This window comes from Diadema antillarum, unplaced genomic scaffold, assembly GCF_040938485.1.
Source record: "Diadema antillarum isolate AM-2024a unplaced genomic scaffold, OU_Dant_1.0 seq00000821_RagTag, whole genome shotgun sequence".
NCBI lineage: Eukaryota > Metazoa > Echinodermata > Echinoidea > Diadematoida > Diadematidae > Diadema > Diadema antillarum.
The window spans coordinates 3204374-3492731 of NW_027271698.1; the positions used below are offsets into that span (position 1 = coordinate 3204374).

General features: G+C 38.3%; 5 protein-coding genes across 5 annotated transcripts in view; 3 read left to right on the top strand and 2 right to left on the bottom strand.

Moving 5' to 3' along the window:
• Positions 1 to 20785: 20785 nt before the first annotated feature.
• On the top strand, positions 20786 to 155719 carry LOC139739942 (fibrocystin-L-like). The gene is made up of 64 exons (XM_071650541.1): positions 20786 to 21083; positions 50653 to 50748; positions 67058 to 67193; positions 69515 to 69602; positions 71033 to 71093; positions 72848 to 72947; positions 80357 to 80410; positions 81827 to 81900; positions 82551 to 82700; positions 83535 to 83636; positions 84610 to 84754; positions 86803 to 87034; positions 90395 to 90655; positions 91325 to 91448; positions 91982 to 92119; positions 92935 to 93101; positions 94062 to 94310; positions 96434 to 96573; positions 97520 to 97677; positions 98130 to 98429; positions 99018 to 99175; positions 100851 to 100976; positions 102882 to 102987; positions 103525 to 103725; positions 104397 to 104462; positions 105535 to 105656; positions 106485 to 106623; positions 109076 to 109262; positions 110017 to 110258; positions 111057 to 111242; positions 111627 to 111812; positions 112245 to 113705; positions 117241 to 117384; positions 118922 to 119099; positions 120165 to 120324; positions 120913 to 121069; positions 121534 to 121743; positions 122341 to 122508; positions 123019 to 123219; positions 124086 to 125762; positions 126197 to 126424; positions 126965 to 127216; positions 127706 to 127951; positions 128154 to 128327; positions 129430 to 129675; positions 130225 to 130481; positions 132029 to 132121; positions 133219 to 133401; positions 133813 to 133987; positions 135192 to 135354; positions 136623 to 136858; positions 137679 to 138010; positions 139183 to 139699; positions 140414 to 140612; positions 141563 to 141728; positions 142435 to 142812; positions 143383 to 143779; positions 144755 to 144915; positions 147458 to 147569; positions 148263 to 148449; positions 153147 to 153289; positions 153960 to 154105; positions 154769 to 154904; positions 155568 to 155719. The coding sequence occupies exons 1-64, from the start codon at positions 21035 to 21037 to the stop codon at positions 155717 to 155719; spliced, it is 14178 nt and encodes a 4725-aa protein (XP_071506642.1). The 5' UTR covers positions 20786 to 21034.
• LOC139739904 (uncharacterized) lies at positions 58359 to 65689 on the bottom strand. Its single transcript, XM_071650504.1, has 2 exons — positions 65622 to 65689; positions 58359 to 59303 (listed from the first exon to the last, which is right to left on the bottom strand). Exon 2 carries the CDS (start codon positions 59292 to 59294, stop codon positions 58359 to 58361), a length of 936 nt encoding a protein of 311 aa, XP_071506605.1. The 5' UTR covers positions 59295 to 59303; positions 65622 to 65689.
• An 11163-nt stretch (positions 155720 to 166882) lies between the features above and the next one.
• On the top strand, positions 166883 to 184530 carry LOC139739943 (rho GTPase-activating protein 19-like). The gene is made up of 13 exons (XM_071650542.1): positions 166883 to 167102; positions 167432 to 167524; positions 168830 to 169039; positions 169770 to 170020; positions 170641 to 170733; positions 171193 to 171294; positions 172088 to 172255; positions 176396 to 176521; positions 177913 to 177978; positions 179732 to 179863; positions 180345 to 180644; positions 183454 to 183693; positions 184421 to 184530. The coding sequence occupies exons 1-13, from the start codon at positions 166883 to 166885 to the stop codon at positions 184451 to 184453; spliced, it is 2034 nt and encodes a 677-aa protein (XP_071506643.1). The 3' UTR covers positions 184454 to 184530.
• Positions 184531 to 194538: 10008 nt separating this feature from the next.
• On the bottom strand, positions 194539 to 204502 carry LOC139739890 (ribonuclease H2 subunit A-like). The gene is made up of 8 exons (XM_071650491.1): positions 204307 to 204502; positions 201136 to 201207; positions 200186 to 200312; positions 198908 to 198995; positions 197560 to 197697; positions 196974 to 197061; positions 195934 to 196057; positions 194539 to 194717 (listed from the first exon to the last, which is right to left on the bottom strand). Exons 1-8 carry the CDS (start codon positions 204500 to 204502, stop codon positions 194576 to 194578), a joined length of 975 nt encoding a protein of 324 aa, XP_071506592.1. The 3' UTR covers positions 194539 to 194575.
• A 6980-nt stretch (positions 204503 to 211482) lies between these two features.
• The window catches only part of LOC139739854 (LIM domain-binding protein 2-like), a 101307-nt gene continuing 24431 nt past the window's right edge, over positions 211483 to 288358 (top strand). Inside the window, 7 exon segments of the mRNA XM_071650455.1 lie at positions 211483 to 211615; positions 233185 to 233475; positions 265422 to 265497; positions 277924 to 278026; positions 282236 to 282408; positions 285281 to 285403; positions 287969 to 288046. Of these exon segments, the coding sequence (XP_071506556.1) occupies positions 233420 to 233475; positions 265422 to 265497; positions 277924 to 278026; positions 282236 to 282408; positions 285281 to 285403; positions 287969 to 288046 (609 nt within the window). The 5' untranslated portion in view covers positions 211483 to 211615; positions 233185 to 233419.

Here is a 288358-nt window from a genome sequence, read left to right on the forward strand (position 1 = left end):
TTTCCCTGTGTCTGTGTACAATATGACATGTAGAAAGTGTGTGCACTTTTACGCTGTGAATATAACCCAGTACAAAGTGTGAGTGTAATTAGACGACTGCCTTGGACAGGAGTGTTTGTTAAGCACTGTAGATTTCTTTTGATCACTCTGAACTGTCAGGCAGTTATCAGCAAGTTGTACAAAGTCACTGTGGATTCCGAGGGACAGAATTATCGACAGTTCCCGTGACAATCATGGAATGCAGTATTTATTGGGCATTTCATCTAGAATTGTGTCAGAGGCAGAAGGGCATTAATCTTGTATATAGTCGATGGAGTTAATGCCCTTCTGTATCTCAACCAAAGGTTATATTAAACCATTGAGAGAACGGTATGATAGGTCATGAATACCTATGGGTATATCACACTTCAGGATTACTCTGGAGTTTCCTGGTTTTGTGTCAACATAAACATTATGGAGAGAGTGGAGTATGCTAATGTAACTTGGTCTCTTGAGACTTTTGTTACTCTGTATTAACAGTTTTAATTCTACATATGCTCCACATATGTTATTATTATATTGATGTGTGCATAGGTGATGCACATTGGAATGCTGTGGTATTGGACAAGTCGGTTAAGTTTATTCACTGTCACCAAAGTGAAGCAATTCTTTTCAGTAAGTGCAAAAAGATTTAAGCCAATCAACTGATCTATCATAATAGTATGTTGCCCAGTGTAATATATTGCCCTCAACATATATGTGTGTGTACAATCTTATTATACAAGAATCATAATCAAAATCTGAAATGTAATAAGTGGCAATCATCCATCCATAAAGATCATTGCAAGGTACATTTTTATCAGTCTTCTTTTTTTTTTTTGGGCGTGATTTTGTACAAAGTGTCAATTAAGCTACTTTTAGATGTTTTTGTCAGGTGTTGCTCATTGGAAACAAATAAGAGATCTGCCCGATAATGTCAAAAAGAAAAGATTTTCATTGTCAGCCATCATGATTGTAGAGTATCTATGATCCTTTCATGACAAACAGCTCTGGTGTATATTGATTTCCCTTTATATTTGTTGCTGCTGTAAAAACACTGGATATCAACATAATTGTAATTGCCAGTAAACCTTTGGCTGTATAGATATGAGGTTTCCCATCAGACGGCGACCCTGTTTTGAGTTAAAGAATTCTTTATCGATCATAATCAGGCAGAATGCTCTGTGTTTGTTTGAGTTGAAGAATTCTTTATCGATTAAAATCACTCATAGTGCGTTGTGTTTGTTCAAAGATTGATTTCTGGAGTGCAACTGCAGAATTTTCCTGGATGTTGACAAGTTTCTTGTTTTCTTCCTTGATGAAGACATAGATATCACTGTCATTTTAAAAATAGTGTTATCCTCTGTGCGTGCAAAGATGATCGTTATGTTATTGTAGGTAAACATTATGCTTCAGTTCTTGCTTCAGGCTTGAGATGTATTTGCGTAGGTGTGATGTTACTTTAGCTGCAACACGAGACTTGTGGCCTGGCAACCAGATGTGTTTGTGTACAATGCATCGTTATGTGAGGGCAAGCATATTGTTCTCTCCTTTGCAATACCTCAAGTGAGAAAAAAAGAAAAAAGAAGAAAGAATAATCAAATAGAGAGGCAGAATGAAGAAAAAGGTAGTTTGATTTTGATTTGGAGTGTTAGAGCGTGATTGAAGCTCTGCAAAACTTGATCACCACTCTGTTTTTATTCCTTTCTCTTTGGCCGCTAAAATCGAGGAACAATGAATCAGTCATCCGTGGTAGCAAATTTTCACACGCCAGTTATGTTGGGTTATGTCTGGCCGTCAACTCTTTGTGACACGTGCGATGGAGTTTCACCGATGGCTGACTATGAATACAGACGTGAACAATGTGTGCACTTCAAGAAAAGTAAATCCATTTTCTTGCTGGGAGTTGGGAAATATGCAGTGCTGAAAAGACAGCTGCCCTAAATAGACTCCGTTTTCTTTAAAAGTGATTTAGAAGTTAAAGTAATTAAGGTTGTATGAACTGTATTTCTATTGAGTACATGCCATTGCTAGAAACCCAGAATACATACATGTTTTATATCTTTAAGGTCATGAGTTGCTCATATTACCATATAGATCTTATCCTGATCCAATGTTATTATACTTCTTTCCTTATTTTTTTTTTGTTATTCCGCTGAAAGATTTGTGAAAATAATGAGGTATCATAAAATTTCTGTTGTCATTTTGAAGCAGAAGGACCGTAGTGCTGGATATTGTGAGTAATCCAGAGTCCACTGTTATAGCTTTGATATTTGTTGAATTTGGAGAAAGAACTCCAATCTTTTTGCTTCCTCCTCAAAATGTTATTGTCACATTCATTTTTTGTTTGTGTTTTTTTTTTTACAATGGAAGGATAACATAATTAGTGCTTCCCTCTTTCCTAATGAAGAATCCTCCATAGCACGTAAAAGATAAGCAAAACATTATCATACTGAGTCCATGGAAAAGTCAGTATTCTTAGTTGGTTGTTGTCACCACAGTTGATGCAATATTGCGGCTCTGATATAGGTTTTGTAAACAACAGTTTGTAATGTGAACAGATAGGCTGCTATAGGTTACCTGTATTGCAGTTACTTTGTGAAGGCAAGCATGATCGGATCTTAATAACATGAAATATTTTTCTCAGGAATGATGCACAAATGGACCGATTCTGATTCATGTTTTACGTCTCTACCAAACAAAACAAAAACAAAAAATCTTAAGATACAGATGTATGTTTTACATCCATGCTTGGTCATGTGCCATCGACTAATCATTTTTCGAGACACTGAAATAAGCTTAGCTATATCACGATGTTCTGTGAAGTGTTTTAATGCAAAAGGTTTACCAAATCTTCATTTGAATACTCAAACAGATGCATAATGACAATCCGAAATACAAATAGGAGTGATCTGAAGACGTGTGTCAGCTACTGAAATTTCCTCAACTGCCGTTGAAAAAAAAATTAACATAATGTATTCACAGATGGAATACAGTTATTACCCAACGTTTGATTTCACTATTCTGCCAGCTGAATTATCTCAATTCTCCGTGGACTACTACCTGTCATTTGTGCCACACATGATTTTCTGTCCATTAACTGAAAAAAAAAAAAAAAAAACACTTAGCATTCAACTCTGTTGCAATATTGTTTATTGCTTTGATTTGCATATGGAGTTATGCATAATTTGTTTGTAATGTACATACAGAGGAGTGTTTTGGTGAAGTGCCTCAGATATGTGCAAAGTTTGTACCGGCAAACAAGTTTTATTTTGTCAGTGTATGTATCTAAGACGACAGGGGCATTCTGTATATGTTTTGCCAGTGGAAGGTATTTTGTTACCGTAATTACTTGATTATGGCGGGGAAAAAAAAGCTATGGCAACCACGACAGGTGCAGTATATATAAACAGGTTGTGTAGTAAAACAGTAATTGTTTGACTAGCAGCAGTTGATGAAAATCTGGGCAATTCATGAGCAATGAAATAACAGCTTTATGCAACTCATCTCAGCAGTGATTGGGAAAACTGTGGCAAGGTATACTGTGTATTATAGACAAATTTAGCAGATGTCTTTGTTTTTGTTTTTTCCTCTCCACATGGTATGGATATTTATTTGTATATATTGATGGACGGAGACAGAGATTTTTCGGCACAAGTTTTATTTTTGCATAAAACATTCTGGCTCCTGTTTTATTTGTTTTGCGTGTAACATATCTGCACGACCTCATCATTACTACTGTCTCCAGTATGGATGAGGAGGATTCAAAGGGTCACTTTTTTGTTTTTAACAGCATCCGTGTGAGACGTATCAGGTACGACTCTGTGGACATGATAAATCTCCTAGAGTGACACAAAGAGGATGAAATATTTTTTTTTTTACAAAGCCCTGTAGCACCGGCATCATTCATTTCTACTCCTATTGACATTAGTTTCTAGGGTTGTGCTGAAGTGTAACTAAATCCACTTTGGGTGTGGCTAATACTTTGCATTGTTTAGTTTTTGTCACAGTCGTGTGGACTAGAGTGAATATAGAGATTATCTTCTCAAGCAGTTAATGTACGTCATGGTAGATGTTGCGAAGTATAGAATATCAAAGTGTGATGTCATGGACATTCATTGCCATGGAAACTGGTTCTAAACAACCTCACCTGGCCCAAATATCTATTAACACTGTTGTTGCTAACCATGCTGGCACCATGTTTCATCTTGAGTTATAGAATGGGTAGTGAGAATCCTGCGATCTCATTGGTTGAGAACTGTATGTAGATTTTCTACTGGCCACATGCTGCCTTGCAGTGGTAAACAGGTTATCACGCACTTTAGCAGGAGTACGCACACTTGTAACAAAGGTTTGCGCACTAAGCAAGCGTTCACGCACTCAGTATGAGACACCTATTGGCTGAAAAATCATGCATCCAGTCCTTTTGCCATGCATCCAGTAATTACTGGATGCATGATTTTTGGGCTTTCGTCTATGGCAGCACAAAAGGAAATGCATCCAGTAAATTTGCCATCGGATAACATGATCCAAAAATGGATTTTTGGCAAGAAAATTGTCCCCATTCTATAACACAGATGATGCACGTTCGTCTTTTCATGCGTCAGTCGGAATAGCGTGCATGTGGTAACTATATAATTACCTTATGCACACAATTCCGATTGGCGCACTCAGACCTGTGCGTCATTTGTATACTGTGGCAGAAGACTGTGACATCATCACTTTGGTATTCTATTGGATTAGTACTTGCATAATTCAAAGGAAATGTGTTTGCACATTGTGTGTTCTTTTGTTTTGTTTCTCAGTTGGTTGACTACAAAGGCTAGATGGAACAGAAATAATTTTCTGGTGGAATCAAGAGTCAAAATTTTTATTTTGTTTAAAGCCTAAATGTAGCTTTCCTTCGAATCTTCTACACAAGAAACTGACTCGGTTTCGACAAAGACAGATACAGATGACAGTGCAGTAGATTCATCATGACCATAATTTTATGAATGCTCAAGATGAGAATGCTAGTAGTGACATGCTGAAGATTACATTCGCTACAGTTACATCACAGATATGAAAATTTTTCTATGTGTTTTAATTATGTTTTCATACATGAAATCATATGTCTGTAGTACCCCATATCTTTGCGATAATGAAAATGAAACAAAACTTGCAATTTTTTTGTTGTTGTAGTATCCCAAAACAGTGATTCTCCAGCCTAAAATCATAGAAAACCTCTATGTGGGTCTCTATATATCATGAAAGTATCTTATTTTGACGGAAAATTCAAGTTACAGCTTCTTTTCTTTGTCAGCCAAAGAGGAAATGCAGTTTGATCTCAATTTTGGGACCACTTGGTGCCAAGCCAGTAACCAGTTGTAGTGCATTTTCCTTCATTTGTCGTCCTCTTTCTCAATTAGGATAAAATGATAAATAAGTTATAACTTGTATGAGAAACATGTCTAGAATTTACCTGAATATTTTTAGTGCAGCTTCATCTCCAAGGGAACATTTTTCTTTAATGTTGTTCCTTTCTCTGTTTTTTTTTTTTTTTCAACCAAAGAGGGAAAGGAGATATACCGCTGTCCTTGCCAGGTTTATTGCTATCTCTGGTGTTGATATGTTTGATGGTTTGCAAAGCTGCCAGGAGATTGTTATACCTCTAGCATATCAAATTTGTTCTCATTTACAAGTTGCAATTATGTGATTTTTACCATTCCATTATGTCTACTTGTTGGGGTTTTGTTTCTCATTGATGATTTAAAACCAAAGTTTTCAATACAAGTTTAATGTCATATTGTAGAAGTGATTTGCTAGTTTTATAGTTTCATTATTTTTGTATTTAGTTAGACATGCTCTGAGTACAGGTTTCTAGTCTTGGTTGTTTTCTGTGATTTCCTTTTGTCATTTTCTTCCTCTTGTTTTTATGGGAACAGTGACTTGTTTTGGTCAAAAATATCTTTTCTATATTTATACTCAAGTGAAATATGTGGTATTGATTTGTCGTTTGTTGTAGCAATGCCTCTTTAACTGTGTCAATTAATAGTATATGCATGTACATTATCCTTGTATTAGTGTATTTAGAATTTATCTCTTGTATTAAAAAAAAAACCCATATTAATGATGTAGTATTAATGATGTAGTATAGTGTATTATAAACAACTTTGCAGAATGTAGTTAAAAGACATTATGAAGTGCAAATGTGGCATAAAGTTTTTGATGACTTTTTTTCTGTATACAATCTCCAGTGTCGAAGGCTTAAATAAGTTAAGATAATAAGTATTGATTTACCTTGGAGTAATCTACTCATTTCTTATGACTTGTGCATAAGAAAAACCTAGTGGAATTTCATATTATGATGCAACCTAGTCCTTCCATTTTGTACATGAACATGTATATTCCCTTAACATCCCTGAACATGCATTTGAATCAAAGATCAACACTTTGAGGCATCCTAGTATGTGAGGGGATGTGGTTTGACCTATTTTAGATTTATACCACAGTAAGCATTTTTTAGATGTCTGTCTGTGGCGTGTGTGTCTGTGTGTCTGTGTGTCTGTGTGTGTGTCTGTCTGTCTGTATAATGTCTGTCTGTGTGAATTTGATCCTTGACAGCTTCCAGCCATTTTAACCCGAGTGTGTTTTTGGAATACATTTTACTGCTAAAGACAAGTAGACTCAAAATCCTGTAATCTTTATTCATCTTTTTTGTCCCCTTATGTAAGCAAAGGTTTATAATATTTGGTTTCTTTTCTAATTTGTGAGGTAGGTGAAAGGGTAGATAAAATCAGTAAATTGCGCATAAGGCTTTTCCCCATGAGGTACTTGGTATGTTATGGTGGTTTGCTTACAAAAGCAATCGCCAATTGTTTTATACGTGTACATGTACTTGTGACAAGTGAGCATGTGGTCCTTGGTAGATAGGATTTTAATTTTTTTTTCGCACCAACTTTCATTTCATATGAAGATAGCATATTATCTTCACCCATTTTTATTTGTGTTGTTACCATGGAAGAGAATTTCTGTAAGAACTATATCGCCATGCCCTGTGCTTAAAGGGTGTGTACAGTTCTGGTTGAGGTGAGGATTTAGCTTTTAACATTTTGCGAGATATTCAGAAACCACTCTATGAAATGTCAAAGAGCATGCAATTCCAAGGGGTATCAAAAGTTTATTTGATGAAAATCGGTTTTTAAATGGTTGAGATATCCAAAAACATGGTGAAACAAAGAGATCCTAATAAAGTTGTGGCATGTCGCCTTTTATTATTGTCACTTTTTTGTCTCGCCCACCGGAGGTGAAGGCGAGACTAAGGGATCCAAATGGCGTCCGTCCGTCGTCCGTCCGTCGTCCGTCCGTCGTCCGTCGTCCGTCCGTCGTCCGTCCGTCGTCCGTCGTCCGTCCGTCGTCCGTCCGTCGTCCGTCGTCCGTCACAAATGTTAAAGTTTACCTGCAAGACTCTCTTATGATGCATAACTTGGCAACTGTTACAGCAATGGCAGCCACACTTGGGTGATAGAAGCACTAGGGGTATCTTCATGTTATGGTGTTGTCAGAGGTCATGTGATGAGGTCAAAGGTCATTTGAGGTCATATATTAAAGGGTATGTGCAAGACCCTCTTTTCTATGTTAAAGTTTACCTGCAAGACTCTCTTTTGACAAATAACTTCACATAAGTTGCTTGGATTACAACCTAACTTGGGTCATAGATGCACTAGGGGTACCTTCATGTTGTGGTGCTGTTGGAGGTCACAGGATAAGGTCAAAGGTCATTTGAGGTCATACGTTAAAGTTTACTTGCAAGACTCTCTTATCACTCGTAACTCGACACATGTTGCTACAATAGCAATCAAACTTGGGTGATGGATGCACTGGGGGTACCTTCATGTTATGGTGCCGTAAGAGGTCACATGATAAGGTCAAAGGTCATTTGAGGTAATACGTTAAAGCTTACTTGCAAGACTCTTATCACACATAACTCAGCACATGTTGCTACAATGGCAATCAAACTTGGGTGATGGTAGATGTCTCTTAGGAAGTTGAAGGTAACCACAAGGTCAAAGGTTACAGACAGGGGTCAACGAACTTTTAGGGCCCAATGTTAAGTTTTTAGGGTGCATTTCGATTATGGCTCACAACTTTTGATCCCTTTGTCCGTTTGTGACCAAACTTGGATGGAACATGTCCCTTGGGGAGATGAAGGTCGTCACAAGGTCAAAGGTCACAGACAGGGGTCAACAAACTTTTAGGGCCCAATGTTATGTTTTTAGGGCGCGTTTTGATTGTGGCTCATAACTTTTGATCCCTATGTCCGTTTGTGACCAAACTTGGACGGTAGATGTCCCTTGGGGAGTTAAAAGTCATCACAAGGTCAAAGGTCACAGAAAGGGGTCAACAAATTTTTAGGGCCCAATGTTAATTTTTTATGACACGTTTCGATCATGGCTCATTACTTTTGATCCCTTTGTCCGTTTGTGACCAAACTTGGATGGTAGATGTCCCTTAGGGTATTGAAGGTCACCACAAGGTCGAAGGTCATAAGCATGTTAATTAACTTCTGGGAGTTATAAAAAATATTAATTCCTTGTACGTGAATGGGCGAGACACAATTTGGCGATTGCCTTGTTTGGATATCTCGGCCATTTGAAAACCAATTTTCATCAAATTAATGTTGAATCCTTAAAATTACATGCTCTTTCATATTTCATAAGAGGTTTCTCATTATCTCACTTAAGAATGTTCAAAACATGAATCCCCACCTCAACCAGTACTGTACAGTCCCTTTAACCCTACTCCAACCTCTGAACAATTCTTTACACCTCCCCCAAATGTTTTTTCTCTGCCTCCGCCCTTCCTGTAGACTTTTATACATGACAAATTGGACTTGATTATTAGTGCAAAAGGCTGTTGTTTTGTTCTCTATTTTACCACAACCAAATATACATGTTTTATATCTGCTGTAGGTGATTAGTTCTTGCATAATGGTATTAGTTTGATATTGTTTTACGTAGTGCTTATTGCATACTGGATTCATGACAATTATGTATTTACCAGCCATGTTTAGATCTTGTAGATACATATCTTTATGTTCCATGTCGTAGAACTGTGGTGGTGGGAACTAGTGTAGAGGAATTTTCTGTTTCATTTTACCATCTTGACAACTTTTGTCAATTATCACGATATAAGTTGTAGGTATAGTTGAAAGTGTCATTAGTTTGTTCAGATTGATGTACAATTGTCTACAGCATGTTATTTCCTCTGATTTTTAATCCATTAAGTCTGCAATGGAGACAGCATGAGGAAATATGTTGTGATGATGTGATGGGGTGGGAATGCTACTTGTAAAACATATTACATTCTGTGCATTGAAATACCCTTGCTGCTTTATGGGTAATGAATAAATTGATCTTGATATTTATCTGAACTTCTGAAAGAAAGTGGTGGTAAATCGAGTGATTTTTATGACTAGTTGACTGTGGTACTGTGTCGTGAGTTCACAAATTGAATGATAGTGATGATAATGATATATATATATATATATATATATATATATATATATATATATATATATACTGTGATCATCTCATTTTTACATCCAGTGTGTATTGTCAGTTCATAATCTCCCACATGTATATTGGGCAACGCATATTTTCATCTATAATAATCATTATATGAAAGTAGGCATTGCACAATATGTCTGCGAGAGATGTATTGACAATATCTCAAGCAATTCTAATCACATTACTGACGCTAAATGAAAAAAAATATTACACATTCTTCTCACATATCCATTCAAATTGTGTCTTCAGCAACTGTTCGCAACTGAATCTGCATGCATTCAACCTCCTAGCATGATGAGAAATACAGGGCGTATAGCTAATCGATCACATCACCATCATTCACAATCACAATCAATCCAAGTACGATATTCCCGCCAGCTTATCTCAAGGAGTTCTATTGCTGTAAGAATACTAGGGAACTAAACTACTATTGTGACGTCATCGTCATAGCAACTATGTAAAAGGGTACTTTCTTTCATCTTTATATGGCTTCCTTTTGTAGAGTGAGACGAATGGATGCACAAGTACGAGTTGAGTTGTCCGTCAAAGTGAATTCTTGACGGATACCCCCATAAAACCACCCTCAAAAAATGATTTGTCAATGTTTTCACGTAACTGGGGACTAAGAATTCATAACTTATGTGCACACAGAAAGGCACACACACACACACACACACACACACACACACACACACACACTTTTTTTTTGTTTTTCAATGATATTTTGTTGATTTCATTCAAATCAATCATAAATCAACCCATTCTGGGTGTAACATGAACATAAAAACGGTACAAATGCCATTCAAAAGACAAATCCATTACCAACTTATACTGCCCATCATCTCCCTTCAAACATAACAACTCGATTGTAAATCAATCCTACTGACCATTTCTTCACGAGAAAGTATTGACATGTACAAAAAAAATATATATATATATATATATATATATATATATATATATATATATGTATCTTTGACTATGGTATACTTATACTGCCAATCATCTCTCTTCAACATAACAACTCGATTATAAATCGAGTATGCAAGGGTATATATATACAAGGGTATATACATAAAAAAGCAACAAAAATACGTTATACAAAACTAGAATGAAATCATTTCATTGAAAATCAAATCCCCATCCCCACCAACCCCGATGCACTCAAACCTATCCCACACCCCCTACAACCCCAAACACATACATCCACAACCACCACACACATACACCCCAAACACCAACACACATACACACCAACACCAAAAACGCACATACACACATACACCCCACACACAAAACACACCCGAAGCGATACCACCTTCCTTCCTAATGAAAACGACTTCCAAATGTTGATTGATATATACAACATACAAGCGTGTAATGGCCGTATACAGAAAAGCATCGTCCGCCCGCACCCAAATACCGCTCCAAATACCCATTCAAATTCACCAAACAAAACTCATCAAACTCCTAGCTGAGGACAAAATCCTATAACTTTTACACCACCAAAAACGTATCCCTCCCCGCGCGCGGCCAATGACACATTATATTGCCTTCACCACTGATAACTACACTGTGCTAATAAAAAGAAAAAGAAAACAAAACAATACTTAAGCTCTCGTTTCAGAAACATTTTCCCATTTCAGCAAATGTAATCCCAACTTATTTCTTTTTATAGCAATTTCTTTTTCTTCATCCCGAAAACTTATTATTCTTTTACAAATTTCCTCCAAAGTAGGAATTTTCCCCTCCGACACACACACACATACATACACACACACACACACACACACACACACACACACATACACACACACACACACACACACACACACACACACACATACACACACACACACACACACCAGAGTAAACAATTCACAATGCAGTGTTAACATTTCCCATTTTTTATTTTTTACCAAGATAATCACTGAATGTTTCAGCGGTAATCCCTAGCAATTTCCCCTGGCTCATTCACATTCATCACCGCACCACCACCATCATCATCTCCACCACCATCACCATCACCATCACCATCACCATCACCATCACCACCACCATCACCACCACCATCATCATCATCATCATCGTCATCAAGCACACATTAATCCAACTCCATGGCTATCTGAAATGTATATCTTGTTGGTTATGTTTGTTGTTGGTTAACAATGCCAATTAACAATGGATATATTATGTGCTTATCTTCACCCAGTCACTTGGTGCAAGTGAGATTTTGCAGTCTTCTAAAGATTATTTTTCATTTAGTCATGCATGCAAAGATTAAAATGAAATGGGTAAAAAAAAATACAGGGAGGATAACTCTACCGAGACATATCATGAAACCCATGATTAAATGTTCATATTTCAAACAAGACAACTATGAAATGGGATATTTTCCTGACTCACTTTGTACATATGCGAAGAGAGAGAAAGGAAGGAAGGAAGAAAGAAAGAAATATATTATAGAGGGAACATGAAAGAGAAGTAGGTTATAGATCGATAGATACAAAATATGACCTATTATGAGACGACTTCTACACTATGAATTATAATTCAAGGAATATTTCATTATTTCTATATTTTGTAATTTTGTAATTCAAAATTCAATGCGGCCATTAAAAGTTAATATTACACAAAACGTGTTTATCATTACTTTCGACAAGCAGTTTTTGTTTTCATCAGAAGTAATTTGCACATGTTAGATGCATAACATACAAATTTCGAATTGCATTTGCTACTAAGTGAAAATTAATAACGTATCAAAATACATGTATGAAAATAGGGCAGGTAATTGGATGCTCGAAAAACGAAGTGCTAGTCATTTTGCAATTTCCGAGCCTATATCGTTAATCATTACATACGATTTCATTAATTGGATTTTCCCTATGAAAAGATTTTAATCTTGTTGAGCTCATTCGTGGATGCGATGAATGAAAAGCAAGCGTGAGCTATGTTCCGAATTCATTTAGACTGTGAATCATTATTTTACGTATCATGTAGATTGAAGAATTATCTCGACAAACTACAGCAACAACAATACACAAAGGAAGCAATACAAACAAAACCTAGTGCAACTTTTGTCCGTTGTTAGCAAGGAAACAAGAAAGCCATTATAACCGAGAATATTTCTATTCGGTTTCAAACACATGCCAGATTATATCCAATGCGACATAGCAATTTTTTTTTCAAATGTAACATCTCTTTTAATAAGCTTCCCTATGAAGAGTGGAATGTAATCGAACTTGTCCTACCGATCAGTCACTAAGTAAAAAATGATTTTTGCATGAATTCACTGAGAAGTTAAATGCAGTTCTCCATTTTTGTGTGTGACATGGTAACACATGGAATTCATGTCGTTATGGTAACTGACAAAATGTAAGCCAATGCTTTGTATCATTTCTATACACTCCATTATGAATTTTTTTTCCTCTACAGAGGTACTTTATTCATTCATTTCCAAAACTATACATCGAGCGATTTCTTTTTTTTTTTAACAAGGAAACAAGAGAGCCATTATAACCGAGAGTATTTCTATTCGGTTTCAAACACATGCCAGATTATATCCAACGCGACATAGCAATGTTAGTACTGTGTCTACTTCATTATTTCCAGTCTATTGGGCGCTATGAAGAGAAAAGGTATCTTTCTCCTACTCCATATAGACCTATTCGGTTTTAAAACACTGTAACTTATGTTCACCACATTTTGGGGAGGTGGCTTTCAAAACAAGAAGAAAAGACGATTGGGCTATGCAGATGAGTCAGGTGTATTGCTATGTCTCTGCATAAATTAGCTATTGTTAGGCATACTAAAGTGACCCCCACCCCCGTTACCAAACTGCGGGATTGCGAAACCCTCATGCTATAGATTACAATTATGAGCTGTATAACAGTGGGAGCAAAGATGGCTGTTTCAAGGAAGACAAAAGACTCTCTGTCCCTTGACTATAGTATGGGACAAAGATGTGATTTTGTTTTGTTCATACCACGAAAGACACAGTTTCCCTTGCTCTAACGTCTGCATAGATTAAGGGTTACGTAACACGCCAAAACGCGGATGAGGGTACGTGATTATTGTTATGAAACATGGAAGAAATTTAAAAATATGCATTGGCTGCAATCGATGCAGAAAGTTTTGATTCTTGGTTGTTGTTCTTCTCTTTCACACAACGGAAATTTACACCATAGGAGAAAATCTTCAATCAAATCAACATTCCTTTGTGAGGGTTGCATGCAATGTAGGCTACTGGGCGGTATTCCTGTATGCAGATCGCGTTCCTCAGACTTCTTCAGGCTGTACACCACTGCAACAAAGAGAAACACTGACTCTTATCTGATTTCAAAAGATTTCAGTTACCATAGTAACAGCCCAAGTGCTAACACATTAGTGGTTGTTGAGGAGTTATAGGCCTACTGGAATAAAAACTTTCAGCACAGAATTGGGTCGCTCCAGACCAGAGACCCGTCAAAAGCCAACCAAACGAGTGTGCTTATTCCGTTTCAATTCGTTTGAAGGAAAAACAAAACTTTATATTTGTATGTGATAGTGATTTTACATTCAAGATTGGAATTCATTGATACCTTTGTCAGCGTTAAAATCAATATGAAACTACCATCCAGGTAACAACAGAGAGAAAAGGGGATTACTATGAATGAGCTGGAATTTGGTTTGTTAATGCAATGAGTATGATGTATTTATGACATAAAACACAACAGTAAAAAGAAAAAGATACTGTGGGTAAAATCACATGCAATGTCCATGGATAAACGCAGATGGGACATTCATAAATGAGGTAATGATAGGCTATTGCCGCACGCTCCTTTCATTGCTCTGTGCGACAACAAAATCATTAAAAAAAACACTTTGAATGAATATATTTCTAACAAAACTTGCGCATAAAAAGGTACCAACAGGAAACTCTTCTTTTAATCATGACCTAACACTCCAATAATTTTATCAATGATACAGTTCTTATTTCTAGCTCATAAAAAAGGGACGAGCTGTATGGACATCAGTTGAATACTTGAGAAACGACGACGTTACCTCTTCTAATTTACATTAATCTGTGATTGTAACTAATATTACTGTGTTTTGGTAACATAAAAATATTTAACAATTGATGTAAAATTTTGACTGAACAACAACGACAACAACCCTCCCCCATTTCTAGTTTGTTTAATTTAACTTAATAAAGTTCTATTAAAGTCAACATAAAGACATGGAGTGCCATTTACAGAACACTAAACTCTGGTCTTGCGTCTTTGGTGATATTACAGTGGATGTCCAGGCGACTTTGCATAATTTGAAGTTTGAAGTTTGAAATTTCATTAGCAACAACATTTGAACATGTCCCTTTTCGGGTGCTGTTCGTTATTCCGAAGGTTCGCTATTCCGAAGGTTCGTTATTCCGAAGGTTCGTTGATCCGAAACTCGCAAATTCCCTATACCTAGAGGTTCGTAAATCCGAAAATGAAAAAGGGTTCGTTAATCCGAAAATTTGTGGCGTTTTTCCGAAGGTTCGTAATTCCGAAGATTCGTTAATCCGAAAATGAAATTCGGAACAATGAACCTTCTGAATAACGAATCTTCGGAGTAAAGAGCCTTCGGAATAACGAACCTTCGGAATAACGAGCTGTAACCACATTTTCAATCATAATACAATTGTATGTACATACATATATGAAAAAAAATACTCATCTATTACTCCTTTACAATAACATGATTAAATGATGACATTTGAGATGTAAATATGATACATTTAGCGTAATTCTACAAATTTGTTGTTGTTAACAAGGAAACCAAAAGTTAGCACAAGTGCTAGTCGAGATTGGTCACCTTGATCTTCCTAAAAGCTAAACACAAAAGAAAAATTATTACATGGTTAGTTGAAATGGCTGTTAATATTTATACAAAGTACATCATTCATTTTCTAACATAGAAAAATAATTATACTTGATACAGTTTATAATATCTATTAGAGAAGGAAATCTGCAAGGCATTTACGAAATGTAGATCTTTTGCTTTGTTCACGCATTTCTCGTGGCACTGTGTTCCAAAGTTTTGGTCCTAAGTAAGAAATCGAAAATTGTCCCTGTGTGGTTCTAAATTTTGGTAAGTACAACATTCTTTTTTCATTTGTTCTTGTCCTGTAAGTATGATGCACAATTTGGCAATAGTCATACAGAGGGTGCGGAATAGTTTGCAGAGATCGTACATAAATGTTAAAACTGAGAACTTATGTAAACTAACAACATCTAGAAGTTTGAATCGTAGGAACAATGGTTCTGAATGTGTTCGTAAAGTCGAAAATGTTATAGCTCTCAGAGCCATTTTTTGAGAAATATGTATACAATTTAAGTGAGATTTAAAATCATCCAGTACAAATCGACCGGTCCATGCATAGATTTGTAGAATCTATTGTCATCCCTGAACAGAGAAAGCAACACTCTGAAAACCCCAAAACAAATTTCACTGAACAAGGATGATGACATACAGCTTCACCATAAGAATGCACAGTGGGGGGTCTCACCATAAGAATGCAAAAGTATTAGGCTCACATATTTTAGAAATGTAGCCATGTGATTCCGTTACCTGTGTAGAATGTATGCATGCTTTCTTCTGTTCTGCTTCCTTGAACCCCCCCCCCAACACACACACACACACACACACACACACACACTCATGCGTTCTTATGGTGAAGCTGTTATGTCATCATTCTTATTCACTGTGGTTTGTTATAAATTTGAAAACACTCTGCATGTATTACTTGTTGCTAAGTTTCAGGGGCGGATCCAGGAATTTCGTAAGGGGGGGGGGGCGCAAACAATATTTCTGGTGCTACTTCCGGGTTTCATTTCACTTTTTTCTTCTTATTTCTTTTGTTTTAACAACAGGGCGCCCCCCCCCCCCTCTGGATCCGCCACTCAGTTGGGCAGCATAATTGTACGAACCTTTTAGTTATCTGGAACAATCTTCGTCATAAATGTGTGAATAAAATTTGAATAATTCATTTCAGTAGACCGGTGTATGCGTCGATTGCCGAAGATGCTGTGGTTAGGACTCGTCATTCGATCGTCATTCGTCATCGTATTTGTGGAATCCTGAACTCGTATATCAAAGGTATTGTTTGCCATTGGGAGCAGTGATTTGAAAAATGTCCGAGTTATCATATTAAATGCAAATATGACTAGATCAGCTGTATCACAAAACATCATACCATATAAAAATTTTGCAATAAAGTCTAAAATATAAGGAGACATTACTATTTCTCTCACTAAACCATAACTGCAGACGGTTTAGTCTAGAAACAATCTTTCGATTGTTCACATTTATTTGTATATTTAACAATATTTCACATTGTTTATAATAAATTGTTTTATTTGGTGTATCTATCCCTAACTCATATTTTAGAACTATTTTGAAGCACTAAAGGTGGGTTTTTGTTTCATTAGCAAATCGTAAATAATGCCTTTAAAGACGATTCTTCTTTTCAGATACATGTATCTTGGAAATAAGATGGTTTACTTCCGTAACTATTTAGGAAACTTACACAACATAGCAAATACTTGGCTCGCTTCCATTAACGTTTGTCATATCATGAATATCTGGAAACTGTGAAGGAGGTGGAACCGAGAGTGCAGTTCCGCACGATTTCCAGAGGAACTCCTTTGTCTCAACAAGCGGGGTGTAATTTCTCACCTCTCACAGATAATGAACGACCCCTATCAATGGGTCATACTTCTCGGTCTCTTTATCTCAGTTTCTGTGACGTCACTACCGATCCTTGGACCAATCACAACTCCGTGCTGTATAGGTCGTAGCTGATTGGTTGACAGTGTGATCTCCGGTCTTGAGGCCGAGGAACCACAGAGTTCTGTGCGAGGAACGTGTGCGGGTGATCACGCGACAACCAGTCAACCGAGAAAAATAGCCTCGAGATATTGCCCCGGCAGTATAGCCCGTGCTGCATGCATCAAAATTGATAATGATAATGATCTGTAACTTAGTACCCCCTCCCCTTCCCCGTCTTTCCCCTTCTTTTCTCATTTATTGACCAGCATGTAACGGTGACAAGAAAAGACAGGCACGATTGTTGAATTACGGCTTATCAACTCTCACGTCACTTCGCGTCATATTGTACGTAATCATTGCCCAACCAAGGGGTGATCTTTCAGAACCCACCTAAACCCCTCTAGGCTATAGGTATAGTGAGTTACACTGTCTCCCAGTTACCTTTTCTCATTTCTCCCCCCCCCCCCCCCGTCCCCCCCCCCCTCTCTCTCTCTCTCTCTCTCTCTCTCTCTCTCTACAAAGTACTCATGTACTAAGTATACGTTTGGTAATCGTACACACAGAGACAGGTGTGATATTGAATCATACAATAAGGAAATCCTGGAATGTAGATCATCAGTAGGATTACGCAGAATGACAAATAACCGATACCTTTTCCCTGAACCATAATTTGCATATCTCAGTGATTATCCAAAGTTTTATCGTTGCTGTTCTTTTTGTTTTAATCACACGGAGGTAAGTACAAAGCAGCGATTATGGTGACATGACTATGATTAGTTCAGGAAGGCTTGTTTGTCGTTATAAAGAACACATCCGCTATGTTACTGGTCCCGCGTTGATTTGAAATACTTGCTCCTCAACAAAACGAAACATGGCTATCTGTAAAGGTGCCTACTTATTTGGCCATTGCTTTTAACAATAGTTACCCATCAATTTAATCAAACAGCTCTTGTCCACGTATTTGTCATGACGCATGTATATAATTATCAATATCAAACGAATGCATAAATTTTGTCAGAAATTGTTTGTTTGTTTGTTTTTCATTCATTCGAATATATTCTGCTTACATTGTCATCTACACCGTCGCCGCAACGTTTTTTCTTCCCGACTGAAGCACACAAAAAAACTTAACCACAATCAATTTATGATACAGAAATCAAGAAGAAATATATAAAAAAAACACAGTTGCAGAGACAAGTGTTACACAGAAGGCAAAGTGTGGAAGTGTACACACGCACGCGAATCAGCAACAAGACACTTATAGTGGTAACGCGACTGCAAAGAGGAAACACATAACATCTGTTCTTACCTCTTTACACATTGGTTACCTGTTCAATATCGAATCATGTTTAAGTTTCTGTTAGTTGACTTTCATAAGTTACACGGAACTGCTCACATGAACGACTGTGTAGCTTGATAACCCCTTAATCCTTGTAGCAGCCTTACGTTTTAAACTCCCCTCTACTCCCTGTGCCACAAAATTAATGTATAATTCCTGTGGTGATCGATAATATCTATAATATGCTGGTCAATTCAACTCCAACAAGACATTCATAATCTGTCCTCTCTCGGTGACTTAAAGATTCCACTCAAGATTCTGGTTATTTCACTGAAGATTCCACTCAAGATTCTGCAGCACTGTAAAAACATCGGTGTTGTGTTAAATCTAACACCGATCAAACTTCAATAAAGGACCACACCCACAGGTGTTAAAAATGCACTGTGATGGTGTTGAAAAGTGTTCACCTGACACTTCGTGGTGTTAATTTGACACTGTACCTGGTGTTATTTTGACACTGTACTGGTGTTAATTAAAAAATGACACCACATGGTGTTGATTTGATATTTGTTGGTGTTAATATCAATGGTTTAACACCCGTCCAGCTTCAATAAGAGACCACACCAGCTGGTGTTACTTTGGTGTAAATTTATTTTCACATTTTTTCAAAAATCTAGTATTTTAATGTAAAATTCTTGATCGTCTTGTTTAAATTAAAAATCAACAAGAAGTGCAGTTACTAAGAAACTCTTCAAAAAACAGTTTAAGATTTGGAAATGACACCCGGAGGTGTTAATTTAACACCATAAATGAGCACCGAAAATTTAACACCAGCTCGGTGTTCACTATTTAACACCGGACTTTTTGCAGTATGGTTATTTCATTCAAGATTTCACTCAAGATCCTGGTTATTCAGACAAGCCTTTTTGGAGATGTTTCCTCCATCTCTTTCTCATATCTCTCTTTTCATAAATGTTTTTTTTTTTCATTCTGTCTTTCTCTGCGCCATGTACCACTATGTACATCACGATACATAAAGGATACCGGCGTATCACAGTGTTCATATTATCATGATATCTCTACTGTTCGATTTCTAAAGAGTAACATTTTACACGTTTTAGATTAATCTAAAATCATAATCCACCACAACAGACAGGTCAATCATCAATGTATAAAGAAAAAAATTATTAATTAGAATGAACGTAGAGAGTTTGCCTGCATGTGTACACCAGCCTGACTGTTTGGGCTGCTTAACCCAATGTAGACTATAGTCCCGCATATACTCAGGCAGGTGTCTGTCGGAAATGCATGTTATGGCAAAATCAGCTCGCCCTTAATGAGTTAACTCTTTCATTACCACAGGCGACTTGTCCATGCACAATAGCAAAGGTATATTTTGGTGCGGAGATTCTTAGATGGTTTAACAAAAAGAGGATGACCCTATATGAAGGGTTCATATAGCTCTTGCCATAAATTCGGTCAACGGCTTTAACGGCGGAGTAGAGTTCACGAATGTCTTTAGTTTAATTTTGTCAGTGTGCTATAAACAAAGATGAAAGTCCATGGCAATATCATTTCTTCTTCTTTAATATCATAAATTGTCATTATAGTGTTCAAGTTGTATAATAGCCATAACAAAATCCGACTACCGTACAGTGGCAAAATTCTTTCTCGTAAAGGTGTTGATGGTTAGTGTAGAATATGTTTGTTATTCAGAATTACTGAGAGCCTACTATAATTCTCCCCACCCCACCCCCATCCGACCCATGCAGGAATCATCGGCTATCAATCACACCCATTGTGACGAGCAATATTTAGACGTTAAAGATTTTGGAAATTAATTTGCATGATAATGGAATAAGAATCTCATAGAAAGGATTGACTGGTTCGTTGCTGGTTTCATGCGCCACCACTGCGTCATACCCGCACTCCAAACCTACCCCTTTTTTTGCTACGCACATGTAGTGGAGCGCGAAGCCCCCATTTTCATAACCTGCCAATCCGCAGAGTGCATTTCTACCAGAAAATAATTTCGCATCACGAATTTCACAGCGCTTCGTGCGCACGCGCTATACTATCAATGCCCAATTGAAGAACCTCCGAATTCAGAAACGAGTTGTGAGGCGCATGAGTGGTGATTACAAATACATTCAGCGCGTTATGAATCTCGGGTATATCATCCAAGTCTTCCTTCCTACTCATCAGTAAATAACAATGAAGATAACAGATTTCCTTTAACTGTCAAGTATTGAGGAATAGAAGTAATAATTTGAACTCATTTCTCTGATTTTCTCAGAGCAACCGCCTCCTTTTTGTCGGAGGGTTTTTTTTTTATGATTGTGTTCTGACTGGCGGATCGGTAACGTCGAGGAAAGCTCGGGGAGCTGCCGCCGTAGACATGGCAGCCGTACATCATCAGCTGGCGGTGATCACCATCTGCCTCCTAGGTGAGTCTCATTCATTCCTCTCATTTTTATTGTCTGCTTTTTTTTCCTGCCTTTTCCTGTCATGCATTTCCTTTATTATCATATTTTTGGCGTTAGCCATCACCTACTTAACATTGATCTATCCATGTATGTATGTGCATGTATGTATGTCGTATGCGTGTGTGTCTGTACTGATGAAAGTGATATGTGTGGGTGTATATAGAGATAGTATCTCTATCTATTCAAGCTATTTGTGAGGTATTTTATTCTTATTCAACTTCCCAGATTTGCCAATCTTTGTTAGAGCTTTTGCTACCATACATATACTAGTAGATTTTATGATAGGCCTTTCAATCTAATGAAGGGAGGAGGTTATGTTTTCGTTACCGTTTGTTTGTTTGTCCGTGAGCAAAGTAACTCCAAAAGTTGCAAACGGATTTAGATGAAACTTGCAGGAAAGGTTGAGAATGACACAAGGAACAGATGATTTAATTTGGCAGTGATCCGGAAATTTTGGTGGATTTTTTGAAGGATTTTCGACATTATTTTGGCAGGAAGGGTCAATGAACTTGGGAGTTCAAGCTGCGCAGTTTTGAGGTTTTCATACGCGCACTAAAGGGCGTGCTCTGAGTTTCTGCTTGGGGAGGCGCGCCACACAGCTGATTGGGAAATCGGGCGATTTTTCAGCATGCATAATTATGTATGGTTGGAAACTGTTGGTTGGAAATCACTGATCTCTATGGAAGAGCAAGATCATCGGTGGAAAGTAGCTGCTTGGGGGAGTGCTTTTCTAGTTTATTATATTTGTTTGTTTTGTTGTCGTTGTTTTAACTTAATTGAATCTCTTTATTCAAATTTTAATTCGGGGAGGGGGGGGGGGGGACGATTTCTTGATCTGTCACAGTTGACAATAACCCAATGCAGTCTCCTTCTATTCCAATACGTGGCGTGGAGGTTTCCTGCCAATTCTGCCTTCACTTGATGATATTATGAACTTTTATGTTGACTTAAAGAGATAATATAACTGTATAGTATTGGTTGAGGTGAGAAGTCAGCCTTTAACTTTTTTTTTTGCATGGTATACTTAGAAATCACTTTATGAAATGTTAAAGAGCATACAGTAAGAGGAATTCAGAGTTCATTTGATGATAATCGGCTTACAAATTGCTGAGATATCGGATAACAAAGTGAAAGTTAGCGATCGTGATAAAAGGTGGACCCCACTTTTTATCATGATTGCATTGTTTTGGATATCTCATGGCATTTCAAAACCAATTTTCGTCAAACAAACTTTGAATTCCTCTTAGAATTATATGTTCTATTTAATAATATATTTCTCATTACCTCAAAAATTCATCATCATAAAACGTTGCAAACCTGTAGCCCCATATCAACCGAACTGTACCATTCCTTTAAATTGTCTGGATCTCTAACTTCCGTGCCTTTATCAGGTGATGAAACATTCCAGCAGGCCTGGATTTTAGTATCTCGTCGGTATACGAACTTCAATGACGTAATGCTTAACGCTATATTGTTTCTTCTCTTCATGATGACTTAACCCTTTTGTGACCGAAAGCGTTGCTATCAGGAATAACAACAAAGTTAATGTAGATCACAGTGGGAGTAAGACGGTTAATCTAACTTCAACTATTACTTCTCCCCTCATGGAATCAGTCTGTGTCTTATCGCTATGAAGACTTTCAAAGTCAGCGGAAGACCCGGCCAACATATTCGGAGATATCACGTTTATACACTCAAGCAGATTTGTCAAATATGCTGTTATTAAATTACCTTGCAGAATGCAAAATTGCACTCTACTTCTTTGTTCGATTTTGTTACATTGTAGTTTTTATGGTCATACAATAAACATCCGCTGAGCAGAGCACAAAGGAGGGGGGTGGGAGAAGCTAGAGGAAAAAAAAATACAAAAAAGTAATGCCATCGGAACGCCGAAATGGAATAATGACAAAGCGGTATCTTTTTCGCAATTCAGTCAAGAGGTCGTTTGGCTTTGATTTTTTTCTAAAACTTGCAAGGTAGCTCTACATTCATAAGACATGTCACGCGTCTTTTGACCCGTTTTCATATAGTTTGAACAGAGAGCTATATAGGCGATAACAATGTATAGTGATACATTTAGCCTATTAGAGACATTAGGCTCTATATACTATCAAATTATTTTAGACCATTGAATCAGATACGAGGATGTATCTCCAATGGGTGTGTGTGTGTGTGCGCGCGCGCGTTATTGTATGTGAGCGGCGGAGATGTGTGTCAGAAATGGATTCGTTTAGTGGAATATAAGCATTTTAGGTTTTGTTTTGTTTTTTCATAACCATTCCTATATCAAAATGTCATTTCTTTCGCTCTGAGAGTGCATAAATACAAACAGCTTTCTGAGCCTTTACGAGTGGATACGTGAATGATGGATAATACATTGTAGTTCAAAATGTATATATTCATCGTTATGTATTTTTAAGCTGTTTTTTTTTAATATACATGCCAACGCGAGTGAGAATGCATCTACACCATAATCGATCGTATCATTTTGATTTACACGTCTACGAAGCTATAAACATGATAAACTTCGATCAAAACAAGTCTAACCTTTTGTAAATGCTGTGAGTTTGCTGCATGCATCCCTCGATATTAGTCCTTTTTTATTAAAAAAGTAAACCATTTTCGCGATGGCTGATTGCAAGACAGATGCCTAATAAAATTGATCCCTCTAAATATAAGTCTTATACAGGATGTTATATATATATAATGTTTGATCGAGTTAAGCAAATTAGTTTAATTTCAGTCGTAAATTTCGTAAGGATTCATATGCTCTTATCAAACTCCTCATGAGACTCATAAGTGCAAGTGTTTCGTTTACGGCCAAATGTATATAAAAAGCAAATGACAGCATTGTACTCTCTAAAAAAAAATCGAGTGAAAATTTTCACTCTAAAAAGAGTGAATACAAAAAAAGAGTGAATTTCGAGTGAAATTGGAGTGAATTTAGAGTGAAAATGTTCATTTTCACTCATTTGGAGTGACGTCAGGGATCACTCGAAGATTTTGGAGTGATCCCTGACGTCACTCCAAAATGAGTGAAAATGAGCATTTTCACTCAAAATTCACTCCAATTTCACTCGAAATTCACTCTTTTTTGTATTCACTCTTTTTAGAGTGAAAATTTTCACTCGATTTTTTTAGAGAGTAGCCTCTGAATAAGATTTACTTTGAAGATAAACATATTCTTATCAATCACAGCTAATTACTCCATATTAAGCTGTCATTTCTGACTTTTTCCGCAATATATTCCTGTATACTTTTTTTTTCGAAGTATGTTCGGCTGTGCATGGGTGTTTTGGTGACACGACATTGCCTCCTGCGACGATATTGTTCCGATCTTATTTTCTCCAAGGACTTAGGGTTAGGGTTAGGATTGTGATAGGCGTCTAAGGTTTAGTCTGATGTGTTGATTAGGATTAGGGTTATGATTATGTCTGTGGGTAGAATTAAAGTTTGCAGTTAGATCATGTGAGCAATTGTCGCAGGAGCAAATGTTATGGAACCGGATGTTTTATCTCATTTACATAGATGAAACATTATACAGATAAAGAGAAAATGGTACGTTTGAATAAAGAGTACCAAAACAGGAAGAGTCAAAGATATAAACTCGTATCAGGGGAGATAGTTTGGGTCGACGACATCTGACAATGGTTGGTGGAAATAGAAGCAGATCAATGTACCGTCATCAACTTCTGTAACCTTTCCTGTTATATGAAAAGTTTAGCGAATGTTTATCAGGTAGGTCAACACATTTTGCTTCATTTCCGCTAACTTGATTGGGAGTCAATAAGAGGCTGTAAGAAGTGAATTCGTATTAAAAACCTCCTGATAGAATGCGTTCTCATAACAGATAATATAAAAAACGCACACAGTAGGCCTATATAATATCTCTACGACGATTACGGTCAAATTTAATCAATACGTAATTCTGCTAACAACCTTGGAAAGAAGTGAAAGGAAGAAAGGGCGAGACAAAAAGATAGATAGATGGAGGGAGAAAAAGACGAAGAGAAAGAAAGTGAGGTCGCGGAATTGGATGGCGGGGAAAGATGTAATCATAATTAGTATGTTGACTGTAATAATGGGAGCGCTTTGTAAAACAGTGGACAATGCGTTTTCTGTCGGGAGATTTGGGGCCTTTGCATAAAAAAGGTGCAATCAAACATATATTGGCCCGAATTGACGAAGGTGGTACAAATGAAACCATGGTTTAAACCATGGACGAAAACCATGGAGCATTAAGTGAGAGATTCAAACAGAAGTCGGGTATCAGCCAATCAAAATTTAGTATTAAGAGAATTATATTTGAGTTTCAGAGCTTCAATCTTATGTTTGATGAAAATTTTAATGCAACAGGGCTCATGAAGGATATCTAATGGGTTCGAACCTTGCCATCGCAGTCACGTACATCCCCGAATGTTTCTTCCTAGCATGTTCCGTATAATTATGTATTATGCTTGGGTAACTGGAGTTACTGAAGTAAATATCATGGCCGATACCTCGGGGAAAACATTGGTAAGACTGAAGAAACTAACTTGCTGGTTACAAAATATATATCGTTAAAAACCTATAACGCTCTCTACGTAAAAGTACAGTTCAAACAACATTCAGAGAAAGTAGAGTTTCAATAAGTCCATATTTACTGATCTAATCGAGTCCAGAGTAAACTGTCTGACACTGTAGATCAACTCACATTCCTCCACGCATTTACTGTTATAAAATATGAAAGTTTAGAATGCGTTCTGTATCCTTGTTTTTGCGAATTATGTTAACCAGGGGCGGATCCAGGAATTCTGTAAAAAGGGGGGGGGGGGTGACTAATATTTCTGGTGCCACTTCCGGGTTTCATTTCATTTTTTTTTCTTTTTATTTCTTTTGTTTTTAAAGGAAAAATAAGGGGGGCGTGTGTCGGTTGCGCCCCCCTCTGGATCCGCCACTGTTAACATAATATTCGTCTGGTGACTATACTGGGCATTCATGTATCACGGAGAAAAATATTTAACAACGACGCTTGCGCGTTACTATGTGACTGAGTACAACATCATGCAGCATTCATGAGCGTTCTTTGATGAATCATTTATAACACCATGCACGTATACCATGAAAATTGATGACAGGAAGCATTGACCCTGAGGATATCGTGACCTCATACACTCTAAATTCTTTGGATTAAAAAGTATGAGGAGGGACAAATCCACAAAAGATTACAATTTTTAGTCTAATTGATTTAGAAATAAAATCCATTAGATTTGAAATTAATAATCTTATTTGGATTTGTCCCTCCTCATGATCTATTAGATTACTTTTTAATCCAACGAATTTAGAGTGTAGTCTATTTTTTCAGGGATCCTAGCTGTGTAATGCAGCAAAACAACACGACCATAAAAATTGTTACCTCGAGAATCACATTCTTATTCGTTAAAACTACAAGAGAACGCAACCTCCGTCAATGCCATACCAAGAAGAAGAACGAAAGAAAGAAATCCTGCGTATCCGGGCCATGGATTTGGGTCATGATCCGGATCCCCACACCACAAATCATGTGCCTTTCACCACAACGAACGTGTCCTGGAAATGTCATCAAAACATGCATCATTTCGAGTAATACTGATAACAGGTATAAAAAGAAATAAACAAAGAAGCAAACGCCTGCATGCAAAACGTACTTAATATATAACCTTTTGGCAAAGGTATTTAGGCCTAGTGCATGGCTGCCATTCTAAGAGACATCTCGGCCCCGTTTCATAAAACTTGTTATCAACAACAAGTAACGATATATAAGCTATACTGAAATCCTTTGGACCTAATAAGATGCATAAGAGCAAATTTGTCATAGAAAAGTGGCGGTTGTTACTGATTACAATTTTTATGAAACGAGGCCCTGTATCGGAGACTCAATCCTGTCCTATACTTAAGAAAGTGAAATATTTACTGTAAATGGCACAACCAATTGCTAAACTTTTGCTGCCCTAATATCATATAGGCCTACTTGTTCAGTTCAGTTCAAATTTATTTCATATTTCCATTTTCTCAATGATGACATTACAAAATTATTGACAACAAAACAAGAGTACAAAATATATACAATCATGTCTTTTGATTGTAGAAGAAAAAGAAAAAGAAAATATACTTGACACAAATGTACATGGTCACATCGTATGAAAATGTCACTAGTAAGTATAAGAAATATGATGGGGCCTACATAAAAGCTTAAAGCTTGTAAAACTGTAGGTTCCCGAGTTCATAGGCATATAATTTTACACGGAGAACGGATATGTTTGTCTTGACCAACTAAAATTACACCAGTACAAAAAAAAATAGATGAGTAATAAACTAATGAACCACATAGATATCGCACAAACCAGACTGCATACAAATTTCGCAGTGTTTGAATAACAAAAATGCTGTATTATTAAAAGATGTATCGGTACCATGAAATAACTTAAGTAACTTGGTGCTGCGGACAAGGACAAAAGACTGGGAGCATAAAAAGGTTGCTAAAGGCTTGGTAGTGTGTATCCACTAAGTAATAACTGTTTTAATTTGCGTTTGAAGGTGAATAAAGATAAGGAAGAAGTGATATCTAGAGGGAGATCATTCCAATATCTGGGTCCAGTAAATATCATTGTCTTCTTTGCAAAAATAGTGCGAGTACGGGGAAGGTGATAGGCGTCACTCTGGCGAGTGGGATAACAGTGGATAGAACGATTCCTTTTGAACATGTGGATAAAAACAGATGGTAATTCATTAGTTGTTAGTTTATACATGAAAATTCCGAGATTATAATAAAATAAGTCTGAAATTTTCAGAATTCTGTTTTGATGGAAAAAACAATTGGTATGGGCAAAATATCCGGCGTGGTTTATGATTCTTATTGCACGCTTTTGAATACGGAGAAGGGAATCTAGTAATGAGTGAATTGCATTTCCCCACGCCAAAATTCCATAATTGAAGTGTGGAGATATTAAACAAGAATATATACTCTGCAAAATATGAACAGGAAAAAAAATGTTTTAGCTTATTCAAAATCCCAATATTTCTAGACAAAATTTTACTTACAAAATTAACATGAGTTTTCCAGGATAATTCTTGGTCAATCCAAAGCCCTAAAAACTTTGTGTTATTAACCTGCTTTAAACATAAATCATTTATTTTGATATCATATGGAACAACATTCAAAGAATTACTAAATACCATATAATGAGTTTTTTCTATGTTCAAGGACAATTTGTTCGCATGAATCCAGGATTGCACGGACCTGAGCTCAGTATTCATCATATTCATTAATGCATTAGGGTCTCGATGTGAAAAAAAAACAAGCTTGTGTCATCGGCGAAACAAATGAATGACAAAATTTGCGATGATTTTGTGAAGATGTTTAGCTATAACGGACATCTCAACATTCTTGTGTTGTTGTTTTTACCATATCATCATTAATAGGCCTTTTCCTTGGCGCAAGCACCTGTAATGTCATCGCTTATTACTTATGACACAAATCTGACCTCTATGCGGATGAACTAAAGATATGCAACATATACTTTGATAATTTCACTTTTGTGTACAGTCCCTGTTAGAATATCATGAATATGACATATTTTCAGGAATGAATAGGAAGTGTAGGCCCTACAGTATGAAAATATGGAGACGGTAAGACAGAGAGCTTAAAATGAAATGCGTCATTCTAGACTAAGCATGCTATATGATTCTTATTCATCGATATCAATATTAATTTTTCGATACCAAAAGTGCAGACATTGTATACACTCATTCCAGCTACTCGCGTGATATTGAATGATGTGACAAGGAACCTTGTATACGGATTTTAATTAAGCTTTTGTTAGTCTGAAAATCCATCATCAACTGCCCCCGTCCAACAACAACTGCAAAAAAAAAAATAATAATAAAAACATGATTGCCCATGCAACTTGTGATACAGTCCGATATAATGAGTCAATGAAGCACGCATTGGTAACCACGAGGAGGATAAGAAAAAAGTGTAGCGACCTGGTTCTGATGTTTGGTTTCGTAATTATAAATTAATATTATTACTAATGCACAGTGCAACCTTCACCGTGCATAGATGTCCTTTGGTTAATGGACATTACTATCGAAGCATATAGTGTACCGATAATACACTACACACAGATTCATAATGGAAATTAATGTGACATGGAACATATCATTTTAATTGAATTACCCCCGACAAGGTCTATCATCAAGGCCCGAAGCGGAGCCTGAAGTCGCTAAAAGTAATGTTTTGTAATGAAAAAAAAAATACAAACTCGAAGTGTGCAAAATCAACAGTCAAGCAACAACATAATATTAATCTGCAGTGTTGTTGTTGTTTGTTGTTGTTTTTGTTCGTTGTTGGACGTCATAATACAACAAAAATTTAAGACTGAAATTCAAAATTGCGATGAACTTACGAAAGCATGTTTTTGGAGGTGATAGCAATGGAGTAAATTTATTTGATTTTGAAAATGGCGACAGGCAGTGCTTTTAAAAAAAATGACATTTTGCCCTGCATTTTGCCAGAGCTAGGCCTACCCCGACTACACAGGACAGCTACACTAAAACTCCCCTTCTGTAATGTCTACACGCATCCGGCTCTCTCGCTCTTTTCCCCCTCTTTGTTAGAGGCGACATTTATGAAATTCTCACCTATCAATGCAGCAAATTTGTCAGAAATATTGATTTCTACTTTTATGCGGTCAGGATGATCAATGCTGTCGGGAGTCTAACGGTGCGGGGACACAAAGGCGACTAGATGAGATTAAATTTTTCCTCAGCTGTATAACACGATTGTTAGCATTGTGCACGTCAAATATTGTGGTGCGCAAACCAATCGATATTTGACAATAATACAAAATTGTACGTGCCTTGACGATTTCTTTGAGAACACATAAAACATTCAGATTACTATCAATTGGCTGTGTGCGCACACATAATACTGTATTTTCGTCTTCCACTAAATAGGAAAATTGTAATCTATTAGAGGTATTCGAAGTGCAATCCACTCACCGCTTATGTTAGCGTTAACAGGTTAACAAACATATTAAAATTAACTATACAACTGGGATCGTATAAAATTAATTTGAATTAGACGCAGTATACAGGAGAAATATTATGATGGGCCTACGTAAAAGCAAGCTTGTTCAGTCATAGGTCCCTCTTCAGTGGAAAAAGATGGAACCAGTTGAAGTTAGAGTTATTGAATCTAGACACATACACAGAATTTTGTTTGAGTCAATTTCAGAAAAGTATACATGAATTTTGGTCTCATGAAGATACGTCGTCAATCAAAAGATTCAGTGGTAAATTTAGCGATTATGAAAAACATGAAAAAGAAATTAAGAAATGAACTCAAAATCATATCAAAATAAGATTTTGAGGCTTTGAAAATGCTTGAACCAATCAAACGATTATTATTTTATGTTTGAAGAACAAACGGCTGAAATAGAAGAGAATGTTTCACTCTCCCTCAATAAAACACTAACAATATAATGTAACAACTGTCAGAAAAATAATGAAGATACAGGAACAAATATATTAGATAAAGAGACACATATTCCTTTTTTTTCTTTTTGTGCATTACGGCCCATATATTGTTCTCCTTTGCGATTTGATGCAATGTTTTGTAATCAAATTGATGTATTTTAATGTTTGCTGTATTTTTTGTACACGTTATTCCTATCACAATGCATCTTTTACTTTATTCCTTTCTTTTGTACAAAAATTAATAAAGTGTATATCATTACGTTCTGTCGAAAATGAAAATAAATTCAAACTTCAACTTCAACTTCAGTTGAATCCGCACAGTCGTGATGCTCAGACAGAAAGAATTACAGGAGGGGCATGAACGGCGTATTTATGTGCTGTTACAAATATGTGGGGCTATGGGTGTAAAGTATAAGTGTACACAGATGCATTATATTGAATACACAATACAGGTATAGTAAACAGATTGATATTCTCCTTTGGATGCACGAAAAAAGGCAGAAAGATCTCTCATTTTCTGACCGAAATTATAAGAGGTATGAATAGAGGAAGAGGAGAAATTTTGTCCAACAATGAAGGTGAATGAGATGTAGAAAACTACAAGGACATTTTCGCTTTCATTAAGGTTCATTTATTTTTCATTTCGAACAAAATCATAGGCCTACATGCATGAATCATAAACACATTATGATTATGTAACTACAAAAATTATGTCAAAATATTTACATCTGAAAGTAATTTGTAACATAATGACATAAGGTAGTAAAATCAAAACGAGTCGTCTGGAATTATTTAACGTTTTATTAAACAATGATTAAATAGGCGTATGTTGGTGGAAATTGAACTGACTACTATACAGCTTAGCTTGTAAATTGCAGCCCCCTCATTTAAAAAATCATTGTTTTGAAAATATAAATACAAAAATACCTTTTAAATATCTGTAAAAAAAACCCAAATACAAATAAGTGTTTAAGTACCTTGTGGTTAGGATTTTGTTGATCGAAAGATATTGTCCCTGTAGAAACTGAAAAGGTTGAGATTGATTATTTGAGGTTAGAATAACAAGAACCAGTGGACAGCTATGTGAGCCCAACGTTTTATGGGTCATCTGTAAACTAAAAAACAAAAAACAAAAAATACATTTTAACTCTATTTGTAAAATTCTTAAGCAATTATTTCGTTCCAAAGTGCCTTGTTTGTATAATCCTTTACGACTGCGTTTTAATTTCACACCTCATTGAATGATAAACGAGGATTGAAGAAATGACTGTAGAATAAAAAAAAAAAATACGTTCGACGTGAACGAAAATTTCTCTCGGATCATCTACCATTAGGCTTAATCGTGATTCTTCCAAACAAACCGACATGTAATCTATACCACACAGCAATGGGTTTCACATATAGGCCTAATATTCTTTCATATTCATACGACATATACAAGATGATTACGCGTCAGTTCATTGCGACTAAGACAAAATTATCTTCCTTTGTTGTTGCATTCCAAATAAGTGTTTTGATACTGCTGTCAGTGCTACATATACCAGACACAAACTAAATTCAGTCAATAAGACTAAAAATAGTATTGATTGCCACTTTCAATGTTGACACTCTTCTAATATTATAACTAGAGATAAAGCAGAACGACTTCTAAATACAACAGTAGTCATAGTTTTTCATGCTGTCGGTGATATAATGAACATAGCGGTTGAAACTGATATATTCAGTAATCCTTGGATTGAATTGCTCCTAACTTTTTTGTGATTCTGTTTCGGGATCGCAAAAATGTGGTAGTTCCCTTGAACGAAGACTAGCAACCTCCACGCAGGAGGCGTCATCGTGAGGAAGTTTTATTATTAATCCACACTCTCTATACCAACAGTATCCTTTATGAGATGGTAAAGCATCCATGCATGGTAGTTAATTGATAAATTGAATACTATAGGGGACGAGAAACCTTGACGAGCTACTGACCCGATTAACTCGACCCCATCGATGTATACCATTGGCATTGAGGATATACTTTAACGCCGATGATTTCCCCCTTTGTTACATGAGTGCAAATTACAGAGTGTATTTAAAAACGAAAGGGAGAAGTGAAATTTTAAATCGCCTACATTATGCACGGATCACATGACTAACAAAGCATGACATATAGGCCTACCCTGGATATGAGCATAATAATGCGTATAATACACTGAAGAAGTTACTAGGGGCAACACCATAATTATAAAGATGAATGAGTAAAAGAGGCAGGCACTGTAAACGATCACCACAAAAAGAAAATAAAGTTTCTCATCCTATTTCTTTCTTCTTTTTTTGGTCATTTTTGTATCGTTCTGTAGGGAATTTTTTTTTCTCTTCCTTTTGAAATTTATCCATTTTGGGGTGGATCCTCTTTAAGAGAACCCATCATTGCACCATCTTGTCCCAAATGAGTCCAAATAAAATAGTCTTCAGTGAGGCTTACAGCATGAAAGCGACTAGTTCGTGCTCAATTAGTCTGAACGAACAGGCGTGAATTAAGGTGCCAAACTGGCTTTTTACTATAGCTTGAAAATGACTGCTCTAAACTCGCTTTTAATATGCGCCTTTACGAGAAGGCAACTCGTCAAAACTAAAGATTTCTTGGAGTCTTGTCTACTTCCGGTGAGTACTCTTCTCCTTACAGGCGTATGCTTCTGGACAAAAGCAACATTCAACATTACGTCGATGTACAAGTAGGGCAATGTGTCAATCAGTTGCAACCGTGAGGCAACATGATGGGTTCTATAAAGCGACAACATAAACACGCACGTACGGTCATACACACACACACACACACACACACACACACACACACACACACACACACACACGTACTTAATATAAGGCATGCTATAGAGACATTCAATAAGGATTTCATGGATCTGTCGAGGCGGACCTTTAAACTGTACAGACAGATTCTAGCTCACGGCTTACACCTTTTCTGTGTTTCACTGAACTGTAACCTCCACAAAACACCCCTCTTTAACTGATGTGAGAGCAGGTACCTCGTATCAAGGAGCTTTGGTGATATAGCTACCGCTGGGGGGTAATGATAACTGGCAGCGTGGTGCTCATTGTTATGCTGTCATTGAGACCAAGTTTATCAAATACATCAAATGCCATTTTTGAGCGCACTTTGTTCATGTTGCCGATACAGAGTGTCTAAGCAATGATGCACTGACGTCTCACTTTGTCATGGCATGTCAAACCCGGATTGGCCTATATAGATGAGAATGATTTTCATACGATTTTGTCCCTTTTTAGAACTACACATCAAATTAGAGTAAACTTTTTAGAAATATTGTACATTGAAATCTTGGCACATTAATAGAAACATTCTATTGATTTCTGTCTAGACAAACATTGATATCTCTTCTTAAGATCAGTAAGGTACTAGAGAAACATCCCCTGGTACCGCCGTACCTTTGTAAAGAGTAGACTGAATAAAATCGATGCAACGTACGTGCTTACTTCGTCATTAGTTATGATAACATATCTTATTTATAGAAAGGATAGGCGTTCGATGTTTACGGGTATTGTTGAAGAAAAGCTTCTGAGAGGAATCTAAGAATGGATGTAATGAGCATGCACTGCAAAAAGTCCGGTGTTAAATAGTGAACACCGAGCTGGTGTTAAATTTTCGGTGCTCATTTATGGTGTTAAATCAACACCTCCGGGTGTCATTTCCAAATATAAAACTGTTTTTTGAAGAGTTTCTTAGTAACTGCACTTCTTGTTGATTTTTAATTTAAACAAGACGATCAAGAATTTTACATTAAAATACTAGATTTTTGAAAATATGTGAAAATAGATTTACACCATAGTAACACCAGCTGGTGTGGTCTCTTATTGAAGCTGGACGGGTGTTAAACCATTGATATTAACACCAACAAATATCAAATCAATACCATGTGGTGTCATTTTTTAATTAACACCAGTACAGTGTCAAAATATCACCAGGTACAGTGTCAAATTAACACCACGAAGTGTCAGGTGAACACTTTTCAACACCATCACAGTGCATTTTCTACACCTGTGGGTGTGGTCCTCTATTAACACTTGATCGGTGTTAAATTTAACACCGATGTTTTTACAGTGTGACGAACTAAAGGGGGTATCTCACTGAGCTGAGAATAGTATGTTTGCGAGCGCAGCGAATTCTAGGGAATTTTAGGGTTCGCTAACAGTTGCAATCAAATTCGCAAGCGGTTTTAATTGCTGCAGTCTTTCTTGGCGCAAAGAAATTTTGAACACGTTCAAATTGGAAAACATCGCAAACATTCGCAGCTCAGTGAGATACCCCTTTTCAGGTAACATGTGGACACTGTAATAAAGCAAGCTTTAAATCTGCGACGCAAACGATTACGACAACGCTATTTGGCTAAAAATGGGGTTCTGCACATACACAAGATAACTGTGTCCATTGTTCAACCCTATTATAGCTACTGCGTCGTCTTAGCGTTAGCGTCGCAGATCCGAGGCTTGCTATTAAAACAGACAGAAAAAGAAAACGTGACGAGAAATGTGAAAAGCTGAGTTAAACATCTCATTGTTGTGATATTAAAGGGATGGTACAGTATTGGTGTATGCGAGGATTAGGCCTTTTTGTGAGATACCAAGAAACTAATGAAATAATACGCAGAGCATATCATTTTAAGAGGAATTCGAAGTTCATAAGATGAAAATCGGTTTTCGAATGGCTGAGACATCCAAAAAACAAAGTAAAATGAAGCAATCATAATAAAAGGTGGGTCCCGCTTTTTGTTAGGATTGCTCTATTTTGCGCATTGAATTGACACGTTGAATTTCTCTTTGAATTACATGCTCTTTCATATTTCATGAGAGGTTTCACACTATCTCACCGAAAAATATTAGACACCTGAAGTTAGGTATCAACCAAAACTATGAATATAGATCCCTTTAACAAAATGTGTACTAGTAGCAAGCAAAGTGCTAATAGACTGATACAAAAAGAGTAAATCTGCTTGATGAATGTAGGCTAGCGTTGAACGGATGCTTAATGCTAACAATGTGTTATGTGAACGTTGTTGAATTACCATGCTTTCAATATTAATGAGTTTGATTACAGTGTACCAAGGACACTGTCCATTATTTCTCCGTACAAAGAGCATCGTTTTTTCAGTCATCCTCAAAGCTGAAATTATGCCCCCCGCAGTCACCGTAAGCGAGTCGGGTTTAACTCACTGGATTTGGATGTTAAATCCCTTTGAATCAATAGTCAAGGACAACCATTCTCAACCTCGGCGATTATTTCGATGACGTTCAAGCAGAAATCTTGCAATCTCATCTTTTATTTGTTAACTGAGAACCGAACTCAGTCTACAGCAACCGAGGCACAAAGCGAACCACCTTGCAAAAAAAAAAAAAAAAATTGAAATGAAATAAAAAAAAAAAAATTGAAATGAAATAAAAAAAAAAAAAAAACACGCAGAGAATCATGTTTGTTGCGCTTTGGTGTCGTAGTAACCATGGTAACAGCGTCATGCACGCTTTACAAGCTCTGTTAATGTTCCATACCGGGATTTCGCAATTGTTCCCTCTCCCAATCATGGACGGATTTTCGAACTAATTCATGTGGATCGGCTCCTATTCATTTTATTTACCCCCGGTCTTTACCCCATTTTGATTGATTTGGATGCATGGTACACCATAGTGAGGGAGGACAATTGGTATTTCGTGTCATTTCACGCAATACTTGTGTGTCTGGTTCTGGATGAGTGTGTTAATATACTTATGATGCACAGGACAGAGTGGATCAGTGAGAATTGGATGCACATTAAATGGATGCACAACTTTGGAACTGTTTAAACCCACGAGCACAACGAGTGGGTTTTAGACTGTTTCCACAGTTAAACGAGAGCATCCAATAACCTTACTGATCCACGAAACAGGCCTGAGCATCATTCGTTTTATAAAATTATAAAATTTTAAATAAATGAATGGAATTCAACCTTTTCCCCATTCTGCGTCCGGTACACCAGCAATCAGCAATACTACACAAGGCTTGAGCCATGGATTTTACCCGATCCATGGCTCAGTGTGGATCAGTAAAACCCAATGCATGATAATTGACCAATCAGATTGCAGAGATTCTAAAGCTCATTTTATGTAAAAGACATAGAATTAACGTCACTGCTGGAGGGCACAGGAACATGAACATGATCAGGGATGATAAGGACGGATCCATTATTGATGGGGGTATACGCGTCATTGAATGAGGGGTAGAAACGAATATTTACGAGATCATTGTTTAGGCGCTGCTGATTTGTTTAATATGGATTTATAATGTTTATGAATACGATTCCCATCTCCGTGTAATATGAGAAAAGACAACAAACGACGATTGCGTTTACGCTTTTGCAAAAGGCTTTGATGCATGAACGACACTAATTGCAATTTGTGACAATTTTACAAGAACGCAGCATCACGTTTCCTGCTGCTATAAAATAACACAAAAACTAACTTAACGAACCCATTTGGATCATCTTGACTGCTCACTTATTTTCCGTGATAAGTACCTGGTTGACTGACTGCCCTTGAACAAAGGGAAAACAGCAAACTGACTTTAGGGTCAATGGCCTTTATATTTAATTACATAAGATTCAAGTGATCCATGAAAATTCTCAAACATCTTAGAAAACTTAACAAAGCAGCAACAAAAAAGACATTTGGTACAGAGCGTGGATTGTTTTATAAAGTGTCCATTGTTTCTGAAATCCTCAGAGCATATACTGTGGGCAAAGAAAAAATCGACAAAATTGCAGAGAATACATTTTGAGAAGACGTTTTGTGGTGTATAACTGTAGATTACTAAAGCAAGGAAGGAGCTAAGATTCACAACGTATTATACGGAGAAAAATTAGATGTTACGTTGACTAATTTATCGAAATGATACATTCGACATTTTTGAGAAATGAGAATACTCTAAACTCCTCTATTTGTCAACATTCATTCGGTATTTTTTATTATTTGATGTATTTTATTGTAGACATTTTTGACACTTTTGCTCTTCTTGTCATAATTCACGTAATTTTTGAATGAATATAATTCATAACTGAACTTACATAACCTACAGATTTTAACAAACGTTTACAGGGCACCGAACCACATATCATGGAAATACGTATGCCGTGACCAAAAATAAATAAATAAATAAATAAATAAATAAATAAATGAATAAACAAATAAATAAATAGATACGTGAATAAATAAATAAATAAATAAAGAAAGAAAGAAAGAAAGAAAGAAAGGACAACAGAGAAGAGTCTCGTATAAAGAAAGCAATGACATTTGGCATTATTTGGAACATATCAAACGTGTATAGAAACCCAGCGAATAGTCATGTCAGGTGCCATTACATTTCAGAAGACCATATTTATTTTCTACAGAGCAAAATGTAACTGGTTTCGCATATTAAAAAAACCAACAGCAACACGAAAAATATACTACTGATATTTTTATGCCTATTAGTATTAAGAACTTTGGATTAGTGCTTTTCCAAGGAGTCAAATTCAAACATTGCAATGAAATAGAGTATTGTTGTCTTGTTAACCTGTAAGAGTCGTTTTTGGGTCACGTGACTGCACCCAAAGCCTTTTCCAGGTTTGACTGCAAACCATGTGACTGGCCCTTCCTATGGAAGAAAATGGCTGGGAGTGAATCTTTCAAATCACTCCGTCTGTATCATGACTGTGACACACAGTTTAGTCTTTAGACTCAGAGCTCTCTAGGATAAACGTGTACAGCTGACTGTCCTCTGCGCATAGTTTTTGAGAGAGTATTTGACATCATGGAGGTACAACACTAATGCTGATATACATGTTTTGTATCGATGTACATTTCATCTTATCTATCAAATTTATTTTTGAAGACTTTGATATAAGGGTCATGACCCCCTTATCCGACAAAACAAACAATACACGCGTTCGTTTTGTTAGCAGTCGTTATAATTGCGTGCATTTATAGCTAGATGTTATAAAAGGACAACAGGGTCGTACCAAAAGAGTCGTACTCATTATGCTCAGCAGGAGGTAGCAGGGTCACAACCAAAAAGAGATTTTCAGAGTTCACCTTTTACCTCTGACACAAACACTAATAGTTGCTAAGAAATGAAATAAGAATGTGGCAGTATCAAACAATGTCACTACAATTCGAATGCAGACGGGAAGATTTAGAGCATGGCAGAGTATGAGGCAGCATGAATTGCAGGAAAAAAAAAAAGCTCGAATGCTGGCTGAAATTCAACGAAGTTGAAACCCAGGGAGAAATACGATTTTTTTTTCCTGGTTTCAACAGCAGTGATGGATTCACGACCACCGCACTCCTACAATAGATTGTTCAACAGGTGTTGAGGGACACCTATGTGAAATGATAGTGCTCATTTGTCGCGTCAGGCTTTTTTAGCTCACCTGAGCCAAAGGCTCAAGTGAGCTATTGCGATCGTTCGTCCGTCGTGCGTCGTGCGTAAACTTTTTACATTTTCATCTTCTTCTTGAAATCCCCAAGATCGATTTTCACCAAACTTGGCAGGAAGCATCCCTAGGGGGTTAGGATCTCAATTTGTTAAAATGGGCACCATGCCCCACAAGGGGGTCCCAGGGGGCCCAAACCCCCAAAATTATAGAATCTTTAAAGATCTTCTTCTCTATACACAAGTGATATTTAATACTTTGAGTTACTGTAGTTCCAAGTTTTTTCATGGCAGATCCAGGGGTGCCTCCCTTGGGGCGGGGGGGGGGGGGGGGTGGGGAGGTCGAAATGGGGCCTAAATTGTACATTTTCATTTTCTTCTTGAAAACCTCGTAATGGATTTTCGAATTTTCACCAAACTTGGCAGGTAGCATCCCTAGGGGGTTAGGATCTCAATTCTTTTAAATGGGCACCATGCCCCACCCAGGGGGGCCCCCAGGGGGCCCACCCCCATTAAGGTATCTTTAAAATTCTTCTTCTCTAGAACCAGAAATGACAGAGCTAGAGCTAAGTTAATACTATAATGAGTTAGTACATTGATGACTGTAGTTTCAAGTTTGTTCATGGCGGAATCAGGGGTGCCCCCCTTGGGACCCAGGGGTGGGGGTGGGGGGGTCCTAATGGGGCCTGTAGATTGTACATTTTATCTTCTTCTTGAGAACCCCATGACCCATTTCCACCAAACTTGGCAGGTAGGATCCCTAGGGGTATAGGATCTCACTTTGTTCAAATGGGCACCGTGTCCCACCTGCAGGGCCCCAAGGGACCCAAACTTCCCCAAATTGAGGAATCTTTAAAGATCTTCTCTAAAATCAGAAGTGATAGAGCTAAGTCAATACTATGAGTTATTATACATTAGTGACTGTAGTTTCAAGTTTGTTCATAGCAGATTCAGGGGTGCCCCCCTTGCGGGCAGTGGGGAGAGGTGGGGATGTCCAAATTGGGGCCTAAGTTGTACATTTTCATCTTGTTCTTGAAAGCCTCATGATGGATGTTCACCAAACTTGGCAGGTAGCATCTCTATAGGGGGTTACAATCTCAATTTGTTAAAATGGGCACTATGCTCCACCCAGGGAGGCCCCAGGGGGCCCAAGTCCCCCCCCCCCTCCAATTAAGGAATCTTAAAGAAGGTGCTCTTCCCTATAGAACCAGAAGTGATAGAGCTAAAAATTGATACTATGAGGGGGGGGGGTCTGAATTTGGGCCCTAATCGTACATTCTCATCTTCTACTTGAGAATGCATGGTCAAATTTTGGTAGAGCTGTGTGTAATTTAGATTAGTGACTGCGTGAAAGGTGAACTTGCGATACTCAAGAGAGCCCTAGACCCGCGGTTCTCTTGTTTCTGATGTGGTTCAACAGAAACTTGAACAATATAGCACGATGTCCGAATCTGGAAGAACTTAGTCGAGGAAAAGTTAACTTAAAATACGCGAACTGTAATCAGAAAATGCCACATTTTGTCATTATCATTTTGGGATAGTGTCTTAATATTGATTCTAGTCACGATTTTAAGACACACACAAACTAAGAAAATGGAAAGGAAAAAGTAAAAATTGTCTCCTCAGCTGAAAAGTCTTGTGTAAGATGCGGTACCGCATTCTTCTTCTTTTTTTTTTTCAAACGAAGCACTTTTTTGCATGCATGCGATAAAAAAACATGCGATATCTGTTTTATCAATCCGTTCTCTTTGTTTCTGTTCTGAAAATTTGGATCATGTTTCAGCCCTGCTTCCCTTCAAGATCCCTTGACATGAGTGAATTGTTGTCACCCCTAACCTGCGCTGAAGTTGATTCGATGGTGGGATATGCCGCGAATGATATCCTGGAAAATCCCACTAGCAGGGAAAGCTACCCCACTTGGTGTTATTATAGGAGGAGAAACATTTATCATCAACAGGGACATGGAAAAACTACGTTTGTCATGGTTTCATCTTTGCTCCTGAAGCCCATCAGACCAAGGAGGTTAAAGGAATGGTACAGTATTGGTGGAGATGAGGATTGGGCTTTTAACTTTTTGTGAGTTACCAAAAAATACTTATGAAATAGTACAGAGCATAACCATTCTTTAGAGGAATTCAAAGTTTATTTGATGAAAATCGGTTTCGGAATGGCTGAGATTGTATATAATAAAAGGTGGGTCCCACCTTTTATCAAGATTGCACTGTTTTAGATATCTCAGCCATATCAAAACCATTCTTCATCAAATGAACGTTGAATTCCTCATGGAATTACATGCTCTTTCAGACTTCATAAGTGGTTTCTCAACATCTCACCAAAAAATGTTAGAAACATGAAATTAGGTCTCAACCAAAACTATACGATCCCTCTAAATGTAATACCCCCATTGGTCAGACTCTTATGTCATCCGAGCACTGCATTTTGATCCATGGCAATTCCAGTTGATGAAATGTTTTGCATAATATTCCGTGACATAAAGAGAGGAAGCAGAATTATCAGTGATATTATCATTGTCATTATTATGGTAACCATCGTTAATATGTCTTACTCATACCTACAGGTATAGATAGTTATCTTACTCCGCTGCTCTTCCAAAGGGGGCGAGCTTTGCCAAAGTATCCCATCATCGACAGGTTTCATGTTTTAACAGGGGTCGAGAGCGATACAGAGCCTAAAACATTTTTGCCCAAGGATGTAAGGATATAGATTCTAATCAAGGAACTATTTAACGAGATAGCGCTTTGTGGAATAAACGGCAGACATCCCTATGTCAAATCTGATAGCAGGTCATGCAGGGATCTGTCTCATGAAGTCATCTCATAAAAGTCTAATAGATTACATGTAGTTTCCATTAATCTCAGAATGACCAAAGTCACTCATTATGTAGCTACAGACCTTCAAAGAGAAGTAAAATTCATTTCATGAAGTCTCTCATAACTGTGTCTCATGAGCGAAAAGTCTCTCATAAAACTTTCTTGAAACAGATTTGATTAATTTTCCCAAGAGATAAATGCAGCGACAGAAAACTGTCAACTTCATCATCCCACGGCAGTCAAGAGGCATAAGAAGTTAACTCTTTTGACACAAAGAAATCCAAAACCAGTTACTTTGAGATTTATCGAGAAAGCAAAAAGAATGTGTATGTTGCATGTGGTCGTTATTATCTTTCTATGTCCTGACCCTGTCTGGGTCTGGTTTGAATTATGCCTTCCAACACGAGGTAGACCCTAAGCTTTTTGGAAAACATTCACCAGGCTCACCTCCCTGCATTCACACAGTCATACCCCGCCAAAATCCTACGACTGATAGCGCTGTTTTTCATAGGATAGATAGTTGAACGCAGTTTCTCTGTCAACAATTGAGAAATACGTGATAGTAAACACCTGTGCAAATCAAACTATCGTGCAACAGAGCATTTTTCCTTTAGCTGAAAAGATTATAATGATGATTAATGAAACTATCGTGCAACAGAGCATTTTTCCTTTAGCTGAAAAGATTATAATGATGATTAACTCTCTGGAACTCTGGAACAAATTACCAAGTCAACTTAGGGCCATCACATGTACTCACACTTTCCTCAAGTCCTTAAAAACATATTTGTTTTGTTATTAAATGATTATGATAAGTTGTATTTTGTATGTTTAATTATATTGTTTTGTTAAGATTATGTAAGTTGTAGTTTATGGTACTCTACCCATTTGTGTAAAGCGCATAGAGATTCCAGGAATATTATGCGCTATATAAGCAGCTATTATTATTATTATTATTATTAATGACGGTGACTTTGCCAATTAAAAAAAATCAGGTTATACTGTTATACAATCATACTGTGCTTGTGTATATCTGTTATACATATCAATGAACATAATCATAACGCTTATAATCATGATTACATTTGCTATTCACTTTGCTGAGTAATGATGAAGATGAGAGAGAGAAAGAGAGAGAGAGGGGGGAGTGTGTGTGTGTGTGTGTGTGTGTGTGCGCGCGTGTGAGTGTGTGTGAGAGAGAGAGTATGAATACATGTGTCATGCTTTGCACTATAGGGTGTCTGTGTCATGAAAATATAATGAGAGCAGGTGGAAGAAGAGATGAAGAGTTGTGTTTTTTTTCTCACCTCAAAACACCGTTAAAGGGAAACTCGACCCCGATTTCAAACCAACGTCTATTTCGACAGAGTGACGTCAAAAAAAGAACGGTGAAAGCTTAATCACACTCGAGCACGATACATAATAGTAACATAATATTGCATTGTGTTTTCATAAAACAGCGATGCTAAATGTAATTATTCCTTCTTGTGTTTTGTTTGAAAACAATGACTCTTTGTGACGATATTTGTGTTCAAGTCAAGGGAACTTGTGTGGAAACTTAATAGATGAAATGAAATAAAATGAAGGGGAGCTGGTGGTCTTAGCCCATCTTATTTGACGATCGTGACCTCTGACAAATAACGATAATGATCATTATAATTGTAAATTTCGAAGTTGCGTGTGTCTTTCTGCTTTACGGAAACACTGCGTATTTAATTTTATTACTTTACACCATAGATTCTATTTTGTCTTTAATTTTTTGAGCGATGCCGTTGAGTGGAAACAATACACGCAGTCAGTTAAGTGTTCTTATGTATAGATTTAATCCCTGCCTTTTCCTCCTTGCCTAAAGGGATGATATGGTTTTGGTTGACATGGGAATTCAGTTTTAACTTTTTGCGAGATAATTAGAAGCCACTTATATAAAATATCAAAGAGCATAAATTTCTAAGAGGAACTAAAAGTGTGTTTGATGAAAATCGGTTTTAAAAGGCTGAGATTCCACAAACAAAGGAAAACAAAATATGGTCCTATGTAATAAAAGTTGGGTCATGCCTTTTATTAGCTTCACTTTGTTTTTGGATATCTCGACCATTTCAAAACCGATTTTCATCAAATCATTTCTGATTTCTCTTAGAGTTGTATCTTTAATATTTCACATAAGTGGTTTCTAATTATCGCGCAAAAAGTTAAAACATGAATTCCCATCTCAACCAAAACTATATCATCCCTTTTCGTTACGAATGAGCGCATAACAATGCCTGCGTTTCAATTGTGGCTGGAAGACTAAGAAGTCAGGTTAATGTTTTATTCATGTCGCCTTGGTAACGCATCCCACATGACCTGCAGGTCTGTAGCCGCAGCCTCTCGTATCGCGCGTCTTTCATGCGATGTATACAGAGTATACGAGCACAGAGTATACAAACATGACGATAAAGCACTGATTCTTCGCCAAATGTTCCAAAATCTCTACGAATTTGAGTCGATTGTATCTTAAACGTGTTACAAATTACAACACTGTATTTTTTTTTAAGGATCTGTAAACGTCAGTAGCGGCTTGAACCATCTTCTTTTGATGTTTCCCTAAGTGCTTTTATTAACAGACATCGGCGAATAATGTCTTAGGGAGTGCTTATGGTCTGCATTTCCTCGAGATATTTGAACGATACAAAAGCATTCATGAATACATACACGCATGGTGAGATGAAAGCAGTGATCAGTTCAGTTAGCGAACAAAGATAAAACGTTTACATGGTGTTAGTCAGTCAGTGGTATGCTGTAACGATGTCAATTTTATCATCCTGAATTCTGTATGGCCATCATCTATAATTTCAATTCCGCACGAAATTACGCATTACTCCATCAGCTTAAATCGGACATAAAATATGTCCTTCCCGTAATTGCTTTTCATTATTATACCAGTCAGCCAACCTTTATATTGAAGAGATCGATGGACGCCAAAATCTAAGCGTGTGTAATATATTCCATTGTTAAGTAACAATAGCAAATACGTTAATAGTATGTGTACATCTGCACGAAAAAAAGAAAAGAAAAAAGGTGTGATTATATCATCTTGTCGTTTTGGGCGCTCACCTTGTGCATGTATATTTTATAGTAGATAAGTAAATCGTTATCACGGTTGTTCATGTCTGTTCTGTCTCATTGTGTGCGCTTTGTAAACGGGCGCTCTGCAGCGGTATGACTTTTCAAGCAGGAGACTATTGGTTCGAATTCTTGGACTAGATGTATCGACTGTCTCATTCATCACCTATCAGGTTTATAGAAGCACTTGGCAGTGCGTGGCGTAATAATGATGGTATTATTATGGGGCCTTCTGGGAGATTAGTGTGAACACTATGACACCATGCAGGCTGGGTGAATACGACATTCAGTCATGATAATTATGATTGTCATCAATCATTATCACTCGATTACTAATACAATGTCAGATCATTCATCACCATCTTTGTCAATCAGGTTTGTTGCAGACATATTATAATCTCTACACCAACAAATTAGTCATGAAAAGTTTTGTTGAAAGATATTATATCCAAAGGATGAAAATATATATTGTGCAAAATAGAAGCCACGTGGAGCAAAACAGCGAGAGGGCAAATTGCAATATGCTCCTTGTTTTTACCTGCTGAACGTGCGCATGGGATGAGCTCTTTTTTTTTTTTCCTGTCTTTTTTTTTTCTAGCGACCTGCTTATTCTTTTAATAAGCTCGGCGTGGGCAGAGATTAATATGGCATATCTCACGTGATGGAAAAGTGGCAATTGGAAGCATCGTAATAGTTGACCCCAATCTCATTGTTGGTTGACGCCCTTTTGCAGACAAAATATCAACTTAACGAAGTTTTATGAAGCTATTGCCTATTAAACATGGAACGTAGGCGTTTACAGGTGATAAATCTCCTCTAAAACCGTTAGGTTGAATGTCAGCAGCAATAATAAGTGTCATTTATTTATGAATGTCATGCTTCTGGCTTCGCTCACATTGTCTTCTCGTTAAAATTTTCTTCAACAAAAAAAAGGAAGAAAAGAAATAAACAAAAACGTATCTCTCTAAAAAAAAAATATCGAGTGAAAATATTCACTCTTGAAGGAGTGAATACAAAAAAAGAGTGAATTTCGAGTGAAATTGGAGTGAATTTCGAGTGAAAATGTTCATTTTCACTCGTTTTAGAGTGACGTCAGGGATCACTCCAAAATCTTCGAGTGATCCCTGAGGTCACTCCAAAATGAGTGAAAATTAAAATTTTCACTCGAAATCCACACTACAATTTCACTCTAAATTCACTCTTTTTTGTATTCACTCCTTCAAGAGTGAATATTTTCACTCGATTTTTTTTAGAGAGTTATACCTTAAAGAGAATTGTTAGGTGACAATGTGAACATCTATGTATCAAGAAACTCAATATTTAGCCATAAAATCATTTCTGAATAAAATCTTATGCCTTCGGAATGAGTTCCAAGAGAATGCGTCATCTCTTGTTCACATTCTACATTTATATTGATAAAGCTAAGATTATATGATTGTATACTTGTTTTACTAGCATTGTTTTTTGCATTTCTCCCCATCTCCTGCATTTTCTAAACTTTAGAATGCCTTTTCTGGTTTTCTTTCACCTTATCAATTATAATATCCATAAATTTCTTTCATCATTATTTTGTAATGTTAACATTGAATAGGTACTTAAAGTAATATCTTATATGTAGAAAAAAATGTATTTTCAAGTTTTGCTGGAGATGCAAAAAAAAAAACACAAATAGATGAATGGATGAATGAATAATAATCGTTGGTATCGTTGTATGTGAGTTTATACGGTGATTTTTTTTAAGGGAGATGTTTACAATACTATCCAGTGTCAGCTGATCATGAGGTGCGGCTGACAGAATAGACTAACGCGTATGATTATGTCAGTATATAATGTACTGTATTTGGGATCACTGTGTTAATTATCATAGTGGATATCACTTTTGACTTTGTTGCGAAGCACCAGAGTTCAAGTCCTGGAAAGTGCTCATGTGCTCGGACAAGATGTTTTTATTCCCGATGTCCATCTCGACCCACGTGTATAGGTTTGCATTTCGATATTCAAAAGGGTTCGTTATTCCAAGGGTTCGTTAATCACAGCAGTATGATATACGGTTCGTTATTCCGAAGGTTCATTCATCCGAAAATGGAAAAAGTTTCGTCATTCCGAAAGTCCTTCGGTAGGACCTATTAATGTATCTATTTTTTTTTCGGATTAAAGAGCGTCACACCATTTTAGAATTATCGAACCCTCGGAATAGCGACACAAAATAGAATGCTAGGATCAACGAACACTATTTCACTTTCTGTTTAACGAACATCTAAGTATAACGGAATCTGTTTGTTTCGGAATAACGTACCTTATTTCGTTTTCGGTGTAATGAACCTTCGGAATAACGAACATCACCTGCGGATGTATGACAATGCGCCTGGTCATGCTGGGGGTAGGGCTTATTCCCCTTAACTAGTAACGACATAGCCCTCTGAAAGAACAGTGATAACGCTGATGAGGCTATACCCTGATGGAATAAATCCGTGATTGTAAAATTATGTATACTAGATCACCTTTATCTTGCAACAAAAAAAAATCTCGTAGTGTCATACACAACGATCTATTTTCTTCTGCTTTCACAAAGAATCTTGCAGCAAAGCTGACACATGATCAACCGTTTACCGCAGCACTGTTATGTTCGAAAAACTGCGAAACTGGCAGGCATAAAAAACCTGGCATATCATATTGTTGAGCGGGAGGATCAACGTGAGCGAAGACGCACGTTTCTCCTCTTCGACCGTGCACTCTGGAGGATCATAACCAGTAGAGTGAAAAGGATGATCGTTACAATTTGGGGAGGTTGAACCTTACGTCGGGATGCAGAAAGATTCAACATTTAAGATTATAATTGCATTACTCTTTCATATCGCGCAGCGTAGAATATTTTGTGTTACACAGTCGAATTCACATTAAGAGAGATAGGATATCTACCATTATACCAGGTTCCCATGATTCAAAGTATACCACTGCAAACTTTGACCTCGATAATCATCATCTGTACTTTATCGCAACGGCACCGATGAGGCAGAGAAAAGGAGAGGGAAAATGATAGAAAGAATATGGGGGAATGAATAAATGAACAAAGCAGACGACGACATCAGGGGAAGTTAGGCGGAAAGGCCTTGAACTCAATCATCGTTTGCCCAGCTCGTCAACACTGCTCGTTTCCATGGCTACGGGACGCTAAAATCTGCCTTGTATACTGGTCGCCAAGGTAACGCGTTGTTCCACACTCACCGATCGTTTCAGCAAAGCCACCACATACCTCGGCGGATTGAAAAGATGGTCTGTATCAGCCTCGACGCTTCAGTGGCTGCGTACACAAGTGACTTCTAGCTCTAATAATTTGGCTGGTACAGATGGTACTAATCGTGCAATAATGCGCATTTCGCATGATTGGCGTCAATATCAAGAGTGCGCAATACACCGTATATGGGCATTGTCACATTTCTCTTTCATCCGACAAGAATGGAAAGGGAATGGAAATCAATCAGAGGATCAGTACAGAGAGCCGACCTGCTTGAATTCACATTCCAAGTCCACAGGCAAATGCATTTCAAGTCCACAGGCAAATGCACTTTGATTAAAAAACAAAACAAAACAAAGCTCGAAAGACAAGTCATCTGCCTTTCAACGAAGCTTTGTTTGCATAGATACGTGTTATTTGATATTGTGTAACAGTTTTGTCTGACCTTGTGTAAGTGTGGAATATCAGTTGAAAGTTCGAAACATCTTTATGATTGCTTGAACGCAGACAGTGTAGAGAGATAGTTCACAGCAGCCGGAATTTCTCGTCACTCGAAAACAATACCTAAACACGTATTTGTATAAAGAAATTAAATATGTATCTATCTATATATATATATATATATATATATATATATATATATATATATATATATATATATTTCGGCCAGGAGCAAACGTATTTTGTACGTTTGCTTCAGAAACGGATTTAATTTTACATCTTTTTCGCACCCTGGCCGCTGACGAAGAGTGCGACTACCTGCTTGTACAATTATGACTTGCGAGCTCCTCCGGCAGGAAGGAGTTTCCTGAATTTGCCGTTTTGGTTTTTCATACATATTGTTGTTCAGTATTCTTTATTATATGAATAAACAATGTAACATGAAAGGCCTAGGTTGTCTCCTGGATTGAACAGAAGGCACAAGGCAAAGACAAAGGACAACACAGAAAAACATGTAAATACATCATACATTGTAAAAAAACACTCAGTTACAGTTACGTATACTCACAAACAAATTAACCAAAGATGCATTTACACACAAACAAATTAAAATACACAATACATATATCTAATTTCAAAACATACCTTATTATCAAAATAATGCAACTTCATCTCATTCTATTATTTTCATTTCTTTACGTTTTATATAAATCGTTCTCGTAAAACCTTTCTCTCTCTCCCTCCCTCCCTCTCTCTCTCTTCTCTCTCTCTCTCTCTCTCTCTGCCTCCCCCTGCTTTATATATATATATATAAATATATATATATATATATATATATATATATATATATATATATATATATGTCTGAATAAGAAAATAGTCCGAGGCTTGTTATATCCAAGAGGACAAATCTTGTTCCATCATGACGTAAACTCTGACGATCTCTGACGTTTAGGATTATTCTATCAGCGGATAATGATTTCATAGAATAATTCCTACTCGATCCAAACATAATTATAGGTTTGATATGAATACATCTACGGAATGCCCTATTCTCCAATGTCAGATCTTGACTCGACCTACAAATGTCAACCGACTCTGTAGAAAGACGAGATGGAGTAGCGTCATATAGGTCTGATTCGGAGACTACCGCGGGGAACATGGCTTGCGGTCAGTTATTTCGGACAATGAAAAGCGTTTTAATTACCCTAATATTATGAAAAATACTATGAAGGCACTTTCATATCAAACGGGGATCGCGGTAACAAAACCGTACTCTTTTTTAGACACTCTATTTGCTCTACCAATTTTTCAAAGACGAATGGTTATACACGTACTTTCGATCGAGGCATAATCGATTTGCATTATTATAGTCTTGCACGAGGCAGCCAGTAATGATTTTCTTTTCTTTCTGTTATGTATGTGGGCTGTGTGTGTGTTTGTATTGATGGTTCTAGTAATGCAGTTTATAGGCAAGTTCGAAATCCTATTTCCACTTCCATCTCTGTTTTGTTTGTTATTTTCTTTGTTGAATTTTGTTTGTTTGTATTTAGTGTCGTCTCTTATTCTCAGGACTCTGAGAGACTAATCTAACGTTGGATTTTGTCCTATTTTGGCTATGATTCGGTGCTATATACGCTTTGGGTAGAGAAAGGTAGTCGGTACTTTACCATTGAAAGAGTCTGGATAGACATTTGTTCTATATCATGAATGACGTTATTATTTGAACGTAGTATTTGACGAGAGAATAAACACTTTATAACAAAATAATCGAATTCTGTGAAGTAAATGATGAGATCCGATATATAGATCAAAATAGATAAGAACATAATATTGGGAACTACGTTACTCAAAGCTTCTTGTCTCAGTAACACAAAAGAAAGAATTTACACGCCATTTTGTATAGCTAAGATTGTAATACAATCTTACATTCTATCTTGGAATAACGGAAGTCATCCTCTTTTCTTACAGTGACGTCAGTACTAGGTGAACCAAGGTTTCACTACCTTTTGAGCGCTCGATCTGGGAGTGCGCTTGGCGGACACTTGGTCGAGCTGAAGGGACAAGGTAAGCCCTCTAACGACGAAGAGCGGAGAATCGAATGGTCGTTGTATTTTGTCATGCAGTGTAATGGCCAACTCAAATGTATATAAATAGGTCCTAAAATAATTGTAATTGCTACAATGGTTGCTTATCTAGGTACATTGTTTGCTTATGTAACTTGTTGATATGGCAGTATAGTGTCAACATCATGATGTGTAATTGTTTTCTTTCTGAAGAAAATGTAAACAAAATTGTCAAGACTGTGTAGATTTATAAATTCAATATGAAATTAAATCTTTTAGAATATGTGCTCTCCTACAAAAGATCGGTAGCTTGCCCAGATTCATTTGAACAATAAACATGTAACGTTTTACTTCTTTATACTTATGTCATCCTTTCTTCCTGAGACGCTCACACTGAGAAGTTGAAGGATGGAAAAAAAGCACATGGCGAAGTATTAAGTGTTTATTAAATGAAAAACCATTGGTCAACCGTACATTGCTTCTATTCTAAAAGGAGGTAAAAGGGGATGTAGCCTATACATTGTAGTACAATATCGTATGTATAAAATCATGAACTTTTATCATTACTATCATCGTTATTACAGCATACTTCTCATTATGCAATTTGCATCTTATTGATTATTTACAGTTATTTTTATGCCTCCGCCACGAAGTGGTGCCGGAGGCATTATGTTTTCGGGTTGTCCGTCCGTCCGTCCGTCCGTCCGTCCGTCCGTAATGAATTTTGTGGACAGGGTAACTACCAAAACCTTTTGAGGTATCGTAATGAAACTTGGCATGTATGTGTATTAGGGTGTGAAGTTGTGCCTATCAACTTTTGGGTGCACATGCTCAAGGTCAAAGGTCAAAAGGTCAAGGTCAAATGCCTAAAATTTCACTATTTCCCCCATATCTATGCAATGCCTGAAGATATTTTCTTGAAACTTAGTGTGTACATGTATTACTCAATTAAGATTCTCTGGTAAAAGTTTGGGGTCATGAGGTCAAAAGGTCAAAGGTCAAAAGGTCAAGTAAAATGTTAAAATTTCACTTTTTTCTCTGTATCTTGGAAATTGTTCAAGGTATCTTCATGGAACATAATATATGCGTGTACTGACTGGCAGTGGTTATCTAGGGAATTTAGGGATCATGGGGTCAAAGGTCAGGGGTCAAAGGTCAAGGACAATACCTCAAAATTGTACTATTTTCCTTAAATGCAATGCCAGCCGGATTATTTTTTTAAGTTGATGTATGCATGTATAACCCAATAGAGATTCTCTGGGATTTTTTTTTTTTTGCCAAGAAGGTCAAAGGTCAAAAGGTCAAAGATCAAGTGAAAGTGCTGAACTTACTTCGTTCTCCATATCTCGGACGTGGCTCAAGTTGTCTTGAAACTTAGTACTTTGTATTTATGTATGTTCTGCCTGACAGTGATTCTCTTATAAATCAAAGGCCAGATGAAAATGATAACAATTTACTGTTCAATACAGAAATTGCACTTTTTCTCCACACCTTGAAAATTACTCAGTGCATAAACTTATGAAAGGGTCAAAGTCAAGTTAAAGTTCTTAAATCCCCAAATACATGCTCTCCTATTCATCCAATTAAACATAGGTCAAGGAAGGTAAACATTCAATACATTTGTGACAAACATGTCATTTTAATATTTTGCCAATTTTGTGAAAATGTAATCACACATTGTCCACATGTACTATAGACCTATTAGGAGAATCATGCATTATGGCGGAGGCATACCAGTCGCATAGCGACATTTCTAGTTACTTATTAATACACACTCACTTACAGACACTTTATTATCATAATAAGCCAGTTCGTAGTTCCACTTGATTTGCGCATGAGCAGAAACAAGGTCATTCGGACCAACAGGCATAATGGTTTCTAGACTCACTGGGACAAGCATCTGTAATGTAATAGTTATTCATGAGATACTTATAAATGTTGCTTGCCAGCACATCCACCTGACAGCAAAAGTGGTATTTGGCAATATCAATAGAAAGAGATTGTTAATACATTCAATGCAAAATAATGAAATGGATGCTTTCCCAAGTGTAAATTGACGGATCGTTCTGCTCATCTGGTCTACGCAACTCTATTCTTTGTTTGAACAGGATTGTGAATATGAATAACATAAATTGTTATGTATGTAGCTCTAAAACGAGTGGAGTGCCCCTAACCGACTGAGAAAAGAGAAAGGTCATTGGTACCAATGCGCCCATGAGCTAACTCCGAACTAGCTTATTGTATTACCATGGACATAATACACATGAAGATTCATCGTATCGTTAGTTAATTCATGCACTCGTACATCTCAAAAGCGCCACGAAGACATTTTTGGCAGGCTTCACTGCTAAGTTGATCAAGTTCAAGTTCAAGTTCAAGTTCGAATTTATTCGTTTTTCCACAATAAAATCATACAGACATAAATCTCACTTTCTTGAGTGACAGATACAATGTATGTAAATTCGTACAAAGAAACCAACAATAATGAGAAAAACTAATAGTATCAATACATTGCAATTGTTGCAGAAGTAACGAAAATGAAAGAATTGTCAATATGCACTGTGTGAAAAAACGGAGGGACCCACTAAAAAGACAATGCTTGTAGAGTGTGGGCCCCTCTTGTATTAAAAACTCGATGCAAAATTTGACTAAATATAGCAACAAAGCAGCACGAAAAGTTTGGCATAAAAAGTTTAGCAGCCCACTAAGAGACAGACGGACAAACAGTTACACACAAAACAATAACAAACGAAATAATGAGCATGAGACAAGACTGGGACAGCAACAAGACTACTTATAGGGAAGAAAACTGACTCGACGACACGACAGGAAACAAGACTACAGCGCGACGAAGAGGTAACAAAATAGACAGGAGTAAGCAACAGAGACAACGATCATCGGAGGTTAGAGGAAGAAAGAGAAGAAGAAGAAAAGAAGAATATACAACAAACCCTTCAACTGCAAGGTATAAGTTAAAGAAGATCTTATCATAATCAAAGCTAAGGCAAAGGTAACAATAATGAAAAAAACGGCAATAAAGATTTTGCGGACGGGAAACAAAATAAGCCTATGAACTAATCTGATTCAGGGGGTCGTCATTATAGGATTGCAAAAGAAAAAACTTCAATCTCCTTTTAAAGGAGTAGATAGAGGGAGCAGATTTTATATCGTGGTTCAGGGAATTCCAATAATTAGGTCCAGTGTAAATAAGTGTATTCTTTGCTAAAATCGTTCGAAGAAGTGGTAAATGAAACTCGTTAGAGCGTCGGGTGGGGTAATTATGGAATGATTGATTTTTTTGGAACATAGAACCAAAGATAGGTGGCAGTAAACTGTTATCATACATATACATAAATTGGCCTAAGTTGTATAAAAATAATTCGTTAATTTTTAGTAGCTTATTACAGTTAAACAATACATTTGTATGTGAACGAGTGGGAGAATTGGAAATGATACGGAGGGCTTTCTTTTGCAATAATAACACTCTATTCAGCAGCGTCTGATGTGTATTGCCCCAAGCTAAAATTCCATAATGAAGGTAAGGGAGTATCAAAGAGGAGTATAACACAAGTAATGTCTTTTCAGGAATATAAAATTTTAGTCTGTTCATAACACCTATATTTCGAGAGATGATTTTGCAAATATGATCAATATGTATTTTCCAAGAAAGTTTATTATCTACAAAAATACCAAGAAATTTGAAATATGACACACTTTCTAAATTACAATCATCCAGAACTATTTCTGAATTCAAAGAATCAACAGTATTGCTGAAAAGCATATATTTTGTTTTTTGAACATTCAATGACAACTTGTTAGCTCTGACCCAGTTGGTCACTTTTTTCAATTCTGTATTAGCTTGTTGAACAAGAACATCGATATCGTTATGGGCAAGAAAAACACTGGTGTCATCAGCATAGTGTATAAAGGAAAGTACCTCTGAAACAGAGGAAAAATCATTGATATATATTATGAATAGCAGCGGCCCTAAAAGACTTCCCTGTGGAACACCACACTTTACATCTCTTATAACTGAATTATTATCTTTAATTGAAACAAACTGTTTTCTGTCAGCTAAATAAGTCTTGAACCACTCCAAGGCCTTCCCACGTATTCCGTAGTGCGATAACTTGTGGAGTAAAATGTTGTGATTAATTGTATCGAAGGCCTTGGAGAAGTCCAAGAATATACTAATTAAATGGGAATGATTGTCAGTTGCATTAACGACTTTATCAATAAAATGAAGAACTGCATGGATGGTACTATGTTTTTCTCGGAAACCAAACTGAGAATTTGTGAATATTTTGTGCACATTTAAAAATTTGATAATTCTGGTGTATATTATTTTTTCTAAAACTTTCGATAATGAAGATAATAAAGAGATTGGACGATAATTACTGACATCCAGATTATTACCTTTTTTAAATATTGGAATTACTTTAGCCAATTTCAGTTTATCAGGAAACATACCATTAGAAATTGACAGATTAAAAATGTGAGCCAAGGGATCTGCGACTGATGATATAACACCCTTCAGGATACAATTATCTATATCATCATAACCGGAGCTACGTTTGTTTTTTAAAGAGGATACAATATCGATAATCTCATATCTGTTTGTTGGAGTTAAAAAAATAGAGTTGGGGTTACACTGGCCTAAGAATTCAGTAAAATTCTGTTCTGTAGCCGGAATACCATGAGCAAGCGTTTCACCTATTTTTGAAAAATAAGAATTAAAAACATTTGCAATATCAACAGGGTCATCAATTATTTCATCATCCCACTTTATTTCATCTATTTCTGCTTTTTTGTTCGGAATATTCATTGCCTGCTTTAAAACTTTCCAAGTATTTTTAATATCAAACTTAAATTTCAACAACTGCTGAGAATAATACCTTTTCTTTTCCAAACGTAAAATCCTAGTTAATGTGTTTTTGTATAATGTATATTTGTTCTTTGATCGTTCAGTTTTTTCCATTTTATATTTATAATACAATCGATTTTTTCTATTAATTGAACAAAGAATTGATTTTGAAATCCATGGTAACCTAGGCGTCTTTTTATAATCCTTTTTACTTTTTTGCTTTGGAATAATATCATCCAAAAGAGAATTAAATATTTCCATAAAATTATCAAAAGACAGATTAACTTCATCATTTTCATAAACTCGTGACCAATCAGCATTATCAAGAGCGGCATCAAAACTGGCTAACTTTTCACATGAGACTCTACGTTTGCATAAAGGAGCCGAAGGTTTAGCATCATTAGCCAAAGTTTTCAAAGTAAAATGAGTCATGATTGGGAAATGGTCGGTCACATCTGAGAGAATTATAAAAGAATCGGGAAGAGGTAAGATATTGCAAAACAGATTGTCAATTAAAGTAGCAGAGTGATCCGTGACGCGAGTCGGTTTAGTAATGAGTGGCAAAAAGGATGAAGACAAAAATGTCTCAAGAAACTCGCTTGAGATACAATCATTTCCAGATTTCAGCAAATCAATATTATAATCACCAAGTAGAAAGCAATCCTTATTTCTAAAAACTGGGTTTTTTACCAGGTCTGTAAGATATGTCACAAAATCTAAAGTATTCGAATTAGGAGGTCTGTATATTATACCCAATAACACATTCCTACATCCTGGGATAGAAATTTCTACAAAAAGAGATTCAACAGTGTTGTCCATTCTACAAATGTCGTTGTGAACAATACATTTGTAAATACTTGATACATAAAATGCAACACCGCCTCCACTTCTGTCCGATCTATTACTAACATACATATTGTATCCGTCGATTGCAAAGGAATCTTCCGTAGTGGAAGTCAACCAGGTTTCGCTAAGTCCAATGATAGAGAGTGATTGGCTCGCATCGGATTCTAATAAAAATTTTAACTCATCAAAATGTTTATTCAGACTTCTTATGTTAAAATGCAACAGAGAAAACGTGTCTTTAGAGAAATTAAAATACATATCTTTGAATTGATTAACTGTTATATAATTACATGACGTGTTCAGATTTAAATCATTACTAAGATCATAAGGCAGTTCATTTACTGCTGAATTAAGATTATCGGCAACGAAGTTGTCATAAGGAGTTGCTTGTGTTACTGGTGCCTCATCAACTGAGTCAGATTCGGATGTTGTGAGCCTATACAGTTCAAAAAAATCGTCATTTGGCACGGAATGAAAGGGTGCATTCGAGAGATCAGCCATAACGAAAGATGAAATCCCATGATCGTCACCGCCAGCAAGTCGGGAGAAGAACAAGACGGAGAGTCGAGATATCTAAAACTATAGGCTATATGCGCAGAAGAAAATAACTCATAAAAATCGAGTAAAGTGAATGTGCAGTTGTGGTGTATGTTAGCACACCATACCTCAACAACTTCGCTTGGGAGAACAGGCAGTTTTTAAAAGAATCTAACATTTTGGCAGAATGATTGTCATTTATGATCTCAATATTTTACTTTTCTCCAGCTTATTCCAGTGCAAAAAAGGGACGGTAATGGCAGAGAACAGATATATCTTGCCATTAGGCAAGGTATTGTAATATAACCGGATTTCTCCAGTTACTGTGGGATCTTTACTGGGTATATATTCGCGGACACTTCACTCACGCTCAAAGCGATCAGACCACATCTCCATATCACGCCGAGTCGACATCATTAATTCACAAGCAACAAGAAAAGTGCGTGCAAAGAAGAAACTTTATTACCGTACTCGCCAATTCGGAGAGTTCGTCTGCCACGGTGCGTAACTGATCACCGCACGAAGAGTCGATACACAGCGTCTTGTATACAATATACAACAAAGCACAGGGGGACACACCACGGACACATCCGCCTCTGTCGAGAGTCAGCTAACCACTGCTCCCTCACACTGCTCGCTCGAGCGAGACTTTACCCACGTGCGACCCGTGCCCCCACTACAACTCTTAAGGTCACGGGGTCACCGCACGCCGCCAACGTCCTACTAGACGTACCAGAGACACCTACTTCTAGTGCTCTAAACTCATTTCATTACACAGCCCCTCCCTAAGACTAGTCAGTCCCTTGACTAGAGCATGGCTTCTCACACATAATGAAATGACCAAAAATCGGATACTTAAATTCCGTATCTCTCTTAATTAAAAACACAAAAAATAACGCAATATCGACCTGCTTATTTGAATCTCTCCAATTAGCACGTACAGCAACCTTTACCCTTCTCTCTAAGCACATTAAAACAACAAGTATCTTACATGAAAACAACATGAAACACTTTCTGCCAACTCTGCATGAACATGTATTTACATAACTTAAGTCAACACCGGAGATAAAGCTGAATCATTACCTGCGTTTGAGTTATTTAAAGGTCATGAGAGTTTGGTTTTCCGTCTTTGTCATGACGTAAATCTCACAGAGCACCTTGTGTAAGTACATTGATTAAAGTTTCTGTCGTTGAGGTTATTTGCGCTTTTCCAGTGGTAACTCTTCCAGTGATTCGAGTTATATTTACACTTAATTATATGAATAGACAAAATAAACAAAGCTTTCTTAATAGCAGTCCACATTATCTTAAACACATATAAAACACGAAAAACACTGGAGCGTTATGGTCGTTGCATCTCTTCGCTAAGTCTGCACTCCCACTACTGCGTCAACAAGGAATTCCTTGCGACGTTCTAGTTTGGTGCACAAGGCTCCGTCCTTGTATGTCATCTCGCAGACGGTTTCTGTTATCTTGTGTACTTTCCCAACGAGAATTTTGGTCAATTCCCCCTCCGTCATCGGTTGGCCTGGTGCCCCAGCCTCCACATGATGCAGCTTTGTCAGGCGATGAGGTGCTTTCCTGCTCCCCGCTCGGAGAAACACCACTTCATACTGCCTGTCTCGGCTCTCCTCCCATATCTTCTCGCCTTCCCGATATATGGACCGAGAGGATTCTTCACCGACGTTCACCCGCTGGTTCTGCAGGAGATCTGGGACGGGTAGTTCTCCGACCGGCTCGTTTACCGTGACCCGCCGGATTTGGGGTTCCAAGATGTCGTCTGGCTCAGGTAGTTGGTTGTCCGGCTCCGAGTCTGATGTCCCGGATCCGGGATCCGGCGGCCCCATCATCGCTAGCATGCCTCGTGGCTTCCCCCTTGCTGGTGGAGCTAGGGGACCTGGGACAGACTCCACCTCTTGCCGCGTCCCCGGTGAGACCGTCACCTCAATCTCCGCACAGGGGGTTGGAGTCTCAGGAACTGAAACACTGCTCTTCACCTGCTTCGCAACAGGCGAGCGGGATCTATGTCGTCTCCCAGGTTCATCGTTGCGGCTGTGGACTTCGCGAGAGTGGTTGTCCCTTCCAGCTGTTGGGGAATCTCCTCTATGCCCGCGGTGCAGCCTCCTGTAGTGAGCCAAGAGGTTATCTCTCCGGGAGAATAACTTCCCGCACTGCTTGCACTCGTGGCTGCGCCGACTTCGATGCTCGCTTTCGATGTGCCGGGTTAAACTCCGATGGTGGGAGAAGTATCTATGGCAAGTGTAGCACTTGTAGAGTCCTTTCTCCGGTGATCTCGACATGATGAAACTCTGTTGTAAAAAGACAACAAATATGACAATATATACATTGTTTAGACGGTCACCACTTTATCACATGGTGTTGACGGTATCCTGCAACTTCCTACGTATTTACATTACGCTGTACATCAATAAACTGCAATCACTCCACACTCTGTCCCACATTCCTGTTAGGAGTCTCCGTATCGCTGAGGCGGATTTCGCCTCCTAGGTGGATAGCGTCGCGGAGGAGTAGGCCTACTAGAAGAATCTGGGGTATTGGGCTCATCTTCGCCAGACTGTGTAGTGGGAGGGTTAGATTCTGGTCGAACTTCGGCAACCTCGTTGGGTCTCTCGTGAGGTGGTGCTTGGAGGACATGAGGATCCGGCTCCTGCAAAGGAGCATCACTTCCTCCACCAACCTCGATCCATGACTCCAACGGCTCTCCAAGGTAGGGTTTCATCCTGTCCACGTGGACCACCCGTTTCTTTCCATTGTGTTTCTCCTGTATTCGGCACGTAACGTCCGACAACTTTCCCACAACGAGAAACGGACCTTTCCATCTTCGCTGCAGTTTTGGAGATAAGCCCTTAGTCTTTGCTGTGTTGTGGAGCCATATGAAGTCTCCAACCTTGAAGTTGCTTCCCTCTGCCTTCCGGTCATATGTTTCCTTTTGCCGTCGAGCACTTGCTGCTAACTTCTTCCGGGCCCTCTGATGCGCTTCTCGCATGCGCCTCCTCAACTGGTAGGCATAATCTGTTACCGGGGACGGGGTAACTTCTTCTTCCTGCCTGGCTGTTTCTATAGTGAGGTCGATCGGCAATGAGAGCTCCTTCCCTAGCATCATCATACTGGGGGTCTCCCCAGTAGACTCTTGCGGAGATGTGCGGTATGCGAAGAGGGCCAGTGGCACCTTGATGTCCCAGTCCCTCTGTCGATTGTAGGGATCTATCAGCATTGACACAGTGGTGATCAGCGTGTGATTGAACTTCTCGATCATTCCGTCGGACTTCGGGTTGTATGGGGTAGTTCTTGTCTTGTCAATTCCGAGAATGTTACACATCTCCTTGAAGACCTGGGATTCGAAGTTACGCCCTTGGTCGGAATGTAACACCTTAGGAACTCCAAACCGTGCTACAAACTCACTGACAAACTTGTGTGCGACTGTTTCAGCAGTCTGGTCCGGTATGGGGTAAGCTTCCATCCATTTGCTGAAATAATCCCCTACAACCAAGATGTACTTGTTTCCTCTATCTGTTTCGGGCAGAGGACCCACGATGTCCATGGCCACTCTCTCCATGGGAGCACCTACTACTTCTTGAATCAAAGGAGCCTTTTTCTTGTTCAGAGGGTTTTTCTTTTGGGCACAAGTGCTGCACCCTCTAACCACTGATCGGATATCTGCGTCCATTCCAACCCAGTAGAACCTCCTTCTAACCTTAGCTCGAGTCTTCTTCATCCCAAAGTGACCACTGGACTTTCCACCATGCAATTCCTCGATGACCTCCTTCCGGCGTTTTTCCGGCAGGACAATGTGCCAGGTAGTCTCATCCCCTTCATCCGACTCCCATCGCCGGTACAGGATATCTTCCTTGACTTCAAGTTGCTCCCACATTCGCCAGTAGGCCTTTTCCACACTGGATTTGGCTGCCATTTCAGCCTTGCTTGGCCTGTCTCTTCCTTCCTTCATCCTGTCCAGTATCCATTTCAATGAATTGTCTGCGGCTTGGTCTTGGCCTAGGGTAGTGTTATCCAAGGGCTGCAATGTCACCACCTTCACCTCCATGCGAGGTTGAGTGTCTTGGTCAACTTGATATGGCCTTGCCTCCTGCATAGGTGATCTATCGCTGGTGTCACATTGTTTGCAGTCCACGCATGGTCTCCTTGACAGGCTGTCTGCATTTGCATGGGACCTCCCAGCACGATGTATGATTGTGAGGTCATATTCCGCAATGACCTGCAGCCACCTTGCCATTTGGCCTTGAGCATCACGAAAATTCAAAAGCCAGCGAAGGGCCCCATGATCAGTCCTGACTGTCACCTTTTGTCCGTAGAGATACTGCCGAAACTGCTTCAAAAACAGGACGACAGCTAGAAGCTCCTTTCGTGTGGTGCAGTAGTTTCTCTCTGCTTTGCTGAGGGATTTGCTAGCATAGCAAATTACCCTTTCCTCGCCACCCTGCACCTGTGACAGAACAGCTCCCACCCCCTCGTTGCTAGCGTCGGTGTCTAGGATATATCCCTGCTCAGGATCGGGGTAGGCCAGTATGGGTGCTTCGACAAGTCGCTTCCGAAGCTCTTGGAAAGCTTCCTCACATTCCCCTGTCCAGGCGAATTGATGACCCTTTTCTGTCAGGCGATGGAGAGGTCGGGCAATGTTAGAGAATCCGGCGATGAACCTTCGGTAATACGAGGCTAAACCAAGGAAACTTTGGACTTGTTTCACGTTGGTGGGAGTGGGCCATTCCTTCACTACTGCAATCTTTTCCGGGTCAGTGGTGATCCCTTGGCTTGACACGACATGGCCTAGGTACAGCACGCTCTCTTTGAAGAGGTGGCATTTCTTTGCCTTGAGTTTCAATCCTGCCTCTCGCAAGCGCTGGAAGACAGTTTCAAGGCGGCTCAACTCTTCCTCTACAGACTTGGCATACACAATGACATCGTCTAGATACACTAGGAGGGTCTCCCAGTGAAGTCCTGCCAACACTCGCTCCATGAGCCTTTCAAAGGTAGATGGTGCACCACAGAGTCCGAAGGGCATGACTTTCCAGCTGTACAAGCCTCCCCTAACCACAAAAGTGCTTTTCTTCTGGGCGTCTTCATCCAGTTCTACCTGCCAATACCCTGACGCAAGATCCAAAGTGGAAAACCACTTTGAGCCTCCAAGGGCATCCAGGGAATCATCAATCCGGGGGATTGGGTAGGCGTCCTTGGTGGTAAGATGGTTAAGTCGTCTGTAGTCAACACAGAACCTTTTTGACCCATCTTTTTTCTTGACGAGAACAACATTGGAAGCCCAAGGGCTGTCTGATGGTTCAATCATGCCTGTATCGAGCAGCTGCTTGATCTGACGGTCTATCTCTGCCTGTTCCCCAGGGGGGAAACGTCTAGGTCTCTCCTTGATTGGTGCATGGTCTCCTGTATTGATTCTGTGGCGAACTTTGTCAGTGCGGCCAATGTCTGTGTCTGAGGTAGAAAACACATCTTGATAATCGCAGAGTAGTTGAGCAATTTTGGCATGGTGAGCTTTGTCTACCTCTTGTGTGCTCCTTTCGTATAGGTCTCTGAGATGGTTAGGAATGGGACTACTCTCCTTGTTCTCTGCTGAGCTGTTTTGTTCTTCCATCAGATCCGTCTCACATACTGGTGAAATGTAGCCTGCAAGAGTTCCTCGCTTGACAACACAGTCTGCTTGTCCTGGATTGAAAATCCTGATTGGGAAATCCTCCGAGGCATCCACCAGCACCCGGGCAACTAATATTCCCTTCATGGCCAGTTCACCATTGTTTACTGGCTCAATGATTCCAACACCATGAACAGCTCCCTTCTGTCTTACAGTACCAGGCACCAGTACTTCATGTCCAGCTGGGATTCTTGCTGTCTCACCGACCATTACTCTCGAACAGAGCGGTGTTCCTTGTCTATCACTACACTCGATTCTCTCCCCATCTAGCTTCACTTCCATCTTCTTGAGGTCAAGGCTTGCCCCATTTTGTAGTAGGAAATCCATTCCAAGGATTCCATCCAACTGGTTTGTGTCTCCGAACACTACTTGCAATGATGTTATCCTTCTCCCAATTTTCAACTCGATGACTGTCCTCCCAAGTGTCTTCAAGGGGCTACCATCTGCAGTCCGTACTCCTAGACCACTGGTCTGCAAATGGGGCCTGTTTTCTGGTGAGATGCGGTAATACAAGGTTGCTGACAAAATCGTGTCTGTTGCTCCAGTGTCTACTAGCAACCTTGCGTTAATGCCTCTGATCTCTACATCTACAAACAAGCCACTGCGAGCTTGAAGGAGGTTGGGTCTGATTTCCAGTTGTGGTTCCGATGGGCTTTCATCTACTGTTTTGGCGCTCCCGCCTGGCCCTCCTGTGTGTCCAGCCTTCCCTCGGGCCGTGTGGGTGGCTGGTTGTCGTTTCCCCGGGATTGCTGGTCACTTGTCTTCTTCTTTCTCTTAGGACATTCCCTTTGGAAATGTCCTTTCTCGTGACAGAAATAGCATTCATCTGTTACTGAAGCAAACCTCCGTTTCCACTGACCACGTCGCTCCTGGCTGCCTCGATCTGCCTTGTCCAGCCTATCATTGATCTTCTTTATCTCTTCCCACAACTTTTTGTTGTGAATGACATCGTCATTCAAGACCCGTGCTTGCTTGTATCTTCTTCCCGTTCGTTGTTCCTCGAGCCGGTAGAAATTGTCTGTTGTAAGTGCTGCCTGTATAGCCTCATCTAGAGTAGTGGGCTTTGAGCGGAATATGCCCTCTCGCACTGATTGGTCTTCTATTGCTTCAACAAAGTGTGTCCTTGCCAAGCGGTCTTGTGACTCCCCAGGAAGTTCTGGATACGCTAGCCTGGTGAGTTCCCAAATTCCTTGACCTAGCTCTTGGATGCTCTCCTTTGGGCCTTGCCGGCGATAGCGTAATTCAAGGAGGTAGTTTTCTGCCATCTGCCCTGGTCCAAAACGTTTCTCCAAGAGCTGTACGAGTTCCTTATAGGACAGCCGTGAAGATTCGCCGACTTCAACCCCACAGGCCTTCAGGGCAGGCCCCCTCAGGCTTGCCGCTAGGAAGATCCTGGCTTGCTCATCATCCCAACCATTAGCCATCCTGCAGGCTTCAAAGTGACTACGATATTCCGTCCATGGAATCTTTCCGTCAAACCTGTCTGGAATGATGTTCGGCCTTGAGCCAGTAGCATTTGTGTACACCGACTGGGACTGTCTTGATTCGAATTGGTGTTCTTGAAACTGGCGATCACTAGGTTGCATTTCCACCTGCTTTCGACGCTGAGTAGGAACTACTCTTGGTGCATGTAACTCCTGCCACTCATCCATGTTGTGCACCTCCACTGACTCTGGACTTTTTGCTTGAAGCCAAGATTTCCGACTAGTTGAAGACTTCTGAGGTATCCAATTTTCCGTGGTACCGATTTGTCTTGGGATTCCGGGTGTAGGTCCTTCCACATTTAGCGAAGTCCCTGGCCTGTTGAAGTTGAGAGGGGAATTCAGCACATCCTCAGGCGCTACTGGGACTGTGTACTTGCTGTCGGCTGTGTACTTTGTTGGTGTCATAGTTGCAGCTGTTGTTTTTGGAAAGCTCACTGGCGATTTCTGGCCCAACCCAAGCTGTTGCAACTGTTCTCTCAGTGCACGATTCTCCTCCAGAAGTGTCTCATTTTCTGCCCTTGAACTGAGCAATGCCTCCTCCCCTTTTTGGACCTCCGCCACTAAGACATCTAATTCAACATCGGGATGTAATTTCTCTGCCGCCATGATGTGTAAGAATGTTGAATTGAATTAAAATTCACCCGGAACAGCGTAGTTCAATCTATCAGTCTGCTGTGAGAATGTGCATGTGCAGGAATAGCAGGTATTCAATGCGATAGCACCACTGGCACTGCAGGCATAGCAGGCATTCAATATGAAGGCACCACTGGCACTGTAGGCATAGTAGGCATTCAATATGAAGGCACCACTGGCACTGCAGGCATAGTAGGCATTCAATATGAAGGCACCACTGGCACTGCAGGCGCTACTATTTCTCTTAGCAAGGCGCTACTACTTCTCTTGACAGGCGATACTATTTCTTCATTTTCTTCAGGCGCAGAGTCTACTAAAACAATGCAGGCACCTTTCGCCTGCAGGCGCCCTTCCCTGCAGGCGCCCTTCCCTGCAGGCGCCCTTCCCTGCAGGCGCCCTTCCCTGCAGGCGCCCTTCCCTGCAGGCGCCCTTCCTTGCAGGCGCCCTTCACTGCAGGACGAAATATACGCAAGATGTATTTACTGATCCAGCCTCACCCTGCAGGCAATGAAAAGTATAGTAGGCATTCGTAACGAGGGCACTACTATAGCACTGCAGGATAAATCCTCTCTCCTCTAATTTATTAATGCAAAACAATTTTACATTAACATGATTTAGCAGTCACCTGGTCCACGAAACCCATCCCGACGCTGCCACCAATGTAATATAACCGGATTTCTCCAGTTACTGTGGGATCTTTACTGGGTATATATTCGCGGACACTTCACTCACGCTCAAAGCGATCAGACCACATCTCCATATCACGCCGAGTCGACATCATTAATTCACAAGCAACAAGAAAAGTGCGTGCAAAGAAGAAACTTTATTACCGTACTCGCCAATTCGGAGAGTTCGTCTGCCACGGTGCGTAACTGATCACCGCACGAAGAGTCGATACACAGCGTCTTGTATACAATATACAACAAAGCACAGGGGGACACACCACGGACACATCCGCCTCTGTCGAGAGTCAGCTAACCACTGCTCCCTCACACTGCTCGCTCGAGCGAGACTTTACCCACGTGCGACCCGTGCCCCCACTACAACTCTTAAGGTCACGGGGTCACCGCACGCCGCCAACGTCCTACTAGACGTACCAGAGACACCTACTTCTAGTGCTCTAAACTCATTTCATTACAGTATTATGCGTGAGCGAAAATGTGCAAATCAGCAATTATTCATCTTTTGACACAAAATTTGTAATGATCTCAGGTTTGCTGCTCCTTATCATCTGTATTTATTCAAAGACATTTCCGTCTGAAAAAAGGCACATCAGTGAAATAAGACTGAAATGAGGGAAAAGATTCTTTTGTTAGTGACGATACATGATGATGATGATGATGATCCACAGAATTTGTATGGCGCCATATATCTGTTATAGAAACATTCAAAGGCGCAGACTCCTCCAAGACAGTTAGCAATTGAATGTCAGGTGAAAAATGTGAGTTTTGAATAAGGCTTTGAATTTAGTGATCCATGCAGTTTGTCAATTTCATGGAGGAAAGATGGGAGGGAGTTCAATAGGCGAGGAGCAATAGAGGAAAATGCCCGGTCTCCGTATCCCTTGAGATGTGTGATGGGCACCTGGAGAGTAAGGCCAGATGAACGAAGGCCAGGGCGAGGCTGCCGTCGCTCGATTAGGGAAGACAGGTATCCTGAGGCCAGACCATGAATGGCCTTAAAAGTGAGCAGTAAGATCTTGAAATCAATTCTGTTCTTGATGGGAAGCCAATGCAGCTCAGCCAGGACAGGGGTGATGTGATCGTACTTCCTCAGTCCAGTGAGCAAGCGTGCTGCTGCATTCTGTACTGTTTGAAGTCTGTTCAAAGTTGCAGATGGAAGGCCAGCTAGAAGACTGTTACAAAAATCCAGTCTTGATGTTATGGGTGAATGAACGATGCTTTCTGCTGCCGTCCTTGTAAGCAGAGGTCTAATAGCAGCGATGCTACGAAGCTGGAAGTAAGTAGTCTGGCATACCTGCGAAACATGCCTGATACATGATCACACAATCGTTATTGTCCAGACACCTGAATGTACTCTTTAAGATGCACATAATCATGTGTCGGTGACGATCATTACATCAAAGAAAGACTGCAATGAACTGTCAATGGATATTAGGTCCATGGTATAACGTACTAACATAATTGATTATGTATAACTATAAGATTATGTTATTTAATTAACACAAGACCTCTGCATCTGAAGCCCATGTGGTACAATTATATATATCTAACTGTTAATTCTCTCTCTCTCTCTCTCCTATTAGAATTCAGCACAGAATTTTCGCTCGACGGTGACCCCGACGTTGGTAACAGGGTGTACTTCCGTGATTCCATCAGGCAATTCGAGTGTGACGTAGTGCGATATCTGTCCAATGAGGAGAAGCTAACATGTCAAACCAGGTGCGCAATAACATTATCCAAAAGGGTTTATTGGCGCCTAATGATGTAACGAGCATGTTTCCTTTGAATTTTCTTCATGAAAAAAAAAATAATGACAAGATGGCTTTGATTTGATCTGATTTCTTTGTTTGTTTTTATAGTAGTCACGGATTACAATGTGCAGTTAAAGTAACATTATTATACCCAATTCATATTATTCTAGATATATATATATATATATATATATATATCATAATAAATCATATAAAGAGAAATCTAAAAAAAGGATAGCTTGCCATTTATACTTTGCAGTTCTCCTTGTTTCTTATAATCATAAACTCTCAAAACACAACTTTCAACTTTATGGCATGAAACATCGATGGTATGAAATTTCACAATCAGCGTTCCAAAAAGGGTATATGGTTGATGCGACAAATACATATACAATGTATATATATATATATATATATATATATATATATATATATTCAGGGCTCCACACTAACTTTTATTCTTGGTGGCTCGATTGGGCCACCAGCATCATTGATTTTAATTTTTTTGGTGGCCCGAAAAAAAATAAAGAAAAACATTAAAAAAAACTAAATCGGTCCTACTAAACATAGAAAGTATTTAGTATACTGAAGTGATACACGCACCTATGTCTAAAATGAATGAATAGAAAATTAAATCATCTTACCATTATTCTGAGTGCCAAGATTTAGCAAATAGGCTTGTAGATTATTATAAAAGTTGATGTCTATTATATTTAGGTAGTCAAAACTTACGTTTGAAATGAGAAAGTGGGAGCATTTGCAGACATTTGTAAACATCCGACATTTGTTTTAGCATTGTAAAGAGCCAAAAGTTACCGTTACTCATTTGTGATTGTAAAAGCAATCATCCAACATTTACTAGTATTTTAAGACCTTACGGAGCTGAATGTTACCGTTAATCATTTTCAAATGTGAAAGCAAACAACCAACATTCATTTTAGCATCTTACGGAGCTGAATGTCATTCTTATTCATTTCCGAACGTGAAAGCAAAAATCCGCTATTTATTTTAGCACCTACCTGAGCCGATTGATACCATTAATCATTTCCAAATGTAAAAGTCACAATCTGTAATTTATTTTAGCATCGTACGGAGCAGAATATTATCGTTATTCATTTCCAGATTTAAAAGCAAACATCCGACATTTATTTCATTATCGTACGGAGCCGAATGCTACTGCTGTCCACTTCCGAAAGTGAAATGAATCATCTGACAGTTATTTCAGCAGCATACGGAGCCGAATGTTACTGTTTTTCATTTTTGAACGTGAAGGCAGACATCAGACATTTACTTTACCATCAAGCGCAGCTGAATGTTACTGTTATTCATTTCGAAATGTAATAGCAAATATCCGATATTTATTTTAGAGTCATGATTATGGAGCAGAATGTTACTGGTATTTACTTCCAAACGTAAAAGCAATCATCTGACATTTATTTTGGCATCTTCCGGAGCCGAATGTTATGCCTTTTTACTTTCGAAAGTAAAAGCAAACATCCGACATTTATTTAATCATCTTACGGAGTTGAATATTATTGTTATTCATTTCCGACCGTCAAAGAAAACATTCGACATTTATTTCAGCATCTTCCGGAGCCGAATGTTAGCCTTATTCATTTCCGAACGCAAAATCAAATATCTGACATTAATTTTAGCACCGTAGGGATAGGGAGCTGAATCTTACCGTTATTCATTTCCAAAAGTATAAGCAAACATCCGACATTTATTTTAGTATCATACGGAGTCGAATATTACATTTCCAAAATTAAAAGCAAACATCTGACATTAATTTTATTTTAGCATCTTAGGGAGCCGATTGTTACCGCTGTTCATTTCCAAAAGTAAAGGCAAACATCCGACTTTTTTGGTGGCCCGATCGGGCCACCAAAATCTTCATATCTGAAATTTTGGTGGCCCGACGTGCGTTTTTGGGCCACCGTTAGTGTCGAGCCCTTTGACCGAAACGTCAGTCCATTTTTCTTTGCTCCTGTATGCGGTGTTTATTCGACTGTTTCTCAACTCTTGATATCTATTCATCACACCCCGACGCAGAACTTTCATATTTTGATGACTATATATATATATATATGTATATATATATATATATATATGTATGTATATATATATATATATATATATATATATATATATATATATATAATATGTATATATATATATATATATATATATATATGTCGTTGTTTTTTATCATTCTGCATTCTTCTGTGAGCATTTTATAACGAAATGAGGGTCTATTTCTTCTTTTTTTTTAACAATTGTCGTCTTCAGGCCGGGAGTCGCTGGATATTACGAGGTGGTTGTCGAAGTTAACGGTAAAGTCATTCCTCGATGCACTAACCACGGCTGCAGATATCGGGTGAGTTGGAGAAAGATTGTATGGCAATATCGAAGAGTAAACCTTTCATTCTTTACCCTGTATAAACGAAAAAAAAATGTAAGTAATGTAACTACAGTTTGTATTGTAAGTTCGATGTATTGAATGGCCCACAGTCCTACAAGCTTGTCTTTACGTGGTCCCTGTTTTCATTGATTTTCAATTATTTTGAATAGTATATATTAGTTCCACAACATATGCAGTTTTGTTTTTTGTAATACATTGTACAGTATGTTTTCTTTGGATCTGTTATCGACGACAAACATGTGTTATTGGAAATAAAATTTCATTTAAATCGAAAATTGAAATATAAAGAAACAAATTACTGCTGAAATATTAAAATGAACGATTTACTCTATTTATTGTGCAGACCTGATTATATTTTTTGCTGGTTTTTTTTCTAAAACTAGACAAAAATTTCCCTTTTAACAATGTGCTAAGTCTAAGAATGATTAATGACAGAGAATGATAGCGAAGTTTGACTAGTTTGTCACACTTCATTTACAGAGAGAAAAAAGAGATGTGGTTTATGGTTTGCTGTGATCAGTTCATCAAGTTGGATATAGAGTGAAATTAGACGAATAAAATGCTAAAAGTTTGATCAAAATTGAACCTGAATGATAAACTTACTGAATTTCAAAGTTTCCGAGATCTGATAGTTTTATACCTATACTGAGATGGGATAAGATTCAACGATATGATTAATTTTTAATTACAGCGGTAAAATTTAGATATAATCAAATAGAGATCAGGGGCCTGTTGCATAAAAGTGTTATTGTGGTAACTTTGCCATCCAATGGGAACTACCATGGCAACAATACTCAACAGCCAATCAAAATCAGCAATTCCATGAAAGTTACCATTGGATGCAAAGTTACCATCATAGTAACTTTTCTGCAACGGGCCTCAGGCAAATAATGTTCATTACATTATGCTTCTTACTCACTGTCGTTTATATGTTACGCAGTGAATTTTAAAAAGTGCAGTTGCGAGTAAATAATGAGCGATTTAACGCTGTTAAATCAAGAATATCACTATAAAATCACAGTGCAACATATATTTCCCGATCCTCATGTGTATTGTTATAATAATGATAATGATAATAATAATAATAATAATAATAATAATAATAATAATAATGATAAGATCTTATTTACCCAGGGTAACCTCTTCAGTGTTGCCACTGCTCTACCAGAGGACCCTGCCATTATTATTACCCCAGCGTTGCCAGGTACCCATTTATACACCTGGGTCGAGAGGGACATGGTGGGTAAAACATCTTGTCCAAGGACGTAAGCGCTGGGCGGGATTTGAACTCGGGTCCTCCGATCGGGAGTCGGGAGTCTTATCCACTATGCCACAGCGCCCCCATTGTTATATGTTTCTCATGTCGTCTTTAATTTTTCTTTCAGTACTGGCGAGAAGATCAAGGAGCACAGACTACAGTAATCTACACCCAGTCTGGACCGATCGGTGGGTCACCAACTCATTAAGATATAAAACCACACAACTCCATATTTATATTTTAGCTATAAAACAAAACAAGAACATTACATTTGAAAAAACGGAATGTCACAAAATGTAAATGATCCAAAAAGTACAAATTGTTACAACATTAAGTTGATTACGATAGAAGCAACCAAATTCTGAATGATTTTAGAATAAATTGTACTAAAAGTTTAACTTTTTATAATGACATAAAATGTGCCAAATTATTGACCAAAAAAGAGAGGGATTCTTGTTCATAATAATCTTCATGAATTTCAGGTGGAACTGTATAAGGTGTTTGCGTCATCGTCACTTCTCATACTGTTATGCTTGATATTGTGAATCATTAATATATACCAGTGATTTGTGAAAATATGATTACATTAGAAACTTCTCATACATTTCTTCTATTTTAAATGACACCGCCAGCACAATCATGTTCGTTGGACCGAAACCCTTATCAAAGTCATCCTTTATAATTTGTAAGAGGGGTTTCTAATCAGTCATAAAGATCATGTATAATAAGGATACGGCGAAGCTTCAAGTCCCCACAATCAGCACTTCGCTTGGGTGCACGTGACCATACAGCCAACGAGTCACCACTGTCCACCAGTCATACAGCCTATGAGTTCCACACTATACAAACAAGGCCCACTAGACCGACACGTTATGCCCCGTGTTTTAATGTTAAACTCGTGGGCTGTTTTTACCTTTACAGTGTTATTTGCCTGTATAGTGTCATACTCACGGGCTGTATATGACTCGTGGACTGTATGACTCAAGGACCTTTTTTCAATGTCGAACTCGTGGGCTGTATGATCGTGGGTTTAACCTCCTTTGCTTGTGGTAGAACATTTTGTTTATTAAGCGATTTAGATTAGTGCACATTTCCGTCTCTCTTCGTTCGATATGACACTCTAGTTGTGTCACTATCTTCCTAACCTAAGGAGACTGAGAGCCTTTACGCAATGTCAGTGATCATCTATATTTTTCTTTGTGCATAGAACGGTTTTCAGCCGAGTATAGCAATTCATTCAAATGCCATCTCGTTGTGTACAAGAAGTGACCTCCATATGAAGAATCATACTTGGTATTGTTGATTAACACGAGAATTGTGCAGTCTTTAACGCTATCGGCAATATTTATTTTCGTGTGAATTTCGTTGTCAATGCAGAAATTTACATTGAAACAAGACGAAGCAATAAAACATGGTTTCATCATCGTTATTCTGAATACATAATTATTGACATCATTATAATCCTTATCACTGCTGATTGGACCCTTTCGAGCTTCAGGATCATTCTACGAACTTCCAACTCATGTGCAAAAAAGAAATTTTCATTTTTCATTTCATTTCAATTTTATTTTCATATTTCTCACATATATCACAATAAAGTATATAAATACGAAAATTATACAAAACATAATTTAGATGAGACTTCATCAGAATGTACAGAAGTTTGATTTGGTATAAACACGAGGTCTGTATGCATGCCAATTTAAACTGTGTTCATAATGCGAAAAAATATGATGGGGCCTGCGTAAAAGCATTAGCTTGTACAGCCGCAGGTGTATGAACAACGAAAGAAAGAAAGAAAGAAAGACAGAAAGGAAGGAAGAAGCTATAGAAACAAATACTTAGAATTGATTTCGCAAATTTAGACCGTCTGAAAGAAGAGAGATGAATGCAAGCCTTCGACCAAATTCCAAACATTATTTCTTTATTTCACCATGTACAGGGACCAAGACCACTTTGTACGGAAGGTTCTACACCATCATTTACGACAGTCTCCAGCAGTCAAATGAGGATGAAGGCACGAGTGGAGTTGTGATACAGAAGTACATTCATTATTTTATTTAATTCAATTTAACTTAGTTTAATCTCCCAGTTTCCAATACAGTCTCATTCTTTCAAGTGTGTTTTCCATCTACCATTTTCATTTCATTTGTTTTTATTTGCAATGAGGAATTTCAGTATCAAAACATAACCTGAAAGGAAAACCAATGTACATATGAAGAGTTTGTTCGCAAAAACCGATAAGTCCATTTTTGAAGATTTTGAAGTACGGTCTCTGTCATAAAGTACAAAATAATACCTTTTAAATGATATATTGGTCACTACATATCAAGGTACATTTTTGAAGTTATGGTCAAAAGAAGCAAAAATTTTCTTATTATTCTCTTTATTTTTCTTGACCTTTAATCGCAAATATCTCCATTTGGCAAATATGGACTTATCGGTTTTTTCCGAACAAACTTTTCATTCTATATGCGTCGAAATAATATAAACAACAAAAACAACCAATTGAACTCTCAGTGCGTATGCATGCATGATGGCCTGTGCAAGATCCTAAGAGTGAACGCCAGAGGGCAGCAGCTGCTGTTGAAGTGGTTGATCTGCTTTGTCGTATTACAGTAATACCGTCTTTGGTATGCATGCTCCAATGTGCGACGTTGTGAAAAGAAAAGTGTGATTGGACCAAAGTTCTCCCTGCGCCGCCGCCAGAGCGACATTGTGAGGCAACAGGTGTATTGGTGTAGATAAAAGGCGAGGCCTGGGAGTTAATGTTGATGTAGTGCAGGATCTTTGCCTGGATATTAATCACACGACTAACGGACTACCCAGTTAGGCTGGAGATCGAGATGATGACCAAGCCACAAGGAGATGATTCCAAATCCATGGTTTGATCATCAGGAGGGAGAGGGAATCTCTTCCCAGGAATCGGTTGTCTGCAGTCTGATGACAATGTTGGCGCTGTAACACAGTAACAGCGCCCCGAAGCAACCCATGCAATTTTAGGAAGCACTCAAATGCACTGCAACACGTAAACAACTCACCGCTCAAAAGGACACTTGGATTCGCAACGAAAAGCCACATGATATAAAACCATTATTGTTGAACAATAGAAACGACTATGTATTTCTCACCATTACCTCCGAAAACAAGATAAACAGTCATCTTTGAGACCGTCTACTCGAGATACTGTCCGTTCAACGTTTTGAACTATCACGTAAATATACTGATCTGCGCATGCGCAAATGAATATGCATATTTTACGTCATCTGCCATATGTACAATGTTGCTCGTATTTGGTTCTCGGTCTCATTTAATAAAGGACACCTGTTCGTACCAATACCATAGGTATCATGGAGTTCAAAAATGCTCTTAGTGAAGTAGAGGAGGATGCAAAAAGAATGAAGTTCAAAGTGGAGCAAATAGAAATTATCGAGAACGCAGTGAAACAGAATGACACCTTCCTAATGTTGCCAACTGAGTTTGGCAAGAGTGCTTGCTTTGGTTTCATCACCAAATCTTGGAAGTTGGATAAAGCAGGGCTGCACACTAACCCATTTTTTTTTTTCTGCCGGTCCAACCTGTCTCTGTCGGATCAGTAAATGTCCATTTTTCCTCCCCATTTTTGTACTGGTCGGAACAGAAAATTTACTGGTCAACAACAACCTGAAAAAGCATTAACTGGCTTGCAAATTTATTTTCATGTTTTTGTCGACAATAATATTACCTCCCCACCCCCCCCCCCCAAAAAAATACATTTTGCAAATAAATATTTTGTAAACTCAAGTGCCTTGTTTATGGATCATTTCCTTGAGAAGGAACAAAAAGGAATCATTTGTGAATTGTTGATACGAAAAGGAAGTGAAAAAAAAAGAAGGGACTGAAATGCGGAAAATTTCTTCCCGTATCTTACAAGTATGCGTTCTTGAAAGTACACTGCAGGGTCGAATTTGTGATGCTTTGTACTCCTATCTCTTCTTCGTGTATAGAACCATTTTAAAAGAATTGAATGTTTGTGAATTAAAGTGTTAAATGATTATGAACAAAATCAGATTGTATCAAATGCGTTTGTGACTTTTTGTCAACATCGGCGCACGTAGAGTAACACGCGTTACTTAAGTTGCTGCGCTTTTCACATTTTTGGTGCTCAGCTGGATTGTAATGATTATATGAATTATTTTTGCTGTATAGTATTTTCTGATGCACGTGCCAGAAGGGGTTCTTTATTTTTCTCCCGATAATCTTTTCGCATTTGTGCATGCGCTCTTGAAAGGTATATACGGCAGCATACGGCATCAGGGTCGAATTCACGATCCTTTTTGCGCTTATTTCTACCTCGTGATATCAGCGGGATTGTGACGATTTCATGAACTTTACTTCGGATCACTGTTCGGATGTAATCTGTTGTGATGAACACACCAGAATGGTTGACAATGCGCCCTTTATTTTGCTGCGATAATCTTTTCGCATTTCGTAAATGCGTCCTCTCGGATTAGAAGAAATGATACGGCCGAATTCATGATTCTTTTTGCACCTCTTGTTCTCCTCAAACTTCAACGGGATTGTGATGATTTCATGAATCATTTTGGCTGTAATTTTTATAATGCACGCGCCAAAAGAGGTTTAAAATGTGTCCTATTTTTCTCCCGAATTTGTACATGCGGTATGCGTTTTTGAAAGATACACAGCATGCAGGGCCAAATTCACGATCCTTTTTGCGCCTATTGTTTCCTCAAATTTCAACGGGATTGCCATGATTTCATGGATTATTATTCGGCTATAATCTTAATGATTCACATGCCAAGAGGGGTTGAAAATGTGTTCTTTATTTTTCCCCGATAAAATCTTCGAATTTTGTAAATGCGTTCTTGAAAGATCATAACACGGCCGAATTCATGATCCTGTTTGCGCATATATCAATTTAATATCAGCGGGATTGTGACGATTTCATGAATTCCTACGGCTGTAATCTTTTACTTTGCACACACCAAAAGGGGTTGAAAATGTGTCCTTTTATACTTTTTACAGATAATCTCTCCCACATTTCGTAAATGCGCGTCTTCTCGGATTAGAAGGTATTCACGGCCGAAAATATATGATTCGTTTTGCGCCTATATTGTCTCCTCAAACTTTAACGGCATCGCGGTGATTTTATGAATTATTTCGGCTCTAATCTTTTGTGATGCACACACCAGAAGGGTTAAAAAAACATTCTTTATTTTTCTCCCGAAAATCTCTTCGGAATTATTCATGCGTTTTTTGAAAGACAGTATTCAGAGCCGAATTCGATATCCTTCTTGCGCCTATCGTTTCCTCAAATTTCAACGGGATTGCCATGATTTGATATTCGGCTGTAATCTTGATGATGCACCACCAGAAGGGGTTGAAAATGTGTCTTTTATTTTTCCCCCTATAATCTCTTCGCACTATTCGAATATCACGATTTTTTTTGCGCCTATTTCTATAACTCAGATATCAGCAGGATTGCGATGATTTCGTGAATTCTTTCGGCTGTAATCTGTTGTGATGCACGCACAAGAAGGATTGAAAGTAGTTTTTTTCCCGATAATTTCTTCACATTTGTGCATGCGTTTTTGATAACCAACATGGCATGCAGGACCGAATTCAAGATCCTTTTCGCGCCTACTGATTCCGCAAATTTCAACGGGACTGCGATGATTTTATGATTTTTTAAAATTTTTTTCTCGTCACATTTTGTGCATGCGTTCTCGAAAGGTACACAACAGGACAAATTTTGTTATCCCTTTTGTGCCTATCTTCATTATGAGACCATTCTGAAGGAATGAAATGAAAACAAACGCAATCAGATCTTTATACTGCTGTAATTTTTTCAATTTTTCTAAAAATCTGCACAAGTAAACTCGTTCTAACATGTCATCTGCCACGCTGCTACAAAGCCGGGATCGGATCATGGGTTAAAAAAAGGCATGAGTGAAATGACCACAGAAATGCGTGCGCCTCTACGAATACATACTCCTTGTCTGATGGCATGACCGCCGATCGCAAGCAAACGAACGATGTAAACGCGTTGGGGAATACCGGCATGCATTTCAGTAGTATTGTACATACACGTATGAATAAGGCTTAAAAGGGTATTGATCAAGCAAGACAACATCAAAAAAAAAAAAAAAAAAAAAAAAAGCCTTGGGGAGCAATGGAATACAATCCCAATGACCATGTGGATGGATCTGAAAGGGTTAATTTCTAGTTTTCCATTAACCAATCCATTATGCCTTTAAGATGAAAGCCAATCTAAAATTTTATCAATTTCACGACAATGATAAAAAAAAATCCAGCAGAACAGTGCAAAAATGATAAAATCGGATAAAAAATAAGGAAGTTATGACATTTGAAATTTCAAAAATTTTCAGAAGACACTTCTTGTCCCATTGCTATGAATGAATGAATGAATGAATGAAATGAATGAATACTCAAGAGTCAATTTTATTGATCTGTATGTCACAGTACATAGAAATTTAGCTTCCAATTCTTCCAACTTGTTACACACAATGATTATGAAACACACACGCACGCGGACACACACACACACATACACACAATCAAACAGAAAGTGACAAGCCTGACAGAAAAAGAAAGACAGGAAGGATCTCCTCTCATGCGGTAGTAAGTCTTTGGAAAAAAAAAAGGTCTCTCAATAAATAATAAAACAATTCTCAACTATTGGAAATAAACAAAACATGTATGTAACAGAAGTGTATTCAATTCAAATCACAGTAGAAAATAAACATGAAGCAAAAATGAATATGAGTCCCCAAGAAGCAGAGCTTGTGAGTGGAGCCCATTGTGAATGTACAACATTAAAACTGTAATGTACAGTGTGAAAGGAAACTTGATCTATAGATGAGACATCTGGGGCATTGCCTCTGCAGACTGGGGAAAAAAATCAAAAAAAAAAACCAAAACATACCCTCTATCATGAAAATCACCTGTTATTTTCTTAATCCTTCACTTCTCCAGATGTTCATTATGTGTGCAATTCCTTTATTGCAAATAAATAATGAACTACACATTCGAAATGTGCTTAAAAGACGAAATAAATAAGTGCCGGTAGGCCCGATAGTAAATCATCGCCCAGCATGCATTCTATTTGTTACGTCTCATGAATATTCATTTCAGTTCTCAGCGAGCTTTCCGTTTTTTTTCCACACGCATACATTGCGTGTTACAGTATGTGCTACGTTTTATCCATATTAGCGCATGCGCTGTGTAAGTCGTACTACAATACGAAATACATTAAGACTATAAAACCCTCGGATAAACTCTTTCACAGGGCTCTCAAAACAGATCATATTGTAAATCGACTTCGCCTGCCGTGATTGTAAGTATCTTATCTAAGAGTAAGGCTAGTAATTTTAGTATAAAACCCTGTATTTTGGTCTCTGGTCACGTAAATGCTTAGCCATATAAGGTGCTTCCGTGACAGGTATAGGTTTGCTGTGCGACCCCTTTACGGTACGTATTTGTCCGTATGGGGTCGCTGCTGCGGTTAAGTCAGAATATACTTTCAGAACTTTCCAGGCTCCGGACTGAATTTGTTGAATGACCCTGTCCTGTGTAGTACTAGTCACCTGGGGCTGATGAATGCAAGTCTTTGACGCGGCTTCTATACCAAGTGAACCAAGGAGCTAGATCTTACAGGATCCTATAGAAACTACTGGGCGTCATCACAGGTAATTCAGATACTGAGTACGCAGGCCCACCGCGCGTGCACTGCATGTAACCACCGGGCATCCGGCTCCGTTGGTCGCCGCTGCTAGCCCGACCACGTAGACGCCTGGCGAAGCCACGGTGTCCCGTTCCCACCGCGCAGCAACAGGGCAGTGCTGTGTAAACTGAGGCCAGCCCGAATGCGAAGTATGTGAAGGAGCGCCCCGGGGTTAGGCTTTGTATAGATCTGTGCTTAACATTATTTAGGCCGGCAATCTAAGTGTTAGCGGGGTTATTCAAAGACCTATGTTACAGTTCACTCCTGGCCCTGGACCAACCAATGACAGACTAATGTTCACAACACACTGACCAGTCTGCATCCATTAATGCATTTTGTCTCTCCACAACAGACGATGCAACACACTTCACAGAAACGCACATTCTTATACATATCACCTGCATCACCATATTACTCATAAGTCCTAGTCCCCTAGTACTGGTAGTAGTACTATACTTTATTGCTGAACAACAAACATCAAGGTGTTTAACTCCTAACTAGTCCCATCAATTGCTTTTTAATAGCATTACATTAAGGTCTTATGTGAAGTGTGTGTCTGCTTTTCAGAATTCATAGAATACTCTTACATCCTCTGTTTCCCTCTTTTATGGTACCACTTCAGCACCACCCTGGGGGACTGCTGCATCCAGTGTAGATGTTTATTCCAAACTCAAAACTTACACGACGATTATTGTAATAATATCATTTAACACATGATGGTTGTTACAGAGTACAGTTTGTGAAATGGTCCGATACACTTTACACCACACGGAACAAAGTTTAAGTTTGTGCCTGCTCTTCAGAGAGTTGTGTACATTGTATAGAGATGCAAATTTCGCTATAGTATTGTACAGCTTCTGCTGAGTAAGTGGAGTCCACCATCTGGTGTATTTTCGCACTGTTTGGCGGGTCTGGTGTTGTGTATGTACAGTGCCATATAAAATAACTACATAACTAAGTGCAGCTAAAAAACAGCATTCCCCCTTCTATCAGAGCTGGAGTTTCTGTACCTCCTGCCTGAAACTGTCAGCAGAGGTACATTTGATGAGGGCTTCTGGCAGAGAGTTCCAAAGCCCTATGGAGTCAGGAAAGCTAGGGGTCAAAGAGATGTTATAGTCATATCGTCAATGTTTTCTTTGTGGTTAAAATGTGACTCAACCACTTGGAAGTGGTAGAGTGATCTGTGACACTTGTGTGAAGAGGTCTGGGAAGAAAGTTTGTTGAAATAAAGTATGATTGACAACTTTAGGTGACTCCCATGAGAAAGTCCTTTGGACAAGCAGTTTTCTTTCTATAAAAAAATATATCTGAAGGAATAAAGTATAAAGATATCTAGATGGCAATTTTTGGCCCTGAATTTTTACTTCCTTGTATCCGAAATTTCATTTTAGAAATGTATGTATGTTAAATGGGAGTGTGCTGTACTTGTGTAGTGAAAATGAATTAGAATAAATGAAAGGGAAATTAAAAGGGGAGGAAGAATCATGAATGCAGGCTGGTTGGGTGATAGGGCCATACCACAAAGCAGTCTGAATAGAATAAACCATGTTTATAAATAGGAAGATGAGGAGGAGTGAAGTTTTGAGACTTATTTTGAAATATTGATAAATTATTGATTCATTTCATTATGAAACCATGAAATATATTTTTGTGTAAATATGACTTTATAGAAAATGTCATCCTGAAAGCTTCCCCCTTGTTTTGCAGGGTAACATGGGGTCCATCTACGTGTGATCCGATCGACCCTGAAACCGGAGAGCCGTGAGTTAATATACCATTTTCTCATAAGTGTCTAGAAAATTCTTTGCGAGCCTATGTTTGCCTTCTCTGAAGTGTTTGAGAGAGAAAATAAACAGAGACATGGTATGTCATGCGTTCGAGGTTCAAAGCATTGTATCATTGATGCTACTTTTAATGTTACAAATGTTTTCCAGAGATATGATACTAACAAAATAATGGGAAACAGTTCAGGTATTGATGAATTTAACAGTTGTATATTTGCTTGTTTGTTAGTTGTTGTTTTTATTTATTCTGCTTGTGAAGTCAAAACAAAATACGGTGTAGAATAATGTCTTTGAAACAAATTTTTACAAAACATAATTAAATTGCATCCATCCAAGCAAACAAGAAGTATAATCTTGTGTAATGCTGTACAGCTCAAGTGTTAATTGTTTTATTTGTCAGAAAAAGCAATACATAATTGGTTCAGCCAGGAAGTAACAACAGAATGTGTTCCTATGTTTTGGGGATATATTTTTTTCCCATCAATATTTGCTCTTCACAGGACAAACTTAAAATTTTGTGTGTACATTGTCTATTGTTAATGTCCATAACCAAAGCCTTAATTTCAGTGTAATATTTCTCCTTTTTGTAATTGCAGTTAAAGCCTCTATATAACAATAGCATGACTGGACAGGTTGATTTAATATTTGTGAAAAAAGTAAGAAAAAGTGATAATGAGTTCTAAGTAAAAGTGTGAACTCACATGATTAATTCATTTTCTTTTTTGGAAAGATTAAGATTTCTCATTAAAGTTGGTGTACTGAAAAAAAAATGCTGTTGGCTGTCTTTTTAATGGCGCATAGTCCCAGTGTTGTAAAGGGCGCTGTTGATGATACTGCCCATCACCATTAGCATTGATATGAAGATTGCCGAAGTTGAGCTGTCATCAAGAGTAAAGTGCATAGGTGTTGGTAGGTAATGTTGCCTTCGTTGTCGTCTCTGCGCATCACGCAGTCTGTAGTAATGCCAGGGTGCGTGCATATGTGCTTGTTATTATGACGTCACAAAAGAAGTTTGCTGAAGCTGTCATCACCCTCAGCCGAATCATGAGCCGAACTGTGATCAGACCACTGACTGCAGTGGATCAAACTTCTTTGGACTCGAGGAAATGGGCCAAAGTGTAAGCCCTAAAGAGGAGTCGATAGAGTAGGTCTCTATAGGAAACTTGCGCCGTGCGTCCTAAACCACCGGGACCATGTGCCTTTAAAATCAAATTTTTAGCAAATTGTGGAGAAACTTCATGTAGTTGCAAGTTGTACCTGTACTTTGAATCTTAAGTGACATTACAACTTGATATTACTAGAATAGCAGTATTTAAAGTCAGTAGTATCGTGTATTGTTACTAAAGGAGAATTCAATTCAGTTTTCTTTTTCTTAAATCATTTTCAAATGAAGGTATCGACTTGAGTTTAGAGAGGGCAATACTGCGTGGGCATACATTGCTTGTTTGCCAGAGTCCAACGTACCAGGCAAGTCACTACACTCCTTTATTTAGATTGTAAGATAACCTTCATTGATTTTCAGACCCATTCTGTTGCTGACATATTGGTTTAAAATTCCTTATTCACACATGTGAAAAGCTGAATTTTGTTTGGAAATATGAATGTTGTCATTTGTTTTTTAAAAGTAGTGGTCTTCTTTACTGTGGATCAGTTTGCAAAACCATCACACTTACCGTTCTTAAATATTGCTGTTTGTCATATATGAAGGTGACAGTTATGATGTTGGTATCAATTCTGGTGGTACAATGTACAAGCAATAATATTATTGCTATTATTATGATAACATAAGTAAATCTTTCATTTTCATGTGAGTGACTATTTTGATAATATTGAAATGATAATGATAATCATATACTACTATTACTACTACTACTACTACTACTACAGACGAAAGCAGTGATTATCTAATTATTCCTATTCTGCTTCTTGTAATCATCATTATCATTATCATTATCATTATCATTATCATTATCATTATCATTAATCATAATTCCATACCTTTCTGCAAAGGCATACCTTTTCTGAGAAGAGAATTCTCAATTTTTTCTGTGAGGAAGAAAAATGAGTGACATTCAGCAGATTACTTGTACCTCGCATTGACCTGTATTAATACTTTAATTGTAGAGCTTTGCCAACCATATCTCTTTTTGTAGGATCGTGGCCACTTAGCCTCAAGATCTCGGGACAGTATGGCTACGCGACACCTCAGCGGCAGACCTACCTGGTGAATGGGAAGGACGAGAGATACCACTTTCAACAGTATCCCGGTAAGGCATGATAAGTTTTAAAGCGAAAATCAAGTCCAAATATAAGTTAGTCTGATAAGAAAGAATGAAATATTACCAGTTCAACAGTATAATTTTGATCAAAATCGGATGAAAAATAAGGAAGTTATGACATTCTGAAGTTTCCCTATTTTGGGGGGAAGCATTTCTTGGATATGCAAATGGAAAAGTAAGCATGTCACCCCCTCACAACTTGCCATATAGTTTGTACATAAAATCGTGAAATTTCCAGTTTTTCATTCAAACGCAATTATGCCCGAGGTTCAAATCATCATATATCTTAAACTGATCATTATTCTGAAGTTATTCAACCAGGAATAACATCATGACTTCAGTGACAGAAACATTGAATTTTGGTCAGTTTTTTTGTACATGATCAGTGGAAAATTGTGAGGTTATGACATGGTTAGCTCACTCATTTGCATATTCATATCCATTGTATAAGGACTGTTTTGCAGAAATTAGCAAAACTTCAAAATGTCATAACTTCCTTATTCTTCATACGATTTCAGTCAATTTTTATTGTTGAACTCATACTTAGGGGTACTGCCAGCATCAAATTTCTGTGGTGTTACAGTGTGTCAAATAATATCTTACAATATTTTCATCCTATAAAGTATTGCTGTAACAGGAGATAAATATCGTAAATGGCTGCCGAGCAATTTGCTCTATATCATTCAACGTGGCTTTGTTTTGGAGAGGGGGCATGACACTGTGTAGTAATTGGCTGGCTAACAAGAATCAATCCTGCCAAGATTTTCTGTTAAAAGAATGCAGGTATTTAGTACCTTTATGTTCTCTATTATTTTGTCACAGAAATTGCTGACATTTCTCCCCGAGTTGGGAGCACAGAAGGTGGTACGGAACTTACTATCACTGGAACAGGTTTCATACAGGTTGACTTTGTGAAAGTTGGAGGTGAGTTGTGGAATATTATTTTCAGAAAAACAACACAAGTTTTCTTTAAATTTTGTGGGATTTGTTTTGGTTTGTTTTGTTTTGCCTTTTTTTTCCTGATGGTGCAAAAAAGGTTCCACCAACATTCTTCTGATATCGCTCATATCATCAAAAATACTTTCCTATAGTACCCAAATGTTGTGTGAGCGTGATCAAATCATGTAAGTGCTTTTATAGTTGATGCCATTTCCCAAAATTGGAAATTTGAGAGCGTCTGCCCTTTACTTGCAAGGTGCATGTCCAGTGTGGCAATCTAATGTACTGCGTTGACAGGAGAAGAGGAGGTTATACATGTAACTTTGGGAATATCAGGATGAAAGAAGTGTTCACATGAAATGGTTATTAGATTTATGAGCGAGAAGAAACAGAATTGATCTCTTCAATGAATTTCACTTAAATTCCTGTGGAATCTTGTACATATTATCTTCAGCAAAAAGTGCTGATAGGGTCTATTATGGTAGGCAACTCAAGTATTGCTGGACTAGATATGTGTTAAAGGTCCAGTTTACCATTGAGAGCAGTGATTTTAAAAATGTTTGTGATATCACGTTTGATGCATATGTGTAGGTCAGGTGTATAAAAAAAAAATCCTAACATATAAGAATTTTGCAATAAAACCTGAAATATAAGGAGATCCATTTTGTATCACTATTTTTCTCACTAAACCGTAACTATTTGAGTACGTTGATTTTTGTGTCCACACGGTACATAACTACAAGTGGGACCCCCCACAGCTCGATTTTTAATATAACCGTTCTTCACATTTTGTGAATTCAATAATACTTGAAATCATACTAATTCAAAAATTTATCCCGGTCAGTTCTATCCCTAACTCACATTTTAGAACTATTTTGAAGCACTGATGCTGGATTTTTAATTCATCTTCAAATAATAAATTATGCCTTTAAGGAAATAAAATGTCTTTCTTTCTTAGGTGTGCCTTGTGAAGTGGATGCTGAGTCTGTTACCGCCACCAAGTTGAAGTGCCGCACCGGCCCTGCCCCATCAGATTCCCCACTCTTCCCTGGTAATCGGGGTCTAGTGAGAGAGGTGTTGCTGAATCAGAGATATGCCAATAGGTAAGTTGATCTACACATGATATGATTACAGGAATTGTGTTGTTTTATATGTAATACATACAATATATGTAAATATGCGGTATGTGTAAGTGTGAGGTGTGTCAACGTCTTCTTTACTTGTGAGGTACAATGTGTAGATGTCATAAGTGGTGTAAGTGTGTGAATAAAGGATGACCCATCTGATAGCATACTGAGTAGCTCTTCTACACTTTTTCTTTTGTCATGCTTTTGGCCTTTCTTTCCTGTAATTACAGCAGTGCTTGGCTTTTCAGTGTCACCCATTGTATTGATATGTATATACATATACATGTGAATATATATCATAATTAAAAGAATAAATATAGATATTGAAAAAAAAAATATTATTACAGTAGGACCTCGATTATCTGGTCATGTTGGGCCGGCGGGCGTCCGGATAATCAATTTGGCCGGAAAAGAGAGATATTTTCTGAATACAGCACTTTCTAGGATGTCATGCTCGTGATATACACATGTTACCAATTTACAAACATTATAATTATCTGCATGGCATTGGGTGATTTCAAGTTCTGTGCTAGTGCTAGTGCTAGTGCTATCTCAGCACTAGCACCAGCGATAAAACCGAACTTGATATCATGTCGGTGTTGGGAGTTGACCTCAAAATTATGACGTATTTCTCGTTGCTGGTGCTGGGCTTGGTGTTAAATGTCGTCTGCTGAACTGAGCTCTGCGGCATGTGTTGGCGATTTATGTGCTTTTTCCTCATTGACTAACACTAGCCCCAGGGATTATCATTTTCGTCATTTCAAGTTCGGGGCTGGTGTTAGCGTTGCCGTGTGAGACTTGTATTCACGTCCATGATAGATGCGCATTTTATGTGCAAAGTCTATGCCTATGCAGTGGTTGCCCACGTAACGTACATGAACACTCTCGACATGGCTTTATAGATCTGAGCCTAAGAGCAAAATTAGGATAACTGTGTTTTTAAGGACAAGTTCACCTTCATAAACATAAGGATTGAGAGAATGCAACAATATTAGTAGAACACATCAGTGAAAGTTTGAGGAAAATTGGACAATCGATGCAAAAGTTATGAATTTTTAAAATTTTTGTGTTGGAACCGCTGGATGAGGAGACTACCACAGCTTGTGAGTCATTTGCGTACAACAGTATAAAGAAAATGTATAAGAAAATTCAACATATTTTCACTTTTTTCACATAATAAAAGAGCACTTGACTTGCCTCTTTCTAAAGGCAGGGGGAATAATATTACCCATAACATTTGTCGGTAACGAGTCAGGGAAATGTGTACTTTTTTCAAAAGATGGAATTTTGTAAAATTCTCTTTATATTTTCCTTATATTGTTGTACGCATGTGACATCGTACACTGCAGTAGTCTTCTCATCCAGAGGTTACTGCACAAAAACTTCAAAAATTCATAACTTTTGAACGGATTGTCTGATTTTCCTCAAACTTTCAATGATGTGTTCTACTAATATTGCTACTTTCTCTCAAACCTTATGTTTATTAAGGTGAACTTGTCCTTTAAAGAAGGGATGAAATTTGAGGTATTTTAATCAGTCTTCCTCGTTATGTGTCTTAAACTAAGCAGTCATGGCTACATCTTTTTATATTTGACATATCGTCTCCCTAACTGACGTGAAAGTTACAGTCTGCTGCAATGATTGGAATATGTCCTGTCGTGTATTTGCACGATAATGGTTGAACATGTGTTTGTTTTGAGTGAGATTTAGCACTGAAAAGACATTAAAATGTATAAAAAAAAAGATATCAGCCATTCAATGTCCAGATAACAGAGAATTCGGATAATTGACTGGATAATCGAGGTCCTAGTACCGTGTATATGTATATATATACACATATTTCACTAAGTCTGTAAGGTCAGGGTTTCAATCCGAATTCACATTGAACACTATTCAGAGGAAATCCAAATCCAAACACCAGCTTTTTCTACGTCTATATACACATTTGTACCTGTACCACTTTGGTCACAAATTCTTTGACTGATTGCTTTTTGTGTTTGTACAATTTTCGCTTCTGCTTCAAGACAAAACCTTCACACCCTAGATTTTTCAAACGCCAGTGACCCCAACTATCGATATGAAGGAATTATTCCTCATGGTGGCACCACAGAGCAACCAGAGGCGGGTCCCGACCGCTTTGCTTCTCGTCTCACTGGATACTTTGTGCCCCCACACGATGGCGACTATACTTTCTATGTGCGTGGGGATGACTATGTACAGTTTTGGCTTAGTAATTCCTCAAGTCCTAATGATGTGGTAAGTTGATATCATCATCATCATCATCTAAGACTTTTTTTTTCAATGGTCCATTGTTGATGTCACTGTTGCTGTTACTTTTCTACAACTCAACATTGTTATTACCCATGATTTTTTTTATGCCTCCGCCACAAAGTGGTGCTGGAGGCATTATATGTTTTCGGGTTGTCCGTCCTTCTGTCCATCCGTAATGAATTTTGTGGACAGCGTAACTAAAAAACCTTTTGGGGGTATCCTAATGAAACTTGACATGTATGTGTATTGGGGGTGGACTTGTGCCTATCAACTTTAAGGTGCACATGCTCATGGTCAAAGGTCAAAAGGTCAAGGTCAAATGTTTAAAATTTCACTATGTCCCCTATATCTATGCAATGCCTAAAGATATTTTCTTGAAACTTAGTGTATACATGTATTACCCAATTAAGATTCTCTGGTGAAAGTTTGGAGTCATGAGGTCAAAGGTCAAAAGGTCAAGTAAAAATGTTAAAATTGAACTTTTTTCTCCATATCTTGGAAATTGTTCAAGGTATCTTCATGGAACATAGCATTTGTGCATGTACTGACTGGCAGTGATTATCTAGGGAATTTGGGGTTAAGGGTCAGGGGTCAAAGGTCAATGGCAACACTTGAAAATTTTACTATTTCCCTCGTATCGCAATGCCAGCAGGATTGTTGTTGTTTTAAACTTGGTGCATGCACGTATAACCCAATAGAGATTCTCTGGGAAGTTTTTTTTTTTTTTGCCAAAAAGGTCGAAGGTCAAAGGGTCAAAGATCAAGTAAAAGTGCTGAACTTACTTCTTCCTCCATATCTCAGAAATGGTTCAAGTTATCTTGAAACTTAGTACATAATTATGCATGTTCTGCCTGACAGTGATTCTCTTATGAATTTTAGGGTCAAAGGCCAGATGAAAATGGTAACAATTTACTATTCAATACAGAAATTGCACTTTTTCTCCATACCTTGAAAATTACTCAATGCATAAACTTATGAAAGGGTCAAAGTCAAGTTAAAGTCCTTAAATCCCCAAATACATGCTCTCCTATTCATCCTATTAAACCTAGGTCAAGGAAGGTGAACATTCAACACATTTGTAACAAATGTGTCATGTTAATATTTTGCCAACTTTGTGAAAATGTAATCACACATTGTCCACGTGTACTATAGACCTATTAGGAGAATCATGCTTTATGGCGGAGGCGTACCAGTCGCCAAAGCGACATTTCTAGTTTATTTCTTTATTACCTCCGCAAATGGAGGAGGATCATTGATGTTTGGTTTGCCTCTTTGCAAAATAACTCAATAAGTTGAGAACGGATTTAAATGAAACTTGCAGCAAAAGTTTGATTTGATTTGATTTAATGTATTGATTCCTGTATTATCAACATACATGTATACTTGGGTGACCCGCACCTCGTCATAGTTAATGTTTGCGCATATTTGAATCACATTTCGCCACTGAAATTCTTTGAAATTCATCTCACATACGGGAAAAATGCTGAAATTTCCAATGGAATCACAAGCTCACTGATCGATAACGAAAATTTGCAGCTATCGTCGTCAAACGCGAACGATGCGAAAAAGTTGCGCGCTAGGGAAGGGGCCCGCAACTCGTCACCTGCGCTCCCATAGACAAAGCACGTAAAAGACGTGTGCGGGTGACTGTGATGCTCCCATAGACATACACGTAAAAGATGCGTGCGGGGACAGTGGTGATACTTTACACGTAGTGTCCTATTCCGATTAAAATGTCAGATTTTCGCGAAAAACTGTTTGGTTTTCACCCAAATGTGCTTGGTTGTGGTAGCCCTGCCAAGTTTCAAGCGTACTGAACACAGTCCCGGGCATAAATTTTTGTTTAGTGCGCTTAAAACAATTTTAAGCGGGGTGACGGTATTCGGGCCCCTGACGAGGTGCGGGCACCTCACTATACATGTATTTATACATACATTGTTGGAGCCATACATAAACATCAGTTGTTAACAAAATATTATTTCTTCATTGCCTTTATACAATGTACAGCAGAAACGTATCAGAAATACAACCGTACAATGAATAATACAGTAGGGCTACAACTTAAGCGTGGCTTGATTTGCATGCAGCCCTTGTACATGATACACATATAAAAGAATAGGAGGGAGGGATGACTTGCGTAGAGATAGGATAGTAGAAAGAAGAAAGGGAAAGGAGAGGTCTGTCTGCTTTCATTAAAGGCTTACACAAAGTTAGTTCACCTGGATCACTGATCAGTAAGGCATGACAAAATATTTCTCACAGAGGTACAGGTGAACAGTTACAGTTCATGGTTGGTTACATGATTACATAATAGATGAAATGCGATGATACTTCTACCTTGGAGGTCCCTGCTTCTATGAAGAAATTTCCTGTATTATACACTAACAATGACATCGAAATTACTGATAGCGAAAAAGTAACATTGTTTTTACAGCTTTCCTAAAAGAATACAAGGACCTTAAACTTCGAATTTCAGAAGGAAGAGAGTTCCAAACATCGGGTCTGGTGTGTCTGATAGATTTTAGAGCCATCACTGTTTTACGATTATATAAATGAAATTTATCAGATTGTCTCATGGGATAAGAATGTATGTCCTTGTTTAATTGAAATAGAAGAAAGAAGATGGCAACTGACCATTATTTACGTGAAAGCGAAAGTTGATAATAACACAAGGAACAAATAATTATATTCTGGTAGTGATCTGAGAATGTTTATGGATTTTTGATTCTTTTAAAATCTTTTGGCATATAAGGTCAATGAACTTGGGGTTCAAGCTGTACGTGCTGGAGATTTACATACCCACAGTAAAGCGCATGCTGTGCTTGGGCGAAGTGCCAAGCAGTTCAAGCTGATGATGTAAACAAAAGGCTTCTACTCTGTATGGGAAAACTGCATGCGTGTATGGGTGGAAATGAGGTCTGCACTCTCCAAGTGCTTTTCTAGTTGGAATTATAGCAATTACTGTAAAATGAGGAATGTTCGCCTGCATTTTAATTTCGCAAATTTCGCGAGCGCCAAAATTCGCGAAATTAAAATACACGTGAAATTTCTTATCTACACTATATGCATTGAACGCAAGTGGCAATTCGCGAAAATTTCTTGCCACGAAAAAGGCCGTCGGCTCCAATTCGCGAAAATTTCGTGCCGCGAATTTGCTGTGTAAATGCCGGGTAATTACTCCCTGTGGGCCATTACACCCCCCCCCCCCCCCCCCGCTAAATACTGGTCAGTGGTAAGTTTAGAGTAAAGATAAGGGTTAGGGTTAGGTTTTGCTTTTGAAAGCTTTGTTAAGCATTTGATATGATTTGATTGTCTGCTGCTCTGACTGAGTTTAATATTCTCCAGAAACGGCTGGCCTCTATCACGAGCTACAAGAATAACTACTACCCATCCGAAAATCATCCCAATCAAATGTCGGAGACAATTGCCCTTCAAGGAGGTGACAGGTACTACCTTGAAGCATATCACTTTGACTGGACCAGTTCATCAAACGTTGAGGTGGCAGTTGGCATCCACAAAACAAAGTGGACAGCGTCCGATGTCAGCGTGGGCAGAAATGATATGCAGAGGATTTCTACATTGTCTGCATCTCACTTGGAAGTACAGGTAAGGTGGCACATTTCTCGAGAACGTGTGTAGGCCAAGGGCTTACAGGGATAGTATAGTTTGGGTTAAGATTGGGCTTCAGTTTTCCGTAACTTTTGTGTGTGTGTGTGTGGTTGTGAAATAATGAGAAATGAATTATGAAAAAGCGTACAATTCTAAGAAGAATTCGAAGTGTATTTTACCATGTATTTTATTAAGACTAGTTTTATTTACATTGTTTTTGGATATCTCAGTCATTTCAAAACTAATTTTCATCTAATGAATTTTGAATTTCTCTTAGAATGGTATCGTTTATGATATTTCATAAGTGGTTTTTAATAATCTTGCAACAAGTTAAAATCTGAATCTCCCATTTTAACCGAAACTACACCATCCCTTTAATTAAGGAAGTAATTAATCATAGCGCACTACTACTACTGCTGCTACTACTTCTACTACTACTTCTACTACTACTTCTACTACCACTACTACTACTACTACTACTACTACTACTACTACTACTACTGCTACTGCTACTGCTACTACTACTACTACTACTCTAGTACTTCTACTCTAGTAGTACCAATATTGCTACATAATCTACTACTACCAGTTCTCGTAGTACTAGTACAACTACTACAGTAAATATTCTTCTTGAACAACATGATTGTCGTCCACTCCATCCCTCAGACCATTAGACAGAATGGCCAGCGGGCAGTGCAGCTAGTCTCTCTTGACTTCTCTCAGTGTGGGGGTGTATCAGGCTGTGGCCAGACTGGACCGTTTACAGTAGCCTTCGATGGGCAATCCACGGGTAAATAGGTGTTTTGTTTTCTTTCGTTTTGCTTTTCAAGTATCTGTTATTCTTTAATGACCACTTAACCCGCTAAAGTATAATCGGGCAAGTGTCTAGAGAAGTGCGTGCTGTAGCAAAATCAGCCCATCCTCAATGGGTTAAAAGGTGGAGAATACCGTTTGAAAGATACTGTACCTTTTCTGCAAATATCCTACCAGCAGATTGAAATTGGGACCACAGCTTATTTCACCTTTGAAAATTTTGATCGTTATCTTTTTTTTTATTTTGTTGGTTTTTAGTATGCTTGTTTTGGTGGAGCAATAACTGGTAGCAGTAGCGGATCCAGGCGGAGGTGCATTGCGCGCGCCCTCCCCTTTAATTTTTTTTTTTTAAGCAAAAGGAAAAAAGGGGCATGTACGCCCCCTCCCCTTTTCAGAATTCCTGGTTCAGCCCCTTGGTAGGCCTGCATAATTTGACTTGTTGAATTTGAAGAGAAATGAATGACTTTCTACTTTGTGAGATGGTGTCTAACAGAATATGTATGCCTACAGATGTGGATATCCTCAACTCTACAAATGACTTGGAGGGCGCCCTCAACAGTCTGTCAACACTCGCATCAAACCCAGTTTCAGTCCAGGTTGATAATGATGAGGATGTTCGAAATTTTACCGTCACATTTACCAATGCAGGTGAGATTGTTGTATGTCATATATTTAGCAGCATTCCTCAGTGATCGCTCATTTTTTTTTGCAAATTTTCCACTGAGGCTGGCTAATATTTGTGACTTCCACTTTACAGATTTTACCTCAGAGTGACTCTAGGGATTAGCAATTATAGGAAATTTAAGTATATGCCTTAACTCTTCTTTAGAATGTTTAATAGTGTGAGGAGGGAAGAGCACTTCTGTCAGCCCACTTAACCCTAACTAGGCTGGGCTATTTAGGTAGATGATAGAGCGGGGGTACGTGTGGGCCTCCCAGGCCCCCCTCCAGATCTTGGCCGTCGACCGCGCGGTCATGACGAAAATTGGCACACACATTGCCTATGATGTAGTCTAAAGTACCATGAAGTTTATTTCTCAAAAAATATCATTTATGTTAAATTATGCTAATTTATGCATGCTGATGCATGAAATCAGACAATTTGGTATAAATCACTAAATACAGCTCCAAACAGGCACATTTTTTGTGTAAATATTCTTTTTAGTGTCCTTAGCAAATGTAACAGAAAAAAATTGTGCCATCAGAAAAATTTCCTAAGTATTTCATTGTTCCTCGGAGCCCCCCCCTCCCCCCCCCCCCCCCCCCCCCCCCCCCCCCCCGGCCTAGTTAGGGTTAAGCTGAAAATGTTCAGTTTCTTATGTAGAACTTAAGCAAAGCTGATAATTGATGAAGATATGCCTTCCTTCCTTCCGATTAGCAGCATTGGAGTCATATTCTATGTAAACACTTAGTGTCCAAGAATATTAATCCTTGATCCCCCTTCTAATTTTTTCTTGTCACAGAGGCGGTCTCTTCATTGATTGAGGTAGCATTCTCTGGCAATGAAACAGTCAGCGTCTCTGTAGAGGAGGTGGTGGAGGGAGCAGCAAGCGTGGCTCCAACATCTTTTGCCATCAGCTATGGTGGAGGAGTTTCCACCTCACTGAGCTTCTCCTCAACAGCAGAAGAGGTATGTTTTGATCGTATCAGGGCAATTCCCCCCCCCCCCCCCCCACCCAAGGGCAATTGTCCCCCGGCTGATACGGTTAGTGATAAGGTTGGAGTAAAGACTAGTCGGGGGAAGGGTCCGTGGTAATTGCCCAGGGGTAATATGCCTTAGACCTGTTTGGATGGCTGCTTCTAATGGTCATTGTCCTCCCAGTATTTCAGCCTTTTTCTAGGGTCAGAGCTATAGGGTCGTTTCTTCACACATATTCCTGCCTACTTCATTCACGCTCAGTGACCTCATGTAAAGTGCACTTGTACAAACTGTATTTGGATAACACAGGGAATATGTTTTGCTTGATTTTTGACAATTTTTCTTTAGTGATGTAATAGCTGTTTGTCTGCTGTTCTTGGTATTAAATGTCATCATCAAGGAGAATCCCACAGAAAACTGCCACCAGTGCTCCGTACTGTAAAAGTGGAAATTTTCGTGGTGTTGAAATTTTCGCGCATTTCGCGCAACCAGAAACTCCCGTGAAAATAAAAGCACGCAAATATTTTTGCTAGCCATATGTTCCTGTGTATGATATCTTGATTTAGTGGAATTAAAAACATGCCGAACTCTCCTTACCCGGCCAAGTACGAAAAATTAGTCGCGTGAAAATATCCACTTTTACAGTATTTGCTTCTAGTCCCTCATGAGACTATGATGGCAGTGGTGCAAATTGATTTGAATGTTAATTACACAGATGAGCTTTTATCCACATTGATAACTGACTTTAATTCCAAAGTAGCTTGATATTTTAAGAATTTATTGTCACATGGCCCCAAATCAAGCTCAGTTTATTGCTATTTCAGACTCAATCACCACTATTCTTTTTAAATGCATTCACCTTCTAATTTCTGTAATACCTGAGCCAAAGTAACCCTTTCGATAATAACTAATTTTTGTCATTGTTTATCTTTTTTAAATGTTTTTGCTCAGGTGAAAGAGGCCCTCTTGGACATGTTGACCGTCCAGTGCACTTCAGTGCCCAACAAAAAAACATTTTACTTCTACCAGAGTTATGAGGAAGATTTGCCAACAGGAACAGAGTACGGTGAGCGTGTGCAAGACACAGAGGCCTACTGTGGCAGAACCTCGCTCAAGAACCCCGAGTACATCTACTGGTCAAACCAAATTCCTGGATACGACGATCAGAAGCAAGAATTTGATATTTCTACTAAGAAAAAGGTAGGGTGGATAGTCTCACCGCTCACTATGTGTCCTTAAAGATCAAAATGGCTCACTGACCAATTTGTAGTCGTAATTCCCTCCCCCACAACTCTGTTGAAGGAGACTTCCCTCAAACATTATTTTATCAGTTCAATACTTCAGTGAAGATTAACCTGTTGAGGACGGGTTGATTTTTTGCAACAACATGCATTTCCCATAGACACTTGCCCGAGTATACTTAAGACTAATCCTCAACAGGCTGAGGAAGGTCGTTTTTTAATGTTGTGAACTTTTATAGTTTTGATTAAATCCATTGGTCATCATTACGGAGTTAGAAATCTACAACAATGTTCGATGTTAGAATGATGCAACAATATGTGCAGAATTGTTAGGAGAATTCCACAACATTGCATAATTTTCCTCAGTAGAAATTGCATACCTTCGTGACTAGTTACTGACATATGTCAAGGTTGATACCATTCTCCTTGATTTGACTCTTGATTTAACTGCTAAGTTAATTGATCTTATTAATACATATGATAGGAAAGTGGAAATATGTGGAACTGGCTCTGTATTTTCTTGATTATGTACTTCTACTTTGAAATTGTCTTCCCATTTGGCATTAACAGCATGTGGATTAAACCAAAACTTTCAAATTCATAACTTCCGAACAAATTCTTTTATTTCTCTCAAAGTTCACTGATGCTTCATTCTACAGTGTACTTATGTTTCCCACCCATTTAATCCACATATATGCTTGGCATGAATTTGTCTTCAAGTTAGAAGATTTACTATGTTTGTATGTTCAGTTATTGAAAATTTTGTCCACAAAATCTTTTTATTAGAGATGCCAGGATGTGTGCGTGTGAACATTGTGCCCCCAAACATTCAGATATGAATTGGATTGCTGTTCTTGTAGGCAGAACAGAAGCTGTTCTTAGATGTAGGCAATTGAAATTGGCGGGCAATTCCACAAAAAATATTATTTTTCCTAAAATCCCAAATCTGCAATAATTTGAAAAATATATGAGCTACAGGGACAAATTTAGTGTCAAATGCTAGAACTTGTCAAGTTCTTTCATTTGAATGGCATTTTGATATAATTGAAGTGCATTTAGGCATTATTTTCTTCAAAAACCTATTTTTGGGCAAAATGTTTGATAATTTTTGTAAAAACACACAATCTTTGACTCTCATTATTCCATATTCAGCAACACTTCAGCATTTGTTTTAAAGTGGTTTATGGTTAAGAATGAACAAAAAAAACCCCACTAATATTAGCCTTGTCTGAGATACAAACTGTGTTAAAGTATGAATATTGGGACTTTAAAAGTTGGACAAAGTTGTAATGTCCGTAACTCTAAAAATGTAATGTCTGTAACACTACATTTGTGAACCTGTAAAGTAAATGCTGAATGTGTTGTGCACAATTTTCAATCTACAACTTAAACAGGACCTGAGCACTCATTTCAGAAGAAAGTTCCTTTTACTTGATGCTCTGATTCATAAATTTCTCAATATATCCACATGGAGGTAAATAATTGTGTCCAAAAAATGTAATGTCTGTAATGGCAAGCATTTTGTGTAATATCTACCAAATGATTCATAGTAACTGATCAAAATTAGACTGTTAACATTTCAGGATGAATGGGTTAGAATAGACTATGAATGGATTAAGAATTATTATGCTGATTGGTTGAAATAAGCCCACAAGGTCACAAAAAATTCTCTAAATATAATGTCCGTAATGCTGGAATTGCCCTTGCCCTGACTTTTGGTAGGTCATGTTTATAAACATGAAGGAAACCTATGAAAAGCTAGAGCTTGTTGAAACTTGCAGGAATTGCCAGTTTCTGGGGAAATGTGAATTCTCTCTCTGGCATGGTATGGTATGGTGTGGTACATGTACACTTTTGGAGCACACTGGAAAATGTTCCACTTTTGGCATGGTATGGTACGATACAGTATACTTTGGAAACTTCGAGCGCTCAAGTAGGATATTTTATGGTACATTGTAGGAGTGCTGTCAAATACAGCCATAATCACAGAGGTTTGGGCCTTGGAGTGATGCAAAATTTTACGGTTGAAACGAAGTGTCATTAAGTGAAAAGAGTCATTTCCATTTTATTGTTATCCTTCAGGTCTGCTTTGCCATCAAGGGTTTGGGTTTCCAGGGAAACGTGCAGCTGTATTTCACACAGAAAGACAAGCGCACGGATGCCTCAATATCCGTTACTGAAAATTTCAACCTTTTCGAGGACCATCAAGAGCCGTCAGAAGAGTGAGTACTGTTATTTTTTATGACTATGCATCAGTCGAGAGATGTAGAAATCATGGAATTAGTTGAACTGTACAATATTCACATGGATTGTTTTTTTTTTTTTTTTTTTTTTTGATTTATTGAATGAATGCAAATTTTGCAGTTTGTGAAAGATGAAAGAAATAGACCAAATCATAGACTCATTTGTGGCCCTATGTGGGCCTGTGGCCGCTATACACAGATTAACATGTATCGCAGGATACAAAATTGGTGACCGCTGCCTGCATTACACAAGTGGCTGCTATGCAAAGGGTCATTAACATGTCTTTCCTATTGGGAGGATTTTCAGTGGCCATATACGACAGATAGCCTCTATAGGCAGGTCAGCGCTGAGGCAGATGTGACTGCATATGATTGCAACATATACAGTGCACTCCCTTTATGACTAACACGGTTATAACAACATTCTGGTTACGACAAAGTAAAAATTAGGGCCGCAACGTTATCCACTCTTTGTATTCTTATTGTTTGTTTGTTCGGTTATAACGAAATTTCCATATAACGAAAGAAAAACTGCTGGTCCCGAAGACTGTTTTAACGGGAATCCACTGAAGCACTGTTTTGCGAAAATATGCAGAACTTACGGTCCCGTAACTTCCTTCTCTGATTTCAGAGTGAGATAAAAATTTCTGCTATTACATTTGTGTGATTTTACTCAACTTATTTAACTCTTTGTGTGCTTTGACGGCTGATTTTCACAGAAAACCCCTTTGCATAATACACACTGTCTAAAGTCCCTTACACTGAAAGGGTTAATTTTGACTTTAAGCTGTAATGGAATAGAACTGTAATCGACTACATACTCAATGTTCATTTACATTAGAAAATACATGTGTGTCTCTTTGTTTCTTTTTTTGTCTTTCTCATAACACACTCTTGCTGTCACTGTGATATGTCATGACCGCAGATGGACGCACCACTGCTTAGATCTGTATGAACTTGGCTCGAATGACTTCGAATTTGACTACCAGACACAACGGTATTTGTTTGGAAGGCTTAAAATCCTATTTGTTGAGGGCCTGGACTTCTTTGTTGACCAGCTGACCGTTGCTAAAAGCCAGTCAGGTGAGACTGTAGTAATTGCCTCTGCAATTTTGCTTTTAATACTGTTATATATGCATAATAATTATTGCCACATATGAATTAAACCAGAATTCACCTCTAAGTATGCCAACACTCACTGCATCAGATAAATGGCTATATATTAAAGCAGACATGAATTTTAGTTATTCCGGTGTTGTTGTTGCTTTTTGTTTTTGAAAACTATACCTCTCTGTATTGCAAATTGGTTTTATATTTATAAAGTAGATTTCTGCCAAATTTGAACATCATCAGAATTTATCATATTGATTACAAAAGCACTATATCAACTTACTGCACTAGACAAGTAATTTCAAGTTCATGTAAATTCCCATCCTTGAAAAAGAAAAATATATCATTCTTTCTCATCACTTTGATCAGATGATGTGATAGTGACAGTATCTTCATTTAACATTTGTAATAATTCTGTTATCCAGCACCGGTTCGGTCATCCCCTGTTCAGCCAAATGGAATAATTGTGAGCGAAGTGTTGGTGGAGACAATCGCGCAAGAACCGCAGGGATTCCGCATCAGCATGCAAGGTGCCAACTGTGGTCACTCCTTCCCGTTGCTGGCCATAGAGGGCGCTGACGCAGAGTCACAGACAAATGAGTCAATCACTTACCGTAACGGCGATTGGGCCGCTGGAGCGAGCGTCGTAGTGGAACGCGAGTCGTACGCAACCCCTCCCATGCAGGGGACATTTGACCTGTCTTTTGGTGACAGGACATCAACAGGTTTGTGTCTAGTGATCTTTGAATATCCTTCTTCTTCTTCAGTACTGGATATGCCATATATTTAGCGAATCTAATTTGTCCAGAAACCTGACTTTCCGACAATTTTGTAAGTGTTTAACCCATTTAGGACGAGTCCTGAGTATACTCGTACAGGGGTCTATCGGAAAAATGTGTTGTAAATCTATTCCTCACACATATGCAACTGTAGCTTGTGATGTACAGTGACTGGATGGTAGTGTTCCAAAGGCATTTCTTTATAATGAATTCTGATTCTTTGAAAAACAGAATGTTTTCTGGAAGCGGTCGTGCATCTCGGTCTCAAAATTATGTGGCACACAAGGGATTTTCATCACATTTTCAAATTCAAATTCAAATTCAAATTCAAATTCTGATTTCTTAAGGATTTTTTGCATCTAACATAATACAAATGAAATACTGTCATTTTTGCCAGTTTTTAAAATCAAGACATACAATCTGTACATTCAGACTCAACTTAAACTACTTCTACCGTATTTTGATAACAGAATGGAAAGATATTTAGAGTTTCCTGTGGTATATCGGAAATCTTTGTCTTTGATTTTCATCAAGATATCCCGGCTGACGTGTCCGAGTCCCAGCTAAAGAGCCGACTGGAGGTGGATCTCTTGACAGGCTTTGTGCAGGTGCTGCGATTCGGTTCCTGCTCTGCCTATTCATGGGATGTAGAGTTTTCCCAGAAGGGGGGTACACAGCCGCTCTTCCAGGTGGTGAGTTCGTGTTTACATTTGATTGGATGTGATTTGATTTGAATTGAATTGAATTGATTTGATTTGATTTGATTTGATTTGATTACATTTCATTTTGATTTTTATTTTGAATTTGATTGATTGATTGGTTGATTGAGTGAGTGACTGAATTGATTTGATTTGATTTGATTTGATTTGATTTGATTTGACCATGATAATCATAACTGATGTACGAACATTGTAACAACAATGCAAAACTTTTACAAAAATTCATAAACAATATATATTAGCTCTTGAACTGGCTATGAAGATACAATAAATGATTATGAAGGGACACCTAAAGAAACATTACTTGTGAAGTGTTGGTTACCCTTAGGTGCAAAATGTAAAGCGGGATATTTACCACAATATTTTACTTTAATGGTAATTATATAAGATATAATTCTATGTATAATGAAATAATCATTTGCATTGCCACGTCACAAATTTACGGGAGTACTCCCTAGAACATAATGCACATGTAGAGAGTACAGTGTAAATATATTCAGGTATATCATTCAACTGAATTTGTATGTATGCACCTTGGCTGCTTTAAGACGTAACATTAAATCTAAGGTAGATGTGGATATAGTAACATAGTAATATGGCTTTTGAGATGAAGATGAATTATCAAACGATGAGAATCTGCATTTTCATTTTATAAAATAAATAATGAATCTACATTATCATTTTATAAAACAAATAAAGAATCTACATTATCATTTTATAAAACAAATAATGAATCTACATTATCATTTTATAAAACAAATAATGAATCTACATTATCATTTTATAAAACAAATAATGAGTCTACATTATCATTTTACAGAACAAAAAATGAATCTAAATTATCATTTTATAAAACAAGTAATGCACACAAGCTTGTTTGGATGCACCTTCCAAACAGTCCAAACATCCTTGTCTTTTTGCCCAGGCATGTTAGTCTGTTTCAGAGGTATCTTGTGTGGGTAATTCTTCCTAACGCCTTCGCTGATGTATATCATCTGTATACTATTTGCTAAAGCCCACATGAGCATATCGTCGCTGGGGTGACAAGACCTCGTATCTGCAATTTTGATGAACATGACTTTTTTTGATTAATAGCCAAATAATGGGTTAAGTGATGTCCTGTCCAAATCCCAACTGTCTTACTCCAAAAATGCCACCAAGGCATGTCAAAGTAAAGGCTATCCCATTCGCTATAGTGCTTTGGCCACCATGTTTTTTGGCTCTCCTGAACATTTGACATTTTGTAGATACAAGGTCTTGTCGCCCCAGCGACAATATGTAGCATTACACTTGAAATGTAAAGCAGAAATAGATGTCTGTATGCAACTAGATACATATATTTGTATGTGTATTACTTTAACAGACAGTATGTCAGCTACCATCTCAAAAACCAATTACCAGCATACAATTTATGTTCCAACATCACTGACCCAATGGATTTCTGTGAAACCATGATGCACACATAATGGCATTCACTGTTTACGCAATAAATTTTCCTTTGAAAATTTGGAGAAAGAAAGACTTACTTTTAGATATTCACATGTAATGTCAGAGAATATTTTATTATGCTTATCCAAGTCCTTGGGATTTCTGGATTTGGGAATGGTTGTATAAACAAATTGGGATTTTTGTCATTTCTCACCTGTAGAGGGAGAACAATCTGTACAACGGCCGCACAGAAGTTTCCATGGAAACGGAGAAGCTCGTTGATGGTCACGTCTTCCTGGCACCGATTCCTGGAGAATTCCTCCGCTCTGTTCATCCCGAACCACAGGTGAGGAAATGTGGAAAGACTTGTATTTAACTCTTTATGTGTCACAGTGTAAACCCCTTGCGTGCCACATTATTCTGACACCACGTCTTACTCATGCCTTCAGAAAACAGTCTGTTTTTCAAATCTATATAACTTGTATAGATTTCTGTTGAATTGAACATGCAGTGATCAAACTAGAAGAGAAAATACCAAGCTTTGCTTTGATGTAAATTTCATGACGACTCTATGATGATTTTTCTTTAATTTGCCACTAAGCTGCATTACTGTAAAGGCGTGACTTTTGCAGTGACAGGAACTTGGAATTTACAGGCAAATTCTAGGCCTAGCACTAGGCCAGTCATTCACCACATAGATTGCAAGCTATATGTGGGAGGAACAGAATAGCAAGAAACGCTTTCTTTGTACTGTGGCATTTGATGATTTATCGACCAGTTTGGGCAGAATATGCGAAGTTGGCACGCCATCGACTAATTCGGGTGTGCGAACATGGCACATAAAGAGTTATGTTCTTAAAATATGTCAATGTGTTATCGTTCAGGAGATATTCAGAAACAGACACAAAAGTTGCCAATGTAAGGCACATGTATGTTGGGTGAAAAGAAGAAGTGGTATAATTATATATGTTGGTCTGTCTCCTTTCTTCCTCCTGTCAAGATGAAGAAGATGAGAGGGAAATAGCCCTGACTGCTGCATAAGCTGTTTTGACAAGGGTTTAAAATAATTTTCAAAAATTTCATGAATCACTGTTGGACTGCAAATTTAACAACACCCGAAAATGTCACCATGCGCTAATTTAATGGTGCCCTGACAACAGCTTCAGTGTCAATTTGCAAAAGCTACATCTCGCGATAATGTCTGTGACCTCATCATTTGGGAAGATGTCATTATGTGAAAATGACAGCTTATACAGTACTATGTGTATATCGCACCCAAGTGATTACATGATGCAACTCAACATGATATCCTCTCCAGATCTTTATGTAGCCAGTCCTTTGGAGACTTTCAAATTACCAAGGAGAGATGTAAGCTTTGCTTGTGGACTGAATAACAATCACAGCTCTTTGTGAACAGATTAAGACAAAGGGGCTGATGACAGACACCTGTTCAGTTGCTTATTCAGCAAAATTTCAATACTCTCATGTTGAGCAGTTCCATTAATGAATGGGCAAGAAGTAATGTTTATGAAAATCTCATTGTAATAACAGAGTCCCATATCCCCGTATTGTCATAAAATACAAATGGTGCTACATTGTAACCAAATAACAGAAATAAGACGTCAGTATTATGCGATACACCTGTAGCCAATTTTATATCGTTACTCATTGTCAACTTTGATGAGTTTTTCAGTATGAATATGAAGCTATTTAAATGGAATGTGGGCATCAGGTCATAGTGTGTGTTTGTGTGAATGTGTGTGTGTGTGTGTGTGTGTGTGTGTGTGTGTATGTGTGTGTGTGTGTGTGTGTGTGTGTGTGTGTGTGTGTGTATGTGTGTGTGTGTGTGTGTGTGTGTGTGTATGTGTGTGTGTGTGTGTGTGTATGTGTGTGTGTGTGTATGTGTGTGTGTGTGTATGTGTGTGTGTGTGTGTGTGTGTGTGTGTGTGTGCTTCCATTACTTTTATCTTTTTCATTTTTATCTCCAATTAATTGAGTGGCCCACATCTCTAAAAGTTTGTCTTTTACATTGGCCTCTCTCATCCAATAACAATGATTTTTGAACAAATATTTTTGTATAGGTTATGGACTTGTTCATTTTCTATTCCATTTCAAAATATATGTTTATACATTTTGCATTTCACAGATTTGTTGTAATTGTTTGTATCCGTAAGAATTTGCAATGCTGGAAATTGCATTGAATTGAATTGAATCGTCTCCCGTACACCGCTGCTTTCTCTGTATGTCACAGGTGGAGTTGAGTGCTAAGACCCTGGCTGCGTCCTGCGGGTCTGATTGCTCCTTCTCTTACAGTGAAGATGCCACGCCCACACTCCTGTCAATCAGCCCATCTTCAGGTACAATATGTACATTATAGCTATTACCATTAAAGATATTTGTGGTACATCAATGTCCACAAATTTCTCACTTCTTTCAACTAATGCAAATGTTAAGCGCCACAGAAACATTTTTAGTACATTTTCAACAGGTTGAATTGTGCATGTCGTCGCTTTTGAAGGGATGTGTTTGTGTGTCGTAGTATCCCTTTGAGTGCATGCATGAAAGCTAGAATTTTTCTGTGCATTTGAATGGGCTGTTTGCTTATATATTCTAATCAAAGGTGAGTGTGAATACACCTGATAATTTTTTTTTTAAATTACAAACTGGGAAGTTTTGCATGGAAATGAAAAATGATGTATACACTTTATTCTTGAATTACACCTTGTATTTCTGCAGACAGGTATTTTACATGTGAAACTGAATTTATGTTATCACTTTAAAGAAATCACTTTCCTAACTTTTGTCCTTATCGAGTCCAGACTATTCTGTGCTAACTTGATCCAGATGTCACTGTATGCATTCCTTCTTAACAAAATGGGAACTTTTTCTAACAGGTTCAGCACATGAAAGCACATCGGTCACGCTTACGGGTACACAATTCAGTGAGAACGTTATAGTGACCATCAACGACGTGGAATGTGAAGTGACCAGTGCCAGTGAGACGGAGATCATTTGCGATGTCGGCGAATCGGCAGCCGGGGAATTTCACGTCATGGTCAATGTTGATGGTCTTGGAATAGCAGCCACTCCTAATGGTTTGTTAATTCTACAGGGATATTTATACATGTAGAAATTTGCAGTCAAACACACACACACACACACACACACACACACACACACAGATGCAGACTCTTGTAACGAATGCTTTGTATATTTTTGTACATAAAAATGAACCTGTTACACTAATTTTTCATCTATCAGATACATGTATATAAATTTTGAATAACCAAGAAAGGAGTCTTTCCAATCAATTTTGATTTGGTGTAATTGCCATGAAAGTCACAACATTTAGTGTATTTCAGTTCGCAGTATTTTCTTTGATTACAAATGTATTGAATTTGTGTAATTATGAGTATTCATAAGTCTATACTTACAATTGTATTTTATTTTGAAATTGAATAAATGGAATGAATGAATGAATGAATGAATGAATGAGTGAATGAATGAATGAGTGTCCTTTCACAGCAGAGTAGAGTATAAGTACATAATAGGTGTGGTATAGAAATGTACTATTTAATTGTCCTTCACCTTAGTTTTTCGATCATCAAATACTATTGCAAGATGATCAAGGAAAGTTGTTGGTCTCATTTTGATATTTTCAGATTTTGTCACTTTGGTCTATTACACAGTGTAAGTCTGTTTAATTTCATTTCATGATGGTGCCATCCTGAACCAAATTCTTGTCTTTTTGTCCTTCTGTCATCAGGGAATGCGACTTTCACATACAACCTTGGAGTAAGTTCTGTTACTCCTTCAACCGGGAGTACAGCAGGTGAGAACCAATCTCTTGAGGGGCTGAAATATACAATAACACACTAGTTTCCCAGTCATTTTCTTACTTTTGTCATTCAAATATATTAATGTGCATTCAAGTTCACACAGCGCACGCACACGAAAACATTCAGGCATTCAAATTAAGAATCCGAGCGATCAATTTCATTTATGGGAGTTCTATTTTGTTTTGTCAAATCAAATTCACCTTTGGGCGTTCAATTTCCAAATGCGAGCATTGCATTTCCTACTCCTTCATTCAAATTCATGCGATAGTCATGTGATAGTCCCGGTGAACTTGCTTTGAGCATTCAATTTCATTTTCATTTTGTGCAATCAATTTAACAAGGAAAATGGAGTAGACTTTTTAACCCGTTGAGGACAAGTCCCGAGTATACTCGGGCAGGTGTCTATGGGAAATACGTGTTGTAGCAAAATCAGTCCGTCCTCAACGGGTTAAGAAAGGAGAAAGGGCATACACAATCAATGAAAGCTTGTGTATGCCATTTGCCTGTACCATTTTGTCTAATTCTGTTCAGAGGAACTAATTTTCAGGGTAACTATGATCCATACTGTAGGCGCAGTCAGACTGACAAAAGATTAAGAAGTGTAAGATCGCGAAGTCTTTGATTGCGAAGTCTTTGCGATCTTTTGTCGTCCGTCACACTGGCAGCCAAACTTCTCAATCTTTGGATCGAGAAGTTTGGGTCATCAGTGCTCATGTGCAATAAAGGAGAAGGAGCTTACCGTTTGATGGCTAGTGATTGTAACGTAACAATGAACACCTTTACAACACACCAGCTATGCGCTTCTGAGGCACCACCCGAAAACAGATGGTGGACTGGTCACATCACAAAGATTGTGAAGTTTCAGTTTCTGGCGGTCACACTGGCAAAAGATCAAGAAGTTTGCAGGGAATGGGAGAAATGTCCCTAGTTGGAGTGGGAAGTTTCATGAGAAGTTTTGTGGGAAGCTTGCGATCTCCCTGGCAAAATTCTGAAATCTTGAAGAACATGGTCTTGAACTGCTTGACATTTTGCCGGTCTGACCGCACCTCATGTGTATTCTTTCAGGTGGAACAAATCTGACTATCGTTGGCTTTGGCTTCAGTGAGGGCATGGAGGTGACAGCTGCTGAAATGGACTGTGTCACCACCTCCGTGGAATACAGTCAAGCTGTCTGTCAAGTGCAACCTGTAAGTGAGATATCAGTGGGGGAGAGTAGGAAGGGTATATGGCCTGGGCAATATAACCTCAATGTGTATCTCACAGGGGCCAGACATTTTTATTATATTATTGGCTGAATCATGCTGCACGTGACATGTTGGTGCAAGTTTCTGGTAGGAGTACTCTGCAATTGACCTGAATTTCCTGTTATGGCATACTCATACTTTATTATGAAATACTTGAATTAACTCAATCTTTCCCCGTACCATTTCCATGAATTTAGTCATCCACTGATATGCACATTCCCATATCATCAGTCTGTCTAAATATAAAGAAATTAATGTGAATATGATTTCATTTGATATGGTATACTTTTTAATTGCTTCAAGTACACATGGTCATTGCTCATATAATGAGAACACAAAATTATCGCACCCAAGGTTTCGGCATTGTCATGATAAATTGTGTATGCAGTGATGAGGTTACAGTAAGAAAGGAGTTCGATTGAGCTTGCAGCCGTGGATTACATTTAACAGAAGACAGATGAAACATGTGACGTGTAACGTTAGGAAGTATAAAGTATGAGAGGAAAGACTGAACATTGTTCTCACCAACCATGCAATGACAAGAAGTGAAAGATAATGCAAGTATGTGGTGGTGTTTCAAAGCTCCATTGCGACATTTCAAACAAGGCGTAACTTTATCTGCGACTTTTTGTGGGTTTTGAGCTGGGTGGCCACATGTATGAATTTGCAAATCGTGAGTGAATTTCACTATATTCAACTTCTTGTGCTAATGCTGGTCATTAACTTTTTGTTGTTGCTTTTAAATTTTATCTTTCTTGATTATGTAAACAGGCAACAAGTGCTGCTTTTAGCACCTCCATAGTTATCAAGATCGGTGACATCCGAGAGGTTGAAGATGATGGGTTCACTCCAGATTCTGACATCACTCCATCCATTACATCCCTCTCCCCAACGTCTTCCGGTGTTCTTGGTATGTCTGTGAAAACCCTGTGTGTGCTTTGAGAGTGGGTTGGTGCAGAAAAAAACTCGTAGCATTGTACACACTGTCCAAAGTCCCTGGCACAGATAGGGGTAAAGATTACTTCAGAAATTTATCCAAATTCTTTGCAAGAGGATAAATGATGCAGCAGCGTATGCTGTCGTCTTGTCCATGTTTCCTCATTACCTCCGCCAAGGGGGGAGGTTATGTTTTCGTTACCGTTGATTTGTTTGTTAGTTAGTTCGTTCATTTGTCCGTGTGCAAAATAACTCAAAAAGTAGGTAACGGATTGGGATGAAACTTACAGGAAAGGTTGAGAATGACACAAGTAACAAACGATTAACTTTTGGTAGTGATCGGAGAATTTTGGAAGAATTTATGAAGGATTTTTTAATATTTTGGCAGGTAGGGTCAATGAACTTGGGAGTTCAGGCTGCGCGTATTTGAGGTTTGCATGCGCGCACTAAAGCGCATGCTCTAGTTTCTGCTAGGGCGAGACGCGCTGTGCAGCTGAGGGTTTATGATGTAACAAAGGCTTCTGTATTGGGAAATCGGGCGGCTTTCCGCACACAATACTTATGGATGGAAATCACTTATCTCTGTCGAAGAACAAGGTCAGTGCGGGTGGGAATGGGCTGCATGCTTGGTGGAGGTCTGCTCTCTCAGAGTGCTTCTCTAGTTTTGCATACTTTGCTCAAAAGAAGTTTTCAAATGAGAGAGGTTTAATAATGTTTCTTTTCAGACATAAAGATTCTTTTACTGCTAGAATATTGAATATTTAGCTTCTAAAGTTGCTAGCACTGAATTTAAAGAGCGCTATTAACTGTTTAAATGGACCCTTCAGCAAATGGGGACCAGTCTAGGTTGTGGGTAACGTTCGTCCTCGATCCTGATAGAAGTCCCCAAAGTAATGTGACATAGAAACGCAAGTGTACTTGGCCTTGCACCACTCTGTCATTTCATGTTTTCATAATTTCACTGAATTCGGTAAATTTCCAGGGGCACGCAGTCATATTCTTTTGATTTTATGTACTAAAGCTCAAACAGTTCTACAATGTAATTACTGATACAAGATACTAAAGAATTATTATTAATTTATTTTATTACATCCTTAATATATTTGATATCAAATAATCTATTATACCAAATGTTTTAGATGCCTAGCTTGTCAAAAAAAAATAATTGTACATTAAAGCCCAAACAAAGTTCTGGTACGCCTGCAAAAGTTGTCAAATTTCGCTCCCAAATGTGAAATTATGCTTAGGAAATGTGCAGGATAACGATGTTATGACAAGATATTCGATGGGTAACGACGAAAATGTGAAATATTAACCAAAAAGATTCAGTCTCAGAACTTACCCGAACGGGGTCAGGCTAAACTGGGACTCGGGGATAACTCGGCTTCGCTTTGACGGCGGGATGAGTTGTAATGGTTGTCCCTCTGATTGTACAGTGTTGTCCTATGGGAGCGGCCTGTATAAACTAGCGCTTCGTGTTCTGGCTATACGCAGTAGTAATGGTCCGAGTTGTTACAACGCGCGCATCAAAAACCTCTTTTGCGCGCATGCAAAATTAGTGTGCGCCGATCAAGCACCTCTAAAACAATCAAAGGCGCTTGATAAACAAAAACAAAAACTCCAAAGACCGCGCGTCTCAGCAACTGAGGACCGTGCGCTGTCATTTTTGTTTTGTTTGTACAACATACAGGATTACGTTAGCACGCACTTTCCTGTCCATTCAGTTAGGCCTCATTTGGTATTATGCAGAGGCCAGTAGAATGTGGCGATCACTTACTGCGTGTGAATTGTCTGAAGTAGGGTCGAATTTTTCCCTAGACCGAGTCAGTCTGGAGCCTTCTGGAATAAAAGTTGGTTTTCCTACTATTATTATTTTTCTCAAAATACTCCAAACCGACTCATCATTCCGGCAAACCGCGTCAGCCAGGTAAGTTTCTTAGTGGACTCTTTCGATATATTGCAAGCAAAAATGAAATGGTGCTAGACGGGTTCTCAAGCACTTACCGAAACTTAGTTTTCACTTTAAACTCATACCATACATGTCGGAGTAATTCTCTTCTCTTTCTGCTTGTGAGAACTGCTTTCCTCAAAATATTCAAAACTAAAAACTGCTTTATGATGAAGGGGGAAATTATACTATAGATTTCCAATTCATTTGGGCGCTAAAAAATTTCTGGTTGTTATTCTCAGTTCAAAGCATATTCTCAAGTGACTGGAGTATTTTTTTTAATTTCTTTTTGTCAAGACTCTGAGGTGTATTACCATAAGATTTCATGCACGATGTTGGGAGAAATTATTCTTCACCCATGCAAGAACTCATGATGTTTGCAAAAGGTACATACATGTTTGATCTTTCTAGATCAGATAAGAGTCAAGTGTGAATTTTATTTGTAATCAACGGTAAGGATATCTGCCTCTTTCTACAGGTGGAGCCACTCTGACCATCACTGGCCAGCGCTTCGACACGAGCGGTGCGACTGTTTCCGTAGGGGGTGAGCCGTGCGAAATCCTGTCCCAAGCTGATGACCAAATTACGTGCACTCTGCCGAGCAATCCCCCAGGAGAACGTGAAGTGATTGTGAACATTGATGGCGTCGGCTTTCCCACTTCGAAGTATGTGATGACCAAAGCTTTCTTTTTTCTCTCTCTTTGCTCTCCCCTGTTCCTGATTTGATTTGATTTGATTTGATTTTGATTTGATTTTGAAGTGATTGTGAACATTGATGGCGTCGACTTTCTTACTGCAAAGTATTTGGTGACCAAAAACTTTCTTTGTCCTCTCTCTCTTTGCTCTCCCCATAGAGTTTCCTCTTTCTTCCTGTTTTGATTCGAATTGATTCGATTAGATTTTGATTTGATTTTCATTCTATTTGTTCCTGCATGATCATGCTACATGAACACGCATGGTTGGTAGGATATATATGCATATGTTGCTTACAAAGTGATTTTGTCTCCATTGGATTTACAATGTGAAACAAAATATAATTTGAAAGAAAGATTTTTTATATTCAGAGGGATGAAGGTTCAGGCCGTGTGAGTTTCTTCAATTTGTCTCCCTCTACAAATTAAATTTGTTAAGATCGCAACTTTCTTTCTGTCTATCTATCTGTCTTTCCTTATCTATCTATACATCAATTCAGTATTACGTTCTGTCATTTCATTTTCCATTTTTGTAATCATATGAAAGCATGTGCAGTTAAAGCGGCCTAGATGTCAAACTGTTTTGGTACAGAAAACCCTATAGCATTATGCACACTGTCCAATGCCCCCGGCACATGAGACAGGGTTTATGCACTCTCAATGTAATCGCTATAGAAGGTATATTTGACACCAGCAACTTCATGATGTTCCTCCCTATTGTTTCCAGCACTGACCTTATAGTGACCTATGACCTCAAGGTCACAGGTCTTTTCCCTAGCAAAGGGTCAGTTAAGGGGGGTACTGAAGTGTCCATCACTGGTCAGGGATTTGGGGAGTCATCTGACGACATCGAGGTCACTCTTGGGGGCAGGACTTGCGAACTGACGTCTGCAGCCACCAGCCTGCTGACCTGTGTGACCCCAAATGTCAATAACCAACATGTGGTGTCCCACGATGGAAAGCACGAAGGTGAGTGGTGGCGTCCTTTGTAGCAGTCTGATGCGATTCATGAAAATAAATTCTCTCCATCTGTAATCTCTCTGTTGATGTGTTGAAGAAATTCAACATTAATTCTCCGACAACATGTTGTTCCATATGTTGATAGCTACATGGGGCATATGATAGATATGTAGGCATTTATACTGTAAAAATGGTTATTTGCGCGTGAGTAATTTTCACACTTGGCTAGGTGAGATGAATTTTGCTTGTTTTTAATTCTGCTGAATAAAGAAATTTTTAAGTGGAACATATGGCGTGCAAAAATATTTGCGTGTTTTTATTTTCTTGCTGGTTTCTGGTCACATGAAATGTGTGAAAATTTCCACACCACAAAAATTTCCACTTTTACAGTACAACTGAATGGCAAAGCAGCACATGTCTGTTTTATCCTGCTTCCATGTTTGTGTTCATCATGAATCCAATGTTCATAGTGTACAATAGAAACTGTCGGTGAAGTTAGTACTATACAGTAGTTCAATGAAAAGTTTGCTTCATTTGTGCATTCCAATGAAAGATCAGTGGTTAAAAAAAAGCACAAAGTGAAGTCAATCATATAAATTGAGCTTTAGAAATAAAAGTTCACAAATTTGCCATATCAAACAGTAAATGAAAATGAAATAGTATTGTTCTCTCAGGTATGATGAGTGCTTATACAAGCACACTAAATATCATACAATATTATACATAACAAAAAAACAAGGTAAAACCTAGACATCGACAATAACAACAACAACAAAACTTAAACAATGTTTTTCTCACTCTCTGCAGTTTTTGGAGTTGGCTATGCCTGGAATCCATCTCGTCTTGATATCATCGAAGGGGACACTGTCACCTTTACCTGGGCTGTGCCCAAATTTGTGGAAGGGATCGCTTATTCGGTACACCAGACAGCGAAGGAAGCGGCCACAGTGTATGACGGGAGTGGCTTCAACAGTGGAGACCCCACAACAACAGGTTAGTGTCGAGTGTAAGATGTCAGTTATTTGTATTTTTTGTGAAAGTAATAAATGCAAACACGGGGACACTGACCAGAAATTGATATAATTAATTAGTGGAAAATTGAGCAAAGAAATGGGATTCTTTCAGGATTGAAAATTCATGAAAGTACTTTAAAACAAGGAATGTTCGCATGCATTTTAATTTCGCGAATTTTGCATGCACCAAGATTCGCGAAATTAAAATGCACACAAAATTTCTTGTCTACTCTATATGCATTGAATGCCAGTGGCAATTCGCGCAGTGAAAATATCATGTCTTACATTAGTCACAAGGAGAATAGTGATTAAATTTTTATAATTTTGAGAAATGATTGTGTTTTTTTGTTTGTGTGCTTAACAGGGCAGTTCTCCTTTAAGTTTGATGTACCGGGGACTTACTACTTCTCGAGTGATGCAGTGAACGGCGAGGAGGCTCCAAGTCCTATTTACATGACGGGGGTCATCGTCGTTGGTGAGGCGACCTCGGTGGCGTCTGAGCTGTACGTCTCGGTTGGAGGCTTTGAGACAGAGTATGATGTTCAGTCAGGTAAGAAAAACATGTTCTGTATTTTGAGATGAAAGGTTGTGTTGTGTCACAAACAGCTTCAAAGGTATGGATCTCTAATAAAATACACATTTTAAAAGAATGACATCCAAACCTCCTGCTCAACACTCCAAAAAAAGTTCCGCATGCAGCATGATGCCCACAAGATTTCAAGGAAACTTTTGTGCAGAAATTATTGATATGTAGGTTATACTTTGATGTTATAGTGTCATGTGGTCAACATGATGTACAGTGTATTATTTGAAGGTTTCCACAGTGGTGCAACATTTGATGTTAGGTGGTTTCACGGTACACCATGCATTTCTTGGATATGCAGTCATGTTCAGTGCAAGTTGCAACCCTCGTAAGCTCCTAAATTACACGTCTTTCCCTGATGATGGTCCACTAACCTGAGGCTGAATTCTCTTCCTCCAGGTGCGTCGGCTCCAAGCGGTGGAAGTTGCCCTGGCGTGACAAGCGCCATCTCTGGCTGCTCCGAGACGGAGCCGGACAGCAGCGATGAATCTTTCAGCTTCCTCTACTCTGTCTGCCACACACCCTCTGTCTCCTCGATCGGGCCCAACACGGGAACTAACGGAGAGCTCCTCACCATTGCCGGTGTCGGCTTCAGCGACAATTCGTGTGACATCCAAGTTTCCGTTGGTGACCAGGGGTGCATGGTGCAGTCGGCATCCTCGACAGAGATCTTATGCCACGTGGACGCAGGCTCGGTTTTAGACGTGGGAATACTCTACCCGGTGACGGTGAACATCAAGAATCGTGGCCTGAGCCAGATGAAGCAGCCTCTACCCCTGGACCGTTCCTTTGTTCTCTTCCCCCGCGTGGATGATGTGTCTGCACATCAGGGTTCCCTTGTCGGCGGCACTGAACTCATACTTACTGGTGATGGTTTCTCTTCGGAGCCGACAGTCCTTGTTGGATTCAGTCCCTGCAGCATTCAGTCTTACAACTACACACACATCCACTGTGTGACCAACCCGTATGATGAGGGTGTGTATGACATCTCAGTGATCATTGGAAGCATAGCCAGTAGGTGGGCGACTGCTCAGAATTTCACCTACTCCACCATCAACACGCCAGTTGTGGAAAGCTTTTCACCAGAAACTGTTGAGGGCGACAGCACCATCATGTCATTCTCTGGCTACTTTGGGCCGTCCAGCAGTTCTGAGGATGTCACGATTACGGTTGGTGGGACAGACTGCGAAGTCACATCGCTAAACAGCACCACCATTATCTGCGATGTTAGCTATGTTCCAGTTGGTACCCAGGATGTTATGCTCCACATTGCGGGAATGGGTGACGCCCACTTTGAGACCACCGCCACAGTCTGGAGTAAAAAGAAGCTATACAGTGTGACTCCATCTGAGGGTAGTACCAGTGGTGGGCAAGAGATTACCATCAGTGGTAATGGGTTTATCACTGAGGACACCACAGTCAGTATTGGTGGCACCTCTTGTTCCATTCAGTCAGTGACAATATCCTCTATTGTTTGCATCACCCCATCTGGTTCTGAAGGTTCACCGGCTGTTGAAGTTTCCGTTGGTTCCCTATCCTACGACACGGATGTAACCTACACGTATTCTGCAGCCCAAACACCGACAGTATCGTCAGTTTCGCCATCATCTGGCCAAACAGGCGACACAATCACGGTGACCGGTACAGGATTCAATACTAAGGCATCTCTTAACACCGTCTCCATCGATGGTGTAGAATGTGCTGCCACCTCAACAAGTACTACTTCACTGGAATGCACCGTCGGTGCTCACTCAGCCGGTACCTACACCGTTGAGGTGCATGTGACAGGGAAGGGGAATGCAGCGGGTACATCAATGTTTGAATATGATCTCAGTGTATCAGATGTCAGTCCAAATGAAGGTATGTATGGGTGTTCAACGAGCAATTTGTCCTGTAAAGTGCTCATTACTATTTGTTATGCTGATCAGAAAAATCATGGCTGCATGCATAGTGAATGAAAATCATTTCATGTGAAATATATTTCAGGGATGTTGTCAATGTGCTGTGTAAATCTTGATAATATTTTAAAGATATTGAGTAGAATATAATGATTTGAATTGATTATGGTAAGTCAGTTACTTTTTAGAAATGTGCTATCTCACAGTTTATTCTTTGTTTCATACTTTATTTTTGTGAGCAGAATGCTGAGCCAAATTGTAAAGTTAGATTTTGACATCCGTTGTATTGTATCGATCTTTATTAAAATTTGTAGATAATTTGTTGTCTGATAATTTAGAAATGACATTATTTTGCATTCATGCATTTTTCCTCCCGATACATAGAAAGAGTATCATTTGATGGTGCTTTTCAAGGTAGAAGGAGATCGGATTTTTGTCTTGATTCATCTCACAATAGACTTTTCCGAGAAAGATTCAGCACAAATTCACTTTCCTTGATTCATAATCTTGATTGCGTTTCTTTTTTGTGTTATGTAACTGTCATAGGGGTAGCAGCTATTTCAAACCCAGGAAAAGCTAATACCCTTCGGCAGCCATTTGATAACTGCTAAGATAATTCCCTATCTTTCTCACCGATATTTTGTGACAAAAGCACTGTATTTTTTACAACTTGATATGATTACACTTGGAGCACAAGACATGATTTGCATCAATTAATATTTTTTTTTTTCAGGGATGACAGTGTTTTGACAAAATGCATGCTATATTCTTTTATTTTTCACTGCACTGGCTCGATAATCAGCATTTTGAAATTGGTTATATCATTCTATTCATGACTATTTTTGGATAGGTACACACCTACTCTTGCAGCATGGTCAGCATAAGAGATGATACTTCAGACATAACTTTTCCTTAATTTAACATGGATTTGTCAGCACAGAAATGTGTTTGAGAGAACCACCAGAAATTCACACTCCAAGAGTTTTTGTTTTGAAATTTTATTGCATGATGGATGCATGCAGTCATTCAGAAGTGAGAATCGGGTTTTTGCTATGAAAGAAGATTTTAAAGTAAATTCAGTACATTGGCCCAGCGTTATGAAAACTTCACTTCCATTGATACATTGTAGTTGCTAAAACTTTAATCAGTATTACTGTAAAAGTGGATATTTTTGCGTGACTAATTTTTCGTGCTTGGCCAGGTCAGAAGAGTTTCGCGTGTTTTTTATTCTGCAGAATCAAGACATCATGCACAGGAACGTATGGCAGGCAAAAATATTTGCGTGCTTTTATTTTCGCGCTAGTTTCTGGTTGCGCAAAATGCGCGAAAATTTTAACACCGCGAAAATTTCCACTTTTACAGTATGTGAATGGGTGATTTCACTTAATTATATGCACTTTACCTTAACTTCAGGAATGAAAAATCAATTAGAATATACCTCTTCACCTTATGTTCTTACGGTATGTTTTCAAAAATATTTGTTTGTTCACATGTCACAATAGTGACAGAAATCAGAAATTTTGATTCATTAATGTTCCGTAATTTCCTTCACAGAAGTTTTCAATTTTTGCAAGTTTTGCACATTTTGACACACATGAACAAATTCTTATGATTCAGTTCATTTCATTTTTGTAGAAATGATACTTATGATTAAAACCTTGATATTCTTACAATTTTGTTTCTATGATATTTTAGATATTGCATGAATATTCTCAAGACACACAAGTATATCTTAACTCAAAAAATATTGTCTGACTGTCCTTTCAAAATTGAAGAAAAAAGATACTGCATAATAACATCACTTTCCGTGATTTGCATGTGTGTTTGCGATAAATAGCACTGCATGAAAACATGTGCAGGCATGTTAGTCTGGGCCCTGTTTCATAAAGTTGTTTGTAAAGTTACGAACGACTTACGAGCGACTGGTGATCAGTTCTTGTGATGAATTATTGAAATTCTAGTAAGTATAGCACATCGCAACTGATCACCAGTAGCTCGTAAGTTGTTCGTAACTTTACGAACAGCTTTATGAAACACCCCCCTGGAACCACTAAACTGCACATTACTTGAATATGAGACCATTTGAAGCAAACAATTTTCACACAACAATAGATATATAATGTACTCTTAAATTTATCCCACAAGAATTGGAACAATCATCCCCCACTATTCCCACTGATTCCCACTGATCAGTTACTAGCCATCCCCTTTAAGACTCTTCCTAATTTTTTGTCCCATGTTTGATTTGAATAAATTTTCTCCCATTATATTTTTTTGACTTCATTGTTAGTATTAAAGTAAACCCAACTTGAACATAATGTAGAATTCAACTTTAGATCAACTTCAAACCTGTAATTATACTCTCTCCCATGGCTTCTGGGCAGACCAATGTTATCAAAGAATTTCTGAAAAAAAAGAATAACCCCTATAACAGGCTAGAGAACACATAATTGATTTATGTTAAATAGTTAAACGAGAAAATTCTCTAGCTAACCAGTGTTGCTGAGTTAGGAGCATTCAGCAAATTGAATCGAAAGTTCAATTAATTGATTTAAAAGTGTTAAATAGTTAACAAATACATTCTGTAGCTACCATGTAACCAGTGTTGCTGAGTTAAGTGCATTCAAACTGAACTGAAAGTTTTAAATTTCTATAGTTGATAGACTCAGTGTATCATAATACTCTAGTAGTTGATAGACTCAGTGTATCATAATAGTTGATGGACTCAGTGTATCATAATAGTTGATAGACTCAGTGTATCATAATAGTTGATAGACTCAGTGTATCATAATAGTTGATAGACTCAGTGTATCATAATAGTTGATAGACTCAGTGTATCATAATAGTTGATAGACTCAGTGTATCATAATAGTTGATAGACTCAGTGTATCATAAGAGACCTTTTAGGAGGTGGTGGTTTTAATGTCTCTGGGCTGGCCCATGTTTGAAATAGCCAGGGAAATGCATTGCTCTTGACTCCCATTTACACTGCAATAATGGCTTTTGTATTTCAATATTCATCTGTGGCAAAAGCTAAGTTCACAGAGTTGCATGGCTGTGGATTCATCAGGCGATAGCAACATATCAAGCGAGAAAGGCAGCATTTTGTTCAACTGGTGTATTATGAAATCATGCAACATGAACATCTATCAGGAAAAGAACATTGCATTTCTCGATCCCTGTGGCATGATTTTGCCGCAATTATTTAGTGCTTTTTTGCATGTTTTTTAGTAATTCTAATTTATCGAAATGGCTCCAGTTTTGGCGTCTTCTCTTGACAGCATTTGCTCTTTAGTATTACCAGTGGCAGATCCAGAGGGGGGATGCATCGAGCATGCCCCCCTTTTTTTTTTGTTAAAACGAAAGAAATGAAAAGGAAAAAAAATGAGATGAAACCTGGAAGTAGCACCAAAAATATTCTTTGCGCTCCCCCCCCCCCTTTATGAAATTCCTGGATCCACCCCTGGTTACCATGTCTGACACTTGTTGAATTCCAGGAAGCTTTGGAGGAGGAAGATTACTGACCATCAATGGGTCCGGCTTTGACTCAATGACCAGTCAGGTGTTCGTCTGCAACAATCCCTGCAGTATTGAAGAGAGTACTGGTTCCTACATCCTGTGTGAGGTGCCGCCAAACTATGGTAAGATGTCCAAAAGCTTTTCCAGAGCCAAATTGCATCACTTCAGTTGCTATATTATTCTACAAAGATGCTACAAATAATAGATCTAGCAAGCGGAGCCTTGCCTGTCGTTCTAATCAGTTTCTACTCAGTGAAGCATTTATTGCACTATTTCAGAACATGTGAAGAGTTTTTTCGCAAAAACCGATAAGTCCATATTTGCCAAATGGAGATATTTGCGATTAAATTTCAAGAAAAATAAAGAGAGTAATAAGAAAATTTTTGCTTCTTTTGACCATAGCTTCAAAAATGTACCTTTATATGTAGTGACCAATATATCATTTAGCCCTAAAAAGACTGGGCTATTTTGGTAGCTCGAAAGACTGGGGGGGGGGCCTCAAGGCCCCCCCCAAGATCTCGGCCGGGGATTGCGCGATCGCCGCGGAACTTTGCACAATGGTAGTGTGCGATGTTATCTACAAGATCGTGTTTTTAAATTTTAGAAAATAGTCTTCTTTTATTTTATTTTGATTAAGTATGATAATTTATGCGAGAAATCAGAATCTTTCATCTAAATTAGTAAATAAAGCTCCAAAAGTGCTCATTTTTGGTATAATTATTCTTTGATGCATTCTTAGCAAATGTACTTGAAAAAAAATTCGGTATCAAAATTAATTTCTTATTTATTTTATTGTTTCATGAATTTCTTATGTATTTCTTTGTTTTTTCGACTTTTTGTTTTTATTGTTTTTTGTAACAAAATTTGTCACAGACACTTTTTGAAGCATAATACTCCTAAAACAAACTAATTTTAGCCATTGAGAGTAAAAATAAGCATATTTATATGAACCATGTAAAAAAACTCAATTTGCATTGACTTTGTACACAAAATCACATTTTTTAGCCATTTTTGGCCTCACGTGCATGTACAAAAAGTCATGTAACTTCAGAACCGTACCCCCAGGCGTCACAAATTTGGTGTCAAAATGTGTGGGAAACTCAAAAGAAAAAAGTCATGGAGCATCGCTGCGAAAGCATTGCGTGTTGCAGAGTAATCGTGCGAAATGTCGAGGGGGGGGGGGCCTCCGAGGCCCCCCCCCCCCAGTGCAGTTAGGGTTAAAAGGTATTATATTGTACTTTATGACAAAGACCGTACTTCAAAATCTTAGAAAATGGACTTATCGGTTTTTGCGAACAAACTCTTCATGTGTTTCAGATATATACCTTTCTAACAGGCCACTAGTGGACTTAATGTGAGCATGTTCTGTAGACATTATTTTATAGATCAAGTAATATGTGAGGTAGTCATTAATTACCTTTCCACTTGATTTGGAGTGGAGTGTCTGTCAAAACCATCTCCTCTGTCACACAAAAGCCCTTCTTTCATATGACACTTGCCCAGATTTAGTGATTTTTCAATCAGATGTATAATAGTCCTGAGTTGTTTGAAGTCATAATTGAATCTTTGCTGTTGATAAGCACTGACATTGATGCTGTAGTCTAGGCTTGAATCTGATGACTCAAGACCTAATAAGAAGTTTGTTTTTTCCTTTTACAGCGAGGGGGGAGGAGTTGGAATGTCAGGTCAGTGTCTGGGTTGGCAGTGGGCTGCAGGTCAATGCCACTGGTACCTTCACCTACCGGCGGTCACTGACACCAACCATCTCTGGTGTGAGCCCCAGGAGGGGTGGCACCGCTGGTGGAACAAGGGTTACCATCAATGGAACCGGATTTATGTAAGTCAATTATCTTCGGTATTCTCACACAGTGTCTCATGCAATATCTGAAAGATTCTAATCATCCTATGTGTTGATTGCTCACCATGCGACATGTAGTTAAAAAGTGCCATTGCACACTGTTGCAGTCATGCATGCAATTTTTGTCAATCAGTTTTGGATATATTGCACATTGACATCACCCATTTGCATTCATTCCCACGATAGGCTCATAATCACCTCATAAATTTGCACCATTGGGCACCTCTGACATCACAATTAAAATTCTATTGCAGTACATACTCAGTCAGTTACAAGCATGATTCAGTCACTCATTTAATTGTCAACATCTTTACTGATCACTTTCATGGATTATTGCTATGATACAATGTACTGGAGGACGCCTCTTTATGATTTCTGTACTATGTGTGGATCAGATTCATTGATGTCTGAGGAATTGTATCAAACTGTTAGTATTGCATTGAGACAAAGTTTTGCACCTGGTAAAAAAAAATGAAGCAGATTATTTAATTTTGCTTTGTCTCATTGAATAGAGTTCCTCATCTGTCACCTCATATGAAATCTTTTATCATCACACTTGTGACCATTCACTATTTGTATAATATAACTCCACTCAACTTTTCTGTTCAACAACTGACAACAATCTGTTATCTCTTCTCTGGTGGTAATGATTTCTATTTTTGCGGGAACTCTTGCTTCTTGTGTTAATGTTAACTCTTTCACTAGTTTCATATCTAGGGAAGATCAACGTGATGCTTAATAGTGGGTGGGAGACAAAGTAGGGCAAATAGATGATGGTTTGGTAAAGTGCATTAGCCAATGACAACAACAACAATGACGATGACTTGCCCCCTCCAAGAAGAAAAAATAAAAAGCTAAATGTAAATCTCTCGTAAGTTGTGTGCTGTTTTATAAATTTTGCTCATAATTGCTCAATCTGGTAAGTTTAGCAGAATACCATCACTGACATCACAGTATATTTAGGGGTGTCAGGTGTATTATTGGAAACACTTACATTGTACATAATCATCAGCCAATTTTTTTTTTGTGTGTGTATTTCCTCAGGTCTTCTGGCAACATAGTGACCATTGGTGGAACAGAGTGCATAGTGGACACTGAGTCTGAGACGGAGATTGTGTGTGTGACCGAAGCTCATTTTCCCAATGAGATGACGGAGGTCAAAGTTGAGGTCGGGTCAAATGGCGCTGCTTTGCCAGATTCAGAGGTAGGATTATGCTTCTGAATTTTCTGGAGTAATGATTATTAAAAAAGCAATAATTTTGGAATGTTAATTAATGCAGATGGAATGTTGGCTTCAATTGAACAGTTATTGGCACTGATCTTTGAATCTTTAAGAAGTATGTGTTTTATGTAATGATAATAATAATAAAGGACATTTATATTGTGCAGCTACTGTAATGATATACTCTACTGCACATTACAAAGTAATAATCACAACATTACATTCAAAATATATAAGCCATTTTTTTTTAAGGTAAGTGTGAAACATCCTAAAAACTAATTTGTCTCTTGTCAAATGAGTCTCAGCTTGCAAAACTTTCTATGCTTTTAAAGACTTTGCAGTTTGTATTCAAGCTATGTTTGCTAAATACTACATGGAGACCAGGAAGCTGCATTATTATTATTATCATTATTAACCTGTTGAGGAAGGACTGATTTTGCTGCAACACGCATCTCCCATAGACACCTGTCAAGTATACTCAGGCCTCGTCCTCAACAGGATAAGGAGATTTATCTTAAGCTTTCTTTGGGCAGGTTTAACTTGGTTTAAACCTATATATTTCAATGCTAGGGAGCTGCAGACTACTTCTACATCGATGTCTGGTCATCACGATTCACCTGGGGAAACCAGGACCCACCTGAAGAGGGCGCTTTTGCCACCATCGGAGCAGGCCAGACGATCCTTTTGGATGTCGACACGCCTGTTTTACGTGTTCTCCTCATTGAAGGTATCAGAATGTCTCTACTCTGTTCTGCTCTCTTGGACTATATTTAGGAAAGACTAATATCAATGATTACAAATTTTAAATGCATTCTTCATTTTCTTGAAATTTGCTTGGTTATCGTATGGTAGCTTTTTCCTGCACTGATCTATAGTTGTAATGGAATGCAAAGTTCAACTTCATTATAAAGTCTGTGATATCGAAGTTGTGTGTTCTTTCTTGCTCATCTAAAAAGCTGTAGACTCAAAGTTGAATATACAGATGTATTTATGGTCAATTTTTTTCAACTGTTTACAGGAAAGGATGTCTTTTTGTGAAGTATATAGAGCAGGGTAACTACTGAAGATCTTGTTTCAACTTGCCAAAGAGGCTTTGAATGCCCCATTATCAAGACAGGAGGGAATGTCCTCACTCTGCCAAAACCTGGTTCCACACTCATTTCCACTTCCTTTTTACAATCCCTCAAAAAGGTGGCACCCTCATTTTTGACGAGAAGGACCTGACCTTGAATGCGGAGTACATCATCATCACCGAGGGCGGCCATTTTCAGATCGGTACGGAGGAGGAGCCATTCCAGCACAAGGCTACCATCGTCATGCACGGTCACGTCCGCTCCACCGAGCTTCCCCTCTTTGGCGCCAAGACGTTCGCTGTCCGCAATGGCACGGTGGACATGCACGGTGAGGAAGCTTCGGAGGACAATATTTCCAAACCATCAAATTTTTTTATTTATAAATGTATGTCCTTTTATGTGTATGAATTATACATATAAAGAGTTAGACAGATGAATGGATGAGTGTGTGTGAATATAATAGATTTATAGATAGATGGATGGATGGATAGATATAGATATAGATATAGATGTAGCTATAGATATAGAATGATATAGCTATAGATATAGATAATAGATATAGATATAGATATAGATATAGATATAGATATAGATATACTGATATGTGTGCATTTGTGTTTTGAGTGGTGCATGTATATGATAGTGATAATGTGAATAATTGATATAGCACCTATAACCAAATTTTTTTGAAGTCCTTTACAATTAACAAGAGAAACATGCAAATATACATGAATATATTGTATATTTGATTATAGTCCATTGAGTAATTGAGGGTTTTCAGATTGTTATCAATCCACATGTTGAGGATAATGATGGCTTCAGTACCACAGACTAGCAAAGTAAGAGGGGGCATCCCCCATTGTCATGAGGGTGGCTTTCTAACTTCCTTATCATTGTAAACCAATCCATTGTGATGTCATTGCAGGGAAACATGTGCCAATCATGTGGACCCACCTTGCTGAGACCATCGAACCCGGCGCCACCCAGCTGACTCTCATGAAAGCTGTCACCTGGGAGGTCGGCGACCACTTCGTCATCGCCTCCACAGGAGACCGTCACAAGCAGAACCAGAACGAGGAACGAATCATCACTGGTATTGTACTCAGCTCACAAAGCTATACTCTCATTAGTTTGATGCAATGAAAGCAGCTCACTTCTCATTCAGTCTTCTGAAGTCCAGATCTATGTCATTCTAATCTGTGACTTTAAAAATTTGTAGGCCTATGAGTTGAAAATCATATCTAGGATTCAAGACTTACCAGTTTATGTCCTGAGGAAATGAATGTATTCATCAGTGTGATGTCCCTTGATGATTTTAAAATTGACTTCTCACTGTCTTGTTAGATTTTTGAAGAAAATCCTACGAAGTTTCAATGCTGTGCTCTATTTCTTTGAGTTCTTCAGGATAATTGTGTACTCTCTTTTGATATTCAGTGTGCTAATGCACTTTTCTGACCAGAGTTCATCTGATGAACAAAAGTCACAAATCAAGCAGACTTTTAAGAAAATCAGCATGTATTTTATAGTGGAACATGATGAATGCACAGAATTCAGAAATATCTTAAATGATTCAATTTATTCATAACATTTCTTAATCTCTCAGCGATATCTGGAGATGGCATGACCCTCACCTTTGAGCCTCCAATGGACTATGAACACATCTCCATCGTGCAAGAGGTTGAGGGCGTTGTCCTGGAGACCAGGGCGGAGGTCGGCCTGCTCACCCACAACGTCAAGATGATGGGCAATGTCAACTCGGACTGGACTGAGCAGATAGAGGCATGCGAGGAGGAGTTTAACACGGGTATAGTGCTCTGATTCTCTTTCTTGGGCTGCGATGTGTAGTGATCATACCTTGGAACTCTTACCTTGGAAGTGAGCTGAAAGTTATACCAAACTTATTTGCCCCTCTGCACCAGTGAGGATGATTAATTTCTGTGTGACAGGCTATGAGCAGCAGGAGTGCATGGACATTTGAAAACATCATCAGGGTTATAGTCATCTTTCTTGCCGGATCTTGCCTGAAGTTCTTTACATTTGTTTTGAATATCTTGGTTGAAGAACTCTCTACTACATAATCATGGTAAACTGTTCCATTCTGATATCACTCTTTGAGAAAAAGAGGATTGCCTCAACTTCATATTGACATGCTTCTCAAAATCTTAAATCGATGTCCTCTTGTTTGACTGCCAATTGAAAAGTCAAAGAAGTTAGTTGACTGGAGAGCATCTTTTCCCTGTACAATTTGGTAGGTTTGTATCATGTCTGATCTCATGGTGATAATCACAGGTTTACTCTTTAATCGTGAGACCGCAGTATGTAAAAGATTTGGATATGATAGCTACACTTATGCATGGAGACCTTCTTCAGAAAGAATCCGTTGGAGAGTATGAAGGGAATTACTTTATGAGGCAAAGTCCCGAGTCATATGACAAATTTCTGTCAAGATGTATTGTCTGAGAACCAAGCAAACATGCTTAAACATGTGTTTATTAAAAGATAATGGCATTAGCTAGAGAAACAATAGACCTTGTTTTGTAGTTATCTATGTGTAACATATTCTCTTACCTGCAAATCTTGAAATAAATGATTGTTTCTTTTTTTCTCTCCTAAAAACTGTCATTGAACCATAAGCCATATTATCTTTTTTTACCATTTTTTTTCCTTCAGGAATGTTCGAAACCCAGACCTGCTTTTTGGGACGCTTTGGGGACGAGACAGTGAGCGATCAGTTCGGCTCCCAGATCATGTTCTTTGCCAAGGAACAGGATGCACATTTGGTCCAAGGACGCTTAGAGTACGTGGAGTTCACTCATGCAGGACAAGCATTCCGCTTGGGACGATACCCCATCCATTTCCACATGAACGGCAATGTCACAGGGTCGTACGTGCGGGGCTGCAGTGTGCACCACACTTTCAACCGGGCAGTGACCATCCACGGAGTTCACGGTCTTCTTGTGGAGCACAATGTTGCCTTCAATATCATGGGCCATGCCTACTTCATGGAAGATGGTATCGAAACCAACAATGTCATCCAGTACAACCTGGCAGTGTTTGTACGCCCCAGCAGTAGCCTTCTCAACGTTGACGTGACTCCAGCAAGCTTTTGGGTCACCAATCCTGACAACACTGTCCGCCACAATGCAGCCGCTGGTGGCAGCCATTTCGGCTTTTGGTACAACATGCCCCAGCACCCTGGTGGTCCGTCGTTTACGACGAGCGTGTGTCCCCGCAACGTCCCCTTGCGAGAATTCACTAACAATACTGCCCACACCATGGGCTGGTACGGCATCTGGATTTTCCCGTCCTACTTCCCCAAAGTGGGCGGAGGCTGCGGAGCAACAGAGTCCACACCAGCCAAGTACTACAACCTGACCGTTTGGAACACCGAGAGAGGGGCGGAAGCTGTAAGTGTTGGCGCAGTTCAGTTTCACAATTTCCTCTCCTCAGACACTGTGGAATCTGGCTTTGAGTATCAGATAATCAGCGAACCGATCTGGGGCGATGAGGGTGCTCTCATCAAGGATTCCACTGTCATCGCCTGGACTGAGGGGTTGTCTGGTAACAATGATAGTGCAAGGTGCACCAAAGCTGGAGTATTGGGACCGCATTCCAGATACCTGACCGTAGATGGCGTCACTTTCATCAATTTCAACCGCAGTGGTTGTGCCGCTGTGGGAGCCTGCAGCAAATGCCGATTTGAACAGGGGGGTTTCCCAACGCGCTACACGGCCTCAACCCTATTGAACTCGCCAAACAAGGCAAGATTCCAGTGGAAGTTTGAGACTTGGTTGGAAGACCTTGATGGTTCATTAACAGCAGGGCATCCCATGGGTGGTCAGCCAAACACCAAGGTCGTGCCCGACATGGGAACCCTGCCCGCTGACTGTGAGATGAGTGTGGATGCCTACAGCCTTGGTGTGTGGCCTGGAGCGATTTGTCGTCCCAACATCAACTTCCATCGCTTTGCCTTCAATAATCCAATCCCGGAGTCACTGCTTTACAAGAAAGCGTTCATCACCAATGCCCACGGAACAGCCTTCTCTTCCTACCACAAGAAGCGCATAACTAATCCCAAGGGTTGGATGGTTCTACTAATAGATGGCGAAGCTACGGAAATGTACTTTGCGAATCGTGAGCATATCACAAACATCTCCTACACCGGAAAATTTGATGACTTTGGTGATGGAGACTTCATCGTGCTGTCTCACAACCTCACTCAGGAAGTTGACGTCGTATCAATTCTTGGCGATCTGAAAAACAGCTCAGAAAGTCCTCTGACCTACGCAGACAACAACAATGGAGACTACTACATCAATCCAGACACAAATGATCTAACGTACATTGGTGAGCCCCTTGGTTTTTATATTCTGCCATGATAATCAGTTGGTCACACTTCATCAGGTTAAATTGTTCATGCTTGTGTCATATCTCTCTCCAGCGACTGCAGAGTGTCACCAGAATTAGTTTGCAATGACCCGCATCAGCTTCTAGAAGAAGATATATGTTACATACGTACTCCCATATGATATTCAAAATCAACATTTATGCTATATTGAAGATTCCTTAATTCATAGGTGAATGAGGCTCATCTGTGAAATCACCATAAAAAGCCCTGAATGGCTCATAATGCGATTCCATCTAAAAAACATAGATGCAAGAAAGGTACACAACTTTTTGCTTTGGCAAAATGGCAATATCTTCTTGTGACAAGTTTTTTTAAAGTTTGGAGGATGTATCATGAAATCCCGGGAATTTCTCATTTTTCTCATCCCGTCTAGTGTCTGGAAAGGGTAATGCCGAGGAGAGGGATGTTTTTACTGACCTGGATGTCTACCGGTGCTACTTCAAGGACTGCATCCCTCCGGTCCCCGAACCACCACCAGAGGGGCGGCCGGCACAGGTGTTCTACTGGTCCGACCCGGCCACCTGGGAGAACGTGACAGAGGGATGGGGTGGACATGGGGGCGGGGTACCAGAGGATGGTGATGATGTGCAGATTCTACCAGGTGAGGATGGTGAATGAACCAGACATGTCTGGAGCAAAGGGGGTTTGTGTGATCCCATGGCAGACGTTTAGTTGCTGTAGGAGGTTTGATAGAATTGTCTGTTTTACAATAGGAGATTCAGGCTTCTACTAACGCTTTAGTGATTTAAGTGCTGGCTAGCTTTCATCCACTCCTGTGGACATCTACAGGCCAAGTGATTCTCTAGCACTGCCTGCAATGCTAGAGAAATGGAGTAATTGAAGTTTGTTTGATGAAAATCGGTTTTGGAATGGCTGAGACATCCAAAAACAAAGTAAAACAAAGCAATTCTAATAGAGGATGGGTCTCACTTTTTATTAGGATTGCTCTGTTACGGATATCTCAGCCATTTCAAAACCAATTTTCATCAAATAAATGTTGAATCTCGCTTGGAATTACATGCTTTTTCATAATTCATAAGAGGTTTCTCATTATCTCACCAAAAAAAATTTTAGAAACCCGAAGTTAGGTCTCAACCAAAACTATATGATCCGTTTAATCTCGATGTCCTCCTTCCTCCAGGGTTATATGTTGTTGCAAACAGCACGCTTCCAACGATGAACAGACTCTTCATCTATGGTACCCTTGAGCTGGATGATGTGCGAGACTTTACCCTCAGGGCAACCTACATCTTAATCCAGGGCGGGGCCCTGGTCATTGGTCAGAACGAGACCACACCCTTCACCCACAATGTCCACATCATTCTGGAGGGAAATCACAACACGCCGGACATTCCACTGCCTGACCAGGTGAACCTGGGATCAAAGGCTCTCGGTAAGTATTTGATACTTACTGTTCATTTTTCAATCTTGTATTGGTTCTTAGCTAGTTGACAGGTACTCAATTTGTTGAAAATGCAATGCTTTAATTGTGATTTTAATTCTTTTCATCCATTAACTCATTATCTCTGTGTCATTCCTTTAACATTTCTGACATTCCTTGCATTCCTAAGTCTTATGGAATACTCAGCTGCTCATACAGCTACCAGTTAGAATCATATCATAAGTGACCCAAAGAAGTATACTGAAACATTGTGATAATTTGTGATTTACTGCTTTGCATTGTCGTTTCAATGAACAACAAGACACTGGAGTTCTTACTCATTCAAACTTTACCAAATCTTCAAACCAAGATTTTTTTTTAATAACTGATTAATCTTAAACTTTGTACAGTGCCTTGTCTGATGAGTTCTGTCCTTGACCTGGACTGTGAATGTGCATTGCAGTTGTCAGTAACTTTTGTCTCAATTCTCTTGTCAAACAGGTGTGTTTGGTTCCCTCAAGTTGCATGGCCAGCCACGCCAAGTCATCTGGACACACCTGGCTACTACCGTCCTCCCTGGGGACGACTCTCTGACCGTTGAGGTGGACACAGACTGGGTAGAGGGAGATGAAATCGTCGTGGCAACGACCGACTACGAGTCTTGGCACACGGAGACTTTTGCTATCGTGGAGGTCGTTGACCAGCGAACATTCCGTGTGAATTCTTCATTTTTGCACAGACACACCGGTAAGACACTATTAGCTCTACGTGAATCTCCTTGTAATTGATGTCTTGGCCGATTCAAAGCATCCTGTGGAAATTCATTTCATTTAGTGAAATTTAGCTTGTGGCATAAATGAATGTTGGGCTTTTGTTTGGACATATTGTCTGAACTTCAAAGGTCATAACCAGTGAGTTGAGATTCCTTTTTTGTGCCTTCCCTATCTAGCGGAGAGTGAAACATTGGATAACGGCTTAGGATCATACAAGATAGCTGCAGAGGTGGGCCTGCTGACGCGCAATGTCGTCATTGAGGGCGCCGACTACCCTCAGCTCCTTGCGGAATCGTTCGGCGCAAGGGTTCTTGTTGGAAGGTTCTTTCAAGATGGCACTCTGTATGAAGGTAAAGTAATCTCTAGAACCTCAAATCTGTGATGATGTTGAGAAGGGTGTGCATGTAATTATGTATGAGTGTGTGTGATAGTTTTGGTGTTAGTGTTAGTTTCAGTGTAAGAGTGTGGACATGTGTGTTTGTGCATGGGTATCTGTTTGGTAAGGTGTTTATGCAGTTATGCTGGAAGTGTCTTTGAGAACTTCGTAGTTTAACATATTGTGATCCACAGCCAGTTTATTCTTCTCTTACACCCAGCCCCCCTTTTTTTCTCTCTCTCTTCTTTTTCACACACTTTTTGAGACTTTATGAAATCCACTCATTGGCAGATATGGTTTTATGAATCTTTTGTTAGAGTATGATATTTGTGTTTAATCAATCTCTTCTACCATTTGATTGTCACCCATTTGACATTGTCTCGCAATAACTGATAAATCGGGGGCATTTCATGAAGCGTTCTGTCAGAGAAATTTGTGGGACAGGTTTGCTCTCTGCCGATAAGGTGCAAGGATTTCAGTAGCTTATAACAATTTGTCAGAAAAAATATCTGACAAAAAGCTTTGTGAAATGCCCTCCCAGATTGTCATCTGAGACCATGTTTGAGAGGAAGCAAGGAGTTATGTTTCCTCCTATTCGTGGTCCACTGTGTTCAGAGTTTAATTATCTGTCCCTTCTGGGTGCCAATCATAATTCTACAATAGTAAGTTCTCCCACATATCTTCTTCGTTTTCAGATATGAATGTTATGGCATACTGATTGAAGAGTATTCTTTAACTTTGATTATCATGTAAAGTGTCTTCCCATTATACAGGATCATCAAATCTTCAAACGTTTGTTGCCATTGCGACATGTGTAAGTTTATGTTATGAATATAATTTGTGAAAAACTTTATCCATGAAATGAAATGAAAAATATCAACCTGAATAAATAAGAAATGAAATGAAAAATATCAACATTGAATGAATAAGAAATGAAGGACAAAATCTTTTGTTTCATTATTTTGCCTTCATAGTAATCCCATAAAATTTTGGAAGGAATAGGAAGTCAATACTAAATCTCTGATGCATTCTCTGTTTTTTGTTTTGTTTTTTCTCTCCTCTTTGTCTAACTCCAGGTCGAGCCCAGATCAGCTACACCCAGTTTAAGCACTCCGGCCAAGAGGGCTACATCGCAAGTTACGACCCACGATTCTCCGTCTCCTTCCTCAACCTTGGCGACCAGCGCCTTGAGGGTGAGGTGAGGGCGCCCTCGTATGTCCGAGGCTGCAGCTTCCACCACGGCTTCAGTCCAGCCATCGGTGTGTTTGCTTCAGACTTCATCCTCGTAGAGGACAACATTATTCATCATACAGTGGGATCAGGTAAGCCCTTTGCCAATTTACCCCTTGATTGCATCAAATCTACAAGTGCAAAATGCATCCAGGGTACATGAATAGTACCAGCCTTAATGTACTAATTTTGCTACAACACGCATTTCCCATAGACACCTGCTGAATATACTCTGGACTCGTCCTCAATGGGTTAAAATCAGTTTAACAGAATAAGTCTTGAAGATGCCTGTTCAGTGATGAGAAATTGGAAAGTTTTTATCATAATTCTGTCTTATTCCAAAATATTCACATTGTCACAACCATATAATGATGGAAAAAATTAGTAATCACAGTGACTTCTTTCAGACATAAGGCATCCACAAACTTCATGACCATTGAGTTTTATGGTCTTACTCCAGCCACAGTTCACTTTACTGCCTCTTAGATGCTGCTAATAATTTCACTGTGACACTGTAATCCACTTTGATGAGTAAAGAGAGCCAAAATTTTAAGTTTTTTCAATCTTGTGTTGTTTTCTCGTTGTATTTGATAGCATCTTTCTTCCATTCAAACGGCTATCACATTTTCTCCGAATGTCAGGTATTGTCGTTGAAAGCGAAGGCGTTGAGCTCATCCACAACCTCGTGACGCTCTCTATCGCCCCGGCAACGTATCAAGATCGCTTCGAGAAGGAGAACCTGTTCTGGGATGGCGGTATTCACATCTCGTTTGCGGAGGACCTCACCATGTCGGATAATGCCGTGGCTGGTGCCGAGAGGGCTGGATTCCGCATGCAGGGAGAACCGTGTGGATCCACATCCAAATGGAAGAACAATGTCGCCCACTCTGCTCTGGAGGTGAGATTGGACTTTTTCATTTCATTTCATTTCCATTTATTAGATTTACACGGGTGTACATTCTGAGACTTAAAAATTATCTGATTTGTTTTTATATAATTTATCTACAGTGCACTGGATAAAAACCGTGATTGGATTGCACTTTTTCCATTTATTGATTTGTTTGTTTTTTTTACAAAAATTCTCTTTGTGACATATATTTACAGTGGAAAGAATAGTAACAATAGTGAAGAAAAACCCATGTATACAGAATGAGCTGTTCGTAGGAATTAAAGTTGCAGGTTTTCCTCCCATTTCTTCTATCCTAGCTCAACAGATGTCACTACTCCCCTCTTAGTTTTTCTGTATGTGTCTTATATAAGGGCTGCAAGCAAATCAAGCTTTACTTATTAAGCTGTGGCCCTTCTTTGTTATTTATTGTATCGCACATGTACATTGTTAATACAATGGACGCAAAATCAGTTTGTAAGCAATGTATGCATGGACAATGATAATGTAGAATCCAATCCAATCCAATCCAATCTAATCCATTCCATTCCAATCCAATCCATAATCCAATTCAATTTAATCCAATCCAATTCAATCCAATCCAAAATCCAGTCCAATCCAATGTATTCAATTCCATTCCAATCCAATCCATTCCATTCCCATTCCAATCCAATCCAATCCAATCCAATCCAATCCAATCCAATCCAATCCATAATCCAATCCAATTCAATCCAATCCAATCCCATCCCATCCAATCCACATTGATGGCCATGAAGAAAAGGACTGAATTGATAACCCCATTGATAACAGTGCCAGAAGAAGCTCTTCCACCCCACCCCTCAGAAATAATGTAGACTTTTCCTATCATTGTACTATTTCAGTTATCACTGGCAAATAACTGCCAAATAATTTGTAGACTGTAACCTACAAACATCAGCCTATTAGATTTTGAAAATTTACACCATTTCTTATATATTTACATTCTCTCATACAAATATGTTTCTGATTTCAGTTGATTTATATCCCGTTTTTGTTTTTTCTCTTTTAGTGTGAAAATCAAGACACAAATTGTTAGGTTATTCAGTCATAAAGAGTCAAGTATGCATTGTAGGGGGGGGGAGGGATGGTCTTCTCTACCTCAGCATATCAAGCCTAGCAAAGCCTGTAACATGCAGTATCTTCCTACAGCTAGTCTTTAATATACTGTAAAAGTGAAAATTTTCGCGGTGCTGAAATTTTCGCGCATTTTGCGCAACCAGAAACTACAGTAGCACGAAAAATAAAAGCTCGCGAATATTTTTGCTTGCCGTATGTTCCTGTACTTGGTGTCTTGATTCCGCGGAATTAAAAACACATGAAACTCTTTTCACCGGGCCGAGTGCAAAAAATTAGTCGCGCGAAAATATCCACTTTTACAGTAGATCTATATATACATACAGTAGGTCCTCAGTGTTTAACATGTTGTGCCAAGCATTTTCCTTTGATTCTGTAGAAAATCACCTCCCACGCTACGAGACCTTTTCAACAAATGTCATGTGATTCTTGTGTGTGCCTTTCAGGGCATCATGCTGTTCCTGGAGTCACAGCCCACATGTTCCATGGTGGCAAACTTCCTTGTGTATCGCTGCTTCCACTACGGCATCTACACCCAGGTGAGGGCGCCCTCTCTCTAGTACCGTGCAGATGTTGAACAAAGAGATTTTCCCCAGTGACTGCTAGAGTGCGGACTCTTAATACGCCCTGTACTATAGTTTTGTGAGGGCACAAGGAGCACTGGATGACAACGAGGTGGTAGGCTCACCCCTCGTGCTAATACGCTAGCAAACGAGCAACCGAGGAGCAACCAAATCAAAGATGCTTAACTGAAAAGACAGGAATGTGTGTGCTGATCTTGTACAAAACAAATGGACAGCGTGCCGTACTCATAGTGTTTCATGCACATCACCTGAGCTGAGACCACTCGAAGATGCTTGATAAACAAGAACAACAACTTTAAAGATAGCGGTTCTCAGGTGATGTGTGTCTTTGCCTGAGACGCGCTGTCTTTGAAGTTGTTGTTTATCAAGCGCCTTTGCAATTGTTTCAGATCATGTTGTTGCCAAATTTTTACCTTCATGAAATAATTCTTATTATTTTAAAATCTCGTTCTTCAAAATAATCCCTTAATTTGAAAAAAAGCGGCGACCATAATTTTTTAATCTTTTTAAGGTAATAAAAATACCATTACCTTTGGAAATGAATGATATTTCGAGGTGTACTGAGTTTGTACTTAGCTCTCGATTTTGTATCGTCATGTAGGGTAGCCATTTTGTGTCCATTATTATCACGTGCCTAATTCCTATCTTCCTCTACTCTCTACTACCTTTGAGCCAAATCAAGAAGTGCGTATTTGCGTAAAAGTTCAGAAGTTCACGTAATACGCGCTGTAAAAATGTTACTTAGTCAGCAATTACTAAGTGGGTCAGTGGCAGCCCCCATGAAATCACACCATTGTAGAGACCGCTCTCTAGTGGTGGGGAGGAGAAAAATCTCTTGATGTTGATCGAAACACTGTGTGCAGCCGCAGAGAACTACCATACTATCCAGGATGTTGGGAGAGTTCAGAAATTGTATCTGTTTTTGTGTTCAGTTGAGCATTTGCAAGTAAACTGAATAGATTTCAAAGAAAATAGAACATTGCCAGCTATAGGTACCTTTAATTGTCCTCATCTACAGTATATTGGTTCTCCCCGTTACCATGCAAACTCAGATCTCATCACCACAGCTGACTGTGACCAACGTGACCCTGGTGGATAACAAGAATGGAATCGTGCCCCTGGCGTACCTGCCTCCTGCTCTCAGCCACGTCATGAGGAATAAGGAATTCCGCATCACTTCTTCAGTTCTCGTTGGCACAAGCGACAGCTTCGACTGCGATGAAAATAGAGATGAGGTGCATTTCAGGGACCATGGACTGGGGAGGGGGGAGAACATTGACCTCGACTCTTCCAACTTCTAATAAAAATTGTTCAAAAGATCATGTTAGCAATAGTTTCTGCCCACATGCTGGAGTAAAATAGTAATATACTTTAACAGAATATAGCCATGATCACAGAATGTATTAACAGTTAGTAGACTGATTAAATGCATTGGCATTGAAAATGGATAGCAGATTTGTTATAATGAGTCCAAAAAGTAAAATTTCTGAAATATCTTCGTGATGCAACATAACCTAAAGATGTGTACCTATTACTGTTTACATTTGGTGAGTGGGTACATCTACCAATCAAATCAGTGTCCTTGTGTGTATCATCAGTTTTGTGTTTATTGACTGATTTTATTAATTTGTCTAATTTTTCACCAGAATACACCAGAAGTGGCCGGTTTTGTTCGTAAGCACAAAGCTATCACCACCTCCCACGGCGGCCCTGCCGGAATCGTGTTCACGACCTTCATGTCCGGCTCCAATGGCGCTCCTTTCTTCTCATTCTACACGACAAAAAATTACCCCGCATTGGGTGGAAGGACTGTGTTGGAAGGTAATCAGATTGTAGAAGTTGTGATATAATAAGGTTTGATGCCAAAACATGACGTGTAGTTCTCGGAAGGGATCAAAGTTCATCTTCCATTACTTGGAATTAACTTCCAATACATTAAGAGGGCCAACACTTGTACCAAGAAACTTACCTGACTGACATGATTTGCCAGGATGATGAGTTGCTTTGGAGTGTTTTGAGATCAAAATGATTTCGATCTAACCCTGCATTCAGCATTGTGGGAAGGTAGAGTGCAATGTTATGATTGATCATGCCCTTGCAATCGTATTTTCCAACAAGCTGCATGCAATTTCCTCTAGCCCGGAAGATCGATGGATATTGCTGTGGCACCTATTTGTCGATTAGAGCCTACTGAGAATCAGTTATGAAAAATTACATATAGCAACTATGATGGGTTAAGCTCTGAGAATGTGGACTTCCGGTGAACCTTTTGAGCTATAATTCACATTTTCATTGTTGAACGAAAATCATGTTATTACAGCGTTATTTCACACATTTCTTATGCATACATGCGTGGAGCAATAATCGCATCGCAGAGTATGGAGAGAATAGGAAAAACGAGCATTGTTGGGTCAGAGGATTCAATTCATTTTCAAATTCAATTCAATTTCAATTTCAGTGTAAATGGGAAAATGAACACAATGAAAAATTACATACATTTAGGAGCTATGATGGGTTAAGCTCTGAGATTGTGGACTTCCGGTGAACCTTTTGAGCTGATATTGCACGTTTTCATTGTTAAACTGGATTTGTGTTATTACAGCATTATTTCACACATTTCTTATGCATACATAATCAAATCACTGAGTATGGAGAGAAAATGAAAAATTAGCGTTTTGGGGTCAGAGAATTCAATTCAATTTCTGTTTCAATGGGAAAATGAACACAGTGTTCACATGAAATTATTTAGCTGTCCCAGTGTATGCAAATTACATCTGTATAGCAGTTGTTGAAGAGAGTTGTGCCCAAGGCCTGGACCACGCAATGGATCCCCAAGGCAAATGCAAGCAAGTATGAATACATATATTTCAAGAGTAGAGGAAAGTATGTTGCCATGGTAACAGCACATTAATTTACTGTTTGTTATTTTCGACAGTGTACCAGTATAGAAGTGCTGGATAGGTGCATAATCACCTTCAGTAAGCACCTTTCAGTGATAATTTTACTTTTGTTTCACCTCCATCAGACGTTGCTTTCGTCAACTACAACGATCACTGCGGTAACCGTGGTAGCGCGATCGTCACCAACCCCATAGGTGACGATGCTCAGCACCCAGTGGAGGTGCATAGCATCCAGTTTCTCAACACAGACACAGACAGCAAGGTGTTCATCCACAGACCATCACTAGGGTGAGCAATGTAGTCTTGTCACCCAGGCTGTCCAGAATTAAAGGCATGATTTACCATTTGCAGATGAACCCAAAACCCAGCCTTAGTGCGTTAAAATACCGTGATCTAAAATATGAGTCAGGGATAGAAACAGCCACTGTAAAAATCTGAATCCGTTTAATTGATGTTAAGTATTGTTAAATAGACAAAGTGTGAACAATAATTATAATAAAAATGTTTCCAGACTAAACCATCTAAAGTTATGGTTTATTGAGAAAAATACTGATATCTCCTTATATTTTAGGTTTTATTGCAAAAAATTAATATGATACAACAGACCTACACATATGCATCAAATGTGATATCTTGAAAAATTTTAAATTGCTGTTCCCAAAAGTAAACAGGACCTTTAAGACACTCAATACTGCATTCTTTACCATGTTTTGTCATTTAAATTGATTACCTCGAAACCCTTCTTGTTGTTGTTGTTGTTGTTGTTGTTTTTGCTACTATATGTATGTTGTTTTTTTTTTGTACGAGGGGACTGCATTCTACAAGCTCTGCTTTTTAGCAGTCCCCTCCATTTCCAGCAATATTGTTTATGCATTTACCACAGTGACATGAGTTATTTTTTTTATCTCTGTTGGAAATTTACCTGTATCTGTTTTACAATGTTATTTCTGTTCATCGCATTGTGGTAGTGATTTTCTGACATCTGTGTCATACGAATGTTTCATTGTACTTCCAATTATTATGTTTGTTGGAAATGAAATAAATGAACTTGAACTTGAACTTGAACCCTCCATACACATCTTATATTCATTTCATAAAAGTTTCCATGTAGCGCTTGCATATGTATTTGCATTGATCGAGCCATTTATAAAACATGTTGTTTGCTGACGGGATAAATCTCCTCCAAGACACTGCAGAAAGGGAAAGTTGAAAGTTTTGAGGAAAGCAGCTGAATGAAAGCAAGAAATTAGTACCTGTAGGCTCATTTTTTGTTTTAGCAGAATTAGACAAACTATCAAAAAGTTATGTTGATTTGAATTTTACTGCTTCATGTAATGTGTCGTAATGGAGGCATTTAAGTGGAAAGTATTGGTGTTATTACTGTCATGTCACTTGCACAGTTTCCTTTGATTAGATACCTTGTTTGTATAAATGTTGGCTTTTCAAGTTAATGAGGGATTAAGTCAGAAAAGGGCCTTAATGTCTATGAGCTACATGAGATCTATGCCTTGTCTAATTTGTCCGACTTTGATGACAAACTTTAACCCACCTACCAGGAAGGTGAATCCATCGGACTGTGTGGACATGGACTGTGACGGCCACAAGAAGGCTATAATTCGAGACCTGGACGGTTCTTTCCTCGGCTCCGTAGGGTCGGTCATCCCGGACTCGGCCTACGAGTGGGACGGGGACCCACGGCGTGGCCTGGGAGACTACCGCATACCCAGGATGCTGCTGACCGATCCGCTGACCGGGGACCAGCTGGACATCAACACGAGGGCACCCCACAAAGGTGCGACACAGTGACCGCAATACCCAAACTTTATGTTACTCATTAAATTTTGGAGAACGTTAACTGCAGATTTTATTGCCTTATCATCCTCAAATTCCAATTTTAAATTTCACTGCATGTTTTCTTGAAGAAACATTGAAGAGAACTGGTCAAATTTATTACATCTGCATTAAATGAAAAAGATATTAAAAGAAATGTGTCAGTTTGAGAAAGAAACATCAACATTTATCCCCTGAAACGTTATGCCAATTAAAGAATGAGTATCAAATCTTTTAGTTACGAGGTTTTTGAAGATTCTTCTGCATCAAAACAATTATGATATGACCAATCAAGGGTGGAAATGAAAAAAAAAAGAAGCTTTTTTATTCTCCCTAGTGAAACACTAAGAATGAATAGTAAAAATTATGATAAAAACTTACAGCACCAAACTGCAAAATGTAGTGTCTAGAGCTTCACGTGTTCAATTAGTAAAAAGTATAATATGTATGTTTCTCTAGTTCCACTACAGCACAATATGTATTTCTACCCAATTATGTAAAAGTTGGCTGCTTTTGGCTCTCTGTAGCCTACTTTGGCTGCAGATGGAATGAAAATAGCAACTGCAAAATTATTTCAGTGTGCTGCTGTCTCATAGTAAATATGTTTTCTTCTTTCTGGAAACCAATTTATGTTAAAGTTTGAGGAAGATGAGCATGAGAAGATATGACTTTTGGTGTGATTTGACATCCAGACCCACAAAGATTGCTCAAGTGTCCCCAGTAAACTGCTTCCATCTATCTGCAATCCCTTGACTTGTTGAGCTCTTCTCTCTACCCTTCAGGTATCATTGGGCAGGATACTGACAATTGCCAGTGGAGGGGGGCGTGGAACGCCTACGAGTGTCATGGTTATGACCACCGCATGATGCTGATAGAGAGTATGGATGCCGACACGGAGACCAGGCGTGTCTCCCCCATCGCTCTGCTGGCGGACGGACAGGTGGATCTGATCAACGGTCCTCAGGACCAGGGCTGGTGCCTGGGCTACACCTGCCAGGAGCGCATCTCCACCTTTTATACCATCGTGGCTACCGGCAAGGAGTACGAGGTCTACTTCACTGGCACCAACCCTCAGCATCTACGCCTCCACCTCCTCAACGCAGCCCAGGATGAGGTAGGTGATAAACACGCCTTTCTTGGTTTTAGATGAGTGAAATGTAGAATAGTACTCTCTGCGTAATCGGGTATCGCTTAAACGGGTACTCTGTTTAATTGGGTAGTAATGTCAGAGTCAGTTCCAATGCACATTAAAATTACCTGATAATTGCGTTGCCTTTCCGCATAAATGGGTAAATAATTTTCTTCTAATCTAATTTCTACCCACATTTTATCACAGATAACACTTTAAGAAATCATGCATGTCAAATTTTCCATGGCTAATCGCATTCTCTGCTTAATTTGCAAAGAAGGCCCATCATTTTGGGAGCGATTAAACATAAAAACACATGAACACGTACCAACTTGCCACGCGAAAACAAACATTATACATGTAGCTGGCACTCACAATTGCAAAGACAGACAGTAGTTGAACACACTGCACTTGCGCTCCTCCCTTGCTCCGCAACAACATTCGCAATACGAGAAGTTTGCAACGAAAATCAGACCATGCACCAGCTCCATAATTTTGCTTTTCCCCAGTCACTTCTTGAAAAGTAACCCGAACGTTCTACATGACTAGTTCACGCAAAGAGATGTGTTCATTTCGGAAAACGCCTGCGTGTTAGCAAGGAGTCTGTAGTCAAACGACAGTTTTCTGAAGACATATTTGTCCATAAAAAGAGTGTAAATTATTGCTCGTGACTGAGCAAGTGTAAGGTATGTCTAATATGCCGTGCAAGCACGCGGGTTAAGCAAACAGTGTAGGTGTTTGGTGCAGTGTACAATGCATGCAAATACACATGTGTGTCAATTGTGAATGAGACGTGTTCTTCTGTTAGTCGGGTACTCCGCTTAATCAGGTAAGAAATGCTCTGCCCATAGCCTACCCGATTACGCGGAGAGTACTGTATCAGTATAACAACCAGATTTTTGTTTTGACCCTCTGTGTGTTTTGAGTGCTTATTGGCACAGTAAACCCCACTGTGATGTACACTGCCCACAGTCCATGGCACAAAAAGGGTTAAAAGGTGATAATGTTATGGATTGTGGAGACTATCTAAGTTATGTCATGGTTGCTGGAGAAAGGTGTAAAAAACAAATTAAAAAGAAAATAGACATTCGCTTCTCCAAAAATCTATGAACATTAATACTATAGCCTGCCATGTTTCATGTTTCATCCTACTCCAGGGCCTCGTGGTCGGGATATGGTACGCCAACCCACAGCGCTTGGATGTATACAGCAGGGGTATTTACATCGTCCCCAACAATGGTGAGTTTGTTGGTGGGGAGCTTCAGCTAAGAAAGCCCCAGTCCAAAGGTGAATTCCGACCTTCTACCACCTCCCGCCTCAACGGAGAGAACTACTTCGACCGGGACACCAAGATCCTCTACTTTGTGCTGGCGGGACCGGGGCGCGTCGATATCAAGACGGTGCCAGTTGTCACGGTAACCTTTGGCGTCCCTGCAGTTAGCATAGATGACTTCTTCGAGGAAAACCTGCGGGCGAATCTGGCAGCGCTGCTTAACATCCATCCCAGCAAGATACGCATCGTGGACATCGTACGTGAAGACAGCAGGAGGAGGCGCAGGGCAGCTGATGGTCAGGCTGAGGTGGTCATCGAAATCAGCAACCCCGTCACGGTCAATGGCACTGCCAACACCACCACCACTTCCAATACCACAGGGGCTACACCAACACAAGGAGGTATGATTCATTTATTCATTCATTCATTCATTCATTCATTCATTCATTCATTCATTCATTCATTCATTCATTCATTCATTCATTCATTCATTCATTCATTCTTTCTTTCTTTCATTCCTTTATGCATTCATGCATTCATTCATTCTATTTCATTCATTCATTCAGTCATACAATCATTCATCATTAATACATTCATTTCCTTCAGTCAGTCGGTCATTCCATTCATTCATTCATTCATTTATTTGTGCATTCATTTCATTTGTTAATTCAGTCATTTTATTCATTCATTTATTCATTCATTCATTCATTCATTCATGCATTCATTCGATTTCATTCATTCCTTCCGTTCATTCATTCATCCATTCATGCATTCGTTAATTTCATTCATTCCTTCAGTCAATCAGTCAGTCAGTCAGTCAGTCAGTCAATCATTCATTTTTATTCACAACAAAAATGCAAAGGCAATAAGTAACCGAAGCACCATGATGATTCCCACATTTTTGTCCCATGCTCCACCTCAGTAAATACAAATTTGAATATGAATTTTTATCTCATCAAGGTAGAAGTTCTCTCCTTAATGCGACCCCTTATCAGATGGCGGCCATTATTGAAATCTTCATGTCGGTGGAGTCAGATATCGTAAGTTGTGACTAAGTGTCTTTTAGAGGAATTTTGAGTGTCTAGAATTCTTTAATCATCATTCTTGAACTGCAGACGATGACTTGGACTACGACAGCCTGGTCAGCCTCCAGGAGACTTTGGTGGACAAGTTCCAGGAAGGTGACCTCGGAGGTGACCTCAACATCTCCATCTCCACTCTGGCCATGACAGACCCCGTAGCCGAACCTGTTGACCCCACGGGCGGAGTCCGTGCCACCAATGAGACGGGAGGACCATCCAGCGGCAACGAAACGTGAGTCCGGTGGAGCATGAATCGAATGGAGAGGTGTCTTTTATAGACTGGCAATGTCCTAAAGTAAAGTTTGGAGATCGTGGACAGAAAATGTTTCGTTGCTGCATGATGGGTTGTCTATGTGACGCTGTCAATTTTCAATGTCAGAGTACAAACAACCTGTGCATGATAGCAGTTTAGGTGCCAGTTTTTTTCTTCCTTGTGTCTGCACCACATTCCTCAAATGTTGAGTTTTTGTTTTGTCAGAATATTTGCAATGAAAATTTAGGAAGAGCATCGTGCCAGATTTTCTCTTCTCATTCCTTCTCACAATGAATGTCATGATTGAAAATCGTAAAATGTGCGATGTACAAGACTTATAGCACGGTGAAAATTATCAGAGACACCTGTTAAAGGGCTATTAAGATCCTTACAGATGATATATATATTAATAATATTATATCGTCGGTTGAGAATGATAAGGGCGTTAAGTGACCACAAAACCCATAGTGTTCGAGAAGACTTATTAAAAGCCCTTCTCATTCTCAACAGACGATATTATGTAATCTAAGGACACAGTCACCTGTAGGAACTGACTGATACTTTACAAACAGTGCCTTAGTTGATTTTGTCATATTTCACACGTTTCTTTGCGATAGACTTCAAGCTTTGTTTTGTCTTACATTGATTTAAATGTAACCTTGTATTAATCACCTGCTCATACATCATTGCATCTACCACTGTAGTAGGTTTCTGTATATTGAATCATAGTTTGATGGTTTTAACCTGTTCAGGATGGGCTGCTTTTGCTACAACATACATTTCCAATGGAAACTGCTCGAGTATACTCAGGACTAGTCTTTAATGGGTTAATATTGTTTGCCCAGTGATATGTATTGTATTTTTTGTTATGAAATATGACAATAAATTCAGTTAAATTCAAGGTGGTATCTTTTTCTCTTTTTTTTCAGGTTTGCTGAAAGACAAGCTGCAGAGGAAGCGGCAGAACAAGCCGAGAACGGACAGCCAGTGGTTTACCTTACCCCCACTGCCCTCGTCATTGTTAGGGAGCCAGCAGAGGGGAGTGAATTTGCACCCCTCTCGCAGCAACCAAGCATCAAAGTGGTGGATCAAGAGGTAAAGCATCACATTGTAAAACAAGATGCTATTCCAAATACCATTCATAGTAAAATGGTTCCTTTTACCACATCTTTGGTAACTAGTGAGTAAAACTGAATTCAAATGAACTGTGCAACAAGAGCAAAATACTGGTATTCCAAAAAGGTAAATATAAAGATGCTGTTTAAAGTCGTACTAGCGGGAAAGAGAAAATGAGTGTTGTATGCAGTACAGCAGCTATATCTACATTTCTCATTTTCCATTTACATTTGAAGTTTGGGGCGAAGATTCTGCTTATGGTATCAAATTGCTCCTTGCGTAATATGTCAGTTTGTCAGTGACTGAAACTGATCGACAATTTATATGCCTTTCATTGATGTAAAAAAGCATTGAATTAGTGTTTAGTAGTATAGCCATTTATAAAGATTAATGGCCATACATCCTCAGGCAGGAATAAAACCTACAACCTCTTTATCACTGGACAGGTGTCTCATCCACTAGACCACCAAGCTTTGGCCTGACAGCTAGTGCTGATTTTAATCCTTATAACATGCAGCAGGGACTGGTTATTTATCCAAATTAATAAAATCCATCCTAAAGAAGATATGTGGAAAGCATAGTGAGGCAAATCTAATCAATTAAGTAACAGAAGAAGGATGAAAAAAAAAATTGTCTGATAGATCTGAACTATTTGTTTGAATTGGTTGAAACCCAATATCCGTAGGGCAACTTGGTGACAGCTCTTGGTCACTCTTCAAGCCCATGGCTGCTGACTGCTGCCATCATCCAGCAGCCAGACGGGGTCACTGGTCAGCTCCTTGGCAACGTCACCCTGCCTTTCCAGGACGGCTGGGCAAACTTCACCAACCTGGCAGTGGACAAGCAGGGCAGTGGCTACGTGCTGGAGTACTCGATCACCCGGCCGGAAGTCTCTCCGCTGTCGTCCGTCCGGTCAGCCGAGTTCACGGTCACTCCCAGGAGGCTGACCGCTGTGGAGGTTGACGGCGGAGAGGGCGACAAGATTCTCAACGAGGCTTTTGAAGTGGTGGTGGAGATCCGCGATGTGGCTTCAAACCAGGCTGCCACCGATTTGTATGAATCTGTGAGTGTCTTGAAGATGTCAAGATATTTTTATTGTCAGTACATGCATGAACAATATCAAAGCCTTTACTGTAAAGCATGACATTGACCCGTTGAGGAAAGGCTGATTTTGCTTCAACACATATTTCCCATAGATGCCTGCCCGAGTATTTTCGGGATTAGTCTACAACGAATTAACATTATTTGTGTATACTTGCACCGTAATATCCAGGTGTGAGATGATCAGGAAAAAAAGAGGGATCTTTACTTATGAGAAGTCTGGCTTTTATCAAAGGTCAGAGGTCAAACGGCAAGGGGAGCAAAATGAGTGCTCAACAGAAATAGAGGCAACTGATTTGTAGGAAATGAAAATAAATAGACATAGGCATTAAATATTGAACAACATACATCAAATTGATAGTTTCTAGTGAATAGAGAGTTTTCTGCAGGGATACCATGTATTGCTTTGCTGAGTTTGCTTGTAGGTACAATATATTGTCATGGATGTAATGTCAGTCTTCATAAGCTGGACGGACTCGTAATCATGTCATGAATAATTTCTCATTAATTTGATTATCAACCATGTATTCAGGGCTTCAACAACTGGACTGCCACGGTCTCACTGTACCAGCCATCATACTACAGAGGTCAAATCTCCGGTCAAACAACTGCGACAGTGGACCTCGCGACTGGTCAAGCTACATTCCCCGATCTGGTCATTGATGAAGCGGGCTACAGCTATGTCCTCAATGTTGATGTGGCTGCCAGTGGCACGGATGATTACTCTTTCTCCGTCCAGCTTGATCCCTTCGATGTCGTCGACAGATCCTCAGTCCCATATACTGGAGAAGCTGTCGAGGTGCAGATCAGGTTTGACTCGGACTACTCTATTGTCGAAGGAAAAGAAAGCACTTTCATCTTAATATTCAGGAACAAAGTGGCCTACCGGTACACCAACGTCACCGTTTTCGACTTTGAGCTTTCAGAAGGTGAGATGATTTTCATGCAACATTCATCATATTTCTGTTAAATTTACCCTGGCTGTACTAATAAAATTATCAAGACCTTCTTCCTTCATTTGAGACAATATTGACCATGTTCTTCCGTAATGATATATAATTGACACATCTTATAAACTTGATGAATATCTATTAAACCATTTCATTTATCTCATATGTACAAGTTCTATCATTTAGATTTAAATATATATCAGCTGAATCCAGGTATACTGCAGGAGTCAAAAGTATTTTGAGAAATACAATACTCATTTGATAATCGGGAACAACCTTACAGGAATAAATTTCAGTGTAACAGAATGCTGATGCCTTATTTTAATAATGTAATCAGCAAAACCATAAACTACTCTGTTTCAACATATTTGGCAGGAACACTTCCACTGTTTCTCCATAATGGCTATTGGAAATATAAAGTAAATCTGTAAAACGAATTACAAGGACATCATTTGTCACTTACCAGAACATTTTTTTTTTGTCTAACCAATGCTGGATAGATTTTGCCAATTCCACAGTCTATTAAAGGTCCTGTTTACCTTTGGGAGCAGTGATTTTAAAAATGTTCGAGATATCTGATTTGATGCCTATGTGTAGGTCAGTTGTATCACAAAACATTCTACATGTACTATATAAAATTTCCGCAATAAAACCTAAAATATAAGCCAGGAGATATCAGTATTTTTCTCGATAAACCATAACTGTAGATGGTTTAGTCTGTAAATGTTTGTTACGACTATTGTTCACATTTTGTATATTTAGCAATCCTTAACATCAATTCTACTGATTCAAGATATTTACAGTGGTTGTTTCTATCCCTAACTCACATTTTAGAACTATTTTAAAGCACTAATGCCGATTTTCTGTTTCATCTGCAAATGGTAAATTGTGCCTCTAAAACTAAATAGGATGACGTAGTATGTGGGACAACACAATTATGTTTTCTTGTTACAGGATCCATCCTCCTGACCTTTGACATGACCGGTGACACAGACGCCACCATTGAGCAGCTCTTTGATGACCTCCAGAATGGAGATGTTGTCGTGACGATAGACGGCCATCGGCTAGAGGCGGACCCAGTTCTCATGGTGAACGGAGAAGAGTACACCAGGAAGGTAAAACGATGCAATGAAATATAGCTGATGGAGATGCACTCAAACACAGAATAATGTTGTGGGGAGATTTGATTAGAATGTACAGTGCCAGGGGGTTGATATGTCATTGATTAGAAGTGAAATCATTGGGGGCGCTGCGGCATGTGGATAAGACTCCGGACTCCCAAACAGAGGACCGGAATTTGATTTGCCGCCAAGTGCTCATGTTCTTGGACAAGATATTTTTACCCACTATGTCTCTTTTGACCCAGGTGTATAAATGGGTACCTGGCAACACTGGGGTAATGATAATCGCAAGGCCCTCTGGTAGAGCAGTGTCAACACTGAAGAGGGTACCCTGGATAAAGAAGACATTATCATTATTATTATTATTATTATTATTAGTAGTAGTAGTAGTAGTAGTAGTAGTAGTGTTATTATTATCATTATTATTATTATTATTAGTAGTAGTAGTAGTAGTAGTAGTAGTAGTATTGTTATTATTATTATTATTATTATTATTATTATTATTATTATTGAACACAGCACCCCTGGAGAGGCAGCATTTATTGGTAGACATTATAATCATGAAGGCCATCGATCTGTAGGGAGATGCCAATCATTATTGCTTTACTGTTCTCTGCTGGTAATGGTTTACTTTTGATTGGCTGAAATTGTTAAGGATGACTTACCTTTCTACTTTCTCATTCTCGTACACCTTCTTCTACCCAATCATGACATTGTGATATATTTAACATAATGTCATACAATTAAAAATTTGCTTGTTTTCAAGCTGATTTTATTGCTGTAAGACTTAACCCATATCCGCCGGTCGCGTAATACAGTTTATGAGCTGTCAGTGCCGGAGGCTATTTCACATCTGTTCACTAGAAACTTTGCTGTCTCAAATTCAAGGTGATGTCACCGACACTTATGAAAAGAAAACTATGGAAAACTTTAAATCAGTTGAAAGAGAAAGTAATGGTCTTTCATATAAGACGTAGATCACCATCATATCATGAATTATGTGACGTCATATGATTTTGATATTTACATATGATTTACATATTTATGAGTAATCACATTGCTTATTCAAAAGAAACTACGTATGAAAAACATCCAGCCTTTTTACAGAAAAACAATTATCAGTTTTTGAAATCTTTATAATGTAAGTTTCCTGATGGTGTATAACTCATAGGGAATAATGCTTGCAAATATGAAGAAATATCGAATAAAAACTTATAGATATGTGCTCTACGGACTAGTGTGGTCTATAAACTCATAAACGCTATGGATGGGACTACAGTAAAATAGGCCTGTACGTGCACATATAGCAGTGTTCGATCTCACTTAGATGTAGACCTATTCTGTCAACAGCCTGCTGTAAACCTCAAAAGTGAATATGAATCCAGATGAAATGGTAACAGGTAGTGATGCAAAGGACTTTGGGATATCAGGTCAGAGTTCACAAAAGTTATAATAAGCCTTATCCCTAAAGGGGCCGGGGGGTGGGGGGGGGGGGGGGCCTCAACGTTTCGCGCTATACATGTAATTCTGTAACGCGAGAAGACCTCGTCACAAGGCTTCTTGACTTTCTTTGTTCAAGTCTCGCGCAACTTTCGAGACCAAATTTGCAACGTCCGCCCGCGCATATTTTTATGAAGCGACGCCCATTTTTGTAACAGCATGTCGCCCCAAAATGGGCACAATTTTGTGATTTTGTGTACATTTCCTATGGAAAACAATGCTCTGTCATGAAAGTCATAAAAACCTGATTACTTTTACAATTGATCACTTTCATTGATTAATTTCATGCTAATTATGGTAGAAAAGTGGTCAGTGACAATTTCCAATAAAAAAACAGAAAAAACAAAAGTTGAAAAACAAAGAAATACATAAGAAATTCCAAAAACAATAAAATACATAAGAATTGAAATGACTTTTGGAAGTTTTATGATGTACAATTATTGAATATGCCAAAACAGATTTACAGACCAAAAAGTAGGCTCTCGATGCTTTTAATTAGGCTAAAATATGATCTTGAGCTTAATTTGAAAATTAATTAATTGAAATTGAAAATTGACTGTTTCAAAAAATATTAAGGCACAATCTTGTAGATTATGACGTGGGTGTCACGCATGCCAAATTTCGTCACGATTACACCTCTGATGGCCGAGATCCGCCCCCCTCTGGTCTTAGCATAGACAAAAAAGCCTGGCCTGATTAGGGTTATTAGGGTTATAAATGACATCATCATCCAAGCTATGTGTGCTACAGATTATCCTGTAGATTGGTGGATATGGGTGAAAGTTTAGATGTAATTGCCATTGTGAGAGTTGTAGATGTTTGTGCTAATGTTGTAAATTTGAATATTATTGCGTCTTTTCTAGGTATAACCAAAGTCCAGGAATATAAGAGTAATGCATTTGTAGAAAGACATACTGCAGGTAACATATCTAAAGCATTACACTGGAAAGATGATTATATTTTAGTTTGTTGAAGCTTTCACATGCATAAAATTTGTCACTGTCCTGTTTCTTTTGACACCATGTGTCTTTCTCAGGCTCCCTCTGTTCCCTTTCCTCTGTGGGCCATTGTCATCGTCGTACTCCTCGTCGTACTCTTCCTGGTGGTCGTAATCATCGTCATCATTTTCAAATGCTGCCTGAAGTCTGGTAGGTGTCCACAGCTGAGCTAGCCTTTTGTTTTCTTTCATTTGGATCCAGTGATAATGATTATCATCACTTTGACTTTATAAATCTCACCCTTGCCTGTGAGCTAGAAAATTTCAACTCCTTCTGGTTTGCTCTACGCAAATTTACTGTAGGTTCAGCTGAATTTGATCATTTGCTACCGTGATGTTTATCATTGAAAGAACACATAGCCATCTGTGATGAGTTGGACCAAAATAAATGAACAATTATACTCATTATCTATATGCTTGTACCTTTATACCTACAATATTGTACCGTCATTTTTGTATCAGTGTGTACACCTTTTGGCTGTATTTATATATTACCATTTCTTCTTTAACATGGAACATTTGAAATTTAATTACAGAATGCATGAGAAAACATCAATATTTCAATATTCTAGAAATTCTGGAAAGTTATCCTAGTATTTCAGGTATAAAAGGTGTGAAATACTTTGTGATGCTCCTCATAGGTTGTTGTTTTTTTTAACAGAGATTTAACGAGGCCTGAGTATAGGCAGGCAAATGTCTATGGAAAAAGAATTATAGCAAAATCAAACCATTCTTAATGGGTCAAGGTAATTAGCCTTCCTCCCCACCCCCCCCCCCTTATTGCAACACTAATGAAGTGAAACATTTCTGAATACTCCCTGTTGGATGGTTTCTGGTTGGACAGGGGCAAAGGTCAAAGAGGCAGAGGTCATGCCCTTGCAGCGAGTGGAAGGAGTGGAGGGAATGGAGAACACATCTTTCAAGGTGGAGGTCACCAAGGAAGATGGGGGAAAGAATGCCAGGGACTCACCCACCGGTAGCAGGACCTTCCTCCTCACTCCCAGCGACACCTCCCTTCTCTTTGATGACAGGTAAGTGATTGGTTGGAGACCGTTGCTAGGGGAGGGTCTGATGATTGAGTGGATGGAGACGGTTGCCGTGGGAGGGTCTGATGATTGAGTGGGTGGAGACGGTTGCCATGGGAGGGTCTGATGATTGAGTGGGTGGAGACGGTTGCTATGGGAGAGTCTGATGATTGAGTGGGTGGAGACGGTTGCCATGGGAGGGTCCGATGATTGAGTGGGTGGAGACGGTTGCCATGGGAGGGTCTGATGATTGAGTGGGTGGAGACAGTTGCCATGGGAGAGTCTGATGATTGAGTGGGTGGAGATGGTTGCCATGGGAGGGTCTGATGATTGAGTGGGTGGAGATGGTTGCTAGGGGAGGGCCTGATGATTCTTAGTGATGTGGGCAGAGAGATGCAGAGATTGTTGTGACAGTGGAATGTTCTGTGGATATTGTGAATTTTATTGTGTGGTTTATGTCATGAATTTGGAATTGAGATGAAAAATTGAATCATGATGAGAAAGCTGATTGTACTGTAGATGTCCTTATACTTTTTGTGTGATTAAGAAATAGAATGCTGAGTGGTGACTGGAATTGAATACATTTCAGGTGCATCAAAGCAAAATCTCACTAAGTATTCATAGAATAAAAGAAAATGACAACTCAGTGACAATTGAACAAAAAAGTTTTCTGAATGATTTCACTTGAAATGATAAGATCAACAATTCATAACAGATTGACTGTGATACGAGTCTGTTATATAACTGACTCAAAGGATGCCATGCACCTTATGCCTTCGATTCAACTCTTCGATGATGAAGACATGGACAGCATGATGCCTCATTTCTGACTAACATTTCTTTCCAAGCAGGAAAAAGAAAGGTGCCCAGGGGAAGGCCCCAAAACAGCCTGACCGGTAAAATTTCCTTTAGATTAGCGCTCTGTGTATCGCTTTTCCATGTACGCGGTGTCTCTCTGCCTCTACTGTATTGCAGGCATGTATGGTGTTTGTAGGGGATAGTGCCAGACTGCTGCAGAATAATATAAAGCTTTTTAATCGGGCCACAGATAATGCGTTTTCATTTCTTCCGATGTATCAGAATGTACATTCTCATGAAGATATGCAATGTTGTAATGGTTAATATATCCGTACTGTTCAGCTGCAATGAAAAACCATGATTTTACTACACCTCCCAGAACTCACATTTTGTTTTGTTTTGTTTTCCATGTTGTGAACGTACATAAGTCACAGTGATCTAGCTGGCTACAAATGCACATTATATGAAGCACGCATTAACCTGGTAGGCCAGCTAAATAAAAAAAAAAGTTACTATTGACTTTACACATTATGCCATGTTTATGAATAACCATTAGTGGGGAAAACTGGGGAAAAAAAGGTAAGTTTTCCATGGTGAGGGTCTCCACTTCAAATCATGGTGGAAATCTTCATTTCAAATTTGAAAAGAATATCACTCCAATGTCTGAATCTAAATTATTCTGGCAATTTTAGGGGTTTCTGGTGGTCTGGGCAAAGATTCTTGGCAGCTTTCACTTTAAGGTCATAAGTTTTCTAAAATCTTAATTTTTCATTGTCATTGTAAGATGCCCTGTGGCTTATTTTGAGGATATTTTGACCAGCTGACCAGCTGACCACTGATTTGGTGTGAGGTGATTGAGAGATTATGCGCAGTCATCAATGATGTATCTTTGCGTGGAAGTCAAATTACCCAGCATTCAGTTGCCTTCCTGTCAGATGTTTGTGTCATTTGACTTGATGCATTATTGTCTTCCTATGTTTGAAACTCAAGTTGATCTGAGTGTACAATGTACTTGTCATTGTGAAAAATCATTGTGAGTTCAAAATTAAAGCTGTAAGTCATGAAGAGGCATGAGAATTGGATATCTCTAATAGCAGTCATGTTCCAACATGCAGTAGTCGTCCAAATAAAAAAAAAAGAGAAAGAGATTATAGCCCACTCTTCTTAGTTTTGTCATTTGTATAATTTTGCAATGTTATTATTATAGTACGCATTTTACCATGCAATTTGTCATGTTATATAGTGTATATGTAAGTATATTATATGTATATATGTGCAAATATATGTATCTTATATGTATGATGTTTGCTCGTGTGTATAAATGTTTATTTACAAGTATTCATATTTATTCTTTCTACTGGCTGTTCTATCAGAGTTAATATTCAAAGATCAATTACTCTGCCTACATACAAAGTCTTTGCATCCCGCATAGATGCCATTTTGTTCCAAATTTCTCCTGATCCATGCCTCTTCGAGGTTCAAACATCAGCAGATCCCCTTACCAGTCAATCACAGTATGCCATATGTCATTGCTAAACAGTGTCTTCAAAACGTGCCTCGTCAAAACATTGATTGTATCTGCAAATGATTGAGATGTGCTGTAAAAGTGGGAATTTTTGCAAGATGATTTGGTGCTGGGGGGGGGGGGGGGGGGGGGGGGGCTGGACTGAATTATGCGCATTTTTAATTTTCAGACGATATAATTAAGCATGCTTGATGCACTCTGAACAGCTCACTGCTGCCATGACAGTTAATGGTTTGACAGCACATACTATGGTACAAGATAACTGGTCAACATTAGACCATACAAGACTAGCAAATATGAAGAAAACTACAAAGAAGACTAAAAGCAAAGCAGTAAGCCAGAAATTGGCACTCTTTTATTTTTGTGCTAGTTTCATGTCACAAGAAATGCACGATATCTTCATACTGCAAAAATTTCAATTTTTAACAGTTTTATGTTTGTTTGGTGACCAAAAATCATGATTATATGCTATCAGTGTGCTATTGCGTTCTCTGTTTCCCCACTGTACCCAATCAAAAAATCTTTGTGTCAGTGGCAGGTGGTATATTGGAGCTTTTGAAGAAGTTTTGTGGCTTGGTTTAGTATACTGTGTAGATGTAATCGTAGTTACTTGAGAACTGAGAGGCTATCACAGTGTTTCCATTTGGAGTCTAAATTCTAAATGCACTTCTGAGCCACATGTTACAAAGGGCTTTATAAAACACCTGGAAGCACTCAGGAGTATGCAGACTTCTACCAAGACCCAAGTCTCTACTGTCACAGAACTGTGTACATCCTTAAAAAATAAAAATGGATCTGGATCTAGATTTCAATCCAGATCACTGCCAAAATCACATTGCCTGTCCCTTTTGTAATAGTCACAATTGATGGACCAATGGGCATTTTGAATATTTTGTAAAAATCCAAAATAAAAAAGATGAAAAATACTATTAAAAAATATGGGCAAATATATAGATGGAGTTACTTATACGGTTACCATAACAGCTCCATGGTAACTACTGATCAGCTATAAGCATTGAAGTCATTGTTATCTTAACTCGTTGAAGACAAGTCCCAAGAATGCTCGGGCAGGTGTCTATGGGAAATGCGTGTTATAGCAAAATCAGGCCGTCCTCAATGGGTTAATTGTTATTACTGTAAATTACAGTGTGTTAAATCTGTTTGTGAGGCAGACACCTGTTTCTCAGCCTGAGTGTATTTTTGTGTAACATTTGTGCACCTTGGTTTATGCAGTAAGTAGAAACATAATGAAGCGATAGCTGTTACAGCATTGCCATGTTGTTTAGTCATTTGCATCATTCACATTTACTGTATAAGCTGTTATTTTCGTGTACAGATATTTTCCCGAATGAGGAGATCATAGACAATTTCACGAGATGTTGTTTTTGCGTATTGACAACGACGCAGTCATAAATGTTCTATTACTACATCACACGGCGACATTTTCGCATGTTGTTGAATTTGCAATAAAATTGTGATTCACGAAATTTGCGGAAATTAAACCCTCGCAAAAATAACAGTTTATACAGTATAACGTTCAGGCTTCTCTTGACTCTGTGGAACCAGGTAATAGGTGCAGCTGGAAGCGCTTCTGCGGAAAATCTTTAGGTTCTTCTTACTCAATAAACTTTATTCTTAGAGCTATCTAACAACTTTGGTGTAGATATGGATACATCTTCTGAAGCTTTCACACAACTATTTACTAGTAATCATGTTCATTGAGGAATTTCATATTTGTAAAATTGCCTCTTTTTAGCAGTGCCTTCTCTTGGCCAAGGAAGTTTGCATCGTCACTGCTTTTACAGTCTGTCTATACCATTGAATTTCAACCAGCAACATTCACAATCCATGAGCAATATTTGCTATGTATATTTTATCAAATCATTCATTTTTAAAAGGTGTAAGATTCATGCAGACTTACAAGCTCTCGCCTTTGTGATGTTTCGTTCAAATGATCAAAGTATGATTTATGACTGTTACTATAACCATATTCAAATTCTGATCATTTTTTTTTGGGGGGGGCATAACAAGTGAATAATATATCAACATATTAATTTACAACACCTTTATTTATATGTCATCCAATGATGCAGTGTCTGCTGTACATTTAAAACTTTTTAATGTTTTATCATAAAGCAGTCTTTGATTGGCAATTAATAGTCTGAGTCTGACAAAACTTCACAGTGGAGTTGTTTATATTGCAAGTAAAATTGCTTAAAGCTCAGCTAAAAGGTATGTCCGCTTAGTGATATTGCTGTTAGAAATTTTATACACTAAAACCTGAATTTTAAAATACTGAAAGCAATCATATAATTAAACCATCACTAATGGAGATTTTCATTTTTCAGTGATTTTGCTGCTTCCCAAATCCATGTTGCAGACTAATGAACAAGAGTGTTCAGCTGGTCAGGGACGAGGACCGGGCGTCTACCAGGAGCACCTACTCTAACAGCCCCAGACGCACCCCAGAGGTGGAGGTCACCGCCTTGCCGCCAGGCTTCACTGAGGGCCAGATTGAAAAAGGTACAGGGGAACCTCCTTATGAGGAGGACCTAAAATCAGGCTTATCGCTATGCCAGGATACAAAAGCAAAAAAAATATACGAATTTTGGATCTGCAAAATTACCTTGCTATAGAGAATGATAGCTCTTACTTCAACTTCAAAGAGAAAGTTTAACTATCTAACAGTTTTGTTTGCCAATCCAGGAAAGTCAAGTTTTATCAAACCAAGTTATGTCACTTTTCTAGAGTTTTGTCTTTGTCTCCAACACTTAGCAGAAATTTAAAAATGAGTACCTCAAAAATTTTTGATTTTATTGATTGATCTCATTTGGACAAAGTGAGATGAAGATCAATTAGGATGTGACATTGATTGATCTCATTTTGGCAAAGTGAGATGAAGATCAATTAGGATGTGACATTGATTGATCTCATTTTGGCAAAGTGGGATGAAGATCAATTAGGATGTGACTGACAAAACTTTGAATGGACATAGAGTGAGATACAAAGCATATTAGTCACCACAGTGGTACTGATTTTTTTTTTTCAAAATTGTGCTTATTGGTGATATGCATATCATGTATACATACAGCTGTACATGCATTGTTGCGGCACACAGTGTAAACTCAGATGAGAGGTAGGAGATTATCCACTTGATATTATGAATGCTGATGCCATTGTGGTTTGTGTTCAGATGTCGAGGACCGCACCTCCATGCCGATCAACATCAAGAATCCCGATGGAACTTTCCAGAAGCTCGGAGACGTAGAAGCCAACCTGGTGGGCACTCTCAGTGACCTGCGGGTGGACATCAAGAAGTCCCATGCCCTTCCACCAAAGGTAACATACTCCTAACTGTCCACTGCCATTCTCATATTCTTATGTAAATTTTTTTCAATTCGCAGAACTACATGTCTTCCTTTACTCTGTGTTTGAGGTAATGGTGTGAGAATTTTTACCTCCACCAAGCGAGGAGTTTATGTTTTCATTGGCATTTGTTGGTTGTTTGGTTGGTTGATTTGTTTGTCCGTGTGCACCATAACTTTAAAAAGTTGTGAACGGATTTTAATGAAACTTAGAGGAAAGGTTGAGAATGACACAAAGAACAGATAATTAAAGTTTGGTAGTGATCCAGGAATTTTGATGGATTTTATGAAGGATTCTGGATATTTTGGCAGGTAGGGTTAATGAACTTGTGAGTTCAAGCTGTGCATTTTTGACGTTTGCATATGCGCACTAAAGTGCGTGCTCTAATTTCTTCTAAGGTGAGGTGCACCACTTCTATAATGGAAAATCGGGTGATTTTCAGCATGCATACTTATGGGTGGAAATCACTTATCTACTATATGTATATGGAAGAGCAAGATCATCGTTGGAAAGTAGCTGCTTGGCGGAGGCCTGCGCTCTCAGAGTGTTTCTCTAGTTACATTGTATTTTCAATTTGAAACATTTCAATGAAAATCTGTATATTCATCTACCTCTTTTCTCTCTCTCACTCCATAGCTGCAAGAAAAGGCTTTTGTGTTCCTGAGGGCAGAAAATCTGGAAGACTACCAGACACCTGAAGAGAAACGGGTCTCTGTGTCTGAGGGCTATGGATCCGCCCGCATCATCCTTGTCCGCTGGCACTCTGAGCAAGGTGAGATGTGTTGCCATAGCAACGCAAAGAAATTAGATGAAGTACTGTAAAACCAGAACAATGGCACCATAAAACTTTTGCAAATTGGTGATCATTTTAAAAATCATGAGTATACTATACATGTACTGGTAATACAGGGGTTTGAACATTCTTTTTTTTTTCAGTATAGGTTTGGATATGTTTATGTTTGCATATGCGTGAAAATGAAATGATTTTTTTTTTTTTTTTTTGGGGGGGGGGGGGGGGGGGGGGGCAACATCAATGCCTAGGCTCACTTGTGTGATAGGATGCTTCATGTAGATGAGTTAAAAGCAAGTGCCATGTCTTACATTCAAATAACCTCAGATCCATGCAGGATGCTTCCATATAGATATCTGAGAGACAGAAAACTACAAGATTGAAGCTTGTCCTGTTATCAAAAACAGTATATATTGTTCCTTCATTCAAATTAAATAATTTTTTGATATTTTCTCTCACTTCCTTTTTCTGTCTCCTTAATAATCTCCCTGCATGTGCTTGGCTATCTGTCTGTCTGTATGTTTGTTTGTCTTTCTGTTCTTCTTTGATTTGTCTCTATTCTTCATCAATTCTAATCTTTCTACTTCCATTCCCCTATCCCCTGCCTATTTTCCTGCTGTTCTATCTCCTTCCTATAAATCACAGATGCCAGTGAGCTGTGTGTGTGCGGTCTGGTTGGTCAGTTCAATTGTTCACTGTGCAAACGTCAGTCCTACTGCAGCCCCCAGTGTCAGTCCACAGACTGGCCGCGTCACACCGGTCCCTGCTCGGTCTGGAGCTCCGAGATGCAAGTCTGAACGCACCCTTGGACCACTTCACACTCGTCTCAGTGGGGCATTGAAATATAAAGATGCATAAAGATCATTTTTTATACTGGTTCCTATTCCATGAAGAGGTTAGAGTGAACAATCTGAAACCAATCTTTGATCATTTCATACTGGTTTGTACCACATGTGGAGCTCAGAATTTAAAGTACTTGTATTGAGTAAGTGAGGGTCATTTCATACTGGTTCCTATGCCATAAATAGTTTAGAGTAAACAGTCGTAAGTTAATCTATGATCATTTCAGACTGGTTCCTGCTACATGAACTCAAAGTAAAAGTCTTAATGAGAAAGGATTATTCCATACTAGTTTTACTCTAAGGTCCGAATTCACAAGGGTGGTTTAAATTCAGACCATGGTTTGAATTTAGTCCATGGCCTAAAATATGGTACGCATGAAATAGGAGTACCTTTGACTTGCACATCTACACAGAAGAAATTTGCATAAACCGTAGTCTAAATTTAAACCACCTTTATTCGTGTATTCGGGCCTAAGAGTAACAAAGCTAAAGATAACCAAAATATTATCGCAGCACACTGGTTCTGATTCCATACAATTCTGGCAGTATGAAGCCTGAAGTTACTCCAAAAGCTTTGAATCTATTTGTGCTGTTCTGACAGGAGAAAGTGATTTATCCCTACACTAAGCTGACCTGTACTGAATCATCACATATCTGTAATGGCTATTTCCATTCCTGTAATGTTTATAAATGGGCTTTTTTTTTTCGTTTGATGAATTATTATTTAGTCAGTGGCTTTATGAAGTGTTGAAATTGCACCATCAGATTATGCAAAACCAGCTTGGTGTATATGTTTATTTCAAAAATTGTTTATTTCTTTGTAAATATTTAATAAAATTATGAGTGATTAATACTTGTGTTTCAGCATCTAATTAATGTAGTGATCTGCTATGTAACCCCATCATTCTAATGTGTTCATTTATTCCCATTTTTTTCCTTTAAGATATTGTAAGAAATGTAATTACTGCTAGTAATTTCCTACCTGCATATGGAATATTGGCAGGGATTTTACTTTTGAAAGCTCTGATTAGTGCCATAGATCATCATCATCATCATCATCATCATCATCATCATCATCATCATCATCATTTTAAACTTTTTTATTAACTTTTGCAAACAATGATAAGTTTTAGTTTGTCGTTGATTGTAATTTTTAGTTTGTCATTGATTTTAAGGTTTTGTTTTTTGTGTGTGTGTGTGTGCTGTTTTTTTCTGTGCAGTCCTACATATACACATACCTTTTGTGTTTTTTAGCTGTGAGCTAATTGTATTCCTGAAGCTATCCTTTCTTTTTCTTGTTCCTCCATGTCTCTGTGTTAAAGATGTTTTAGTTGTGTTGTCTCTTCATCCGTCCATTTTTCCAGCCAACCATCTGTCTTTCCTTTCGTCCACTCTGGGTCATGTAAAGGTTTATAATACAAGTTGCATGTTGAATTTCTAAAATTTTATTTCAGTTGTTCAATGTATAAAATTTCGTTTTAGACTTCACAAATGATAGAAGAAAGTGTGTTTTAAATGAAAGAAAGATATTATTCAGAGGGGTGAAGGTTTAGGTGCGAGTTTCTTCACTTTGTCTCCCTCTACAAATTAAATTTGTGAAGATAGTAACTGCTGATCTGTACAGTAACAAACATGTCGGAAAAAAGGAACCAGTGGGACTCGAACCTGTCTTGCCTTGTCCACCTTGGACTACTTAACATAACAATGTCGGAATTTCGGAGCTTGGTTATTTGTTCCATGTTCATCGTGTCACTGCCGGCAACCAGGGACAGCCTGATGGTAGTGTCGCTGCCCGGAAAGCAGTAGATGACAGGTTCGAGTCCCACTGGTTCCTTTTTTCTGACATGTTTGTTAATTTACAGATCAGCAGTTGCGATCTTAACAAATTTAATTTGTAGAGAGAGACAAAGTGAAGAAACTCGCACCTGAAAGTGTGTATTATCAGTTTTGTTTTCTTGATGTGAGCTTCACATAAATGAGACAAAATTGCCACCAAAAGGTTATACATAAATAACTAAATTGGATATATTTATTATATACACTTTGCATCTATTAACTTCTCATAGAGTAGTATACTGACCTGTTTTTGCAAGAATAGATTTCAACAGATTATACTTGAATATGTTTTATTTTCAGCAACTATATGTACTAACTCACAGCATATGTAAGATGTCCTTTTCTGTATTGATTTTCAAACAAGTGACATTTACCTTGATTGCCTTTGTTTGTCAATTAATATAGATTCTGTACCTCTATTGTAGATATCATTTATGAGTTACTGAAGTATATAATCCTTTGCTGTGTTGTAGTTGTGTAGCAGTGTAATGATGTGAGTGAAAAAATTTGTCACCCATTAATGTTTAAATCAAGAATTCTGGAAGTGTTGAGAATTGCAACACATCACCCAAACATCTAAACTTTTTTTAGTTAGTTTAGTGCTTTGCTCAGATGATTACAAAAAAGAAAGAGATGTTAAAGATATTTAAATTTGTCATTTTCTTTTGGATTTATGTGTGTTGAGGGATTGTACATTCATGTCAAAGAGATATGTAGCGTGAATGACTTGTTATTGTTTATAATACAAAACTGAAAGCTATACAAAGTTAACATTTTTGGATCAGTTTGAAGTGTGATCTGAATGTTGCATTTCACTCAATTCTTAGCAACAGGCTCTTCAAAAATGTGAGTTAATGTACATGCATATTTAGGTTTTTGAGCTAATAGGATGTATGCTGGAGTTCATGTAAACTACAATTCTGGTATGAAGTGTGTGTAAGAAAGTTTGTGCATATACAGGGAACCTTGTTTTTAACAAGATGACCAGAATTGCTGAATTTACCTCGTTATACCTGTTACCTGCTTAATGTACTAAAAAAAAAAACAACCAAAAACAAACGGTACCTCCTGAGTAAAGTACTGGAAAATCAGGATCACCTAATTCACCTTGTAAAAAGCAGTGCTTTGTTTTAAGTTTATATAATACAAGGTTTCCCTCTATTATATAGATTACTGCTAATGAGTGTGTTTATACACTTACAAGTGCAAGTAGTGGTGTATTTCATAAAGTCGAGCTATGCTGCATAAATGTGGCCACTTTAACAAAGCACTGTTTAGGTTTGACTTATATCTCAATTTCTTTGGTAATTACCATTGTCTTTCAAGAGAAAATATTTTGGGAGCAGAATTTATGCACATCAATGAAATTATCCTTTCAAAATTGATCCCAAATATGCCTTGTCTTCTGTTTTAGCTTCATCAAAGGATCCACACTGATGTTCAGTACTGTATGAGAACTTTTGAAATATAATATGAAACATAGTCATCGAAATTTTATTTTGAAATATTGTAAGGTAAGCCTTAATATGATAGAGTTATATTTTTAGTACCAAAAGTGTGTCAATTTACATCATCATAGGATTTTGAAAGATTTTTATAAAGCATTTCATAAAGTAGTGATATTTGACAAATGTCAATGTTTTGGAAGTAAGATTGCACTTTGAAATTACACAAATATAAATGCTATATGATGTGATTTTATTGATTAAAGAAATGCACTTGTTATTTTCATATTTATGTTGGGCATTTGTGACCTCTGTTAAAAAAAGAAAAACAATTGGTGCAACCGTGTGTGCATGCCACATTTGTGCTCTGTATGAGTATTTTCATAAAGGCGATCCACTCATTTGATGCGATATTACAGCCAGAATTCTGATATGTGCATATTTAGTTTATTTTATGAAAAATATCACATTTGGTATTGATGTGAATATTGCTACAAATTCTAGATTTACTTGCTTGATTTACAAGTAAATATCTGACATGTGATATAGAGCCTATAGGAGTGATGTTGACTTGGAAAGTGTAGATGACTGATCATTTGATAATCTACTAATCACCCATTCATTTAGATGAAGGGAATTCATATGTTTTACGATTGGATTTGACATGGGAGTAATTTGTATCTTTAATTTTTGGCCATAGAAATTGTAGAGTCTCGTTTAATGGAAAATAAAGGATAAAACTGGAAAATGAACATCTCTCCTGCTGTATCATTTTCACTTGATGATATGAATTACTCTTTCCCCCTTTCTAGAAATCAGCAGATGTTTACCTAGTTAGTTTCTCATGTTTCACATATGCAAATTATATGAGGCATTGATGTCATCACCTCAGTGCTGCGAAGGTTTGCATAAAACTATTCACAATCATTATTTATTAATCAATAATTACCAATGATCACAACTCCATCCTGACAAAGTCCATGCAGTGCACTCCCATTGTAACAAAGTCCTCAGGACCGGCTGTTTTCTTTCATTTTATTCACATTTTGTTATAGCCGAACAGACGAGTACGTGAAGATATCAATACATCTAATGATGATAATTTGGGACCTGAATTTTTAGCTCACCTGAGCCAAAGGCTCAAGTGAGCTATTGCGATCGCCCTTCGTCCGTCGTGCGTCGTCCGTCGTGCGTCGTGCGTCGTCCGTCGTCCGTCGTCCGTCGTGCGTAAACTTTTTACATTTTCATCTTCTTCTTGAAAACCCTTAGACCGATTTTCATCAAACTTGGCAGGTAGCATCCCTAGGGGGTCAGGATCTCAATTTATCAAAATGGGCACCATGCCCCACCCAGAGGACCCAAGGGGGCCCCAATCCCCCCAAATTAAGGAATCTTAAAAAAACTTGGGCCCTTATTGTACATTTTCATCTTCTACTTGAGAATGCCTGGTCAAATTTTAGTAGAGCTGTGAATAATTTAGATTAGTGACTGCGTGAAAGGTGAACTTGCAATACTCAGGTGAGCGCTAGACCCGCGGGTCTCTTCTTCTTGAGAATCCCATCACTGATTTTCACCAAACTTGGCAGGTAGCATCCCTAGGGGATTGGGATCTCAATCAGTTCAAATGGGCACCATGGCCCACCTGAGGAGCCTACAGGGGGCCACAACCCCCAAAATCAAGGAATCTTTAAAACTCTTCTCTAGAACATGATAGAGCTGGGTTAATACTATGAGTTAGTACATTGATGATGTAGTTTCAAGTTTGTTCATGGCCTAATCAGGAGTGCCAACCCCCCCCCCCCCCCCCCCCCCCCCCCGTTGGACCCAGGGAGGGTGTTGGGAGGGGTCCTAATGGGGCCTAAATTGTATATTTTCATCTTCTTCTTGAGAAAAGTACCCCTTGACTGATTTTTACTCAACTTGGCAGGTAGCATCCCCAGGGAGATAGGATCTCAATTTGTTCAGATGGGCATCATGCCCCACCTGGGGGACCTTGGGGGGGGGGGGGGGGGGATGGAACAACTATCCAAAATCAGTGACCTGTGTATTATTTGTATAATATCAGTATTGTACTTCCACCACAGGTGTCTGTATTTCAACGAATAAAAGACTGATGGCTGGGTGAAGTGAACCTGATATTAGTAACTTAGTAGCACTTGTTAACTCTTAAACTGCCCCTTCACCCAAGTTTGCAATGTTCTTTAGGTAGACATCTACAAGAATCGTGGAAGGTAAATTTGCGATGCTCAGGTGAGCGCGTGACCCGTGGGTCTCTTGTTGTTGTTGTTGTTATGAGACGTTGGTTATAATCGTGTTCGTTATAACAGGAGTGCACTGTATTGAGTAAATAAGAATTGTAAAAGGATTTACACACACACACAAGCAAACAACAGGAGACTGGAAAGGGACAGTTAGAGAGAGAGAGAGAGAAGGAAGGAAGAAAGAAAGAAAGAAAGAAAGAAGGGACTAGAGGAAATGCGTCCACAGCACTTGCAGAGTCATTACCAGACATTATCCACTCGTGGGCATGGTAATTGGTAATTAAAGGCATTATTTACCATTTGCAGATGAAACAAAATCCAACATCAGTGCTTTAGAATACGGTAGCTCTAAAATGTGAGTTAAGAGATAGATCAACCACTGTAAAAATTTGAATCCATATAATCAATTTTAAGTATTGTAAAATACACAAAATGTGAACAATAGTTATGCCAATAAACTGCTATAAAAAGTAACAAAAAATATTACATATATGTAATTCAATATTTAAGAACCAAATAAAGCTGCATGTATTTCATTCTCGTTTAGTTAGGGCAATACTTGTTGCATTCATTAGATCACTTCTTAATTGCAGATGATCTCAAAAATTTGGTCCTGTATAAACAAATATATTGTGCGACGACAGTGCAGAAAAGAAAGTAAAATTGGTATAGAACTAGGGTCTATAGATCGTCTTGGAAGTGAGCACAAAGAAAGATAAAAAGGGAGAGAGAAATGTTTATTCATGTGAAATTATTTATTTGCTTTAAAATAAATCATTTCACATGAATAATTACTCTTATTTCAGTTTCTGTTTACAAATATATGTGTGTGTTGTGTGTGTGTATGTGTGTATCATTTGTTTATTTGTGTGTTTCTTGGTTGGTTGATTGGTTGCATAAAAGGCTGGGTACTATATCCTGGAATAGACATTAAAGGACAAGTTCACCTTCATAAACATAAGGATTGAGAGAATGCCACAATAATAGTAGAACACATCAGTGAAAGCTTGACGAAAATTGGACAATCGATGCAAAAGTTATGAATTTTTTAAATTTTTGTGTTGGAACCGCTGGATGAGGAGACTACTACAGCTTGTGAGTCATATGCGTACAACAGTATAAAGAAAATGTAAAAGAAAATTCAACATATTTTCACTTTTCTCGCATAATAAAAGAGCAATTGACTTGCCTCTTTCTAAAGGCAGGGGGAATAATATTACCCATAACATTTGTCGGTAACGAGTCAGGGGAATGTGTATTTTTTTTCAAAAGATGGAATTTTGTGAAATTCTCTTTATATTTTCCTTATATTGTTGTACGCATGTGACATCTAAGTTATTCATACACTGCAGTAGTCTTCTCATCCATCGGTTACTGCACAAAAACTTCAAAAATTCATAACTTTTGAACGGATTGTCTGATTTTCCTCAAACTCTCACTGATGTGTTCTACTAATATTGCTACATTCTCTCAATCCTTATGTTTATGAAGGTGAACTTGTCCTTTAAAGCATCTAGCCTGAATTTGTGAATACAATATTAATAGCAGTATATGAAATAAAAAATCATGTATTTAGTAAAGTGAGTAATAATGCAGGTATGCAGACGAGCGTGACACAATACAACAGGCCGTGGCAAGACGGGAACAAATAGGAGATAAAAAACAACAAGCAAACATTCAACAAACAAAAGAAAACAAAAGAAAATAAAAACAAATCCCATGCTCTAAAATCTCATAATGAATATCTAGATAACTCTCAAGTAAAGTTTATGCCGTGAAGTTAACAATGTCTATATGGATGGAATCTTGTGCAACCAGAATCCACCAGTTGCCTTTTGCCTTCCCCCACCCCCCCCCCCCCCAACCGTCCCGCCATTATCGAGTAGACTCTATTGAGTATTCGCTATTAAAAATTTTACATCATGCACACAAAACCTTGAAACAAAAGGAGGCATACACAGTGGCGGATCCAGAGGGGGGCGCAACCGGCGCACGCCCCCCTTTAATTTTCGTTAAAAACAAAGAAAATAAAAAGAAAAAAATGAAATGAAACCCGGAAGTGGCACCAGAAATATTGGTCAGGCCCCCCCCCCCCCCCTTTACAGAATTCCTGGATCCGCCCCTGATACAGAGAGAGAGAAAAAAAAAGGAAACAAGAAGAAATAGAGATAGCTACAAAGAAGAAAGAAAGAAAGAAAGATCAGACAGGGCGAGAGAGGTGAGGAGAGTTTCACACTCACCAAACTTGAATGATGATGACGTCGCAAATATTCCGTGTTACATTGTAATTCTCTTTCCTATAAGCAATTTACTAAACACAATAGAGCGCATCAAAACAATGGTTGCCAAAACAATACTCGATACAAACACCTCAGAAATGACAGGTGTTTCCCGAAGTTCTACCATCCACACCACAGAACTCTTGCATGTCCGCATAAAATCATGACTACAGTCATGACGTCATCTGACTGTGGCCAATCACTACTCGGCTATCGAAGTAAGCAAACTTGTACCAAATTTGATTTCCGCGGTAGCTGCTTTGTGTGTCACTTTCGGGGCACAAAAAGTCAGAGTCCCAACAGAGACAGAACAACGAAAACATCGCCTGAGAACTCGAAATTGTAGTACATGACCAGTTGGTTGAATTAGCTAATTGTTGATTGCAGAAAAAGTAAGTATGCTATCATAACCGTCGAATTCAGAAGTGTTTATCACGGGCGCACGAGAACTAAATGAACAGTCCCACTCGTGGTTATCGGTGCGGTGTATGGTTTACGGTTATGTGATATGTGATGCTGATGATGCATGATGATCAATGGCAATGCAGTGTGATTGACAAATTACTTAAACTTTAACAGTTAAGTTAGTAAATTTAGAGGTCTAACGTTAACTGTAAGATCCTAACTTAGTAGTTGGAGGTAATTAGTCTAAAATGTTGTCAACACTGAATCCAATGCCGCAATGGCAATGGCGATCATAAAATGCATTTTTTTGAGTAAAAGACCAAACACAAACAGTGTCTATTGCTTCATGATTTAGTGTTAAACTGTTAAATTCCTAACTGGTTAGAGACAAAAACGTGTATATACAGTATAGGCCTAAGTTTACTGTGCATTGTATAACTTGTGGCCCAAGCCAAGGCCCAGGATCAGGATCACGACAAACTTGGGACGGGGGGCAAAATCATGAAATCGGCCCCACCGCTTAGCGTGCTAACAGATCGTCCTCTTTGGGCTACCTTAGCGGTTCGTAGCAGACTCAAACCAACGTCAGTTCGGGAAACCCACTCACAAGGGGGGCCCCTCCTTATTAACCCGTCCCCCTTATAAGTAACCCCGTCCCCCTTATAAGTAACCCCCAGGGCACCCCTTATAAGGAGTCTCCACGCTTTTTTGCAATGCAACGCGAAAATGAAAGGACTGCGGCAATTCGTTTGATTATGTCCATAAAGCTTCACAAGTTTCCTAGTTACTCACGAAATTTGAGCAAAATCGGTTTGAGGCATCATATCTAAAATCATGGATTTAAATGCGATGTCAAACGACCCATGCGAATGCTGAAATGCGAGCGATTACTGGCGCGAGTGTCGCCAGGCGCGGCGGCGCGGCAATGCTTGAGTGCAGACGTGGCGACTGAGTACGTACTCAGTCGCCACGTCTGCACTCAAGCATTGCCGCGCCGCCGCCGCGCCTGGCGACACTCGCGCCAGTAATCGCTCGCATTTCAGCATTCGCATGGGTCGTTTGACATCGCATTTAAATCCATGATTTTAGATATGATGCCTCAAACCGATTTTGCTCAAATTTCGTGAGTAACTAGGAAACTTGTGAAGCTTTATGGACATAATCAAGCGAATTGCCGCAGTCCTTTCATTTTCGCGTTGCATTGCAAAAAAGCGTGGAGACTCCTTATAAGGGGTGCCCCGGGGGTTACTTATAAGGGGGACGGGGTTACTTATAAGGGGGACGGGTTACTTATAAGGAGGGGCCCCCCTTGTGAGTGGGTTTCCCGAACTGACGTACAAGGAAGGCAAAAGTAGTTCAGGTTTGTGATTCGAACATGTCGTTTGACATAGGGCCGTATTACTTTTGAAAAGAATGATATCAATGCACCCTGTCATAACTGCTACAGCTAGCGATCATCGCGAAGAGTTGAGCACTGCGTGTGTAGAAAACGATGTACTTGCGCGAGAGCGCCATCTAGTGCTCAATGACGCGAGCTAGTTAGGGTTTAGGGTTAGGTAGGGTTGTAATCCACTATGTATTCATGATTAAATTGGCCGTTGAATTAGTCGAAGGACATTAGGGAGTCCTTCCGCGAATAAAAAGTTGAAGACTAAAGAAAAAAAACAGGAGAAAGGGAGGACGAAAGATGCTATGCTGTGGAAATCGGCCCCACCGCTGTATCAATCTCGCGTAAATGCCGTTTGGTGGGGCCGCATTCACGAGTATTACAGTATTATACTGTGGAAGAAAGCTCCACCGCCGTACTTAGCTACTGATGAACGCCACACGGTGGGGCTAAATTCACGAGTATAAACAGGCGAACCGCCGTAGTATTAGTATGGACACGCAATGGTGGGGCTTATTTCACGAGTATGCCGGACGGGGTTTGTGGTGGTGGACTGGTGGTGTATAAACACTAACAAGTAACTGTCGACATGTCGCCATTTTAATTTACTCATCATGGTCTTACTAGATAGCTTCCTTGTTAGTCTTGTGGCAAAATCATGAAATAGGCCCCACTGCAGCTGTGCGCGTGCACCCGTGTGTTAGCAAGCAAGGTTAGGTTTAGGGTTAGGTAGGGTTTTATTTATGGTTAAATTGGCCGTTAAATTAGTCAAGGGACTTTAGGGAGTCCTTCCAAGAATAAAAAGTTGAAGACCAAAGAAAAAACGGGAGAAAGAGAGGACGAAAGGTGCTATGCTGTGGAAATCGGCCCCACCGCTGTATCAATCTTGTGTGAACGCCATTTGGTGGGGCCGCATTCACGAGTATTATACTGTGGAAGACAGCCCCACCGCCGTGCTGTATCTACCGATTAACGCCACACAGTGGGGCTGAATTCATGAGTATAAACAGGTGAGCCGCCGTAGTATTAGTACGGACACGTAGTTGTGGGGCCTATTTCACGAGTATGCCAGTCTTGTTAGTTGGGGCAGGATTTTGTTTTACATTTGGCTTAGACAGAATCCAACCTCGCATTCATTTTTGTTCTTTTTGTTTGTGTGTGTCTGTGTTTTTGTTTGTTTTTTGTTTTGCTGTAGAAAGACCCTATGCGGTGTTTGTGTTGAATGTGCGTCAGTTTTCTTGCATTTCCTATAGGCTAGGTAGACAATGACCAATGCTGCATGCTGTCAACAGAGCAGTGCAGAGTGAGCATTACCAAGATGAGTTAGGCAGAATTTATAAGGCAGTTGTGATATTGTTTCGTTTATCATGTAGGGTATGTAATGAATCAATTGGGTGTTTGTAGCATTTCAAATGTTGCTCTTTTTTTTTTTCAATGTTCAAGTGTCACCTCATTCTACAACTATATATCCCCCTGCCAGAAATTTGACGAGATATCAGTGCAACATGAGTGACCGGGAATTCCTGTGCAACCCTCTGTACTATGTGGAGGTGATGAGGCACAAATATGCCGAGACGTTGGTGGAATGGTGCTGTATTGAGCTGTCACACATCCTGGACTTCAGCGGCACAGACAGTCTGGGACAAGTCTTAATGGGCAATGTGGATGTCAAGCAGGGCAAGACAATCATAAGGAAGTTTACTCGCCATAGGAAAAAGGACAAAGGTAGAATCTGCAATGATTCTTTCCTCTCTCTCTCTTTCACTCGATTTCTACATGTATATTGCTTGGAACACAGATTTATTCAACATGATTTTTTTATATTCCAATTTTAATATATTTGCTATAATGTCAATCCACGTTAGTCATGATTGTGCTAAACTATAAGCCTTCTTTTCAGAATGAGCGGTGCCAAAGTAGTTCATGCGCCTGGTAAAAGTAGTTCAGAATCATGTTTGTTTTGAGTATTGTTTTTTAAATTTTGTGTGCTTGATTAGGTTTTACATGTTGTTTTACCCGGCAAATCCATTGCTCATTTGATTTTCTCTCCCCAGCGGCAATCCAACCCCAACTTGCTGTCTTTGGATCCCCGCTTAGTGAGGAAGGTTACTGTCAAGTTCGGCAGCTCATTGAATACCTGAAAGATAGTAAGTCTACTGATATTAACTCATCGACTACCTCAAGGGTAGTAAGTCTGGTCATATTAATGCGTCATTTTGATGTATCCTGTTATAGTCATTGGAGTCAAAAGGGGTCTGAGCTTTCGATCCTAGCAGAATCTGCGTCAGAGGCAAAATGACAAACAGGCAGGGACAGCAATCACCTGTAAGGACTACACACAAGAACAGTCAGGGGAGGGCTATGGACACAGAACAAAGAAAACAAAAGGGGAGGGTTGATGGTAAAGGGCAAGGAGCCCAATAGGTATCAAAAGGGAGGGGGATTAAAGGAGAGTGGACAGACAAAAGGCTGAGGAGGGTCAGTGATGATCTGGAGGACCATGGGGAGGGGGGGGGGGCAACCTTTGAAGGATAAGGATGAATAGGGAGGCAACATCAAACAAGATGAGGAACAACAGGGATAAAGAAAGGAAAAGAGTGAAATAGCAATAGTAAGAGTGATGCTACAAACACACCTGCTCTGTGGTTAGGGCAAGCAGACTTCTCTTATGGATACAAAGAGCACTTGTCTTTTTGATGTATACTATGACTGCTTGCTTGTGAAAGGTAGGCAATGAGTGGAATATGTTTTGCAACATCTTATGTTGATAAGCAGATCATTTCCTGCACTGTTATTTTGGTGAAATGAACAAACAAATTAGATAGCCTGGATTGTAGTTTTGGGAAGATATCTTGAATTTAACCACTGTTTTCTCATTATGATATTTTGGTTTCTAAGACATGGTGATCAGTATGCTGACCTTTCTGCATGGGAAAACCATGTGCCCATGAAATATGAAAAGGAGGAGGAGAAGGGATGAAGAGAGGAAGAGAGTGAGAGGGAGAAACCCTAACTCTAGCATACACTCACATGCATGTTAACCTGTTGAGAATAGACTAATTTTGTTGCAACATCCCTCAACATGCATTCATTATACACACCTGCCTGAGTATATTTGGGACTAGTCTTCAAAGGGTTAAGCATTGTCTCAAGCAAGTTTCTAAACAAATTGATATGATTTTATAGTGAAGCGCATATGTTTGGAAGGCCTGAAAGGTGAATATGATGGAATGAAGATTGATCTTTAGTGGATGTCTTTTTTAAAGAAAGAATTCCAGCATTATCATATCAGAAGGTGTTTATTGGCATATAAAGATTCTTGAGTATCTATACATTCGTGTAGTCTTTGTGTGTGTCATACCATGCATGCATTGATGTAACACAACATATACTGTCTGAAGACATTGAGTATAATCCCTGCTCTATCATATGCACTTTGTTTTTGTGCACAGACGTGCACGTGGAGGGCCTGTTTCGTATCCCTGGTAATTCACACCGTCAGCAGCGACTGAAGGATCTCCTCAACCAGCGCAGGGCAGTTGACCTCCAGAGTTCAGAGTTCACTCCACATGATGTGGCATGTGTCCTCAAGAGCTTCCTCAGTGAGCTCCCTGAACCACTTCTCACAGACAGACACTACGGTGCACACGTCCAGGCTGCAGGTATTAAAGACTTTTTCAAAAACAGTATCATCTATTCCAAGAGCAATCAAACTGAGCTCAACAAACAATGACCACAAGTCACTAAAGTAGCTTCAGAATAGGTTATCTTGTCCCGAAGCTGCCGAGCCTCCCTGATTGTGTTGGAGGCGTCTTAAAAATGTAAATATCTTTTCATGCTTCTGACTAAAGAATATAAAGGCCTCCCTCATTCATGAATTATATTTGTTGGACAAGAATGTTTCTTCTTGATTACTTTCATATCTCTATTCTTCATTTTCGTTATTTCTCAAGTATGATTTTTCTTTACTCTTGTTGAGTTATACCAGAAATAGTGATTATGGTCATTAAGTTAATTTTTTAATGTTACATGTATTATTTCATAATATATTTGTTATATTGTGAAATATATGATGTCTTCTATTATTTACTACTGACTTAATTTTTCATGACCAATGCAGTACATGTACCAAAGAAGATCATTCTAGCTTTGTTACCTAAGAATTGTTGGAATAAGGCTGTGTTAAAGTCCAAAAGGTTTGCACAACCTTTTGACAAATTGCTCCAAAAATATATTACATTTATGAAGGCAATGTTCTATAAGATTGCATGGAGACATGATACATTATATAGCCACACTTCAAGGTAAATCTAAGATCTTAGAATTTCACTTGTGCATTTCAACATGTATTTCCCTTTTTGCTTCTACCCCCCACCCCCTCCTCCTATCCAGACCTCACCTACAAACTTGAGGTACTCCCCCACCACACCCCTGAGATGCTGGGGCGGATCCGGGCCACCCGTACCACCAGCCAGGTGAAAGCCCTGCGCTACCTCTTCCTCATGCTGCAGCCCTGCACCTACAAGCTGCTCAGAGAAGTCTTGGAGCTCCTGAACACAGTGGCGGAGAACGAGGACTCAAACAAGATGAACGCCTCCAGTCTGGGCATCCTCTTCGCTCCCCACGTCCTCTGGCCGAGATTTGTAAGCATTTTATGAACCTCAGCCCTCCTTTTCATGACAGCCTTCTTGTAAGGGATTTCAAAGAGACATATTCTGAATGTAGCCTGTTACAAAAAATATTTTTCACGCTGTCATGAAGTCAATCAAATGACAGTCATGTGTTTTTTTGTCAATGAAACAGTTTTTCTACTTTGAGTTTTCATTATTTCTGTATAAAGGAGGCCATCAGTGCAGTATACCATGAGTGGAATCAATGCACATTTCTTTTATCAAGTAACACAGCTCTTATCCATGAAAACATCAGGGGGGGATACAACATTGGAGATGCTTTTGTTGCACATGTCAAAAGTAAGAAGCAATTCCTAACTAGCAAAATTGTAACTTTTAAGTGCTGTCTTTAAACTGTTCCAACCTGTACTATCAGAGCTCATAAATTTTGAATTTTCCCAGATGATCCTGAATGCTACAACAGTATCAAATTTAATTGATAATTTTGATGGTACAGCCAGTATATGAGAAGTGGAATGGACAATATCTTAACCACACTGCATATGGTGACTCCAAATTCTATTCTCGTATTGACATTTTTGATGATCTTAATTCAATCACATTTGTCTCTTTTCTCTTTCCTTGGATTTCAGCTGACAACAAATGACCTTAGGGATCAGTCGTATATCAACAAGCTCAACTATGCTGTGGAATTCATGATCAGCTACTTCAACAGCATATTTAAGGTAAGATACATGTAATAGTTTTACAGAGTGGTGAAATTAGTCAACGTTGTTATCATGCAGGTTGATGCACTTATGAGGAAAACTACATGTTATTGTAAAAGTGGATATTTTCGCACGAGTGATTTTTTTTTTTTGTGCTTGGCTGGGTAAGACAAATTTTGCTGTTTTTAATTCCACAGAATCAGGATATTAACTACTGGAACATGAAAAAATATTTAGGGTGCTTTTATTTTTGCGTTAGCTTCTGGTTTGCGGGAAATGTGCAAAAATTTCCACTTTTACAGTATCTGAATCCCATTTTCTTTGCTCAATTTTCCACAAGTTCAAGGAGTGATTATTTCCAGGGATCATAAGTTGTGGCTTACATTTGACAGATGTATGAAACTGTGTGTTTGTCAATCATTACCATCTTTGTGGTTTGGGATGTCTAGTGTTGTCATATTGTTTGAAATCCTGCAGGTGCCAGAGAGTATGCTGAAGAAATGTGAGGTGTTTGTGAAGAACGGAGGCGTACTGCCCGATGACCAGGAGGAAAGAATGGACTGTCAGGACAGTGTCAAGGTATTCATTGTCCAGTCTCGGGGAATCCCCCTTTTCTGTCTAGTCATGTGATGAGGCAGATCATGTGATAGCTCTGAGATATAATGTCTATTAGACCTGATCCTTTTATGTGATGGTTTTTGTTTGACTTTCACACTTGATACAAATTGATTCAATTCTGACACCTTTCTGCATCTTAGACTTAAATCCTTTAACATCAGAATCATTCAGTTTTGATCTGGATCTGTCTCCAATAATGGAGATGACTGGATTTGCGTCACTCTTCAAAGTGTAAACAGCAACCGCTCGCACACCTTTCCACCTCACCTGATTTGGGGTGCCCTCCTTAAAGCAATGCCATGTAATGCTGTAGAAATTACAGTCAATATAAGTGTGACTGGATTTTATTGTAAGTATGATGTCTCTACTGAGATGAAAAAACTATTTTCTCTAAAACATATTGGACAAGAACGAAAACGTTTGTCTACAATATTGATGGAAAACACATTTTGTATTCATTTCCTAGAACATTGGAAATACTCTTCAGCAGTTTCAACAGAAGTATTGCTTAAAAAAGTTAGTTGATCTAGTCACCATTCCCCATCTATCACTACATTGGGAAATGTAAGTACTAAATCTGCCTCCATAGTACACATATTTGAGTAATGTTCTTGAAACTTCTGTTAACAAGATGCTTCAGGGAAAGTCAATGAAAGTTATTTCTTCATGTGGAGTAGCTGCTTTATGGCTGAATGACATTGAATGTAATGACTACTTCATGAGATGGAACTTTTGAATGCCTTGCCCTGTCCAGTCTGACGACGAGCTCGAGAGTGACCGCAGGCTGCCCATCAGCAGACCAGGGCACGCCGTGGTCAAGGTCCAGGAGAGCAAGAATTGCACGGAGGAGGCCCTCGCTCAACTTTACGCAGACGTCCAGGCCATGCCAGACAGCTCCAAGAAGAGGCGACTCATGAAGCAGGTATCCATCACAATCTGCCGCATATTGCATTCACAGTTTGTAGCACAATTATGGCATCATAGATCTAATGATAATTTTATACTCCAATTGTAGAAAAGTTTTGTGAATGAGCTCATGTGCTCCGAAAGCCAGTATTTAAGTTTATTATATCAATATGTATCTTCACTTAAATGTTGTGAATTATATATTATGTTATCCATAAAATATCCTAGTTCCTCAATTAGATTAGTAGTGTAGGTCATTACTCATGAGTGTATCACCTTTCCACAAGGAAGCTATCCATTCTGTGTACATAGACATTTCAGATGGCTCGTATTCCTTCACACACGTCTCAAGAACTTGGGTCACGATATATTGCGTTCCCCTTTGAATTGCTGTGAGGTGATAACCGATGTTTTCCAGCATAATATATTTTCTAATGACTTGACGTACCTGGTTAGTTGCTGTCTGCTGATCATTTTTTGTCACCAGGGGTAAACGATGACTGACATGCATCACAAAGTTTCTATTTTCCGCTGTGGAAAAACTGAATATTGAACACACTTGTGCATTGTCACAAACCAAACTGTAGCACTAGTGATGGACAGCTTCCTATGTTCCTGTTCCTAATGCATCTCTTGTTTCCATACTGTCAAACTGGAATTCATCTTTAGATATATATCTGCAATTTATATTATGTATATCTACCCCACATCCCCCAGTATCTTCCTTTCCTCGACAGTAGTTTCACTATGAGATAAACTCTGCATGTTTGTGTTTCATCCGCTGTGCTTTTTTTGTTGATGTTACCGGTGTTTGTCTACATTCCACAGGAGAGTGAGAGGCAGAGAAAAGTATTGCGACAGGTAGAATGGATCCACTTTTATTCCATATTGCTTCGTGGTTGACTGACCGTCCTTACACCATTCCCCCTTTACCCCATCCCATCCCATCCCATCCCATCCTATCCTATCCCATCTCTCCCCTCACATCCTGAAGCATTGAATTTTTGAGAGACATCCTTTAGTAAAGGTTGTATGAAAGATTTCCAAACAAATTTTTAGAAAGGTGAATTGTGTCGTGTCTATCAACAAAAAAAAATCTCTCTTTGAACATCTTGAAAAAAAAAGTCTGAACTCTGACTCTAAGTTGTTTCTCAGTTGCAGAAGAGATATCAAAATATATCTCAATGGCTGCAAAGTGAGATGCATGGATTTTTATCTTTCAAAATTCTTGTCACGTTAATCAATATACACGAGGATTGTTTTTATGATTTTCACATATTTATTGCAGAAAGCCGTGATGGCTACTTTAGTGACTGTCTGATGATGAAACTCTTGGATGTCTCTCACCATGTGTCACCACATTTGTTTTCCCCATTTTCTAATTCAACTCACCAAGATTCTTTGCTCAACAGAAGCTATTGGACAACTGCAAGTGTTGTTTCCATGGTGATTCCATTGAAGCATGCTAACCATTCTTCATCAGCCACAGAAATAAATGTGTGACTATCGTTTAGCAGGATCTGTTGGACAACTGCGTAAGAAGTGTTGTATCAACGTGGATTCTGTTGAACATACATGATTATGAATGTCATTCACTTGACGAAAGTATGCCGATCATGCAAGAATAAACATGTTAAAGTATCATATTAAGCCATATCTTGCCTGTAGTGCTGAAATTTATGTTGAAATACTATGCCTTCTTGCCATAACTATACATACCCACTTCTGTATATCTTCTGAAAGTCTTATTTCTACAAAGTGATATAAAAACTGCTTTGCTGGCCTCTATGACCAGTGCTTGTTAGGTACGCATCTTCACTGGACAAATCTGACGTAAATTTTTGGCACTTACAACTCAGTAATTCTTCAAGATGTCATTGCAAGTTCTTGTCATTAGATAATCTGCTTGATTGATGTGACACTTATCACTTGTTTTATTTCTGCACATGGTTCACACAAGGATGCTGTGTCTTACACATAACTGTTTCGTGTTTCCTTGTTGCCCATTACAGTGTCAGAAATATGTGAAAATCAGGTTACAGTGTTGTCTCTTTAAGTGACCTTTTAAAATCAACTTAACTGAATAGCCAGATTAAAAAAATAAAAATAAAGGTAATCATAAGAGTTGATTTCTTAGATCTATTGAATCAGCTTGTATCATTGAGAATTTTAACCCTGAATTTCAAACTCATTTGATCATTTTCACCAAAGTTCATATGAAAATGGCAGGGGTATATAAAGAGATTGTGTGGCATTGCTTGTACAGATGGTATTGGGAAATTGATGAAGTAGATATATACATGCCTTTTCAGTATCCAATGCATTGTGATGAAAGAACTCATGCAACCATATCTGTGAAAAGATTCACGAAAATATACATCTATAAAGTAAAAACTGTTTGGTATAGAAAAGCAAGACATATAATAATTACGTCATTTTTATATTCCTCATGCCGGGGATAGTCTGTCCTGATAATATGATTGAAATGTCATTCGATTTTATGAAAGTGGAAAGAATTTTCAGTTACAGCAGTATTTTCTTTTATATTTTTGTGATAGATTGATTGTTACACTTTCCTTCTAGTAAATGATTTATGTGTGCTTGTGTGAGTGTTTCATGACCCACATGAATTCAACACTTATGAATTTAAAAGTATGAGAAATGTGTCTTTATTCGGGCTTTTGTGTGAATAATATACTAATTATGGATAAGTGTTAACATCTCCTCTTTGTGCTTTATATCAATGAACCGTGATTGCAAAGGTGATTAGAACTACCGTGAAAGACTATGTACATCATCTATCATTGTCTCTTTAAGTTTTCTCTTTATACCCACCGAACATTCCAAAATCAGCCATTCTTGCCTCTAGGCTCACATTGTCATGACCCACGTTTCCTGAGTACAGATATTTCATCTTCAAACACCTCTTTCAAGATTACAGAGAGAATTTCACTCTATGACACCATTTTACTGTGAATGACACCATTTTACTGTAAATAACACCATCATGGTATGGTGATGTTCTCTGAAACTGTGTTTATGTGTTGGTATTGACCACTGTCCATTTGTAATAACTGTCTTGGCCGTACTTTGGTCTGTTTTCAACTTCCTCGATTTAATTCACATTTGCATCTCTATTCAGAATTTCATCTTTTTGGAGCAAGCATAGATCTTGTTTGAGTTTTCTCTGATGGGTGGCTCTTCTACTGTATACATTGCATTAATGCAAATTTATGTCTCATTCTAAGATTTTGTCTCATTAGATTTACATTTTTTGTTGTGCCATCTACTGCCTCAAGTCTGTTCTTTTTATTCACTGTCTCTCAATTTTTTTATGCCAGTCTAAATCTCATTACTCTGACAAATCACGGATTCTCCTTTGCTATTCGTAATTAATTTTCACTATGAATAATGTAAAGAGCTCCACTACTGAAAGTCTTGGTCTCTTCAAAAAGTGGGGAAAAAGATGTCAGTTTGTCACAAATATTCAACAGTACACTGCAGTTGTACTGGGTTAAAGGGACTGTACAGTTCTGGTTGAGGTGAGGATTTAGCTTTTAACATTTTGCGAGATATTCAGAAACCACTCTATGAGATGTCAAATAGCATGCAATTCTAAGGGGAATCAAAAGTTTATTTGATGAAAATCGGTTTTGAAATGGCTGAGATATCCAAAAACAAAGTAAAACAAAGAGATCCTAAAAAAGATGTGGCCTGTCACCATTTATCATTATCACTTTTTTGATATCTCAGCCATTTGAAAACCAATTTTCATCAAATAAACGTTGAATCCTTCTTAAAATTACATGCTCTTTCATATTTCATATTACCAAGAGGTTTCTCATTATCTCATTTAGGAATGTTATAAACTTGAATCCTTACCTCAACCAGTACTGTACAGTCCCTTTAACTGCTGAAATAGAAAAATAAAGTAAGATAGACTTTATTCTGGATCTTAATGGCACATGGGGATATTCGACATTTCCTACTTCATGCTAAAACTTGATGGGGTAAATGAAGCTCTAGATGTATCTATCCATTGCTGTTTCTTGCCATATTCTGTGCAGAAATGCTTTATATCACATGCTGCTTTCATTTCATGTTAAATACCTTCTGGTTGTCACTTTTCATTGCCCTGTCCCTTCCATTCGCCCAGTTTGCCCAAAATAGCTACATGCCGGGAACACCCACCAAGGTGCGGGATGACGCTGTTCAGATGCTGAGGTCGAGCGAGAGACCACGAAAGCATCGACGGAGTCGATCGGCCGGCGAGGTCCTTGTGGTGTGTGCCTCCTCATTTCATTGTCTGCATAAAATTACATTTTCACTGTCTTTTGGGAGATGATCATATGCAAAGTTACCACTGCATTCGTCTATACCTCTATTTTGTCAATTTTTGAATAAAAAAGAAGAGGCTTTTGAAATGTAGTCTGCAACTCTGAAATGCAAGAATAAAAAAAGAGTTGTTGACCAATAGTAACTTTTCTTTCCTGTGATCATACACTGTAAAAGTGGAAATTTTCAATGTGTTGAAATTTTTGTGCATTTCGCGCAACCAGAAACTAGCGCGAAAATAAAAGCGCGCAAATATTTTTCCTGCCCCATGTTCTAGTAGTTGAGGTCTTGATTCCGCGGAATTAAAAACATGCGAAGCTCTTCTTACCCCACTGAGCGCGAAGAATAAGTTGCGGGAAAATATCCACTTTTACAGTAATTTGATAACATTCTCTTCATACCATCATGCTATGCTGTGGAAAACACTGCTTTGTAACTATCCATCTCATGGATAGTAGCACCAAAATACTTCTATAGTGGAGATAGAATCAAATGATGATATTGTCTGTGCAGTTGCATGAGTTGTTTACTTTCATGTAGGCCTACTCATTTTGCAATGCCAGCTCCAACATTTGCTTATATGTGCATGATTGTGTATCATCACCGTGACTGACCATTTCCACTTCCATGATGAGTCTCAATGCTGAAAGCTCTTAAAAGTTGCTAAAGGAGAACATCATTTTTGTTTTAGCATCTGTCAGAAATCATTGGGTCTGAGCCTTCATTGTGTTAGAATTACCTGCAGTTCATTTCAAAAGTCTTTACATAGTCTTGCTCCCATGCTAGTGCTATCACTCTCATCCATGGAAAATAAACACACAGTTTGAGTATCACCTCTGTATGTAAAGTTTTGTTGTGCAGTAATTTATGAATTCACAAGCACATCTTTAAAATCTATAGTGAATTAATCAAGCTGAGAGAGTCAGAACTCCTAGTTATAGTGGGCAAGTTTGTGTGGTTTTCACATTTTAGATCCACTTTCTACTCAGAATCTGCAAATCTAGAAAACTTACAAGCATGACACACAATATTTGATCAATTTCATCTCTGAATCTGACAGGTGTACTCATTATTTCCTCCTAGAGTATAGTTTCAATTTGAGTAACAGTGGTATTCTGTTGAATGAGTAGGATTTTGATAAACACGCACTTCCTGTAAGTATAATAGAATTGTTCCTTGTGATTGGGTTCTCCATGATTAACTAGGTAAAGCCTGCTAACACTGACAATACACAATCAAGTAGAGTACTGTATTACCAGTTTGTTAGGAGCCTTCAAGTAAAAAAACATCTCCTTTGACAATGTCCATTTATTTCTTCTTAATTTTTTCTGATAACAGAAAGGACTCGGGACACCCTTCAGTAGTCGGAAAAAGAGACTGGCTCCCAACCCTCCACCTCAGAAAGTGAGTCAGTATCTTTGCTTATACCCATGCCACAGCCGTCATTGCCTCTCTACAATGCCAGGGAGACGACTTGTGCATGCATCAAATGCTATATGTGGGACTGAATAAAATCTTTGTTTGTCAGAGAAACATCGTAGGAAGAGTTGAATGGAGGAATTGTCTCAGCCTATGTGGTGTGGACATGGAGAGTGAAAAGAGGCATCAATTTTACTTAGAACGGAGTGAAAAATCCACAGGAAACCTGGTGTAAACTTCATGTGGATGTTAACAGTGTTGTATTAAACAATGATGTATATGTGGAACAGGTGTGCTGGTTTGGAGGGTGGTTGGTTAGGGGGGTGGGGGGAATTAGCATCGTCCATTTAGGTAAATACGAGGGTACTTTAACCCTAAAAAGACTGGGGGGGGGGGGGCCTAAAAGGCCCCCCCTCGACATTTCGCGCGATTACTCAGCAATACGCAATGCTCTCGCCGCGATGCTCTATGACTTTTTTCTTTCGAGTTTCCCGCACATTTTGACACCAAATTTGTGACGCCCGGGGGTACGATTCTGAAGTTACATAACTTTTTGTACATGCACGTGAGACCGAAAATGGCTCAAAAATGTGATTTTGTGTACAAAGTCAATACAAATTAAGTTTTATCACATGGTTCATATAAATATGCTTATTTTTACTCTCAATGGCTAAAATCAATCTGTTTTAGTAGTATTATGCTTCAAAAAGGGTTTGCCACAAATTTTGCTGAAAAAAACAACAAAAACAAAAGGTCGAAAAAACAAAGAAATACATAAGAAATTCATAAAACAATAAAATGAATAAGAAATTAATTTTGATACCAAATTTTTTTTCAAGTACATTTGCTAAGAATGCCACAAAGAATATCCAGACCAAAAATGAGCACTTTTGGAGCTTTATTTACTGATTTAGATCAAAAAGGTCTGATTTCTCGCATAAATTAGCATAATTAATCAAAATAAAATAAAAGAAGACTATTTTGGAAAATTTAAATATACGATCTTGTAGATTACATCGCACACTACCATTGTGCAAATTTCCGCGGCGATCGCGCGATCCACGGCCGAGATCTTAAGGGGGGGCCCTTTAGGCCCCCCCCCCCCCCCAGTCTTTCGAGCTACCAAAATAGCCCAGTCTTTTTAGGGTTAATGCCTGTAATCCGCAAAGCATTTCTCTTTCACAAGTACACTGTACTTAGTTTTAAGCAGGTATGATAGAAGTATAGTTTCACTGGTTAAACCATATGCAGGCAGCATTGATCCACACACCTTTACCTATATGTGGATAGTTATATGTTATGATCTGAAAGGGATCATATAGTTTTTGTCGAAGCCTAATGTCAGGTTTACAACATTTTTTGGTGAGATAATGAGAAACCTCTTATGGAATATGAAAAAGCATGTAATTTCAAGAAGGATTCCACATTTATTTGATGATCAAACATTGATCTTGAAATGGCTGAGATATACAAAAAGGTGATCCTAATAAAAATTGACAGGCCACAACTTTTATTACGATCTCTTTGTTTTACCTTGTTTTTTGATATCTCAGTCATTTCAAAAAATCGATTTTCATCAAATAAAGTTTTGAGTCCCCTTAGAATTGTATGCTCTTTAACATTTCATAGAGTGGTTTCTCAATATCACTACACGCTGAATCTTCACCTCTACCAGTACTGTACAGTCCCTTTAACACTAGCATCATGTTCTTTGGTTGATATGTATGTTTTTGTTTAGCTTCAGTCAAGCTCAGTAGATGACCAGGACGGTGAGATTGAGACAGAGAGAAGAATGAACAACCTGAACAGCAGCGGAAGAAGACGAGCCAACACCGGCGGCAGTCTTGGCGAAGATCTCAAAACATCCATGGTATGCTCCAAGATACCACATCCTTTCTTCCATCCATGTACCTGGCATTAACTCACGATAGAGGAGGAGTTTACCCAAAGGAAAAATTTTCATAACATTACTGCAGTGGAGTATCTACAGTGTCTTCAGTGAAAATTTATTGTAGGCAATGCAGTTACCACACCCTCACCCTCTACTTAGGAGGGGTTGGTATGCAAAATTTTATCCTAATTGACCAGGGGTCTGGTGTAAATGTGGGCCTTTATTGACCTGTGCAAATCACCCTGCAGGAAATGAACTTTGTGGCTTCCATGTTTAACATTAGACCATTAGACCAATCACTGTACCACTTGACATCCATGGCCATAGGTAGACTTGTGTATTGACACCCAAAGACAAAGTAGATATTGATAGGAAAGTGTGAGGAAGTGGTCATCTCTTATCTGGGATACAATTGGAATTAACTATTATGATTAGGAAATGAATTTCTTGTTATTTTCAGGACTTGAACATCCCAACACCTGCACCGAGGAACCTGGGATTCCAGCGGCAGGACAGCTCGGTACCCAACCGACCCCGCGCCTCTCTCAGGGTGAGAAAACCCCATTCGTCAAAGTCTGAGCGCCCCGATAGGCCTACCACCGCCCCTCCTTCGAGGCCCGTCCTGCAGGCCCAGAGCCAAAACATCACACCCACCCGAAAGGCTCCCACAGCTCCGCCCAAGAAGTACTCCCCCTTCATCGCCCCACCCAGAAGCCATTCCTCGCCCATAGAAATGGACGGCAATACGCCAAGCAGAGAGGTATGTAATTCCAGACATGTCATAGCTTTTATATGTATTTAACCCGTTGAGGACGAGTCCCGAGTATACTCAGGCAAGTGTCCATGGGAAATGTGTGTTGTAGCAAAATCAAACCATCTTCAATGGGTTAATGACATGCACTTATATCATGTACATGTACCTGTATTTTACCTTGTGTATTTTACTGTGTTTGATTGTATTGTTTTTATAAAGTATTGAATAAACTAAATGCCAAATGCTACATGCTAAATTGTTGTATCATTTTGGAGTGAGTTCTTTAAAAAGATATTGAAGTGCTTTCTAAGTGGTTATATAAAATAAATCCAGTTATGCAGCACACACTCATACTGTCAGCATTGAAAGAAAAAAGTCATGTCTTGTATTTCTGAACTTTTGAGAACAGCAAAAATCAAAATGTGCATGCACTGCACTTGACATGATTTATAGCAGATTTACAGTCAACACACAGACAAGGATGTATCAAAACTTTAATCCTTTTTAATGTCACATTCATGTCAAACATTACAGCATGTAAATTTTTTACAGATATTGTTAGCTAGTGATCAAGTTTTTAATGGATGAAATTTTAATGCAAATTGTGACCACTTCTTGAGTAAAGGCATCAATAGTTTGGTTATAGCATATTTTGCATCATACCATTATTCCAATATAGTATAAAGAATTACAATATATTGTTGTGACATTTGATTAATTTCCCTTCATGTTTTTATTTCATGACAAAAGATTTAATGATGCTTTGAATGCTAAATTATCTATATTCAGAAGTAAGGAAATTGTTAGTAACACTCAATGATTTGTAACTTCAGTAACTTCAAGAAAATGCTCTGAATTTCACATTATTTTGCAGTAGATAAAAATTGTTGGCTGTTGACATTCTAAGTTGTGGTAGATCGAACATGCAATTGATTATCTTAACCCTAACTTACCTGGGCTATTTAGCAAGCTTGAATTCCTGGGGGGGGGGGGGGGGGGGGGGGGGGGCATTATGGCCCCCTTCAGATCTCGGCCGTTGATTGCGCGATCGCTGCAAAATTTTGCATGAACATAAAGCCGGATGTAATCTACAAGACTGTTAAGTTAAATTTTCAAAAAATTTGCATTTTCTATTTCAAATTTATTAATTATGCAAATATATGCAAAAAATCTCATTTTCGCCTGTAATTGGCTTATAAAAGCTTATGGAATGCTGATTTTTGGTGTAAATATTCCTAGTGACATTCCGAACATTTGTGTGTAAAAAAGAATTCAGTATCAAAATTCATTTCTTATGTTATTTATTGTTTTATCATTTTTTTATGTATTTCCTTGTTTTTTCGAACTTTTGTTTTTGTTATTTTTTTAGCAGAATTTGTCATACACATCTTTAGAAGCATAATTATACTAAAATGAATTTATTTCAGCCATTGAAATTAAGAATATGAATCTATATATGAATTAATTGAAAAAACACAATCACGTTTTTGAGCAATTTTGGGGTTGACTAAAATTTTTTGAAGGGACGTGGCTTCAGAACGGTATGTCCGGGCGCAACAAATCTGGTCTCAAAAGTTGCGCGAGACTTGAAAGTAAAAAGTCAGCGAGCGGCGCGGTCAAAAAATTTTGTGCGGCGGAATGGTCGCGGAATTCGTCGGGGGGGGGGCATTATGCCCCCCCCCCCCCCAGGTAAGTTAGGGTTAAAGACCAGAAGAAGCTGTCTTTCATAGAAAAAAGATAATAAATAAACGGAAAGGTGTTAATTCCGCCAATGCCAATGGGTCGTCAGCAGCACACCAGGGATCACCAGTGTTTTGGCCATTTAAGTACTGGACACTTCCCCCTGGCTGGCTGGTGCTACGTTGGGATTCCCTAGACAGCGCCCCCATGGCATCTCAAAAACACTTGGCATCAATCATCTCTCTTCACTCCAGGGGCCGTATTCTGAGAGCTTATTAAGTGTCTGATTAGCACTTAATTACCGAATTGGTATTCTGAGAGCATGATTAAGTAGGGGGGATATTAACTACCATAGCAACAAGCGTTTTCGCGGGAAGGACGTACGCGTTTGCGCGTATCAATGCGCGTGCAGCTCTGAGAGGACTTAATCATAGAGTTAATTACGAATCGGTATTCTGAGGGTGTAATTAAGTATGAAAGTTAATGGAAAACTTAATGATACCAAAGAGTGTCATTAACTACTCCGATATCACGCAATACATCGTGTTTTCTCTGCCACAACGATGCTTACCGTCTTCGGTAACCGAGGAGCGGTTGAATGTTGTTATCATGGTATCCGTAGAATTCAGAGAAAAAAAAGAAATATAGCCGATCTTCGAGGAATTTTGTCATTTTATTTGAGCAAAGAGGTTGAGATCTTCGCGTGCGTAGGTGAGGGGTTGTAATCAAATACCGGAGTGTGCGCACGGAGCTCTTGGGTTGTAATTACAGGGGTGTGGAGGAGTGCGCATTGAGGGCATATTTGCGCGTGTAATCATCATTTTGGCTTCTAACAACGCGTCTGATTGGATGGAATAACAATTAGATGGGAGGGACCTAAGATAATTACAGGGGACTTAATCATACCTTAATTACGTCCTCAGAATACCGATTTTGCCCATGATTAAGGGCCTATTAACTTCACGACTTAATCATGAAGTTAATTACAGACTTAATTACAACCTCAGAATACCACCCCTGATTACAAACACTCTCTCTACACCTTCCCCATTCCAACCCCATACCTTCCCAACTATCCATGCACAGAATAGATAAAAAGTGAACAAAATAATCAATTTTTGTCTTTGTTTCACAGAGACAACCCAGGAAGATTATACCGCCCCCACTTGACCACTCCTCCCCCAAGGACAATGACCACTTGTCACGCCACCATCGCTCAAGGCAGACGCCCATCCCAGCACCCAGGACCAACACACCTCCTGTGGCTAGTGTCCCAAGGAAACGCAAGAGTGACGGTTCGCCAGTGGACAGTCCTATGGTAGTGGACAGTCAGCCATGGTCAGGGCGCAGGCCGGTGGCAAAACCAAGGATAGCGGTATGTAGTCTGGAAAGATTGTTCTCAATTTTAGTGTAAAGCGGTAAATAACTTTTACAAATAAAAAGTGCAGTGGCTTCATCTTTTGTGATGACACAAATATATGATTAGCTCATATGAATTACAAAAAAAAAAAAAAAAAAAAGAATGATTAGCAGCATGACTCGGGAAACAATTTACACTAAAATCATTCAACTCTGTCAGGCATTTTCTCTTGGAATACTGCTACATGTATTGTTGCCCAGAATAGCATCATGAACTGTGGTAGTCTCCTTATCCAGTGTAGATGACACCGAAACTTTAAAAATTCATAACTCTTGAATGGAGTGCCAATTTTCCTAAACTTTCAAAGATGTGTTCGACTAATATTACTGCTTTCACTCAATCCACATTCATGTTTGGGCTTTGGTTTCCTTTAATCATACTCAAACTGAAAACAAACATCAATATCTGTCATTATTATGTATCGATGTTTGCATCATGAGTACAATATTGAATAGTTTGAAATTTCATTTGTCTAAGGGCACAAAGAAAATGCAACTCAAAGTGTAGACCATACACATAAAGTATAGTACTCATTTATGCACATAATTATTTTCTATATGTATGCATTATAGTTGGTGTCTGCGCTTATTCTTTTATATTGCTTTCATGACATAGTCTGTCTCTATCAAGCTTATATTGTGCCAATAATTAGATTTTATACATCCAATTTCTCACTGCACAGGACCGAAAGCAGGCATTTCAGACAGCGGTGTGATGAAAGGAGTATGGCAAGAGGACAGGATGGAACTTGCAAGTAGAATGCTCACAAAAGACAGACCAAATGGAAACATGACCACCATAGTATATTATCCTTATATTTCAAAGTAGAATGTAAGTAAACACTCTCACTGTAAGTACATAACCTTTATACCACAGCCAGAGATTGCTTAAAATTTGAAATATTGTGAGCTCAAGATTTGCTCACTGAACTCATTTACACGTATATGGTTAGTGTAAGTAGAACAGAGAGTATATTTGTTTGCCCTTTATTTTTGTTAATTATTGAAATGAGTGATTAACTTTTCCCCAAGTCAATGCAACACAACAGTTAGAAGCTTGTTTCAGTTTTGACAGTGATCACTTGTCTCCACTTGTTCATTGTCATATACATGGAAATGTTCACACATTTCAAATAACTTGAATCAATGGTGGAGGGGGGGGGGGGGATCAAATTTTGGGCTTGGTGGGTCTTTTTTTTTTCCCCTTGTGAATTTATACTAATACATTTGTGACCCTGCATCACAAAACCAACAAAACATCGCCAGACATGGATTTTTAGTTAAAAGCAGGTACTGAAAGAGCAGACTCTAAGCTTTAAAATGATGTATAACTCAAGTCAAATGGACTTGCCTAACCTACCCTAATAGCGGAAAGAAAGCACACCCTCCAGAAAAGTGTGAACTGAGAAAAGAGGCTCTGTAGGTTAGGGTCTATTCAAGCGCGTAATCTTACCAAGCTGTGCTCTGTGTAATGTGTAGAAATCCATAGCAACAACAAGGAAGGGATTTTGACATTAAGCTGAAATTGAGCATGCCCTATTAACACATTCTAACCATGACTAATACCTACTTTTAAAGCAGTAGCATCATCCTTTCAGAAGTTATTAGAGTTGTAAGTGAAGAGTGTGTAAAGGGTTTTTGAGAACTGAAAAGGAGCCTCTTACATACCTGAACACACATTTGTACAGAAAAGTGTTCTAGAAAACTCCTAAAAACACAATTTCCCGTTTGTTTTATGATCCCAAACTTTAGAATAATGTAGAAGACTTGCTCTTTCAGAAAATATGAAAAACTCAGAATTGACTAGGTTGACTCATTCAGCCTATTTCAGCCCATAAAATCAGGGCATGCGACTTTTTGTTGGTTTGTGATACATGACCACATTTATAAGATATTGACAATCATCTGAGAACACACAAAATTCATACCACCTAATTGAACAAGTACAGTAACGAAAAAAAATGTATGGATCAATATTTTCCACTTTTAAATATGTCGTTGAGACAGATTCAGTGTTGAAGTCTTGTACGTCTTTAGTACTGAAATTTTTGCATTTTTGCATAAATATTTTTCTGACTTTGCCAAAACATAAGAGCATTTATCCCAACTGAACTGCATTCCCGTAAGTCAGATTATTGAAGATATTGTGTACGTAGAATGTTTGCAATGTGTGCGTTTAAAGTTTATGTCATCACATGTAGAAATGTTTTACTGAAACACGAGCTGAAAATGCTTATGCAAGATATCATTCACACAGGAATCAGGTATATTAACATCTGTACTGGGCATGTTTTATGAATGTGGTCATATTACACATGAAAAATAGATTTTATGAGTATGTACCTATCCCAGGTATTGTCATCACAGAATTTTCATTTCATATCATCTTTTTTTTTTTTTGCTCATAAAAATATCACTGTATCAAAGCTATGACAAGTTCTGAGGCTTCTTTCATTTTGATGATAACTTGAACCTTACCTCACTGGATGACTACCATATCTAGAGAGAACACAAATATTTTTTCTCCCTCTTTGTAAAGGCCCCATCATATCGAATACAGTATGGGCCACAGAACCAGCCCTATTCCACTACAACAATGCGCAAAAACGGTGGCAATAAATCAGTCATGTACTGCTCCAATGCCATTCTACACGCCAAACACACACTGTGCCGTGGTAAACGAACAGTCCTTATGCGATTGCTTTGGGAGCGATTTTATAAGGTCCAGGCCATGGGGCCGAGACCAGACTCGGTGTGACAGAGTCTTAATGTATATACAACAGTATCGCTAAGAATGTAGGCAAAGGGCTTAGGGCATTGGTGTCTCATGATTTGATGTCAAAGAGTGTGTGTGTGTGTGTATGTATGTATGTGTGTGTGTGTGTGTGTGTGTGTGTGTGTGTATGGCTGCTTGCTTCTTCTTCATTGTACTGATATCATAATTGCTGCACATGCTTGCTTGCTGCATTCACTGATGGGCAGAGATTATCACATGTAACACAATGACTGTTGATTACATAATCCATCTGATCCCTGTCATGTATCATGGGGCAAGTATTATCCGTTCCTTGTTGCATTGATATATTCACCTGAGTGGGCTTGACTAACTTAGTGTCCAAGTTTTATTTTGAATTAGGGGGGAGGGGAGTGGTGAGAACAAAATTAAACAAAGTCCAGTAAAAAATAAAGGCTTACTACCTTAGCAAGTTATTTTTTGAGTGCATGGGCACATTAAGGATGAGAGAATTATGAAAGCTTCATACTGCTTTTACCCATATTATCTCTTATAGTCTCGTCGCCAATTTGTTTGTGTACAATGTTGTTGTTGTTATTTTAAAGATCGGAAGAAGAGAAAGAGAGAGAAATGGGGCCCTATACAAATAATTTGCCCCAGACAGCACTTAAACATAAACCAAACATTATAGATCTTAAAGAGATATAAACAAGAATATTAAATGCATACCAAGTCTCCTCGAGGGAGCTCATATCGTCTCCACGAGGGAGCTCATGTTGTCTCCACAAAGGAGCTCATAAAGTCTCCACGAGGGAGCTCATATTGTCTCCATAAAGGAGCTCATTACGTCTCCACGAGGGAGCTCATATGATATTGATGAATACCTCATATTCTTCAGACAAACTCAAATAACTAAACAATACACGCGCGCGTGTACCGCACACTAACTCATCCACGTGCACACACTCAACCACATACACACACCTCCAACCACGCACAGACACACCCATATCATGGTTCAACCCAAAATAATGTAAAGTATTTAAATAGAGCACACACACAATGATATGTTTTTTACGAAATAGATAAAATTTCTATAACTGTATCATTGTTTCGAAAGAGAGAAGAAAAAAAAATATATATACAGTGTTTATATCAAGGAGCTCTAAGGCGTTGATACAGAAAAATATTTGCATATACAGAAAAATATTTGCAGTGTGTATATCAAGGAGCTCTAAGGCGTTGATACAGAAAAATATTTGCAGCAAACAACGGAGAAATATGATACAGATATAATCCTGGAATCAAAGACGTATGAGTATACCTGCGGGCTTCAAGCCCCAGAAAATAAAAAGTACAATTTAGTGCCAGAAAGTGGGAGTCATAACAATCTTCAAAATAAATTCAAACCACAGATTTAAAGTATTAATTAGGTGCAGGCGACTCATACGAAAGGGGGTTAACAAACATTTTAAGTTGTTCTCACCACAAAAATAATGAAAAATGTATCATTTATAAAATTACACAATAGGTATATGAACGAAAAGATCCCCTGTTCTTGCTAGGGAAACGCCCGCAAGGAACGTAAGACAATATACATGTATATATTTTATATAATAGAGACCCATTGAGGGAGATGCCGGGATCTGCATTGTGTACAATGCCAATGACATTATGAAACTGGTGCCACGAGGGTCAAACAAAAGTCGACTGTGTTCGCTGTGTTGGTCATCTCCTGCACATAGCTTAAACACTAATTCTGAGATTACCCTTTTGACCCAAATACAGTGGAACCTTGTTAAAGAAGTTGGATATAACAAAATCCTCTTATAACAAGGTGATTTTGCTGGTCCCAACTCTTTTACATTTCTTTGCTTTTGTACCCTGGTATAGTGAGAAATCTGATTAGTACATATATTTGTCATGGGTGTGTAGGATCTCATTATGAGGTCCCCCTGTACATGTTGTTGGGTTGTTTGTTGTGTTTTGTTTTTTCATCAGTTGTCCATCAGTTGTCCAGTATCAGCTGTCCAGTATGTCAACCAGCATTCCTGTATCATTTTGAAGTTTGTACTCGTCTAAAGAAGTTCATGCATGAAAGAGGTAGCCTATTATGTCAAACATGCAACCCATGGTGTTATGTGTGCTTATGTTAAGGAGATAGCACCTTTTGCTTACTTAGCCATTGTGATTTAACATTCCTACGTCTGTTTAATCAAAACTTTTATGGTTGCTGTTATGCAAATACAATGTTCATTTGTGTGGAGTGCATACACCATATTCATTGTTCATGAATGTTGGTACATTCATTAAGAATTTAGTTCTAGAAGGTCTCAAGTAAGTTTGTGTAAGTACTATACATGTATATTGCATTGCTGCCCTTTGGGCTGAAAATTTCAGATGGTAGATGAATGGTGTAATCCCTCAAGCAAGGTTAACAAATAGGTCAGTCTATGTTCATACAATACATATCTCTCACCTTTCTTTCTTTTTTTGCATTAACAAGAAGCAGGTGTATCCCTTTAAAATGTGTGATAAACTTTTGGTGTCATTTTTAGTGAAGACAATCATAAATGTACTCTGAACTAACACACATTTTTTTTTCTAACTAGCAAGTTGGAATACATTTTTACACATGAATACAATATATACCATACACCGTATTTGTTTTTTTGTTTATCAATTATACAGTATTCACTACAGGTTTCATCAATATAGTTCACAAAAAACAGTGACCTAAACAAACTACTGTTCACATTTTAAATTTCAGAGAGATTGCAAAACTAATTTATTTTTTTTCTGAGTGGTCATGTTTGTTAAGAGTTATTTGTCTTTGACGTATATCAGTACATGTACTGTACAGTGTACATGTATGTTGCTGTAACAATTAAAATTGTCAACTCAAGCAAGTGTCTCTGCATTTCTACAGCAGTAGCTAGTAGGAAAAAGTAGTGTTGTGTAATATCAGCTTGTACAAATGGAACATAATCAGAAATAACAAAGCAAAGACATGAGAGAAAATGTTTACGCTTTCCTTGATGTACAATTCAATGTTTCTTTTAAAAGAGAAAGAGAGAAATGTGGAATACATTTCAATCAAAGTAAACATACTGATGCACATACAAACTGATTCAATATGCAAAGATATCAAGTATATATGTATATACCTGCTTGTCATAGAATCAGTATTGGTCAATGCTGTTTTTGTGAAAGTTCTCTCATTACGCATTTGACTCCTTAGGTGTGGTTTATTGTTTTGGCATGAAGCTACATACTAGATAGCAATTTTGAGCATCTTTATGAAAACACATGTTCAAAATGGTGTCAAAATAGAGAATGAAGACCATCAGCTGGAATGTGCTCTTGTACCATAGATGTTATACTCATAGACCCGAATTCACGAAGGTGGTACAAATGAAACCATGGTTTAAACCATGGACAAAAACCATGGAGCGCCAAGTGTCGCATGGAATATTTCGTTACGAAATCGGTCATTTCTTCCATGAAATGATTATTTTGTAACGAAATGACAACATTTTGTAACTAAATGAACAATTTGTCCATGAATTGATAATTTCGTTAACGAAACAGTCATTTTGTCGACGAAATGACCAATTTCGTAACGAAATATTCCATGCGACACTTGGCGCTCCATGGTTTACACCATGGTTTCATTTGTACCACCTTCGTGAATTCGGGCCATAATGTACCTCTGTTTTTACTGGTGTGTTTTCCTCTTAATGTAACTATGCATACATCTCACCTTTGAACATAGTGTACATGGTAATTAATGAAAGAGAAACATATTTAAACTTGACATGTAAAGTTATTGTATCATGGCTCTTTATGCATTTGTGACAGGCTTACTCTAGGGTAGCTTTCCAACTTGTATCACATTGTGTCAGCTTGCATTTTGTACATATGGCATACTTTGAAGCACAAACATCAAGTTTTTGTTCACATTGTGAGTCAGTCCTGTCCTCATTCAGTTTTTGATTTTTCACGTCTGAATGATTAGTTATAATCTGACACTTACAAGGAATTACGACTACATTCAGACACTTGAATTTCAAGAATATGTGATGAGCCTTTTTATTATTATCATTTTTCTTTGATGCATTGTTTGTGATGTATATATGTAATGTACATTGTACCATCATATTGTATGAAATCTTAGTTTTCTTGCCCATGTGAACAACGGATTTTAGAGGAATTCCTTTATGACTACATATTCTAGTACGTACAGCTTTTTGTGTAATAGAGAAACATAGAAAGATATGTACACTGACAATGGTATGGGTGTGTTTTTCCCATTTTTGTATCAAACTTTATTGTGATCATTCATTGTACAACCATCTTCATTCTTATCTATATAAGACATTGGTCATAACATTTGATAACTTCATGTATTATATTAAAGAAAGGCTTTGATTTGACACAAATTTCTGAAATCAAGCAAGATGAAAAGTCTGCACCCACTGTAAGAACAATACATGTATCACTTTTGTATCACATACTTTGAGTACTCACCAAATTATATCTGTACTGTAATGAAAGGTACACATTCATGTTTGCCTTGTCCATGATTGCAAAAATGTGATAAATTTTATGATGCAACTGTTAAATATAAATATTGTGCTATACCACACATCCCATGTCTTAAAGTTGTAATTTGTTTCCACCTGTAATGTTGATAGTTGTTGGTAGCCAGTGAGAGTTAAGTTGTGATTGTTGTATGTGTATTGTATGTGTGCATGCAGTATTGTGCATATTGACTAGTGTGAAATAAATAAAGAATATTGCCCCCAGTAATAACATATATACTTTGCATGTTGCCTTCAAGCTCTGGAGGTTTTCCTGTTGCAAAGGTGCAATACTTAACAATTCTGTCTATGTGATTCTGAATTGTTGATGAATTTCTGCCACATGCAAGACTGTCTTCCACAAGTCCAAATTTGCGGAGCTTTATACAACATATCTACTAAACCTTGCACTCGACAATGCGTTCTTGAGTAAGTGGACAAATCTTGCTGGCAATAGAAAGTCCACATTTTCCACACGTATCTGTACATCGTACATTAATTCCTTGTGCAAGTCAAGGGGCTCAAGGCTAAATGTGCCCTTTAGTTTTGCACCATATCAAAAGGTCTCCAACGGTAATCCAAAGGTAAATGGAAAAATAAAATCTGAGGTTACCATTAGGTGACACTGGAAGTTACATGTGAATCAACAATTAAAGGTGACCCACAATATTGCTAACCCCATACAGTGTATTGACAGTATGTAAGTCAACATTTTGTCAAATCACGTGTATATCAACACATTTTCTCTATCCCATTCATGCCAACTTAAGCAGGATGGTCCACAAGGGCTTTCAGCATGTCACATCAATGAGGTGAAATCTTTATTCAACACCGTAAAAGATACAAGTCATGGGACATACACACAAGTAAGCACCATGTAAAATCAATAACTGACAACATGCAGAGAATAAGAAATTTACAAATGACTTAGACATGTCCTCAAACCTATAAATAATGTGGCTGGAATATTTTTATCCACAGTTTTGGCTCATTAAGAGGATGGTATAGTTTTGGTTGAGATGGGGCTTCATGTTCCCAATGTTTTTGACGATGTTTTTTTCGAACTCTTCGATCTCTTCAATCCTCAACTTCAGGTCTCTTACATATTCCGTTTTCAAGGAAATCTTGGAGGGAACGAGCTTTCGCTCACGCTGGACCAACACTGTGGAATTCACTTCCTCGTGAGCTGAAAGACTCAAGCTCTATAACATCTTTCAGGAGTAATTCAAAATCCTATTTGTTTAGCAGTGCATTTTGAAGACCAGTGCCTTTTGAAGACAGACTTTCATGTCTTTTTTTTTTCTTCTGCTTCTTCATCTTCTTCTATTACGGTGATGTACTTGTATCTTCAGTCTGTTTGCTTTGATGTAAAGCGCCTTGAGCATTTAATCAAAGTGGAGAACGGCGCTATAGAAATTGTATGTATGTATTATTATTATTAGATAATGAGAAATCTCTTATGAAATATGAAAGAGCATATGATTATAAAAGGAATTCAAAGTTTATTAGATGAAAATTGGTTTTGAAATGGCTGAGATATCCAAAAGAAAGTGATCTGAATACAAGGTGGGACTCACATTTCATTAGGGTCACTTTGTTCTACTTTGTTTTTAGTTATCTCAGATATTTCAAAATCGATTTTCATCAAATAAGCTTTGAATTCCTCTTAGAATTGTATGCCACATAACATTTCTTAAAAATGTTTTTAAGTATCTCGCAAAAAATTAAGCCGCACCTCACGTCAACCAATACTATACCATCCCTTTAACTTTGATTCAGTGTTCAACAGTGAGGCTAAGATGGCACCATAGATACAAAAATGTCCTGAAAACGTATGTGAAATTACAACCTTGGTTTTTTTGTTGTTGTTTTTTAATGACATGCTATCCTCACCTCTACAATGGAATTGAATAAACAAGATTTTTGTGACACATAGCCAAACCACATTTAATAGGGTTCATATCAGTGCTAGAGAATATGCTGTGAATTTTTATCAACTTCTACACAAAACATTTGTAATTTAAAGAACTGATCAACCTTACATATATGTGCTGATTTACGTCCTGTAAACACGGATGAGAAAAATAACCTTGCATGTGAGCAAATGATTGAACAAGACATGTTAATACCTCATGCTGTGCAGGTAATGATGTGACATTCACATGGGATAGAAAAGGAGGCAGTGGGTCAAAAGTATAGTATAAGTATAGCACTAGAAATGATGGACTTAACCCTTTCCATACAGGAACCTGGTTACCTGTGTGTTAAATCTACAGGGATTTAAGAATTCAGTATGGAACAGGATAAATGATGGAAAGTACAGTGTTATAGAGTAGTTGGATATAAAAAAAAAACAACCTTACCACAAGGTAACTTTGCAGGTCCCATTTCCTTATATTGCAATGTTTTTGTACCCTGATATACTGAGAAATCTCATAGAAGAAGGTGATTGTCATAATTTAGGTCCTCCTAAGTGACTTCTCCTGTAGTGACAGATAGCAAGCTAAAGTGAATATCTCGTAACACATGAAGTAATGCCAAAGGGCTAGTAAAGTACAGCAAACTAGTTGCATACTTTGAGCTTGGGGTTTGAAAGTCATCATGTCCATTATTTTCTTTTTCACACTGAAAAACAAAGAAAGAAAGTACATGTACATCACACAGAACACAGATGCACACTGTAAGGCACAAAATGATGTTTGCATACCCTGACATAACATATCATCTGCATTGTCATATACCGGTACATGTGGAAGACAGCAACAAGTTATAACTATGATCACAGTCACATTAGCAATCTTTGCTTTCTTCCTGTTGCTATCACTTGGTAATGAAGCAGGCATGTACTTCTGTTCACAGACTTTTTATACATGTAGGCCTCACATACAGTTAGTCCCATGTTTGTTGAAAGTCCAGCAGTGTGAAGAATGTTCATGCAAGAAAAATTGATGAGTTTACCACTATGGCAGAGACAAGTACGGACAGACCTCTCCAATATGTAGGACCATTGTGACTTACTTGTCACTACATCATTATGATTAACATCACATACCCCATTTATACACAAAGTTGGGCCCAGGAACATTGCTGAAGTGCTTTGACTTACGCCCCTCTGAGTTTGTTCATATAGAGAATCTTCGCTTGCCGAGACCACACACAAAGTGGCTGAGAAGGGCATAAACGTCACGGTGAACATCGGGGGTGCAGAAACTTCTAACGTGTAAACTGCATGTACAGCGTGCACCACATACCACTTCTGGAGTGTTCTACAAATTAATGCCCATTAGGTCTTAGAGAGCTTAAGGAGTGCTCCTGAACCTAGCCTTGAGAGGGGCTTAACTCTAGAGCACTCCAGGACCCAATTGTCTGTTCATACAGAGTTTAGAGAGCTTCAGGAATGCTCCTGGAGAGCTCTAAATGCCCTGTATGAATGGGGTATACATCTCCAGGAAGGCACATATTCCCCTCCATGGGCACCACAACCATCACTAGTCCCTGGACCAGCCCGGCAACCCGGTCCCTCACAGGGTAGTGACCTGCGTCAGGTTGCGCTCGTTGAAGAATTGGTGCTTCTTCTCTCTGGGATCGGCCTTCTTTGGGGCGAAGAAAGAAAGGAGAGACGCCGAGCCCTTTGCCACCTCATCCTCTTCATCATCATCCTCCCTGGTAAATCACAGCACAAGGTAAATCACAGCACAAGGCATCAAATTATGCAAAAAAAAAGTTGTATTGGCATAACAGCCATATGAAAATAGGGTCGGAAGGACAATTCTTTTTCTTTTTTACTGCAACGCTTTGCAGTGAAGTAAACACTGTACGACTCCATATGGTGAAGTACAAAAAAAAAAAAAAAACTTGAGAAAACAACCGCATGTTATGAAAAAAAAATCATGCTACTACACACACAGATTAAATAAAAACAAAAGGATAAATCACAATAAAAATTTCAAAAAGATAAAAGGTGTGAAACTCAAATGAGAAAAGATGGCGACTGCGCAGAAGCGATAACAATTGCACTGTTGATAGCAAAATATTGTGCTATCGTGAAAGCGATAGCGAAGATTTTTTGTTGAAATCTCTAGGGTCTGTGACATTTCTAGGGTCGGTCACGTTACGCCAGTAAAACCATTTTTTTTTTCTTGGCCTTACAACAATTCTTTGTAGCATTAATCAGCTGAAATTCTACACAAGAAAGATAAATTAAAAAAAAAAAGGTCAGCATAAAACAGTTGCCATACTGTAAAAGTTGCCATACTGTAAAACTAGAAACATTTGCAGCATGAAAATTTTTAAAATTGAAGCCAACAGCCTTTTTCATCGCACTAAATTTTTGTGAATTGGCAACTGGCATTAAGTCCATCTGTGTAGCCAACCCTTTTCAGAAAAATTCTTGTATGTGAACATTTCTGGTTTTACAGTACCAGGCATTCAGCACCTTCTAAATGTACATGCTTTGCCCACTGTCATATAGCAACACATCCTTGAGACTAATACAGGAGAGCCTCGCTATGAGGAGGTTGGATAGAGTGAGATTCATGATAACAAGGACATTTGGGTGGTTCCACGCAGCTCATTATAAGGTTCCCCCATGTAAGCAGTAATCATCATTCAACTTTTCTTCAAAGTCAATCTCATGTCCATACTATTTCATACCTCTACACAGTATATGAAAAAGGAAGATGTATGTTTCTTCTTCTTCAAACAGATGCTATCAGCTCATTCCCTGAGACTAGTCAATCAAGTGAGAATTTATTTGAACATCCTGCAAAGTAACACAGTATAACCCAGTTTGGTTTGTAGTAGCAAAAACACACACGTTTATAAAGTTTGCTAGCATTCAAATCTTCTCATTGTCCAGATTTTGCTGGCAACAACTCACCACTGTACAGGGAAAGCGTGGTCATCCAGTATTAAGGCCGCTGTGGACCAGCTGAATCGAACAAACTGAGGGAATCCGAAGACGGGGTCAACATTGTCGACTAGCCATTTCTTGGTTGAAGGATCTACAAGTGAGAATACAGACAAATTCAAAAGCATTAGATATATCATACCTTTCAAATCAACAGTACAGATTTTGGTAATTCAAGGTGAAGTGACACTGCACAAAATGTCTTTTTTATTTCCACTAAAATCTGACAAAACATTTTGGAGAGTCAGATTAGATTAAGAAGTAAACTTATCACAAGTAATATAGTTTTTCCCAGAAGGGACTTGGATTTGAATTACTTGAACTTACATATGAAAGGTTGCAGGCACTTCTTATATCATCACAGGGTATCTGTTTCTGTGCAAATTTTAAGGACAGCAATGCTGTAAAAAGAATATGATCAAGAAGCTACAGTATACGAAGTGATGTACCAGTGGAGCCAGTCTGAACAACTGCAACAAAATTCAATATGCACTACTGTGCACTCCCATTCATAACAAACATGGTTATAACAAAATTCCGGTTATAATGAAGTAAATATTCAGGCTGCAATGTTATCCACTCTATGTATCTTTATTGTTTATTTGTTATGTTATTACAAAATTTTGATATAACGAAAGAAAACTGCAGGTCCCAAGGACTTCGTTATAACAGGAGTCCACTGTACATCCACATAAAACATCCTGGCACTAATCAAGACCCTTTAAAAGTACATTTTCAGTGGAGATATACAGTGGACTCCCGTTATAGTCAAGTCCTCGGGACCGGCAGTTTTCTTTCGTTATATCAAAATTTTCTTATAGCCGAACAAATAAACAATAAAAATACATAGAGCGGATAAGGTTACAGCCTGAATTTTTACTTTGTTGTAACCGGAATTTCATTATAACCATGCTCATTACAACGGCAGTGCACGGTAGCAGGGTCCAGTAACATCAGACTTGTTTTCTCTTTTGAAATCTTTCCAGATAGATCTAATTTTGCCTGGTCACCTGATGGGTACCCGCTGCCGTAGTTGTCGGATTTGACCACACTGCCTTCGATGAACGCCCAGCCATGAATCACTCTGTCCCTGGTCACCTGGCAAAAATAAAGGACAGTTAAATCAATCACGATAGCAAGAGTAATCTCACTGGTTTTGGAGTAATGTTACTAATTCCATATGGATAGATTCTCAAGGAGATTCAGCTTTACAAATATTTCTTATTTGTCATGAGTGGGTAAAGGTTTGTTAAACACACTGAAAATTGAATGTGTGTAGCATGTCTCTGATTAGAGCTATTGCAAGGATTTTTTCTCCCTGAAGTAAAAACAAAAACAAATAAAAACAAAAACCCGATGAAATGCTATGACACTCTGATGTTAGGGCAAGAAAACTTACTTTGTCTTAATGAGACTTCTAAACAGTGATCTTTCTGACAAGAGTAAATTGTTTAAATAGAAGCCAGAATTTATTTCTGCAACTCCATCAGTTAAAAAATTGGAACAGCTGAGCCCAGCAATGCAGATGCCAGAGTGCACTTAATGTGTCAAATTGAATGTACAGAGTGACAGAAAATGGAAAAGGAGCTGAGGTACCTTTGCACATATACTGGCAGCACTGACAATGGGAAACTTTGCGTCGGCCTTGGGCGTGACAGTGATTTCTATGTCTGGGAAGAGAGCCTGTAGCTTAGCCTGGTACTTGCTTGCATCTCCAACAGTATCCACAAAGACCTGTCACAATGGGGATTGTAAAAGGAACCGCATGAATTAAAATGATATCATCTTGTCACCCAGGGTGCCCTACTTACTAAGAAATAGAATTGCTCTTCCCTACAGCCCTTCCTTTACAGGCGCTGTGGCATAGTGGATAAGACTCCCGATCAGAGGACCCAAGTTCGAATCCCGCCCAGTGCTTACGTCCTTGGACAAAATGTTTTTACCCACCATGTCCCGCTCGATCCAGGTGCATAAATGGGTACCTGGCAACGCTAGGGTAATAATAATGGCAGGGCCCTGTGGTAGAGCAGTGGCAACACTGAAGAGGCTACCCTGGGTAAATAAGACCTTATAATAATAATAATAATAATAATAATAATGTTAATAATAATAATAATTATCATTATTACTATTATTATTATTATTATTATTATCTTTATTATTATTATCATTAGTATTATTATTAGTATCATTAATATCATTATTAGTATCATTATTAGTAGTAGTATTATTATCATTATTATTAGTATTAGTAGTAGTAGTAGTAGTAGTAGTAGTAGTATCATTATAATTAATATTATTATTATTATTGTTATTATTACAGACCTCTGCATGGCAAACTGCGCATTAAGCCACTGAGGTGAGCTGATTATGTTATATCACACATTTCCCATAGACACCTACCGAAGTACACTTAGGACCCAGTCTTCAATTGGTTAATATTAAGAACTGCACCAGAGTGAACATGGAACATTGAGGACAAAACAGGGCAGGTTTTAAATTAAGAATCTCATTCTTAAATAGTCAGAGGTTTACCAACTAAATGTCACAGGAATTTCTTATGTTCAAAAAAATTAAATAAAAATAATTGAGCACATATGTCACAACAGAGGCATTCCTAGCAACCTCATTTTATGCCGTTGTGCATCTGTCAATGTTAGAATATTTTGGAGTGATGTGTATGTATTCACAACTGTGGTCAATGTAACTCAAAGCTCTATTCTAATATTTCTCATTGTCCATTTCATTGTCCATAATGTTTCATGGACAAACAAGTCAAAACAGAAATATTAAATATGGTGAGGTAACTGTTCTATCTCTGAATTTTACTGGGTCACCAGGCATTTAGACTGAATGACTACTGAAATATTGCTGAATGATGTTGCAGGCACTCAACAAAGTTTTCATGTCGATGGCAGTATGTGAGATGCTTTTATGCTCCTACCTCCTTGACCATTACTCCATCCGCCAGTGCCCTTCGAAGAAGACCGATGGCAGAGTCCATGGACACAGCATTCAGGCTGTACTTGGTTCTAGGAAAATTTCACACAAATGGCATACCATTAACTTTGCACATCTATCACACAAAACATGATTATACAGTATGTCAAAAAAAATTACAATCAGATTTTGCATTGATAACTCCCAATGAGATTTAACTGTCTAAATGCTACTTCAGGGTCTTAAGATATAATATCTTAGCTCTATTTAGCAGAAAACCCCATTCAATCTGGTTAAGTGGTCACAGAGAAATGTGGATTGTTGTGAAGCATGTCATGGGTCTTATTCTTCCAAGTTAAGCACTTGGATGCTCTTGGAACTGCATATTAATGTGTGAACACAATGGACAGAGCTTGAAGGGAAGGGATTCCTGACATGCTTTACAAAATTTCTCATTTCTCTTTGATCACTGTAGCAAATCGGATGGGGTTTTCTGTAAGATGTGAGTTATAGTTTCATACCCTGAAATTGCATTTGGATTGATTCACTAGTTTTAAAGATATCATTGTGGAGGGTCCTGTTGTAATTTTCTGGGAGACATACGGTACATTGAATAATATCTCTTCCATCTATTGCAAGGCATATTTTGTGGATTATATATGAGTATGAGGTGCAATAATCTCTACTGAATATAGGTAAACTGATCAGTGTCTTATGATATGAAATATGTATGATACACAAATCTGTGCAATATCTTGCAATTCCTACTGTAATGTTAGGCATCTTAGTGTCAGTCTTATTACAGACCACTTCCACTACATAATGAATTATTGCTGTTGACAAAACAACTAAAATTCCCCTGACACAAGCCTTTTTCAAAACATGCATTAAATCATTAGTACCACATTCATCCTTTCCATTCAATAAGTTGAATCAGGAATACACTCTGTGGTCTACAAGTTATTGGTGCATGTGTACATTGTACACTGATTCTAACACTTGACAGAATATTATGGAGCATTGCCTTAGTCAAGTGTTACATATCTAAAAGTCAGTCTCGCGTAAGGTAATGCTTCTCCAGTTTTGTATTATGATGCAATATACAGCAATCTAAAAGACAATCTGATTAAGACTTATGACAAACATGCAAAAAACGCAACACTGCACCAATATCTCTAACACACAGCTCACTATGATAACAAATGTACTACTGGTAATAAATATTCGGTCGCATGGGACTAAGACAATGGATTTTGCTTTAAGTGTCACGAGATCAATTTACCTCCTTAGCATAGAGTTGGCAATATAGTTTGGAGACAGGATTTCAATCTTGTAACCCATTTTGTCGCTGGAGTCCTGAATCTTCTTCATGAGGGCTTCTCGCTGCTCTTCATTCAAGGTCTTTGAATCTTTATTAACAAGAATTTGTTAAGAAGAGAAAAGGAAACACATATAAGCTTCAAGCAGGAACCAAGAATGCTTGTTTCTCACTGGACATGTGGGACATTTGGTTTCAGTAATCAATGCAAGATTGATCTGAACACAGCCAGCTGGAGATCATCCTAAAGAAGCAGATCTAGACAGAGAATTCAGCCATCCATGTTTAGAGCTTGAGAATGACTTGGTACTTGCACTTACCGTCAATCACAGTTTACATTCTTCAATGTTCAGACATCTAACACAAGCCATATATGTGCATCTACATGTCTAGAAGAAAACTCATCCTACCTGGAAATTTATAACATTTTCACAGAACAGTAACCTGTCAGTCCTAATCCAGATATGAGTTTACAAAAATAGTCAAAAGTTTGATCTGATTCTTGCATATTATGGTCTCCAACCTGCAGATTTGCACACATAAAGCTTGCATATATATTTACAACTCTGGCTTACAGGGATAAGAATGGACCAACAGAAATAATCTATTGTAGCACTGTCTGACTGGCAATCCAATGTAAAACAATGGCATACGTTTGTAAAGGAGGAAATCTTTGTGCATTTCGTGCTACCAATAACTAGCACGAAAACAAAGGCATGCAAATATTTGCCTGCTATATATACAGTGTACCTCTATGTAATGTCTTCATTCCGCAGAATTAAAAACACGCAAAATTCATCTCACTTGGTAGAGCACGAAAAATTACTCGCGCGAAAACATCCTCTTTTACAGTATTTGTAAACATTCTTGGTAGCGTAACTACTTGGTAGGATAGATCACAGCTGATAGTTTACCTGCAAAACCCAGCTCTCCGAGCTCCTTCTTCCATGACACAGGACAAAAGCTGGTTCCATATACCATTGGCCCTGAATAAGATCATAGATCAGGAGAAAAAAAACAAAACAAATACAAACATCAGAGGAGGCCAGAATGAAGCAAACATAGGTGCACTGAAAGAAAAACACAAAATCTAAAACATAAACCCAATGAGAGCGATGTAATTGAAAATTGGCTAATCTTATGACAATATCTTCTTATGTGTGAAGGAGTCTAAACAACAGCATACCACTTTGTGACAGTCAATTCTTCAAAGAAAATTCAGTGCATGACTTCATGAGTTTGTGAAGATGTTTTAAAACAGGATTAACAGCATTGGTTGTTTTATATCTGATCATCTGGATATAGAACTCAGCATGCCGTCTAAAAAGGGCAAAATACAGAGGCATGCCATACATCCTGCAGGTTTTAGTTTCCTGAACGTTATATTTGTATGAACAATAAAATGATAAAATATGAAATTTATCTATGTTGTACTTGTGACTTTTGTCATCATACCGTTTTTACATGCAGGGCTCAACATTAGTGGTGGCCTGGGGCCATTAAAATTTGATGTCTGGTCACCAAATTTCCAAAAAAAAAAAAAAAAAAAAAAGAAGCTACATGTATCTTTTGGAGGCTCAATCAGGTACCGGTAATTGAGATTAAAACTGGATGGCAGGTTTCAGTTTATTTCGGGACACTAGATTTCTCTCTGGGCCACTAAAATGTCAGATTTGAAGATTTCAGTGGCCCAAACAGCCCATCAGAGCTACAGTGAAAAAAAGTTTTTAAAATAGTAGGGTTAAGCCCTGTATATTATGTCAGAAAAAAAAAGAAAGTAAGAGGCTAAAATAGCATCAGAGACTGGCAGCATTATATAACCTACCTCAAGCTTCCAGCTTTCATAAAACTGAAGTGGTTGAAGTATCGGCACCAGCACCAAGGTTCGACCTCCCGTATCGTACCCCATGCCATGCACATGCCCATGGCCATGGTTTGCCCATGCTCAAAAGCACATATAGGTTTCTACATATATCAGGCGGTCTAATTTTGGAGGGCATTTAGTATACCAGTAGATCTACTTGTATAGACTATATAATTCAATTAAATGGACGGCTTGCATAACCATGAACGAAAGGTTTTGAATTTCAATTAAAAAAAAAAAATCAGCACATATACCACTTAGGCCCTATCAGTGATCAGCACAACTAAATTTTACAATTGATCATTCATGCCATGGCATGGGCATGGCAGAATGCCTCCTCAAGCTCTGCCTAGCGTAGACAGAAAGATCCGTCTGTCCGGAGGACTCTTTTATATTTTGCCATTAACGCTGTCCTCCGTAGACAGACGGAAGGTACCAGTACCCATTGCTGTGTGGATATTCTTAACCACTGTCTCTATGGAAAATTGGGTGAGGTACCTCACCCTTCTCGATTGCGTCTAATTCACGGCCCTAGGTCGGCAAATTTAAGCTTGTATAGTTAAATCAACTATTCAAGAATAGACTAGAGTAACTGCGTCAGTAAGCGGCCATGCAGCCGTTCGCGGCAGGTACAACATACACGGTAATATACAGCTAAACACAGCATTGCACTGTTACATGCACACTACACAACACACTAACAATCAACAAAAACCAACCGATAAAATGGGCACGATCTCTGACGAAAGTGAAATTTTCTCACCTAAATGACAACATATCGCATCCAAAATAAGATTTTCGGTACTTCTTAACATAACAATTAAGAAATAATGGTCCAAGAAACTTGATTTTTTTGTCGTTTTCCCAATGCTCATGGATTTTGAAAACATATCCTCACATTAAATCGAACTTTCGCGAGCCGATGTGGGCCGCCATTTTTGTTCGGAAAGTGGATGTTACCATCGAAAAAATTCAGAAAAACACGAGAAAGACATCAACAAAACCGCCAGAATTGCGATCTTGTTTGCGGCCAATGCATGTGCGCCCGCTATTTTCACGTGCTTTCGCAATGGGAATTGGCGCTTACGCAATGTTCGCGAGACATGTGAAGGCGTTCAGCTAAAGATTGCGGAGCACGCGCGTATTGCGTAGGGATTGTACATCGTGCCGCAAGAAGAAATACTATGTTGCATATCGCCCTTATCGGCGAAAATTGTGCCGGGTTTTGCCCTGGTAAATCATGAAAACTGCGTTGGTCAATGATAAATTTCTTTCATGAAAACAATTGCGTTAATGAATAATCTTGTCTATGATATACGAAATGCTTGAAAATAATTTGCCTGATTTGTTTACAAGTTGGAAAAACCCTTAACAATGCTTAAACTGCTGCAAACGGGATATTTTACTCTACACTCACCAGATTAATGAATAATCCAACATTTCGGTAGAATTTTCAACGTAAAACACACATCAACCAGCCCGTCGCGTCGTCACGTTCAAACTGCAGAAACATACAGTATGAATCTATTAGCCAATCACATGCGAGGTAGTTTCTACATGTTTTTTTTTTACTAAACACGTACCTCACATGTGATTGGTTTACAGATTCAAAATGGCGACTTACTGCTAGCGAACGGCGATGTTGCGATATGGATAAAATTTCTGTATTATAACCGAGTTACTGTATTTCGATTGCACAATGTGAGAAATTAACCCCAAATATTGCTGCATAATGTGTCATGTCATGTCAAACTTGTTCGAATGTAAAAAAGCTGTATGAAATTTGGTTTATCGTAACGTTTGATCTGTGCGCGTTGCTCCACACAGGAGCTGGGATCATTGACTTCGGTCTGTATACGGAGGGGATCCATGAAGCCAGACGCAGTCTCCGCGGAACATTCCCCGACAGACAGATACAGACCGATCTTTCGGTCAGTGCCTAGCGCTACACAATTGTACTTGTAGCTGGCTCGAGCTCTGTCTCTGTCATAATTACATCATACTCGATAAGACAGCTGCACAGAAGCTAGCTCCTATTCATCATCATTGTTATTCGCACTATTTTCCTTTCATAAATCTATACAGTACGTGTATAAATTTATTTAATAAATTCAAACCTGGTGTAAGTGGTGGCTTGTCACAGCCACCACCTATTATACCTGCACCTACTGCTATAGACGGGACTGAAGTATTGGGCAGCTGTCATAGACATTCGACTTACCAAGCACTGGGCCCCTTCCAGCTTCGTCAATCCCAAAGCAGCATGGCTCGTCTTTGCAGATTTGCGGGATGGTTGATTCGACAAAGGTGTTGAAACTGCTATTCTTCTCGAATTCCGTCAGATCAATCTGCGCCATTTTCTCTTGATCTTCGATGCTTTCAGGAGATTCCATCCCATTTTCTTGGCTCTCCTCCATGTTGACATCTGACATTTTCAATAATTTCGATATTGCCGCGCGCGCGCCCGCGCTACCTATCTACCCCTATAAACTATTCCATTGATATCGACTGATGAGATCTCGAGCTGAGAGCTGACGAGACGCGGCGAGCGATGACGCCGCTACTGCGCCAACGCGTGCGCCAAAAAGTGAAGAGACATTCTCGCCTTCACGCAGTATGCAAGTCTTCGCCAAATTTCTTGTGATGACATAAATTCAGGGGAAATATTCACAGAGCATGATTTGAAAATGGGTTTGTGAGGGAACAAAGTGATAGTTGCTGAACACAGCAATCCTTTTGAGCTCGGGACAAAAAAAAAAAAAAAAAAAAAAACCGATTGGAAAACTGGGTGGGAAATTTGTAATGGATGTAGGCCTAATGAATAAAGTGACCTATTGAAAAGTTCTGCCAAAAAAAAAAAAAAAACACACACACACACAAAACAAAACAAGCAAACTAACTAACTAAACATTCCACAATTTTTTTTTCTTTTGCCAGACTGTTATCATTTGTTTTCACTGTTCTGCATGTTTGACTTCACTTTTCTCATTGTAATAAACGTTGAAAAGCATAGTAGAAGAGTGCTGGAATTTGCAGATTTTTCTTTTCTTTCTTTTTGCCTGCTTCTTTTAGCTTTATTTTCCTTTTCTTCTTCACTTTCCTATGTTCAGTTTTTTTTTTTTTCCTCTCTGGTACTGCATTAGACATAAGTTAGACTCATTTGACTGCATGATTTAGAATGATCTGCCTGACAAATTTCTTAGGGCTATATAGTTTTGCTTTGGTGACACAATAATAATATGATTTCGGTTACTCTGTAAAATTATCATATGCAGGTATATATTTATATATATATATATATATATATATATATATATATATATATATATATATATGAAGAGTTTGTTCGCAAAAACCGATAAGTCCATATTTGCCAAATGGAGATTTTTGCGATTAAAGGTCAAGAAAAATAAAGAGAATAATAAGAAAATTTCTGCTTCTTTTGACCATAACTTCAAAAATGTACCTTTATATGTAGTGACCAATATATCATTAGAAAGGTATTATTTTGTTATGACAGAGACCGTACTTCAAAATCTTCAAAAATGGACTTATCAGTTTTTGCGAACAAACTCTTCATATATATATATATATATATATATATATATATATATATATATATTTAACTTCACCCAGTCATTAATAAACGGACTTGTATTCAGCTGAAGGAGCACCTAAGGCACTTGAGGCAGAATGCGAATGGAATGAAATCGAGATACTCACATTTCAAGATTCAAGATTCAAATTTATTTTCACTTCCATCAAATAAACAAAGAAATTATATACATTGCATACGTACAGGATATTTGTAATAATTGCAGAATGTGATTTGACAAAGTACATATGAAAATGAGAAGCAGATGAAGAAAAAACGCAATTATATCTTTGTAAATATATAAAGCGTGTAATACAAGTCAACTAATGATGAGGATGGAAGTGGAGGGTCTCACTAAGAAGCAGAGCTTGTACGATATGGGACCCTCAGAAAATACACAAGACAGCAATATAAAACAAAATAAAACGAACCGATGTCAACTGACATCAAAATAATTGCGAAGGGAAAAAGAAAGAAAAAAAAAGAAAAAAGGGGATAAGACTACAGCACGTGCCATCATTTATTTCCCTTGTCTTTCTCTTTATTCACAGTAGCCCTACTGACTTAGGATGAAAGGATTGTCGCTCAGAAGTAGTGAAATGTCAACTTTGGAAAACATTGTCCTGGTATAATTTTGTCCTCAATGGCTTGTCGATCTTAAAGGGATGGTATATACGCGGTTGAGATGGGGCTTCAGGTTTCCAACATTCTTTTTTTTTTTAAATGAGGAGGCTGAGATATCCAAAACAAAGTGATCCTAGTAAATGGTTGGACCTACCTTTTATTTAGCCATTTCAAAACCAATTTTCATCAAATAAACTTTGAATTCCTCTTAGAATTGTATGCTCGTTAACAATCGAAGTGGCTTCCATAAGATTAGTATCTCGCAAAAAAAAAAGTTAAAAGTTGAATCCTCACCTAAACTAATACTATACCACCCTTGGGGGGGGGGAGGGGTGTAGGCCTAGTTGTCTGACTTTAAAACCACCACACCATTTTTGTGCCAATCGACACTCGGAGCACACAGGGTTAAAAGACGGAAGTTATCAACAACCCAAGTTGGTCCTTTAATTGTAATTTTTCAGAACTTCTATTGCGCATCTCCCTTGTGAGGGCGCTTTTTGTCTATACGGCACACTGATACGGCACTGCTCGACCGCAGGCCGTACGTCCATCGTCGGATAGAGAGAAATAAAACCTTCCAGTTATAACTCACTTGTAACATAACAAGAAATATTCTTGAAGTTATTATTTAAAATTTCTCATATTTCTTTGGGTTTTTGTAGCAGCTTTAATCGCAAACTGGATCTCAACGTGAAGAGGAAATCCACCCCAAAATAAATAAACTTTAAAAGAAAGAGAAAATATTCCCTACAGAACGATACAAAAATGACAAAAATCAGACAAGAAGTAAGAAAGTTATGACATTTCAAAATTTCGCATTTTTTGACAAACGTTTCTTGACCAGTCCTGAATATTCAAATGAGCAAGTTGACGATGTCATGCTCTGTCATGCTCTGCTCATGGTAAAGAGAAAACAAAAGAAGAAATGACACACATGCATACACACACACACACACACACACACACACACACACACACACACACACACACGGGGGGGGGGATCCAGGAATTCGCGCACGCGCCCCTCCATTTTTTCTTTTTATTTCTTTTGTCTTAACTATAAAAAAAAATAAAGTGGGAGTGCGCCCCCATCTGAATCGGCCACTGCGTGCACACACATGTACACACATAAATGAAAACAAACGAAAAATGCCCTCCCCTTCCCCAAACAACAACAACAAAAACAAGACAAATACAAAGTAACCTTTCACGCGCCTCTACCGGTGCATTTGATATGGGTGAGTTTCACTGTATGCCAATGACATATACATTGTACGTATATCTTCGTTTACAGTTATCTCTTTCTCCTTTTTTCTCTTTCTGATATTGTCTATTGGGACGAACAACCATCTCGAGGGAGATTATGGCTGTCTGTGTAAAACAAAACACAACTACATATAGAAATGACTTTCGAGTAGACGCTTCTCCTCTGTTTTCATAACTCCTCCCGTCATCATCACAGCTATCATCAAAATGATCGTCATCATTTATCATCTTCTGTTTCCTTTATGCAGTGTGCAACTGCAACTGCTACAGTATACAAATTTACTTTTCTTTGAGCGTTTCTGGTTAAAACTATGGGCAGAGGTGACTCCAAAAGAACTACAGTGTTTTCACTGAGGGGCGCAGTCCCGAAGGGAATAGTTCTTTTGGAGGCACCGAGGCCTATTGTTTGAACAAGAAACTCGAAATTACGCAAAGTACATTAATTGTTTTATATTTTGCATTCAAACTTGCAAAAAAAGATAAACAAAAGAAGTGGAAATGGGGGAAATGCGAAGCGAGAAGTCGTACAGTGTGTTGGATGCGATGTTGTGAAGGGACGAAGCAGTGCATGATGTCAGAGCTGCAAGAATCTTCAGCTTATTGAAGGAGGCAGACTTGATAACCAGAAGGAGAAAAACTGTGTTGTGAAAAATATCACAACTAGAAAAGCACTCGGAGATTCAGATTCAGATTCAGATTCAGATCCTTTATTGTCATGCACTACGGCATAAAAATCTTTGCAACAGTCTCCATAAAAATTTCACATGTAAAGGAAAATAAATATGTATACATAACTGAAGGACAAGGAACATAACACTAAACAAAGTATAGCAAGTACACGTATTATAATAATCAAAATATTGCACATACCTCCGCCAAGCCAACAACTCATTTCCACCCTTACACGCATGCAATTTCCCAAAATAGAAGCCTTTTGTTTGCGTCATTGCACGGCGCCTTGCCCGAGCAGAGCGCGCGCTTTAGTGCGCGTACGTAAACCTCCAGTACGCCCAGCGTGAACCCCAAGTTCCTGGACCTTATATTTTATGCTAAAAGATGAAAAACCCTTCAAAAAATCTACAAAAATTCCCGGATCACTACCAAAATTGAATGAGGTGTTCTTTGTGTCAATATCGATCTTTTATGCAAGTTTGATTTTAATCCGTAGACACAACTTTTGAGTTATTTTGCAAACAGACAAACCAACGCCACAGCTTACAAAACGTTGGGACCTATCTTCCAAGAACCTCATCCACAAAGTGGAAATGGTTCAGAGAAGAGCTGCGAGATTCAATTTGAATCGCTACCATAACACCTCAAATGTTACTAAAATGCTGCAAGAACTTGATTGGACCACTCTGGAACAGCGCAGAGAAAAATGACAGGCTAATCATGATGTACAAAATACTTGTACACAATAATCTTACTCATTTTTCAGCACAGGACTATAGCATCAAACAGGTTACTCAATATGGACGAGAGCCGCGAAACCACATTCCTATCAGGTATACCATACTCGAGAACTGAATCGCATCGTCATTCGTTCTTTCCAAGAACTGTAAGGAGCTGGAATTCCCTGTCGTCAGAAATTGTTTCAGCGCCATCTATAGGATCATTCCGTAACCGACTAACGGTTGATCACAGTGGCTAGTTATTTTCTTCAAATTTGTTATGTACTTGTAAATATCTGTAAATAAACTGTATTATAATGTAAACAGCACAGTCTGCAAGAATCTTCAGCCTATTGAAGGAGGCAGACTTAATCAGAAGAAGAAGAACGCCGAGGTGATGAAATTTTACATTTTAGAGTGAAGCTATGCCAAATGTCAGAATTGCTTTATGACATCACAATTGTATTGTTATAAATTGATACATTTCACAGAGTGACGACGGTATGAAGCAGTGCGCACTGTCAAAATTGCTTTGTGCCGTCACAATTGTCTTGTTGGAAATATTGTTTCATTTTCACAGGAGTGATGGCGTGGTGCAGTGCGCGATATCACATTTGCTTTGTGATGTCACAATTGTTTGTTAAAATTGTTACTTTTCACAGGAGTTACGGTACAAAGCTGCCCACAATTTTAGAATTGCTTTGTGACATCATTTTGCAAAATGTCGGCATAGAGTTGACGTCATTTTGCACATATAAATGCACATGTAGCACTTCATGCAGTGTCAAACATGCCAACTTTCTGACATAGCTGGAAATACCTATAACCACGTGAAGCTCTTTCATCCAGTCACTAGAGGATAGATTTTCTATCTAAAATGTTATAAGCCCCATTCTTTTTAATAAAATACATGTAATGTATCCTTGCACGCTTTAGTGATTGGCTGAATGAGCTTTGTGTGACTGTGATTATGTATTTTCAACTCTTTCAGAATGTTGTGGTAATTGACACTTCATGGCATATCATTTGGAAAATGACAGTACTTTTTATGACAACAAGTTTCAAATAGTGCACTATTTGTGAAACGATGTCACAAAGGAATCGCCACATCACAAAACAATTATGACATCATGCAGGCGCTCTTTTTTACGGTCATTTTTGTGAACTCTGTAAGTCACACAGCAACTGCGACATCACAAAGCAATTTTGACATTAGTGACATTCATGATTGGCTTATTTCTTTTCTTGGCCGGTATAAATGAGACCAAACATCTTTTAAAGCCACTGTTTACCATTGTCAGCAGTGATTAAAAAATGTTCGAATTATCACAATCGATGCAATGTATAGTTCAGTTGTATCACAAAACAATCGTAGCATATGAAAATTTGGCAATAAAGACGCAAATATCAGGAGATATCACTAATTCTTTTTTTCAGCGAACCATAAAATGTAGACGGTTTATTCTAGCAACGATTTTAATCAAACTATTGTATTTCTAACCATTTTTGACGTTGATTAAACAGATTATCATTTTTATGTTGGTTGTTTGGACCCCTAACTCATATTTTAGAACTATTTTGAAGCACTAAAGATTGTTATTTGATGATAAAATGGTGGCTTGAAGTGATGAGCCGTCATGTTTAACTTACAACACCCACATAGAAATGACAAGAGAAAAAGTAGTATTTTTGCCATAAGCTTTCCCCCTTCTTGTGTCAGATTATGTTGAATTACCTATCCCATTCCTCGACGCCAACTATGGGAGGGGGCTCTCATACAACCTCCTGCTCCCGAATTTGGTGCTTTTGGTCAACAGAGGGCGTCCACCTAGATCAGCCAGAGCGGGTTGCAACCCGCTCTGAGATCAGCGAGTTATCCAAGGAGCTAATGTAATGTACTGTTCTTCTTTGGTTATATGTCTCCACCACACTCTTCACCCCAGAAATTCTCAGTCACCTCAAATCTGTATATTCTATTCAAGGTGAGTGTAAAGGTACATTGGAAACATAATGCTACTAGCATACAGAGATCATTGATTGGCTGTTTGATGTTTGTAAAAAGCTTCTTTTTTTTCTGGCAAAGATAAAAGCATTTATAAACAACATGAAGACAAACAAAACAAAACACCCCCATCAGAAAAAAAAAGAAAAAAATAAAAAAATGCACAACACTCACAAAGTGCACATTCATATTGCCGGATGAACGTAAATAGCATTGTTATGCAATTAGGAGGAAAATGAATTGAGATAGGGCCTACTTGTATGAAAAATTATATTTTTGGATTGGACAAGCAGCAAGGAGCTAAATCAAGTTTTTTTTCCTTGTTAGTGATATCAGACATAAATCTAACTAAACGGCATAGACCCCCATTGAGGAAGCGTTCATGCTCCCCCCCCCCCCCCACACACACACACACACACATAATTTATGTAGCGGGAATGGTGTCTTGTTTGCAGGTCGCCAGATTATAATGTTTATGTGTGAATAGGTCGAAACGACTGGATAACCAGAGTCTAAGTACTGGATGTCGGCTTCGGGTCGAGCTAACCCAAGCTCTGGACTCTGTACCAAGCATAAAGCCCTTTATTTGTGGATAGGAGACTCCAAGTTACATTCTGATAAGAGGATATAACACCTTAGGTATTCTTCAGAGGTGAGAATGCATTTACTCATGTCGTTTGGTCATGATAACGTTACAATTCGGAAATATGTTGTCGCGACCTTCCCTGCCGTAAGCACTGCTACTGCCACGAACTGGGTGAGTTGCGCTGCGGGTTGAACACCGATAGCCAAGTGTACATTATGTTGACCATGCTCCTTCACTATAGGTTAGCGTACGTAGGAACATCGCACGGTACGAAGCTCGCAGCCCAAGTACAGCAGTTCGTACCAAGAAATTAGCGTGCAGTAGCAAACGCATTGAGCCGTAGCTCTGGCATGGCATGCTACTGGCATTCGCATAAAGTACAACGCATTGACCCTTTTTGTATTGGCCTAGCAGAGCTTTCGCAGGGGAATTTCATTAAAAGAAACTAGATTGTTGATTTCATTTCCCATCACATATCACCCTCCCTGCTTTTAATTTTGAAGGGATTCCTGGATTTCACCTTGACTATCATTATTTCTGCGACGTGAAAAGTAGAAATAGGGTGGGGTGTGTGAGGTTGCCCAGCTGATATTGCACAGTTGCATTTGTTGAGAGTGAGTGTAGTCTATACTCAGTGGTGTTAATACTAAGTGTTATTTTAGTGTTACAGTGTAGTGCAGTGTTCAGCTTTGTTTCTTTTGTTCACAGACTGTCTGAACTCCAACTCTTAACCTCCATAATGAAGTTGGAGCTATAGCCTACACTTGTATGGCTATGCTCCTAATGTCTCTTTAATCTTACAATGTTTTAAAGTGCATCATGTTTAGTACATTCATTTCGAGAAGGTTTCACCAAATTGCAAAGGGCAGCCCAGCCAACATATTTGCATTGATTGCGAGTGTCATCGTAGAGCTGCTCCCTGGCTTTGGGGTTTGTGTGGCATGCAGTGACTATGAATCTTGTGGTCGTGAGGGCCGAGGGCTTACCGATGGCAATAGTCCTATAAATGTGTACTTCCTCAGCTCAAGGCTTCAGTCGTGTCACTGTAGTTTTAATATAACAATAATATTAGTAAAAATCAGTGTTGCGAGAGAATTTGTAAAATTTGCTTTTAGGTGAGTATTACAGTAATTAAAGCAAAGGGAAAATCAGGAAAATTGTAATACATTATTGGGTTTCTGTGTAGGCTACCACTTCTTTCTACATTTTGCGTGATGAATTGATAACATTGAGCATTTGAATTTACCTTGAATTTACCTTGAAGGCCACACCTTGCTACATGGTCGTCGGTCATGGTAGTGCATTACTGTAGTCTGTAGATAGTGTGGTTTGGGTCCCATAGGACCCATTTAAAAACCCAGTTTCGATAATTGTCTTTTGAAGCTTAGAAGTGTCTGTCGACTGTATGTATGTGGCTACTTGTAACAACATACGTGTACATTCTATTGAAGGTAGTTTGTTTGATATTGCAATTACATTCACTTTATTTTCATTCATTTGATGTACAAAATTTGATCTTTCTTTAAATATAACCTGTTACGAGAACACAAAGATATCTGAACCTTATCTCTTTTGCAGTTTTTGAGTGATGTAGATGACAGAGCAGTCAGGAAAATAATTTAAGAATTTAAATCCCAAAATGACATATTTTGAATGAAAATTGTGACAGGGACTCTTTTCTTTTCACATTCACAATGTGAAGATTGATTACTCTGTGCCACATGTTATTCAATGCCTGATTTATTATTCATTGTCGAGTCTGCAGTTCATTGTGTTAACATTGTGTTTATGTTGCAGGTATGATGAATAGTAAGGCTTTCAGGGAATTTCTCTGTCAGAATGGTATACTATTCATCTTGTTTTATTTATTTTTTTATTATGTACAACTGTATGCTTCATTCAATACTCAGGAGGTGCGAGGCACTGCCCAGAAAACAAAACAAAAGAAAGAAAGAAAGATGGCACAGCCAGCCAGGCACTGCATGTACATGTACACTGTAATAGTCCCCAGCCATTTTGATGCCTGTGACAATTTCCACATTTTGTCTAACATTGTGTTTTGTTGGATGAAATACATTTTGTTTATTATTCTCTTTATCTAATATTTATTTATCTAATATTACTTTCCATTTGTCCTGTGCTTGATATTTTATATAATCTCTCTTTTTTTGTCCTTAAATATGTTTTTTTTTGTCAGTGCAGCAGTTGTATAAAACTACTTGTAATGATTGCACAAAGGGTGTATGTAGGATTGCAAATTTGATTAAAAGAAAATTGAAAATTTCCTATTTTGTAACAGTACAGAGCAAATGGGGGTATAAGATTGTGTGTAACATCACAGAATTCAAACAACTGCCAAATTATGTTTGATTGAAACTTCATAACTTATAAAAATAATAATAATTTCTTAGGTTTGATCAGAATTTGCTCTTACTCTCACTGTCCCATTCCTCTGGGGTTGTTGTTTTTTCTGCAATAGCTATTCAAGTTTGCTAAATTTTTATGATGGACTTCCCCAGTAATTATTGGTTGGTTTGATGGAAATTTTTCTCATTGAAAATCTGAAAGATTCAAAGTGTGCTTGGTCCTGCAGTGTCTTTATGCCTGTTGAAGGGTTAGAAGTTTTTCATCATCCCTGTATCTTTTGTCTTATGAAGTTATGTGTTACAGTTTTTTTTTCTTTCCTCACAAAACCTTGTACCGTGCCAACTACAGCTAGTGACATCACATTTGCTCCTGTGACCAAGGACGTAGGCTTAGGGTTGTGATCGGGTTTTGGCTTTAGTTTGATGTGAGGATTAGGATTAGAGTTAGGGTTGTGTTTGTGGGTAGAATTTAGGTTCCGCTTACCGAGCAGATATTTCGTGGGAGCAATTGTCGCAGGAGCAAATGTCATGGAACCACCAACTGCGCTTTAAAGGGATAGTACAGTATTGGTGGAGATGAGAATTGGGCTTTTAAATTTTTGCGAGATACCAAGAAAACACTTATGATATAGCACAGAGCATACCATTTTAAGAGGAATTCAAAGTTTATTTGATGAAAATCGGGTTTGGAATGACTGAAACATCCAAAAACAAAGTAAAACAAAGCAATCGTTACAAAGTGTGGGTCCCACACTTTATTAGAATCGCTCTTTTTTGGATATCTCAGCCATTTCAAAACCAATTTTTATCAAATAAACGCTGAATTCCTTGTAGAATTACATGCTCTTTCATATTTCATAAGAGATTTCTCATTATCTCACCTAAAAATGTTAGAAACCTGAAATTAGGTCTCAACCAGAACTGTACGATCCCATTAAATAATTTACATGTACAGCCCATTTTACCAATGTGAGATTCTATGCACTATCTCCATACTTTTGTACATTGTTCCTTTTTCCTTGCTGTATCAGGGAATAATTTTCCAACTTGAATTTGACTAGCAGTTACAGCTGATGAGTAATATTTCAAATGGTATCCTCTACCTTTCTATGGACAAAAACTGCTACATGTGATGAGATACCAGGAAAATTATTTCCTGTTGTTGATATCTAACAATCATATTGTTATATTTCTTTTAGAAGAAAATATGGGTGCAGTTCTTCCAACTTGAGTATGCACACAGTGTCATACACATCTGATACTGTACCTAAAGCTTCTTGTTGCATGGATACTGATGAGAGAAAATGAATTTGCAAGTTGATTACATTGAACCCACAGTTGGTAGTGACTCTAATTTCGTCAGCAGATGTTTAGAGTAGAGACAAGTGTTTTTCCAGCAGGATTCTCACAATCATTGACTATGAATTAAAATCGTCATGGCCAATATCTAACCAGTCGTGGGCAAAGTAGCAGACATTCCAGCCTTTGACATTTGCTTTCTGTCTGCCAAAGAGCGAATGTCTGGAAGATATGTAAGGCACACTTCGTAGTTTTAATTACAGTGGTTTAAAGAGAATGGTCTACAATGTATTCTACACAGTGTATGTCATTTTGAGAGGAAGTAAGGGACATCTTATGAAGAAAAAAGTTCATATTTAATTCAAAGGATTGGTGACCTGGTGTATGTTTGCCACAAACTTCCATTTACTGTTGTATGGTAAATTTGACTTCCAGACTTGACTAACTTCTATATTTTTTTTTTTGCGAATACAATGTATAGTAAGAGATGGCTCCAACACACAAAGAAATTGCTCAGTATGCAAGGAATGGTTGTTTTCTCATCACAAGCCAAGATGTTATTACTTGGCATTCTCCATACACCATATATTTAGTGAGTACATGTCTGTTTGTTTGTTTGTGTTTGCAGATCTGGGATTATTGACAATTTTGTGAGTAAATAAATTCGTGATTGTGGAGTTGCTTGTTTGTGCAGCATTGGACGATAAACCATATGTGTGCACATCGCATTCATGTCAGCATGATAGTTAAAGGACAAGTTCACCTTCATAGACATGTGGATTGAGTGAATGCAGCAATATTAATAGAACACTTCAGCAAGAGTTTGAGGAAAATCAGACAATCCGTTTAAAAGTTATGAATTTTTGAAGTTTCTGCTTAGTCACTGCTGGATGAGAAGACTACAACAGCTTATAGTTGTGATGTCACATGAGTACAACGATATAAAGAAAATATAAGGACAATTCAAGATATTTTCACTTTTCTCCCATAATAAAGGAACACTTGGCTTCCTTCTTTCAGAAGGCAAGGGGAATAATATTACCCTTAACATATGTCAATGACGAGTCGAGGAAATGAACACTTTTTTCAAAAAGTAAAATTTTGTGAAATTCTCTTTATATTTTCGTTATATCGTTGTACGCATGTGACATCATACACTCTAGTAGTCTTCTCATCCAGCCATGACTGTGCAGATACTTTAAAAATTCATAACTTTTGAACGGATTGTCGGATTTTCCTCAAACTTTCACTGATGTGTTCTACTAATATTGCTGCATTCACTCAATCCACATGTATATGAAGGTGAACTTGTCCTTTAATATTATCACGTGCTGTTAAATTCATGAATAACATACAACCTGCAAAGTTCGCAAAACATTTATATGTATGCAGTATATGCTAGTTTGATGCGGTCCATGAGAAATTTACACAAGGGCTATTCACACTGACAATAGGGTGTGACATTTTTGTGAGAGTTATGAAGCAACAGAGCCAGAAACCACTTGAAACATTCACAGAAAAGTCACATGTATGTGAGAGTGATTTTTCTAGCTGTCACTGTTTGCAGCATGATTTTTGACTGTGATTAGAAAACTCATGGTTTTTGTCACATACCTCCCACTCATGACTTCCTCTGGGCCGTATGGGATGTATTCAGCTTGCTGGCCGAGCTTTTCTATCTCAGTCGCCCACAGTAGACTGCTAAGCCAATGGCGCATTCATGTGCAGTATTGTGGTTTCAACTAGTGATTTTCCTCTGCTTGGTGCCATATCATGGTATTGTGACATTTCTCTGCAGTATGAATATTAAATATTAAAATTCACTATCTTTTTTTCCTGCAATATCTCCGAAAGATAGTGGGCATATTGCAGAGGAATGTTTTTATCTGTCTCCAGAATACTGGTATACATTTTGTAGACCATGACATGGCTAGCATACATTTGTTTGTTTGTTGTTTTTTTTTTTTCTGGGACACCAATATAAAGATTCCACAAGTTGTTTTCAGATGAGATTTACCTCAATTTGTAGAAGGAGGAAAATATGCCTCAGATTTAAAATTTCTAGTCTTGTGATGCATAGCTTATTAGTTTTGCATAATTCTTAAGTTTAATATGGTCCACTATAGATTGTTCCTCTTCACTGGGTAGAAAAGCTCTCTCTAGTCTCGTCATATTTGCTTTTAATCAGCTCATCAAGAAATAATGACCCTGAAGATTTGTAGTCCTTGAGAATAACAAGGAATTCATTGTAATTTCTATCAAATTTTGTTGAAAGTAATTGTTGGTCTTATCAGGGCTGCACACTGACCCATTTTTTCTACTGGTCTGACCTGTCTGGGGGACCAGTAGGTATACCCAGTTTTTCCATATTTTATTGGTCCACTCCCAAAAAAGTTACTGGTCCGACAGTGACTTTTACTTGTCGGGGACCGTCAGACCAGTGCCAGTGTGCAGCATTGCATGTAAAATCGGGGATCGACACTTAAAGGACAAGTTCACCTTCATAAACATAAGGAATGAGAGAATGTGGCAATATTAGTAAAACACATCATTGAAAGTTTGAGGAAAATCAGACAATCCGTTCAAAAGTTATGAATTTTTGAAGTTTTTGTGCAGTACCCGCTGGATGAGAAGACTACTGCAGTGTATGAATAACTTAGATGTCACATGCGTACAACAATATAAGGAAAATATAAAGAGAATTTCACAAAATTCCGTCTTTTGAAAAAAGTACACATTCCCCTGACTCGTTACCGATAAATGTTATGGGTAATATTATTCCCCCTGCCTTTAGAAAGAGGCAAGTCAATTGCTCTTTTATTATGCGAAGAAAGTGAAAATATGTTGAATTTTCTTTTATATTTTCTTTATACTGTTGTACGCATATGACTCACAAGCTGTAGTAGTCTCCTCATCCAGCGGTTCCAACACAAAAATTTAAAAAATTCATAACTTTTGCATCGATTGTCCAATTTTCCTCAAACTTTCACTGATGTGTTCTACTAATATTGTTGCATTTTCTCAATCCTTATGTTTATGAAGGTGAACTTGTCCTTTAACTCTTTTGTCTAGTGACCTGTTCGGCCCACTAAAAATCTTTAAATCTGACATTTTGGTAGCCTGAAAAAGTAATGTAATGGCTGAAAATAAAAGCAATAGTAACAATCCATTGTGAATCCTAGTTGCCCAATTGGGCCACCAAAAGATAAATTTGGTGGCCAGACACCAATTTTTAGTGGCCCTGGGCCACCAGGCCACCGCTAATGTCCATCCCTGATATTGATTAAATGAGAAATAAAAATGTTATAAAAGATGACGTCATAGCTAAGTATTTCAAGGCATAATGTCTATTGCTAGAAGTGATTTCTGCATGCTTGGGCACCTCTTCTGCTATCATTAAATGTGATCACTGCAATAACATGACATTTGCTCCTGTGACAATATTTCCGGTCTTATTTCCTCCAAAGATTTAGGGTTAGGGTTAGGGTTTTAGGTCTAGTCTGGTGTGAGGATTAGGATTAGGGTTAGGGTTACAGGTATGTTTGTGGGTAGAATTTATGTTTGGCTTAGCGTGCAGATATTTCTTGGGAGCAAATGTCACGGAACCGATTACCGCATGGCATGATATACACACGTACGTAGGCCAAGGGATAACTGTCGGTAAACTGTTGACCTATGACTGTAGTTCCCCACACCACAGCAATCTAATGTTTCCTTTGACTTAAAGGCGTGAAGACCAGGGGGGGGGGGCATTTCATGAAGTGTTTTGTCAGATATTTTTTCTGACAAACTGTTATAAGCTACAGCTGTACATAAATTCTTGTATCAGATTGGTTGAGAGCAAATATGTCTGAAAAACTTTCCAACAGAACGCTTCATGAAATGTTCCCTGGTATTCAGAAGGGTGCTGTTGGATGACGTGATGATCACCGCCATCTTCATTACAAAGATCAACGATGGAAGCTAGTTAGACATCTGTCAATCAAAGTATATCTCCTCATGTATTGCATGCACTCTCCTTTCTACGGGGTAGATAGTTGTTCATGATCTGCTCACATGTGTTTACATCCTGAATCAAGGCACAAACTGAGATTGACATTGAATTATTTCTACCGTTAATTTTTTGACATACCAGTACTCACCAAAGGAATTGGTTTTATTTGTATGTTTGGAACATGGCAGATGTGTCCATGCAGCAGCAGGTACTGACCAAGATTCAGATTGGAGTGAATTGCCTCCTACAAATTTAGTATCAGGTAAATTTGTGATGTGGTACATGTACGTATGTATAATGCTGGAGTGGATTGGGTTTGGTTGTGTGTTACATTGTAGCTATTGCTCTAGTTAAATATACATATGTACCATGCTCTGGCCATCATTGCCAAGGTCAGAGACTTGCAAGCCAAATTGGGCTACTTGTATGATGATGGCGTATATACCAACATTTCGATTTGAGAAAGTGGTAGAATCCAGCTGGGAGGGTTTGGGAGGGGGCTTGCCCCCCACCCAGAACAGGGAAAACTTGAAATTTGAAAGGTATAGAGCTGCATTTTGTGTTATGTATTGGGTAATTCCGTGAAGTTGGGACACAAAGTGTGACATTTTAGCATAACTCGATACTAATTATGCTATTGTTTATAGGCTTTACATTTGTATTGAGACCATGTACATTTTCCTGGAAATTTTGTGCCATTCAGACTCAATTTTGATGAAGTTATCAAAACGATATGTAACGGTGTCCTGTAGCATCGTGACGTGTCCGTGTAGCATCGTGATAGTTAAAATCTGGTCCTAAAAGACAAATTAATGCAATTAGCTTGACCAAAATTTGATATAATATGCATAATTACTGGATTAGTCAGATAGCTAAATATCTTAACTCTCCTTTCCACAGTTTTACTTTTACAAGAAAATTACACAATGTGTCACTATGCTACGCAGTGTCCACCAAATGTCACAAAAAAGGACACCGCATAGCATCGTGATACATTTTGTAATTTTCTTTTAAAATTAAAACTGTGTACAGGAAATTTGAGATATTTGTATTTAGCTATCTCATTCATATCTTGTAAATATGCATATTGCATCATGTTTTGGTCAAGCTAATTGCCATAATTTGTCTCTAGGACCAAATTTTAAAATACCATGATGCTACATGGACACGTCACGATGCTACAGGACACTGTTACATATTGTTTAATAACTTCATCAAAATTGAGTCTGAATGGCACAAAATTTCCAGGAAAATGTGTGGCCTCAATGCAAATGTAAAGCCTACAAACAATAAATGTATAGCATAATTAATATTGAGTTATGCTGAAATGTATTTTTTAAATATCACGATGCTACATGGACACTGCCCCAACTTCATGGAATTACTCACATGTATCTAGGTCCTACCTTTGTATTTTAATGATTATCAATTGATGAGGTGATAATTTAGATACGCAGTCGATTTTGCAACAATGTATGACCAGAAAATTACAATGTGCATACTACAGACACATGTATGTGTCACAGACATGGCCATATGCAGAAAAAAAATTTCTAAGGGGCAAGAATTATTATGTTGATTTTTTTTTTTTTCCGGGAAGGGGGGGGGGGGGGGGTGGGAGTGGGTAGACATACCTGGAATAGGTGACTGAAATCTCTCAAAAGTGGTAGTTTGTCGCCAAAAGCGGTAGCCCATCACCAAAAGCAATAGAGATGGTAAGTATGAGATGGGTCATCACAAAAAATATTTCACCTTCCTGCCCAAATAGCTACAAGTATGGGCAAGAGCACTGCCATGTTTTGAACAGGTACAGTACATTAGGTGACTGTTCATTTGACTTGCCCAAGAAAGTCTCAACTTGCCCCGGAGCAAGTGGGCAAGTACATGTTGTAACCATCATGCATGACTTTTAAAACATTATTGCAGAAATATTACTCTTGCTGGCGTGGGGCAAGTAGGCAAGTTGTTTGACTTATTGTCAGTTATTGGTGCCATTTTTATTCTTTGTTATTAGTATTTATTAAATTGCAAATATCATATCATTGCATATCAAGCATACAGAATTCGCATCTACATCTGAAGGGTATAAGATGCTCTTGAGGGATTCTACCAGTCTTGAGACAAAGTCAAGGGTTTTCAAACCTTCTTGAAGGGGCATTTCAAACCCCTGGTTTGGATATCTTATTATTATTATTTTTCTTTGAACAACAAAAGTCATCATCTGTGATATCATTCTAAAACCCTTGTGCATACTGTATCTCACATTGTTATGTCTTTAGCTTGTTGGTGTAGGTGTGTTTAATGTTCAGGTTTTTGTGTCTGGTCTTTTCTATTCAGCACTGTTTCTGTACACTCTGACTACAGTCGTGAGTAGTCTACATAAGATGTTAACTTACTGTGTTATTTGTTGATAGCAAGAATGAACATGTGCAATTTGAAGAAATTATAAACCTTCTGAATAGACAGCTATAAACAGGGATACCTAGAGTAGACTGAATGTAAATACCTGCCTGTAATCATGAAGAGAGTTTTTGAGTTTTAGCCATTTTTTAATGATGAACATAAGGGAAGAAATGTACAAAGCCACCTGAACACTGAAAGAGAAATGAAGTAGCGATAGTTCTGGATGCAAAATATCCAAGAATGTTGGTGTTAATCTTACATGTACTGTAAATGCAATGGATGTATGTATGTAAACTGATTTTAACCTTCTTGATACCAGTGCCACAGAATGCTGCTGTAATTAAACATGATGACCTTGGATGTTGCTGCTATTGGGTTATAAAAGTAGGCACAGTGAGATGTTCAGCATCAATGTGACGTGGAGACCACACAGAAATACACCAAGAGCCTTTCCTGGTGGGGATGAACTGTAATAGACACATGTCTGTAGAGTGTGTGAGTGGCTTGTTGGAGTGCCCGAGTGTAGGTAGACATTAAAACCCTGCACATGGCACAGCGTGTGCACAGTGAGTGATATACACACTGTCTATACATGTAGCAAATATTAAAGGCATTATTCACCATTTGCAGATGAAACAAAAACCCAGCTTTAGTGCTTGAAAATATAGTTCTGAAATGGGAGTTTGGGGTAGAAACAACCAGTGTAAAAAGTTAATCAGTATATTCAATGTTAAGTATTGTAATATACAAAATGTAAACAATAGTTATAATGAAATTGCTTCTAGACTGAACTGTCTACAGTTATGGTTTAGCAAAAAAACAAAAACAAAAACAAAAACAGTTGTATCTCCTTATATTTTAGGCTTAATCCCAAAATTTTTATATGGTAGGATGTTTTGTGATACAAATGACCTACACATATGCATCAAATGTGATAAGTCAAACATTTTTTAGACCACTTCTTCCAATGGTAAACAGTACAATGTACCTTTAAAACTTGCTGGATGCAATAGCTAGGGTTTGCATAATAAAGCATGTAATGTACCATGCACTCTTGGACTCACTAAGTACATGTACATGACAACAATTGCAACTTGACTTGATTGCAGTTGCCATGATAGCAACTTAGCAAGCAATCAATCATAATTTGTTGATTTCCATTTTTCTGTGGGAACTGCAGTTATTGTATTTCTTTTTTGATAAACCCCCGTATGAATCTGCCCAGACCATTTGTTGCTGTTTGATGCATACAGATACCCAACCATAGCAACTTTCATTACATTTACTGTATACAATGTAATGTTGTACAAGTACATGCTACCATGACAACATCTTGGCAGCAACTAATCATATGCAATCATTTTAGTCATTACCATGGTACAATAATACCCGTAAAAAACATGTTCTCATACACTTGTACCAAGATGCATTTGTTCTTATTTATTTTGGGTGGTTGTAAGTCAAGTTTTGCTGTATATTTATACAAGAGCTGAATATGTAAGATTTTTGTCATTTCTGTATTTATGAAATAAATAAAAAATTGTAGAGCATGACATCATCAACTTGATAATTTGAATATTCATGATGACTGGTCAAGACATGTTTTCCGAAAAAATGTAAAATTTCAAAATATCATATCTTCCTTATTTCTTATCTAATTTTTATTATTTTTGTATCATTCTGTAGGGATTTTTTTTTTTTTTTTTTTTATTTATTTTTGGGGTGGATTTCCTCTCTATTGTCCTAATTTGGACTGGCTATTGTGAAATTCAAGAAGAAGTCTTTTCTGTCAAATCTTGGAAGAAGAATTTCAGCTTCTGGTAACTTGAATACTGGTTAAAATCAGTACCTTTGTAATGCTTTTCTCTTAGTCTGCCCTTGTGTTGTGTAAATTTGTTTGTTTGTTTGTCAGGTTTTTCCCTGTAGAATAGTCTTAGAAACTTGGGAGCTGTTGTGACTCACCAGGACCAGCGATTGTAATTTAGTAAATTGAAAAGTTGCAATTTGAATTTTGGAGAAAGTGATATACTGTCTCGATACTATTCTTTTTGTTGGTGTCATTTTCTTCTTTTTTTCTACTTGTATGTGTGTGTGTGATTTGTTCATCAGGCATACAAGACTCAAATCAATTTTACAATGACCTATGACCTTGGATACAATTTCCTTCCTTTTCTTCTAAATTGTCCTTGAGGGAAAAGGAATCAAGTAGTAGGTTGCACAAGAAATGAGGTGGAGGGGGTGGGCAGGGGTATACATTTTGACTTTTCTGTTAATCTAGAGTCACCCCCAAAACAAATTTATTTTCTAAGCCTTCTACCAGTTCTGCACAGGTAGCTTAGTTACATGTGTATTTGTGTAGAAGCATCACATTCCTAAATCTGTCATACAGTTTCCCAATTCGGTAATCATGTTGAAATGTGCATATTCTTCTTGTTTGCCGTGTTTTGTTTTTGTTTTTTTCTTTGTTTGGTGGGGGGGGGGGGGGGACTACATGTAAAACATAAAAGACGTGTGAGAAAAGATCATTACTTCAGTAGAAAGCAAGTCATACTTATAGTGCTGAAAATCATCCGTTGTCACACTAACCATGATTAAAACTTTTTATCTGTATAATTAGGTATCTGGATGATGTTGAAGCGCTAGAATGAATGAAAAGGATATGCACAAAAACTACATTTTAACTTGGCTGTATGTAAAAGCAGTTTACAACATGTTGTAGTGTACAGTAATAGTAATACTAGCAGTAACTGAGCGATACCATCAGTTGTTCACATTTTACTTACTGCTGTGGTGGAGGCAATTAGCAGACCACAATGCTTGTTTAGATCTATACAAGGTGGACACTGTATGTTCGTGTGAAAAGTATTCCCAGAGTTACCTTGAGCGATATCATCGGCAATCTGTTTTTGAACGAGGTCTATGTTGTTTTTTAAAGAATGGTCAAGAGAGAGTCAAAGGGATTGTATAGTTTTAGTTGAGACCTAATTTCAGGTTTCTAACAGTTTTTGTGAGATAATGAGAGACCTCTTATGAAATATGTGAAAGAGAATGTAATTCCATGAGGAATTCAACGTTTATTTGATGAAAATTGGTTTTGAAATGGGTGAGATATCCAAAACAGAGTGATTCTAATAAGTGTGGGACCCACACTTTATCACGATCGCTTTGTTTTACTTTGTTTTTGGATGTTTCAGTCATTCCAAACCCGATTTTCATCAAATAAACTTTGAATTCCTCTTAAAATGGTATGCTCTGTACTATTTCATAAGTGTTTTCTTGGTATCTCACAAAAAGTTAAAAGCCCAATTCTCATCTCCACTAATACTGTACCATCCCTTTAAGCTATGCAGTGGTCCTAATGGTCAGTGTACAGTACAATACATTAAAACTCTCCTTTTACTTTTTGTGGCTTTAGTTTTAACCCTTTCTATGCCAGGGACTGTGGACAGTGTGTACATGCTATGGGGGTGTCTGTGCTAATCACCACTCAAAGCACACAAGCGTTAATCGGATGGGAGCATCTGTTGCTGCCAAGCAATTTGCATTTTTATGTAACCAAAGTTTGATAGCATGTGCTTTTAGTTGTATGCACTGTATAGAGAGGAAACCAATAGAAAGGACCTGTCTGAAGTGTTAAAAATCATAAGAACAAAAGGCGGAATATGACAAACATGTATAGCTTACCATTCCAGATTGGATGAAATCATGTATGAATCCTGATATCTAAGGAAGGAAAAAGTAAAAAAGGCAAAGAGTACAAATATTCTGTATTAACTTCTTTCAACAGATACACAAGTCCCAATATCATGGAATAGAAGCTTCTTATTTTATTTCTTGTAAATGGAACTAGCAGACAAATTATGAGATGTTATTATGTTTGTGGAAAATATTCTTTTGCTAGGACTCCTGTTCTTCGCTAGGCAATACTGGCTGCAGAACAAGGAGTTATGAAGTTGAATTGTACAGTACAGGGTACAGAAGGAATTGTAATTCATTTCTCAGTCAGTCATCAATATACTATGTATGATTCATGCTGCAATGTTTTCTCTAGGCAAAAGAATGTTTACTTTCAGATGCCATAAGATTGCCTGTGGGTGTCTTGTTATTTAAAATTCCATCCAAGAATAATGCTTCTTGCCCTTATGAAAGCACAGTGCATTTTCTGAGTCTTACCTGAAGAAAGGAATAAACATTAACCCCCTGCATACCTCTGTTTATTTTCAGTTTTAGCCAAGTTCAATTGCAGATGCGAACTTGGCATGGAATTGGTTAAAAAGAATCCTGGCAACTTAGTGCAGGGAGCATAATGTATCCTCCAGCAATAATTGAAGAAATTGGAACATTGGTTGCTTGTGACATTTTATTTACTCACTTCTTTGTGTGTGGTACAGTTACAAAATTTGGGTTGCATGCGTTATTGGGGGCAAAATTGACAATATATCTGAAAGTTACATCTCACTGATAATTTCAAAGGATGAAAAATATTCAGCAATGCATATAGGCTACATACAAATGTAGTGATTGAAACAAAATCAGGGGAAGTATAAAATAAGATTTATTTTTTCTTCTCAGAAAGTTTTTTTTTTTCTCTACTGTACTCAAGGATGAACAAAACTTTAAATATCATTCATAAATATTTTGAATTATTAAATTATTAAAACCTAATTTGTATTTTTATGCTGGATGCCCCTTAATCTACCAATACAAATGTATTCTGTAATATTTTATTTTCACACAGTTTGGTCATACCTTGTATTACTTTGGTCTTATCAGCTAAAATATGTTTATTGAAAATTTATTTAAGCCTGATGCATGTTGACATCTGTGTCAATGTAGTTTTAATTTATTGTTTCCAGTTTTATAGACAGTCATATTGTACATAATGTATCTTCAGAGTAACTCATACAAAATGTGATGAAGATGATAATCTACGGGCCACTGTCACATCTCTTTTGCTTTCATCTTTACCGACCAGTGCCGATCATAGCCATCAAAGTGATCTACTCCTTGTCAGTCATGCTTTGTCACTTTGGTCAAGTCCTGATTGGTCAATTTCAAATAGCAATTGCCTTTTTTCTTTTCTTTTTTCTTTATTTTTTGCCGTGAAAGCAACCATTTTCAGAATGTATGTGTTACAAACCCCCAAATTACACATTTTCAATCTGCATTACTTTGTTATGCAAGTCCAGATACTGTAAAACGAGGAATGTTCACTTGCATTTTAATTTCGCGAATTTTGCGAGCGCCAAGATTCGTGCAAATAAAATGCACGCAAAAGTTCTTGTCTACACTGTATGCATTGAATGCCAGTGGCAATTAGCGAACATTTCATGCCACGAAAAAGGCCGTCAGCTCCAAATCGCGAAAATTTCATGCCGGGAATATATCATGTTTTACAGTTTTAGTAGTGACTTTCTTGGACGTCAAAAACCAGTGAAATAAAGGGAACTTCAGTGACCATTCAAATCATCAAATATGAAAGCTTGGTTACACTCTGTCAGATTGAAAATGGCAAGAATTGTGATTTTACATATAGTGTGCAGACTTTTATGATAATGCACATTATACCACCATTTCTGTGGGTGAAAGTGAAGCCAAAGGAATTATTACATGTGTGCTGGAGTCACACTGTATGATATGCTAGTATAGCCAATCCATGGAATGTCTCCTTCATCCCTGGTATTTTTATCTTCTCACACCCATGTTGTCCAACAATCTCTTTTCATTTCTCATCTCCCATCCCCGTGTTGTCCAGATGGATCTTTTTTTTTTTCCTTCGATGCCACATAGATTACTCTTCCCTTCCATACTTGCTGTGAGAACACAACGTCTCTTTACTGCACAGAAAAGGTCAAGCAAGAGAAGGGGTGGGGTGGAGGCACATTGCCAGTTGAAAACAAGAAGGCCTGTAAGGCTGTACAAAGTGGATGGGAATTGTGCCCTTTTACTTCTGGCAGAAAAAGTCAATATGTCAATACCTGGGATGCTGATTTTGTGTTTCAGTTTCAGAATTAATTTTGTTGGGAAATATAGTAGAGACATATAATGTGGGAAGTATATAAAAATATGCAAAAATATAGTAAGGACCACGAATTTAACAATTCTTCATGCAAAAATGTCACCATATACTGGACTGATAGTGCAGTAGAGCACTGCCGATTCAACTATCAAAGAACAAGAAGTTCAGGGCTCAGTTTTTCATGCTTGACAGTGCATCTAGTTCCGTGTTGATTACTCTGAATTTTAGTGTACGTACAGGCCACTTACATCAATATATTCCTATATATTCCTGATATATATTCTTATATATTCCTATATATTCCTGATATATTCCTATATATGTATAGGAATATATCAGTTTTTCATTGGATGTCTGTTGAAAAGGACATAAAATAAACCATTGCCTCTTTTCCTCACAGCTCCAGGTGGTCTCCAGAAAGGCTAGCTCCACAATGATAAATATAACATCTTGAAAATGTCATGTAAGCCTCTACATCCTTGCTGATAAAAAAGAAAAAAGAAAGAAGAAAAAAAGAATGCGGGATGCTAGGTGAAGATCACCTCCCAGTATTTTCACATTTTCATGCTTTTGCTTTGTGAAAGTAGATCCATAATTTTCTCTTCTCTTTTCTCCTCTGTATATATTTGTTTCTTTCGTTTCTTCTCTCTCTCTCTCTTTCTGTCTTTTCTCTTGTCGCTCATTTTTACAGGTCACAGTTTCATGGTTGCTGTTGAGCACTGCATTGCAAATTCTGAGTGTTCAACTTTACATATATCCAAAAAGTAGAATAATGCAAACTCTCATCTGAGAAGAGAAAGAGAATAACAAGAAGAGATATTGTGCATACATAGTTAAGGAAAAAGTTGCAGCTGGATGCCGTAATATTCGTCCATTATTAGGTGATCCGAGTATCCTTCGGATCACCTTCTGTATCTGTACGGATTCTTTCTTCTTCTTTGTTTCTTTATTTCTCCGCAAAAGTTGTGCAGAGGTTAGCTCAGAAAGTCCGCTGCCTATCAATTTCAAAATTATACCATGTATGCATCATGTCCCAAAGACGACAAATCTAATGTATCATTGTGATCAGTCGACCGTGACGTCACTATGACGTCATTATATGAAAACACATTCTCAATCATATCTCATTAATGGAATGAAATTTTTCAATGAAATTTACGTCACATATATCTAAAATTATGCGCACTCTACTCATGTTCTCAAAATTCATATTTTCTCTTAAAACGTGCGCGTACGCGCGCGTTGAAATATTTGTATGCTCCAATTGAGCTCAAAATTTTTTTGCACACGTTTCAGACCATTTTGATCATTTTTTGAAAAATTGAAAAAATCGGACGGACGCGTACGCGCGCGCGCATATACGCACGCACAGCTCATGTGCAATTGAAATTTCCAGTTTTTTCACTTTGATCGGATGTCTGAAATGTTAAGGAATATTTATACCAAGTTTCAAATCAATGCGACTCAATATGACGTCATACGGGCCCGTCAAAGTTGAAATTCCGCGCGGCGCGTCAATGGCGATATACAGTGCAACTATGCTAAAAAACTGCTAATTTTAAATTTGATTTTACTCGTCAGGATGGACGGTGACCCCCCATTTTCTTTACATATTTTAAAACCTGATGAGTTGTACATGTCATTTCATGGGGTGGCAATGCTGACAAAATGATTAAAAGATAGCAAATTTCTTAATAAAGTAAAAAAAGTAAATTTTCAAAATGACGTCATCAAATATCAAGTTCATTCGAGCGTATCTCACTAGTCCTTTGTCAATTTTCACCCAGATTTCAGTATGTTGTACCTTATTTAATGTTCTTTCAAACATAAAATTACAAAGTTTTGATTGGATAACGGTATCACCTCGTAAAAATGGATTGAAAGTAACCTTGTCAAATTTGACCAGTTTACGTGTTATCTCTATGGGAGTGCAGTTTTTCTGGAAATGAAAATTGACATGACTATCTTTATCGAGCACTAGCTCACTTACCCTTCGGTAAATTTCTCCCAGATTTTGATATGTTGTAGCTGAGACTTTACGCTACCGTAAGTGTGCCCTTCGTTTTTTCATACGATGTCGGGATCACGTCAAAAATTTTGGTTGAAATTCAGACTTATCTTCGCTGTATTGAGATATTTCTTTCTTTCTGCAACTTTCTTTGCAATAACTCAAGAAAAACACGCCCTATCACTTCTATATTTTGCACATGTTTAGTTCATGTCACGTACATTATTTCATAAAATAACAACTACTTGATCGGACACCATCTTGGGTATGTAAATTAGGGTCAAAGGTCATAAGTGTTTCATCCTGTATCTTAGTGAATACATGTCCTATCTTTCCCATATTTTGCAAACGCAAAGACCATGTTACAAGGATCATTTCACAAGATAACCACTTTTTACTCAGATGCCATCTTGTCTGTGCAAATTGAGGTCAAAGGTCATATGTACTTCTTTTTGTATCTTCGTTATGACGTGTTATCTCTATGGGAGGGAATTTTTTTTAATGTGAAAATTGACATGATTGTCTTTATCGAGCACTAGCTCACTTATCCTTCGGTGAATTTCTCCCAGATTTTAATATGTTGTAGCTGAGACTTTGCGCTATCGTTAAATTTCATTTCGTTTTTTCATACGATGTCGGGATCACGATAAAAAACTTGGTTGAAATTAAAGCTTATCTTCTATGTATTGAGATATTTCTTTCTTTCTGCAACTTTCTTTGCAATAACTCAAGAAAAACACGCCCTATCACCCCCATATTCTGCACATGTTTAGTTCATGTCACGTACATTATTTCATAAAATGTGACAGTGCACCTCAAAACGAACATAAAGTCGCACACACTGATTTTGCGTGAGGACTGAAAATAAGTGAAATGGGTCAACCTAGCCAAACTTGACTTTTTCATATTTTCTTAAAGAGCGGGTCTTCTTTTACATTATGCTAAAATTTGGTATCATAAAACGGGCAGGAAAGTGTGTTTTTTTAGCAGTTTATCTCGAACATTTTTGGTAGAATAGTGTGATTAGGTGTGTCTTTAGAACCCCTTTTTCATTTCTGAAAAAACCTTATCCACACTCTTCACTTTCAACTCTATAAATTTTGAAAGGATAGTGCTACTGCTTTGAAAGTTGGCATTAATTATGGACAGAATGTGTTAATGAGGCATGCTTAATTTCACTTTAATCTGATAATCCCTTCATTGTCGTTACTCTGGTGGTTTACTTCCTGTTTTTTGTCCCATTCATTGCACAGCCAGCAAAGTTTGGTAAAGATTAAGCGCTTGAATAGGCACTGTACTTCAGAGCCTCTTTTCTCAGTTCACACTTATCATGAGTTTGTGCTTTCTTTCCAATATTTAGATAGGTTAGGAGAGTCCATTTGATTTGAGTTATACATCATTTTAAAGCTTAAAGTCTGCTCTTTCAGAATATTGTCTTAACTAAAAATTCATGTCTGGCGACTTTTTGTTTGTTTTGAGGTGCAGGGTCACAAATAACAACTACTTGATCGGACAACATCTTGGGTATGTAAATTAGGGTCAAAGGTCATAAATGTTTCATCTTGTATCTTGGCGAATACCTGTCCTATCTTTCCCATATTTTGCACACGTATAGACGATGTCGCAAGAATCATTTCACAAAATAACCACTTTTTCCTCAGATGCCATCTTGGGAGTGTAAAGGTGGGTCAAAGGTCATATGTATTTGTTGTTGTATTCGTTATCTAGTGTATACGGAATTTGGTACCAAAGATGGCAGATATGACTCCCTTTTCTAAACGAGAATTCAAACATCACACGGCCAACGTTTTTAGCAACAGACGAAACCTGTATGGTCATGCCTATTGCGATCAGGACTCGAATCATTGATGAAAAAAAAAATCGGATCACCTTAATTTGTCAGTAATGACAAATTACAATCTGTAGTTATGTTTTGCTATCATATTTTGTACGATATGCTGAATATTTCGCAATGTTTATATTTTTACGAAATTTTGCGAATCGTATGCTATTTGCAAATTTAAAAACACAAGAAAATATTAACTCTGATCCCAGCATGAGTGTAACATGCACACATACATTTCTGTAATCAGTACTGTACTCCACAATTGCAAATTTATCATTTGGCAAATTGTTAGGAAGTCCTGATTTGCGAAAATTTAGACTTGCTAAAATATATGGCATATACAAGTATATTAAGCATCTGTCCATCAACGCTTCACCAGGGCCCCGTTTCATAAAAAGTTGATATGATAACAACTCTTGCTGGAATGTCATTTGTCATGGTAACGACATGAATGCAGCTTCCTGATTGGCTGTTGCTGTAGGAAGTTGTCATTCCAGCAAGAGTTGACATCCTAACATCTTTTATGAAATGGGGCCCTGAGATACCAGCTGTTACCTTTTTTTTACAGTATTTACATGTAGTACTGTTTTTATTTTGCCCAAAATACTGCTAGCTTCATGGAAAATACTGTTTTTCCCCCAAATTTTAGTACTACACATGTCTATTGCAGGAAAGGTGAAAATACTGTTTTTCACCAAAAATGCACTTTTTCAGCCATCAGAATACTCCAATGACATTTACAAGGCTGGCATCCCAGATTCACTACTTCTCTGCTATACAACAAACATGTGGACCGTGTGCATCTACAGTGTAGTGTAGGATACACGTTGTATATAGTTTAAAGACATAGAGATCCATCTACCACTAGATGGACAGATAGGTAGGCAGAGAGAATTTCATAGAGCATGGATATAACCTGAATTGCTATACATGTACGGAATTGGATGGATGGATAGATAGGAAGAAAGAGGGAAAATGAAGAAAAGGACAGATACTTTATGTTTGGAGGGGATGAAGAGGGTGAGGAGAAAGAGAGGAGGAAGAGGAGGAGGATTCAGAAAGGAATTTCCCTCTCCCAAATCAATTCAAAGTGCAGTGGTTTGGTGATCATCTTAATACACATCCAGGCAAGGGGAAGGCACTATGGCTGGACTCTGGATAGTCTCACTCCACAGACTCCGTTTTGAGCCAATGCTCATTAGTTGGCATATACTGTAGAGCAGTGAAAGGTATTGTAAAACCAGGTATGAGATTTCTGCAAATTTGGAGCCAAAGGCTTTTTTCGTGGCATGAAATTTTTGCGAAAAATTTCATGCACGCAAAAATTTCTGGTTTTACATCAGACCCTAACTTGTATGTTATAGAAACACCTCTTAGTCTTATAATCATTTACAAGTATGAGTTTCAAAACCACAGTTTCAAAAGATTTTTGGCAGTTTAGAGAAGAAGGGTATGATTTTGATCACCCTTCATGATATTTATAAGTGGCACATCAGAAGGAGCTATTTGTACAAATGAATACATTTTAATTGAAACCAGTGTTTGCCAAGGAGTGAGAATATATCAGTAGGCAGAGGATAGATTGCCTTTTGTCTGCCGACGGGAGGCAAAATTGAATCCTTTAAAACACCTATTTGTCTCTCTTCTAAACCACTTGTAAGTATTAATATAATTTTTTTCCTTTCCTCTCTCTCTCTCAGGTCTGCAAACACTGCTGCCTTAATCATTGCCAGTGACTGCCACCTACCCTCCCACTCATATTTGGCTCAACTTTCCTTGCACCGTTGATCACACCCAGGCTGTGCCTTGCAAGGACAGGCAAGCCGCTGCAAGAGAGAGAGAGAGAGTCGTTCCCCCCCACCGGTGTGTTCCCCCCTCCGTGCCCAAACCCCAGCCCTGGACGGTCCGGGGGTCAGACCAAGGTTCCCGTTTGGTATGCCAGCGCCGGGAATGCCGGTACCAATGGATGGAAGAGACCATGGTTATGTGCCGTGAGTAACCACCATTTTCTTTTTCTACCTAACCTCCTAATTAGGAAGAAAAAAAAGATTCAAGACAATTTCATCTCATAACAACTGTAAAACAAGGAATATTTGCATGCATTTTAACCTGGTGAGGATGAGTCCCAAGTATACTCGGGCAAGTGTCTATAGGAAATGCGTGTTGTAGCACGCATTATGTGCCATGAGTAACCAGCATTTTTTTTTTCTGCCTCACCTCCTAATCAGGAAGAAAAAAAAAAAGATTCAAGACAATTTCATTTCATAACAACTGTAAAACAAGGAATGTTCGCGTGCATTTTAACCCGTTAAGGACGAGTCCCAAGTATACTCGGGCAAGTGTCTGTAGGAAATCCGTGGTGTAGCAAAATCAGCCCATCCTCAACAGGTTAATTTCGCGAATTTTGCGAGAGCCAAGATTCACGAAATTCAAATGCAGTCAAAAGTTCTTGTCTACACTGTAACCCTATGCATCAAATGCCAGTGGCATTTCACGAAAATTTCATACCATGAAAAAGGCCATCAGCTCCAATTCAGGAATATATTTCATACCACAAAAACATCATGTTGATACAGTGATTGTGTACATCTTGTACCTTGTACACTGTACATGGTTTACTCAGACTGATCTAGTGCATTGGATTCCCCAGCTTTTCTTTGAAATGATGGACTATTGTTGCCTTTTTTATTGACAGTCGGTGCTGTGATCAAATCTATTTGAAAGAAAACATTTTTTGCTTTTGAACCAGGATTCACTCGGATAGCACATATTAGTTTTGTATGTTTCAGTTTGATGACCTTGTACACTCAGCAAAAAAAGAAAGTAAACACTTTTTCAAGTTCATATTTCTCGTAGAAAATTTGACTAAATATCAATGTTTTATATACCATGTTAAAGGTAATTTAATTGGGTATCAACCTGGTAGGTCAATAAAAAGGCAAATTTTACGCACGAGTGAACACATTCATTTTTCATGTCCAAAGCACAAAAGTAAAAATTGCAAAAATGGACAAGTTGTCACTCATACGTATGTGCTCTTCCATGCAGCAATGACAACAAAAGATAACCCAAAACAATGAAAGATACTAATCAAGTTTCAAAAATCATCTCATGATCTCTAAAATAACTTTGTAGCCCGCAAACATAAAGAAAGGCGAAAAAATAATAGCGAAAATTCAGAATCTTCTGTCGGATCCAAATTCAAATGGCATGAAAGAGGCAGTATTATATTAAAAAATGGTAGAAATTTCAAATGTTATTTCAAATTAAGAAAGTTGAAAATGATATTTGGTTCTTGAATTTGTCTCATGAATCCTTAAATCCCTAAATCAAAATGATGAAATAAAGAAAGTCTGTCCATTTTATCGCCTTTGCGGCTTACTCCCCGTGTCTTTTCAAGTTAGATTCGACAGAAAACTCTTATTTTTCCCTGTTAGTTTCCCACTTTATTTGTGTTTGAGGATATATAGAGATACAAGGGGACGAAAACTTAGTTTTGCTATTTCATTCATGTTTCTCATTTTGTTAAATTGGTATTTTGTTTATCATTGCTATTGGGAAGGGCATTTGCAAATGAATAACAAAGTGTCAATTTTTGCAATTTTTACTTTTGTGTCTTGAAAGACAAAAAACAATGTGTTCAATCATGCATGAAATTTCTCTTTGTATGAACCTACACCAGGTTGATAGCCTTTAATATGGTATATAACACAATGATTTTGATCAAAATCTTCTATGAAAAATATGTGCTGGAAAAAGTGTTTACTTTCTTTTTTTGCTGAGTGTAGATAACTTCAGGGTGTGTAGATTTGGGGAACTAATTAAATCAAGAAGAATCACACACTCTTGGAGTTAAATATCAATTCCTGTTGAAAATTCCACATTTAAAATGTCGATAGGAACAGAGGAAAAGAAGTGTAATCAGATTTCTGACTATAATGTTGATTGTTGGAATTGGAGGAGGTTTGTGACAAGTTTCAAAAAAAAAAAGTAGGAATAGTTTCACATCTTGCATTGATGACAGCTTGTAGAGCTTCACAAAGCTGTAGCATTGATCATGTGATCTGTCTGCACATGTCACTCTTTGCTGCTATGATACTGATTATTCCTCTTAGCTATGCATCCTGCTTCAAGCTCTAGTCACTTTTAAAAATCCTTTCTGGTACACAAAACTCAACGAAGGCACTAGCCTGACCAGATTCTGTGCTTTAGGTATCTGACACTAGTGATAGCTACATATCCACTGTAGTAGCAAAAATACCCAGTGACAAGTAAGGGACTCCATAGGTTTTATACCCATCTAGACTTGTGTACACTATCATCTACCTACCAAACTCATGGATTTGGACGAGTTGTGGACATTTTAAAAGAAAAAAAAAATGAAGGTTACCACCACTAAGGTGAATGGTATCTAAAAATTGATAATTTTCTTTTTGAGTGGTTTTAAAACAAAGTAGTTCTAGGACAGTGGCTGTTTGGTCACCATTTCCACTTCGGATGTTCAGATACATTGCTGTTGCGAATGAGTGCTGTAAAATTATTGTACAAGGGTGCTATAAATTATCATGTCGGCCAGCCAGGACAACTAGAATCTGCCATTGGGCAGGTACATGTAATGCGAGTGGGTACTTGCTTGTTTTAAACAGTACGGGGTCCTCCGTCCCCGGGGTCCTCTGTCCGCGGGGCACTGCTCTTGTATGTGGTGGATAAGACTCTTGACTTTCTGTCTGAAGTCCCAAGTTTAAATGCCGTCATGTGACTACGTCCTTAATAAACAAAATATTTTTACCCACCATGTCCCTCTCAGCCCAGGTGTATCAATGGATTCCTGGCCATGCCAGGGTAATGATAATGGCAGGGCCCTCTGGTAGAGCAGTGTCACACTGAAGATACCACTCTGGATAAAGAAGACCATATTGTTATTATTATTGGCCGAAAACCCATGTGGGAAAATATCTTATGAGAAACCCTGTAAACTGTGTGTCTGTGTGCTCAATGTAGTGGTATGCATAAGTAATTTATACTTCTGCTTCTATTAGGCAGTTTCTGTTTGACCTTTGGAAATGACATGTTGAGTTTCAAAGAAGTAGATTCTTTTATGTTTAAGCTTGAAATTGTACATTTTTGCTGTCTTTCACCCTGGATCTGGTTTTCTTCAGCAATTGACAACTGCTGAATAAAAGTGCAATTGCAAATTATTTTGCAACATACAATTTCAGTTTCCATAGTAAGAGATGAGTGAGAAAAACTCTAGATAGTAAATAGCTCTTTTTATTTAACCAGTATGAGAAAGAATGTATAAAGATGGGATCGACACACGTAAGGAAATTTCGAAGACAGAAATGTTGTCAAATAAATCTCTGAATGAGCAGTTTCCTTTTTTTTTTTTCAACAAGAGACCTGCACTTGTCAGACATTTTGTTGTCAAATAAATTTTCTTTTTCTGGTGTGAATGGTCAAATTGATCTCAAAGTCTGGTGATAGTCAGAAATATTGAGGAATGTGTGTTATAGGGTATTTGGATCAAGCTCGGACACTATTAGTATGAACTGTTGGCCAAAATATACCTCCAGTGTGGTTTTAAAGTAAATGTCCCTCCCAGAAAGTGCCACTGCCTACATTCCACAGTGTGGGTTGTACCCATTTACTTTGTATGTAATAATTCCATTTAGACTTTGTGTTGCCGTGGCGATACTCATTCATATTTTGTGTTACATGGAGATGGTATGATATGCTCTCAGCGTGCCGACACATTCCAAACTCTCCGGCGCGTGGGAGCAGTGTTAGTGCCATCGCCAGCATGCCTCTTTGCCGGGTTTGATTACCTGCAAAATGTTTCTGTAAAACCAGCAAATCTACAGTATCATCTTTGGACTACCTCCATGTAGTCAAACATATTCACATGCATCAGGATGAGGAAGGGCATACTATGTTATCCCAAATCAAAATGTGCGGTACACAGTCTCTTGTTCTATGTTTAGGCAGACGAGACGTCAAGAAACCCATAAACTCCCTGGCATTTACAAATGCTGATGCTTACGTACATTGTACATACAGAAATAGAAAGAAGAATTGAGTGTAGATGAGAGCATATATGTATGAGAAGAAAGAGGAACACATTCCAAAGTGGCATCAATAAACATCAGGGCCCCATTTCATAAAAGATGTTACGATGGCAAATCTTGCTGGAATGGCAACTTCCAATAGTAACAGCCAATCAGGAAGCTGGATTCTTGTCATTACTATGACAATTGCCATTCCAGCAGGAGTTGCTATCATATCAACTTTTTATGAAATGGTGCCCAGGTTTATTGACGGAACTTTGGTTGAATGCAGAACCAAACCAAACCAAACCAAAGATACCGCATGTGTAAGGTATTTATGAGATTACAGATCGAGGGAGTACTCATATGTTGCTGTTGTCTTTTGTTTGTATGTTTGTTTGTTGTGGATGTCTTCCAAGATGTCAGCAGAATGTTATCTCAGCTAGACAGGAGGAGGACAGACCTGCAGTCTTTTAATCTGTATCATTTGGGATTTTTTTTTCTCGAATTTTGATTTTCAATGTGCAAAGCTAGTTAAGTGACAAGGGAAAAGATACAGTTTTTGTGACCATGATTTCGTGCAAGGTTTGCCTTTTTCTTGAGATTAGTAGGGTGATGCATTTTGTATCTGGAGACTGGAAGAGCAGAGAGAGGATTAAAAGACAACATCCCAGTTGGCAGAAGGCAAAGGTTATGACTGAAATTTCAATGGATTGATATGATTATGTGGTGGTGTAAGTTTGCAGTTTGCAGTTTTCTAAATTATCAAGCTCACAAAATAAAAACCTATGTGAATTTCTAGTTGCATGATGCTCGGTGGATCAATAATGCTGGATACAAGATTTGTACTGCGCAAAGTGTGACAGTCATAATATTATCATTCTTTGCTGATAGTGGGGGCATGATGGAGGAAAATATCCCACTGCCTGGAGACAAGACTAATGTGACTGCACATATTTCAGAGCTACAATTATGTAGATTTTTTTTGTTGTTATTCTTGTTTTAGTGCAGAGTAGTGCAGAGTTTGGTTATTTGCATATTAGGCATCTGACCGACTGGATGTCAAAGTACAGGTTATAATATCCTTTGAACTAGGTCAGCCATTTTAAAGCTACAATGTACAGCTGTAGTGTTGATAGACTTTGTGTTTATAGAGGTGGGGGGGGGGGGGGAGGTAAGTCAACCCTGTTTTGAAAAAAGAAGGAATTATGCAAGTTTCCATGAAATCCTGATCAGAATGGAGTACAACAAAATGAAACAAAAGTATTAATTCACAGTGTAAATACCTCAGATGGACATACATGTACATGTTTGTAGCAATTGTCTGTGGTTGTGTTGTATTTTTGTTTATGCTGTACTTTTTTAAAGAGGACTGATGATATGAACTTGAAATGTGAATTATTTCTGGTTAACAAATTTTGGCAATGTAATCATTCTGTTATTGGTCCTAGACCAATGATCTTGTCTGTATCTTACTTCCTGACATGTTTCACAATTTTTTTCTTCTCATGTAAGTGTGAAAAGAGAGGGCAAAGTATTGCAATATTTGAATCTAAAAATACCCCAAACTCTGAGCTCTACTTTTCAAACAAACATGAGGAAGTAGAACAAAGAGCTCTTCCTGACTGAGCAAGAAGAAATGTGGTGGATTTAGAACCGGCATGTTTTGTGTCGAGAATAGATCGCTTGAATAACAGCAAGTTCACCGATGTCTTCCATACCCTGGACATCTAACGACAGTGTTGGCAGTCGTTGGAGATAAGGAATAGGTGAGGCCAAGGTCAGTGCATGGATATTTAAATAGAGGATTCATTCTCAGAGTGCACATGTACAGTTGCAGCTCTTTGCACTGTTCAGATTTTTTCATAGAATGCACAATGTATGGATATGAAGAGTTTGGTGGCAAAATGATATAACTCTGTTCTTATTAATTTCAGATATTTGTGATTTGTAATCATTACTTCAAGAATATTACTAGTTATGTAACAAGTTACAACGTAGGTACCACTGAGAAGTTTTTTTTTAATCTGATGATAAACTCACGTTTAGATGTCTAAATATGATGCTTAACCCGTTTTGCTATCAAACTTTCATAGAATATGAACAAGATTTGTATATAATTTAAGTACTACTATGTTCACTTGTATGCATACTTGTGTATGCATATAGAGTGTGTGTGTGTGTGTGTGTGTGTGTGTGTGTGTGTGTGTGTGTGTATTATGAAAAAGAAACTGCAGGAACTTTATTGAGACATTGATACTCATCAAATAACCACACTTACATAAAAACAAAGTTGCGAACTAGTATGTTTTTACCATATTTGGTATGATTTTTTTTTCATCCGAATAAAAATGATATGGCTTTAAATGAACATAAAAGTATCTACACACAATTTGAGTTAGCATGCTTTATTAGTGTGCGATTTTCACATGTCAACGAAAATATGATTTTTTTTTTTTAGGTAGATGGAGCTCCAGAATCTATTCTTACTCTGCATCAGCTTGTGTTATGTTCCGCAGAGTTTGGTAGCCTTACTATGAGTGAACATCTAGTACAAAACTGTATGTGTATAGATGTGTTTCATAGGTTTTTAAGGGTCCATTCAGAAAACAGGCATTTTTATACAAAATGTCAAATTCTATACTCTTAAAGTTTGGGTTTTTTTTTGGGGGGGGGGAGGCAAGATGAGCACTATATTCTAAGACAAAAGCTGCCTAATATTTCAATTAAAAAGCTACAAAATTACGAACGTAAAGTGTGGTGAAAATGACATCATTCAGCTCTCATCTTTCACCAGATGTATGTGTTGGGACAAATACAGTATATGCTTGTAGAATTCATTTTTGTGAAGTCTGTTATATTTCTATTGTGTGTGAGTGTGTGTGTGTCCGTGTGTAATACATCCCTGTATTCATTAAGTATGGTTCGTGAAGGGGTCAGCCTAGATTAGGGAGAGCGCTGAATCCTGTGCTCCCCGCATCGTCTGTGTGGAATCCAGCAGGCTGATCGGTCGGGCGGGCGGCTGTCCTGTCGTCCTGTGTGATCAAATTTATATTTTCTTCTGGAAAGTTTGCCCGACCGGCCTGCTTCAAGGAAAACTGATGAGCTTTATGAGGTCAGACCGTGCTAATGACCATAGCAAATGTTTTTGAGAAGATGCAACAATAACAATAACAATGATCCAATGTCAAAATTAGTTAAAGTACACAGCCAGCATAGTTGATCTTCTTTTCTGCAGTAAGTGTAGATTATGCATATATCATTAAACATGTGATACATTATATTCAACAGTGTTTACAAATGATGGGGATGATAGATACTTGTCAAATTTCCATTTGATAATCAGTGATCTTTCATAGAAATTCCAAAGAGATGTCAGTTTTTTTTGTTTTAAGGAAGGTTTCATCCCATTACAGATTGCAACAAAGTATTTTACTATCAGTTGCAAAGCAAAGAAGTCATTAACCATGGCTTGAAATTTGAGCTGGCCTGGTGGCCATTGACAGTATTTTCAGAAAATGTGATTCCTTGGCTACTCAAATGGGAAAACAACATTAACAAGGGATATCTAATGAATAAAAAACAAACAAACAGACAATCAAACATACATAAAATATACAAACAAACTTTAATTGATGTGGACAAATGCATTTTATGTCTCTAGGAAATGTTCATGTTTTTGTAGTTTGGACTTAGAGATGAAATGATCATGACCTTGAAGCTTTGAACAGTATACACCCATCCATATTTTTTTCTTGGGGGGGAGGGGTGGGGGATGTAAAAAAAACAACCTGTATTTAAAAATAGAAAGCTTCCTTTGAAAATTGCTGACTTTGATTTTTGAACTACATGTAGGCAGCCAGAAAAAGAAGTTAGCATGTGAGAGTGACAATGACATCTATTTATAACAGTCAAACTATGCTGAATTGTGATTATTGTGCATTCCAGTCAGCAGAAATTACTCCCTGTGTGAGTGTGAAAATACTAAACACCAGGAAATGCTTAAATTTACGATAGATCTCACGCTCAGAGAGCAAGCAGACCCTGCGACACAGCCCGGCTGCGTTGGATCGGTATGGAAGCAGAACGTTATTAACTGTGACGAATTTCTTCCTTCCTCCCAAGCATCGAAATGAAATCAAAATGCTGGGGAGAATTTTCTTAGTCATCTATCGGGTCTCCAGACAAGCAGAGTTATTCCCTCGAACGCGACCCGTGTTTGCCGGCGATACGGCGAATGCGGCGGGAGGAAACGTGGCTCACAGGTTTTTGTAAGCCCCGAGCGAGTTGCACGTCGAGTGCATTAAAGGCCAAACTGAGCTTTTGGCAGTGAGCTCTGATATTCATGGGAGACAGGTGAACAAAAAATATTCTTTCTTCCCCCATCGAGGGTGTCAAGAATAGAGAATAAAAGCTATGAATAAATAGGAATCCTCTCAACTCCAACCCAGCTTGTGGTTACAAGCACCAAACAGATAGGTTCCTGTTGCCATGGCAGTCACTGTTCTTCAGTGACAAGACTGATTGGCTGCCTCTGTCTCTAGTGATCGCTCTGACGTCCAATGAAATATTACAGTATTTACCACATAGTCCCAATTTTACTATCTGTGCACAGTGTTACTGATGAAAGTTTCTAATATTACAGAAAAGTAGAGATTTTATATGAGGAATTGTTTTCATCCAATTTCCAGATGACAAATATATCACAAATTGTTGTAAAACAAAGTGTTTGTGCCAAATGTAATAGAAATTAGTGTTTCCAAATGATGCCTACATGATGTAACACTTAAAGATTACTTCTTGGCATTGTATAGTAGGACAAGGTACATGTAGTACTTCTTTCGTAATATTCACCAATCCTAGGAGAAATGAAAACTTCTTGCACAGGTAGTTGTTGATGTTGCAAAGTGTCAGCATGGTGTGGCTTCTGTGGGTTACCCAGTCTGTTTAATTGCCCAAATCCATCACACAAAATGAGACCGAACATTGTAATTTGTAAACTCGCCGCCTTTATTATCCCACTCTTTAAGTCAAATGCAGTCCAAAGTTTTTCCTGGACATGTGTTAACCGACAATATTAGCTGGCTCCTGAGTAATTCTGAATTCTCCCTAGTCTTGCTCTTAGCAATAACTGTAATCTAAAGTTGTTGGCCTTCCCTGCCATTTTAGATTATGTCACTAAGTGTGTTGGTGGCACGTCGGTGACGAACAATTGCACAGCCAGCATGCCCTTTTTTTTTTCTTTCTTCGTTGTCCGCTTTCGTGTGTGTACAGGATGTCTTGAGCGACGGAAATCGGACTAAATGTGTGGCGACAAACGATAAGGGAGTTTGCGCATGAGAAATGGGCGGAGCTTGGGATCAAGGCTGTAGAGGGAAATGGCCAATGACAGGACAGGAAGGACGGGGTGGAAAAAGTGCGGTGTGCAGTGCACGTGTGACAAATTTCTATTTGTCTAATAGCATTTTGGCAGTAATTGAATCGCGAGCGTTCTTAATTTGTTGCAGAGAGATTTTAGCAATATTTCTTGTGAAGTGTGGAGAATGGCCCTGTTCCGCTGTGACGTAGCCCTGCCCTGTGGACTGATCGCCATTAATTTTGTGTCTCTGGAAATGTGCTGGTCCATGACAATTCATGAGATATTACAGTCAACAGATTATCCGAAGAGTTTGTTGTGAATCAGCTTTTAGCCAACAGAAATCAGACGCAAAACTGTGAAACATACACAACGATCCCTCAAAAATGATAGGTGTCGTTAGGACTATAAAATGATGTTGCTGAGGTTTGCCTTATTTCCTAAAAACCACCTCTCACTTACGTACTGTAGCTATGGAGACAGAGAATATAGCACTACAATGGTTTTTCGTACTACAGTATTTGGAAAAATACAGACATTTTTCCAGTGTCTAGTGAAAAAGCATTGGATGTGTAGAAAATTTCTATGCAGAATGTAAAGCTGAATTATAAAGTATGGGTATTAGACCCTAGATTTCAGCACAATCACTGCGATTATTTATTATTTGGGGATAGCTCTAGAATTGCGGTAGCGTTTTATAATAAACAAATTAATAAATGTTAAACTGATTTTCCTCAAACTATCACAGATGTGCTCTACTAATATTGCTGTATTATCTCAATCTACATGTATAAAGGTGAACTTGTCCTTTAAAAGAGCCTAAAATGTGCATGGGCTTCTTGTAAATTCATGGAGTGAAAGTATAACTATGCATTGCTGTATAGTTGTATGTGAGTTGGCACTGTTAGTCTCTTTCAAGACTCTTTATCAAACTGTAGGTTCTCATTTGTCAAATTTTCAGTGTGCACACCAGAAACCAGGGTAGTGGCTTGTGTGTTAAAGCATATTTCACAGCGGCTCTCAGCTTTATTATAGGTAAACATCCACTGGATGTATAATGTTAGCCTTATTCAAGACTGCTACAAATGCAAGAGATTAGTTATGTTGCTCAAGACTGGTGGTCAACATTATAAGGGACTATGCACAAAGCTGTACAACAATGTGTGTTGTGTATGACTCACTGCATGCAGAACTGACTCTTTCATCTCAATACGTCTATTTTGCAGAAACAGAAAGGTCAAAGGTCATGCACTTACAAGCATGATTTATTTGTCGTTGCTGAACGTTGCTGGATGTGAATATTAGATACAACATTTAGAGGAGTAACGCCAGTTGCCATCTTTTCTTCGTCTTTTTTTTTACACAATAGTATGGGAAAGATAGGAAGTACTTTTTACAAACTTTCAAGAATGTCAAATAAGAAGGCTGAGATCTTAGCACATTTTTGATTATCAATGAAATATCTGTTCTTGTGTAATTGTTCAGACATCATAGCATAATTAACCATATTGTTGACATAATTATAGTCTATGAAAGAAGAAAAACAAAACAATTGTAGGGTTCAGTGGTATGAATTTGTGGCCAGTTTAATATAAAGATAAAGCTGTATTTCAGGGAAACTATCCAGGCATTTTTAAAAATCTTATATGTGTAAATTTGTGCTATATGGAATGAACAGTAAAAGAGATTATTAGGATATTTTGAATGTAGTTGATTGAAACAAAGCAAGAGATTACAGAGAATTTGTCAAGACAAACTACAACAGTTTTACATTGTAATACCAGTAAAATCATCGGACTGCTTTTCGTGCGGGGGACCTCAAATGTAGTAACTGTAGTCACGTGACTATGATGTGGGATGATCTTCCCATGTGACGGGATGATCTTCCCATGTGACTTACACAAAACTACCCAAGTGTTATCCAATATGTGGTGGATCAATTTTAGTGTCCTTGAGTATATCGAACAATAAAGCAAAAGGTTTGCTTGGTTTTTGTTTTGCATAGCAGTAGAGAATAATTTGTTTTCTAAATGGGAAATTTTGGATTCATATTTTCTCTGGTCCCCCAATCGCGAATTTAACCACTCGCGAAAATGTGTGACAGCGGCAATTCTCGAAAATGTATGTACGCGAAAATTATAGCATATACAGTATTTGATGCACACACCGTAAAGAGAAGTTTTGCACAAGTGAGATCATAGCCACATTATCAAGTCAGATCTTTTGAGGTACTTTACACCCTTTTGAACACCATGTTTGACGGTTTGCCAATATCTTAGTGGTTTTAGCTTTCTTGACATTCGATTCAGCTAGAGTTATCACTGATTATTCATTGTGACTTTACTGTATTTTAGGCGCATAATTCTCCTGGATTTTCATTCCTGTTAAAGCCATTTTGCACTCATGTGTAGGAGTGTACAATGTACATACCAATGTATCTGTATATCATCCCCCAAAATGAAATATATGAAGTTTTTACATTTACATTATACAGTGCTATACCTTCCTGCAGGATTTTCCCAGTATGTTGGAAGATTCAAGCAACTAAACACTCACTGGATGAAACTCTTAAAATGAAGAACTTATCCCTTTTTTTTGGGGGGGGGGGATGGGGAGGAGGAAGGGTGTTTAGCATTAAACTAGGCCAGTTTACCCATTTTTGCAAATGTTTTTATGCCAGCTTGTTGCTCATTGGGGAAAAATCCTATATTTTGGTCATGTGACTTTACCAACCCCCAGAGAATCGACCCCCGAGCATCTACTAAATGGGATTATCCTGCCTGGACCCTCTAGCAAACTGGAAATTGTGTACAATAAGTTAGCGTAGCCCATAGCAGGAGCTTGAAGCTAGATGTCCCTTTGCGGCCAGGCCCAGGGCCCATTCCAAGATCCTGGAAGATCCAGGGGTATACATGTATATAATGCTCTTAGTCCAATTTAAGCCATATTTTTTAACATGATACATATGACAAATCTAAAGTTGGATATGAGAAAGCTTAATTCTAAGTGGAAGAAAATATATCCTAAACGGGAGACACACAGCTAGAGCTTGAGAAATTCAAACTCAAGCAGAAAAGCAAGAGATTTCAAGAAAAATGTCTCAAAATGGGAGTAGGAGGCTCTGTACCCCCCCCCCCTTTGCATGTGCATAGAAGCCTGAAGGGTGTATAAATTGTTACTATTATTCATGTACTGCATGCATTTGGCATGATACCGTAAGATGCAACATCAAGTCCCACATGTGCACTGCTGACCGCAAAACCTGAATGTTTTTATGCCAAGCAATCTCTGTGGCCTATTTACAAGTTATGTTGCCAGGTTTAATGATGAATAAAATGACAGAACAGGCTTTCTTGAATGAGATTTTTGCCAGTGTAAATGGGCCCACAGTCAGACATATACATTGGATTGCATACCATGAATTGAAATGCAGACATGTACATTCCTTTTTGACAACAACAAATGGATATATCCATATAGTATTAGTAAAGTCATAGCCGTATAAGGATTTAAACAAAAAAAAAAAATGTTTCTGCTCACCTCTCACTACCTGCTTAAATTCTGTGTAGGAGAAAAGACAGTTATACCTCCATTGTCTTTGGGCCCTGAGAAGTGATTGCCTGAATACAGTGTACTATTATTTCAGTCTGCATGATACAAGAAATATATGCAGGACTTTGTATATGACAGTATATATCTCTATCTTCTTGTCTATAGTATCTGCTTCTCTCCCTCTATATCTTTCTCTCTCTCTTTCTGTCTGTACAATGTGTATATCTGTTGCTAGTAATCTTCCTTGTTGTCTATTTTTCTGTCCTCTAATATACATTTTCTCTGGTGTGATTTTCCGTCAATTGTTCTTTCTTTCATTTTTCTCTGTATACATGTATTTCTCTCATATATTCTGTTTCTATTTTTCTCAATCCCGTTTGGGTGTTTATTAACTCTTTATCTTGATGTGACTGTGAAGCGATGCTTGTGAATCTCATAATATGTCATGCACTTGCCATCCGAAAATACATTTGCTGTTGGTAAATGCAGTCTGAAAATTCTGTGTCTCTCTCTCTGGTAGTGACACACAGCCTACACACATACATATACAAACCTACGACTTACTCATATACTATAGAGAAAGAGAGAGAGAGAAAAAAAAAAAGCATTGCTAGAGATTGTGTGTATAATATGTGTGTGTGTGTGTGTGTGATTGTATACACACATTCTTCCCCATGCATTGCGGTTTACACCGCGTAGTAAAGTCGGCCCAAAGCATGCATCATTAACACAGTAGTGTATTGATTTGCTAGTGCTGTGGCCCTAGAGCCATGGCACAAGCCAAGGTCCTTTGTTTAGACCCTAGAGCGAAAACTGAGGGATGCTAGTCTAACGGGGGAGACATTTCAAAGCCGAGTTGCCGGCTGTAGTCTCATCTCATTGAGCCCCATGGAGTGTGCACGAGCATCAATCTACTGTCTGTATAAAGCTATAAGATCAATGGTGTTCACATGATTGGGACTAGAAATGACGACTACTAGTGTGACACCATGCTAACCTGGTAGAGCATGCATCACACCCACTACATGAAATATTGACAGGAGATCACATGAAGTAAGGCGATGATTTTCCCCACCCCCATCAAAACTCTGCAGCCGCCCACCTTGCCCCACCCCCCCCCAAAAAAAAAAAAAAAAAAAAAAACCAACGACAACAAAACAAACAAACATTCATTTTCTCACTCAGGTAGTTGTACAGCATAATTTACGGTAATTGTAATGTAGTAATGAAAGTACATTAATAAACACTGAGCTTACTGTTATCTCTTTTATTGTGAGGGATTAAGCACACACCAGTAATAGGAGCATTTTGCCTCATGACCACCCCCTCCCCCATCCCTTGGCCATTCATATTTGATGAACGTTGGGATTTGTGTTATATTGCACAGAAGTTTGGGGTCTGAATGAATGCTTGTGTAAAGACTAGTCACATGGTGAACTCCCCTACCCCTACATACAGTGTTAAAGTTTACAATGTACTCTTGCCTTGCCAGGGCAGAATTATTGGACATCTTCCAACGTTATGACAAGGCTATAGTATAATTATCTAAAGGAAGCCAAGTATGTAATATTGGATGAATGCACAAGTTTCCTCCCCTTATTTGAGAAGGCAACCTGGTTAATGCCAGTAAATAGATTTCAATCCTGTCATGTGAAGTAGAGTGTGGTATGTTAAATGAGTCAGGGTATCTTGCACCCAGTCATGTGTATTAGTATTGAAAAGCACTTGTGAGCTTGAAATTTGCCACAGTTTGTAATGTATACCTGCAGTTGTATAGCGATACATACTTTATTTGCGTGGTTCATACTATAAAGAAGCTGTTGAATGTAAGCCTAATTTTCTTACCTGCTAAAGTTGATGACTTTCAGAAAGGGGGGGGGGGGGGATGGTCTGTGGCTGTTGTCTGAGCAAGGCTGTATGCAGAGCTGTGAATGTTTGCATTGTACTAAAAGTGAACTGTTAGTTGAGTAGAATAATGTGAAATCACCAAGGCCATTGGTGTATGATTATGTAACACTGTCTACAGAAATATGGTTACCCCGGTTATAAAACCAATCTTGAAGCTTGACATATCAAGATACTGACTCCTCTAGTATGGGACCACATATACTGTAAAACATGATGTATTCGCGGCACGAAATTTTCGCGAATTGTAGCTGACGGCCTCTTTCGTGGCATGAAATTTTCGTGAATTGCCATTGGCGTTCAATGCACATAGTGTAGACAAGAAATTTCGCGTGCATTTTAATTTCGCGAATCTTGGCGCTCGCGAAATTCGCAAAATTAAAATGCACGTGAACATTCCTCGTTTTACAGTAACTATATTGTCTTGATGGGCTATGCACCATAATATCCACCTGTGCTCAAAATATGCAAGGTTGTGGTTCATCAATGCTTATCTTTTTTTCTTTTTTTTGGGGGGGGGGATGGTGGTGGTATAATTTGTATGTTCATGCAGAGATGCAAACACACATAAATATGCACATTTTTGTACAGTAGCACAAGCAAGAATAGCATGCTCCTAGAGTTGTAGGCAACTTTTGTGCATTGTATGTGTGTGTGTGTGTATATGTATAGGAGGGGGGATGGAACACGGGGGGGGGGGCAACTAAGAATTTTTGGTTTGTGGTAATATGTAAGATGTGAGGATAAAATGTGTTAAGTGGTAAATTTTAAGAGTAATTGTCTATAAGGGAAGAATTAATTGTAAACCAGTCTTCCCAATATCTTTGAGATTGTGTAAAGTGTGACAAATCGGTGGTGTTTTTCACAGGAAGTGTGGGAAAATACTGTATTTCTGATAGCATTTCATCTTTGATATGATTGTTTCATGTTATATTTTACATAAACTCTTTTTAATTATTTTTGCGGCATACACAAAATTTGTAATAATGTCAAACAATCATCATTGACAGTGTGTGCATCTCAGCGTAGGATTTTTTACAACATACAATTGAACAATTTAACTTACCAAAGTGCAAAAGTAGTACAGTGGATTCCCATTGTAACGAAGTCCTCGGGACCGGCAGATTTCTTTCGTTATATTGAAATTTCATTATAACCGAACAAATAAACAATAAAAAACATACAGCCGATAATTTTGCGAACTGGATTTTTATTCCGTTGTAACCGGAATTTCGTTATAACCGTGTTCGTTGTAACGGGAGTGCACTGTATAGATTGTTAATCATGGGTTGTATTATGTAGAAGTCAGTGTGGTATATCCCTGTCTCCTGCAGTAAATGAACAGATGTACTTCCATGGGGCTTTGCTCCATTTTCTTGAGTTTGAAAAGACATTGGCAGTTTTCCTATCAAAATCATTACCTTTTTCTGGTGGGAAACAGATTAAATGGCTTGAGATGCAAATATGTTTGATTTCTGTCATCTGGTTTTCATTTCTATGAATACAAATTTGAGTTTGCTGTTTGATTTTTTGATTTGATTTCATAATCACACTAATTAGTGGTTTACAGGCTTGATGGAAAGTTATTCTTTTTTCTTGAGTTCTTCTATTCTAATTTAAAGGAAAAATGTTCCAGAAAATGCAAATTGAGTTCAGATATGTACAATTCTTGAATTGTCTTAACCAACACGCTGTATGTTTTTTTTTTTTTTTAAAGGTACATATATATCTCCCCCCCCCCCCCCCGGCACTTCTATTAGTGAATGTGCCTGTGGATGTTCACTGTATTTGTTTTTAAAAATTGTTTACGCTGGTACAGTACTGCATTAAAATGACAATGTGCTTTGTGCAGTGTAGATTACAAATTTACCACACAGTATGTAGTGTCAAAATGTATGAGTGATACTTTGTAAATTCTAAATACAAATTTTGTATGTATACCCAGATGTTTCTTAATCAAAACATGAAATAGAGTTCATTTATCTGAACCTTTGTGGCATTATTCCAAAAATGAACAGAGATTTGTTATTCTAAAGCTTTGATAATGTATAAATGAGATAATATTCATTGATCTGAAAATGAAAAAAAAAAATAAGTGCATACTAATGAGCCTTCAGAATAACAAACCTGGAATGAAGAACCTTTGGAATATATCTAAGCGAACTGCAGCCCAAACGTACATAATGTATATTCAGTCCCAAACAGCCAGCAAGACTGAAGGATGGGTGCCCATGGCACAAAGGCAATACTGGATGTTTGTCCATTATCCTGTTCATGATGGAACAAACACACACACACACACACACACACACACACACACACACACACACACAAAACACAAAGTGTGGTGTGTGAGCATGGTATCTATTGCATGATGAAGAGAAGGCTTATGAATATTCATGAACTTGCTATTATCCAGTCCCAACCATTCATGCAGATTTTTTTTTTTCTCCCAAATCGTCCACCTCTTCAAATCTTGTGCTTTTAATTCCCACTTTAAGACCCTTTGTAAACATTTCACGGGAACAGAAATTTTGCATACAGCAATTATTATTTCTCACTGGTGTTTGCTTTTCATATTCATTAAATTTCTGTTTTATAAACTGAGAAGACACTTTGGCTTTTGATAGAGGCAATGTAAATGTAGGTGTTTATGATAGAAAATATGGATGTTAAACTGGTAACATATCTTTTGGAATTTATGGCAACCCATCAGACTTCTCTTCAGTATTGTGTGTCTGCCTCTATCAGGTTTTCAACAGAAGAATGAAACAAGAATATAAAAATGTGTTCAACCTGTTTGAGACAAGTCCCGAATATACTTGGGCAGGTATCTATATGGAAAATGCGAGTTGTAGCAAAATCAGCCCGTCCTCAACATGTTTAAAGCAAAAAGAAAAACTACACCTGACCAGTGTGAAGTAGCACAAAATACATGTATAACAGTGCATGAGACCGGTGATTTAAATCCGAATATATATTACATTTGACCGCCCAAAAAAAAAAAAAAAGAAGAAGAAGAAGAAGAAGAAATAGTCAAACTTATCTTTCAAGGTTACTCACTGCTCTGATGAAAACAGACATCATAACTTTGCAACTGTGTAGTCTGAAAAAAATTGTGAATATTATGATGTTGGGAAAATATTCATGAACAACACCAAAATTTTGATCTCTGGGCATTTAAGATAACGACTTGTCCTGTGGTCATGTGAAGGTCACATGATGGTCATTGCTGGCATAGTACTGTACCATGATACAATGTATACGTTAACTGTAGTTTGTGCAAGCAATCGTACTATTTCACCCTTTGTACCAATTTAACCCTTCATTATACCCCCGCCAAACGAAGTTTGAAGGGGGTATATAGGAATCAGCGGACGGTCGGTTGGTCGGGCGGTCGGTCGGGCGGTCGGGCGGTCGGTCCGTTGCAAATCTTGCGTCGCGAACTACTTCCTCAGTTTTCAACCGATTCCCATAAAACTTGGCACAGATGTGTGCCTTGGGTTGTATATGTGCAAGACATATTTTTTGACAGTACCGAAAAGTATGTTGCCTTGGTAACGGCATATTATGGGCAAAAATGGGTACAAATCTTGTGTCGCGAACTCCTCCCACAGTTTTTGATCAATTTTTATGAAATTAGGTACAGATGTTCATCTGAATATGTTAATGTGCAAGACACATATTTCCGCAGTGGCAAAAAGTGCGTTGCCATGGTAACGGCATGTTATTGGTAAAATATAGGGCAAAATGCTTCATGGCAAAACTGCTTCATCAGTGTTCTTCCAATTCTCATGGAATTCATATTGAATGTTTGTCTTAGGATATAGGTCAGCATGACACATTTCTTGACAGTGACAAAAAGTATGTTGCCATGGTAACAGCTCACATATTATGAGCCAAAATGATGGAAAATTTTGTGTTGCAAACTACTTCCTCAGTTTTTGCCCAATTTCCATGAAACTTGGTACAGATGTGTGCCTTTGGTTGTAGATGTGCAAGACGCATTTTTCGACAGTACCCGAAAGTACGTTGCCATGGTAACGGCATATTAATGGCAGAAGATCAAGGAAAGATCTTGCGGATTTAACTACTTCCTCAGTTTTTTGACCAAAGCTTATGAAATGTTGTTTTGACCAAAGCTTATGAAATGTTGTTTGGCGGGGGTATAACCAGTCACTGTAGCGACATTTCTAGTTACCTCCGTCAAGGGAGGAGGTTATGTTTTTGTTACCGTTGGTTTGTTTGTTAGTTAGTTCGTTAGTTCGTTAGTTTGTCCATGTGCAAAATAACTCAAAAAGTAGCTAACGGATTGGGCTGAAACTTGCAGGAAAGGTTGAGAATGACACAAGTAACAAACGATTAACTTTTGGTAATGATCCAAGAATTTTGGGGGAATTTATGAAGGCTTTTTGATATTTTGGCAGGTAGGGTCAATGAACTTGGGAGTTCAGGCTTCGCGTATTTGAGGTTTGCCTGCGCGCACTAAAGTGCGTGCTCTAGTTTCTGCTGGGGCGAGGCGCGCCGTGCTGCTGAGGGTTTATGACGTAACAAAGGCTTCTATATTGGGAAATCGGGGGACTTTCAGCACCGATGCTGTGTGTACGTATGATATCTCTATGGAAGAACAGTGGTGGAAATAAGCTGCATGCTTGGCGGAGGTCTGCACTCTCAGAGTGCTTTTCTAGTATTTTTTATGATTTTGCTCAGAATATATAGATCTTGAATATTTATATACAATCACAATTTGTAACATCTTCTAGAACAGAAGATGTCATTTCCTTCATGCAACATTAAAGTGGAATTGTGGACCAGATGAAAGTTAGTCCAAGAAGAAGGAGTGACATTTTCAAATCACAACAATGAATATTTGATCAGAATTAGATGAAAATGAAGGAAGTTATAGATGAAATTGTGAAGTTTCTCTTATTTACCACGAAACAGTATGTGAATATAAAATTTAGCAAGTTGAGGATGTCATCTCATCCCAACTTGCCATGTAGTTGTGCACATGAAGTTTTGATTTCCCAGTTTTTTACAATTTGCAAAAAAAGTTTCATGCCATGAAAAAGGGTGCCGACTCTGATTCATGATTGCTTCTGGTTTTACAGTACTTCAGACATGAAGTATTTAGCATCCATATGACACAAATCTGACATGGGTCTCTGCATATGAGTGTGCTTTGACTGTGGGAACTCTCGGTACCGTGTTGAAACTTGAGTCATTTCCATATCCAGCATTGTACTTAAATTGAGAAGCTGAAGAAGTTTGAAAGGTAAGGTGTGGAGTTTGCCATACAGTGTTTCAGGTGGGATCTGTACAATGTATTTGAATGAGCACTGTATACGACACACACACAAACCAGCATTAACCTGTTGAGGACGAGTCCCGACTATACTCGGGCAGGTGTCTATGGGAAATGCATGTTGTAGCAAAATCAGTCTGTCCTCAACGGGTTAAATGTATCGTCGTCTGAAACCAGAAGTTAGTTTCAGTATCTTGTCAGCAGTAATTTGCAGCTTCAATCAGCTTTGTATACAAGTGTAGTTCACATTACACACTCATTGTAGCTATACTTGGACTGGCTCCACAACTCGCTTCACACTGCACGCTTTGAGTGATTCTTGGTACAAGTACACTGTACTGTAAAATGAGGAATGTTCGAGTGCATTTTAATTTTGTGAATTTTGCGAGAGCCAAGATTCGCGAAATTAAAATGTACGCAAAAGTTCTTGTCTACACTATATGCATTGAATGTTAGAGGCAATTCACGAAAATTTCATGCTGCGAAAAAGGCGGTCGGCTCCAATTTGCGAAAATTTCATGCTGCGAAAATATTGTATTTTACAGTATATCATCGATGTTCTGAACAATGTACAGTGTATGATATTATTGTGTACAGTCTGTATCTTTAAAGAGTGTGTACAGTTCTGGTTGAGGTGAGGATTTAGCTTTTAACGTTTTGTGAGATATTCAGAAACCACTCTATGAGATGTCAAAGAGCATGCAATTCTAAGGGGTATCAAACGTTTATTTCATGAAAATTGGTTTTGAAATGGCTGAGATATCTGAAAACAAAGTGAAACAAAGAGATCCTAATAAAATGCGTGGCCTGTCGCCTTTTATTATTATCACTTTTTGGGATATCTCAGCCATTTGAAAACCGATTTTCATCAAATACACGTTGAATCTTTCTTAAAATTACATGCTCTTTCATATTTCAGAGGTTTCTCATTATCTCACTTAGGAATGTTCAAAACATGAATCCCCACCTCAACCAGTACTGTACAGTCCCTTTAAAGACAGATTTTTCATGTGACATGGATGGCCATACATGGCTGCTGGTTCTGTTTGAAGTGAATGAAGTTTAAATCTTTCTATATCTCAGTTTATCACTATAGATCATGCTGTTGGAGTCCTTTTTGTGATGGGGTTTGCTATTTTTACAAAAATTTGCTTTTACTGAAGCTACAGCAAGGAGGCAGCCAATCAGTGTGTATTTTTGAGAGCATTTAATTCATTGCCTTGGTAACGGTAATTATTGCAACTTACAACGATTGCAAACATCTTCATGAATAGGGTGCCAGGTTTTCATTTCTTATGTAGGGACTAATGTTTACCGTAAAATTTGTGTCAGGGAACATCAAATATATCCATGTCAGTGTTTATTTCAGCGTGATGACCCTTGTACTTCACTCTCTTTGCACGTAGTGCATACAACTACAAGGGAGTTCAGACTTACAATGGAACTGGTTTGGAATTATATTCCAAAAACATGTTTCAAATTCTAGGTGCTCAGTTATTGAAATAATTGTCTGTGCTAAGTGCTATCTGCTTCGTCTATACGGAAACTGTGCCACAAACTTTTTGGCCTGTCAATCAAACATGCAATTCTCAATTTGATTTGGTACGGCATTACTGGGGGTATTGTCATACTCTGGGTTACGGCAGTGCCGTATATGAAGAGAGTCTGGCCAACCCGATTTTCGGCTTATGAGTTTTGAAGCCTGTGATTGGTCAAAAGTGGTCCCGTCATCTTTGCGGAGCCATGTCGTTCCCAAAGTGCGCTCATACGCAGTGCCCATTGTTCACTACCCATTATTTGGTAGGTTTTCATTAAAATACGTCTGAGCGTACACGCTAACCCTGTAGCGCGTAACACGCTGGGCAACGACATGGCGTCCAATTTACGAGTTGGCCAGACTCTCTTTATATACGGCACTGGGTTACGGCGTTGTGTAGCGCCATCTCATGTTATTAGGATGTATAGTTACTGTTATCATGGTGGCCAAATTTTAGCAATCAGTGATGAGCCCAATGCTAATTCCTCTTTGTTATGAAGTGTTTAATTTAATTAAAACAATAATAGTTATAGTAGTGATGATAATAGTAATAGCAGTAGTAATGATAATACTTATAAATTTTATAATAATAATTATGATGATAATACATTTTATGATTTTTTTTTTTTTGGTAAGTCTGAAACAGCTCTGTAATTCTTCTTGAGTGGTACTTGACTACCTTGGCTGTAGCAAATGGTGGTCTGTGGCAGGTCTCGGCAAGCCTTCAGCGAACTTCTGGTCTGTTGTCTGTTACGTCTGCCATGTCTACCACAGAAGCATACATAGAATTGAGTGACCAGTGGTGACCACTGATCAATTTTATTCATTTTTTCACTCCTCAAATATTTGGTATCACACCATGCAAAGCACACACCAAACCTGGGTTTCATGATTCTTACTTTTACAGTATAAAGCAAGTAGTTTATGGTCTTGTATGTTGAGTTTGAATTTATGCAGCATCATAATGGATTATCATACACAAACAAAAAGTAAAAACAAAATAATGAATATTAGTTTTTGGCCTTGTGCACTGTGAAGTCCCAACAAAAGCTGTGTTGATATAACAGAATGATTTCATTTTGTAAAGGTGAAATAATCTCTGTGAGTTCAGTTGTTGTGCTGTTAAAAATGTACCACAAACACACACATACAATGTAGCACATTTACTATTCCCCATGTTTCAAAGTGACAGGGATGTAACTTTCACGAATAGACCTGTTGCAATTCTTCCATAATCCCTAGTGATGCTTAGAAAAAAGGAATAGGACAATTAGTCTGTAAGAGGATAAATAGAGAATTGATAAGTTTTCTCATATTTCAAAGCTAAATCAAAGAACACTTTGTTGAATTGTAATGATTGGTATCATGGCGATTCAAACCATTGTCATTGAGCTGAGACTCTACTCTTGGTACTGAGCTGGTGTCGGGATTAGGGCCTCTTTTTCTGAAAACGCAGCGCTTGGTTCTACCTACATAGGTTTGCGTGAGAATTAAAATCTCATCTTTCGTTACCAGTGAAGATGGTATTTATTTTTCCCGGGCATTCTCGGACGCGGTTTGTGGTGGATTGCACCCACCTGTAACGGGGAGAGAGGGAGAAAATCCAAGAGAGAATGTCTCAATTAGGCCTCCTGGGTTCATCTCCCGCGACGTCAAATGATGACATGATGGATGTAAACAGTCGAAGCCTGTCGTCTCCGCTCTTTCTTGGACCAAACCGAGTAGGAGCAGAGAGCACCATGTCTCCCAGATACGATGAGAGATTCCTGAAGTGCGCTTTCGTCTCAAGTCCCCTTTTGAAGCGAACTGAAAATTTTCCCATGATAGTATGATGTAATGTCTGATAGCATAATTCATCTCTGTTCCAACTCATCGTGCAGATAACACATCCAATATTGTTTAGTTCATGTTTAAACTCTTTTGTGAAGAAATTTACTTGGAGTTTTGTAGTGCCTCTGTGGAGAATTGGATCCGATCATTTTTAAGTTTTCAAAATCCAATAATACGAAGGTTAACGGTATATTCATTGTGGTGAATTAGAGCAGAGGAAATTGAAGGCTTATATCATCAGAGTAGTAAAACTATTAGTGCCAGGAATTTATTGATATAGATGATGTTTATTATTCCAAAGGTTTTTTAATCCAAAAATGAAATACAAATTCTGTATACCTTCATGTTCGTATACAGTGTATCCAAAAGTGAAATAGGGTTCTTTAATCCAAGCGTTTGTCGCGATATTCTGAAGGTTCATTATTCCAAAAGTTTGTTGGCCCCGAAAATGAAAGAGGATCGTTTTTCCAAGTGTTCATCAATCCAAAAAGAAATCAAGGCTCATTATTCAGAAGTTTTGTTCAACCAGAAATGAAATTACATTGTAGGTTCATTATTTTGAAGGATCGTTCATCTGAAAGGTGCATACTATTGAACCTTCAGAGTTATGAATCTTGTGTTGTTTTCAGAATAACAAATGTCATTTCATTTTTAGACTAACGAACCTTCAGAATTACAAACCTTGATTCATTTTCTGATAGCAAACCTTCAGAATACCAAACTGTATTTAATTTTTTGGATTTACAAACCTGTAGAATAATGAACTATGGCATGTAGACATTATAAATGCGACATGCATGCGTACATTTCTCAGTGCATTTCTCCATTCAGTGCTGTTCTCCATGATCGAGGATTTAAAGGGATAGTACAGTATTGGTGGAAATGAGAATTCGGCTTTTAACTTTTTGCGAAATACCAAGAAAACACTTATGAAATAGTACAGAGCATACCATTTTAAGAGGAATTCAAATTTTATTTGATGAAAATTGGGTTTGGTATGACTGAAACATCCAAAAACAAAGTAAAACAAAGCGGTCATAATAAAGTGTGGGTCCCACACTTTATCAGAATCGGTCTGTTTTGGATATCTCGGCCATTTCAAAAACAATTTTTATCAAATAAACGTTGAATTCCTCATGGAATCACATGATATTTCATATTTCATAAGAGGTTTCTCATTATCTCACGAAAAAATGTTAGAAACTTGAAATTAGGTCTCAACCAAAACTATACAATCCCTTTAACCCCTCATGAAATCGTTACGAAGTCCCAATTTACGAAATATTAGACTCACTACACATATGGCATGATATAATTTGATGCAGGTACTTGTAATCTACTAGTAATGAGAGTGACTGTTAGCTAGAGATGGAGATATGACAGAATAGAATAAAGTAAAATACCATGAAACTAAGCTTGAAGATAGATATAACAAAATCTCTTTGGTGTTCAGTACAAATCATACTTTTTGTAAGGTAGAATAATCTGATTTGTGATCATTTTGTGTCTAGTGAAATCTGTGACAAAATTCTACTATCTGTCTGCATGGGATTATTCTAGGGCATGTTTGTGTGTATGTTTGTGTGCATGTGTGTGCTTTGTATGTGTGTGTGTGTGTGTGTGCCTGTGTGTGAAGTGCTTGTGTATGTATGTGTGTGTGTGTGTGTGTGTGTGTGTGTGTGTGTGTGTGTGAGTGTGTTTGTCTGTTTTGTATGTCTTTCCATCTCTTTATATTTCTCCCCAACTCACTCTGTGGCTGCTTATAATGTCTGCCTCAATTTACCCTATTCTGCATGGCAGTGTTAGCTCAATCCGGTTTGACTGGCCCATCTAATGACCCTAACATGCATAGATGAAGAGAGAGGCAGAGGAGAGAGAGAGAGAGGAAAGGCCTGGTTGCCATAGCAACTATCCCCATGGTGATTGTGGAGTTACTTGTCATACAATGGCAGATGGTCTGTCAAGGCAGCCACAGGTTCAAGTGAATGATAAAGAGCTGGTGAGAAAAGGATGCCCAGGAAGCCTCCTAACAGACTTACTGCTACCATACTCTCCTGGTCGCAGTATAAACAAGACAGTCAAACTCAGAATCATCAAAAAAAATCATCATCAACAGCAACAACAACAACATCGTCATCATCATCATCATCATCCTCATCATCATCTACAGCCTCCAAACAGACTACTTGTACCATACTCTCCTGGTTGCAGTACAAGACAGACAAACTCAGAAACATCAAAAACATCATCATCAACAACAACAACAATAACATCGTCATCATCATCATCCAGGGTTCCCACAGTCATGGAAAATCCTGGAAAATCCTGGAAAAATTTGTGGTCATGGAAAGTCAGGGAATAGTCAGGGAATTTGGAAAATTTGTGAAAAGTCATGGAAAAGTCATGGAATTGCATTTACCTTTTGGCTATGGCAGCTTTCCAGTTTGTCGTGTCTCGCAACTCTCATACTCTGTGATCATACTCTGCTATTATAATTGGTGTTCATGATTTCCATTTTTCCCAGTTTTGTGACATCCCAAATTCTACATATCTCCCGGGACATACTAATGATAATAGATGTACATGTCATGAGTAAGATAGTGGGTGGAACGGATGGCTGTGAGGGGAGGTGGAGGCCATCATAACGTGTCTGATTTTGGAAACCGTGCCAGAAAGGAAGTCATGGAAAGCAGCAATTTAGTCATGGAAAAGTCATGGAAAAGTCATGGAATTCTGTTTTCAAATTTCTGTGGGAACCCTGTCATCATCATCATCCTCATCATCATCTACAGCCTCCAAACAGACTACTTGTACTATACTCTCCTGGTTACAGTACAAGACAGTCAAACTCAGAAACATCAAAAACATCATCCACAACAACAACAACAACAGCAACAACAACAACAACAACATCATCATCATCATCATCATCTACAACAGCAACAAGACGCGCACACAAATTCATAGTGTTTCTGTTGAGAGATAGTATTAAGATGCACAATGTATGTCAATCAGTCATTAAGTGTCTGAAAGTCTCTAACTTCACATTTACTGTAAAAGTGGATATTTTCGCATTACCAATTATTCGCGCTCAGCCAGCTAAGAAGAGTTTCGGGTGTTTTTAATTCCGCGTAATTGAGACATCGATTAATGGAACGTATTGCAAGCAGAAATATTTACGTGCTTTTATTTTCACTCTAGTTTCTTGTTGCACGAAATGCGCAAAAATTTCAACACCGTGAAAATTTCCACTTTTACAGTATAATAGATTTCATAAATAATTTTTCATGGAAGTGTTTACATATAATAGATATCATAAATACATTACACAATATGATAAAATACAGATTGAGGCCTGTCTGAAATGAAATTGCTTAGACACTGTTGATGAGGAATTCAGTTATGTCATAGTCCTTCATTCCAATGCAGTTTGCCTGTTGAAGACTAGTACCAAGTACACTCCGGCAGGCGTCTATGGAAAATGTACTAGTAGGTAATAGCAAAATCAGCCTGTCCTCAATGGGTTGACTGTTCCTCTCACGCGTCACATCACTCGTATCATTTCTAGCGGCTACAGTATCCAACACATCATGGCTCAAGTGTTCTTTGGCTAGAATACTAGCGTACAAGGGGGATACACCATATAGTACTCCCGTCCTTGAATTACAATTATACAATGAATCCATTTGCATACGGCATGGGCTGTTAGTCACAAGTGGCCACTTGTGCACAAGCAAAATTGAATTCTGACACTCTTCTGTGAAGACATGTACATCTCAGTCATTCATCACAGCAAAGTTTCGGAGACATTTACTCCTCTTTCTTGGAATGCTACTCTTTGGAATTATGAATACTTTCAAATACATTCATTGCTGGATGGTACATAGACAGAGTATATGACTTATGTGAAGAGTCTTTTTTTTTCCACCTATGGTAGTACTGAAACTGAACAAAAATTCATATGAATTTTTGTTCAGTTTCAGTACTACCATAGGTGGTGTAACTTTTGAATGGATTGTCTGATTTTCCTCAAACTTTCACTGATGTGCTCTATATTGCTGCATTCTCTCAATCCACACAAATATTAAGGTGCACCTGTCCTTTAGAAAGTGAAATTAAAGGACAAGTTCACCTTCATAAACATAAGGATTGAGAAAATGCAACAATGTTAGTAGAACACATCAGTGAAAGTTTGAGGGAAATTGGACAATCGATGCAAAAGTTATGAATTTTTTAAATTTTTGTGTTGGAACCGCTGGATGAGGAGACTACTACAGCTTGTGAGTCATATGCGTACGACAGTATAAAGAAAATGTAAAAGAAAATTCAACATATTTTCACTTTTTTCGCATAATAAAAGAGCACTTGACTTGCCTCTTTCTAAAGGCAGGGGGAATGATATTACCCATAACATTTGTCGGTAACAAGTCATGGGAATGTGTACTTTTTTCAAAAGATGGAATTTTGTGAAATTCTCTTTATATTTTCCTTATATTGTTATACGCATGTGACATCTAAGTTATTCGTACACTGCAGTAGTCTTCTCATCCAGCGGGTACTGCACAAAAACTTCAAAAATTCATAACTTTTGAACGGATTGTCTGATTTTCCTCAAACTTTCAATGATGTGTTCTACTAATATTGCTACATTCTCTCAATCCTTATGTTTATGAAGGTGAACTTGTCCTTTAAAGAGTAGAGCTCTGTCACTTGTCTTCTCTCCCTGAGTTAGAGATGAATGATATTAAAGGGATGGTATAGTTTTGGTTGAGATGGGGATTGAGGTTTTAACATTTTTGCTTGATAATTAGAAACCACCTATATGAAATATCAAAAAGCACACAATTCCATGAGGAATTAAAGGTTTATCCAATGAAAATTGGGTTTTAAAATGACTGAGATATATTCAAAAACAAACAAAGTAAAACAAAATGGTCCCAATAAAAGATGGGACCCACCTTTTATTAGGACCACTTTGTTTTTGGATATCTCAGCCATTTCAAAACCACTTTCAATCAAACATACTTTAAATCCTCATGGAATTGTGTGCTTTTTGATATTTCATATAAGTGGTTTCTTAATATCTTGCAAAAAGTTAAAACCTCAATCCCCAACTCAACCAAAAATATACCATTCGTTTAAATCTCAAGTAGACTAAATTCTTCAGTCCAGATTTCTCCCAATAGATAAAAGGGGGTAGGGGAGGGGAGTGAGGTGGTAATGTATAGGGGGGGGGCATTTCATGAAGCGTTTTGTCAGATATTTCGTCTGACAAACTGTTACAAGCTACAGAAATCCTTACATTTGATTGGCTGACAGCAAATTTGCCCGACAAATTTGTCGGACAAAATGCTTCATGAAATGCCCCCCTGAGCTTGTGTAAAGAATGCCAGGAGGAAGACAATTTTCATTTTACATCTGATGGAGAACTAAACTCCTTGGCTGATGTCATTCTGGCAGAGTCTCTCTGTCCTTGCACTGAGAAATCACATGATTTAATTTTTCCTTGAGAGAATTCCGAGTCCAAGTAATTAGCGCCAGAAATATTCTGGGAAGTGTTCTGAACGAAGCGAGATGAAGATTTTTCAGCATGTTATAGCATATATTCCCTAAAGAAAATAATGTTTGGGAATAAAGCAAACAAAAAATGAATACAAAATGGTAAGAAGTATGAACCTCTAAGGTGCATACAGTGATGTCCGAGTGGCTTGTGCATCAGATTTTTGGCTTCAAGCCAGAATAAGCTAGGGGTCAGTCCGCCGTCCTCTTCAACATAAATTTTGCGGAGAGATGCTGATCTCTCTCCATCTCTCACTTTCTCGCTGTATACTTCCTCTCTTGTCTCCGGATGCTTGATTTGCATGGTGAGATGTCGTGGAGGATTCCACTGAATATGGCTTTTGGTGTATCGTTGGTTTGGTGGTGTTACCCGCCACTGGTAGCTAGATGCTCGGCCCATGTGACTCAGACGTAGATGTTGCAGAGAGCGGAACACATTTGTGCAAAATCTCATTGTAGACTGGAATTGATGTATTCTCCACATGGCGTGGCACAGTATATGTATGAACTGGAAGTAGAATATGAAGTAGAATTTTTCATCGTACAATGTCATAGAAAATCTGTGATTTTTAGTGTGTATGATTATTTTGCCCTTTTTTTGGTAGGGTATATATAACGGGCCAACAGGAATGATGATCATAGGGATCATGACAACAGTGACATTAGGGGGTTGATATCCACCTGAAAGTTAAAGGGAAAGTCCGGACGATTATCAGCCGTTTCGTGTGTAAAGAACAATATTTCATGAACCTATCACCCTTTTCCCGACGACAAAAGACCATCAGATACATTTACTATGATTTTTTTTTTAAATAAGGTAATTCTTCATGTTCGAATCCGTCGCGAGCTGCCCTTCGTACTATCTGTCCCAGGATGCATTGCGCGTGACGTATCGGGCGCAGTTTCCTCAGCTGAGAGCACCGCGAGCGAAGCCCAGCTACGCATCGATCTCCCATTGCACTGCTGACTGCGGGCGGTATCTGCATGCCTACATAGGTGTGCCTTGTCGGCGCTACTGCAGGAGACCGTACACCGATTTAGGAGTGCTGTTGCCAAACGCTGTATTCCTTTATTCAAATAATCTTCGTTATATATCTATATAAAATCTTCAAAGATTAATGTAAAATAGTTGCAATGCTATAACATTTTCGTTTAAATTGAAATATGTATGTATTATAATACTGCCGTACTTATTAGTGTCCACCCCATCACTTACAATGCATTAGCTGTTGTCGGGCTGTGCAGGCATACATTTACGTCTGCTGCTGCCAAGTGCTATCACAATCCGCGATCGTTTTTTCGACTTCTGAGTGTGAACAATCTGAAATCAGTCTGTCAATGTCAGAATTATTGCCTCTTTTGTTGTCCGAGACTGTTGAAAAGTGTGCCTGACGGTGATAAAATACGACAGTATACATGTAACTTGAACCGAGGAAGAAACGCCAGCGCCAGCTTGGTACCGCCGCCGCGCCGCGCCGCGCCGGTAACTACGACCAGCAGCCCAATACACACAGCGTAATCGGGCTGCGTGTTGTAGCATTCAGGATCATGTAAAGGTAGTATCGTGGATAGATATCAATTTAAAATCGAAATATTTCTTCAATTTGAAGACTTACTAGTAAAGTTGAAGTATTGACAACACCCTAACACTTGACACATCGGCATTTTTTTAATGAAGCAATAGATCATGCCGCGTGCATCCGCTGTGTGGTCAGAGACTGTTGAGCGGTACGCTACTACCGCTTGCTTGGCCCGTATCACCGTTGCTCAAGCAGGGCTCCCCCGAGCCAGCTGACGCTCCAAGCAAAAAGCAATGTGAGGATGAAACGTCACGCTGTCACGTGATCTTTCTCGCCGGCGTACAGAAATCGAACGGTTACGATTCAAAATTAGTGATGCTAAAAAATCGATTGTGGCGAGTTGGGAGGGTCTTTTTCAATGAAACTTAGTCATTATGGTCCTTTATTTATGTAGATTTTGGTTAATTTTTTTCAAAATCGTCCGGACTTCTTTAAAGGACAAGTCCACCTTCACATACATAAGGATTGAGAGAATGCAGCAATATTAGTAGAACACATCAGTGAAAGTTTGAGGAAAATTGGACAATCCGTTCTAAAGTTACGAATATTTTAAGTATCTGCACAGTCACTGCTGGAAGAGAAGACTACTCAGTGTATGATGTGACATGCGTACAACTATATACATAAGGAAAATAAAAAGAGAATTTCACAAAACTTTACTTTTTGAATAAAGTGTACATTTTTTCGACTTGCTACTGACATATGTTAAGGGTAATATTATTCCCCCTGCCTTCTGAAAGAGAGAAGTCGAGTGTTCTTTTGTCATGCAAGAAAAATGGAAATATGTTGAATTTTCTTTATTCTTTCTTTATATCGTTGTACTCATGTGACATCACAAGCTTACTTAGTCTTTTCATCCAGCCGTGACTGAGCAGAAACTTCAAAAATTCATAACTTTTGAACAGATTGTCCGATTTTGCTCAAACTCTCACAGATTTGTTCTGCTAATATTGCTGCATTCACTCAACCCACATATCTATGAAGGTGCACTTGTCCTTTAAATTGAAATCGAGATGAAACAACCTGCAATTTTTTGTGTATGTACACCAAGTGATAAATGACTGATTATCATGACTTGCACTGTGATCTATTTTGCATTTACATTCCTCTCTGTCATGTAAAGTTTTCATGACACTGGGTCTTCTCTGCTATCATTATGTGAATTGTCTTTGCTTGTGTGTCATGCTATTTTCTGGGATGCTGGGATGATATTATCATCTTGCTTACCTTTTGTTCTTATAGTTTGCCAAATTTGTGTGTTTCTTTCAGGAGGCACACGCCATTCATCAGTCAGCCAGATTACAGGATATATGATCTAAACAAGAGGTTACAACAGAGAACAGAGGTAAGAACTTCTTAAATATAAAGTAGCTAGTTCTATCTACTTTCTTCTCTATCTGCTCTTTGCTATCTATAATCTGCATTTGTATTATTTGTTGTCTCAATACTCTGCACAATCTACTATCTACTATACAGTATGTCTGGAAAAAAAAATTACAATCAGATTTTCGCATTGATTACTGCCAATATGATGTAACTGTCTGAATGCTATTTCAGGGTCTTAAAATATAACATGTTAGCATTATTTCGCAGAAAACCCCATTCACTTTGGTTAAGTGGTCACAGAGAAATGTGGATGGCTGTAAAGCATGTCATGGGTCTGTTTCTTCCAAGTTTAGCACTTGGACGCTCTTGGAACTGCATATTAATGTGTGAACACAATGGACAGGACTTGGAGGGAACGAAAATTCCTGACATGCTCTACAAAAATTTTCATTTTTCTTTCACCGCTGAACCAAATTGGATGGGGTTTTCTGTAAGATGTGGGTAATAGGTTATAGTTTCATACCCTAAAATTGTATTTGGGTTGATTCTCTACTTTTAAAGTTATCATTGCAGAGGGTCCCGTTGTAATTTTTTTGGGGGGACATAATAATGGCATATTATCTATGATGTGCTATCTATTATCTACTATCTACTCTGTACTATTCACCATATACTATGCTATTTGCCATCTGCCATCTCTTTGTTACTATCTACTCTCTAATACTGAGTATTTATTATGTACTCCTTGCTAATTTCTTTCTACTGTCCTTGTACGTACTATTTGTTATCTGCTATCAACTGTGAAGATGTAGCCAGTCTATTTTTTTTTTTTTTAATCGGAACTTCCCGACAATTTCACAAGTGGTTAACTTTGTGATCGGCAAGGGCAGTACTGACCAGAGAAGTGTATTCGTGTACATCACATTCATGTCAGAATCACAGTTAATATTTTTGCATGCTTTTCAATTCGCGAATTGTACCTGACTTGCAAAAATCCACAAAAATTAAAACCTCATGAAGTATATGGTGTATACAGCGTTCTCTGCTATCTGCCATGTACTCCATACAATCTGCTCATCACTATCTTCTCTCCACTATGCACTTTTTACTATCGACTTTCTGCTTGTTACCATCTACTACCTATTTTGTACTATTTACTATCTTCTATCTTCTCTTTACTGTCTACTATTTGCTACCTACTATCTACTCTTTACTATCTGCTATTTGCTATCTACTATCTACTATCTATTGTTTACTATCTACTCTTTACTATCTACCATCTACCATCTGTATCTATTACTTTCTACTATCTACACACTACTATCTGAAAGTCAGGTCATGGTGGTTGTGATGTTTAAATGAAAGTGATGATATCATCCTTGACTTAGTTGTTTCAAGGTCTCCATAAGCTCCAATTTTGATTTGCTTTCTCACCTGCGAGGTGTCTTAATTTCATTAATGCATGTCACACTTTTTATTCATTTTTCCATAACTATCTAAAATTACCAATTTCATGTGGATTGCTCTGTCCTTCAGGTAAATACCCCTTTAATCAATATGTCTAGTTTCTCTGAAGATTACTACAGTAGTTGTCTTTATTGACTAGTTTAATCAACCGGCTTTGCTTAGTCCAGTGTCTGTGAACAAAATAAAAGTAAACTCTGCATTTGCATGGATTGATACGTATCCAGAGCACTTCTGTTTGTTTCCTACAGATGCCTTTTGACAAGGGAAAGTTTGTTTGTTGGTTTGTTTGTTTTTAAGCAAGAGTTTGAAACAAGGTGAGATGGAAAGATAGAAGAGAAGAAGAGAGATGGGGAAAGAAAGTTTTTTGTTACATCTTCTTAGAAGTTTAAGAATGCAACAAGTTGCCTGCGCTGCTTCAAGTAATGAGGTGGGGCCTCTGATCACAGAATAATTTTCATGAAAATTGAAAGTTCTCAGGTTTCACGGAGCTGTGGGCTCTGCCTCCATGCGTGTTTATTCACTGTTTTGTGGACGGTGTTAGACGTGTGCATTCCCGATTTTCATTCCCTTTTCGCACCCTCTGTTTGTGCTGTTACAACACTGTGAATAACTCCAGTTTGGGATAAAAAGGGAAAAACATGTTTTCTTCTGGGACATCCAACAGTGGTGTGTCTGATAACACAGGGGAGGTGTATCAGCTTCACCCTTGTTTTTTCCTTGTGGTCCTGAAATTAAGATTGTCTCAACTTCAATTCCCAGTGTGGATTGTTTGGATCGAGAAGGATGATTCCGCCGAAGAATTTTAACTGTAAATGTTTAAAGATTTAGACCTATATATGTTATGTTTGTATATATACATGTATGTCTGCACTATAAAGTATATGCTCTAAACCCAGAAATTTTGGCATGCACAAAATTCTCATGAATTTTGTGAGGAGTCAAGATTTGTGAAGTTAAAATGCCCACGAAAGTTTTTGTCTATACTGTGCATTGAATGCCAGTGGCAACTCGCCAAACTTTCATGCCGCGAAAAAGGCTGTTGGCGCAAATTTTGCGAAATTTCATGCTACAAATATTTCTGGTTTTACAGTTATGTGTTCAATGAGGTCATAACTGCACCATACTTTTTTTGCCAAAAGTAAAAAAAAGCAAGTCAAATTACATTATAGCATCACATTAAAGAGGAGATTAGTCCTGCAAGAGGATATGAAAAGCTTATCACCCAGCCCCACCCCCCCCCCCAAAAAAAAACCCTCACAGAAATAAAACAGAAGAAATAAGATCTACACTCTGAACTCAGCTGTACACTTCAGGCAATTCATCAATACTTCTTTCTGCCATATATATCTGTGCACATACATTGTGTAGATGCACTCACTATTATACATTACAATAATGCAGAAAGATGTGGGGAATAACAACACTTAGTTCTGGGTTTTGGATAGAAATATAATTACATTCCCCCTTATGTATAGATACGGTATTTACATATATTTATGTAATACAGAAATAAAATGTGAAAGTCAAGTTACATGTAATTTTATCAAATGGCTGGTTTGTAAGTCTACAACAGTAAGCAACTCTGGCTGGCTCCAACATTTAGGTTACTGACCTTTCATGACATATCGCAAGTTACAGAAAAACAAGAGGTGGAGTCACTTCATTTTGGCATATTTCTCCGCAAATTTTTCTTGGAAGGCAAGTCGGAGCCCAGTTGCCTGAAAAAGGCTCACCATGATAGTGATTACCATGGCAACATCCAATCAGCACTCATGGTCTCTGCTTGTTGTTGTTAGCTAAGGAGCTTGGATGTCAGGTGGTAGTAGTAGTCTCACGCAACAGGGTCCTGTTCGAAATTGAAAACATGCAGCAGCGATGAATCACAAAAGGAAAACGGCTGCAAGCAAACTCAAATAAGATGGGGGACTTGTGCTCGATGATGAACACCAGATTCTTGTGAGTGTGTTGGAGCAGGATCTTGTAATCCCTCGGATCTTTCGGCTGTTTGAGGCAACGGAAAGTGTGATGATAGGGTGGAATTACTGCTCAGCAAACAAATTATAAAGAGGACATTCAGATTTAAGAGAACTCGTTTGTGATCATAGCTGTTGGGGTGACAAAACCTCGTATCTCAAAAATGTCAAATGTTCAGGAAAGCAGCAAAATGTGGCAGCCAAAACACTGTATCAAATGGAATCGCCTTACCTTTGACATGCCGTTGTGGCCTCATTTTGGGAGTAAGACAGCTAGGATTTGGAGAGGACATCATTTAACTGATTATTTTACAATTAATAAAAAAAAAATGATTTTTACCAAAATTTGAGATATGAGGTCTTATCTTCCGAGCAATGTTATGTTTCTAAAACATATTTCTAGTCATTTTTGGAGTTATTTACTGTGTACGTGCTGCAAATACCATTCCATACTACAGCTGCAACATTTTGTGCATACATAGGGAATTTACATTGAAAAAAAGACAACAACCCAGGAAGGGTTTTTCGATGTGTCATTTACGCTGCCAGAAAAAAACCAGAAACTTCACATTTTTTGGCAGGAATTGCACATAAATAAGAAATGGGAAAATTTAGGTCTTTCAGTAAGTAGTGAGTACCTGCAACTCGTGGCTGTCTTTCAGTGGTAAGCAGGTAGGCAGGAGATTACGTGCGCTGAGGAGGGAGGTCACATGACCAAAAACTGGAATAAAACTTGTGAGCCAGGAAGGAAGTATTTACATTAGCAAAAAAAAAAAAAAAATTAGACTCCTGAGTTCTAAAAAACTTTGACTTCTTAGGTAGTTTTTTGACTGTTTTGATTTTGATTTTTTGTTTTTGTTCATATACTGATGGTTGCCTAGCATCTTCTGACAAAAAAATAGAAGCAACAATTCCATATTTACCTTTATTAATAAGCAGTTTTTTTTTTTGTTTTTTTTTTTGCCAGGATAGTTTGTGTGCTTATCAGAGTGGGGCAATAAGATGTAAATATTGCATTGCTCAGATGTCTAATGTGGTTAGGATAGTATATAACAACACTTTCCTTTGGTCCCCCTGGAACATATGTATATACATTTTTTCTTATAGAACAAACAATCTACAACAATTACTTGGAATTTCACATTCCCAAAACACATTCAATCTGAGGCTCTGCTTTACTTGCATTGTGAACATATTTTTTAAAGATCATTTTTACAAATGCACTACAAATTCACACAGGCCAAGCTTCTCACATTCTTCAACCATTCCGGCATTCCATATTTCATATTGACCCCACCAAGGAGGTTATTCTGAGCTGACCTTTGACCCCAGTTTACCTGAGGTTGTTAGCAGATGCCATGGAAATGGTGTCACACTGCCCAGGGGGATGCAAAAGATAGATTTCTTATAAATTCATTTTTTCTAAACCTGTATACATCATTGGGGGGGGGGGGGGGGGGGTTCTCTTACACATAGGAAAGGAAAATATTGGAGAAGGGAAGAGTATCATGAACTGAACCAGGACAGAAGAGTTATGAAGGAAATGATAGAGAGTCTGAAGGTAAGTTGTTTCCAATCAAAACTGAAGTGAAGGGAGGGAGTGGTGTAGGATTTGTTCCAAAAAAAAAAAAAAAGTGAAAAAGGAGGCAATCTGATAGGGTATTTGTGCCATTTGTGACATATTTTATTATCTGACAAATTGCCTGGATATCAGAAGGGGTGAAAATTTAGGGAGAATTTATGATAGCAGAGTGATAAATGATTGCGGATTCCTTTGGCAAGGGCTCATATTTCATCTGGTCTTTGCTGAATCATTCAATGTGATTTACTGGAAATTCTACTCAACCTTACAACATGAAACCAAAGATTTTTTTTCTCTCGCTCACTAAGAAAGAGATTGTTGTCCACATGTATCATGTAATTTGGTATCAATCGACAGTAGATTATAAAAGATGTTACATTATATGGTCAGAATTAAAATCTTTGCATGAAGGAAATCAAAGCTCTATAATTGTATGGGGAAAAAGAGATTGTCATTGAATGAAAAGAGGAGTAGATACGTTAAGTTAATAATCCAAACGAGTCCAAGCTAAGACTTTGGATAGAGTAAGATCTGTATGATTTTTTTTTTTCCAATACAGATTTGCTAGCAGTTTGCCACATAGATTGCTAGAAATTATTCTCAAGGGTTTATGGAGTGTTATGCTTGGAAGCGATAAGTAAGCAGGCACTTGTACAGTCGTTAGGTGAGGATGATGGTATTGCAATGTTGGAAGTTTGACACTTCAATGATGTATGATTTGTGATAGAAAAAGAAATGGAAAGTATACATAGGGAAAGTTGAAATGGATTGTCTTGTTGTTGTTGTTTATGGAAAAATGAAATATAAATAAATGGGGCTGTATTGAAAACTAATTTTCCCCAAGCAATGCTGATATCAGATTAAGTGATTCTTAAAGCAGATCAAATGTTGTTATCATTCAAACTTCTGTTATACATAACATATACATATACATAATAAAGATGGAATGTGGTGAACATGTTCAAGAGTTTTACATGGTGAAAGGAAACCGATGAAGTGAATCTACAGACATTTTGAAATGTAGGAGTACAGAGCAAGAAAATATGTATTTTTTTTCTGTGACTGGAGTATAACTAGCAGGTATGAATGCCACAAAAACCAGGAACAACTTTCTGGGGAATCTTGGCTTTCCTCCCTCAGTGTATGTATATTTCTTGAGCCCTAAGAATCCATAAAGAAAAAAAAAAGGAGATGATTGATTGGGGTGGGCTTTTGTAGACGATCCAGTCAATTCCACTATTTATATTTGCCAAAAGCGACAAGATTTTCCAGAGGAATTCTAGAGGTTAGATCACCCCAATTTTGCGGATCCATCTTTGGGCCGATATTTACTCCCCCTCTCCTGTCTGTATGTCCAAAGCCCTCTGGTTAGCAACGATGATATGACTTTTTCTATCAGCTTATATCCTTAATTGAAATGTTACAGCAGGAAAAAAAAAAAGTATATATATCAAGAATTCCCCCCCCCCCCCCCTTGCTGTCATTGGCTCAGAATTGAAGTTGGGATAGACTCACACAGAGAAGGTGTATTGTATTACTAGCTGTAGATGGTCCTCAGTTTTCAAACCTCCTTCTATCAGTCACTCACTGAGGGCAGTCTCAGGAGGTTCTTCATAACTGGTCCATAATACCTCTCCTCTTGCTAATAATTGCATCCCACATCAATCCAGGGGACTGTTGGTATCACACGGCTGTGTTCACATCTTGCACAAATTTCGCACTGGGATGTTATCACTGTTGCCATTTACAAGAGACCATTATGCCATCTCAATGTGCCCCTACATTGTATGCCTTTTAGATCTCCCAACTTGCTCATATTTAAGAAATCTTTTCTCCTTGACCATACAATACCGCCTATTAAGTTTCTCGTTAGGATATTTCAAATAAAGAAAAAATTTTATTGGACTTCCTTTGCTTTGTATTTAGTAGGTTTTGCTGATGGATCTGGCAAGGCCAGGCAATCACATTGTTTATCATTGTTACGACACATTAATACAATGATGTCGCGTCACATATATATGCTGTGCTAACGAACATGTTGGATTTGAATGTATGTGAAATGAAAGTGATCCTTTGCCCTCATATCAGCCAGTTGTAAACCCAGTTTGGGTACAGTGTAAGACTAAATTCATTGACTAAATTCTGCCAACAAAATCAGACATTCCTTTATGTTGAAGTTGTGTGGAAATCATATTTTCCCTTGGTCCCAGTGTCATGCAATGTAAATGTGTTATTTGTTCAACATAAAGGCAAAAATGACAAAAACAGTGCTAGAATTGTGTTTAAACAGGTTGATGTGTTTACCAAGTAGGAAACCAATCCGGTGTTTTAGTTCTTGCATTTTGTGTAAGCAGAGTCAGTTGCAAATAATTACATTGGTGCTATATACAGTGTAAATCTGAAACGAAAGATACTTATGAATTGACTTGTAAGATTTCATCAATTCAGAATCAGAGATATTAAAATTCTCTTGTGTGGGAGAAAAAGGTGAGTGTGTATTTCATACTACATGGTGATTAGATTAAAAGTGTGGAGCCCTTCTATTCATACTTGGCTGTTGGGGATTGTCTTTTGATTCTTTGCCACTGATTGTAGTTTGGGTAAGTGTAGTTTGGGTGAATATGACGTGTAGTATGGTGTGGATGGTGTATGTGCATATGTGTGTGTGTGTGTGTGTGTGTGTGTGTGTGTGTGTGTGTGTGTGTGTGTATGTGTGTGTGTGTGTGTGTGTACTACTTTCATGTACCAACTGTATTCAACCCAATCACTGTCAGTGGCTACTATTTCTTGTGTACAGTAGATGTTCTTGCTATTAGGGTTAAATCACCCAATCATATTTCATAGCAAGTGGTATAGGAACAGCCTAGTACAGCTCCTTGTATATCTGTCTACCATCTTATGTGAACTTGGCAACTTTTCTGCCTTGCTGCCATTTGTAAGGTATCTTGATTTAAAATATTCATTTTGTTCCTCTATTGAGATATAAGTACCTTTGAATATTTCCTTATTCACCCAGTATGCAATGAGGTTGCAAATTTTGTTTAGTGCCTGAAAATTGGTTGTTAGTTTAAAGCTACCTGCATATATGCAAAACCTGGAAAGACATATTCAGCACATGAATTTAATTTTCTTATTGTTTTTCTCCAGCAATGTTGAGCACAGGAAACCCCTGAATGGCTTGCAGTGTTTTCTAGATTTTACAAGCTAACATCATTCTCTGTGGACTATAAAAGAAAGCTTCACAACTTGTATTCATCATAGGTACTGATGATGTCACACCAGTAAATAGAAAGGAAATTCTGCCCAAAAGTTGAACGCACTCCAGAAAGGAAGGAGATGGAAAAAAAAATGAATCATAATAATACATCAGTGAAACAATTTCCAGTAATTCTGCATTTTTAAGGGTGATTTTGCCCTTCTTTATGTAAGTTTTAGCCAAGTGGGTACCTTAAATCAATTGATATTTGTGAAACTATAACTTATGAACATATTGCCTCCTTTAACACAAATGTACTTAATCTTCTCCAAAGTGGGAAATCACAAACGTTTCTCCAGAACAATACTTCTTTCTCATTTCAACACTATTTGGCTTGTTTACGAATCAAGCTCCAGTGAAATTGTCTCACAAGTCCCAGTTTGGAGAATATCATATTCGTGACATATGGTATTTTGTTTGTGATAATCTTCCTCGACTTGAGTAATCATATCTCAAGGGATTCATGTTATTATAAGTATTGTAAGACAAAGAATGTTGATTTCCTATGCAAAATTAGAAAAACTGAAACAGACAAAATCAAGATTTCTGCACGAAAGGACACAGTGATTACTTGAAGGAGAAAGCTCTTTCTAGGTTGCTATATTTGTTGCATCATGGCTTACTGACACTCAAGTTATTGTAGCTGTTATCATATGCCCAGTATCCCTCAAACTCCTCGAAATATTTTGCATTGAGTCAACTGGATTCTCTTACATTAGCATTCTCTCTTAGCTCAATCCCTCAGTTAGGACAGACAGTTACCGATAATCGAGTGTGAATGCACCTTAATGGCATATTCCTGATAATGGAGACAAATATCCTATTACTCTTGTCATCCAAGTCTTTCAATCCTGTATTTGTCAATCATACTTTTTTTCCTCTTTCTCATTTTTTTTTTCTTCACCATGGTTTGGGAGCCACTTGCTTCTAATCGTGCAGGATGTATATTGAGGCATTGAATTTCTGAGATTGAAAATTGAGGATGATTTGTCTTTTTCATTTTTTTTTTTTTCGATCCGTCTGTCCGGCTGTCTCGTTGAAAGTGAAAGACTGTGGCGAAATGATCCTCTTGCAAGAAATATGATTGAGGGGATGGGACTCATATTTCCTTTGTAATGAGAGTCTAAAGGAATGTGGACCAGGCTAACCCCAATCGGAGTACCATTAGTGCTGAAACCAGGGCTGGTAATTGCTTGGAGTCTGATTACCTTTGAAAGACTTGGGCTTAGAGGTTTTTTGTACTTTCTGAATATGATGAGAGAGTTGATAGGTATAGCCTAGTTCTCTTCATACCTATCCACTTAGCAAACAAAAGTAGTGTGTTGATTGTAAATGCCAATCCACCCCTTTTCATTAAATTCAAACAAATGTTATGCTATGTTTACAACATGTTCCTGGTGGCCGTAGAAGCCCTCTTTGCCAAAAACATAGTGCACCACGGGCAGATGGGATATTCTCGTTTTTTTCTCTCACTGTGTATTGTAGTTTTGTTACGAGGGTATCCTTCTTTGAACATATAGCTATCAGATGCCTACCTCACTGTGTCTAGTCAGGCTAGGTTACACGTACGTATTGTATACACAATAATTATACTTAGCAAGTCTAAATTTTCGCGAATCAGGACATCCCGATGATTTCGCGAGTGGTTAAATTCGCAATCGTGGAGTCCCTTTACTGAACGGAGAAATGTATACGTGTGTGTCACATTCATATCGAGATCAGAGTCATTATTTTCGCGTGTCTTTAATTTTGCGAAAAGCACCTGACTCGCGAAATTTGCGAAAATAAAAACCTCACGAAATATCGGGCATATACAGTATTTCCCATCGCGCCCCACTACAAACTGACTCCCAGGTTCTGTTACGGCCTATTACGTACTGTTACGTTTTGTTGTCTACACCCCATTTTACTACGGCCTACTAGGTTTCTCATCAGCACCTTGACTGCCATGACAAATTTTTTGACAGTTTAAATATCTGACACGGTATCCACGTCAATCACTGTCTGTCACGTTTCCCATCCCATTCCCCCGCGTTGTCTCACATCCATCCCGTTTTGTCCACAGTGATTGCCAGGAACATGGTTTAAAGGGTACTGTTTACCACTGGGAGCAGTGATTTAAAAATGTTCAAGATATCACATTTGACGCATATGTATAGGTCAGTTGTATCAGAAAACATCCTACTGTGTAAAATTTTTGCAATAAAGCCTTAAATATAAGGAGTTATCACTATTTTTCTCAATAAACCCCTCATGAACTGACCTGCTTTTCTTTTCACAAGTGTAGACAAGGGAATATAATTGACTTTTTTAAATTTGTGCATAGTTCCAGAATAGAAACTAATGGTGTTTCATTTTCTTACCTATTCATAGTAAATGTACTAGAAACTTGCAGCCTGCATTATTATTGTTTAAAAAGGCTTTTCCTTTTTCTTTTCTGTAGTTTCTGAATTGCTGATTTTAATTAGGAAGTCGTTATGTCAGAACAGCTGAAATGGATGCAGACACATATGAACAAAGAGTTGGATAGCATGCGATATAGGGCGTTGGGCTTCATATAAAGGATTGCATTAGATCCCAATATACTGTGAACTGGACCACTCACAAAATAAATGCCATTTGCATTAGCTTGCCTCAATGTGATTTGACTCCAATTTCACAGACCACATAGCTGATATTGAAATGCAATAATCACTTCGTCTTTTTTTTAAATCCCATCCAGGGTTTCTACATTATGCCTTCACCAACGTTTTAATCTTTCTTTCTTAGGAGTAATGATGGATGAAATAGTATCATCAGTTGAACTTGGGCTACAATTCCTGTTTTTTCCCCCTTCTTTCCCTCTCTTGCTGACTCAAAGGTCATGGCGATGTACAAAGAGTGTATATGGGTACACCCTAGTCCCACATATATGAAGTTTCGTCTCTACTCTGCTAGGATTCATGTCTGCAAATATAATTATATATGTATTTTTTTTTACTTATCTTTGTATTTATGTAGAGTGGCAGTAAAAGTGTCCACTCCTTTGATGGCTGAATAACTTTACTTCATATTTCAGTACTTTATGATGGTGCTACTAAATCTTTGATCAACTCATTTCTGGTGCAGAATCAAGGTTTTCAAACAACTTACAGGGGGTTTTGGGCAGTTGATGGACACAAAGCTGTTTTGATTATTGGGTTAGGGACATGTTTCTGAAATGCCAAAAATGTGTGATTGCAGACACGTTTGAGCCAAAAGCACATTTTTGTATAGTTGAAACATGTTTTGAGATAGGAGACCTGCCCACGCCAACCTCTGCCAGCTACACATCTCTGTTCCTCGGGTCAAGATGTGCAATGGAGAGCCTACGCAGTGACAAGGCCTCCCAATTGACTCACAATAGAGTTGATAAGTACAACAACTCAAGAAACGCGATCCAAAAGGCGTTTGCAAACATGTTTTGATATTTTGTGTTGAAAAATTTCAAACATGGGAGGGTTGCTAAATGCAGCCTCAGTCGTACCACCTCATATCAGTGGGTCCACATCCTAATCTGGTAATCTGTCTGCACTTTGCGGTAAACAGATTGTGTTAAAAGTGTTGAGTGACTCAACTCTTTATCTAAATCAAAGGTTTTTTCCTAATATCTTTGAGTACACATGATATACCTAGATGATTTCTTGCCAGAAGTATAATCTCGTGCACACAAATTTTAGCTCGAGAGTGACATTATGATATTGTATGTACTTGGTCAGTCTTGAATTGTGTTATGACAATATAACGTTAGAAATAAAGATACAAGACTTGTAAATTAAAGTATGACACATAGACTGAAGTTGCATCCTGAAAAAGAAAGAAAGGATGATGATACGCATCAATTTGTTTAGTAATTGATGCAGGAGAAACAAAACAGGACCTAGTCTGGATCATGTTGCCATGGTTACTCTTTTTGTGTGCTTCCTTTTCATCCTCCACCTGTCTGACTAGCTATCCTTCCTGCTTCTTTCCATAACACATGCACTGCAAGTAGAGAACTCCTGAATAAAGACAGTTGAACTGATGCCTTCCTAGACTCTACCGTCACCATGGTAACCAGTGAGGTTGACTGAACTAGTGAACTTCTCAGGGAGATGGACTGGTAACCGCAGCATTTTTTTTTTCCTCTTCTCTTGTTTCCTTCTCCAGGAAAGCGACAATCTCTGGTGGGATGCCTTCGCCACAGAATTCTTCGAAGACGATGCCACCCTCACGCTATGTTTTTGCCTTGAAGATGGTCCTAAGAGATATAGTGAGTATTTATAAGTAAACACAGTAGTCATCCTACCACTGATTTGTAAGTGTAGATGTGTTTCTCGATGACGTTTGAATCGTTAAAGGACATGATACATGCGCTTTTTGAGGGACTAGCTTCATACACTAGAATTCAGACAGTGGTTATAATTTAAATGTCTACATTCATAATCTAAGACAGGTCTTCATTATATGAATGAGCTTGTATAATTTCTAATGGTTACAGACAAAATGTAGCAATGATAGCATTTTCAAATTATTCTTGCACAATCTACAATTGAGTTCTTGTTAAGTACATTTGCTTCTTATTGTCAGGGTAGTGTGGCCAGGGTGAATTGATATCGTATAGACTGATGGGAATTATAGTTCACTGGCTCCAATTACAATATGAAGGGAAAGTACATAGAAAATTGCATAGGTGTATACAACATTTGCAGCTTCAAATGATGTCACTTCTCAAATACATAATGAAACATTTAATTTGTGGCAACTAAATTTATGTTTTAGTCTCCAAAGAATTGTATACCCCCCCCCCAAAAAAATAATAATAATAATAATAAAATAACAAAGTCTTTTAATTTCCATGCTTTTCTATTTCCAAAATATTTACTACTTTAAATTCACATAGCAAATCATGTGATTCTAACGTAAAAGTAATGTTCTGTGGATAGATGAAGAAAATTTGTTCAATATTTCTAGGGCCACTGTTAAAAAAAATACTTAAGTCAGACAAACTTTTTGCAAATGGTCTGCTTAAAGTTTTACTCCTTTTTATAATGAGCGTTTTGATTGAAATTCCCCCAAAATATTGTACTGTGCGAGCCTGGCCAGCTGACTGTCGTTTATTGATGCAGTTTTATTATTATTTTTATCTATTCAATGAGTTTGTCAACTTTGGCAAGTTTGGAGAATGATGACTTCATTGTCCTTCTGGTCAGCTGTCCTCATTAAACACTGGACAAAGCCATCTACAATGGGCAGTAAATGGGGAAAAAAGATGAATCCAAAGCCACTGACCTTATGATCCGATCCTGATCTTATCGCTGAAATGATGGATTTAGGCGGAGAATAAAGATGGGTCAATGACAATGAAGTGTGGTGCAGCTGTAACCATCTCTCTATGTGATGTCTACAGTAACTCATTTATCCCCCCCCCCCCCCCCCATTGAAATCCTCTTCATCATTTTTGGGGTTACGATCTCACAAAGCCTCAATAATTGACTCCATTGATGTTTTCATTGAGCTTTCATAAAGCCCAAGAGATATATCACAAAATCTGTATGTGTTCTTTTTTTTCTTTACATTTCTATTTCTTAACGGGAGGGGTTAGGTGAGGCAGATAGCTCTACTTGGAATTTAATGAAATTAGATCTAAAGCAAAAGCTGTGATTTTTGTTAAAGCAGTTAGCTTGATTTATTTGACAAGCTAACAGGTCATCACTATCTTGGCACTGGGCATATAGATGTTGAGTATCTGATGATATATAGTATTGGTTGAAGTGAGGATTCAGCTTTTAACTTTTTGCGAGATACTTAGAAACTACCTTATGAAATGTTAAAGAGCATACAATTTTAAGAGGAATTCAAAATTTATTTGATAAAAATTAATTTTGAAATGGCTGAGATATCCACACAAAAAAAGTAAAACAAAGGGATCCTAATAAAAGGTGGGTCCTACCTTTTATGAGGATTGCTTTGTTTTGGATATCTCAGTCGTTTTAAAACCAATTTTCATCAAATAAACTCTGAATTCCTCTTAGAAGTATATGCTCTTACTAGAGGTTTCTCATTATCTCAAAAAATTATTACCAAAAAAATTGGAAACCTGAAGCCCCACCTCAACTGAAACTGTACCATCCCTTTAAAATAAAGATTCAGACTTTAATAGGGCATCAGTTATCTCATGGAGCAGAGATTGAAAGGGAGATGGTCGACCAAGTTATAAGATTTTATTCTGTCCTTTGCTGGAGTGGGTGAAAATTATACTTAACTTAGTATCCGTTTCATTGAAATTGACTAAGCATTCCAGTGTTTGCATTTCGTCTCCTGATTGATTGCATTTCTGTTCAGCATTTCATGAGCTACCGTTCTCCTTTTCTACTTTTGGAGATTCCATTGTGAAACGGATGATGGAGTAACGAAAAGAAAGCAGCCCATCTCCATTTTAAAGACAAATCCAGAGAACAACGACTTTGGAATCAATCTAGACTAGATTGTGAAGGCACAAAGATACCGACAAAACCCGTTAGTGCCCCACTCTAACCAAATCTCCTATCTAATCCATCGCAGAAGACGAATGCCAGGGAAGCAAACTTTAGGATCAATCTGCGCATATATATATCGATTACTGCTGGAATGTTTTGCCAAATTCCTTATAATTGGATTGACATAAATGCATAGATATGTAAAATTACTGCCCGATCAACATTTACATTTTGGGTGGAAATGGATCATGGCCTCCTGCATTCATTCCTGAAAAGCTGATGCCCCTGTGTGTGTGTGTGTGTGTGTGTTGGGGGGGGGGGGGGGGGGGAGATTAATCAATTATATAACAATGCCACTGAGATTCTTTTGAAGTAGATAAGTTGAGATTAAGTTTTCCAAAGATGGGATCAAGGTAAGTGGGATTTTGAAAAGGAAATGAGACTTTGGATTCATAAGTGATTGACTCCCCCCCCCCCCCCCCCCCCAAAAAAAAAAAAAAAAAAAAAAAAAAAAGTGTAGGCCTATTTGATAAATTGTGATTGCAAGTGCTGCTGTAGTAGTTTCCCTGACTCCATTGCTCTTCAAATTGGCAACACTTCTGTACAACTCTGACTCTTCTGATGTTATGAGACATGCAAAGTAAGTTGTAGGGATTTCCCCCTTGTGTGTACTCTGTCCTTGTAAAGCCATACAAACACAAGCACACACACACACACACACACACACACACACATACACACACACACTCACGCACAAATCCATGTCTAGTATTAATTTCTATGCCCCCCCCCTCCCCGCCCACACACATGCAGAGATACGAGTATTGTAACCATATACCAGAGGATTAAGTTAGCATCCGATAGACGTCTGCGAACGTCTGTCACTGGCTGTGATCTGGGGGTTGCTGATCTCTTTCAAGAGTGCTTTATCCCCAGAATGCAGGAATTAGAAATTTAAGGTCTGGTTACTAGTGATGATGACAGAGTCAGTCAGCAATGCATGCATCTTATCCACTTCCATAAAATTTTGATTTGTTTATGTGCGTGTGTGTGTGTGTGTGTGTGTGTGTGTTTGTGTAAATATTCATGAGAGATATATCAAGATTGCTGGTACACATGACATACTCAGTTGCATCTGCAAGTATTATCAAGGGTGTTAGTTTCTCATGGTTGTCTTTAAGAAAGAAGATAAACAGATTAGATTTTTCTGGCATTCAGAATTTCAACAAAATGTCCTAGATCAACAGAAAATTATAATCATATATTAATGTGATGTAAAGATTAAACTTGCTAAATGTGATGATGTATACAGCATGCAATCATGTGTATGTGTGTGTGTGTGTGTGTGTGTGTGTGTGAGTTTCCATACCTGTACATTTATTATATTGTAAGTTTGATGTATTGAGTGGCCCAATTCCGACAAGCTTGTCTTTTACGTGGGGCCCTCTTTTCCATCAATGCAATTATTTGGAACAATTAGTTTCATAATATATGTACTTTTTTGTTGGAATACATTGTACGTTTTGTTTTCATTGTATTTGTGCGACAACAAACGTGTTATTGGAAATAAAATTTCATTTGAATTGAACTGAGTTGAATTGAATCAAGAACCTCATTTAGGTATTAGGGAAAAAAAGTATTATCCCTTCACAAGAAAAAGTTAACAATTCCCCACTGTGGAAATAATGCAAGACATTCTTGTTACTGCTAAAGATAACCACAAAATTGTATTTGACCAGCCTTGTAAATTCATTTCAGAGAATTCCATCAGGATTTATTAGCATATGTACTATACAAAATTTGTTAATGTGCAAAATTTTAGCTAATTAGGCTTCTTGATGCCGTAATAGCACTGCAAATATACTAACCTGTTTCTTTCCACTACCGTCTATGGTTATTTTCAGTCTCTGCCTCATACTCAAACATCCCATTGTTTCATTTTAAAACGATAATTGCTTAAAAATCGCCAATGTACTTCTTTCTGTTCTTGTTTACCTCTTCAGCCATTGGTCGAACCCTCATTCCGCGGTACTTCAGAACGGTGTTTGAGGGCGGGGTCACCGACCTCTACTACCTGCTAAAGCACCCCAAGGAATCATTCCACAACACGACCATCACGTTAGACTGCGAGCAGACAACCATGGTCACACACCACGGCAAGCCCATGTTCACAAAGGTATGGCGCCCTCTAGGTTCATGAATCTCGCCCGGTCCATGATCCTCAGTGATGGTCGTTACTTATATAGTGCTCCGGTTCACTTATTGGTGCTCATGGCACTGAAATTTGCAGCATCAGAGGAAGAGAAAATAGAAAATTCACACAAACAAGACTGGGAACACACAGAAGACGTTATTTTATACCCCCCCCCCCCCCCCATAAAAAAAAAAGAAGAAGAAGAAAGAAATTATGCCTGCTTTATTTATTATGCCATATTGAAAAAGGGTGCCTTTCAAGAGGATTTCAGTGATTCATTTAAAGTTTTGGTCGATGACAGTAAAAGTTGGATCTTCCCATGAATGCTTCATTCCTTGGTCGTTCAAACTTTGATTTCCTCGTGAGTGAGGATGTGTTGAAGGCTTGAAGATAGGAATGGAGTTTTGCAACAAACTGGAGCAGGTGAATAGAGAGTGTCAGTGTACAAAAAGTAGAACTTGTAAGGATTTAGCCTATTAAACGTGGCTGTAAAGTGCTGCATTCGTACTTGCTTTTATTTTTGTATTTACCAGCGATTCTTGGACAATGATGGATCAAAATATTCATATGAAACTCAACATTGGTAAGAAAGAATCTACCTCTTACCTAGGACCTTATGGCTTATTAGCATATAATATATTATCATTAATTAATGATATTAAGTATGATTAATCATAACTTTGAATATTTTCAAACCTGTGTAGTATGTGGGACCCCAAATTTTGATGGGTTTAGCGCCAAATATTCAGTTGATGACATAGGTCCTTGATCGTATTCTTGAGCCCCGTTTCAATAGAAATTGTAGTCAGTAACAGCATACCTTAAGTTAAAAGTTGTATTAAGGATTCATTACCATGTTAGCAGCTGAAAATCTCCTGGTTGATGGGTTGTTACCCAGCTGCTGCTATGTAGGTAAAGTGCATGGAACTGAGAAGCTGTATATTAGTCAGCTCATCCTGGATTTAACACTTGATGGATAGTAAAGTTGTAAAAAAAAAAAATATGGGGGTGAAAAACTCTCTGTAATTGTTGGCAATTGTTTTCCCATGCTTATGGGCCAATGCCCTTCAAGCCCAGTATTAAAGCACTACTAGTAGCTCACAATACTCATGAATTAGTGCCTCAAAGTTAGTTGAAAATAACTGGTGCCATGTTTGTATTCTTTCATAATTTGATTTTGAAGAAGGATAACTTTGAAATGGTTTCCTGTTGAAGATGATGCCTTTATAATGTATTTGCTCAAATAACTGGGGGGGGGGGGGGGGGGGGGGTGGACATTTTTTATTGAACCTGAAAGTGTCCAGGCAGCATAATGTTATTATTTTGGCCTCACAACAATAATAAACAAACAAATAGGCACTGTACATTGAAAGGGTTTAAGAACAAGGAAACAAAAATATTCCATTGAGTAACAATGACAAGAAATTCTATCATTGATTTTATAGCCATTGGAATTAATATCCATAGAAAGAAATGTAATGATAGACATGGGAACGTCTTTGATAATGAAGAGGGGAGATATTCAAGTAGAACGATAGATCAGAGTGGTAGGACAGTGACACCAACAAGACCTGGTATGTACCGATAAGAGACCATGTGTCTTTTTACTTTATTGTTCAGGCCAGCTTGTGACTGTTGATAAGAGCAACGTAATAAACTACATACATTGGAGACACATCCTCAACCACCCCCTCCATAAAATAATAACACCAATAGCAAGCTGAAGTTTTGACCTCATGCATCGGTCTTGTGCTGCCCCAATTGAAAGTTGGTGAAAAGAAGAAACACCCTGATAAATGATTGCTGATGTGTCAAGACAGAGGGCAGACAGAAAAGTCAACTCCCTCTCAATAAAAACTAGAACACAGGAACGAGAGCGAGGGAGAAAAAAAAAAGAGGGGACAATGTTTGTGCGGTCACAGATTCCGAGGGAAAGACCAGGGATAGAGGAGGAAGGAAGTTTGGTGACTCGATCGACTTCCAATGTCAATGTGAACGCTGGCACTAGGCTCTGAGAGGTATCATGTTCGGAGGTCACTGGCCTGACCGGGAATCGGGCGCAGGGATTTTGGTGGCTGATAAGGACGGGGGTGAGTGAATGACAAGAGGCGGAAACATCAGCGAGGTTTCCTCGCCCTCGCCCCTCAAGATGAGCCCAAAATCTGCAAAACAAGACAACGTGGAGTCTCGATTCTTTCTGCAGAAGTCATTTATACTTGCTTTACTGAAAGTCACATACATGTGTGATCGACAAACACAAAAAGAGTTGTATTCCACCACAAGGCATCACAAAATGTGTACTCTAATGCTTAAAACTGTGAAGATAATTCCTGCAAGAATCTGTCAATATTGATTAATAATATTAATAAATAAGTTCTTTTCATAAATTTTGTCTGTCCAGTGTAACACTGTTTCTTTTGTGTCGCCAGTGTTTTCACTGACATAGTGTCCATTGCGTTCAGATATTACTGCGTACTGAATAATAATGACTGGGGGCTTATAAATATCTCTAATTAGAGAGTCAAAATTTCTGTATTATGTTGTAGTTTAAACACAGCTGTAGCTCTTGAGAAATGTTCGAAATGTCAGTTCATGTATTCAGTCCATCGTTGCATTCTGTCCAAATGTCGGTGCACAAACTTGGCATTAATAAGTATTATGCAGTATCACAAACCTTGTGGGAGGAGTTCCATCATCAGCAGTTACATGGTTGCCATGGTTACCAGAGTAGCAAAGGCATTACATGTTAGTAGGCCTTGATGCATAGATATCCTACATGCTGATATTATATGTCTTCACTTCCTTCCTGTTACATCCCCCCCCCCCTTTCTAATTAACCCCTTCCCTTCTGCAGGTCTGTACGGAAGGTCGTCTGGTCGTTGAGTTCACCTTTGACGATCTGATGCGCATAAGGTCGTGGTACTTTGACATTCGGCAACACAGAGAACTCATTCCAAGAAGCGTCATCAATATTCAGGTAGGTTGAGGCCACATTCGCGTGGCTTCTCCGATATGTGCAAGTTTAAAGGGATGGTATAATATTACTTGATGTGATGATTCAGCTTTTAACTATTTGCGAGATACTAAAAAATGACTTTATAACTTTACGAAATTGCATACAATTCTAAGATGCATTCAAAGTTTACTTGATGAAAATAAGGTTTTGAAATGGCTGACATATCCAAAAACAAAGTGAAACAAAGCAACCATATTAAAAGGTGGGTCCCACGTTTTATTAGGGTTGTAGCCATTTCAAAACCAATTTTTATCAAATAAACTTTGAATTCATCTCAGAATAATATGCTTTTTCATATTTCATAAGAGGTCTCTCATTATCTCAAATAATAGTTAAAATAGTTATTGTCAAATAAAATCAAAGAAGACCTGATATTGAGTTTGGATTTAGTGAGAATTGGGAGAAAAGTCATATTCTAGCATCAGTGTGAATTTTCAAGACCCACTACCATTTATTTGAAAGAATGGCAACATTACTCTGCCTGACAAACTTGTGGTGTTGCAAAGAAAAAAGGTTCAATTTTTGCTCTGCTGAATTACTGCTTTCCTGGTATTACCATGGCCGTCCATTCTATGTCATAGTTTCACCTTACTGTATTCCCTTCACCCATTTCTCAGTCAGACTCCAATGTTTTATTCTCTTTGCGTACTTCTGTCATTTTCACTTGCCGTCACATGAAACATCACCGACATGAAGCACTAAAAGTTTTTCAGACTTTCTCTCCCGTGTCATCAAGCCGCCCCCGGTGGTCTGCCAATTACAGGAGGCGTGTCTACTTCACACCATTCAGCACCATTCTAACTCTTTCTGTCTTTCATCATTAAAAAAAAAAAGAAGAAATCATTACTGCATGATCATCTTGAATCTCTCTCTCCTCTCTTTTTTCCATCCGTCTCTTCTTCTTCCACCAATGTGGCATGTTCCATCCTCTCCAACATTCCTTCACCCCATCCTCCCTTCTGTCAATCACTCCTCCTTTTATCCTCCCTCCTTTATCTTGGATGAATCGATTACCTTTCATTTATATTCTCTTTTCGTTATTGTGGTCTGAAATTCAATGATTCAAATTCTGATTTTGCGATCTGCTTATTTTTATGATAATTTATATATGTTTACATTTTGATATTCTTTCTGATTATATTCTTTCCATATAAATGTTTAAACTCTGCTTCTGAATATACTTCCATGTTTTGTATTGGACTGAATTGATGTTTTACTTTTCATATGTGTTTGTTGTTTTATACTCTATCCTCAACCTTACCTTGTTCTCTGCATGGATGCCGCACCGCATCAAATAATTTTTATTCTTAATAATGATGACTTGTGTCCCTTCACTCATTCTATACTCTACACCCTCCTTCTTTGGCAAACAATGGTTTATGCTATCTATTCCATCTTTTATTATAAATCCTGCCTTTAATTCCCCATCATACGTCGCCTTCCCATGGACTGGTTGATATGTTTCCTTTCCATTATTTCTGCCACGTTCCTTTTCTTTGCTCACAACTTTCCTATGTCCCCATCAATTTCCCATTTGTTCGCTTGACATCCATTTGATTTATCATTGTCTATATCAAACTCCTCCTATCCTTGCATCTCTAAACTTTCCACCCCTGTCCCCATGTAATCCACCACTCCCAATGTGTATTTCATTTGATCCTCTTAACCTCTATGTTCCCCCTTCTCCACCCCTGCCTTCTTATCCGCAATCTCCCCAATTCTCCCTGCATCCTCACCCTTAATTCTTTCCCCCATCCCGCTCTCCTCTCCCACTATTTCTCCACACAACCTTCCCCTTCAAACCCTCTTCGTTTCAACCTGACCTATCCCCATTTTCCAACCCTTCTCTGCCCACCTGTCTTCCTTCCCCTTCCCCCATTCCACCACCCTCTCCAACCCGCCAACTCTTCCACACCCTCTGCTTCCTTACCCCTGCTTCTTCCACCCCATCCTCTCTTACCCCTTCCTTTATCCCCTCCCCAACCTTTCCCACCCTCCATTTCCTCACCCCTGTTTCTTCTACCCCTATGCTCTCCCATCCCTGCATTTACCCCCTCTCCAAACCTTCTTCACCTCTGTTTCTTCTATCCCCCATCCTCTTCCACCCCTTCTTTTACCCCTCCCCAACCCTTCCACACCCCTCCCTCCACTCCTCCCCTACATCTTCTATCCTCCATCTCCCATCCTCTTCCATCCCTTACCTTATCCTCTCTCCAACCCTGCCCCACCCTGCACTTCCTTTCCCCTATTTCTTTCATCTCCCCCCTTTTTTCCCACTCCTACCTCTATCCCCTCCCCAACCCTTCCCCCACCCTCCACTCCTCACCCCTTTTTCTTCCGATCCCCATCCTCTCCACCCCTTCCCTTACCCCCTCTCAACCCTTCCCGACCCACCACTTCTTCATTCCTATTTTTTCCACCCCATCCTCTCCCACCCCTTCCTTTACCCCCCCCCCCCATTTTTTTTTTCTTTTTTTTGGTTGGATTGCTGCCCTTCTGCTCACGTCCTCTCAGTACCATTCACAGGACCCAACCATGCTGGAACAACTCTCCAAGAACATCACTCGACAAGGACTCACCAACGTCACCCTCAACTACCTCAGGGTGAGTTTCCGCCGGCGGAAGGTCGTCGCGAGTCTCAAACTTTGTCAGATGCCAGCTGAAGAGCTGCAGACAGATCAACACAGTAGTGGTCTATTCCTTCTAGCTTTATCTCTGGTTGGATTCTTTCTATTGGTTTGTTAGTTTGGAGGGGTTGGGGATGTCAGTCAAGAAACAGGGGGAATAGAAGTGAACCTCTGAAACTCCAATAGGAAAGAAAATGTTAAATGACTGAGTTGGATACATGTTGTGCAATATAGATAAAGAGTAGATACGGGGAATAAGCGAACAACCTTCCCATATAAGAGCACCTAT

What these genes read in the sequence shown, in the direction of transcription:
- LOC139739942 (XM_071650541.1), top strand. Translation starts at nt 21,035, where the DNA reads ATGGCAGCCGTACATCATCAGCTGGCGGTGATCACCATCTGCCTCCTA. An exon ending in TTCAACCGGGAGTACAGCAG is followed by an intron (nt 104,463 to 105,534) that starts GTGAGAACCAAT and finishes GTATTCTTTCAG; the next exon opens with GTGGAACAAATCTGACTATC. An exon ending in TCATCATACAGTGGGATCAG is followed by an intron (nt 129,676 to 130,224) that starts GTAAGCCCTTTG and finishes TCCGAATGTCAG; the next exon opens with GTATTGTCGTTGAAAGCGAA.
- LOC139739904 (XM_071650504.1), bottom strand. Translation starts at nt 59,294, where the DNA reads ATGTCGAGATCACCGGAGAAAGGACTCTACAAGTGCTACACTTGCCAT.
- LOC139739943 (XM_071650542.1), top strand. Translation starts at nt 166,883, where the DNA reads ATGAGTGACCGGGAATTCCTGTGCAACCCTCTGTACTATGTGGAGGTG. An exon ending in AGAGGCGACTCATGAAGCAG is followed by an intron (nt 172,256 to 176,395) that starts GTATCCATCACA and finishes CCATTCGCCCAG; the next exon opens with TTTGCCCAAAATAGCTACAT. An exon ending in AAGATCTCAAAACATCCATG is followed by an intron (nt 179,864 to 180,344) that starts GTATGCTCCAAG and finishes TGTTATTTTCAG; the next exon opens with GACTTGAACATCCCAACACC.
- LOC139739890 (XM_071650491.1), bottom strand. Translation starts at nt 204,502, where the DNA reads ATGGAGGAGAGCCAAGAAAATGGGATGGAATCTCCTGAAAGCATCGAA. An exon ending in TGGAAGGGGCCCAGTGCTTG is followed by an intron (nt 201,208 to 204,306) that starts GTAAGTCGAATG and finishes GATCTTATTCAG; the next exon opens with GGCCAATGGTATATGGAACC. An exon ending in CGGAGAGCTGGGTTTTGCAG is followed by an intron (nt 200,313 to 201,135) that starts GTAAACTATCAG and finishes TTGTTAATAAAG; the next exon opens with ATTCAAAGACCTTGAATGAA.